The following is a 288,358-nucleotide window of genomic DNA, read 5'->3' as shown; positions in this document are numbered from 1 at the left end:
TAATATCCCCATGTCCTCATTCTGTCACTCTAGATTTCAATGGTACACAGTTTTGTCAGCTTGATTCCTGACACACAAAAAAGCAAATTGTTTGAAAAAGAGCAGAAAATGTGTCTGTCTCTCCCACCCTCCCCCCACCATTACTAAACAAAAGCTTAACAAGCTAACTCCTAGGGATTTTATTTCTGTCATCTTGTTAGGAGTCATGATCTCTTCAGAATCAGCTACAAGAGCAGAATTAATTTTGTTTCACAAAAACACGTGCTTAAAGACTATGAAGCTGCATCGATTTGTTATCCAGGAAGATGTTCCTATAATTAAGATTAGTGATACAAACAACCCTCAGCACTCTTGACTCCCAACCATCATAGTCACTAATTTTACTGTGTTTGGTAACCTGTATTGTAACAGACACATCACCAAGTCTGTAAAATCTTGGAGGTAGACACAGCACTGCTGGCTTAGCACTCTAAGCCAACTGCAGAACTGACGCACTGAACATCCAGAACATAATTCAATAGTCTCAAGAGCATGCAGAAAATCATAAATATGTACAGCCAATCAAGCTTACAACAGGATCTGTATATGCAAACTGAGCTTGATTTCATTCAAAAGTGAAAAGCAGCTTACTTGTATTTTTCTGTGTTAATAGAAAGATTTTAGCCAGCCAGAGTATTATAACAATTTAAATTTCTTTCACAAAGAACACTTAATAAAACTATATGCAATAATTTTTCAAAAGTGCATTTTATAAGGTTTAAATCTCAAATTAATCAAAGTATATGTATTTTTGAGTACTCAGAACTAGAGCTACAGAACAAATTGACTTCTTGGTTCAGTAGTTGAAATGGGAGAGTGTGGAGCAGGGAAATCAGTTTTAGGATGACTCAAACCAAGTTGTTTTCACTTTCAGCTGTCAAACTGAAAATATTTTGGTTTGGGTTGAACATGATATTTTGTTTCCTTTGGGAATACTTTGCCTTTTCTTAAAATCATGTTTGCTACAGGTTTCTCTAAAAAAAATATTTGGAAAAATTAAAGTGTTTTTGTTTTCTCCCTGTTCTTGTCATTTTGGCTGCAGACTAGGCTATCCATACGTAGTTTCACTAACTTGAAACTACATCTTTTGGAAACAAAGCTCCATACCAATTTTTTTGCTTGACTTTACTGGTCAGCTTGTGCCACTAAGTCATAAATGCCCAGTGACCACCTGTCAATGAAATTCACTGCAGGCAGCATACACCCAAGTAACATCATCAGTGTGCTACATTATATCAGTTAGGGACTCAATCTGATGATGTGTAAACAGCACAAGAAAAGCCAACAGGATTATTTTTTTCTCTCCCTCAGACTGAATTCAACTTGTTTAGTGTCACCAGGAGGAAAGGGGAGGGAGATGAGTTCCTCAATATTATTTTAGCCAGATATGTTGTAGATCTGAATTCAATGCTGTATTCTTCTGAGGGGGGGTGGGGGTAGGCATGAGAAAGAGAAAGTCATGTGTACAGTACATGGCCCCAAGATTTTGTCTGTGCAATTCAGCGCTAGTGCATGTTATTCATCACCTTACAGTTCCTCTGAAAAGGCCTCTCTCCCCTTCTCACTGAAAAAATAATAAAAATAAATACAAAGCCCAACAATCTGCTCCTAGTAGAAAGCCAAAAATGCCAGGAAAAAGATTTCATACTACAGAGGGCAAGAATTTAAATTCTTCCCTTTCCTGACACAGTTTTGTAGTTCAGGTGGAAATGGTTAGAGAAGTTAAATTTAAGAGGGCAAGAAACCCTAATACACAAGGGAAATCAAAGAACATCTGAAAGCATGGGACAGATGCTGGGAGCATACCTGCAGTGTAAGCACACTGGTGGCATAAGTAAGCATGAGAAATAGCAGAAGGTAGAAAATATACAACAGAGCAATTTTGCAAGGGGAGAAACAATGCAAAGAAGCAAATTGCAAGGAAGCAGCAAGTGCATGGATAAAGGTCTTGAGCACTAGAAGAGGCTGTTGAACAGAAGACAATTCAGTGGGGCAAAGATACACTGTAGTGTGCAAAGCCGTTGATCCAAAAGCAGAGCCGGTATCCCTTTGGGACACAAAGGCAATGGGATCACTAACAACAGATAGCACCTCTCAAAATGCAGCACAGTCCCTTCTGAAATTTTGCCAGATGTCATAAACTAGGCAGGGTGTGGCTCAAAGGCCTCAGAGAGATCAAGGTAATCCAACTGGTGAGCTGGTGATCACACCGAGGCAATGATGTCTTCTATGAGTCACTTCTGAACTTCCTTCAGGTTTGGGTGTGAGGGACCCATCTTTGATTATGAGATATGAATGATATTTGTCTTACCTGAGCTTAAAAAAACCTCATGTATTTTACAGAACTAGTTATTTTATATTGTCCGCTTGGCCAAATTTCACTTTCAGGGAACCACATTTCTCTGATGCAAGTTCTTGCTGCACTTCCAACCATCTGCTCTTGAATACTTTCTACCAGTTGACCCAACTGTGACCAGTGATGGGGTTTCCATGATTCATTCTGGAAGTTTCTATGGTTCACAACACCGTCTCAACTCTCAAAGAAAGGCACCTCTATACAATTAAGATGGTCTGTGTGGAAATAGATGAAAATTGTTTGTCACATCTTTTCCTCTGGGATATTCATTGCTCCCAGGAGATAATCCATATACCCTATTTACAAGATGAAACACCTTCTCTCATTTTTTTTCAATAAATATCATGAAAATATATTAGATTGTTGGGATTTATACAGAGATATTTGGCAGGCTTTTCAGGGCTGTCAAAGATAAATTGAATATGTGGTTCTTCTACACAGAGTGAATTATCTGAATAAATAATGTATTAGGAGAACTTCACTTCTTATCTAGGTCCAATTCACTCTCAGATAAATATATATACATTTGGACTGCTGTCAGTGAAGTTGCAGAACACATAACAGCAGAAAATATGTCCTTAGGCTGTTTCTGTAATATCCACGATAGAAAAACTGACCAATAATACTGATATAGTAAACCAAACAAGTAACACCTCTTGAGGTGTAGGAAAGGGAGTAATTTATTTTGCTTGTTTCAGCTTTTCATTACGCTTGGTTTAGTTTTACCTTGTAAAGCTTTAACACAGGAAACACATAAAACCAGCAATAAAAACTTTACCAATTGCATCTCACACTACACTGCAAAGCACTTTCCAATAGTTCTTAATTATGGGAAGCCAACACTAGGTTTAGAAGGGCAATTGCCTTCCTACTATTTTTGGACACATATCTGGCCACCAGGCCACTTACCCGTACATGTGGACAACATCACAGCTTTCACACAGCATGCACAAACCTGTTTAGGCAGACAATTGATGTGTGCATATAATCAGGCTTGACATGCACTTGTCTTCGTAAGCAGAGAGAAACTACAGAGGTACTTATCTGTTTAACTCTGAGAACTTAATGATCCTCTACAAATTTTCTCTTTCAGACACATGAAAATACAACCTTTTGTTACCGGTATCACAGAGAAGTGTTCAGTCTCACAAGGAAGACAGATTCTCTCTCACACTGGAATTCCTGTGAAGTCAGTGACAACAGACTGTTCATATCTTGAGAGGTAAACATGAAGTTGCAGTTGAGAAGACTGTTCTTGTTTCAAAAGAAAAGAGACCAAACCACCTTAACTGAAATGAAAATGGTGACGGCTGCTTTGCTTCTCCAAAAGACACTTCAAATATTTGAAAATTCTGTCAGGAGAAGAGACCATATATGCATGGTCCTCCCATATCCATTTAGTGATAGAACCATGCAACACTGAACTAATACTGATCCCTTCTATATGTTCATGTTAAAGATGCCATGTAATTAAGATGTAGACGACAATGAAAGAGATCTTCCTTGAGCATTTTTTATTTTAGATTTTCACTTGAAAGAGACATACGATATTTATGCCTTAGATCTGTAAGAAAGATAAGTGTGGCTGCAAAGAGAGTTTTAAAGAATCTCTTACTACTCAGGAGGAGATAACTTTCTTTGTTGGAGGACATAGTAACACTTTTCATGTTCATCAGTGGTGGCTTCAAAACATGAAGGAATCCTCTGTTCCATGTACCCACTTGGTTATATCCATGATGTAAGCAACAGGATTAAATTGCAAATTCACATTTGACAACAAAGTTTTGAATCAGCAAAGATAGCAAAGCACTAGACAGTCTCACAGCCTAAAGACAGATGATCTATCTTCAGATTTCCTGGACAGAAATCCAAATGTTTTTGCAACAGAGCAAAAGAAGGTAGGTCTACACCACCATGCAAACATGCAGCTGCTCTGGTCAGGCTTCCTCTGTGGCAGTGGAATTTCTACAGTCCACAACACCTGACTGAACAAAAAAGCATTGGCAGGAAAATTGAGAAGTAGCTGGAAAAACTCAAAGAAGGCTAGCCCAAATCTCAGTGTTTTGGAAGGAAAAAAGAGCTTTGAGCAAGCAACTCACCAGCCAAAACTCATCTGGTTTGATCTCATAATCCAATGAGAACACTGAGAAAGACAGATGGAGCTGAAGAGAAAATGAGATCTCTGATTCTAGATCTGGTCATCCAGCATTAAGACAAAGCCCAAACATTTGGCTGTACCTTCTATTAAAACCTATAAAAATCATGAATGCTTGTTATTGAAAAAACCCACCAAAAATCAGAGCTTACAAACTTATTTGAATTTCAGCTGCACGCAAAACTTACCCAGGTACTCATTGATTAACTTTCTATTGTTGTTGCAATTGAAAATATGAAGTATATTCCAGCTGCCTACTGCAGCACTGACTCATGAAGCCAGTGGCAATCAAATACTGGCTACTACAGGTGATAGAATCCTACATGGAGTAAACTTTAGTCCTTGCTCCATATACCAATGATACAGAGGGTTTGTCATCAGTACCTTATACAGAACATACAACAACAGAGAAATCACTCAGATGCCAAAAGGCTGTTTTTCTCATATTCTATAATTTCTTATATTGTAAAAAGTTTTGTTATGGCTCAGAAAATATGAACTGCTCTAGAATAAAGCAACAGAGGACAACAGCAGCATCTTACAGGGACTGCTTGCTAAGCAGAGGCCTAAAAAAAACAAAACCAAAAAAAGACATGGGCTTTCTACATACAAGACACTGAGTAAAACTTCAATGTTGAGCTTTCTCTTCCTCTGTCTGTAAAACAACAGCAATTATCTCACTGTCTCAAAGGATGGCCATGAGAGTCAACCATAGATTGAGAAGTACACTAGATGTGTTGAATATCACATTCAGAAAACTAGGGTTATTAAACTGATAAAACAGCAAAGTAATTTAGGATTGCAACAATTTGATTTCAGACTTAAAAAATAAAAAAATCGCTACGAAAAATTCTCTCTTTCATAAGAATTTCCACCATAAATTCCACTTCAAAATTTCAAAGCAAGGCCTCAACCGCACCTACTTTCAGAGATTTCTAAACAGTCACATAGAAGAATCAAGATCTCCTTTTCTTCTGTGGAATCTCAGGTTGTGGGATTTTAAAAGAAAGCAACACTAGAGGAGCCACTAGACTACTTCTGGGGCAAGTTTCCTAGAACAGTACTTCAACGACAACCTTGGGCAATACCTCTTATTCCATGGGAAACAGTTACTCAAATGCCTACACATGTGCTCTAGCACTTTAAAAACAAATAGAATTTTGCTCACATTTAGGAAAAGCCTTCTAGTTTATATATATATATATATATTTTTTTTTTTTTAATTTAAAAAACCCCAACAGTGCCAATGGGAAAATACAAGAAAGTGCTGCCATCTTCAGTAAAAATTCCCCGCTGCAGCCAGAGTACACCTGCTTTAGGCACAGAGGTTTTGAAGCTCGGCCAGCACAGTAGAGCGGACTTTGTACTCTGAGAAACCTATCAACGCCACCTACCCACTTTTAGTCATTGCTAGGCCCTAGCTAATTAGCTGCCAGCATGAGAGTGGCCCAGACAGAGGTTTTGTGCCAGAAACTGACATGAGATAGTTTGCCAGTGAGAAAATCTAGAGAAGTCCCATTTTCTGTCATTCCTCCTGCATTCCTATTGAAAATGGGAGGACAACATCATTACAACAAATGAATCACCAACAGAAACCTGAAGATAAATTTCAGTGGGCCAGCACTGGTTGGGATTGTCCCCTAGCATACTATTATGAACTTTTAGTATAAGCTATGATCAAAAAATTATGACAACCTGCATGTCTGTTAAGAACTTTCCCTCTTGCTTAGAGCATTGCTTTGTTCATAAAGAACAGTCATTGTCATCACCATCATCATTATTTATTGAACATGAGGAAATACAATGCCTGAAGAGCAGCTGTCAATTCACTAAGTTTTCATGTTCTTTCTATAAAGGATCCTATTGTACAAACACATTTACATTTGAAAATATTTAACATATGGTCAGAATGACATTTAACAGAACCCTTGCTTTCTTTGTGACCATGCAAGCCAGGCTGGCTGTTGTCATTCCTGCCCCACCCACCTCTCCTCAGCCCAATAAACCACAAACCCGTGGGCCAGTTTCAAGCCAACATGAAAGGAGATTGAACCATGGCAGTGAGGACAGAATAGACCTGGGTCACCAGAACAGGGCAGTAGTCTGTTCCTCGCTGACAGCACTACAGAGACCCTTCCAAAGCAGCAGTAGACGGTCACCAGTGATGGCAGCAGCCAGTGGCTAGGTGTCATGGCAACCTGAGTCAGGCTCAGGTATTTGCTACCTGTGACCAGAAGGGAGGAGATCTGCAGTCACTGTGAGTGAGCCCCAGAAGAGACACTCAGGAGCACCTGAGGAGTAGCAGAGGAGACCCCCCAGCCCAGTCAAGGACTGTGCACCTCATAGCTGGACCCACTGCATTGACAGGCAGGGGTTCTCTTCTGCACTGAGATCTCTCCTACCAGACACAGAAATCATGCCTCTTACTAACATTACTTACAGAATAACCTGTCCTAAAACATGGAAAACACCTAATGGAAATGAGACTCCTGCTACAGCTGAATCTGTCAGCAACATTTCTTCACTCTCTAGACTGAATAACTTTTCCAAACTCTGAACAGCTAACTAAACTGGATTTCCATGGGTTTTTTCAGTTTCACTAGTCCTTCAAGATAAAACATGAAAATATTCTTCTGGCAAAAGCAGATTAGTCTAGCCACTAGGGGAACAAACTTTGTACACTGAGTGATTGCTTCAGCTTCAAGCAAATTTAATTTTTCCCCATCAATTCCTGTCCTCTTTTTTTCTGGCATTAGGCAAAAGCTTCATATCTGACCACGCTTTTTCTATAGGCTTTGATTGATAACATACAATTAAAATACCTTGAAGTAAAAGAGCTGATTAATGTACGTCCATGCCTGTAAACTGTCCACCAGTTACAATATAAGGAGTACTACAATTAAATCTCTATCGAGAAAGGATAAATCAATAAAAAAAAGATTTGTAAAATAATCTAAGTAACCAAGATTTACTCCCTTCCAGTAATGTAATGCTTTGCTTTCCCTCCTCAAATGACAGATACCATACAATTTAGTCTCTCTGAGAATAAACTTAATTTAATTTTATGTTTAAATGGTCATTAATTCCAGATTTCTCCATTCACATGGGAGAAGTTTTCTTACAGTAGAAGAGACCTTGCAAAAACTGAGAAAGAACACATAGATATACAGATGCATTTTTAAAAAATGACTAGCACCACTTTTTTCCTGCTGCCTTTTTCTAAAGGTCTTTCTTTGCTCTATTTGCTTTCCTACACAAGTCATTGATCTTTATCTGGTTTTAAATTATCACATCCTAAAATATGCTGTGAAACCTCTGAATGTCCATTTCCTCCTAAAGCCATTGAGATTCTCAAGCAACACAGGGAGGATGTATATATTACCAGCTATACATGTTACTTACAAACTGTTAGCAAGTTGGTCATTTTCTCTCATTTACTGTCACTCAATAGGAAAAGGGACAAGACATGCATTAAACCTTCATGCTCATGCTGCTGATTTTTAAGTATTCAGCCACATCTCTCTACTATGTTACAGCTACGGCATCCTGCAACTCCTAAATAAAAACACTGTGATCTTCCATCTCCTTCTGGAAACAGACTCTCCAGAACTTACTGCTTCTTCTACTGTGAAAACAGTAAACTGCTCCAAGGGTCAGTGTCCAAAGTTTCCAGTTTGAGTATATCAAATAGCAAAGATTTTTCTGAATAGGATACTCATTTTTCAAAGCTCTTTCTAGAGGCTGTCAACCCCAATACACCATTCAACAAGTGCAAGAATTTTCTGTCCATTCCAGACTGCAAAATGAAGATAGGGGAATCTTGGAATAGACGTGGTGTATCAGTCAGGTAAAAAGTAAGTATTAACTTATTTTGTTATATTGTATAACTTATATTGACTAACAAATATAAAGAGGCTTCTGATGTATTTTATTATTTTCATGCCATATAGTCCCCAGCTTCCATAAATACAGGATAACCAATGGGATTTGGGAGTTAATTTTATTTCATTGTTTTAGAATAAGGAGTTTCAAGTCCAGTACCTGCTACTTTATCTGCCCCAATGCACATCTCAACCTCATTCTCTCTGTACTGTTTCAATTGAATTGTAAGTAGTATTTCCACATCCTTAACAACGTTTTTGTTTCTAAACCAGCCAGTTCCAAAAACTTCATAAAAAAGAAATCAAGATCTTGCTACTTTTTCATACATGCACACCAGTGTCTAGAGAATGACTTCTGGAGACCACCACCTCCCTCCTGCAGACTATTCTGGATCCTTAACTCATTGGCTACTGCTGGAGTGTGGGCAGACAGCCACCCTCAAGTTTGCTTGCAGGGAAGACAAGCACACAGTAATTGAAGATGCACAGATTAAAGGTCTGTCCCCTCCGCCCTAACCACTCCACACACCACCTGTGCATGGTAGTGATGCAGAGGATTTACAGGAAGAGACTCCTTTGGAGAGGTGACGTATTTGCAATGCAGGGTTCCACTTTTTTTGTGAAGCACATCACAGCCCTAATTTTAGAGGAAATTCATCACGATTTCTGAGCTCTTCAGAAACAACCAGGAGCTACACTATGTGTGACAGTTCTGTACCAACAGCCTAGAGTATTTTTTTCATTCACTGTTTTGGAAGGAACATATGCCTGCCTCACGCTGTAAGGAACAGCCATAAGGATCTAAATGTTAAACAGACATACCACCTTACTGGAGGGCAGACACATTCAAAGGAGAAAAGAGGGCTGCAGATATTGGCTTACCATAATTTTTTCTCCATTTGGCTAGAATACAGTCATTCTGTTAATTGATACTCCTACGACAGTGTCAAACAAACAAATCGAATAAAACACACTTTGGCAGTATTTTGTCACATTCCGGGCTTCCTGACTTTAGCACAGTCTGTATATCCTAGGGCATCAGCAGATGTAAGGTCTGATAAAAGCTCTTTCCCCAGTTTCATGTCCAAGAAAAATGCAAGCTTTATTCTACAATGTATGCACACCTGGCAGATTAAAAAAATACCACAACCGAATGACCAACCCCTGCCCCCTTGCCCACATTGGATTTCAGAGTCTAAAAAGCTTTTTAAGCTTCTCCGCCCCACTTCCCATTTCTCACAGGCTGCATAAGCCTGGAAGAGGGGCTCTGTCAGTTTTTCCCAGAGAAGATGCCGGAAGAATCCATCCATTCCTCAGCTTCTCAAGAAGATAATGTGAGAAGGAATTTGTCTCGGATGGACACAGATGGCTAGTGCTTAATCAAGCAACATCCAAAGCTGCCGCCTCTGAGCACTTCTCCAAAGGAAGTTACACTTGGCACACATGTACACTTCAAACACTGAAGAGTATCTGGATGGGCTACAACACATCCAGCCATTGTTTTCTTTAAAAACTTAACACTGAGGAGGATTACAAAGTGCCACCAAATAGCAACAGTGTCCCACAAAACTGGGGCAAGTTCACTAGTCACACAAAGTCAGAACTAGAGCCAGATCACAACTACTCTTTAATTTGATACGTAAATTCCTCAAGAACACCTTGAAGTGCTAAGCATTCAAGATAAGCATCCAGCAGTGTTTACTCCTCCTAGAGAGGTTATATCCCAGTCTATCTCATGAGAGAAGAGTGAGCCTTCTTCAGTTCTGCCAGGCAAATTACTTTCTCCCAGAAGACTGATCTAATCTGCCTCTGCAGTCAACGGGTATTTTTCATTCTTAACATTTCTGTTTAAAATAATACATATACGTAAGAGACCACTAAATGGTAGACATGTAAGTTTTTAAGTAATGTAGCATGGACAAAAAAACTCAACTGGAAACCAGAAGAAAAAACTGAAGACTATCTTAATGCTTCTATTCGGTCAATAGCTATTCTGCTTAAAACATAGCTTTGATGTCTATTACAGCTCTCTTCTCACACAGATCCTCACCTAACTCATTTAGGTTTCTTCTTCCCATCAAATACCAGGGAATATCATCTTCACTTCATAAATTCTCAGTTGCTACACTGGGGAAGTCAGGGTTTGCCACTGCAGATAAATATCAAGAAGGCTCCCTCAAAAAGTCAGGATTTTGAGACTCAACAAGGATTCTTCATATATGCTGACCTTAAGTTCTTACAGAGCCATCGTTGTTGACCTTTTGAAACATAGAGGACTTCAGTTTTACCAGGTGGTGCTTTTAGCCTACTTGGGCCCATGAAGCTAGAGAGAATAAAAGACAGGTGTGATCTATCAACTTGATGTCTAGGCCTTACACAAAATTGATCTGAAATGCTTTTCAATTCTCTGCTTTCAGATTTTCTCTGCTTCCCAGCTCCCAAGGATTCCTCTTTTATTGTATGGTGTGAACATAACTGCACTGAGCCATTTCATTATAACAAGCTCATTTTGTAACCAACCACTACAATAACAGCTGTTCATTCCAGAGCCAGCACAGACACACCGAGCAGTGCGATGAGCACTGACACTTTAGCTACCCAAATCAAAGGCAATAATAACGTAAAGTATGTGTTGGGGAGAGGCAAAAAAGGGTCTCACCCGATTCTGAGTGGTCAAGGATTGTAACAAACCTTGTTGTCCAGGACTGTAACAATAAACAAGAGATTTTTCTAGGGCATAATTTCAAATTAAAGTACAAGACAAAAAACTATAGTTTGTCCAAACTAGGAGAACAGAAAAGCCTGTGAAATATCACAGAAAACAAAGTGGCTGAAAAAAAAAATAAATGTGGAGCACCTTGTAAATACTCAAGACTAAACACTAAAAAGTCTCTTAAATACACTAGAAGTAGGAAGCCAGCAAGGCAGCTGGTAGGACTTCTTGATGTTATAAAACAGGCGTTCAGGAATGATAAGGCCACAGCCAAGAAGCTCAATGCACTCTTTTGCTTGGTTGTTACTACAGAAGGTCTTGGAGAGATCCCACACCATATGCATTCATTGCAGCAGGTATCTTATAGGAGCCAGATCCGTTTAAATCAAGTACACAGGAAGTATTAGACCAAATAGACAAACGGAAGGTTAGCAAGTCACTAAGAGTGGATGGCATTGACCTGAGAGCTCTGACAAAACTCAGATGTGGAACTGCAGGACTGCTGGCCAAGCATTGTAGCTAATAACCATAAAGAGCTGCTATGTCAGATGACCACCAATGGACTCCCATTTGCAAAAAGGGCTCCAAAGGGCATCATGGGTACAACTGGAGAGTGATTTCCAGCAGCAGTATGACATATAAAGTCTATAATAAACAATAAGACCAGCAAGCACACAGGGAAACTGAGTCTGTCAAGAAGTAACCATGGTTTCTGCAAGAAGCAATCCTGTTTCATCAACTGGCTGGACTGCTACAGGGATGTCAGTAAGCATGCAGATAAATGGGATCCTGGAGATATAACGTAACTAGATTTTCAGAAAGCCTTGAACAAGATTCCACACTAAATTAAGATGCCAAACGGATTGAATAATATGAAATACTCATTTCACATATGAAAAACCATTAAAATGAAGGAAAGAATAAGCCTTCAAGCCTAAAAAAAAAAAAATCTATTTTCAGGATGAAAAAGAGTAAGCAGTGGGGCCCTTCAGGAACCAGATTTGAGACTGGTTTTACTCAGTATCTTCATCAGTGACCTGGAGAAGGGAATGAACATGTTTACAGCATCATGAGTGTGATGAACAAGTTAAACAGAAAACTGCTGTCATCTCAGGCTAGCCTAAAGACTATACTACCATCTAAGGTAGTATTATTGTTCATTACCTATGAACCAAGGAACAGTGATGACTCAAGGTAACAGCAAACTTTGTTGTCTCCCCAGCTGACAGAGCATATTTCTCCAACACCCTGCTCTCTCCACTTGTTCCACACTGAATAAACAGGTAAGTAAAATCTTTTGTGACTTTGACAGTAACCCACTGGACTAAATTCTGGCCTTCCAGGGGCAGCCTTTCAGGTGACTGACACCCCAGTCCATCCTAGCCACACACAAAAAGCTTCTCCCACAGAAGCAGGCATAGCCTAGCAAAACAAATTTCTGGCCTGAAGCATCACTCTTCAAAAGAAAATAAAGAGCTTAGTTAACAGAAACTTCTAGAAAAATTATGAAAGCAAGTCTCCAGACAATAGGCAAAAGGAAAGACAATCACATGTAGATTATAGAACAATGAGTTTTATTTAAAGAAGTTTTCAGTTCTTGTTAGTACTAGCATTGTGAAGCCTGTAAATTTTCCACTCCATTTTCAGTGCTGAAGAAACACACTAAGCTAAGTTTGTTTAAATTCTCTGGATTAACATTTCCTTTTCCTTTGCTACAGCAACTGATGAAGTAAGTAGGTGTAAACAACTCTAGAACTGGGACATCACAGTGATTCCTGTACATTTTACTAGTCCTTATACAGGCCGACCTAATATTGATATTGATAGCAGAAGACACTTCAACATTAAAGCTATACAACTCTGTAAAGTCACACACCCAATCTGGGTCACTTCCAATGTCGGTGCTACCAGTCTTTGCATGCTGTAACAAAATACTAGATGTTCTGCCTCCTTACATTCAGCCAGACCAGTATTGCACCATTTTGGCAGTGGTGAGCTAACAGATGGTAATTCAGCAAAGCCTTTCAGTGGAGGTCATTAATAACATCAAATTCATTTGATAATTCAGTCATAGCTATGCCTTTGGAAGAGCTGCAGCCATCTATCCTTTTCCCACAAGCAAGAAAAACTGAAGGACTACAAGCCAATTCTGCTTTCCTAACCCAGTTCTTTTGAAGCCTAGAAGCTTCCTGACCAGTGAATTCTTGGACTTTCCTCTGCAAATTATCACTTAATAAGAGACCCCAAGAGCTGTCATTAGGAGCAAGAGTAAAATGACAGAATGTTTAGGCTGGACCCAAAAAAATCTTTCTTACTGCCCAAGACTTTTTCAGTAAAATGTAAGATATTAAAAAGAAACATTTCAGAGCTTCTACAATCCCAGTTTTTTTAAAGTTAGTATTTAGTTACCAACGTCAGCTTTTCTTTCCAGATACCAGCATTTCTCATGAATTGCTAATTCTAGCTCTAAAGCAGCATTTCTTCACATTTCAAAGCAGGAAAACAAGTAAAGAATTGGGCCTACATATTTCCTTTAAGTGTCCATGAATTTGTCTCCTAACTATTTCAACATACAACACCTAGGGTCAATCACCCAGTTTTAAAGCACTGAACAGCACAGGTCTATTACCCTTAAACAACCACCCAAAAATCAAACTGCTCAGATTTTACTGATAGTTCTGAATAACACAGTGTTTGTGATTTGTCCAAGACCACAGAGAAAGTCAGTGGCACAACTGGAAATACAATCCACCTTTTGGATTCCCGTTCCAGTATTATAATCAGAAGACTCCTTCTTTCTGAAAAATCTTTTCTCTTTCACAGAACTTTTTTTTGATAAGAAATTTCACTCAGGAATGAAGAAACTTTCCTGACAAAGCTCCTTTACAAAAACCTCTTACTGCTGACAGTAAGCTTAAATGAATTCGCATTTTCCAAATAAATCTGCTTCCAGCATAAACCAGCTCCACTGTCAAATATGCTCGGCTGCTAGTTTATGACAATACTTGACAAATTACCATTTATCTGAAGAAATTCAAGGACCTTCAGTCTAAAGACACATCTTGAACATGGAAAATGCAGAATTACTTGACTGAGAGTTTGAAAACGTACAGTTGGCTTAGAGAAACTAGTTGTTTTTCTTCTTTTACTCCATTTTGACAGACATACAGTTTTTCTTGAAGGATTTAAAAAGTATTTTCATTGAATAAACTTTTAACTGTTTTGTACTGAGGTTTTTTTCCCAAAAAAAATGTTTTTACATGAAAAAAAAAAGCTGAGATTTTGATTGACAAAACATCCTAGCCAGACACACAGCATGAGTCAGACTGCAATGTTTGGAGCCCTTTATCTACTCTAAGTCTTGGCAGACTGTGGCACTTGGTTTCTTCACACTGGGGAAGCAGGGAATAGAAGGAATTCCAACTGGCTTGACTGTGCAAGACATGTGCTATCTCTTCCATCTAGCAGCTTCTATATACATTCTGACTATTATCCAGGTACACCATACTACAATTAAACCCTACAGTTATGTATCAAGCACTTTTCAAGCTCACTCTACTCAGTAGTTCCATAACCAAGACTGCTCTTCAGTTAATATGAGAAATACAGGTCAAGAAGAAAGAAAACACATTCCTTGCATACTCACCTCCCCCCACCCCCACCCCCCCCCCCCAGTTTTGGAGCTAAATTTAGGCTTGTGTCAAGTCCCTTCTGTTGGTGGCCCAGGATTCTCTGGGTAGATCACAATTTGTCTCCTGAAGTCTTCCCAGCTCATTCTCACGGTCTGACCAGTGGGTCTCACAGCAAAGCCAAGCAGCCTCTTGCTTGCTTGCTTACCTCTTCCTGTTGCTTTTGAGTGCCCCAGACTTCACAGGCAAGGTCAACCTTTTCTCTCCCAAGGTTCATTTTATTTCCTTCCTTATTACTTCTACTCTTTCGTTTTCCCTGGAAAACGTGCATTTTCTACATTTCTCTCACTGAAATCTGATGGCAAAACATAGTTCCTCCAGTTCTACTCACCATTTTGTTTCTCAGAGCATACTTGTAAAATTTCAGTGTTTCTCATTGTCTCTGGTTTGGTGTGTATGTGTTAATGAACTCATCATCCAAGCAGCAGAACACAGAAGTATTTCAGATTAACAGCTTCACACATATCAACCGCATTTTACATTGGGCCCACCAAGTTCCCAGGGTGTCGCAATATCTTCTCACAGCATTCCTCAGCCTCTGCCTCCATTCATGCATAACCCTGACCTTGCACAAGAACTCAAGCAATGCTTTGGGGAACCGACAGCCACTGACAGGTGACTGTACCCAACTTCACTCCTATTTCAGGTTGATACAAAAACATCTACAAAATTACAACCTCCACATTCAGAGCTAAGTTTCTTCAGTACCCTTAAAATGCTATTTCATAGCGAGAAATTAGTTCTGTTAAAACTTGATGATGGGCTCAAAACTCAGGATAAGCAGTAATGGTAGTTTAGGGCCCTTAATGGATGCTACATAAATGTCTGTTTCCAATAGAGTTCTCTGATACGATGTCACCTTTAAGCCAGCCCAGCAGAAATACTTTGTTAATTATTTTCAAGATCAGTGTTATTACATCAAGTAACACCACTTTTCATTTGGTTCTCTGCTCACAGAGATCAAGAACTGAATATGGAGAGAAAAAGGACCGTTTGTCTTCTCTGAGAAGACCTCTGTAGGTCAGAGTTGCACAGAAGTGCAATCAGAGAGGGTAAGAGGGAGGTAAAGGGCCATCAATCTGTAACTCTTTAGAGGTACTAAAATTACTATGATGAGAAAAAAAAGGAGGAAGAGGATAAAATTCTTCATATTGCCCTTAGGTGTGGAGCATCTAAGCATCAACACAGTACAGGTTGGCAGCCATTTGGCTTCTGAGACAAGAGAATGAAATATCCAAACACGGCCAGTCCTGACAGCAAAAGCATGTCACTCCCCCATCTCTTTGCTGGTTAAAGAATCAACAGCAGCAGCTTGCAAGATAGTGAGTTCATGAAAGCTCCCAAGGCATGATGTTAAAGCAGACAGGCCATTCCATCAGAGCTGGTAACAGTGATCACAGCACTAGCCTCCCCCCCCCCTTCTCTCAAACTGGTTTATTTATTTTGGGTTTGTGTCTCTAGTCAATTCACCCAAAGGACAAAAATCCACTGACCCGTCTGTTGGAATTTAAGATCTGCCTGTTTTGCTGGGTCTTTTCTGAGAGAAAAGAAACAAGGCGAAACAGATGAGTTTCAGCTCAGTCTCGGCAACTGTTAATCAGTACTTACATAAATGTTAAAAGGGAAACCATTTTATAAACTAATTTCTCAATACACTTTTAAGCATCTGCAAAAGATATTCCTCTCAGTGATAGCTACTAAAATAAGTCATTCAATTTATTCTCATGTAAGCAGGTCTTAAGGTCACAGAGACACCTAATTAGGCTTTCTGGTATTCATACAGTTTGTCTTTGCCCACAAAAAGGCAAAAATTATCTACAAAAATCCAAACATTCCTCCTCCAGACTGCCTCAGACTTCTGAGGGGCCACGAGATAGTCTTTCCTGCTATAGGGGACATCAACAGGACAAATACACTCCCTTGCAGAGCTGCAAATTCCTGTAGCTCTCCCCAGGACAGCTATCAGGAAGCAGACTATCATTCCTGCTTGACCGATATAGAAGCAAGAAAAACAGAATACAGTTTACAACCTATTCAAATTGCATCCATTTATTTCAAAATGGAATTTAACCCCAGGGTACAAGAGGAAACCAGAAGTCTCTCGGAGAGCAGGATAACAGGTCAATCTATGAGACAGTTTCACCTGGCTCCCAGACACATCTACGTGGTATGACTGCTTTTCAAGCTGTCCTTTCTCAGAAATACAAGTGATCTAAATAGAACACAAAGAAAGGAATAACAACAAATACCTAAATAACCTTCCAAAATGTTAGAGAGTTCAAGTTTTTTTCTCAGATGCATCAAATCCATTCAAAGGGATCATAAATTAGAAGATCATTTAATTCTTAATCCTTCTCCTAAATAATCCTTCTCCCTTACATTTCTCCCAGCTTAAACTCTTCCTTCCTTCTCAACATAACAGAGACAACTCTCTTGTAGTCATGACAGAGCTGTGTATTGTTTAAACACAAATGTTTATGGCAAGAAGCAAGTCATCTCTTGGCTGGCACAGCAAACTACAAAACAATTACTGGGAAGTGATGAAGTATTATCAAAACAATTTTCTACTGGTGCTACAGCTGTATTTGTTATTTCAGAGTATCTGAACCACCCCAGCAGGTTTCAAAAGGCAGTAACAGAAAAGGCCTTGCTGTGGTGTGTACAGGACATGATGCACTCTACTTACATGCTGATTCAGGTTCAAAGAAAAAAGGTTTGGTAGCTGGAAAAAGACAGCCTGTACTTTTGACTTTCCTGCATTTGTGTCCATTTTCTCCCCCAGCGGCACATAAAGTCAAACGGGACCAGGGAAAATTGAGAGAGTCCAGTGATTGGTGCTCCAGGATACCTTAACAGATGTGGCCTATGATGGAAGCACTAAGAATTAAGGCCACAATCTTAGCCATGTTTTCTGAGGCTACAAGCAACATAACCCACAGGCTAGGTCCTCAGTCTGGGCTTCAACAGTACAGGACTGTCAGTGGCTGAAAAGTAAGCAGGTCCAAAACTGTGGTGCTGCTCACAGACTGAACCCAGATCTCAGCTCCACAATCAAGCATCCCTTACTATACTCCAAAATAAAACTAGAGTCTGAAATCCTTAGATATCTGTATATGGCTGGTGATAATTTCAAAAACATTACAAAGCTGGTCAAATATCTAGATAGGAGTCAATGTAATGTCTCATTCAAACAGCGTCTTACAACTGTAGAAGCGCTCCTAAATGGCTTGCACAACTGTGACCCAGGGCATAACATCAGAACAAGCTATCCCATTCATTTCTTCTGAGAAGGTTTTTGCAGGCAGTGAAGGTGACTAATTATGCTTCCTGGTGCATCATCTGTTAGGTTAGCAATTACCAACCACACAGAGGATGCCTACAGAACTGCAAAAATTTCTAATTATTTTTCCCAAAGCTCTTACAAATGCTTTCTACTATTCTCTAAAATACATTTCACACAGCAATAAGAAAACTATCATAAAAACCATAGGATAAAATACCTTAGCCTTACGGCTGAATTACATTTTGAGCAGGTTTGGGTTTTGGTGTTTTTTTTTTTTTTTTTAGAAAGAAAGAAACACAACCTTGAGTCAAGGCAGTTACACTGCAGCATCTATAATGATATTTCCCTAGCTATCACAGCCATGAAGCAAAGGTCACCATGTTGTTATTCCATGAAAGCCTGCAGCATTTAAGGCATTTTGGATACTGTAAGAATATCTCTGCATTTGCACAAAAGTCTCGCCAAAATGCCTAATGACATTGTCAGCATGAGGTGGTTAGTCAACATTTCTAAGATCTATGCAAAGGTCAAAGCAAATAAAATATGTTGGAGTGCTGAGCCCAAGGGCACTCTCTGAAATGTGGTTTGAACACAATCCATCAATATGTACTTTTTCTGTTCTATTACCCACATAATCACCAGCCCTGTTTCACCATAAATCTGTTGTTCAGAAGTGTTCAAAAATGTCACACTATTGGTCATCTGTGTCAGTTGCTGAAGAGTGATTTATTAAAATGTTTGGCTAAACAGGTCCTCATCCCAATGGCACATAATAAATCGGGAAGCACTTGACAATATTGCTGTTACAATAGGTGTGACTGCTGGTGCTGCCAAGTATTAAAGTTGCCAGGCGCTTCAATGAGACAGCCTTATTTTCAGTTACTTGCAGCTTTGTCAAACTGTTCAAGCTGAAGTTTTCCATGCTAGAGTTGTGCCTTAGACTGATTTTTATTTTAATGAAAAATTTTAGCCCAAACAGTTTACTTGTACAATCATGCCAGGGTACAGTATGTTTTATTTCTGTTAAGAAAAAAACCCAAGAACATAGTCTGTTAGAAGCTCTAGCACTCTCATGTTTTTGAGAAGCCATCTTGACATTCAGTGAGGATGGTCTGTGATTATGGTTGTGATCCCCAGCTACCTCAATATCACCCTAGATCAGGTCAAGTTGACAACTTGAGAAAAGTTGCTGGCTAGGTGTTACAAGCACCATAATAGAACCACCTGCATCCCATGTGTGCCTTCTGACCAAGCAGCTGTGTTGCCCCACAGGTGCAGCACCCACCTGCTTTGGGCCAGCCTGAGCCAGGGGAAGATTAAAGACTTCGAGTCTGAAAGGGGGGAACTGCCTCTGTCAGATCTTAAAGAAACAGGGTTACTAAAGAGAGAAACTGATACTAGTCAGAGAAGCAAGAAGCAGCTCTGTGATGCTGCCAGCAGAAACACACATTTGAGGCATCTGTAAGCTATAAGGCAGGCACTAACCAAGGGCTGCTGTAGCTAGGTTTGCAAGGAGGGTCAGAAGCCACTGGAGACACTAAAGAATCCTTTTCAGCTAGTACTTGTGAAGTAAGCTCATCAGGATTGCAGCTGCATGATAGCTTTACAGATTTAGTTTTTTGTTATATATTCTAACAGAAATTTGATTTGCTGGCCCCTTTGTACAGGGATCAGCATCATCTGCTGTTGTATCTCACATCCAGAATGGCAAACATGTCACAAGCATCACTTTGATAGAATCTGTGGTTATTGATTAAAATCAAATCTTACAGAATCCTCCAGAAAACTGAGGTATCAAATAGGAGATAGAGAATGAAAGTGTCTTTTTAAAAATCAACAATTAAAACAAAAACTGCACTTAGAGACTCACCAGGTTAGCAATTCTAGACACATTACCAATCCCGAAGCACCTGAGCATAAGCTGACAATCAGCCACCGTCCAAGAAAGGCAATGTACTAATTCATTAGTTCAGCCCTCAGAAAATGACAGGTGAGTATCTCTGAAAAAGAAAGTATGTATACAAACAGGCCTAATACAGCAGAGGAAGTAATACATCTCCTAGATCTTAGAAGTTTTAGTCAAGTGCCTCAGACTCTGCTGATGGAAGTAGTAAAACTCTGTTAGCAACACTGCTCAAATACACAGCAACATGCACCACCAAACTGCATAGACATTAAAAATGCCTTCCCACAAACGGCCACACAGCTATGAGGAGTGATGAAGCCCTCAGTCATGCTTAAAAAAATCCCAAGAGTCTGAGAGGCAAAAGGAGCCAACTCTAGAAAAAGCTACTACCTATATATTAACAATATTCATTAAAATAGTCTTAAACCAAGTGCTGAATATCCCTCAATAACTTGCACACTAACATATCACAAGGAACCAGCAATGTGCAGCAGGTCTGAATGACTCACACCCAAAGACAGAACTGAACATGAGCTCTCCAGTAATACAGTGCCTAGCCCTCACACTAGTTCTCTCATGCTTCTAGAGCCTGGCTGCAAAAAGCCTTCATTGCTCATAAAATAAATATAAGCAAAAAGATTCACAACTAAGAAAACACACACTCCAAATATATTGTATTACATTCAAGGAACACCTAGAATAAATGTGTAACAAAACAGTTTAAACAACTTCTCAAATATTGAGAGCTGGGTGCCTGCTAAAATTGAGAAAATAGTTTTGAAAACACATTCAGCATTAACAGAGAGGCATAGATTCCAAAAACAAAAGTAAAGAAAAATATCAGAGTGTCTGTATTTAAATAAGGATTTTGTACAAAAAACTCCCTCTTCTCTTCCCACTAAAGGAAACAACAGTCAACTTGGGTTTTGCATTGATTAAATGTGCTTTCTTGTGCCCAGGAGGAGTACAGTTAATTTACAGCTGAGAGACAAAATTGTAGAGAAGCAGTGAGCACGCTTCAGGGCTTCCTTCCCCTAGGGGGGAAAAAAAAAAACATAAAACAAACCAAAAAACTAATGTCCTGTTTCCCTGAAACCATTTCAGATCATACTCTCTGTAAAGCACTGGGCAACACTCACACAAGGCAGAGTCTTCTCTCCTCGGCTTAGTTAACAGCCAGTGCCCATGAGCAATTGCTGTGTTGTGGCTCCAGGTTGTTCCTTTTCACTATTCAGAAATATAGAGTATATGCACTGAGAGAGAATATATACACTGATGGCAACACACCGCAAGAATCTGCAGCCAAACAGTATAACTAACTCACAATAAACCCCGAGACCATGACTGTGGCAACACAAGTCAGCAAACACAAACACACAGTTATTTAAATGGAAAGTATTGTATCCTAGTAACAGTTATGCAATTTCATGGAAGTCAGAATTTCATCTGCAGAGAAAATAAAGCTTTGTTCTACTTGTAGTGATGCATTTCTAATGGTCAGAGGACAAGATACTGGTGAGCAAGTATCAAATAAAGAGATGTAAAGTTAAACAAGCAGGTATCACAAGTCTTAGGCACTTACCATAACCACATTTCAACATGTCCAGACGCTGTGGACTTCCCTGTATTTTCCTCTTCAAAGGCTATCCAAATATAATCTTGGCTTTTCTCTTTAATTACCAATTCAAGACAAAACTTATGTTGGCAGTTTCTGGCAATCACTCCAATCCTGATACCATGCTCTCCTGTGGAATCCAGTCAGCCAATTTATTCAACACAGGGTATAATACCAGGCTTCTCTGAATCAGTATATTAAGGCACTTAGGTTCCCTTATTTGGTTAGATTATACTTACCTAAGAGTAAAGAAAATTTTAGCTTGGAAAAGTTATTCATTAGCTGTGATAGTTACTTTAGAAGCTGCTTTACATACCATAAATGTGTTTCTTGTCCATTCAAATATTACAGAAAAGCTGATGTTTGTCCAAGAAAACAAAGAAAATAAAAAATAACACTAAATGCAACATCAGTCCCTCTCCCCAAACACTATATTACATATTTTTTTTAAAAAAAAGAGTCCCAATAAAAAATTTTAAAATTAATTTTATGCTTGCTACACTCTATTTAAAATAGCCTTTCTCTGTCTATGGATTGTATTCCTGACTGTCAGGAAGCTGTCATTAAAACATCCTGGTTGTTAGGAGTCAGATACAACATGTTAATGAAAAACAGTGTGAAAAGATAACACTATGAACAAACCCCACTGCACACTACAACTAGAAGGGACAAATCAATCAAATTCCAGACAGGATTTAACCTGCAAAATAATTGCAGGCACTTATCAGTGCTGCTCACACCCTTCCTCCTCCTCTCTTCTATTAAAATAGAAGTTACAGAACACAAAACCATGGCAGAGTATAGGTGCTGGTTTTGTTTGGGATAAATTTTCTTCACAGTAGCTAGTGTGGGGCTGTGTTTTGGATTTGTGCTGAAAACAGTGTTGATAACACAGAGATGTTCTGGTTACTGCTGAGCAGAGCTTACACAGCGTCAAGGCCTTTTCTGCTTCTCCCCCCACCCCACCAGTGAGTAGGCTGGGGGTGCACAGCAAGTTGGGAGGGGACACAGCTGGGACAGCTGAGCCCAACTGACCAAAGGGATATCCCATAACACAGGATGTCACACTCAGCCTATAAAGCTGGGGGAAGAAGGAGGAAGGGGGGGAGCGTTCAGAGCAATAGCATTTGTCTTCCTAAGTCACCGTTACGCATGACAGAGCCCTGCTGTCCTGGAGATGGCTGAGCACCTGCCTGCCCATGGGAAGTGGTAAATGAATCCCTTTGCTTTGCTTTTACTTTCCTGTTAAACTGTCATCCCACAAGTTTTCTCACTTTTACTCATCTGATTTTCTTCCTCATCGCACCAGGGGGGAGTGAGCAAGTGGCTGGGTGGTGCTTAGTTGCCAACTGGGGTTAAACCACAACAGCATAGAGAACAGTAGAAGAACTACAGCTTAATTGCAACCTTTTAGTCACCACACTGGTCCAAACAGAGCACACCCAGTGGCTGCTCCACATCTCTTGTTCACTGAAAAAGGAAGATAATGAACTTCTGTTCTGAATTTTTTCTAACCTCCACTGACCTAAAGAGAAGAAATAGCATTGCTAGTGGCAGAACGTTTTTGCTACCTGTCACAGAGCCTTCCTTTCAAGCATGAGTCACCTGGGACTACAGAAAAATTTATGTGAATCAAAACTGATATGTTTATGGGTCTACTTAAAAAAACTTCCCTCTCAGAATTTTTTGTAACATTCTCAAGTGAATAACCCACTTCTGAATAATAACAGATACACTAAAACAGATACTATATTACATTATCTGATATCACATGTTTACATGCATGAAGCACAAACAACATTAAAGGTAAATGCAAGAAAAAGAAGCTGGTGGTATGATTTTTTTGTTGTTGTTCTTGAAGTCTCCTACAAGATTTCTTTCTTGCAAGAGACATGGAACTTTAAAAATTCATCTGTTTGTTGTCACGCCTAGAACAATTTCTGGTAGTGTATTTTAAACTCCTGAACACTCTGCAAGTTGGCAGGAAAAGAAAAATGAGATCAGTTAGAGAAAGATATATAAGGATTCTTATTTCTTCAGTCAAAAACAATATTAGCTGGTATAGCTCCTCCCTCCCCCCCCTAAGATAAAGTAACTTCTATAACTATGTTATTCATTCTGTGGGGAGTTAGTGTGCAGATGAACTTGTTACCTATAGAACCGAGATATTTATTGAACCTCTGTAAGTCAAATCCACATCTTGCACTCACACTTTACTCAAGGAAACCATAACAATATGAAGTTCAATCTGTACCACAGTCACTCAACCCAATTCTTCAAAGGTTCCTTCACTCTGGTGTTCTGGTGTTGTGTTGCATGCAGCCTTTCATCCACATGCCATGAAAGAAGCCAGCACCAGTCTGGCCTAGCCTTACTACAGTTTGGGAAAAGGTTTTATCCTTCTCAGGATCAGAAACCTGCTATTACTGTATGCAGCAAGCTTAAAATCTACCAATATCAAATTAAAAAGTCAAATGTCCTTGCATGGCATGTAGCACCAACACAGTCCCCTCACAAAGACTGGGTCAGTGCTCCTTTTTGTAGTATGCTGGGGGGAAAGAAAAAGGGTGGGAGGAGCGAGTTTTCCTAAAAGTAACATTTTCTTAAAGGCTTACAGAGATTCAGAGTTGGTCTACTCAGCCCAAGAGATACACCAACTTCATTTTCTGGCATAAGAATACAACGGCTATGCCTGGCCTCTGGGCCTAGACACAGACTGCCCCATCCTACCTCAGGATGGTCTCCATCCTCAGTAGATGAGACTCTCTTGTCACTCTCAAACTCCCTGACCTGACAATTCACACTGCTGGCCCCAGAGTGCCATTTTCTGCCAGCTATGAAAATAAATGTAAAAGATTCCACTCTAGTTACTAGCTACCAAACTGGGTCCTCTTCAGCTGGTCTCACCAGAAACTTTCACTGCACCCTATTTAGCCCTATTCCTCTACTTCTCTCTCCTTCAAGCTGTATGCCCAAGGTAAAAACCTCAACTGATGTTATAAAGTATTACTCCTTTGACAGCACTGGTAGCCCTAGCCCTGAACTTGCCTAGACTCAGAGGAAATAAAAAAAAAAAAGAAAAAACAACCTTTAAAAATCTAACATTTGCTTTGATTTTCATGAAACAGACTTTTATCGTCTCAGATTTAAACAGCATGACCTGGCAGCAATGACTCATACATGAGAACTGCTGAGTCTCCCATTGCTTTTCCTCAGGATCTGAGGCTGCTATCCTGACAGGCTCCTAGCAACATAGAAGCTCCACCTGTGACATGTTGCTCCTATCTTTTCCATAACATATATACTGTCTCTTGTTCTTGGATAAACATGGACTAGTTCCCCCTCTCGAGGATCCATTATGATCCTTTGCACATGATGCAAAACCACCCTTCCTTTCTTTCACACACAGGTTCCCATCATGTTCACCTTCCTGAAGGCATGAATGGCCATTCACTGCACACGTTTTTCCTCAGACAGCTACAAAAGTATGATTATCTCTTTCTGTATAGCAAAAAACAGTCAATTTCAGAAGAAAGGCCAGTTCTTTCCAAAGATTGACAGTATTTCCTTTCACAGTCTCAGAAGTTATCCAATATACTGTACAGACTTGCAACAAGATTGCACTTTATTTTAAAAAAAAAATCATTCATTTTGAGTCATGCACAAGGATATGCATGAAAAATACCTTCTTCTGCACTCCCAATGCAAAACATTTCTCCAGGAACTGACGCTAGGAAAACTGCATTAGTACCCAACATGCTTTCTTTAAAGCCACAAAAGTGTTATAACTATCATCACTACGTAAAAATAGTAACGGGATATTATTACTGCCTTTGTTTTCTTACAGAACACATTAAAACAGATCAGTTAGCAATATTAATACTAAATAACATTTAGCAATCAGGACTGCTTAATATCCAAGATGACACTTGATTTCAAACATTTTTGCTGATGTTCAAGTGAAAACTTATTTAGAAAATGATGTTTCAATTAAAATTAAAAAACCCCAAATCTTTACAAGATAACATTTCATGTTTGAATAGCTAGCTGGAGGCATCAACCTAGTTGCCTGCAGCTGTTGCGCTGCTCACACATTACCCAGAAACTGAGAGTATGTGTTCAAATTACCCTTTACAGTTTAATGTGTATATGAATAATTCAAGAATAAAATGTTACCTGGTTTTGCTTCTTTTTGTGCTGTCAACAATCCATCTCTATTTGAATTCCAGAGAGTAAGAAAGAATCCACCATGCTATACACTGCTTGTGTAGCTGCCCCATTTTCACATGGATACATGGAGGAAAGGCCCCTTACAGCAGAGTCCAAAACTAATGCCAGTAAGATATCAGCATCATCTCAAATACCACACAAGCATCAATGACATTTTCCTGTGTGACTTACTGCTCATTACTGAGTGCTTAGGACGAGAAGACTGCATGACACCTTTGCTGCACATAAACCTTCTCATAAACCATCTCTGCAGGACCCACTGTCTCTACATACAGGGCTTTGAAGGTACACATTGTTCTCATCACAAATCACCTGGCACAATCCCATACTAATTCTGATTGGCTTTTAATTCCAATAATGGTTAGTAGATGGCATAAATAATCCTGGGACAGACAATAACTTCTCCTTGCTTTCTTTTCCCTCCTCCCTATCCGCTGCCTCCACTGCCATATTTCAATTTGTTTCACTGAGGAATTCATGGGAAGTGAAGGTTCCACCTCCTCTCCCCCAACGAAATGGACAGTAATGTATTTCCTGCAGCCTCCAAATAAACTGTATCTTTATTTGCACTTCTGACTGCCAAAAGAATCGCTCTTGTCCTTCCCTGTCACACACTATGAGGAGGTTGTGGCTCTACAAGACTGACACCAAGTAATTGTTCCAGTGATCCCCTGCTACTTTAGTGACTTCGATCCCACAACTCCCATTTTTCCCCTCAGTCTTAGGAAAGCAAGAAGAAACAGCTATCTGACAAACATCATCCCAGTTCCACAGCAATTCAAATATTTAATATCCAGCTCCTTCCCCACTCTACCTGAAACATGCTAGAAATACAGCTGCTAGGTTACCTACAGAATACATGTGAACTATACCAGCATATTTCCAGCTGGGGAGACAAACAAGGAGTGATATTACACAGCAGGGCCTTTCTGCAGCGTGCAGTAACTGTGTTTGGAGACTATTCACACGTCTAAGAGGATACCAGACTGTCTCAGGCAGCAATAGACAATCTTATCTATAGTTCCAGCCAAGCATTATTTTGGGACTTCTTGATGTGGTTTTTGTTGCTGTTCTTTGTTTTTAAGGACTGAAGACATGAATGTAAACTAGCACTAAGAAACCACCAGCTTCACGTATTGGGGAAGACGGCATAATATAGTTTTCTCAGGAATCTGCAGGGATCAGATTATTTTCCCTGTTTACTGTGTTTCTTACAGCAAAGGTTTTCAACCTGCTATGAAAGAGACGAAAACCACTTACAGAACACCCCATGCAACAGGGAGAAAGCAACTCGTTTTGTATTATTCTCTAATACGGAACTATAGAGTATGCAACACCTCTGGAAAAAAAAAATAGTATAAACCACCATCTCCCATTAATTGCACAATTAGCATCTCCTGCCCTAGGGTATCATTCACCATAACTACTTTTTCCAAATTCATTCAGTAAAAGGAAAACACCAAGCTGCTAGAATGATAAAACTCTCACAATAAATACATCTTTATTAAACTCCATGGCAGAGGCAGAGTAGCTCTCTAAATAAAACCAAAAACCACACAACTGATTAAGAAAACTGTTGGCAGCCTGACTACATAACAGAAGAGATTACCCCACACAAAGGCAAAAAATCTTGTGTTCTTGCCTTCTTGCTCAGGCTTTGCCCCATAGCCTTCTGCACAGAACCTTTAGTACAGTCCCACTGAAAAACAATCCTATATTAACTGAACATTATCCAGCACTGCAATAAACCCGTGGCACAAAACCTAAGGCTAGATCTGTAAACTTAACCCCGATGCCTTGATCGCATACATTACAAGGCAGAATAACCATATGAGATAACATTAAAGCACAGTCAGACCAGTATGCCTGTCATACATCTGCTTTCCTGGTTCTATAGAAGCACAGATCATCCCCCCCTCAGATCTATGACCTAATCTGTCCTACATGCAGTCAGGGATCCCAAATGTCCATCAACTCCTGTCATTCTGCCATGCCTCAGTAAGGATGGGCAAAGGATTTAATTTCTTCTTCCTTCCTAGCTTCTCACACAGGTGTACAGACAATGGTAGTCATTTTCTTTTAGCTTCTAGTCTGACACTCACTTTACCTTCGTGCTCTGACATTTTAACTCCATGATCTCCATCTGTTCCTCCTCCAGTTCAGCTGTGTATCCCTCTCCTCTTCTTTACTAGTCTGAAAAGCATCTCTGTTTTATTGATGTGTCTGACCTAAATGCTCCTCAACACCTGTCTGCCTTTCTCAGCTCCTAATATAAATAACTCCCAACTATTAGTTTGTTTTCTCTGCCAGTAGTTGCACCCTGACTAAATGAGAATTCATCCAAATTTGACAGGTAAAAGAAAGAAGCAGGATCCTACAGATTTGTTATTTAAAACAAATGCAATTCTAATTCTTAAAAATTAGAAGTATGTTTGATGAATACATTTCTTTCACTCACACCTCCTCAACCCCAAAGAGTATTTTTAAGTATTTGTTTTCAGAAAAAATTCGTACTGTAGAGGCCAGCACAAAATAAATATGGTGACTTTACAGTTGAGTTCATAACACAAAGAATAATTGTCAGGTAAAGCTAAACAGTTTAGAAAAACGTCAGTCCCAAAGAAAGTAATATTTTTGACTTTACCAGTTTAGATAAGACATAATGTCTATGTTGGCATTAGATTGTCTCTTCATTGATTAGTTTTCTAGCCTTGGAAAAGTCATGTAAGTGACCCTACCCCTTCCATTTCTTCATCTGCAGATGATGCACACTTTTTCCTTTCTATTTTGTAGCAGTGTAGACTACAACATCGAGTTGTCAAAGGCTCTGGTTACATACAGTTATCCTGTTACATAGCTATCATTGGCTAGCTTTCTGAAACATAAAAAAAAGTCTAAGTTTTTCTTTGATGGAGAAGCTGCTAATACAAAGAACAATAGTGTTTCCAGCCAGAGATACTACATGTAATAGAAGCATGAGACACACAGCAAAGAACCCAATTCTGTAAGCACAAAGCACTCACTTCCCAACACACCACTAAATGTAACATCAGAGCATAAAAAATTGCATTGAAGTGCTAAGCACCGAGGCAGCAGATACCTCCCTCGTGATCAGTACTCAAGCTCTGTATCATCATTTGAGAAAGCCTCAAAACTCAGCACATGTTAATGGGTCATAAATACCCAGCTGCTCAGGGATAGCTAGTTTGCCTTGCATACAAGCTGTTTCTACAAATGTCCAAAAAAGTGTACGAAAGCCTAATAAAATGGCTGGGAAACAACAGCCTGCAAAGCTATTTGCCATCTACACAGAGGACAGAAGTAGGTCAAATTCAAACTCTCACGAGAGAGGAAACAGAAGTGTCTGGCCATACTTTAAGGGAGAGGAACAAGTTCAGTCTAGTCCTGCAAAGATAAAGAAGTGGCAAGGAAAAATGTGGAGGTGAGGATAAAAATCCTATTGATCTGCTAAGTGACTAGCAAGAAAGGTGGGGAGGAAGGAAAATGAAAACTTATCTGGGACTCTTCAGGTTCTCTCCACACACACAGCTCCAGAGGCTGTTCTTCTCTCCTCACATTTCAGTACTCTCATTTCAGTAATAGTCCATGGTCTTAAAATGCTTTTCTTTGAAAGATATCACACAATGATATTAAAAAAATAAAAGATTTTATATGCTTTAAGCACTCAGAACACAGCAATATGACAGACTCCTAATACTAAAATCAAATGGGTTTTTTTTTAAGCATACTACCTGTATACAATCCTCCAATTTGGTTTCAGAATATTTGAAAGTCAATGTTAGAGGTGCTGACTGATAGTTTTCTATCTGGCATGTAATTAACGGTGAATTGTTTTAAATAAATGTAATGAGCTGAAAAGTAAGAATTCCTACTCTCCTTGCTTAAAAAAAAATTTACCAACAGAGGTTGACATGAGTTATGCATTTAATAGCAAAGAGATAAATACAAATACATACAGCTTTTTAAAAAGCACTTTTTTCTAAACTGTATGAAGCACAGAGAAAGACTTCCATGAAGATTCACAAATAATTCTTTCTTGTGAAACTACATATGTCAGAGTAAGGAAGTTAATTTTCCCTTATTATCTAAATTGAAATCATCTGATTATTACAGCAAGTAGTGAATAGAACTCTTCCATTGGCAGTATCTTTCTGGATCCTCTTTAGTGGATCACAAGGACATATCAGCTCTAAAAAAATAAAAATAATCAAGAAACATATTCTTATTTTTACTCCATTGCAGAAAACAACCCTGATTAGTAAGAACTTGTACTTAAACCCATTCAGCAAGTAACCAGGAGAGCAGAAACCAAGTTAACAAATGTCATAAGTTTCAGAATGAAAGTGACACCAATAATTCCTGAAACTATATATTTAAAAAAAAAAAAAACCCAACAAAACCAACCTCTAAGAACTTCTGCCTAATTATCTTCCTCTCAGACCAACCTTCCTAGAAGACAAACACCTCATTCAAAAAGATCAGGTTATGTGTGCCTCATACCAATGCCTTCTGCAACTTTTACACTGGCATACTTAGGTTACAGTAAGATGGGATGCAACTAAGACCAACCTTTAACAAGGACAATTGTGCCTGATCATCTGTAGTAGCTCTGTAAATTCATCAATAAAATAGTGAGTAAAGGAGAACCAGATGACATTTGGGGATGCAAAGTGAATTGCATTTATTGCTGGCCATTATAGCTGGCCAAAAAAAAGCGGGCTATGTGGGCATGAGAGAAGGCATAGCATGAACTTTGTTATCTCTATCACAGTTTGGCTGTTGCACTGGAGGTACGATATTCAATTCAGATAGCAGAATGGGTTAAAATGCTGGTTAATGACAGATATTAGGACTTTACTGTTTGCTGAATCAAAGACCTGTGAAAGTTAATTTACCTGACCACACATTTGCATGACCAATGAATGTGTGGGAAAAGGGGACTCTATTCACCCATCCCACAGAAAACAATGGAACAAATAAAATCAAAAGGTTCTCTAGTCATTCTCAACAGAAGGAAACATTATGAAGAAACCACAGACATTACAAACACTGAAGGAAGCAAGTCAGACATTTTGTACAGATGGCTACACCAACTAGAATCATCAGAGAACAACACAAGATACAGGAGGATCTGACAACAGAGCACCCTTCCTAAACTGCAATGGGGACTGGAGCCAGTGAAGTTCTCTTAACGAAAAGCATAACTACAAACTAGATACCGCTAAACATCTCTAGCTGTCAGAGTGGGTGAGCCAATGTAATATGTGACAGTAGCAAATAATTTTAATACACTTGTCTAAAAAGGCCTAGTAAAAAACCCCACTAACTTTCCTCTTGTGATATGACTAAATATTTGCTCCTAGCAGTGCAAATTAATCTATTTTATAGCAAACCCTAGCATAAAATGTATATTATCTTCAGTTATTAAACAAATCAGCAACTTTGGAATAATTTTGACCTTCAAATGGCTTCTGCACATTTAAACAGATCTATAGACATAGATAAATACCCTTTAGCCTGTAGAGGTCCTCAATATATTTAGTAGGTTCAGGGAGACATTCCTTGCCTTGGATTTTAGAGCCACAGTGAGCGAGAAAACCAGGCATCTTTAGGAAATGCTGGTGGGTAAAAATGAAAACACTCTCTTGACAAGAAATCCCTACGTTTTTCATTTCAGCACTCGAGTATCTGTTCAGCTGAGAACCAGGGAATGCTAGATATTAAGTGTCCTGCATGGATGTTGTTCCTGTATTAACTGCACTACACTAGAAGTACAGATACTAGCATTAACAATGGCCAGGCTTGCTCAGGCTCCAGAGACCAAGAAATCTCATCAGTTTGCTGCTTTATCTGAGGCAATTAGCTTTGCTGAGGGGCAAAATTTATTAGCTCAGAGTAATGTGCTTAACAACAAATTGCTTCCAAGACCTCATGGGTTACTTCTGCAGAGAACTGTGATGAGCTGCATGAATATCTAATCTACTTGATAAGCACTGTATTATACTGTGCTACAAGATTTAGACTGACCTCAGAGGATACTCACCCTTACCACTGTAACTGTCTAAGTAACCACACACTGAGAGTGCAAACAAGCTGACAACAAGGAAAAGAGGGGAGCTGGCTTTAGACTAAAGAAATGGTAAGGAGCTACATGCAGACAGTCTTCACAGCAATAATCTTTTTTCAGTCTAACTCTTCCCTCAGCAAAGTCTTTATATGAATACACAAACACCACACACGCCTGCCCCCCCGCCCCCGATGCTCAGAATAAGACAGAACAATATTTAAACCTGATTTACAAGATAATGCTTGCGCATTTTTGGAAGAGCTCACAGCTCTTTTCAGTGCTCTCAAAATTAAGAAAATGCGTAAGTATAAATTTCTCCTCTACTCCATGACTTCTACCAGTGTCATTCAGAGGTGACCTAAACAGACTTGACATATTTCTTGTAACTATGAATGCTAGACTGTATTAATGATGAGGCCTTTCATTGATTTACTAAAAAAAACAGAACGAATGTACTGCATATGAGGCTTTTCCCAGAACAGAGATCAGGTTTTGAAACAGATCTAGAACAGCTTCTAAGGGACAGAAAGACAGAAAAGAATAAAAGGAGTCAAAAGAGTTCTCATTCCCTTGTCAGCTAGTTGCTAATTCTTACTTCAAATAAGTACATTTTACATACTTATTAAGGAACAACACATAACAGAGAACAGATTATTTCCTTTTAACTTTTTTTTTTACTATTATTAAGTAAGAATTATAATTAAAGAACATTCCCTTAAGTCCTCATTCTGTATTCTCCTCAGGCAGGAGTGCCAGGTGGCACTACCTATGAGGTCAGCAGAAGAGCGCTACAAGAATTTCTTGAGCTTTAGTAAGCCATACAGGATTTGATGCCATATGTTGCTCACCAAGTTTTTGAAGTACAGTGATAAGTACCTTCTTATAGTCCCAGATTTAGATTAGAAAAATGTTAGGTGGCTCAGAGCTTTAAAAAAAAAAAAATCATGATTACTGCTCTGGTGTGTGTGTATATATATATGTGTGTGTGCATATATATGAGACCAGCTTGTCACAACACTCCTCTTATTTCTTTTTCTTGACCTTCAGCTGCTCTGTGGTGGTGTTCTGAACTTCAAGCATCCTCCTACTTCTGAAGGTGGAGCATGTGACCTTGGAAATAAAACCCAAGGACCCCCCCCCCCCCCCCCCAACTTAATGTAATTCTGCAGCTTTCTGTAAATGATATACAAAGCAAGAAGGAAAGCCAGTCACCTTTACATTCTGAAGAGCATCACACGTGACCCAAAGCCTCAAGCAGAAATAATTTTCCCTCTGATTAAAGTCAAGGAACTTACATAGTCTGAAAACAAAAAAAGGAAAACTTCCACGCAAGAGCTCTGAAAGCATTTTTGCTACTGCTCCAATTATTCTCAGATTAAAAAAAAAAAATGCAGCTATTGACCATTCCATATTTAAGTGGGAATTCACCACCTCTTTTCTCATAAAATTTGTTATGTATCTGTACTAGTTAAAAAACATCAGATCTGGAAACAAGACATACAACTACCATGATCCTCAATACAGCAGACATAAGACAGCTGACATAATTCCGGTTTGTTGTAAAGGTTTTTGCCTGCATTTATATTGCATTATTACCTCCTGTCATGAGAATCTGCTTGAATATTTTGTCCAGGCTCGAACACATCTTCAGTTTCTCCCCAAGGAACAACCTTAACAACCCATTCCACAACATCTGTCAGCCACACAGACTGGAACGACCATGTTTTCAACACAGCCTTGAAATCGCATCTGGTGGAAACAACTGGCTGAAATTAAAGCCATTGCTTGGTTTCTGAAGAGTACCTTAGGACTTTTCAAATCCTCAAAAGAGCACTGTGTGCGTGTGCATGCACACACAGAGGACTACTGATGATGTTGAACAACATCCATCCTCCTGCCTGTTACAAAGTTTTCCTCCCATTGCCACTATCCTAGCTGACAACCTAGTGAAAGTTTTCCTAAGCAGTCTCTCAGCGTAACCTCCACAGAAGCATGTAACATACTCACACAAAGAGTTTACATACACAGAAATCTTGAATGTAAAAACACACACCTGTAATACAAGGCAAACAAACTATCCCTTTCCTACATAGGGAACGCCTATGCAGGTGTAGTAATTCACTGTACAAATTTTTTTGCTGCTCTTTGAATGCAAGTTGTACTACATAAGGATTTTAGGAGTAAACACAGTGAATGTTCCCATGTCCACCCACTCCGTAAGTTAATAAGGAAATCAAAAAAAAGCTGCAGGACTGTGGTACACCACGGAATACTTAGCCCTGCCAGGAAGCCTGGTCTATGGCTAATACAAGCATAAGCAACCCCAGCTAATAAGGGGATATCATGGTAGCACTTCCAGCACAAAAACTAGTTGTGGCCCAGCTACATTTATTTTCACTTCTTTCTCTTCAGAAGACTAGATTGCCTCTAGATATTTTTCCTGATTCAAAATCAGTTTAAAGTTTTCTGAAAAATTCCAGGAAGATTTTCTGAAAGTGCTGCTTTCACCCAGTCTCACTGTTAGCACTGGATAAATGAATTACCAATTTACAGATCCACACAGTCCCACTAGGATGGTCCAAATTCCAAAGCACTAACAAAAATTGATACCGATATTACCTTGCTAATTGACTCCAAAACAAAAATGCTGTACGTGTGCTAATGGCACATCTGTCAAGGGATAAGGCGGGAATAAGCACAACCTGAAATTCACTTTACTATAGCAAGCTTTCTTAAACTTCATAGAATAGGTTATACTGGAATAGGCAATAGAACTAAAAACTAGCTGAATTTTCCTGATAATATTCAGAGTATACTCAAATCCCAAAGTGAGGGACTTGGTTTCAGTAAGGAACAAGAAATATAGTGATAAAATATTATCTTTTCTTGGGGGTGAAGGGGTAGATATTTTTATATATTAAAAAAAAACCCACAACTTTTTTAATCCTTTTGAGAGCTGACCACACAGTAGAAGGGCTCATGTGATTCAAGAGCTAAGCCAACAGGCCCTTTGACTTCTGACAGAACATAAGATCTGTTAAGACTAATAGACAAAGTAAAACAGCCTCCAGATGCTGATAGCAGAAGGCTTGAACACAAATCATGCCCTTTAAAAATCAATAGAGATACAAAATATGACAGTTATTTCAGGAAATGGCACGACAGTTCTGGATGCTATACTCCCGCTGTGCTTCAAGAAACATCCACAGCCTGGGAAAGAGTCAGGGACACAGTAAGATACTTAGCTACTAAAATGAGGGTATAGATACTGAGCCTACCAGCATGAAGAACTCCAAATGCAGCCTCACCTCTGGAGCTGCACTTCTGTTGCTATAGGAGTTACTTCTCAGTATGTCTGCTTGTGGTTCAGCTCCAGGCAACAAGGGGTAAGCCAAATCCCTCATCTTCAGTTAAACTTGCCATAGTGCTCGCACCACCCACATTCCCAGGACAGCAATTTCTTCTCAACTTTCTGAACTTCACACTCATTCCACACAAGCTTAGGAGAGCTTGAAAGAAGACATAGTGCTGCCCTAGAAATTTGAGAAGGGACACAGCTGAAGGAGAGGAGCATGTATGCCCTCGCCTACAAAAGTTTTAAAACCATTCTTTAATCACACACGTAACAGCAATCTTGCTCTTAATTAAGTCTAGTCATCACACAGAGTGAAAAAAGTTGGATCCATATTGCTCTTGAGACATGGCAGGAACACTAAATTGGAAGCTTGTCATCTGTGCATGCAACAGCACTCAGCTCCTCTCAAACACCTTGCAATGCATGTGCATGACACCAACCAGCAACTTCTCAGGGACACTTGGTTTAACTTGCTCAAAATTACAACTTCTAGGTTCACACGTTAACAAGAGAAGTGTTTATTTCCTCCTGTCTAAAGTAATTACATAAATATTGCTGAACCTTATACTCAATAACACGGCTGAGATACATTCCCAACGTTCAAAAGAAAAATGCAAATAAAAAGAACCTGATGTTATTAAAATCTTGTGACTTCTAGCTCATTTATTGCGTCCAAGGTTTTTAAATACAGCCAACATGATATTAACAAAAGTTTCCAGCATACTTGTCATTAAGTCCTTACTGTTTCCAAAGACAAAACCTTACAATAACGTTTTGATGTTTGAGATCCCCAAAAATGGCTAAAAAACATCTTCCCCACAGCAGTAATATTCCCCAGAGTACTAAAATCCATGTCAACCTCAAAAAAGACGTCTTGCATCACAGATATATAAACTGGTTTGGGATACACTGACAATCATATCATGCCAGTAACACTGCATCTGAGAAAGCTTACACCGACCAGATGAGCCACTGGCCTAGAGCTCAAAACAATCCTACAAGACCACCTCAGAAGGTAGGGAGGGACTTAGATGACACACCTGTGTTGAGCTTCATGCACAACTGATTCAGGAATTAAAGTACTCACTCAAGTTAACTATGTCAGGTGTATCCATACTGCACTGCTTCCCCAGCATTAGTCACATTCCAGGAAAGCTCAGAGCTTCTCAATCATGTTAGGGTATGGAGGACTGCTTATCCTAGGCAATAAACTGACTAATTATGTCTTGACACCTCCATTTATTTGGGGAACTATTACAATCCCATCCACATTGTGTTGCTCTGCCCTTATGTACAATCTGTTTGTAACAAGAGCCTCACTTAACAGGATTAAGAATATTTTCTCCCTTACAAGCTACTACAGACTTGCCAGAGAGAGTTAGGGAGATCTGCTAGTGCACTCACTTTCTTAAACACTAGTACAGCTTCATCCATTAAACAACTCTGACACCCATTTCAGCACGTGAACAAGCTCTAAATAAGCAGCTTCTCCAGACTATCCTTACCTTTTCTTCCATTTCTGTGTGACTCCTCCTCTTCCCTGATCAAATGATAAGAACTTCCCAGAGATGTTATTTTCAGATGGGCTCAATATCAAGCAGAACAGAGCAGTGGGAAAAGCACGTGCATTATGAAATTTTGAAGTCTGACAAATTCCAGCTTATGGAGAAACTTAACAGAAATTCATCTGAGTAATATAAAGAGGCTTTCACTAGCAAAAGCAATTGAATTAGTGGGTTGTTTGATTGTAGGTTTTTTGAATCTTACAATGTATTCCTGAGAGGCAGCCATACCAACTGGGGACGTGCTAACCAAAGTTGGTAAATATTGTAACTATTAACTTTGCATATATCTGATTACTTGTGGTGTCTATTTGCCTGTGGGTACAGAGGAAGCAGCAGAGGATAAGCGAGAGCTTATTCACTTCTCATTGCCCTGCCTATCCTTCTCTCTCCTCCCTCTCTGTGTTGAGAGCTCCTGAGCGACTGCCCCAGATGTAATACCAGCATGGTTCCATGAATCACACAAACAAAGGGTTTGCAGTGTTGTGCAGCAGCAATAGCAGAGCTCCCTGCTCCCATCTCTCCCACAGGCTATGAATGCATCAATCCTCTAACCTACTTTGCTTTTACTGGTCTGGCAGCTTGTCAGCCGCTTTGCTCCCAGTAGACATTAGAACAACACAGGACTTGTTGAATATTCAGAGAAATCACAAAAAAAGGTCTGGGAGCTTGCCCAAGCCTATCCCCCTGCCTCAGGGAAGACCAGCCAGACACAAAACATTCATGACAGATTTGTCTCACCTGTTCTCATCAGCGTCTAATGAGGCACTCACAGCTTTCCTAGGCAACATAATCCAGCGCTGAGCTATTTTTCTGGCTATTTTTCTCACCCAAGCCTAGAGAAATCTCCTATGCTACAACGTGGTCGCATCCTTTCTTGCCCTGCCCACCACAGCCATAGAAAACAAACTGTTGTTTTCCACTTTCTCATTGTCTTTTTCACATTTCAGTCTTCTCCTGACAGCAAAATCTCTCAGGTCTCACTTGCTGGTTATGCTCTGGATTCTCCACATTTTTCTTTGGGCTCAGAGTCCAAGACAGGCCATCATGCTATACAGAAGTTTTAGCAATGCCAGCTGTTAAGGTTACTATTCATGCATCCCTCCTATCTATGTTTTGCTTGCACCAGTATGAATACCATGATTTAGCAGCAGTCATGCAAATAAACACTTTGTTTAAAAAGCCTGTGCTTCCCTCATGAGAAATCTGAGGCCACAAATGTGTGTCAGATGATAGGCTATGTGTTATACCAGCAAAGTTTAGAGCCTGAAGAAGCAGAGGTTAAATTTACAAAAAGGGAACACTCTTTTCATTTTAGCAGGGTTAGGATAAATTATTACCACTAATATTTTCTTGTTTTTCAGCAGCTAAAAATAGAGCTAGCATGCTGAGCATCTTAACCTGGCATTCCAGTCTGGTTCCTCACTATACCAACTGAGCACATTCCTGATGCTTCTATTGCTGCTGCTAAAAGTGGACAAAACAGCATAGTTGTGTAAGCCCAGTACCAAGTCCCATGCTATGACCACCCCTTCTCAGGCATGGTCAAAATCTGTGAAGTGGCTGGATATGAACAGCCACCAGTTTCTTAACTTCTTCCAGAGTACATGCCACCTTTCATAACATTGTTGGCAGCAGTGAAGTGGCAAGTGGAACACAAGGCACCTTAAGCCACACCAGAGGGAACTGCAGCAGAGGGAGACCATTTATCACTGCTGGTGCACAGATCATCAAGATTATCTACTAAGGTAAAGAGCCTGCTGAATGTTTTGCCCATTCTGTACCTCCTGATCCACAGCACTGCAGGACAGCAGTGCCTGAAACCATGTCAAATAAAACTTAGGTTAATAAGGAAGTACGACTGAGCCACTTATTTAAGAAGTGTAACACCTTCACTTGCAGTGCCCACCCTCAGACAAGCAGAAGGGCTTCCATCATGCCTTTCCTTTCAATTGCACTTTCAGCCTTCATAAAGCAGAGTCTCATCCCTGTCCCAGGCCAGCTGGGATACTGAGCCCCTCTCCTCATTCCCTGCCCTCACCCCAAGGGCTCCTCAGGCTTGCCTCTCTTTTCCCAGGGCTACTTACAACAAGCACCTGCTTCCTCCAGCTGGGCCCTTGGTGGTTCCTTTTTTTACCAGGAAACCATTAGGTATTAGTTATCCACTGGCAAGAGGCATTTTAGAACCCACTACACCCACACAAGAATTTCAGGTTTCAGAACTGAGATAGTTCAGCCATGTAATATCCCCCCCCCCCCCAATTTAAGGACCAATCCTGTTCAAAATATCATTTATAAAGACTTGTACTGTAAGCTGGGAAGATCACAAGGAGGAAAATATTAGAAGACCAAGTGCATCTAGAGCTAGTTTGGGTGTGTTTACCCATACTCTAGATGAATTTGTACTAGGACTTAGGTTAATTTGTATGCCATGTATTGCACTAGAGCTCATGTTCATTCCCATATGTGAGCCCCAAGCCACCTTTCCTGTCCATCTGAAAGAATACAAACACTAAAGTTTAGGAGGACTGCACTTCTACAGGTCCATTAAGCAAATCTGAAAGTATATGAATAACTTAGTAAAGGACTCAGAGGAAAAATTTACATCTGAAGTGATTTTTTGTAACCTCAAAAACTGAACAGAGGAGTCGACTACCATTTCCCCAAACTTGAGAGTGCAACTGACCTGTCCAGACTGCAGTATAATCACCAACTAGCAACCTCTTCACATACACTCTCCAATATTTTCAAGTGTCTTTTGCCTTCTTTTTCATGCCCTATCCTTAACTGTTACTGTTCACTGTTAAAAAGCCATTACAGTTTATTCTGAAAGCAACTGAGTATCAGTGTTATCTGTGAAATGCCTTTATACATTACTATACATTACATACTAGTATATATTACTATTTCCTCCAAAAATAAGGCTTCTGTTAACCAAGACACAAATTCCTGTGAATAAACACTACTGGATTTGGGGGCATGTGTGGTGTATGTGTACACATATATGTATGCATATAGAGAGACATGCATGTTTGCATATGTGTGCATATACATAGGCAGATACACAATCTATATGCTGTAAAAGTGTGATTGGGGAAAAAGCTAGAAAAATCTATAAAAGAAAGAAGTATCAACTCTTTGAAACACAGAGCTGATACTTCTATTAAAACTGTGTTATAACTAACACTGATAACGAAGGCCTTAACAGCATCTGCTAGTAAGCCACTAAAACATGTGTGTGAACTCTTGTCACACCAAATAGTCTATGACTCCTACATAAAATCTCAAGGAAAGGGCACCACATCAGCTTTAAGGAAACTTTTTGATTTCTGTCTGTTTTCAGTGGCTGCAGAGCAAAATCCCTGCAGGGTGAAGCTTGGGACACCAGGCAGGGACGGTGGGAAGCCTGACCATTCATTGCTTCCTGCGGGCAACAATCTTAGAGAATTTGCACAGAAACAACGCTTAGTTGTTTTAGTAGCTGCTTATTGTATAGACCTAGAATTGAAGTACACTTTAAAAATACTTCGGGAGATAAAACGTTGGGAAAGAGCCTTCTCAGGCAGCAAAAGAAACCCAGTGCAGTGAGGGAACCATTATGCTCAACCAAAGCAGGCCAACCCACAGACTTTGCTTGCTCTCCCACTACAGTTCTGATTTTTAGATATAGGGTTTGAAAATGGATCTTCTAGTTTTCAACTATTCTTAGTTCACCTGTATGGCAACAGCATGCACTGGCCTTTTTTTTTTTTGCCATGAAAGGAGACAAGCAGACATATTTAAGACATTTTCGTACACTGTATGTACCTAAAAGCACCAGAATAAACAGCCAGATTGAGCTTTACTGGAGCTAAAGTAAATACAGATTTAAATTTGAAGTTATATTCTGTGTTGAATCCTGTTTAATAAATTTGTCACTGCAGGGAATCTTTTTACATGAGAAACACTTAAGTGGAGAGGTTTTCAGTACCTGTGCAAGAAGTAAATTATATATAGGACACAGTTTAGTGGGGATCCAAACAATAATAAAAAAAAGATTTCAAACATCAAGAGGAGATTATACGTAATTTGAATTACTGTACAATGAACAAGCTTTCAAGATTTTGATTTTGAGTGACTCAAAGGCTAATTCTGATATCTTATTTGATCGGGTAAAAAAAAAAAGATGCAGTAAAGCACTTAAAAATACTAAACTTCCTAAGAAGCACTTCCTATAATTTTGACGTAACAGAAAAGGGATTAATTTTGTGTGCTTTGTCTCTCTAAATCAACTGCCATTCTCAGTTTTTTAGACAAGTGAAATAAGGAAACATAAAATAGAAAAAAGAAACAGTAAATACTAATACACATCTTTCACACAAATTTTGTTCACCACTGTCCATTACAGAAGTCATAGACATTGTTCTGGTTTTAAACACACCTGTACCAACTAAGAGAAGTCATGAGCAAAACCCATTATCAATATTGTTATAACATGGATCAGGTTTCAGTGATCTTGTCAAATAAATTTCAGCAAATGTTTCTCAGTAACTGAGAAGAACGGTGGCTTTAAGGTCAGTTGTAATGGAGCTTTTAAGGTCAGTTCCCTTCCTCCAGAATTAATCCTGATTTTCACCCTCTGAAAAATCTTCAGGAAGAAAGCCATTTCCAAACACTTAAGTATATTTATTACTCTCATTTCCACCCTAATTATGCAGATTACTGACTAGAATAAACCAATTCACTGCATATTCTAACAAGGGTGCTGTTATTGGAAACCCACTTCAACTGAAGGACCTATGCTGGCAACTTGCCGGCAAACGGCAATGAACTTGCATAAAAGCCAGAAGATTGCTGCTCTCACCTTTCTAACACAAGGGCACAGCCTATGAGAGGTGCCAGCCTCAGCATGCATTGCCCAAGATCCAAATCTGTGTAACCTGTGGTTCAGGCTTGCCTTGCCAAACACACCTGTGATCCTCTGATTCATCAAACACAGTGAATGCTAAGAATGGATCATAAAATCATTTAGATTGGAAAAGACCTTTAAGGTCATTGAGTCCAACCATTAACAACACTGACAAGTAAATCATGTCCCTAAGCACCACATCTACATGTCTTTTAAATACCTCCAGGGATGGTTACTCAACCACTGCCCTGGGCAGCTGTTCCAATGCTTGACAAACCTCTGGGCAAAGAAATTTTTCCTAATAGCCAATCTAAACCTTCCCTGGCACAACTTGAGGCCATTTCCTCTTGTCCTGTCACTTGTTACTTGGGAGAAGAGATTGACATCTACCTCAAAACAACCTCCTTTCAGGTAGTTGTAGAGAGCAGTAAGGTGTCCCCCCTCAGCCACCTTTTCTCCAGGCTAAACAATGCCAGTGCCCTCAGCCACTCCTCATAAGATTTGCCCTCTAGACCCTTCACCAGCTTTGTTGCTCTGCTTTGGACAAACTCCACCACCTCAATGTCTTTGTAGTGAGGGGCCCAAAACTGAACACAGTAGTCAAGGTGCGGCCTCATCGGTGACCAATACAGGGGGACAATCACTTCCCTAGTCTTGCTGGCCACATTATTTCTGATACAAGCCAGGATGCTGTTGGCCTTCTTGGCCATCTGGGCACACTGCTGGTTCATATTCAGCTGGCTGTCAACCAACACCCCAAGTCCTTCTCTGCCAGGCAGATTTCTATCCACTCTTCCCCAAGCCTGCAGCATTGCATGGGGTTGTTGTGAACCAAGTGCAGGACCTGGCAGTCAACCTTGTAGAATCTCATACAGTTGGCCTTAGCCCATTGATCCAGCCTTTCCCAATCCCTCTGTAGAGCCTTTCTACCCTCAGCACTCCCATCCACTGTGGTGTCATCTGCAAACTTACTGAGGGTGCACTTGATGCCCTCATCTAGATCATCAGTAGAGATGTTAAACAGGAGTGGCCCCAAAACCAAGCCCTGGGGAACACCACTGGTGATCGGCCGCCAACTGGATTTAACTCCATTCACCACAACTCTTTGGGCCTGACCATTGAGCCAGGTTTTTTACCCAGCTAAGAGTACATCCAACCAAGCCGTGAGCAGCCAGTTTCTCCAGGAGAATGCTGTGGGAAATGGTGTCAAAGGCTTTACTAAAGTCTAGGTCGACAACATCCACAGCCTTTCCCACATCCAAGCAGGATCTGCTTTTCATAAACCCATGCTGACTGGGCCTGATCACCTGATTGTCCTGTACATGCTGCATGATGGCACTCAAGATGAGCTGCTCCATAGCCTGACCTTGGTGCTAAGGAAGGTTGACAGGCCTGTAGTTCTCTGGATGTTTCTTCTGGCCCTTCTTGTAGATGGGTGTCACATTTGCCGACTTCCACTCAACTGAAACCTCTCTGGTTATCCAAAACTACTGATAAATGAAAGTAGCTTGGTGAGCAGTTCCGTCTTCTCCCGCAGTACCCTTGGGTGGATCCCATCCATTCCCATAGACATTCCCACATTCCCTGTGTCTAAGTGGTGTAACAGGTTGCTAATCATTTCCCCTTGGATTATGGGGGCTTCATTCTGCTCTGTCCCCATCTTCCAGCTCAGGGAGCTGGGTACCTGGAGGACAACTGGTCTTACTATTAAAGACTGAGGCAAAGAAGGCATTAAGTACTTCAACCTGTTCCTTATCCTTTGTCACTGCTTCCCTCTGCATCCAATAAAGGATGGAGATTCTCCTTAGCCCTTCTTTTGTTGGTAATGGATTTATAGAAAAAAAAAAAAAATTATTTATGGCAATAGCCAGATTAATTTCTAGTTGGGCTTTGGCTCTTCAAATTTTCTCCCTGCATAGTCTCATGACATCTTTGTGGTCCTCCCAAGTTGCCTGCCCCTTCTTCCAAAGGTCAAACTCACCTTTTATTTCCTGAGTTCCAGCCAGAAAGAGCATCTAGTTCTTGTCTGCTGCAAGAGGTGAGCCTTTCTGTCTGGTTGGTTGGTTTTCAGAGCTCAGACCTTTACTGTATCACAGGTGGAGAGGAACTGAAGTGGTTTGATTTGTGCCTGTGGGAAAACAATAGTTAGGCAGCTCAGTTCATAAAAAGTGGATCAAATTCAATTTAGGTGGGATTTGCTCCTTGTGGTAATTATTTCTTCAAGAGCTGAACTGCTGTGCCCTAATGCATTCAAAGGAACCTCAGAGAACTGAGAAAGACAAGTTCACATTTCTTTACTTGAATGACTCAAGAACACTTGGGGTCAATGACACCTGAAAATAAAGCAAACAAAACTGCAAAAACACCTTGAACATCTGAACAGCTTCTATTTTAGAGCCTAAAAGTTTTTGCCAATTATGCAATAAGCATAATACCTTCATAAGTCAGTAGGGTAAATGGCTAAATAATTCATGCTAGCGTAAGCAATGCTCTTTCTGTCACTGGCAATGTTACACAACTAAAAGTAGGCAGGATGGACACTTTCTGAATACCCATTGTGATTCTGGGATTCAACCTCAAACAAGGGAAATGGAAAGCTACTTCATAACTAAAACTCACAGGAAGTGCTCCTGGCAAAAATTATTTCTACTGTACATCATAGCAATACAGCCAGGGAAAAAGTAAATTAAAGTCTACAACTTGTTTGTTCCTGTATGTGATGCAAGAGGAAAAAAATAAAAAGCACATTTAATACACATTCCCCTTTGAGAATTATCATTTGATAAAGCATTAATCAGAACTCTTTCTAGACACATGCAGGCTATCAAGTATTTATGCACAATTAACGTATTCTAAAAACCGAGTGGTCCAACAGGACTTGCAAAATTTTAAGTGTTGCAATTTCACATTGCAGTGTTTCAAACTAATGTGTTAGTGTGCTGTAAACAAAAATACAGTCTCAGCGAGCAGCAGCATTATAAGAGAACTGAAACACAAAATAACAGAGATTCCAAGGTTCTGAAGTTGGAAAGGGACTGTTACCATCCTCTAGTCTTACTCATTCACCATTATGTGACAAAAATCAAGATGTTTTAGGGTACTAAATAAACCCCAGTTTGATGACATGATTGATTGTAAAGGCAATACACATTTCACCATAATTAAAGCAGCAGATATCTGCAGAACTTACTAAATTATAAATAAAAGCTACAATAAACTGAAAATAAAACAACAGCTGGTGTATAAGTCATTAAGAAAGCCACCCCCTTAAACTAATGGTCTTCACTAAAGATCATCAAAACCAGTGAAGTGGAAAGCAAGGCAAAAGCTGATGAAAATGCAATGATAAATCCAGAGTAAAGACTGAGAGCAGACACTCAGCTCCAATACAAACACCATTGCTTTTGTGTGTGAAAAGATTTACACACAATGGAAAATAGAAAAAAAAAAAAAAGAAACAGATAATAAACCCTTTCACACCTTAATCAGAACAGTGTTTTGGAATAAAAGAGGCAAAAGGATAGAGAAACTAGTTGAGAAAGCAACAGCAGAAGCAAAATCTACACTGGTCCTCATTTAGTCGCAAACGCTATGTGCTTGCTGCAGATTCTCCATGCGGCCCACTTGCTGTTCTGATGATTTGCTGCCATCTAGAAACAGAGCTCCATCTATGTGATTGCTACTTGGCTGGTCAAAGACTTCAATTTCCAAGCAAATCAGTTCAGCTCCTTTTATTAGTTTTGATGTCTTTTGTCAATAAAGTTGAAGTGTTCCACATATTTAATAAAAAACAAACAGACAAATAAATTAGGCATAAAGTTAAATTTATCTAAAATAATGTTAGTAATAATCTCTAAGGTTTTCATATTGTTTATAACTGACATTTACTTGCTTAAGTACATCTTGCAATGGCTGTGTGTCTTCATTGCACCTCCTCTTACTTCAGAGGATTTTAGGCACCTGTACTCAGGCATGCAGCTTGTTCTGGGTGCTTACTGCTGAACTATTAACCAACTCAGATGTGCATTTTCAAAGTGAACCAAAATTTATTTCTTAGATAACTATCATACATAAAAAAAAGTAGAAAGGAATTTCTGTTTTAAAAGTAGTCCAAAGTCCCTCTCAAATCAAAGACAAGTGAATAAACCAGTGGATTAGCACTCTTTTTTCTTGAAAGTAAAACTCAGATTGAACATTATCAGTGGCGTTTACAGCACAGCACAAAACAGTAACACTGTACTTCAAGGACTGCCTTGTACTGGCAAACCGAAGTTACTTTTCTCCCTAGCTGTAAGATGCCCTGCTTTGTAACATGGGTCTATTAATGGAACAAGCTGTGTTTGGTCTCTGCTACCAAGGCAGAATAATTCCAGCGCAACATAGTTCTCATTCCTGGTGTTTTGCAGAGGTTATAAACAAGCTTTTAATGTTTATTAAGCAATGAAGAATGACATTACTCAGAGACAGCATTGTAACATAAATCAACCCAATTTATGGTCTAGAAGCCAGGCTGTTCCAAATCAGAAGTTATCTCTGTTCTTGTGACAGCTGTGAGTTTTACAAGCACAGCACTTCACTCTGCTAAGTCTTTTCTTAACCCATCCTTACTGGGAGGGGGAAAAAAAAAAAAAAAAAGGCAATTCTGCATTTGGTGAGTAATTAAGTTCCTCCTGAGGCAGAAAGAGGGATTTATTCCATCTAACACAGGCAGCGAAAAGACATGTAAGTGTGAGCTCTTTCCAAGCCACCCTTTATACTCAAAGGAGGGAAAAGGGCACCTGAAAAAGGAAAGTTGCATCATCCTCAAACTGGTTTCCTAAAGCAAATCAGAGGGACACCTCTCTGGAGGTGCCAGTTTCTCTCTAGCAACAGTAAATACAGACTAATCAATTAGATGCAGCAGTGTAATTATCTAAAATTGAAAGATATGAATACCACCCTAAGTGTCTGAAAGAAAACCATTAAACTTCTGAGAACAACCACTGTATCACATTACTTTGGAAAGAAGATCAGACAGTGTTGGCACTACACAGAAACAAAGCTTCTGTTCAGAAGGCTTCTTCCTGCAAGTGCTGCTACTGCACAGCATCTCAAAGATATCCGTAACTCCTTTTTCCAACTCTGCATCAAGGCCTTCCACTAGGAGGACAATGGCGAATTGCCAAAAGCAAATTCTATTTATTTTATCATGCTGCAAATTGGTTTCATAAGGCTGTTTCTTTATAATATTTTTACATTTTCTTCTTTGGAGTCCAGAGGAAGAAGGAGAAACAAATATGATCAGCTGAAAATGTTCAAGTAATAAATGGTACTTTAAAATAGAAACTTCAAAAGTTACGGAGACTGCTCTTCAGCTCTTATCACTAGATTACTTACTCTTATTCACTAGAGCACAAGTCCAAGCATATTTTAGTCTCAGAGAGAAGACTTGCAAGAAAATAAATAATTCCTTAACTTGCACTTTTCTGTAAAGATGATTTCTCTTTATTCACAATATCCTTAATGAGTTTCACAATATTTCAAAACCAGTAACAGATGTAAAGAATGTGCTACATCAGTACTGTATCTAATTCCTTTGAAATATTTCTTTTCCTATTGTCCCTCCACAGCACATTCACCAGTTAAGCAAAGTATATGTTACTAGATCTGCTTAACAGTGCACTGCCCTTCCTCCACCAACTCCAACCCAACTGAGAGTTAAAAAAAAAATTCCAAAACTAAAGAACTTTGATTGCAGAGAAACAGAGCAGGGCATTTGATACTACTAGAGAATCTTGAGATTCAACCATTTCTAGTTTTACCACAATGTTTTAATGGGACTAAGCAGGACTGACAATGTCTACCATATTTTCTCTACCTAGAAAATTTTCTTGTCTTTTACCTGTACCATTTCCCTTCTTCAGCTAAAGAACTGAAGTAACAAGGCAGATTAAATAGCACTGTTAGCTCTCATGATGCTTTTCAGGTATTTTTAAATCAACCTCCCTACTAGCTTCAATACTCTGCCAATTTCATGAGAATCCCATCTCACTTCATGGCTAGAGAGGCCTGGAAAATGTGGATTGAAAGCTTTCACGTGTTTGTGAACATAAACATTTTTCATAATCCTAGAGAAACTGGTTAGAGATTTTGATAGGCTTGCAGGAAAAAAAAAGTATATTGTCTAAAGTCATACCACAAATCTGTGCCCTGTCCTATTCCAGATCAATGCACATGCCCCCAACAGCCTAGTGCCAGCACTTCAGTTTTCAGGGTCTGTGGCCAGAAGCTGACCTGACTGAAAATTAGCACTGTATTTTTTGCTTCTTTACTTTCAGTAGGGCTATTTTTTCAGCAACGTTACCTTGTATCTGAGGGAAACATCTCCCTTTAGCAAGCATTATTGCTGCTAGCTAAATATCACTGACAGCTAGACAGGAAGCTCCATCATGTTCCAGAGAATCATATAAGAAGGATGTTACCCACACCTGTTAAAACTTCATGACTGCTAAGGAGGAGGGTGGGAATAGGCACATAACTTTGACGGAGATAAATTTCACCCTGGAAATTGCCTTTGATTTCCATTTGTCATAAGAGGGAACAGCGAGCAGCTCAAACATGCACCTTTAACTTCAAAAACCTGCTTTCCCTCACTTGGCAAATAAACAGACAATGGAGTGGTCTGTCTCTTTTTGCATAGTATTTGACTTTGTTCTGCTTCCCAGTTGCAGTTCAAATAGATCCAATTCAAAAGTATCTGTCCCCATCATTTTTTAGGTGCCCACACTGAGCAGAAGTTAAACATGTGACCAATTAAAAGTTAGATATACATGTTTAAGCTGTTCAGCCTCACCTTCACTTACAGCAAATGGAAAGTCTTCACAAAGAGGAAGAAACCCTCAAAATGTATTCAAGCAACAACGTATTTCTTACCACAAATGTTGTCATAATGCAAAAATGCCCAGGAAACAAAGAAAGATCAAAGACCCAGGTCTGATACATAGGAACCAAAAGGCCTATCTCAGCAGGCTGGGAGGGAAAGTCTGTGGATGTGAATTGTGATGCACACATTTTTTTTTTAATTTGGGATGGACGTAAAAAGATAAAATGTTTAATGAATTGAGGAACACGTTAGCACTGAAATAATGTTTTCAGCAGAAATACTCCCCCTAGTCATGGAAAGTAAAATGAAACTAAATTTGGCTTGGTAGGCAAATGATGACTGAGCAAGGTCAGATAAAGACAAGCTGGGTTGAACAGAGTGGTGGATTTACACAGCTCAAACACAGGCCAGGCACCTAGAACAACTGGAAATAATCAGTAACATTTTCAAAAGCACTTTTGGAGCAGAAACAGGTTTTTCAGTCATTTGCATGTTCTCATGGCCTGAATATGAAGCAGCAGCTCCAGCTAGAGACAAGAGAAGCACAAGCCAAAGATTTTGCCACATCAGGTATAATTAAAGGCAATACATAAGCCAGTCTATTTTTTCTTTAGAGTAGGCAGATTTTTGAGATGTGCTTGAGGAACTGCTGTAGGACCTGAATTAACTGGATACTAGAGAGTTTTCAATCAATCTACCCTCTCCAAGTATTCCAAAGCAAACTGCAGGGACTCTTTTTAATGTGTTCTGATTGTGCCAGAGAAAGGAAAAGCCCCAGAGAACTTAAACCAAGAAAGTGTGAGGCTGCACAAGCTAGGAAAATAAATCAGAGAATTTTCTCCTAAAACTTGGAAAACCTCTACAAAACTAGATTGCTGATGACTAGAAATGAGACCAGGATGGTAATTGAGTCTGTAGAGTGCTACACTGTCTAGCAAAGACACAGAAACATTGTAAGACAGAGGGACTCCTGGGGGCCTGAAGAACACTGCAGCATTTACAGTGCTCCAGCAGCAAGGCACACCTTTGGGGACTCAGAAGCACAGTAACATCTCTAATCAAATTTACACTCAGGTAGTCATAATTAGATTCTCAGAGTGCTGGCTGATGACAGATATGTTGACAAGGAAAAAAACATTTTGGAAATTAAGGCAGAAAAGCTATACATGACAATAGTCTGAGGGCTGTATCTGATCAGGGGTTTGGCTGTGCAGGGACTATAGGCTGCAGTCTCCCAACTTCTAGTGCCTGGCTCCCAAAGCAGGAATGAGAGCAGGATGCAGCTTGACAACAGATTTACAGCAATCTAAGATCATGATACTGCAAAATAGGCTGCCCTTCTACCACCCTCTTAAAATGCTTCCTGTGGACAGTCACACATCGACTATTCCTACCCAATCTCACAAAAGAATCAGTAAACCTGTGAATAGTCATATAAAATTGCATTCCCGCCACCATCTTTCATTTGATTTCTAATCAAAACATGGAGACAATATTACTGCCCACACATCAACATCATTAACTACACTGACAGAAAGGAGAAAGCAAAAAATGTCCCAAACCAGAAGCATCAGGGAGCAGCAAGGGCTGACCACTCTAAGCCAAAGGTGACGCAGCACAGGCAGCAGCATCAAAATCCTACAGCATCTGAGCACATCAGGCAGAGCCAGGTGCTGAACAGGCTCCACTGACAGCCCCATGCACAGTAAAGGAAGCAAATCAAGTGCAAGGTTCATCTAGAAAATCTAGCCAAAATAAAAAGATGAAGTAGAAACAGATCCACAGCCAGACATAGCTTAAGACAGAAGTGAAAGCTCAGGTCTGAGCTTAAATAGAGCTCTTGGGTGGAGGTCCCAGGTGAGGCTGGTCAGGGTAAATTAACACCTACTGGTGCCCTGAAGGCCCTGACAGGACTTCTATAGCAACATAGTCTGAACAGGTGTATAGTATGTAGGTGGCAAGATTTTAGTAGGGGGGACGGGCTACAGGGGTGGCCTCTGTGGAAAGACATCTGTCTGCCCTGTGCTGAACACAGCCAGCTCTGCTATGGGCTCACTGACGGCCAAAGCTTCCACATGTGTGGTGCTGGGAAAAAGTATTTAAGGAAAGGCATAAATATCAGGCAGGACAGGAAAAAAAAAAAATGAAAGTGAGAAACAAAAGGAGGAACACCAAGGTCAGAGAAGGAGGGGGAGGAAGTGCCCCATGGTGTTGGAGCAGATACGATGACTGTCTGTGGAGAAGATCTTGCCAGAGCAGACGTCCATACTGCAGCCTGTAGAGGACCCCGTGTCAGAGCAGTTGGGCACTTCCTGAAGGAAGTGACAGCCGTGAAGAGCCCATGTCAGAGCAGATTTTTCCTGAAGGACCAATGCTGGAGCAGGAGAACAGTGTGAGGAGGAGGGAGCAGCAGAGACAAAGTGTTACGTGTCAAGTGCAACACTCCAATTGCTCATCCAAAGTGCACTGCTCAGGGTGGAGTGGGGAGGAGTTAGAAGTGAATGACTGAAGTTGTGCCTGTGAAAAGTGGAGGAAGGTGTTGTTTTAATGTTTGTTTTTTGTTTTTCACTACCCAAATCTGGTTTAATTGGAATAAATTAAAGTAATTTTCCCCAAGTGGAGTCTGTTTTGCCTGTAACTGGCAATCCGTCTCCCAGGCCTTATTTCAACCCCTTAACTTTTCACCCTATTTCATCCTCCTACCTGCTGAGGCAGGGCAGTGAGTGAGCAGCTGGGTGAGCATTTGTCTGCCAGCCAATGCTAACCCACCACAATACCAAAAATCGATTGCCTCCTTATCCCCAAATGCTTTCCAAATTTACCAGCCCTCTTCCCCAAATCCCACAGTTTGTGTGAAGAACTAAAAAAAGATAGTTTACACAGAATGATGAGGAAAACAATGACTCACTTGAGAAATGGAAATGAAATCAAAGTGTAAGTAATTGAAACAATTAGTTAATATAATGTATTAATTAGAATAAAGTTAGGCAACAAGATTAAAAACTGTGAGCAAATATGTCTTCTTCTCAATCTAGAGTTCCAAATCCTTTCCTGCTACATGTTGAGAAAACAAACAAAAAACCACTGAGCAAGGCCGTCTTCTTTGGGGAAACAAGACAGAAATGTGTCACAGTGGGCTACCTTTAACTTCCTCCTTCTTAAAACAGTAAGCCAGCAAATAGGAGACCTCAGGTCAATGTTTAATGGAGCCTGACAGGATTCAAATTTGTATTTTCTGCCTACTCGAGGCATACCTTACCAACTTGCCAAAGTATGGCTAAAGGGCGGAAAACTTTCTGGGCAGTCTGGGCCACAGTGCAGAGGAGAATGCAATAATCAGCTCGTTAAGTCTTGCTGGTGATTATGAGTTCTGTTTCCTCCTCCTGTAAAGTCACTGAAGCAAAAGAATCATAGTCCAGAACACAGAGTTTAGGAATCTTCTCCCTGCTAGATGCCCCAGTCAGTACAGTAACGCTCCCCTTGTGCTCTCTCTCTTTGATCAGAGACTCTTAAATTCTCAAGTGTATATTCTGTTTAAGGGAAGGCAGCCTGATTCAGACTGGGAAAAAGAGCTTCCACTCAGCACGTCCTCTACTCTGATAGGAGAGCAAGAAACGTTAAAAGTCCTTCAGGTTATGGAAAGAATTTATCCTGGTCACACAATCTCTCTGTATGTATTCTAGCCAATTAAGCTGAAATACAAAAGATGTGTAGGTGGACTGTCACATCACTTTCGCAGCTTTGAAAAGGATGTGGTCAAACCTGCTTCCTGTGAAAGATTCTCTGCAGGCAGGCATTAACTGAAATCTGTTTGATGTGATTAAGCTCCTAAAAGTTGGAAGAATGACTGCCTGTTTTCTGAACCTTTATTACACTCAGGGGACCTCTGTGCTAACAGATCCAGCTGGGAGAGAGCAAAGTGCAAAAACAACTCTAGGCCCCTGAAACTGCTACATCAATGGGGAGATACCTGTAGGGAAAGATGCTTAAATTCCTACCTCTGACAGGCTGTGCTTTTGAAAAGAAATTGACCATTATGATCTGTGCTTCTCCAGAACTGAACTGGATGATCCTGTTAAGTTTTCAAGCTGAAAAAACACAACCTAACTTCTTTGACGCGTTTATCAACCAACTTCCTTGGAGGTTTATCAAGTATAGTGATTGTTTATTGGCTTTCTTGTCTGTCTGCTACTAACCTTTCTGCCAAGCAGCTTGACTTCCAAAGATCTTTAAAAAAATGCACAGTCTTCATTCAGAAATTAAATTACACCACATGAGCATTCATGTTAGATTGTATGCCTGTCTGCATGAAAAAAAAAAAAAAAAAATCCCAGGGTTAAACAAACAGCTCTTTTATTCAAAGGAAAGAGCAAACCATGAAAACTTGGAACATCGGAATAATGAATTAGATACTTCAGCGGCAAGCCTGACCTTAGCCTTTCTCTGGACATCTGCAAGTTGCTGCTAGGCCAGCATTAGCAGTTCATTAAAAGACATCTCTCCTGATTATATCCCATTGACCAGGCTTGAAAAACTCTAATTGCAGGCAGCCCTGTCCCTTGACACAGAGGAAGCCCGCACTTTTAAAGTATTCTACTACCTATCCCTTCAGAAGCAATCACAGCTTTGACACTGAGCGAAAAGGCCCTTGTCTGCAGGATGTTCTTAATGATGCCAGTATAGGCAGCATGCTCAAGGTCTTCACAGTAATACCAGTCTCCTCATGCCACCTCCACTTTAATCAAAGCCCTTTTACTTCAGATTATCAATCACAAAACCACCTTCTTTAGAGTCTCAGGCTTTTAGGCATGTAGAATTGCCTGTGACTTCTAAATGATTGTCCCTAAACTGTGGAAGAACTGCGTTTCTTTGGTATTTCTAGTAGTTTTTGCCTTCCACAGACACTTTCTCTGCCCATATCCAGATAGCGCTTCAGGATGAGACCAGGATGCACATCCTTCCCTCCCGCTCCCTGATATCCCTTGAAGGAACTCAGTGGCATAGGCAAGGAAGGAGACATATGCATTTCAAGATCTCTCCCCAAACCCATGCAGGGTATTTTGGAATTTGTGTTCAATCATGCTTGCTCTTGCAGAAGAAAGTCCAGGACAGTACATCTAACACGCCTACTGGCTTTCAAAGAAGCTTCATCCCACCACTTCAGCCTGTGGCAGAAGGGGAGATCTCTCCAACTTCACTTTCTAAATCAAATAAAGTTTTAACAAGAGTGTCACAATTATTGAGATCTACCAGAACCTAAAGGGCACCTGGCACACCCCCCTCTGCTCCCCAAGCTGCTTTTTCATCTATGTTCATCCAGAAATCTCACTTATTCTTGTCCATGCTCACCATCAAATCTCAATGCTGACTTCCCCGTATTTTTTCCACCTATGTTTTAAAGGAATACCACAGCCAATTCAAAGTCTGCTGAGGCTCTGTTGTCTATAACTTGTCATGATTGTACTTAGAATGGATGTTTTTCTCTGTAAGAATTTAGTTTAAGATACCCAGTAGTTCACACATGTCCATGGTCTAACAAACCAAGGCCAAGTTTTTTGTGGACTAAATTGCCAATTCATGATCAGAACTGGGATGAATGATGACGTTTCTAGTTTTGCCTCACTTCCAAGTCAGGTTATCCTTTAAAGCAGTTGCAATTTACCATGCATCAGTTCAGAACATATTATATGGATATCAAAGATAACAAAAATACCAGTAGAGCCTCCGTACTGTAAAGCATGATACAGACACTACATTGGCTGTACACAAAGCCAGCCTGGGTTCAGCAGTTTGCCAGACTGAGCTCCGCACTGAGTCTCTCAGACCTGGACTATCTCCACAAGCAACAGTGTTGTCTCTGCCCCAGGCTACTTAACCACTTCCCCACTTTCTAGCAAGACCCATTTGTTTATACATGGTGCTGGATGAGGCCCTTAGCTAACAGGCAAACCTGACAGCACATGCAGAAAGAATGAAGAGCTCCCTTTTATGCTAGTAGGCAAACAATTATGGTAACTAAACAGTTAACCTGGACAGTAACTCACTAAAATTTTTTACATGGCTTCCAGACAGCTAAAGAGGAATATCTTGGCTTTTAGCTTTTTTCCTGGGCTGCTTCTTTTTAATAAATAATTCACCGCTTGGACAGTATTCAACAGAAATTAGTCTTTAATTATAATCTATCAAAATACATCCCTTATGCTGGCTGGCTGGACTTCCCTAACCAGACTCATTATCCTTCCTTGATGGAGTAAACAGTACAGCTACAATTTTCAAAAACAATTTAATATTTTTGCTTTTGCTGCTAAAGGAGCCTTCATGTTCATTTCCTAGCTTGGAATCAATCCCTGCTCCGGGAAGACAATACAACTTTCCTGTAATAAGGTTAGTTGTGCCTGTGATGAATTACTTTTGAGTCTTAATGACTCTCAGCATGGGTTTTCTTTTCCTTCTGCTTCACTGCTTGGAACATGTGAACTTTATTTTTTTTTTGTCCTTTTCAACCGATGTTAAATATCCCTGCTTTGGATCCTAATTAAAGCACTTAATTGTTGAGCTGCTTTTGTTCCTTGCTAAGGTGGGACAAGATACTTTTGGTCCATTATAATTTCTCTTTTTCTTTTTTTTTACCTATCTTATGTTTTTCAAGAAAGAACTTAGCCATTGCAGAAATTTTACCAGGGTTTTTTCCTACTAGAGGTGGATTTATCTTCTTATCACATGTTCTTTTCAGTCATTCCAAATATATTATCTCTAATCTACCCTCTGGCATGTCTCAATCCTCTGTTCAAATCATTTCAAAAAGGGTCCCAAGCAGAATATTAAATGAGATTAACAGGACTGAAAAATAAAAATGAATGTTTAATATCTAGTTACAGCTCATGGTTACATCAGCTACGTTATCTTCAGTTCTGCTTTCATGAGCCCAACTGTATTCAGTCATTTGGGCCACAAACTGTTCTTGCTGTCTTCTCTACATTAGTTAAAAAAAAAAAAAAAAAAAAAAAAAAAAGATGAGGGAAAATAAAAAGCAACATATCTGATCATTGATCTAGAATCTGTACTATAGAAGCAGCACATCCAGTCATAAGAAATGACAACAACATGGAGAAGGGACTTCACATCGATCAGTATTTATGAGACAAATGAGAGTTAATTCCTCACTTTTCAACACACTGGCTCTTTTAAATCAGCACAAATGAATCACTCAATAGTCCCTGTCCTAGCACATGACACAAGTCACTGCATGGATTCTAGCTATGCTTAAGAATACAGGGGACTGAAACAAAAAATAAAATAGATGGATCCCATCTCACAAATTATTTCCTTTCTGTAATCAGAAGCCTTAGAAGACATAGCACACAGACACCACAACCTGCTTATCATACAGACAGTTGACTTTCATCTTGCAAGGTGGTTATGATTATCTACCAGATTATACTCTGGCAAGAAATTGGAATGCAGAGCTGTATACCTATAGGGCTTCTGGCAACAGTTTGCAATGGGATCACCAGGGAGAATAAAAGCACACAGAAATGGAAAAAGAGTACTTTCTCCCATGACTAATTACATATCTTACAAATATCCAGCTATCATTAGAAGCTATAAACATGACTACTCAAAACAAAAGCAGAAAGGTTCAATGCAAACCAGAAAAAATGTGTTCAATGTGTCAGTAGTTAGAGGATAGACCAAATCACAAAAATTAAATATGGGGGTAAGGGAGAATTCATTAAATGCCTGAGACAGGCAAGCCATCAAGTCTGTGCTATGCTTCTGAGGTTTCATGAACACGGTAGAAAAAATCTCAGCTGAAATAAAGTACCACTGGGGCCTCTGGCCAAATATAACAAACAGCGAAGGCAACAGTGGGAAAATCACTCCCCAACAACAGGATATGTGCAAAATGTCCAGGGCATGATACCAAGAAAGCTGTATGTGACCAGGAAAACCACAGGAAGTAAACCAATCTACCTTACTAGAAGATGTTAAAATGTCAGCCTTGACAGAAACTGAAGAGAACAATTATCATTAAGGACACAAGAAATTGCCTGACACCAGCTTTCCCACAGTCCATGGAAATTACCTAGCCTAGCTTGTTTCTGCATTTTATTTACACTGGTTGTTCATAGCAAACTGGTAAAAATGTTATTTAAGGCGTTGCAAGGATAAGGGTTAAAGGGATACAACATGGGCATATGTGTCAAGTCCAAAAACCCGAATGGTATTGCTGGAAGGGGTGTGGGACCACAGTGAGGACCACTGAAGGTATAGTAGGTAGTGAGAAAGCACAAGCGTATGCCATAGGCATTACCAGCTCTTATTACAACTCTGTATTATGTAGGCTCACATGCGCTCCCAAAGAGTTTACATCGAGGAGAGGAAACTCATCACTGAAGGAAGAATTAGACAATAAGGTTATGGTAAGCAAGGACTTATTGGAAATATTTGATTTTAGCACTACAGTGGCAGAACATATTACACATGCTATGACACAATCAGTTCATAATTTTAGGGATTTGCTGGGATTAAAGTAAGAAGAACCTGCAACAAAATAAATTCCAAAACATTATTTTGCTGAGCTGGTAGTGGTGTGATGGACTTTTTTTAAAAAACAAGCAAACAAACAAACAAACAAAACCCCAAACATACAAACAAAATAATGAAAAAAACTAAAGCCAAACTTATTTAAATGCTGTATGATTTTTCCAGATGTTTGTGTACATGGGCATAGGACAGCTCATCACTGAAGTGGGAGAGAAGAAATAAGAAAGAATGTGAAGGCTCCGGCACTGATGAAAGAAGTCATTTGAGATCATCTACCTGTTTCTGCCAGAATATTATCCCTGTTGCAGACGATATAGAAATTTATACCATCAGATTCGACAGCCATACACAGACTGGGGCAATTCATCAGCAATTTCAGGCTGCAGCATGCAACAGTGTTTAGTATGCATTTGTCTTCTTTCACTGTACAAATTTTGTCCATTTGGGTTTTTTAACACAAAAAGTGATGTTTAGAAGAGGAGGGCAAAATAGTTTTAAAGAGCTCCTGATGAATATGAGAAATGGTTTTGGCAGGGAGAGGGGAAGAAGTACATTCTGAGCTCAATTTCCATAGCAACTTTGAGAAATCACAGCACAGACAAAAACTTTTTCAGAATGGTTCTAGTTTTGCCTCGCAGCAAGGTTTTGTGTTTTCCATGTTGCTAACACTCTGAAATCAGTCGTACCTTCAGAAATGAGCCTTTTCCATGTTAAGATCTAGGCTACTTCTATTTCTGCTAAAATACAGGTTTTGAAATAATACATTTTACTATTCTGGCTGTAAATTCTATTCTTGGCATCTTTTTCTACATTGCTGCAGAGCATGGTAAGCTCTCAGACAGCCTGAGTGGCAAAATACCTCTGATTTCTCTAATCCTTGCATTCAGAGGGGAGAGGTCACACTGTAATGATAAAAACGTGCTGACATGTAGGAAGCCAGCTACGCTAGAATTAAATTAGAATTCATGCTCATCCTCTCTGGAACAACCTGACGGCTTCTCTTCTCCTTCATTAGCAGAAAAAGGCTGAGAAGGGAATGTAAGTATGCAATGGTATAATTTAAACAGCAAATTTGAAGAGGAAGGAATGTGATAAACACAAGTAACCATTATAAAAGGTCACTATATGGAAAACGCCAGCATACAGTCATTTCACTTTCATACATTTCCCTAAGGAAAACAATACAAAAATTAGATGTTCAAAGAATTCACAGTTACAGAAAAAAAAATGCCTCTTGGAGTAGTCACCCTGAACATGTACCACACAACAGCCAAAGTATTTCAGCATTAGCTTTCAAATTTTACACTGTCTGCACCTAAGAGAAACCTGGAAAAATAACAGTAGACTTCTTCCTGTCTAAATCACCTACTTAGAAACCAAGACATACAGCAAAGTATGTCTAGGAAACACAACCACACACAATATTGTACGTCATCTATCTAATGAGAACTTATCCGTAAGGAAAAAGGCACATTTCTAGATTATATTTTACTGTAAACTTTGGGCATCTCTGATCCCTTTCAGTGTATGACAAGTTGTTTGCTGGGAATACAGAAGATTGCTTTCAAATGGAGAAAAATGAGTTTGCACAGATCTAAAGATAAAATGGTGAAGCCCAACAAGAAACATACCCTGAAGAAATTCTTAGGAGTCTATTAAGAAGCCAACCCACATGGCCTCTTCAAAACCTTCTCCTTGTTCTCTATAGAGAACTCAGATATATGCTGGCAAATACCTCTGAAGGCCATACTGCCAAGTTTCATAGTTAGCAGCCTTGAGGTTCCTACAGGGCCATTAGGCTTTGACCCCAAGCTTGCTAAGTGCTGCATAAAAGGCCATCAGCTGTCTGACCAGCATATGGGTCACAGGGGCTTCTCATTTTGGGAATAGAAGAATAAAATTAAATTTTAAAATGTGACCTGCCACAAGGCTTTTGAGAAAAGACTTCTCTGATGTGCAGATCATAACTAAAAGGACAGCTCTTGTATGTCCTTCTCATGTTGTATTTGTTCACTGAGAGGACAGGTCTGTACCTTCTGAAAGGAATAGGAAGAGCTTTTAAAAGTACTATTGGTATATTCCCATCTGTCACTAGTTTTCAGCACCAGTGGTCTATGCTAACCAAAGGGGTGAGCTACTTAATAAGAGATATTTAGATACACTTTTCAGGTATGACTATATATAATTTCCCACTAGAAGGATGGCTACTTCCTTCAGGAATGTCATGGATGCAGCAAATAGAAACCTCTCAAGAGTTGAATAGCCCTCTTGCTCTCTCTCTTTCTATATACACACACTTAGATATATATACACGCACTATATATATGCTATATATGTTGCTATGTTGTTGAATAGCTACAGTTGCTTTAGCTTCATAGTATTCTTGGACGACAGACAGGACCATTATCTGTATTTCACAGGCAAGGAGATATAGCTAAGCATCTGCCCAAGGTCATGCACAAAGCCTGTGGCAGGGCTGAGAACTAACCTCTGGCCACAAAAATATCTTTTCTCTGTTGAGGGAAAACCCAGAACTTTCATTTTTTTTAAGTCTTAGTGAAGAACAGGTGTTTCACTGATGTAGATTTGATAGACCAATCTATGCCAGGAATTACAATAAGATTCAGATCCAGGCCAGGACAAATCATGTCCTGTCTACAGTTGTCAAGGTAACAGCAGCCTTAGGTGTTCTAGCTACAGAGGAGCTCTGGTAACTCCAAATTCTTCCTTCAGGAAGTACTTTTTGTCTGGTTTATGGTCACACTGTGATATACTCACTGGTGTATGTTCAGATTGCCAAACAATGGCACTGCTGGAAAATAGTTCATAGAACCTACAGTATAGCTCAAATACCCTACATGCTGAAGTGAAGAGTTACACGTCCCACATTCCCTGACACCTATGCAGTGAGACAGGGCTGTGATACTACTGCAGAGTACCAGTGGTGTTCAAGGTCTGCTACTCTCCAAAAGTGTGTATTTTCTTCTTTTTTTTTTCTTTTTTTTTTTTTCTCTTTTTAAACTAACTGCATGTCTTTCAGCACAGGCAGAGAAAATTCATTTCACTTCTGTTTACACTTACTGTCAACACAGGGACCGTCCCTTGTGCTTTGGGATTTGTTTTTTCACACAGTCCAGGGACATGCCTGCATGCTTTGTTTATTTTAAAATGAGATTTTTTTTCCCCCTATCAGGCTTAGTATTTTTTACATCTTATTTATATAAGATGTTAACAATGGGGGAGATTTAATCTGACAATGTCTCCTTAAGTTAAGGCTAGTTAATTCTACAGTCTAATAAATTTCAACATTCCTATAAATATATTAACTTTTACTCCATGCCAGGACTAGCTTGTCTCTGGCAGTCTTTGAGAGAAGGTCTTTACGCCCCTTTACAAAACTGATACAAGAATGGAGAGCCATCCAATATCTGGGCCACACTTTGAAGGGGATCTCACTAATATGATGAAAAGGAGATGCTTCCCAGCTAGCGTCAGTATGAGTATCTCCTCCTCTCTTGCCAATACAATGGCAGTAATGTTAGTAATATCACTCTTTAAAGAGAGAGAGTTCAGCAGGTCAACAGGGAAACTGCTGGGAAAAAAAAAAAAAAAAAAAAGTGGTTCTTAACTAGTGAGAATATGACTGATTAGGCAGACTGAGTTACTAAGATACAGCTGCTGTTTAAATATGCCTGAAGAGAAACTGTCTGGGGAGTGCCTTTATGCTGTTTTAACACACCTTTTAATTTACTGCCATTATCACTAGCAATGGCATTATTGCGTTCATCCTTCGCCCATGGATCTTTTACAGAGGAAGAAATGGAGACAGATAGGTCGTGCAAGGCTGGCATCGGCAATGTAAACTGCTTAAGCACCTTGTGTCCTTGCTGTGTTCTCCACCTGCCTGGTACACTCCATGCCTCAGGTAAGAGCAAAGAAGGGCCTGAACTGGTTACAGGGTGCGTCGCCTTTCCTTGCATCCAGTCACACAGAGCAGAAATGCTACCATTGTCTGTTCCTTCTTGCCAGATAACTACTGAGATGCTGTCCTTGGTTATTTGGCCATAACCTGTTCAGGTGATGGTGCTCTTTGGCTGAGTCCTAATGTTTTTGCATTCAAACCTGTCATTCCCGTCTAAATCTTATGTGCAGCTGCCTACTTCAGATTGAATAGTCTATTTTAAATTTCCAGAAATAAGTATTCACATCCTTTAAAAACATCTAAGCTATTTGCACTGCCAAGGTTTTTCCCTGTCCCCTTGACATCTCTTCCTGCAGTGGGATGTAGGATGAAATTGTCTGCTCCTTAGAAAGTAGTGCAAAGGGCTAAAATGCAAAGAGAGGAAGGGGAGTTGTTTCTTGCTGCTTCAAAGGAGTGTCCCCCAAATGTCTGTAATTTGTTCTCAGGTCTGTCCTTGCTCTTTGCTTCCAGTCCCCTCTGGCTTTAGCAGAGCTCTGCTGGAGAGCTTCCAATAATTTACAGGAATGAAAGGTTTAAAAATAAAATTGGAGCTTTGATCAAGAAAGTTCAGCTAGGAAGGAAAAAGGGAAACACAACCTCTGACGACTCAGTCAGAAAGCAAGGCAAAAGTAGGTTCATTATGAGCTGACAGACATTTCTATGCCTGTTTGCAAAGCCAAAACCCTCCCTGCTGCTCATTCTGCTTCAAAATGCTCTGCATTTATGGTGAAAAATAGGTTGTTTTCACCTCTGGCTTTCCTCCATGTGCCAGCATTCTTTGCTTTTTCAATTGCAAAACATTATTTTGCAGGAGCTGTCAATTGTACTAAACTCTGTGTGTGTGTGCAAGCACATTTATGTGTATACACACCCACACATATATACAAGCATCCACTCTTCGCTTTCTGTTTATTCGTAGCCAGTTCTCCCTCCCTGTCCTCCATATATTTATGTCTTTGTTTGCAATAGCCATGCCAGATGCTGCTAATGGAAGATCTCTTCACTATTTTTCTGTTATAAAGGAGGTAGCAAAGCCAACACAAAAAGTTGGAGTACCAGCCTTCTCCCAAATTTTTCATGATACACACAATCTAGCACATTTTGGATGACTTATAATCACAAAATCCTCCCCCAAATTCTAAACATCCAAAGCAACGTCCACACAAGCACCTTGTTTGCGTTTGTGAAAAAGACAGATAAAACCTACTCCATACATGCAGTCTGCATCGGTCAGGACCTCCAAAAATGTCAGTGCTCAGAGTATGCCCTAACATGCAGACAGGGTGAAGAACCAAGCAGCTTTGGAGAATGCACTTCCAGTAGTCCGGGTATTTCTACTGCATTCACTGCGTGGGGGTAGGTCAACTGGCTGTTGGCAGAAGCGTCTGCAGAACATGTGTGATGGAGAACCCTTCTGGCAACAGGTAAAAGCACTCCTATCAGTATGTGTGATCAACAACAGAAACAGAACCAAGGATATTGTAATTCTCTTCTTAGTATTTTCTTATCTTAAACCAAAAATCTGCAAATGAACTCTGAACACCCCATCTTGAGCCCTTAAATTTTTAAAAAGAGACAACACAATAAAATCACTGCCACATCGATTAAAAGCACAAGTGAATCAGAGGAAGATTTTCCTCCAAGTCATAAAATTACAGGGCTTATGTGACTAATACTTTTGCTTGTTACACTTTCAGATTGTGTTTTGATATTGAAAGGAAAAAAGCACACATGGTCCAAAATTAACACACTCCCCTTCAGAGTCCCAGTCTTGAGACACTGGAAGGGTCCCTGGAAGGATGCCCTTTTTTCAAATTCAAATATGTGATTTGCCCTGTGATTATTTTTTGTTTGGTGGTTTTGGTTTTTCAAGAAAGCAGAATTACAGTAAACAAATCAATGAAAATAACTACAGATGTCAGAAACACAGACGGTTTTGAGCAATACCACGTTTCCATTTTGACAATTACCTTTATACTCAAAAGTGAATTCTTTTTACTCCATATATAAATTGAATCAATAAAAATTGCATATGTCTGCTCTGTACTATGTATTTTGGAAAAATGTTAATTATTGTGGAAATGTAATCTACTCACATATTTCAATATTTACTATTTCAAAATTACTGCATGCATACATATGGATGAAGGGTCCTGTTATGTGCAAAGAGCTCTCTGTTTTAAAACCAGAAATTACTACTAGATCATTTGATTCACTCTGCTGTACAATAAAAGCCTGTAAAGTCTGCTTCAACCTGACAACTTATATCTTGCTATGGTACATCTTGCAACAAGGCGTCACATTCTTTCTTGAAAATTTCAAGAGCCTGTCAGTTTATCCCAGTAGTTAATCACTCTCCCTGTTAAACACATGTACACTGTTTCCCAAACTCAGCTTATTCTCTCTCAGAGTTTGTCTGGCTTTAACTTCCAGCCTTTGCTTCTTGTTATGCTTCTCTCTGCAAGATTAAAGGGCCTTTTAAGAACCCAGCATTTTCTCCTCACAGATTTGTGAAATTCACTCATCTAGTCACTTCTGTGCAATAAAGGTAAACAAATGAAGTTCTGGAAATCTTTCACTGGAAGATGTATCTTACAGTTTTACAGTCATGCTTTGTGTGCTCCAATCTTTCAATGTCATTCTTGAAGTGTATTCAGGAGAGCCAAGCACGTTATAACAATCATCTGAGTATGAAGCCATTATAATCTTCCATATGTCAATAAATTCCCACCTATTTTAAAAGTCTCAAGACAGAGGCACTGAACAGGATTGTCTTGGCTCTTCAAAGAGCAAGTATTAGAATCAGGATACAAGTACAAAGATAATTTGCTCACAGACCTAATTCTCATGCCTTATATATACCTAAAACTCATGCCTTGACTACAGTGGCTACCAGGTAATCTGGTACAGTGATCCTTCCAGCATTTGATGGGTCTGTATTATTTATTATGGATAGTAGTATGGACTGTATTATGGACAGTAGCAAAGAAAACACAGAACTAGAAAGTGAAGGAGTGTCCCTCCTCCTTGCTAAGGTGCCCAACAGAAAAGTGCTTACTATTAGCAAGAGACCAGGTACATTGGGCTGGAGTTTAGGAGCAGCTCATTCCAAACTCCAGCAGGTGCCAGCCGCCAGCTTTCTCCCTCTTGTGTATCCTGAGGAGATAGATCCTCAGCACCTCCACCTTCCTGCTCCCCAAAGTAGCACTGGACACACCACCCTGTCACATTCATCTTCATGTCTAGACCCCATCAGATTCAGTCATCTGTCTGTAATCAAGAGACAATCTCAAAATACAGTGAGAACAGACCACTTTCAAGGAGATTTAAATGGCAGCTATTCAAACCTCACCCTTATCTAGATTAACACTTGGTACAGAGGAAGTTTTCCTGATAAAAAACCCAACTAAACTTCAAATTCAACTTAAAAATCAAATATCAGAAAACTTAAAATTCAAACTTAAAATTTAAATATCAGAAAAATTACTTAAAATTCAAATATCAGAAAAATATCAAGTAGAGGGGAGGAAACTGTGAATGTGAAAACTCCAGCCTAATTAATTATCCATCATAAATAAAAGTGAGGAAGTCACAAAAAGCCTCATGGACTGGTCATTAGACTCAAATTGGTTGTGCTTAATTAAGATTAAGGTAACAAGGAAACTGCACTTATATAGACAGCTGTGTGCCATCCTGTTTACTGCCTGTTTGTGTCCATCCAAGGTCATATTCTGTTCTGAATTCTGTCACATTCCATTCACACGCTGTTTCTGTTTGGGTCACGTAGCTTCCACAAGAGACTTGTAGACTGCTCAAGGAAGCTCTCACAACTGAGGGACATCACCCAGTTCATGCACAGAGTTACAGCCAGTCACAAATGGAGCACTTCTGATTACTAGGGCAATCACTCTTGATTTTTCGTTTCTTTTCTTCAGCAGAAAATGATATTGCAAAGTAACAGTGTCCTGGTGCAGGAATTGCCAGTACATCCACCCACAGTACTGTTGCTCTCCAGTTTTACAACAGAAATGCTCATACCGAACATAAATTAGTTGGCAGATAAGTATGTGCATGTGAGTTATAATGTATTAATTCCTCAAACTGAACAGCCCTAATACTGGGGGCTTTGTCTGGTGTTTGTTTTTAAACAAACAAACAAACCACTTGGCCAAGTTTTCATTTCACAACCAACCAAACAAGAATGTACATAATATTCTCACTATCTTTTTGCTGTAGGCACTCACAGCCTGCATTGGTATTTGTGGCTGTAGTCCAGAAATTGCTCCTACAGCTTACCAACATCCATCCTGATACTCAATTTTCCTTCAGCCCACACTGTTGGATTCTTTACTCATAGCTATGGTAGTTGATGTGCAAAATCTAAAGCAGATCATTGCTTACCTAGATGTCTACTCTACCCTTTCCTCCCAACCCCTCACGTCTCTATGGCACACAGAGAACAAGGCTAAATCCTGCAATTTAGAAAAGGTTATGAAATGGGCTGTAGTGGGCTTTTTGTGGAAATGTATCTAAGTGGTGTGGAGAAATACATTTAGAAAATCATTAGCTTCCTCTTCCTTTCAGAAGTCACAGAATAATCCTGAGAATTCACTACTTGCAGCCCAACGATGGGACCAGCACTCCAGCACAATGATACACATCTTTGTAAGGCAGGACAAGCCGCAGGAATTAACCTTCTGCCAAATGATACATGAGAAATATTTTCTTACAAGGGTTCAGAGAGGAAAATAAAGCACAAAGACGATTGTGTCACTGCAACGTGCTGTTCAGCCTCTGAGAAGCAAAAGACAACCAGTTAAAAAGATAATGTCATAACTAAACTATAATGATGAGCCAGAGTGCCTCACTTTCAGTTGAAAGATCTCCTTTTAAGTCCTCACCCTGGATATTCTGGCTTTGTTGGTACTTGTTGACAGGGTTCAGCAGTCATAATGCTTGATGGAAGAAAACATCCTCCAGCCTAGGGAGGAACGCATGTATTGTTACCCAGTGTACACTACAGACCTGTATAAAGGCCTCTGCACAGCTCAAGGCACTTACATGAACGAGGGTTTGTATCTTCCTCTGCAGTGATGTCTCACTTGATTTTCCCACTCAGATAAGTGGAGATGTTGCCCAAAGGCACTCCAGGCATACTGGAAACAGAAATAAGATTCAAATCTAATTACTTTTGCCATATTACTTTCAGAACAAGCAGGCCAAGCCTAGAGACCTGCATATGCTGCAAGTCTGTGTGTAAATACTGTTTCAGCCACCAAGCTACACCTTGCCAGAAAGTGCAGCTACTGTCTATGACACAGTGTTTGAAAATACACTGACTACCAGAGTCCCTAAACTGAGAGACAAAGTTTAGAGAGACATCCTCTACAGGCGCCTCAAACATGAGAGAGAAACCCTCATCTGTTACCATAGTTATGTCAGCTCAAGTGATAGAGGCCTAGGACAGCTGTACTGTGGAAAAATATTGTATGTTCTCCAAAAACTAAGGGCTATGACTATACAAGTTGACCCATGTTTGAATAAGGATTACACAAGGAACTTCCTCCTGCATTCACAGTCCTCAACTACACAATTTCAGTGTTCTGTTACTGGTGTTGTCCCAAGGACACAGCTAACCACCTCAGAACCAACAGTCTGTACTTCACATGTTGGTCAGGATTAAATTCTACTTTCATTTAGGGCAGATGGTGGCATGTGGACGCAATATATTTTCTCTATCTCAAAACTAGCTTCACTTTCTAGTAATCAACACACTGAACAGAAAAGACCAGACCTACATGGACCATGGAAATTAATTACTGCTTCTAAGAAAATTCCTTAAACTTCCCTCTTCCAAAAGGCATGCTTGAACATTTATGCATGACAGTCACATCTTCCTAGTTAATCTTTTTCCACAGCACTATTAAGAGGACATTTCTTACAAGCATTACATCCACACTGCTAAATAAAAAGGGACGAGTGGTGGTGTGTGAGAGAATTATCACTAGTTCAAGAAGGGTATTTTCTTCTGGTTTTTATACCATTTCACACACAGAGTTGACAGAAGCTGGCAGACAAATTACTCCACTAGCATTATTCTGGGGCTTGCAGTTAAAAAAAAAGGTTCCCAAGAATTCTGGATGTCTCCCCAAGCAGCTTTGGAGAAGTTCTGATGAGATGTGATCAGCCAGAAACAAACAAACAAAAAAAAAGACCATAAGAGGATACAACAATCAGAAAATACATCATCTAGTAAAGATATATTCCAGTGTTACAGATTCACCTTACCCATAAAATCACTGCAGACAGCTTTTTAAAAAATAACGTTTGAACCACAAAAAAAAGCTTGACTCACGTCATACTTTGTTTCTTTCATATGGACAGCAAAAGACAACATTGCAAATATATTGAACTTTCTCTTCAGAAAGTTAGGTGTAATTTAAAAAAAAAAAAAAAAGGAAAGAAAGAAACTGTAGATTGTAAAGAACATTTCTAAGAACTGCCATGTTTTAATCTAATTTATTTCTACGGTCCCTAACCATATAGACTATCTGCCATCCCACCAGTGATCTTTATTGAGCCTGAAATAACACCAAAGCCTCTAGGAATATGTGGTTGTTGTTTTGTATTTAGTTTTTAATCTATCTATTTAAGCTGTAAGGTGGCTGTGAAAACAGAGAAGTTACATTTCTACTTACAGGTACAAATTACTTACAGAATTGCTTAAAGTCGCAACACTTCCAGTACAGTCATAACTGTTCCCAGGTAGACATGATTTAGACATTAAATTCATTCTCTAACTTCCCTTCAACTAAAAGTAAGTATGTGAGAAATATTAACATACCTCAATAGATGATTAGTGAGAGGTTTGCTAAGGGCTGTAGTTAAATTGCAAAAGTTCAGACTTAACTCAAATTTGCACACAATAACTGAGAAAGTAAACAATATTGATTTTAGCTCAGTATCTTCTTTCCATCAAGAAAAGAGAAGTGAGACTTGAAACATTCTGACCAAATCAATTTAATGTAATTAGCCTTGAAACATCTCTTTGCTATTGTGATTGTATCATGATAGTGGGAAAATAAGACTAAACCCAAAGCATACTATAGAAAAAGATGGTCATGCAATACAGATATTTCCATCACAGCTAGATACAGCACTTGTGCATGCACTTTTTAACAGCCACAGTTATCTCATTAACCTGTCAGTCCTCTCCAGAAAAGCATCATAAATACCTTTAGAAATAGTACAGAAATATCTACAGAAAGCATTTCTGAAAATTGATGCCTCACCTGTCAAATTTGCCAAGTCTCAGAAATAAATACTTTTGCACACCTCTTTAAATATATATATAAGGCAATAATTTGTGTCCCTCATTCTGACCTTGGGAGGAAGCCAGCAGTGTCACAGAGCATTATTTTTATGGCAATTAAACCTTACATAAATGTGTGTAAGCAATTTTTCTGTCGAGCAAGTTTTTTCTTTTTTTTTTTAAAAGGAAAAAACCAGAACATTTAAGTTGAACTTCTTAGACAAAGTCAAAACAAAATCTTCCCCTATCATGCCAGAATTTTTGTCTAAATAAAATACTTCCCCCATCCAAATAGAGTGTGAAGAAATGAATAAACAGCTTCTGAGTTATCCACTATCTAAGAAAATATACAGAAGTGATGTTTCTCAAGGTGACATCTAGAAAAACTTATTTTCTAAAAGCTTTTGATTATGATCCTCACAAAAGCTTTATTTGGAAAAGTCAGTCAGTCAAGCCTCCTCTCATTAGCTCACAGTATAGGACAAAATCAGGAGAGTAACAGAAACCAAAGAGATAAACAGCCAACTTCTTGAACTAGAGCAAAGCCAACAGCAAGGCACACCAGGATGGTTGCAGAGATGAGATAGTCCATATACTTATTAGTGAATCACAAAGAACATCAAATTAAGTTTTTGGGTGACATCAATGTTTTCTAGTTGTTAAACACTGTAAGAAGCTTTGGAAAAAACTACCCTGTATTAAAGAACTGATCAGCAAAATGGCAAAAAGCCCTGCTTTCTTATACATTTATAGTAATTAGAGCACTAGCAAAGAACAAACACTCTTCTTACACATGTTAATGCACTCGGAATTTTCTGACAATTTTCAAGATATGACAGTGATAGCAGTGGTAGGTCAATAAAAACATTTCTGTGAGAACTGTGGACAGCTTTGCAGCAGGAGATGAACATAACTTGAGCCTGAAAGCCACTGTGATGCTTAAACTGGATAAGTGCATAATCAATCCAGTATCAGAAACAGCAACATGAGCAATAAAAGGGATGTCACAAAACATGTTCATAGGGTTTGTAATAGTGAGCCAGCCCTCACTGGAAGAGTGAGATAAAACATGTGAGTAAATAGCAAAGGTGAACAAGTACTGGTTTTAACACTTCTAGACTTACTGAATTAGAACACATTTGTATCTAGATGGTACACAGAGTGGAAGGGCAATGAATAAACAAATAAAGGAAAGAAGTCTGAGGAAGTCTGTCAGCCAAAAAAGAAGCCTCTGACTGAGCATAGTAAGGTCTGAACAGCAGGCATGATGGGAACTGTTGGCATTTTGTTCAACAGGAAATAAGAATGTGTTGTGAGAAGCACATTAGGCTCTACAAACATTCAAGACAAAAGAGACAGACAAGAGAATAAACAAATCACAATAATTCTGAGTCCCATGAGCTGCCACCAAGTCAGGTAAGTAATACTGAGCACAATTTGTAGAAGAAACAGCAGTTATAAAAAAAAGAAGAAGAAGAAAAAAAAAAAAAGCAGATAAGTAGAATACACTGTAATGTTGTCATCAAAAAGGGACGTGTCTGAAGAATCAGGTGAAAATCCAAGATGAAAGATAAAGGGCCCTAAGACTCTAAAAGGTCTCAGGCAAGCAACAGACGGATCTTGTGAACTTGTAAGCAAAGAGAAGCAATGTTTCTGTCGCAGGAAAGGCTAACTAACTGATCCTTGGAAATCCATATGAACTATATACAGATTGAAATAGCTGATTAATTTAAGGAGTGCTCATTATAATTATAATGTATTTTATTAATTGCAACATTGCTTTTAGATTCTCTTATCACTGTTTGACTGGAATAGGAAGATACACAGAACTGTGCTTGAAGATTCTCTTTGTAGTCAGCTGAAAGCATCCATTACATTACGCATATTCCCCCTGGATAGAGATCAAGCATGAAGACAAATGTAGATTGCATGGCATACTTAGATACATACAGAGAGGAAGCTCATCACCTAACACGGGTTGCTACATTATCCAGACCCCTTTAGTTACTGTTACAACTGTACAGGGCTTTTACACAATCTTCTACCAAAAGCAGAGGGAATTTTCAACACCAATAGGGATACAAATCACACTACTTCTACACTTGTGGAAAAATTACAACCAGTAATCATTCCATTTTCCTCCTCATACCTACACTCCTTTTCATCAGTAGGCCATTAAGCACTGCAAAGCAAGGTAAATATCATTATTCCCATTTTGCAGATGGGAAAAAAACCCCAACAAATCCTGTGCATGAAATCATTTCATCAGCATCACCTATCAAGGCAATGGCAGAAATGACAATTCAATTCAATTTGGAGGAATCTGAGTGAACCAACACAGCAGGCACAAAGTTGTATGTAAGACTGCCAGATTGCCAACTTCAACTACTTTAAAATATCATTAAAATAATTTAGAATGGTTTTCCATTTCTTACCCCACAAAGCTGGGTTTAATTTACAGCTGCCATTATCTAGGTTCCCTAGGTCACTTTCAAGCATACTTTCATAGCTTATTTTATGTTTTCAGCTGCTGATGGTTTAAAAAACCAAACCAAAACAACCCCAAAAAGCAACCACCATTGTGATACAACAATCATAAAAATGGGTAACAATGCCTGCTTTTGGGAACAGAAGAAATGCAATTGCTTGGGCTTGATCTTTCCTTACTGACTTTTATTACCTTGTATCTTTTACATTCTACTTCCATGACTATCTCTATTTCTGTCAACTCTATTACAGAGACTTTGTACATACCAGGGTATTTTTATTACAAGGCCACAAAAGCAATCTGCTTTTGTGACCTCAAAGAGCAGTTTCACAAACCCTCAAAGGTCTCACCCATGCTAAGCTACTGTTGCCTTTGAAAAGTTGTATCAGATGTCATCTCATAGCATTCCTCAAGGTGTCCAAGTCTTCCTCTTGTTCAGAAGTGGATGACGGAGACACTGATCACTCTCTATTGTGTTTACAATCTTGCAGGCATGGACTAACTGAAACTCACATCTCCTCTCTCTCCCATTAGCACCTCTTACAGGATACAGTAGTTGTTACTTGGATCTGCACCACCTTCCCTCCTCTCCCCAGCAGTAACACAGCTGCATCCAGCCCTCTGTACTTACTGAAATGCATGCAAATAACTGCATTTGGTACTACGACACAAACAGATATCACAATTGATGACAATTTCTGCTTGAAGCTCAATATTGGTTCCAGAAAACTCAAAAGCCAAGTATTCCTGATGGTACTAACTCCTCTAGCCTGTAACAGAGAAAAAAAAATCCACTACTGTATAAAACAGAATTGCAAAAAGCAGGTTCTTTTTCGCAAGGCGCTTTTTATGTAATGGTCAGTTTACGGTGTTTCCAGAAATATGAGGCAGCTGCTCCCCCAATAATGTTGGCATATATGACTACCCTAGATGCATCCTGTAAATTATGATTAATTTATTTGAAATTTGTTGACATTTCTTCTTTCTCTCCCCCCGTAAAATATATCAGTTAACTGATTCTCAACACAGGGTCAATCTTCCCCTTTCTTCCGCTCTTCTGAAAAATGCAGAAACCTGGAAATTTACAGATTCATCAAGCTGAAACTTGGATGTCTCTTTACTCAAAAATCATCTGCATTTTATTCTAAATGATATTAAATACCCCACAAACTTTGCCTCTGTTATTTAATTCTAAGGATAACTCAAAAATGGTCTGCAAAACCCACCCCTTTTCCATTTTTTCACCTCTAAATCCTTTATTTGTCCCTTGCTCCATATCTGTTTACTCCTTTCTGATCTCCACACCTGTTCCACTTTTCTCTCATCTGGCTGACATGCTGAAAATAATCACATGCTGTCCCTTGCCACTGCTGCCACATCACTTTATCCCTTGACTCCATTACCAGAGGACTTTTGCAACATGCCCAGCCTTAACTACTCATGCAGAGCTCTCCATTTACACCAGAAGTGGACCAAAACTTATCTTCCAGAAATCTTATGTTCCACTACATTCACATTTTACTCACCCCTTCCAGTCAAAGCCCCATGAGGTCTCCCCTGCTGCACCCTTGGACAGCGATCCCACCAAGCTTCAGTTCACCATCCTTCAGATCCCACATACTCAGACTCTCTTAAGTCATCTTGATCTGAATAGGGGCCATCACAACAGCTGGCAGACCAATAGGTTTGGAATGCAAAGTAAAGGGGGGGGAAACAAAAACAAAACCAAAAAAAGCCCATGTTCAGGCCACTCAGTAACAGGCAATGAATGCTGAACGAGGGTGATCTAAAGAAATACTTCCTCCTGAGTTTACCTCTATCTCTGCTTTCAGTGACACCATCCTTACCCTCCTCAAATACATTATTGCCTTGTTCCAACTGCAGAAAACTTATGAAGAGGCCTCAGGGGCAGTGCTCATCTTGCATCTGAAAAATGTCGAGCAGATCTAGACTGCAACAGAAGGTGAGAGATGACAGAAAAGGATGTATTTTATTTTGCTCTAATTTAAGTATCTTAAGACCAAGCTAACACACAAGTCCAAATACACATGCATGATAAACTGAGAAGTCACTCTTCATAAGAAAATCTGTCACTGATCACTTGTCTTCCCCTCCATGTGTTAATATCTCTCTCCTCAGCACACATTTCAAACACGCTTGTCATCCCAGTATCCAAGCATAAATGCAGCATGCAAAGAACCTAATCCCAATGGTTGATGTGGCAGAAACTGTGCTGCTAAAAAAAGGCAGTTTAAACTTGAGGCAAGGTCTGCCCCTGATTCCTGATTTTTGCCACACATATTCAGAGCAGCGGCAGACTGGGCCTTCAGACTTGAAGGTCTGGGCGTGCTGGAAGAACCTGGCACATAGCTCCTGCCATTGGGCATGTGAATATCTTGCAGAGCCACACTCTGACTCGGTGCCCTCACAGCTCCTGCTCACAGAGGCAGAGCCGTTTTAAAAACCATACATTACAGCACTGTGTTTATATACGGCTGACATGTACTGTCCATTTCTCCCAGCTAACTCATGAGGCTGAATTTGCAATCACACACGAACAGCAGCAGTGTTTCTCCTGTCAAGGGCAGAATCACCCCGATGACAGCAGTGCTTGCAGACTGCAGGGGAGGTACTCAAACACTTCAGATGCTGAAGCATAAAAATATTAGAAGCACAACTGATCACAGAGATTGCTGTTTGGTTAAATATTCTCTTTCTTCACATTCAGTGCAGTGCAAAATCACTTTCCCTTGCCTTAAGCTCTTTTATCAAGTGTTTCCCTAAGGAAGTATTTCTTATTACCTGAATCAATATCCACTGAAGTGGATTTAAGAATTTTAAAGGCTTTGATGTTTGCTATTAACATCAACTTTGATAGCTACTCTGTCAAACACACATGCTTTCAGTGGTGACTCTTTGCAAGAGTCTGTGTACCCTGGCAAATGAATTTATTTTCCATCAGAATATCCTGTATCAGCTTCTAGAAGGCATCACTGGGTTGCCACTGGTTGTGGCAGAGAGCTCTTTTATTAAGTGTTTTCCTGAAAGAATTAGGCTTCTTCCACCTATCCTATACCATCACCCTGAGATTCCTATCTACTTCTCAGATGTTGGCATGAGGAAGTCATCCACACTGCCCATTGGATCATTATGAAGCATTCATAATAGAGGAAAAAGCCACAAACACTTTACCTAAGGTAAATATAATATTTTTCCACATTTCAAATGAAGAAATACCTCAGAGATTTCTGAAAATGTACATTTATTTTCTTTGTAAGCTTCTGTTTACCAAATAAACTTGATTTGTGCCTACATTGTCTCAAAAACTAAACAAAGTTTTATGAGAAGATTCTGTGCCTCTGCTCCCAAATAAGTATTTCTATTAACTATGCATACTTATGTCAATAAGATGCAATATGACTAATACCTAACTCTTAAATAGTTTCACATCATATGCATGCTGTGTTCACACATTCATGTATCTTTCTTCATCTGTGAAGAGACCTGGCCACAGAGGGCTTTACATCTTGAATGCTAAACACTGCTGGCTGCTGCTGAACTCCCACAGCTGCAGGTGCTCAGTGTTTCACAGAACTGAGATCTACAGCTGTATAAGGGGCTTTAACAAAACAAATGCACATGCAGCTAGGCATCAAAGACGATCTGTATACAGGCAAGCACACACTGAGGCTACTCTAGAGCTAGAAAAACTGTATTAAGCTATACACATGAATACATACCACTAATACTGCAAGTATATATTAAGAGGTTTTCCATTTCTTGTGACTCTACTGCACCCTTTCTCTCCTACAGTCAAAGGCAAAAAAAGCAGGCTGGACAACAGGGCAGCCTGTTGGTTGGAAAAGGGCCACCATGCTCACAGCCCTCTGCATCACTATCCCCGGCAAAAAAGTTTCTGCAGAAAGCAACTCACCACTGAACCGGGGCCCAACCCAGCCTAATTCAAGAATGTATAAACAGATGGTCACTGGAGTTAGGTTCTTTAAAAATTTAAAATTTTGGTTCTTAAAGCTTACTTGACCAGGGAGAGATCACATCTCAGCTGTCACATACACAAGTCGGAGGGAAAAGAAGTGGCTAACTATGCAAAAGATGTAAAGCCTGTTTCTCATGACAATTAGTTAGCTTCAGAGTGACAAAATATGCATGAAGGACTTAACTTACACTTATAGACTCTCAGAAATGTAGAGAGGCTTGGGGTGTTTCTCTCTCTGTTTCTTAAATCTATCAGCTTTAATTGATTCAAAAAAAAATCTTGTCAAAATCAAATCTTATTTCCACCCTCATATACAGGGATAATTCTTGCTTTGAAGATTAATTTAATAAAGTTAAAAGATCCGTATTAACTGTAGCACAGTAGAATGCATTTATAAGTGAATTTGGATAATATAACAACCAGTTATATCTAAAAAACAAAGGCCAAGATATATCTGTGGTTACTCCAGGAAATTTCTGTAGTAGCCAAGCTGTTGAAATTAGTTATGCTGATAGAGTAGCATAAATAATCCCACATGAGACATAGGTCTGCTACTTCACATGGGTGTTTAAAATGACCCCAAGAGAGTTTGAGGCTGAAAAAAACTGTTTATTGGATGAAGGAAAGGCTGTGGATATTGTCTACCTTGACTTCAGTAAGGCCTCTGACACCGTTTCCCACAGCATTCTCCTGGAGAAACTGGCTGCTCGTGGCTTGGATGGGCACACGCTTTGCTGGGTAAAAAAACTGTCTGGATGCCGGGCCCAGAGAGTTGTGGTGAACGGAGTTAAATCCAGTTGGCGGCCGGTCACGAGTGGTGTCCCCCAGGGCTCGGTGTTGGGGCCACTCCTGTTTAACATCTTTATTGATGATCTAGAGGAGGGGATCGAGGGCACCCTCAGTCAGTTTGCAGATGACACCAGGTTGGGTGGGAGTGTTGATCTGCTCGAGGGTAGGGAGGCTCTGCAGAGAGACCTGGACAGGCTGGAGCCATGGGCTGAGGCCAACTGGAGGAGTTTCAATAAGGTCAAATGCCGGGGGCTGCCCTTGGGCCACAACAACCCCCAGCAGCGCTACAGGCTTGGGGAGGAGTGGCTGGAGAGCTGCCAGTCAGAGAGGGACCTGGGGGGGTTGATTGACAGCCGGCTGAACAGGAGCCAGCAGTGTGCCCAGGTGGCCAAGAAGGCCAATGGCATCCTGGCTTGTGTCAGCAATAGCGTGGCCAGCAGGGACAGGGAAGGGATCTGACCCCTGTACTCGGCACTGGTGAGGCCGCACCTCGATTCCTGTGTTCAGTTTTGGGCCCTTCACTCCAAAAAGGACATTGAATGACTCGAGCGTGTCCAGAGAAGGGCAACGAAGCTGGTGCAGGGTCTGGAGCACAGGTTGTACGAGGAGCGGCTGAGGGAGCTGGGGGTGTTTAGTCTGGAGAAGAGGAGGCTGAGGGGAGACCTCATCGCCCTCTGCAGCTACCTGAAAGGAGGGTGCAGAGAGCTGGGGATGAGCCTCTTTAACAAAGTAACAAGCGACAGGACAAGAGGGAATGGACTCAAGTTGCACCAGGGAAGGTTTAGACTGGATATTAGGAAGCATTTCTTCACAGAACATGTTGTTGGGCATTGGAATGAGCTGCCCAGGGAGGTGGTGCAGTCTCCATCCCTGGAGGTGTTTAAGAGTCGGGTTGACTTAGTGCTGAGGGATATGGTGTAGTTGGGAACCATCTTTTACAGTAAGAGGAAAAAATCTTTAAATAAGAAAGTAGATCTAGAGTATTTACATAGCCTTAACTATACTTTGCACTTGTATAAAAAGCAGTCTCTAAAGAAAGTTTGACTCTTCATGAAAGATATAATGAACAGTGATTTGGTTTTCTTCCACAGCACCTCATAAAAAAGCCATTCAATCCATTCACAAAAGTGTAGCATGAAATGTTTTGGGATACTTTTTTTTTTTTTTTTTTTTTTCTACAGCACTGCTTTTGCACAATTTTTCAGACAGAGCAAGAGGAAGGCCAAGACAAGTCCATTTGTATGCCTGATGATTTACTGCACTTCATGGACTCAGAACCATAGTTTGCTAGTTTTATTTCCCCTGTGAGCAAGGTTCATCTTAAGAAATCCATAACTGCTTCATCTACAAGCCTTTGCCTGGAGCGTACTGCAGACAGCATTTACCCAGAAGCTAACCAGCACTGAATATTTTTGCATTATGCAGTAATTTCTAATCTCATCACTAATCAAAAACTCCCTTAATTCATTAATTGCACCTTGGATTCCTCCCTCTGCGTAAAATTGAAAGATGCTGACTCTCATTTTAGAAGGAAAAGTTCTTTCAAGTTCTGTTCTGATACAATGTTGGTAAATTACTGTGAAAGGATCACTTGTATCACAACTAAATGATAGTTTTGGACCCAACAGCTCATACTAATGGAAATCAAATCATGTGAAGAAAAAGAAAATATTTTTGAGAGGTATTCATGTCATAAAAGTTTTAAAAAATTACAGAACAGTGGGGGAAAAAAAAGGATAAATTAGGGGATTTTCCACCATTTTTCCTTTTTTGTCTGTTCCATTATATAATCTCTAGTGAAGGACTATTTGTAACTTACCCATAAAATTTTCTCAGAGCTAAAATCTTTACATAGAAAATCTCAGCACATTTAATTATCTAGATGCAACTTAAATAAGTTAAAGTTAGGCACCAATCATTCTTCAAATGCATTGATCTACTTTTTCACTTTAAAACCTGTTCTAAATGAAGAGTCAGACTACCCAGTAAATAGGTTACGACAAAGTAACAAACACATTTTCTTACACCAAAAGTGAAGCTCCCAAGGAAGCAGAAAAAATTCTGAAGTGATTGTGGGATGATTCCACACACACAGAGAAACAGCAGGACTGAAGTACCTTTTGGTTGACATTTCATCAGGCAGCATGTAACTCGGTTAGTTTCACAACAGCAAACTGCATTCTTATACTTTAAAAATATAAGCTCTTCATTACACTAATTCAGAGGGATGATTACAAATAATCAGTTGTAGGCACTAGCTGCATTCACCGAAATGCAAAAATGTGCAGATGTTTGATAAACACACAGATGTAATTAGCACTTCAGATTTTTCATCTAAAACTGAAGAAATTCTTCACTCTGCAATGCAGGCACAAATACACAATAGCTATGATATTCCTTGGACACTACCCTCCAGCTGTTTACTAATCCAATACAAAATATTACTTTAATTATTATTTTGGATAAACATACTTGATATTTTAAAAATGTTTCCTTAATTATTTCACTTCAGAGAAGGCAAAAAAAAAAAAAATCTGATTCCTGTTGTACTTAGATTTCTTGCAGTAGCATAAAAAGACAAGAGGAAACCAAGACAAATTAGCACATAATTCAATTGGGTTCCCCTTTCTCCTGCACCTCAGAACACCCCTTTTCTCAAGCGCAGGCTGAATTCCATCTTTTCTGAAAACATTACTGAGACCTCAAGATTATCATACACAAAGGATATATGTTGGCACCTCCAGGTCTACTCTCACAGGGCATACCACACAGTTTCATGGGAATTGTTTCAAACAGTATTTAGAATAGTCAGAATTTTTAAACCTTTACACTTTAAAAATCTAAATATTACAAAGTAAATCTTGTGGTTTCTCAACTTTTCACTTTATTCCTATTAAAACAGAAATTATAATGCAAAGTTACAGCATAAAACATTTATATTTCTGTGCTTTGCTATGCATGCAAAATGTATTTTTCCCTTATCTTTTCCAGAGGTGATACCTTAGTGCTCAGACATACAACTGAGTTACAAAGGGTCTCAGGAGCACTAAAAATAGCTGATGGGCATACTCCAATACCAGGGAAAATGCAAGGCAAGGCAACCCTGCTGAAACATGCATTATTAAATCATCTTCCCTTGCATTTGCCCCAGGCTAAGAGCACACACAGAGACATGTAGAAGCACCTCAATCCCAAACCTGAATGCTTGGCCTTGGCAGTGTGACTCCATGTGAACTGGAGTCAGAGACTGAGGAAGAAGGCAAATAATCTCTATCCCTGCCCTTTACTTAAAACCCTGTCATCAAACAGGCTGGGGACTCTGTAGCTACAGCATTTCTCTACTGCTTAAATTAATTGTTAGAGACAAAAGCAGAAATCTGTAGCCTGCGTCTAAAGCAGTGAAGGACCACACTACCTAACTGGACAAAAATTTCCCTCTACCACTAGGTTCAAACATAGGCTAGGACTCTGCTCGGGGCTAGGAAAAGTAAGGGTTGAAGAGCACTCTTCCATGTCCCAAGTGCATCTTTCTTCAATGATACATATAAGCATGCATCCAATGTTGTCTTTTATATTTCCTTGTTATAAATCCAACAAAATCACATTTAGGCATGTACAGTCTTGCTCTGATTTATTTTCCTCACAGGGCCATCTATAGCCTCTGGATTCCTAACTTGCCTTCCTGGAGATGCAGCTAAGCTCTCCAAAGGTAATTGGATAGTACACTACTCAAAATAAAACTTTCATATACAGTTTCAAAACACCTACCAAGCAGTTCATGTCTTCTCTCCTTTGCATCTTTTCCTTTCTTTTGGCCAAAGACAAGACAGATAGTATAAAACAGAACAGTAAAAAGTTTCAGCAACATTTGAAAATCCAATGAAAACTTTAACAGTTAAGTGTCGCGGTAGAGACGGTCAAGCGACAATCAATAATCAAGTTAGAAGCAAAAGAAGTGGAAGATTTATTGTTTTCTACATACTTTATATATCTTTTACAACTACCGCAAGCTCTAACATAATTGGCTAAACCCCTAGCAACAGTACACCCATAGCAACGGTACATGATTGGATAGCTTTCTTAAAGTTTTACTTCTGAACATAATTCACACAGTTCCTTATCTGTGCTCAACAGTTTCATGTTTCTTGCAGCAGATGTTCACTGTCCTTGCTCCTTATCTGTGGTATGCCCTCCTGCATGCAGACTTCTCACAGGTACGGGATGATCTGGCCGAGGTCAAATTCCATCAGCTCTGCCAGGCGTTCAGCAGACCCGCTGCCTACCCCGACAGTTAAGTACCCTTTCTTCGACAGACTTAAAAATGAAACTGGCAGCAGTGTCACATTTTCTATGAAAAATGTTTCTACTTAGGGTAGAAATGTTCAGCTGCCAAGGAAATATACATGTCTATATGAAAAGTTGTATAAGAGTAGACTGATCAGCTGCCAGCTCCATTATATACATGAAAGCCATGTATAAGCCAAGTTTAGATTTTTAAAATATTTTTATTTAGAAATAAAAAATGACTCAAGTGCATGCCAGCATTATCTGTTAAATGCCAAAGCTTTCAAGTGACCTTTACTTTCAGATGTTAATTATGCATCAGACAACACAGTCTTCCGAGTTCCTGCTAAGACAAAGCAAATCGACTTACTTTCCCCAAGCAATAACAGCCTTACTTTACAACAGCATAAGTCTGTTGACAGCCCTGCATACTAAATTCTGAAATAATCCACTGGAACTAGCAGTTCCTCCAATACTGTTGGTTTAAGAGTTAGCCAGTAATTGGCACCTGATGAGTACAGCATACTCAGTTGTTCCCAGGATGAAATTATTTGGTGACACTGAAGATCATGAGATCATTATTATTATTATTATTATTATTATTATTATTTATCAAGTGTCAACGAGATAAAACTGTAACATATGCAAATATAACACATCTCTACCAAGGTTATTTACTCTACACATTAGAAAGATAATACATATTATCATACTACGGCAAGTAATTAGAAAAATTCACTTCAAATCATGATCTTTTCCTTGGGAATTACAGTTTGTTCTAACAATGCAGAGGGACCAGTTTTGCAAACCACATTTCTGAACCAAAGGGACTACCTTTATTTTCTAAGGTCACTGCTGAGTCCCTATTGTAATAAACTATTGTAACAAATTTGCTAAGTTAAGAAAGGCGGGTATGATAGATTTGAATGATCTGTAAATGTTAAACCACACTATCCTGCTGTCTAAAGTATTGTAAAAATAGAATATGGTACCCTGTGTGGGTTTTGAAATGATTTGCAGTTACTATAACCTATATTACAATGAATGTTTGAATATATATGGATAAAATAAAAAGTATGCCATTCGGTTGGAAAAATGTAACTACTTCTCGGAAACCTCATCACCTAGAGCTGATAGGTAAACCGCTTCTCGGAAACCCCATCACCTAGAGATAATATGTAACTGCTTCTCGGAACCACCCCCCACACACACCTAGAGATAACCTGTAACTGCTGCTTGAAGAAAAGCCCGCCAAAAGATGGAATCATGAGGCTTTTAAAAGACCCAATAGGAGAAAAGCGTGCCAAGAGACCAAGGCTTTGAGACTTCCAAAAGACCCCATAGGAGGAGGACAAAGACCCAAGCATCTCAAAGGACCCAGTGGAGAAAAAGCAGGACAATCATCTGACAAGAGAGGATTGGTTAAAGACGGTGGCACAGAAGTATAAAAAAACGCTGTTTTTTTTGAACTCGGTGTGCGTGTGGCAGAGTTGCGGCTCTCCATGCACCAAGTGCTGCTTTGCCTATTGCTTCCCACACTAAATAGATTGAACCCAAATAAAAATATATATATTTTTATTTAAATTGGCTTTGTCTGATTATAACACTATTTTACAAAAGCTTTTGTATTAAAGAAATATATTAAATATATAGTAGACTTGGAAATTCCTAGCTCAGTAGACTATTACAACAAATAGCATATTCTCATCCATTTTTTTTTCAAATAATCAATTTGTAAACTAAGGATAGGATCGGTAACAATGTCTTTACGCAAAATACATTTGTTTACAAAGGTCAAAGTCTATTTGTTGCTTTGCTGATCTACTATCTTTTTACTTCCAAGATGACGTTGGTTCCCCCAGCAACACTGTTCTGTTAAGGAGAAAAGTATACCAGAACTGCAAGCTAACGTAACCTTTGATTAACATTATCAGAAAGTGATGATATTGATCAGTGGGAAGGACTGTACATGGTAAACAGAAGCCTTAAGAGAATTCTTATGACATCACTTGTATCTGTTTTTATTTACTGAAGTCTCTGTATATTTCTCAAATATGCATTTCTATAACCAATCATATTACACTATTTTATATCAACCATTGCACATATGCTGTGCCTACAACTTTTGCTTACGAGTAACTTCACATAACACACATCACTATTCATATTTAATGTCTTTTTTTTTTTTTTTTTAATAACAGTTTGCTTAAATATTTATTTTATCTACTGTTGCAGACTGGCCTGAAAAGGAAGGTAGTCTTGAATGAATTTGTTGGTTCATAATAGTCAGGTATTCCTCCTTACTACTCACCACATTCCAGACTAGCATATTTTACACCACATTCCAGACTAGCATATTTTAGCTTTTTCTTTACTTGATCACACAGTATTAGTCTAGGTCAAAAATACCAAGGTGTAGTGAAGAAAGCATAGAGTCTTGAAATTTCCTTCTTTGTTCAGAGTCTGCTTCAGACTTTTGTTAAAGCATGAAGTTGTATGCAGAGCACCCCTCCCACTCCAGCCACTATAGCAATACACGATAAAACTGCCTGGGGCTGGCATTGGTACTTTTCCCTAGGTTTACAGGAACATTCCCCTAATGGAGTCATCGAAGAAACACAAAGTACCCTGAAAATCAACAGACCCAGACTAATCCCCGGGATCTTCCTTATCAGAAAGGACTTTTCAGAGCAGAATCAATGAGAGTTTTTACTTTCTGCTTCATGAAACAGTAAGCCTACTAAGAAACATTCTTCCATGTCTTTTGTCTGTTGTTGAAGATAAGATGAAATTTATATTTTAATCTGGTGTGTCCCACAAAATGCCAGAAATACAATTTTCTCTGCTGGACTTCATTGGTTATTCTCCCATATCCTCTGAACTGAGAGCTTATCAATTCTATCTTCCTAAAAGGGACAACCAAAAATTTAGCATAAGTGATCCTCCTCTCGGAACCTTTTTAACTGAATTTTTCCCACAGGAAAGTGACAATTGAGCAAACAATTTTAGATAACTGGTGAGGAATACTCAATGGATAATTACAAGGTCAACACAAATATTGCTTCAATATTCAGTTTGGAACAAAAAATAATTCTGAAACTTGATCAACAGATGAAAACAATTACAGTTTTCTGTAGCGGCAGAAGTAATGAGTCAGAGTGCTCTCTTTTTTTTTTCTGCAGAGTAGGGGCTGTTTATTCTTACAATAGTACATACTTATGCTCTCGTTAAAGCTTACTTCATAATTAGAAAATCAGCAATTAGACAGCTATCTACCTTTTCTCCTATCAGCATAAGACCACTCTAACACACACTGTGTAGAACAATTAACTTCTTGTTCATGCGCTGTTCATGCAGCGGTAACTTCTCACAGTTCAGTGTTGCAACTGTCCGTTCTTTTTCCCTGCCACCTTGGCATAACTCAGCAGTTTCTTATCTTTCTCCCAAGGCCTGTCTCTCATCCAAGCCCTGCTTCTTCTCAGGGGCTACGCAGAGCTGACAGGCCGATGTCTCTCCCACAGTTTTTAGGAAAAGTAATCACCTTTTTAGTTTGCTATTTCTGGTGGGAAATTTTCTGCATTTTTAATTTATGCTATTTTCTTATAGTTTCACTTCCTGTTTTAATTAAAACCTTATTTTTAAATGCCAGATTTTTTTGCAAGAAGATTGTCTTTTCCAAAGAAGTGCAGCTGCTAGAAAGAGCATGGTCATCAGCACAGTTACAAACAGCAACAACAGAACCTGCTATACATGAAGGTCTTGACAAGTTTCTGTTATGTAAGCTCCCAAGCAGATCTTCATTAGGAATTTAGTTTTAAATTGTGCAGTCTCACCCCACTGTAAGATGGTTTACTCTTCCAAGAAGTCAGATCCACTGCTAAAAATGGGGTATACTATTCTCATGCCATTGCTTTTTGGAGAAACTTCTATTATGAGAGCAGCATCTGCTTTTCACAGAATCACAGAATTGTCTAGGTTGGAAAAGACCTTGAAGATCATCCAGTCCAACCATTAACCTAACACTGACAGTTCCCAACTACACCATATCCTTCAGCACTAAGTCAACCCGACTCTTAAACACCTCCAGGGATGGGGACTCCACCACCTCCCTGGGCAGCTCATTCCAACGCCCAACAACATGTTATGTAAATAAATGCTTCCTAATATCCAGTCTAAACCTTCCCTGGTGCAACTTGAGGCCATTCCCTCTTGTCCTATCACTTGTTACTTGATTAAAGAGGCTCATCCCCAGCTCTCTGCACCCTCCTTTCAGGTAGCTGCAGAGGGCGATGAGGTCTCCCCTCAGCCTCCTCTTCTCCAGACTAAACACCCCCAGTTCCCTCAGCCGCTCCTCGTACGACCTGTGCTCCAGACCCTGCACCAGCTTCGTTGCCCTTCTCTGGACACTCCCGAGTCATTCAATGTCCTTTTTGTAGTGAGGGGCCCAAAACTGAACACAGGAATCGAGGGGCAGCCTCATCAGTGCCGAGTACAGGGGTCAGATCCCTTCCCTGTCCCTGCTGGCCACGCTATTGCTGACACAAGCCAGGATGCCATTGGCCTTCTTGGCCACCTGGGCACACTGCTGGCTCCTGTTCAGCCAGCTGTCAATCAACACCCCCAGGTCCCTCTCTGACTGGCAGCTCTCCAGCCACTCCTCCCCAAGCCTGTAGCGCTGCTGGGGGTTGTTGTGGCCCAAGGGCAGCCCCCGGCATTTGACCTTATTGAAACTCCTCCAGTTGGCCTCAGCCCATGGCTCCAGCCTGTCCAGGTCTCTCTGCAGAGCCTCCCTACCCTCGAGCAGATCAACACTCCCACCCAACCTGGTGTCATCTGCAAACTAACTGAGGGTGCCCTCGATCCCCTCGTCTAGATCATCAGTAAAGATGTTAAACAGGAGTGGCCCCAACACCGAGCCCTGGGGGACACCACTCGTGACCGGCCGCCAACTGGATTTAACTCCGTTCACCACAACTCTCTAGGCCCGGCATCCAGACAGTTTTTTACCCAGCAAAGCGTGTGCCCATCCAAGCTGCAAGCAGCCAGTTTCTCCAGGAGAATGCTGTGGGAAACGGTGTCAAAGGCCTTACTGAAGTCAAGGTAGACAATATCCACAGCCTTTCCTTCATTCAATAAGCTGATGTTCTGGAAAAGGCAAGTTAAATGGACAACTCCTACAGAATTCAGAATCACACACTCAGGTTGTTTATTCTTCCATTCTCCTCCAACACAGACAGACATACTCTGAGCACTACCCACTGGACATTTATGGCAAGGGTCTGTTTTACACCCATTTTCACTAGTGCTTAAGCAACCTTGCTTGGCACCACTTGGGGAACATTCTTTGGCTGAGGACTAAAAGCTTGGGGCCTTCTCCTAAAAGCACATTTGTGATGGAGACCAGTAGGTCTCTTTTCTTACAGAGCAGCCAAAATGAAGAGGGTTGCATCCCTTTTACTCAACTGGTAAGTGTTTGAACACCTGCCTGAGAGGGTTCAATATTCTGCCTAGAGACTAAAGCATTACTCTTTCCTCCTCACTGCTTCTTTCATCTACAGTTGGGAAGGCAGTTTCCTTTCTCAGTTGAAGCTGTTCTGTTGCACACTGAATATTTAAATAACAATTAAATCATAGTGAGCAGCAGTCTCTAGCCTAGGTGTAAAAATAAGTTCACTTACTTCATATGAAGCTGCTATTAGAGCAGCAGCAAGGAATTAGGATCCTAGTCCACACAGGCTGCTCTCAGGAAGAAGAGTAAACTGAACTTGCCTCCCTGATGAATATTTAAGCCATCATACTAATTTACAAGGGGAAAAAAGCAACATACATAATGCTGATATTGGCTGTACTTTACAATCTAATGACAGTTGGGCCAACAGCCCAATTCAGACATGTAGAGTAGGTCTACTGTGACTACATGCACTTCACAAAGACAGAGGAACAGCACCTAGTTACAGGTTTGGGAGAGCTCAGGTGCACGTCTGTTACTGAGCTGGTCAGCTCTGCCAAGCTGATGGGCTTCTAGGCTCATCCAAGAACAGATTTTGGGAAACGCAGGAATAAATGAAGTAATCCTACAAATTTCAGCTTCCCTGAGGATTAAACTGAACTCAATAGTTCATCACAGCAATTGTGAAATTGACCAAATCCACATTATCTGCTAGAGAGGTAACATCCCAGGTCTGCTTCAGATAAAGCAGACTTGGTGGTAGCAGGTACACATAGATGCAGAAGACGCATGGTATATCCTGTATTCAGGTAGAGCATGTAGGAAACCAGAATCCCTGACCGCTTCTACCACTGCACCACTGGATTTCTCCATCTTCAAAGCAAACCATGAAGGGTGAGGTATTTCAAAATCACTTATTACATCAGTTTGACTCTGATGCCCCTGAAGAACCCCGTTCAACTCCTGCTGTATAACACAGCTATATCAACACTGTTAATCTCACTCAGAACTTCCCACTACCTCAGTTTATCTGTGAATAATAAACAATTATCAACAGTCTCCCACTTCTCAGTAGGCTGAGATCTGCTGTTAACAAGTTACCCAAACATCCTCATCTGGGAAAAAGTGAAAGAAAAAGAACAGTCTGTCAGTATGAATATCCATCTTTTTTCCACAAAGGACTCCCTGCATCAGTAAAAATGTTCAACTATTCTTTTTTAACAAAATACTTGGATTATGAGGGAAAAAATGGTTTTGAAGATAAAAATTAGTCATGAACAAACAGTACATGAGAAAGGTCAGTCTCTTTAGGAGAAGAGCACCAGTGCCTCAGTATCACTTAACTGCAGCCAGCAACAGCTTACCCAGTTCCTCTTCTTACTGGATTTCATAGGGAGAAAGAATCAAAACCAACAAAAAGGTGGTCCAGTGGGACTTTATCAACTCAGCAAATCTACCAGGTCATTCTTGTGCACCCTAGAACATTATGGATTAGATTGCTCCTTCACTAAACAGCAATTAAAAATTGGAGGACAGGTGGACACTACATGTCATTGCAGAAAAGATACTGACTCTGGAAGAAAATGAAGAAGCACCTAAGCAAGCCAGAAAACTTGATAGTATTCTTCAGCACCACAAACAACAAACATTACTGTTAAGAGAGATCAAGGCAAGGCATAATTTTTTAAAAAACAAGACAAAAAAATATGTTTTTTCACTTAACATCACAGATATTTATTTGGAAAACATAATAGTCAACAAGCTAACATCAAAGTAAAGCCACACAGATCTTATTTATCTGTCTTCAACATAACTCATGAACCCATTTCCACTCCTAAATCCCCAGTAAATCCCCATTTTTGTGTTATAAAAAGATACATTAAAGGACAAAGATCAGTAGAATGCAAGGAACTATCATGAAATTTCAGGTGCTGATCTTACAGCTGTCAAGACAAGCAGGCCTTGCTTATCTTTGCAGACAACTACAGATGCCTTAAGTACATGAGGGGATTTAACTGAATGAAACATTCCCTGTTTTAAGCATTCACAGAATTTTGTAACAAAGGGATTGTTCTAGACTCTATTTTCCATCCTACACAACAGAAATCATAGGATTTTTTTATTCAGAATCTCAGTTGTCCTAGAGAGTGTAATGAAGGATTTTAAATTCTCAAGGATGATTAACTTCATCAGTGAGATTTTTCCATTGGTTAATTAGTGATAAAACATGTGCCTTAACTCTAGTCCAAATTTGGTTAGAATCAACTTCCACCTATCTGATACTGACATTTTTTCATACTTAAAGAAGAACCCTTTGATTTTAAAATTTGCTTTTCCTTAGCATTTGATAAATCCACTGTCAATATCCCCTTTTTTGGCTAAACTCCAAAGATGGAGTTTCTTTAATCTCTCATTAGGAGGGAAATTTGTCAAGCCTGAATGACCTTTTTCTCTTATTTCAGAACTTATTTTTTTACTATCCAACATCCTTTTCAATGCATGAGCCTCATGACTAGCCCAATTATTTTCTCAGTTCTCCTATTAATGTCAGGGACATATACCTGGTGCTATCTTTTTTACACATCCAAGGATCATATTTGTTTTAACCATCATCCAACACCAGGAAATTTCATCCTGTCAGATATCTAAGCTGAACCATAAATGCTTTAAGAAGGCATTGGCTCCCAAATTATAAGCCTTATAACAGATGTATAATTCTGAATGCATCACCTTTCATTTGGCTCTATTAACATACACATCGTTAAAATGAGACCAGTCTGACAAGTAACCAAGATTTCTCAGAAGGAATTTCTACCTGTCATTGCAAATGCTGAGAGTTATTACTTTTAACCTTCAAATAATGACAATATATATTGGTACACCAAGAACAGTTTTTCACAGGAACCTACTGCAACGCTTTCTATAACAAGTATTCTCATTTATGCTTCCTGCAGTCACTTGACTAGTTTATAATCCATCTAGTTTTCATGTGTGTTACCAATCTTTTAATCTCAATGTTATTTTGTCATGGTGTTTGTCAGCTCTCACAGGAGTCTACCAGGTCAACAAAATTTTTCATGGTTAATCAAATTGGAACTATTTCCTTAGGCAAGACATGCCATGTGCATGACTGCCCAGAAGACAGGAATCCCATTTATTGAAAGAACATTTCAGTTTAGCCAAAGAATTAATTTTCATATTTTATTTAATTCATATGAACATTCAGAACACTTCTACTTTGAACGATGGGACACAAACGTAGAAATAAACTGTAGAAGAAGTAAGTGTCTTTGCTCTGTGGCCATGAATATGGTGGATATTTCCCAGATGGGACAACTTAACCTTAGAATAATTTTCTTCAAATATTTATTTCTGAGCGATAAAGAGAGTAACTACACTTGAAACTGCACAGGCAAATCTAATATTCTTGTACAGGTACTGAGAAATTTCCTTTAGTACTTAATATAACAACTACCAATGTAAGATAGTTCATCTGACTTCATATTGGAAGTTTTTGTCACCACAGGACATTCATTTGTTCTCATAAGAGACCAGAAGTGCTTTGAAGGCAAGCTTTTTAATGCTTGTAAACCAGTGGTGATGGCAAGCAGAGAGTTCAAGTTAGTTACCACTTCTGTAATTTTATTAGGAACACATAGGCATAAGGTTGACACTTTCTCAGATAAATTTGGCAAGGAAAGCATAAAGGACTTCATAATTTTGCAATAATGGGCAATAGTCCAAAGACAAAATCAAATGTATTTTGTCCTTGAGACAAAAAGAAAAATAAAATCTTTAGTTTAAATCTCCACAAAGAAATTGGCTTTACAGTGTACAGGCACCTTATACTTTGTCAGGATGTATCAAAAAATGGGATTAGACTAACCACTACTAGAACAATTACACTAGTATAGCAGTGACAGACTGGCTACAACTATTTACTAACTATTTCATAAAGCAAAGAAATAACTTATTACATGTCAGTTACAGACCACTGAGAAGCATACGAGAAAATATTTTACATTCCCAGTGTGTAAGCTTCTGAACTCCCCTGCCACTGTCTTAGTTGTTGAAAGCCTGCAGCAAAGACAGTATTTGATGAAAGCCAGAAGATTTGCTCTTCACAGAACAGAATTTCTTTGAAAAAATCTCTGTATTATTAACTTAAAGAAGAAAAAAAAAAAACTATTTAAAGAAAATCTGATGTTGCTGCCTCCTTATGGGGATATATACTGGTTATAGGCTTTTACTCAGACATCTGAACAGGAAGTTGTGATTGTTGCCTGGTTCAATTGAAATTACTGGAACTGAACTGTCTTGACCAAGAAAAGTTCTGGAATACCTCAGAGAAAGATGGGTTTTTTAGGACCTTCCTTTGACAGGGATCTAAGCAACTATTTCCTCTGATTAAAATCAGATCTAGATTCTCTTTTTGAATTGTACATACTGGTTTTTGAAACACATCACATTTAGGCAAAATCTTATAACAGAAGCCCATACCACATAGTCCTCTTGGAGCAATATACTGTGCTCACTGCAAAACCGATATCTCCCTTGTCACCAAATGCTGCAGCAAACTCCCAACCAGCAAACATAAAATAATGAAGTTACCCTTTAATTATCAATCAATATTATTCAATTCTTTTGCTCTATTTTTGGAGATCCACAGACTTGTAACTTGTATGCGGACACTGTTTGGGAACTGCTATGCCTTGACACCCACTGGACTGTTGTTATCTTGATATTTCAGCTATAAAGCCTTCCTGTCATCCATGCAATGCCAAAATCCCTGTTATGGTTCTGGCGGGCTGGACTCCCATCTCCAACTTTGCTGTCATTAATTTGAGTTCTAAAGCTACTGAGGGTAGATCTTTTCCTGAAAATCCCCCTAGTTTGGTAAACCTACCTGAATAAATTCTCCCTTAAATAGTTATTGTAAACATATATATCATTACAACTCACTGACTGTGGCATCTTAGAAAAGATTAATTAATTAAACCATAGCAGGCCAGTTACCTCTGTTGGTAAAACAGAGGTAGAAGAGAATTATGTGGAAATACTTCTTTGCCACAGTGCTTCATGTGACTCACTAACACAATTTTTTTCTTCTGACCACCGAGAAACACAGACTAAAATGCAAAACTTTCAACCTAACCTCTCTGCAGTTCCTAATCAGTGTAGTCAGCTACAGCAGCTCTTTAGAAAGAATGTGCTCAGTAGAGTCATGCAAAAGTTTTAAATTAAACCTTTTTTTTCCCATTAAAAAATAAAATAAGTCCTTAAGTTAGGTCATCCAACAATATGTGTGATTTTTCCTAAAACTTAAGAGACAATTTCAGAAAGATACGTATCAAGAAATTATGAAAGCACCAAAGGTTCTTTATCACAATGGTCTTTTCTCTGCTCTTGGTCTTCTTAAGTAAACAAAAGCAGGTGTTTGCTCAAGATAATTTTGGTTTTGTTCTTATTAATAAAAAAGATTAGATTCTGGTAAGAAAGAGAAAATCAAAGCAAAGAGCCTGTTTTAGTTATCTAAGGCATAAGGATTTGATTCCACCTGTGAACCAAGAACGCAATTGTGTGAACACAACAGATGAAGTTGGGGCTTCAAGACTGGTGTTACTGGCAGGACTTTGGATTTTTCAATCACGGGTTAGTATACAGGATGCCAGACCTTTTGGAATCAGATGGCATGCACCTGTCCCAGAAGGGGAAAAGGATCTTGGGGCAGGAGTTGGCTGGGCTCATTGAGAGAGCTTTAAACTAGATTAAAAAGGGAAAAAGGGGGCAAAACTGGGACTCCCAGGCATAAGACCCAGGGTAGATTACCAGAGTTTGTGGGCTGTTGTGCCAGTGACAATTCTTACCCTGCAATCCTAGTGGAGGCAAGGGATGGAGACATACAGCACAACAAAGATGCAAGGAATATGGATGAATCAGTAATTGTGGTAACACCTGTGAAAGGTCAGGATGGACTTAGGACATCTAAATGCAAAAAGGTGCTGGGGACATCAGACCATCTGAGGTGCATGCACACAGCAGGGGTAACAAACAGGAGGAGCTTGAAGCCATGATGAAAAAGAAATATCACAATGTCGTGGCTATTACAGAAACATGATGGGATGTCTCCCATGACTGGAGTGCACCAGTTGATGGCTACAAGCTCTTTAGGAGGGATAGACAAGGAAGGAGAGTGGTGGGGTGGAGCTGTATGTTAGGGACTGTTTTGATTGCTTTGAGTACAAGTGTAGTGAAGACAGGGTGGAGTGTCTTTGCGTTAGAATCAGGGGGAAGGCCAACAGGGAAAACGTTGTAGTAGGAGTCTCCTATAGGCCACCCAACCAGGACAGAGTGGTGGATGAAATAAACTCTCTCCTGCCATTCTGTCCTTTTTTCTCTTTTCTGTTTTTTTCTGGTTTTCCACATTACGTAAGTGGATATCGGCACAAAAATGTGATGAATTATGAAGGTAGCGTAGCACCTTCATCATGTTCAAGAGTCTCCCTTGGCTGGCAGTGGTGTTAGTAGCCTGTGACTACATGATTTCATGTACATGATACATGATTTCCTGACACGGAAGCTACTACAAGTCAGCTACAGGAGCCAATGGAGAAAGGGCAGTAGGAAGGGGACTGGCGACTGCCAGAAGGGTTATGCCACAGTAGGCCGAGCTGCAGGAATTCTTTCGGAGGCAGTCTCAGATAGGGTTAGGGAGGTGACTTGCTTTTAGAAATGTGAGAACCACTTGGACTCATTTATTGACCTGCATATATTGGTGTGAGATTTGCTTTGTTCAGGAAGGTTCTGTAAAGTCAAGTTAGTCCTAAGTCACCTACCTCATTGCATAAGTAGGAAAATTAGGTCCCTTACCCCGGAAACTGGGAGGTGGCTCTTGTCTGGATTTTTTTTTTTTTTTTTTCCCCCTGAATGGATGAAGCAGCAATTCTCCAGTTCACAGGTCTCCAAAGTAGTAGCATGCACACCTTTGCCTGAACCATTTACCTTTCCCTGAGCAGCATGTTGTTCTCTTCCTGAATGCACCATACCCTTCTTCCCTGAAGTTCCCATTCTGCTTGCTCTGGTGGAGATATTGCACATTACTAAGTTGCACGTTGTCACGGCCTCAGTGCAATTTAGTGTGTGCGATACTTTCACACGAGTGCATGCACACGGGTATGGCTGTGGCTTAAAGTTACTGCAGCTTTCAATTTTGGTGGGGCCTAATTACGTTGTGAAATGGTCTTTAACCCAGATCAGTTATTTTGAGCGATGCCTTGAAACACGTGTTAGTGGAAGTCTGTTCTGTAATGCCAGGAAGATGAGTACTGCTTGTTTTCCGTTTGAGAAGGGTTATCATTATTTGCTTCATTTTCTTCATTTGCCACCTACACCTCCAATTGGATCGGATTTTTCATTGGTTCCCACTTACTTAAAATACTAGATGTCTCCAAAGAGGAAACAGCAATCATATCCCTAACTGAAATTGGCCAGAAAGTCAAAGAGAGATTTGATAGGAAGAAAACCTACAGTGCCTTAATGGCTGCGATAGGTTCTTACTGGTTTTTCAACTTCTGTTTTCTAATATTTAAAGATCTGAAATGAGCTACCATGCAAAGAAAGAAAGAAGCTCAGCTGTTCAAGCATCTAGCTGGTTTGCTGTGGCATCCTGGCAGTAATGATGGAGAAAATGAGACGGTGATACAATTCCCACAGAAAACAATAATCTTCCAGCATGTAAAACTAATGCTTAGGCAAAGCAAAACGTGTGATCTTGTTTATTTTACTGCAACATTAATAATGTCTTTTAGATTAATTTTTCAAAGATAACAGTTAACTGATTATGTTTTGACTGGTTTTTTGCATGCAACATACGTCCTTTAGTAGCAGGAGTATCTCTTACAGAAACCTCTTTTGTCACAGGAATGCATTTAACAGGACCTTACTGAAACTTTACAACCTCTACTTATGGTATACGTTACAAGATGGGAATAGAATTGAAAAGGAGTCTGTCTGAATTAAATAAGTAATTTCCTAGTCTAAAACTGGGAATAACAGATACTTTTTTTAAAATGACATGGAGGAAAGGGAAGCTTTGGTTGAGTTACTGAAAAAATAAGTAGAATATAGTCTGTAACTCCAGAAGAGATGCTGCCATTGTTTCGGTACTTTTGCAGAACCAAACTGACAGTAACTGTAACCAGGTTATCCTAGTGGGGTATATAGTAGTATTTATTGGCTGATTGTTTTTGTAGCAATAACGACATGACGTGCTCCTACCGCTATTTTAGTCTTTAATATTCTCCTAGATTAAAAAAAAAAAAAAATTATCTTCACCTGTATTTCCTTTTTCTTTTGTATTGAAAATCCTTGTTCTTCATAAACACAGCTTTCTATATATTGCTTTACGTACGCAGGATTTTAAGAAGTTATTCAAAGAATAATTCAAAGAAAAACAGATATTGAAAGAAAATTTCAGAAAACAGTTGATTTGCTCATGCTTAATCTTTGCTCTTTTTCCAAATTTACCTGAAACTCTGAGAAAAGGTTCATGCCTGTACACACATGGTTTGGGTCAAGCATGCCACAGAGTCTACAGGAATTTTTGCAGTTGACTATCCCTAATTCACGAGATTATGCAAGTGCATAATGTGATGCTGAAACAAACAGTCCTGTTCTCTGTGCCATGCAAACTGGTAGAGCGTTATTTTCTAACACGTTGATGAGTTATTGGGGGCTTCCTTGTGTTCTAGCAGGCACTGCCAGTATTCTGCCATTTGCTTCTTTCATATTCCAGATGGCACATTCTGTATGTTCTAACAGCAGTTTCTCTTAGAGCACTTTTGTAGACTGTAATTCTGTGACTGTCCAGTTTGTTTAAGACCGAAGGGATCTGTAACACGTAGAGAATGTGGGTTAGTGTGCGTGCGTGTGCTTGCACACGTTTTAACACGTAAGCAGATTAGCACCTTAGCATACGGCATTTACGCAATTCTGTATATACTTTGCTTTTCCTACAGCACCAGCTTTTTTAAACAGTTATTTGTATGTCAGATCTTGTCTTTATTTGAATTAAAGCTTAGCTGGTCTGTGACATCACCGACTGTAGCAGTTAAAACAGTTACACTTACTTGCATCTGGGATTCAGCTCAGCCAGGTAGTTCTTCTCTTTGCTTCTAAGGCAGGCCTAGTAGCTAACTGAGAGGGGTGGAAGGACAAGCATTGCTGAAAGAATTGCTACATTTATAGGGAAGAGATCTTCGTCAGGCACTTGTAAGAATAAAGGGATAGGAGAATTATTTTTACTGTAACATATTGCAGGATTCTATGCTTGCATATCTAATATTTTCTAATGTACTTAAGGTTGCAGTCTATATTATTATAAACTTGGTTAGATTTCTGCTGCTTAAAGTGCAGATTTATCGTAACGTAAGAAGACAGCCTGAAGCCTGATACAAGACTTGAGGATTTCCTGATGTTTCAAAGATTTTACATCACAGCTTTCAGTTTTTGCATTTTTGTCATATGAGTTCAAATTATAAGGTCAATCCATTATTCTCTCCACCCACGTAAGTGATCAGAATGCCCTCTTCTCTGTGCTTGTGATTCATAATTTGATAATAGCAATAATCTGAGCAGACTAGGAGTTTCTTAATATAGGGCTGCAATGGATCCCAAGCTTTGAGTCCAGCTAGCTGTTGCTCTCGTTCGTGAACGTTTTAAGCTAAAATGGAGACCTAAAAGAATTACATCCTTACAAGAGGTGTGGCGAATGAATGTCCAATGGACAGTGCCAGTGCACGCTAACAGCTAAGAAAGGCTTGAGTAAGGCTAAAGGGAAGACTGACTGCATAGCTGAACAGCAAAGTAACAAAGGCCAAGGACATGAGAAACTGTCCGTTAAAAAGCTGAAGCTTTTTAGCTAAATAAAGAAAACAAAAGGATCATAAACTTTAGCAGATAGAAATAGGCCTAAAGGAGGCAGGGCCTGGGAGGGTTTGACCCATATGCTCAGAGCTCGATGAAAGAAAGAAATTGACTCAACAGTAAAGGGTTTTTTTACTGTTAGGCAGGTATTTATTCTTTATTAGCAGCGCTGAGGTTGCCCTGGGGATTCTCCACCATAAGGACTCCCAAGAACTAGCAAGGGACGTTTACATACACACAAATCATACATATTTGTTAGATTTCCTGGAAAGGGGCGTCTTATGATAATGAGTTCCCGGTATTCATTTACACATAGTCCGAGCATGCGTAGTAAAAATAGAGTGAGGGTCTTTGGTGGTCGAGGGAAGAAGTAAGTAGTCTTCTTCACAGTGTTCCACTAGTTGACCTTCTTTCCAGAGCGTGAGCTGTGAAGTAAAGTCCAGGTGCCGCCTTCCTAAATTAGCAAAATTGTCCTCCCTAGATGGGATATCTCTGTCCTTCTGTTCAAGTCCCCCTTATCTTAGGTTGCCCATTCTAGGCGTTGCCCATGTGTCCATTGAAGGCTTTGAGTCTGCTGTCAGTGTGTTATACAGGGAGCATTTTACTTTTGTCTAAACAGACAAAGAGGCCTAGGAAAATGGTCAAGGAGTCCTTGGGAAACAAACACAAGGAAAGCTTTCATGGATCACAGTTCAGTCTTAATCAGTGATTGTCAGAAATGGATTTGTTTGAGCCCTTTCTTCCACAAAATGCTGTTAAGCCAAAATGCCATTTTTCATATGCAGCAGGAGAGCAAGAAGCACTCAGGGGGGCTGAGGGATGACAAGGAGTACTCAGCAACAAGGCTGCTGCAGGCTGTTGCAGGGAGGTGGAACACTGATGCTGTATTGTTTGTTGCAGTGAAGGGAAGTGGAGGGTGTCACATGGTAAATCCTTTCTTAAGGGTGAGCTGCAGCAGAATCTCTCAGAAATTACGGTGACTGTAGAAGAGGCTGCAGAAGAAACAGACAAAATGAGCAATAGCACATTGCTGAGAGTGGATGATATTAATTCACCAAACAAAACTCAAGGGCTAAGTAAATTTTTTTTCAAAAGTGCTCCAGGGAACCCAGTAAGTACACACTGGACATCAGTACTGTGCAGCTTAGCAGGAACTACTTACTTGGGGACATACCAGCGCCTGGTGGATATGATTTAGTTGCACAGAATCAGTGGAGTTTTCACAGAGAGGAGTTCTGCCTTACTCCTCATATATTTTGAAGTGGTCAGCAAGCAAGACCATTAATAATTTTTTCTGGCTACTGTGTTCTGAAGTTTCATAAAGGCTTTTTACGGCATCTCTTTCCAAAGACTCTCCAGGAAATTTGGTAGTGATGAGATAATAGAGAAGGTTTTTGCATGGGTAATTAATCGGTTAAAAAGACAAGAAACAGGGGGCAGGAGTAGATGATGGTGTTGGGGTTTTAGATTCTAGACAAACTCAGAAGAGAGCAGTGTCTGGGGAATAAAATGATTGATGAAATGTAGTGTAGATGAAAGTGATGCATGCGGGTGAAAACCAGTCCTACCTTCATGCATAAACTGCTGGCTTCTCTGCTGACTCTCACCACTTGGGAGCTACATTTTCAGGTAGGCGTGCTAGCTAAGTGCTTGGTAATACTTAGAGATCGGCCAGGCCTATCAAACATTGAGATTTGTTACAACAGACATAGACAACAGAAATGCAGAATGTTACTCCCATTGAATCTAGGGTTTGCCTGTACCCTGAATTACTGTGCGCTGTTCTGGTTCCTTCATCTTGGAAAGCTAGGAGGGCAACAGGACTCATTCAAGGAATGAAGGTATGCATCTGTTTCTGTATAAGGAATGACTGAGCTGGTTTGGACTCTTTAGCCTGGGAAAAGGAAGTTACACATCCTTTGAGGTTTGCAAAATGAGAAGCAGGGTGAAAAGGATGACTGGGGTTGGACTGCTCACGGTCTCTTCCAACATAAAATCTTGGGATCGTCAAAAAGGAAGCAGGCAGTTTCCAAAAATAAGGAAGGTATGTTGGTTCATGTGACAGGCAGTAGGCGTGGGGAAGGTCTTGCCAAAGAATGTTGGAGTTGGAGCAACTTGGAGGATTGGACAGGGCTGAGCATCGATATTAACTGAGGATTCCTAAATAGATGGCTTTCATCAGGTTCATGATATCCCCTGAGGTGGAAATAGAGACTGGAAGAATGTTCAGGGGGATTGTTACATACATTTGTCCTATTTCTTTTTTCCCCTTAGCGTCTGCTTCTGTCCTCTACCGGAGGTAGGATGCTGGCTAGACAGACCTTTGGTTTCAGACCAAAGTTTGGCTTTTTATATGTTATGTTCCAAGATCCGTTTTAAGAATAGTAAGCAATTAGTAAGCATGGTGGTCTGCTCATGATAAAAATGTGGAAATGTTAGGATTATTTCATTCAGAAATAGCTAATGCTTTCAAATGTGCTTCTCAGAAGACAAACTGTGAGTTTATGTGGTATATGTGACTAAACCAGGCCCAAATAGTCGTTAAAAATAATTATGAATATGACAACTAGGAAAATGTTGCAAAGAAATATTCAGATGTAGAATTTCTTAGAAGTTGGGTTCCATGTTAATTGTTCTTTTTCAGAGAATGTAGATGTTTCTCTGTTAGAGAAGGAAGTCTGTTTGCTGCTGTGTCCCTTGGCCTAGTTGCCACTGTTTAAAAGTCTGAAGTTTTGATACAGTCACTGGAGCCCTGTCCAGCTTTGAGAGGTGCAACATTTGCATCAGTTACACCATCTCAAGGACCTATGCTTTGTTCAAGACTATATCACTTTATCTGATTAGCATCATTACTAGCCTCCATATGTCGAGGCTGTTAGCTGTCTTTGTTCAGTTGGATCATTCCTAAGGAGAAATTAATTTCAACAGCAAAACTGGTGAAATCTTGTCATAGAGTTGTCTCTGAAAAGCATTTGCATATTCATATTGTTCCTGAGATGATCCTACTCTGTCAAGAAACACTGCTGTTTCTGCTTTATTCATAGCTGGAATATATTTTAGTGCTCTTCGCTTATTTTCATGTGTAATTTGAAACTGAAAAATAATGAGGGTCTTTATATTCCTAAAAGAACAGATCCCTTAAAGAGAGTCAAAGAACAGCTTAGGAGGTTGTTTTTTTTTTTCCAAAGGACTGCTTTGAATCATTTCATTCTTCAGTGTTCTCCCACTGATCACTTGAAATTTGGGGATTACTGTAGAAGAATCCTTCACTCGTTTTTAAGACAATAGCTGTCCTTTGATTGTCAGTGGTAGTTCGTCTTTTGCAACGGATCTTGGTGATGTCTGAAGGGAGAAAATGAGTTACTTGTAGTTATGGTGACAGCGGCTGTTAGTTTCAGCTGGGATAAGACAGCACTATTGTGCAAAGAAGTTTTCCTGCCCTCCAGCTGCGAAGGTGTTGGCTTCTTTCCTGATGGGAACGCAGAGATTTATGCCACTGCTCTGTGAGTTGGATAAGGAATAGAGCGTTGAGCTAGTTAGTTAAAACTAACCCCGCAAAAAAATCGTTAGCTCAATTCATTGCAAAAACGGTCGTACAAGAGACTCTGTTGGCACGTAGATGGAGGAAAGGTGGTCTGGGGCAGAAATGAATACTTGAGAACAGGTGAATGGAAGGGGCTCTGCTCTTGTGGCAGTTCTGAGTTAACCTGATTTGAAATGAATTGTGAAACTGTGCTGTTAAGTTTGGAATGCATTGCATTTGCTTTTATACCTTGAAGCCTCTACTTTAAAGATGCAAAAGTGGTGTTCTCAAAAGAAATTGAGTAGCTGGAGTTTCTTAAATCATCATTTTGAATGTCAGCTCTGTATACGGGAAGATTTTGCAACAAAGATACAGTACAATCCTTGTAATGTCTACTTAAGAGAGTACGGGAAATTACCAAACAGCAGTGGCGGAAAGAAGATGACGAAAGAGCGAAACTGTCTTTTTCAAATAGTATTTCTGGCTTAGGGTGTTCCTGTTATCAAACTTGCATTTTAATTGGATTGGAAACCACCGTATGGCTTGTAAAGTGTTTTGTAAGGTATTTAGGGAAATGCTAATTCTTGCAAACGTTTCCAAAGACAAATACTGCTTATGTCTGGTTTTTATTCTTACGCCTATTCAGCAGCCAGGGTCAGTATGGCTTCTCTACAAATTTAGCACAGTAACCAGAAAATCTCTCTTCTGAACTTATTATATGCTTACTCTAATCTTTCTGGAAACTCTAGTTCTCATCATTTCAGCCCATATGCTCTTTTCTCCAGTGCTCTGGGAAGAGAGAGATCTCAAATTAACTCTGAGGTCAAAAAATGAAGGCTCTGAATTGAAGCTTGAGGTATGTTCCGCATCTCAGGAGTCTTCACTTTTCAGTCTCTTTCCTTTCAACTGATTTTGTTGCAGCGTTAGGTTGAAATTTTTGAACTTTCACCATGTCACTAATGGCGAACGGACCTTACCTGCAGGCTCTGCAAAGCCAACCTGAATTCAGGTGGACATACATTTGACGTAAACTTCAGCAGAAGCAAAGGGGAAGCTATAGACTTTTAATGGCAAATCAGTAAAAGAGGAAAAAAAATCCACCAAACCCTACAAAACCCATAAAACGAAAAGGTGGCACTTTCCCTTGTGAAGTCTACAAGCAAATTCCCTGACTTTTCAGTGAAGTAGAAGGAACTTTAGCAAAAAAATATTTAGGTCAGCTATGCAGAAACATTTGACAATTTGACAGAAGTTTCTTCATTTTTAATCCGAATAATGTGAAGTATGACCCATGGCCTCTGACTTTTTTTTTTTTTTTTTTTTGTTAATTTTACATGCTTTTCAAAGCTCAGTAAAATGGAATATGTATGTCTAAGTATGCCTTACCCCGTATTGCCATGAAGTGCTCATAAATTACACATTGCAGATGACAGCTCTTGCAGGTAAAGTGGTTCATCCAGATACAGTGCCGAAGTGAGACATGAGCAGCGATCGGATTTTCTGATTTCTGAAACATACAATTACTCTTGTATAGGAAAGGAAGCTGTATCTATGCCAGTAACGTATTAAGAGATGAAATTAATTTACTGTCATAATTTCACCAGGAAGGTCTGCATTATAGAGATGGTAATAAATTCCTTCAGCATTTGCACTGTCATACCACATCACCTTTAAGATCTGTTATCACAGATGCACAATAGCTGAAGCATACTGTTGGCGAAGATTGTGGTTAGTGGTTTTGGCATTATTTTAGCTGCCTTAACAGTGAAGTCGAATGGATATGAACTGCTAGAGAGTTTTAAGATATGATTCTTAGTTTTTCTGGCAGAAGTAACAAACATGAGTCCAGAGACTTCAGAGTTCTTCAGGGCCAACACTCGCCACAAAGTAGGATCCCCTGTGCTTCTTTCTGACTAGCTGAGGCAGACACAAAGGAAGGAGAAGGAGAGGAGAATGAAATGAGGTACAGCCTCATCGTGCTTCCTGCTTGACCGCCGGCACCTCACAGCTTCTCAGCACGGTGTGATGCCTTCTCCTTCCAGCTTATCAGTTGTGCGTGCTAAATGCAAGGAGAGGTGCTGTACTGTTCTACAGTCTCTTAGAGGTGTATGTTATCCCCATCCCTGGAGGTGTGTAAGAGTCGGGTCGTCATAGCACTGAGGGATATGGTGTAGTTGGGAACTGTCAGTGTGAGGTTGATGGTTGGACTGGATGATCTGCAAGGTCTTTTCCAAGCTAGACAATTCTGTGATTCTGTGAAATATATTAATGTATCAACTTGCAGAATGGCATCAGACCAGGACATGCCTGTTGATCCATGATAACTTTTCTGTAATTCTGCTAGTGCATTTATAATGAGTGATGGATTTAACAGTGTAAAATGTTCTTATAAGCTGCATGACTACATCAGCAAAAGACATGGCGGAACTTGAGTTTAAATGTGAATAAAATTAATCTGAGTATAAAAATTATGCTTGTCTGAAATGTGAAAACTGTGTGAATTGGAATGGGAGTTTTGGGTGCTTACGAATGCGAAACAGTTCTGCAGTTACAGGCTAACATAGTTAAATTCACAGCAATAAACTCTGCCTGTTGGAATAATTTTCCTGGGTTGTTGTCTTTCTTTTGGTTACTGTAATAAGATTGTCTTCCCTTCTTTTGTAGTCTCTGTGGGAAAATCTAAAATGACTGCTTATTTCAAGTGTCTTCTGTAGTTGTGGATGGATATTTTGATTTCAAGTGAAGTTGATACTTCAGATACCTGCCTCAAGCCAGAGGCCTGCCTCGCTTCCCGTCTACTGAAATGTAGTTTTCGGACATACTTACAGAAGTTGTTAAGATCTTGTTAATTTTACTATGGTACAGAAAACATCTTTATGGGAAAGATGAGGTGATATCTTAAGAACCGTTTTAAAATATATTTAACACCTGAGATTTATTTGTGTTATAGTTCCTGCTTGATTGATAGGAACAAGATTTACCTGGAGATTTAATTATAGCATGTGGAAATCTGGGTTTGCATAGGTACTATGAAATATTTAGATTTAATGCTTCCTTCTGACAAGTTGTTCTGGCTGTGTTGGGGTTGGAAGGAGCTGGCAAATTTCATTAGAAAGAGCTGAAAACTTTGTGTCACCAGTGAAGAGTTTCAGAAATTGTGAGATTCCTTCTTCATAGTGCAAATAGTGCATATAGTAGATTTCAGGTCTCAGATTTAAGAGACTAACAAGGCTGAGAAGAAAGTACGAGTTTAGTGGGAGCAAATGTACCTTTAGTGCAACCGGGAGAAGTGATGGGGTTTTTTGTTGCACCCTTGTGATCACTGCAGTACAGATGACACTTCATCTCTCTAGCTGCCTGGAGGCTTCCATTGCCAAAGACCCTGTTGTAATTGTTCATGTTCTGAATTCTTAAAATCCAACCATTTTAATGTTAATAATTAATGTTACAGAAGTTCATCTAAACTGCAAAGTATCCACGCTCTTTTTACTGAGGCCACCATATATTTGTAAATATTCCTTCCCCTTCTTCATGCACCACATAATATTTGTCTGCCAAAGATTGGAGTTGTTATTTCAGGTCATTCTTTAAAGCTTGCTTTTTTGTATATTTTCCCTTTCTCTCTTTTTAGGGGGAGAATGGCTGACAACAGTTCCTAGTTAGTCTGTTAAGAGAATCTCACATTTTGATCAACAGTGTTGATGTGTGAGGTTTGTTATGAACTCTTAACTTCCAGTGAGTTTAAAATAAAATTCCAGTGAATTTTAAATAAAAGGTCATTTTGATTCAGCAGTCATTTGGGAATCTATGCATGCCTTTAGGTGGGAAAGGAAGGCAAATACATGGAAACTGCCCATGGAAATCATAATGAGGATGGTGCCCAAAGCAGCAAAAACTGGGAGTGTTGGAATTCTTGCTGGTATTTCAGAAGGGAAGATTCTACCTAGTAGCTGAATAGCAGCAAAGATTTATTTTCTGGAAGGCTTTATTGACTCAACAGAGGAAAGAAACTGTGCTTGTAGAGGCTTTAGTTTCAGAAAGGGCCGTTTTCTGTGCAGACTATGTTCCCCTTCAAAGTGCAGTGAAAACCTTTCCAGTAACCATCTGGCTCCATGATTTCAGTTGCATGTCTCCCTGTCCTCCGTTCCCACCTGCCACAGTTCCCACAACTGCAAAGACAGAAGCAGCGTAACTAAAAGCATAAAATGTAAAATAGGAAGTTAACATCAGCAAAGTTTGCATTTATCTTTGCTAAGAGGGTGTGTGTGCCACCACTTCTGCTATGAGGTAGCTGGTAGGACTATTCTGAGGAGGGGAACTCAGGGATAGTTTGGTTACTCTCGATCCAAGCTAAAATAGTGGTTTCAGGAAACTTAACGTCTTTCTTAAATAAGGGTAAAAAACTGGCATAATCCAATGGTGAGATACACCAGTTTCAAAGTACAATTTTTGTGACTGTAGTCCTAAGGCACAGGTTTTCAGTTCATCTGTAGGATACTCCACGTGTGTAAGTGCGCTAGTGCTGTAAAAATGATGGAGCACTTAGGTGCCTGTTTGCTGTCTAGTGAAGCTGTGGTCACGCTTAAGAGAGAACTTTCTTTGTGACCAGCATGTTGGATGTAGATTCAACAGGACTGAATTAGATTGCCAGACTCTCTATTTGGTTTTTAGTAATATAACCTAGGAAGCAACTTAAGAGCTACGAATATAAAGATATTGAGGCTAAAATCCAGCAATGAATGTGAGGAGCTCAGTTCTTTTCATCCAGAAAGACATGTAAGTATGTAGCAAAGTAAGAGTTTAAGCAGCCGTTTTCACTTCACAGATCAGTGGTTTTAGTCTGATGGGAATGAGCAGGTACGGAAAGGTAAGCAGATGAAGAAACTGAATGAACAGGTAGAAGTGGAAAGGGGCAAAGAAAAAGTAGTTTGTACATGGAATGGTACTGCTTCCCATAGATAAAAGGTTATTTTTGATAGAGTATGTGGTCGGATGCTTGAGCAGTTTCTTGCAGGGAGTGTATACCTGGAACCCATTGTACAGCAAAGAACAGTCTGGGGGTTTTGTGTCTAATGCCTTCAATGACAGATGTGATAGCTGCTTTTCTTTTTGTAGGGAACAAATGCATAAAAGGTTCAGTGTTACGTTTTGAGTTGTGTTCTTTGTGGCTGTATTGGGTCTTTGCAGGTTTTCAGGGTAGCTTGTGTATATCTTTATAGTTTCCAGAATCCTATTGCAACTAAAATTTGTTAACAGAGTTTCTTTGATTGTTTCAGAGGTGTATTTGACGCTTCCCTCAAAATGGCCGGGTTCTATGGACTCTACACTTGGCTGACTCATACTATATTTGGGATTAACATAGTCTTCATACCGTCTGGTAAGAATGTGAACAATTCTAATCTATTTATGGGCAATACTGCATAATTATTTATTGTACAAGATCAGTAGCATTAAATATTGCTGATAAGGTTAGTGTTGAGGTTATTTTTAGAGAGTGGCCATGGGTAGGGGGTGGAGAGAAGTCCCTGACTGCTGTCATGCCTCTGAGATTCAACTTCTTTTTTCACAGTGCATCCCCTGCCAGCTATTTTACTTCTCCTGACTGTTTCTTTTGCTGGATGGAATTCTTTCTCCCTTCTATTCAGTCCAGGTCTCTCCAGGTTTTAACTCCATTCTGCCTGCCTTGGCTTTTGTTTCTTCCATAGTTAACAGGTGCTGATTTCTCAAGATGCCTAAATGCAGGGAAATGTGGTATCAAGAAAATGCATGATAGAGGTGTGCTGCTCATTCTCAGGACTGTTGCCTGACTCTTACCTGCCACTGTTTTTCTGTTATTCTTTAACCTTAGCTGTGGAAATGGCTGAAGAGTTTTCACTGAAAAATCTTCTACCCTGTTCCTCTTTTGCCTCTCTTCCCCTAAAAAAACAACAAACAAACAACCCTAATTAAAAAAAAATGTTGTACCTTCATGTATGAGGAAACAAAGGGGGAAGCTATAAAGCAACAAAACCCAATATAGTAGGAAATGACTGTATTGTCATGTGCAACTACCTTAAAGGCGTTGGTTGTCATTAGACAAGTAAAAGGTAATTGTTCTTTTTCTTTCAGCTACATGCAAAATCTTAAAAGTTTTTGCTTTCTGGTTAATGAGACCAAAAAAGAGGAAGGAAAAAAAAAAAAAAAGTATTTTTTGTATTGTGTTCATTCCTGTTGCGTTAAATTAGCACGACAGCAGTACTGCATGACTTTAGATTGCAAGGGGTGTTTGTACAATCGGAAGGGTATATGCCTGTGTGTACCTGCACGCACACAGAAATATGTAAGTCATGGATTTTATATTGGCCTGGTTTCTCACAGTGCTACCTACATTACTTTATGGCTGACTGCAGGAGATCTAGGAAGTTACAGTGAGACTTCTGCTTGTATGCTTTCTTGCACACAGTGCTAATTTGTAGTTACGTGAAAGTTTGAAATGTGCATGGTTGATATGACTTTAAATTTTTCTGAACTGGTGCCTCTCTTGGAAGTAACTCTTTATGACTGACAGTTGTTGAAGCTCTTCTGTATGGGAAAACGTGTTATTTTCTTTTTTTTTTCCTGAACAAGAGCTATAAAACACCAAGAGCCTTGCGTGGCACTTCTTCCGTGTCTTATTTACAACAGTTGATAAAAGAGGGACTACCAGCGTGGCAAAAGTGTCAGAATTTAACTGTAAATATATCTGTGAAATAGGTTTCTCTGGTCTTTTTCTCACCTCTGCTTCTGTGTGCTCCAGCATTAGCAGCAATCCTTGGAGCCGTGCCATTTCTGGGGACATACTGGGCAGCCATCCCTGCAGTCCTAGATTTGTGGCTTGTGCAAGGAGAGGGATGCAAAGCCATTTTGCTCTTGGTTTTTCACCTCTTGCCCACCTATTTTGTAGATACAGCAATTTATTCAGATATATCAGGGTAAGTACATGAAAGACTTTTTAACGTTAGCGTTGTAAAAATACTTCACGATCACTGATGCCTTTAATTAAACTTACTTCTCTAAAGTATGCAGAACAGTATCTTCAAGCGTAGGAATAGGTGTAGTGATACCACCTCGTAGTAAGAACTCTTACAAGCCTAAGTGCCTTTACTACCCCAGGCCTTTTTTCTGCGAATGTTGTCACTTTAGAGGTCTTGAGCTCGAATGTCTAGCATTTTTCTTTACACCACCTAATGTCAGATGATGCTGCAGAACAAACAAGAAACCCGTGGGCTAGCTAGGGACCTGAAAAAAACACTTTAATTTTTCTGAATGGATTGTGAGAGTTTTGAGGATTTTTTTTTTTTTTTTTTTTTTTTTTTGAAGCCAGGCATTGTGTTACGTCACCATACCCCAGTGTAAAAATCTGTTGATGATGGATTGATCTTTCATCAGACAGATGAAATTGCAAAAACTGGAGGTAGGCTTCTACTGAGACAGTAGCCAGTGCTCTTTTCCCATTGGGGGAGTTAGGCACCGATTTCTTGAAAAATCTAGCGAGGTGTGTGGCAGCCCCTATTGACTTGAAATCTCTCCTGGTTTCAGCTTTGCACACAGAGAAGCAAATTCCAAACTGTGGAGACAAAGTCAACATTTGCAGTTGTTTCTGGAGTGTAACGGAAATGTGCGCTGACATTTTCTGCTGCTGAAATATCTAGTGAATCCCTTCATGCAGTTCAGACTAGAAGATAAAGCAGCACTGTTTAACGGAGCTGGCAAAGATCTGAACCATCCGGTTTCACATGTGCGAGACATACTCACAGCTATGTACAATATAAAGTTGTGCTCCGCTAGTTACTGCTTCAGTCTTGATCATCAGAAACAATCCCAGTAAACTGTTGGAATTGAGGACTTTGTGCTCCAGAATTAGTTACATGCTGGTACAAGTCCCTCATTTGTGCTGATTTTTATTGTAATAGAGTTAATGTAGAATAAGGACATTACGTTAGAAATTACTATTTTTGTACACCAAATATAATTAGACTGAACAGAGGGGACCTAATGATAATATGCACAATATTAATAATAATTTTCATAGACTGTGGCACTAGTTATTTTGTATGAATTAAAGCTAACAGGCCAAGTATAATCAAATTACCATTTATTTCCAGCAATAAATCAAGGATAAATTTAAGGCTAGTAGCTATTTAATCGGACAGTAATTCTTCTACTTCTTAGAATACATTTTTTGACTGTAGGGGATGCAGGCTCTGCTTACTGTCCTGAATATATATGCGTCAGGAATAGATTCTCTGACAGTGGTGCAAAATTGTATTCCCATTAAACAGAGCAGTAAGCATTTGCTCTTTTGCAGATGAGATTAAACCTGTTTGAAATAGCTATAACAAGGTTATGCAGGGTTTTCCAAATGCATTAAATGTATACTGTAGTCCTATTTCATCAGGTGAGCTGTTGTTTTAATTTGGCAAACTAGCCAGAAGAACGTTTGAACTGCTACAAATGCTGGGAAAAAAAATCATTTCAAGTTTTAAAGGTTTAGAAATGAATCATGTACCTACCGCTGGAGAAACATAACACTTCAAGATCAAGTCTGTGCCCTGAGAAAAACAATCTGGCCCTACCAGTGGGTTAAATTTGGTCTAGGTAAGACATGGTTGAGGTGTCTATGATGTACTAGGTGATGTTTCATGGTCTCATTCCACACGCAGTTGGGATGAAGGCAATGACTACCAACGTTGAGCAGAAGTCAAGGTCATAGTAGAAATCTGGCAGAAAATGCCGGAGCTCTAAACGGACTAATTTTTATTCCATTACCTGCAGAATTTGGAGCAGCTTCCTGAAAATTGGGTGCTAAGTTTCAACTGTAGCTTTTCTCATATAGTTACATATTGCCATCGTTATTTCAGCTATAAAGATTAAGCACGATGAGTAGGTTTTGTGTAAATGCTGTTGACAGGATTCTTGTTGCGCACCCGAACTGAAACACGGAAAAGAAAACCAGCGTGGCTTACTCGCTGCCAGAACGGCTCTTATCAAAAGCTCCATTGGCCCCGACTTTCCAGTAGATACTAATATGTTCATAAGAATCTGGTTTTGTTTTTCATCTGAAAACATTAAAAGGCAACGATAACAAACACTCAGTCTGAGCAGTTGTTTTATAACAAATGAGAAGACATGACTATTTGTTTAAGGAATATATGCGAACTATTCTTTGAAAGGTGCAGTGCAAGTAGCTATCATCGTGTAAATTAACGTCTGTGCTCAGGGGCGCTCATACTACATGTTACTAGTTGTCTTAAAATTTAACTTCTTGACCCTAAAGCCTGAACAATCCTTGTAATCAGTCATCTTTCCATTTTTAAAATGGAAATGTTTTTCCCCTTGACTCCTTCAGGCATTCTTCAGCAGATGTCTATAAAGTAGCTCCTCCGTTGTTACCACTATAACCAGCATTATATGCTACAATACATTGTTTGATCTGTTGTGCAAATATAGCGCAGGATACAGCTAGGAATATTTGTGCAGCCAAACAGCAGCTCGTAGTGCTAATACGGGCATCTATAGCTAGCTATGTCATTTTCTAAGCTTAATAAAACTTCATGGTTAATTCACATTTCATAATTGATGGTATTGCTGGTTGTAATTAATTTAATTTTATTCTGCTTGTGCCATAACTCCAGAGGTGGTCATCCTTACCTGACAGGTCTTGCGGTAGCTGGTGGAGCGTATTACCTGGGACTGGAAGGAGCCATCATAGGACCAATTCTACTTTGTATACTTGTGGTTGCTTCCAACATATATAGTGCCATGTTGGTGAGTCCAACAAATTCAGTGCCCACTCCATCGCAAGCAGCGTGGCCATTGCAGATCTACCGGTAAGTTATAAATGTCTCACATCTGTGCATTCTGTTTTGACATGGATCAGTCTACGTATGCATAGGTATAGAGAACGGGTGAATGCGTTTTATATATGAGTGTGCATACATACCTCCCTGCGTACTGAAGTGTTTAGAGAGGATTCGGCTATCCTATATTCTAGAAATAAAAATGATGGCAAAGTAAAATACTCACTGCAACTTGTGAACTTGAAACGTTCATTTAATGTGTCTCAGGTTCTTACAGAAGGCTATTCCAGAAACTTCGCTTGAGGATACCTTTGTATCGTGTAATTTATATGCTGCTCTTATGCTAGGTGGTGTTTAAACATCCTTTTTTTTTCTGTGTAAAACTATTATTCATGGATGTCTAATAGTCAGTGTTCATTGACCTTGATAAGGGGCCTGCCTGCAAATATTGCCATTTCTGTGTGTTACTGTGCAATAATGCAAAATGTAAACATACTGGAATTTAAAACATGAGATAACATTGTATGTCATTATTCCTTTAGAATATGGTCTTGATTAATCTCTTTATTGAAGTTACCAAAGAAGGAATATAGAAATGTGTCTTTAAACTGTACAGTTAAGGAATAGGATGAATAAACTCCTAATTGAATACTTAATTAGAGCTGGGAATCTCATGGTGAAGTTATTAATGACAGTAGCCATTTTAATGTCTCTACTGTCTTGTTCAGTTACATAGGTTAGCTCATTATACATACATCTTAAAGAGGATTGTGCTTGTCAGAAATAATCCTTAGCTCCATTCACATGAATAATGTTGTCATTTTTCATATGGGTAACTTAGGAGAAAAACCACTAATTGGACCTGTTGGAGACTCTGACTTTCTGTCTATGCCATAGATAGAGCTTCCCACAGTACGCACAAAATCTGCCTGTGCGTTTGTCTCCTGTTCAATTTGTAGGAATCTCAGCAGATCTGAGTCTGTCTGTTGTTTTTTTTTCTCCTCCCTACCCCCCAGGTCATCTAGAGAGAGTCCTGAGGAGATGAAAATGTCTGCAGAGTGATGAAGGTGCTGTGCTGCGCCTATTCAACGTGAGAGAATGGCTATCTTCCGTCTTGAGCTCACAACAGCCATGGCCTTGTGTCCCTTTACAGCTGTGCCTAGGAGCAGCTCACAGGGAAGCATAGCTTGGGTTTGGAGAAACCACTTCTCGAACATCTGCTGGCCTTACATTACCGTGCACTTTGCCTCTTCAGGAAAGAATGTCTACTTCCCATGACTTTGCATACTAAGACACAGTTCAGCTGCCTTCTTGAAGACCTTGAAGACCTTCTGTCTTCATAAAAAGAATAGTTAAGGACAGGTATATCCACTGGAGTCGTCATCTAATCTGCTGAAATGGTTAACTCTACTTTTATTTATTGGGTTATTTGTCTCATTAAACTGTAGTAGCTTTAAAGAAAGCTAATTCAAAAATATTTATTCTCAGTTAATCTGGCAGCAAAAAAGCTGTAAACCACTTGTTGTTAAATGAAAGTAGAATATAATTATTTGCTGCTCCTCAAAGTATTTCTTTAGAGGCTTTGACCATCATCTGTAACTCATAATAACACTTAAATATTATCCTCTTACATGCACTGAAATTTAATGTTGTTGAAGACTGGTATTTCTAACATCTTCCTGAAGTTAGCAGACGTGCACATTGACAAGTGTGGACTTTACTCATACTGAAACAGGAGGCCTCATTTACATAGTTTAAATCTTGCCCTCATTTGCAGTGAAGTCTGATAGTATTTTGCTCTTTACCCACCATCCCAGTGGACTCATCTTGTCAACTCAATTTAATCAAAGGCCTTAAGTGTTTTCAGGCAGAGGTAATGTACGATTGTCACTTCTACTTCCAGTAATGGAGATTGTTTAATGCTTGTTTTCAAATGCTGTGGCTGACTTCAGTTAATTATTTTAACAAATTTATTTCCAAAGAGGAAGGGGAGAGAGTATGGGTTTTGGTTTATGTTAAGTTTGTTTGGGGTTGTTGTTGGGTTTTCTTATTTTTTTCCCTGTAAGCCTCTGGCCAAATAACTTACTAAGACATAAGATATATCTTAATAATAAACTGAGTTCTTAACTTCCCAGAATGGTGTGTTGCCTAGGTCACAGCATCAAGCTCCTCTAGTGCTTTTCTTCCGTATGTAATTTTGCTTAAATTGAGTTTTGATGACATTTAAGGCCTTTTGTATTGATTGTAGAAATATTTTGCCACAATGGATCTTTATAAATGGATCCTTTTCTAAATAGGAAGTGGGTCTTTTTGTAGACATTTCATACTTGAACAGCTTTTCCACAAATACAGTGAGGCCCTGGGTACAAAGCAGCAGGTACACATGCTTAACCAAAGAACCACCTTTCAGTTTCTAGTAACTTCTCTTGAATTCATTTCAGAATTGATAATGAGTTATACAAAATTCAGGCATGCCTTGCACTTATTGCGCAATTCACCACTTGGAATAAAAATCTGTTCTTATCTAGGGATGAGGATATCTAAGACTTGCATACAGACAGCTCTTCCTAACATAGGTGTTTGTTTTACTGGATTGCAGAAGTGCTGATAGTTTGAGAAGGTTCTTAATTTCATGACATTGCATGTATTTTCACATTGTTTCTAAAATATATATTGCCATAGAAAGTGAGTGGAAGGTACTCTGATACCTACTAAGCAACAAGTCCTGCTATAGGTTTGCAATAAACAGGCTGCCTATTAAGACACAAGTAGCCAACTCATCAGATTCTCAAAATCAGCTGCTGCAATTTTACAGATGAAATTTTATGCTTAGACGGGGGGGGTTGAATATGCTGGTTTTAAACTTGCAGACTTGCAGGTATATGTTTGGAGGACAGACTCAAGTTTAACCTGGTGGTTTGACTCAAGTGCACTGAAATACGGAAACGTCCCATTTAACAGTTTAAATTCTGAAGGAGCTACACATCGGTTCCAACTAACTGAATAGGAAGGATGGATTGTTTGAACTAAATAACTGTCTTGTGTTTTCATTCCATTGGTTTTGTGGCTCACATAAAATCTTTAATGAAATACATTTTAATAATGGTTGCTGGCTAGGGTGGAGGATGACAGAGAGCCTGAATCTGTCCCTAAGAGTTCCTGCAACATCCTAACCAGCTGGAATGAGACCACCATGATACTAGGGACATTTCTTTAGTATATTACTTATTTTAATTCACAGTTTTGCACTGAAATGTTGCCATCATAGCTTCTTGTAGACAGCATTTAACAAAGATTACTAGCAAGAAATATGCATCTTTAATGTATTCCCAGTTTTCCATTGCTCCTCTTTGCTCACTGGTCAAGACATTTCTATTTTCCACATTTGCTATCCCGGTTATTTCTCAGACCATCTTTCAGGTTCTTATGACACTCAATATAGTCATTTTAAAGAGTCATTATAAAGCATTCTTCTGTTTGTCTTTAAGTTTTCCTCCTCTCCCTCCCTCCTCACCTGACCTCCTCAGAAGAAAGAAGAGTGTCTGAAGATGAAAATTGTATTTCAGATAGTTACCTTCAATAATGGCAAATAGGTAAAATCAACTGAGAAGATATATTGCTATTTTTAAATCTTCCTTTCCCAGTGTGAAGAGAAGGTATTTTGTGTAGAGAATTTATATCTGATGTAGTCTTGTTAGTTTGCCCTCCTTTGAAACGAGCCTTGATACGGATGCTTCCTGTTTCAAATTCAGCTAAGACTTGCCATGAAGAACCCTCCACAGCACAGTCTTTCTCAGTAAACGTAGCTCTTGCTGTACCTGATTGGGGAACCAACTGTATGGTTCAGTGGTAGTGCGGTAACAGTATATTGCCAAAAAGAAAATAAAAAGAAGAAACAAAACCTTCAATAATGCCTTTTTAAAATATGAAATATTCACTGAATTTCAGTATGTTTAAAAAAAAAACCCAAAAAACCCACCACCATATGAAAAAGGATACCTTGATGCTTTTTTAGGGTTTGTCTTTAGTAACTATTTAATTACTAGTATAAATAGAATAACTTGTCCTTGCATATATAACAATCTATATTATTTTCTGAAAAGGCTCAGCCTCTTTAAGAACAGTTTACAGAAACACAGCATCACAAACTCATCAAGGTTGGAAAAGACCTTGAAGAAAATCCAGTCCAACCATTAACCTAACACTGACAGTTCCCAACTACACCATATCCCTCAGCGCTGTGTCGACCCGACTCTTAAACACCTCCAGGGATGGGGACTCCACCACCTCCCTGGGCAGCCCATTCCAATGCCTCACAACCCATTCTGTACAGAAATGCTTCCTAATATCCAGTCTAAACCTTCCCTGGTGCAACTTGAGGCCATTCCCTCTTGTCCTATCACTTGTTACTTGGTTAAAGAGGCTCATCCCCAGCTCTCTGCAACCTCCTTTCAGGTAGCTGTAGAGGGCGATGAGGTCTCCCCTCAGCCTCCTCTTCTCCAGACTAAACACCCCCAGTTCCCTCAGCCGCTCCTCGTACGACCTGTGCTCCAGACCCTGCACCAGCTTCGTTGCCCTTCTCTGGACACGCTCGAGTCATTCAATGTCCTTTTTGTAGTGAGGGGCCCAAAACTGAACACAGGAATCGAGGTGCGGCCTCACCAGTGCCGAGTACAGGGGTCAGATCCCTTCCCTGTCCCTGCTGGCCACGCTATTGCTGACACAAGCCAGGATGCCATTGGCCTTCTTTGCCCCCTGGGCACACTGCTGACTCCTGTTCAGCAGGCTGTCACTCAGCACCACCAGGTCCCCTCTGACTGGCAGCTCTCCAGCCACTCCTCCCCAAGCCTGTAGCGCTGCTGGGGGTTGTTGTGGCCCAAGGGCAGCCCCCGGCATTTGGCCTTATGGAAACTCCTCCAGTTGGCCTCAGCCCATGGCTCCAGCCTGTCCAGGTCTCTCTGCAGAGCCTCCCTGCCCTCGAGCAGATCAACACTCCCACCCAACCTGGTGTCATCTGCAAACTGACTGAGGGTGCCCTCGATCCCCTCGTCTAGATCATCAATAAAGATGTTAAACAGGAGTGGCCCCAACACCGAGCCCTGGGGGACACCACTTGTGACCGGCCGCCAACTGGATTTAACTCCGTTCACCACAACTCTCTGGGCCCGGCATCCAGACAGTTTTTTACCCAGCAAAGCGTGTGCCCATCCAAGCCTCGAGCAGCCAGTTTCTCCAGGAGAATGCTGTGGGAAACGGTGTCAAAGGCCTTACTGAAGTCAAGGTAGACAACATCCACAGCCTTTCCCTCATCCAATAAGCAGGTCGCCTTGTTGTAGAAGGAGATCAGGTTTGTCAGGCAGGACCTGCCTTTCACAAACCCATGCTGACTGGGCCTGAGCATCTGGTTGTCCCGCACCTGTTGTATGATGGTACATGTTGTATGTCGTCGTATGATAGTTTAGATCAATCTCACATTAATGTGAAAATAATCCAACTGGTCATTTTGACTTCTGGTCATTGTGACGTAGCAGTTCCTGGTTATATTGCCTCATCTGCGAAAGCAAGCAGCAGCTCTGTGGGATAAGTTTTTAGATGGCTTTTGTGTTTACAAAAAAAAACAACAAAAGGGAAGGGGGGAGGGGAAACTCCTCATACCCTTTTCTGTAGTGACATTAAACTACAGTTTTCTTAAGAGTGACCGTCTTTTTCATCATTCTTACAGGCAAAAAGTTGATGGCCTCTAGTTTTACTGTAAACAGTCATTCCAGGAGCAAGTGTTTACTTGTTTTTAGTACATTTAGTTTTCAATTTGAATAAAAGCAATTTAGAATTCAGAAGAGAATACTTGCAGTAAACCAAGCCAATGGGGTCTCATGGTATTGTGTAAAATACAACTGCTGGTTTTCATTATTCTCTTGTAGCAAATCAGGCTTGTTGCAAGTCAGTGTAGTGGCAAGGGGCCAGATGTAACTGTTTCTTGCACTGAGCCTAAGGTAGTCCTTCCACCCTTTCTTGCACCTTACCTGAACGTTACTGCGCTGTGGCAGAGCTAGCAGAAGTGAATGTGTGCCAGTTTACACCTGGCACGTTAACTTCAGGTCACTGTAAATACTGGCTTAATTGAACACATGAAGCAACAAGCTGCAGTGGGGCAAGAATCTGGCACACATTCCTTTTGCCAGACCTACTACAATATGGCGACTTTCAGCACAGATGCACCAAAACCAGTTGGGAGCAGTAATGACTTACTTTGAGAGACTGCTTTTTTTAAAAAAAAAAACAAACAAAAAACCTGTAACATTATAGTCATACATATGATACACGCTTTTAAGAAATCAAGTTGATACTCGGGTATCTAATAATGGAGACAACAGTCAGATATTTCCATGTGCAATGGTATGTATTTGCAGCTCATCTGGGGTATATTTAGGCTTGTCTGATTTCAAGGACTGTATGTCTTCTCTCTGAGGGTTTGGGGAGGAATGTACACTTACGTGTATTTTGCCAGTGATTACTGGATTAGGAAATCCATAATCTGTTTAATTAAACAAAATAAGAAAAGAGCATTGTGTAGGGAAAATTGGATGCTATCTCCAGTATTATGCATCGTGGGTATCAGTGTAACTTCTGAAATAGGTATATGGCTGCAGTGTTAAACATTGTGTTTCAGAAAGCCTGAAAACACGAAAGTGGATAAAATGGTTCCCCAGTAAAAGCAGCAGCAGAATTGCTATGCTGCTAAACCCTAGTACTGGTGACAAAACACTGCCAAGAGTGCTGCCTTTCCTCTGGACCTGATATACTAAGGATGGGAAAATACCGTTATTCTGCTGAGGCTCTGTAGCGTTGCATCAGTGGTAGAAGATGCTCCCACAATTGCCTTTATTCAGACATGGTGTTTTTATCACATTGGCCAAAGTTTTTCACTGCAGATAGTGCCAGCTTTATGGATACCACAGGTTCCTTCAGAAGGTGCTGAAAGCTGTTGGGATTGGTGTTAGTATTCATTATGTTTAATAATGGAGGTAGCATTCTTCTTCTAGAGCTGTGCTTGTTTGCCTTGAAGTTTGCAGTTTTACAAGAGAAAATTGATTTCCCAGTTAAATAATCTTCCTTGAGCAACAGCTGGCAGCTCTTAAATAAATCCATGGATGCATCATGTTTATAAAATCTATCTCGGCTTTTAATTCAAAGGGTTTCTGGTTATTATTATTTCTTAGACTTTTTTGGTGAAGCATACTTTGGCAATGCCCCTCTTACTTTTATTTTTGCAAAACTAGAATTGCCTAAAACTCTTAACAAATATTAGGGAAGCTTGATCCGATACTGTTTCTGTGTCACTTCTAGCAAAATGAAGTAATGCTTTACGCTAAAATTCTCCAGAATTGCTTTAAAATTTTATATATATATATATATTTAAAAAAAAAAAAAAAAAAACCAAAAAACAAACCAAAACCCAAACAAACAATGTGGAAAATGAACTTGGTATTTTGAAACCAGAAACAATGCCAGAAGTGATGAGCATAATCAGGGATTCTACACTGGGTTTGTAAATGTATATTTTGATATGCAGCGTTATATAAATATAAGCAATGTCTGTCCGATTCAGACTTTTAATTGAAATTTGGTCCTGTCTTTTTTTTAAGTTACCTGAGAACAAAGCAGCACCTGCATATAGTGAAAACAAGCAACCTGTTCTAGAATTAATGTTTACTTGATAAAGGTTGGGGAAGAGCCAAGCAGATAATGGTAGGGTGACTAGAACTCTTTCGTTGTAGTTAATTTAAAGTTGGGAAAAGCTGTTCTTCCATCTAGTAATACATTGCGCAGAGATTCTGCTCCTGGAAATATTTGCACACATCTAGTAAAGAGCTGGCCAAAACTAATAGGTGATGAAACATGTCTTCAGTTCCCCAGTCTCTTAACCTCTGCCACACCTCATCTGGTATCTTGTTTTGAATCTGGTTTAACACATGAGAGTATTGCTTCATCCTCTTTTGGGGTCGATTTCAGGACCTGAAGGGCATGCTTTGAATGTCCATACTGAAATACGATGTCCAATTCAGGCAGGAATTGCTAATTGGCAAGTAAATGCATCCTTGAAGTGCTCTGCATATGGATAGACTTGGGCAAGCATCGTTCGTATTGCACTAAATTAGAGATTATTCTTTGAATATAGCTGTATGTGGCAATGCCAAAGGTGGGTTTGAGTTAGAAGCAGGGCATGTTTGCTTGCAGCAGGATGATCCGCAAGCTGATAAAGGCAGAGTGAGTGCTCTAGCATCCATGTATATAGCTGAAGAATTCTCAGCATGATGGTTTTAAAGCAAAAAAGTTGCTTGCTTTTCCTAGCCTCACTTATTGCCACTTGACTGTTGTATACAATGATCCAATGAGGACCTAAAGTCAAATTAATTTTTCATGGTATTGGTGTAGATTAAATGTAAGAGGCATCACAAAGCTAAAAAGCAGCCACAGAACAAGTTTATTAAGCTTAAGAACTGACATCCAGGCCATAAAGTTGGAAAAACAAAATCTAAATGTTTGGCTTCCTTTCTGCCATTCTTGGCCCCAAACTGAAGATTTTTCAAGAAGTACCAGTATTCCAGGAGGAGACAGTCAGTGAGCTGCTGCATCACATAGACATACACAAGTCTATGGGAGCAGATGGGATACACCCGAGGATGCTGAGGGAGCTGCCTGGGGTGCTTGCCAAGCCACTTTCCATCATTTACCAGCAATTCTGGCTGAGCGGGGAGGTCCCGACAGATTGGAAATTGGCCAATGTGATGCCCATACATAAGAAGGGTTGGAAGGATGATCCGGGAAATTACAGGCCTGTCAGCTGACTTCAGTGCCCGGGAAGCTGATGGAGCGGCTCATCCTGAGTACCATCATACACCATGTGCAGGACAACCAGATGCTCAGGCCCAGTCAGCATGGGTTTATGAAAGGCAGGTCCTGCTTGACAAACCTAATCTCCTTCTACAACAGGGCGACCTGCTTATTGGATGAGGGAAAGGCTGTGGATGTTGTTTACCTTGACACTGTTTCCCACAGCATTTTCCTGGTGAAACTGGCTGCTCGAGGCTTGGATGGGCACACGCTTTGCTGGGTAAAAACACTGGATGGCTGGGCCCAAAGAGTTGTGGTGAACAGAGTTAAATACACTTGGTCACAAGTGGTGTCGCCCAGGGCTCGGTGTTGGGTCACTCCTGTTTAACATCTTTATTGATGATCACATCCTGGCCTGTGTCAGCAATAGCGTGGCCAGCAGGGACAGGGAGGGGATCTGACCCCTGTACTCGGCACTGGTGAGGCCGCACCTCGATTCCTGTGTTCAGTTTTGGGCCCCTCACTACAAAAAGGACATTGAATGACTCGAGCGTGTCCAGAGAAGGGCAACGAAGCTGGTGCAGGGTCTGGAGCACAGGTCTTACGAGGAGCGGCTGAGGGAACTGGGGGTGTTCAGTCTGGAGAAGAGGAGGCTGAGGGGAGACCTCATCGCCCTCTACAGCTACCCGAAAGGAGGTTGCAGAGAGCTGGGGATGAGCCTCTTTAATCAGGTAACAATAGGACAAGAGGGAATGGCCTCAAGTTGCACCAGGGAAGGTTTAGACTGGATGTTAGGAAGCATTTCTTTACAGAATAGGTTGTGAGGCATTGGAATGAGCTGCCCAGGGAGGTGGTGGAGTCCCCATCCCTGGAGGTGTTTAAGAGTTGGGCTGACTTAGCACTCAGGGATATGGTGTAGTTTGGAACTGTTAATGTTGGGTTGATGGTTAGACTGGATGATCTTCAAGGTCTTTTCCAACCTACACAATTCTGTGGTTCCAAGATGCTCAGAATCCCTTTTAAGCTGTCACCAAGGCAAGTACATACATAATCAGGTAGTCCAAAGCCATAGCACTTCTCTGAGAACTCCTTAGCTCTCATTTGGTTTTTTTAGTGGTTTTAATGTACAGATATAGTGTTTGTTTTTATTAGGAGAAAAATACGTATTGCTGTTCAGCACCCACAACAGATAAAGCTTTATAATGATGTAGCACCAGTGAAGCAGTCTGTTTCCTCAGTCTCAGCTGTTCCTACAAATTAGTTCAGGAGGTACATGTCCAATATATAGTTGATTAATGTTTTGGGGGTGGGAGGGTAGAGAACATGAAAGAATTATCAGGCAGATACACAGGCAAAAAATGTGCTGAAAGACATACGTTAGCGATGTATTTTGAGCTCAGTGTAAGAAGGAATCTGTGACAGGTAGCTGGTTACTACTTGCATGATAAATCCGTCATTTTTTTAGGACTGGTGGGAGCTAAAACTAGAAAGAGTCGCCTTTACCATATATTGCAATATTTCATTCATTCTGAAAGAATTATTGTTGTGTATGTTATAAATTGGAACAAAATTTTATCTTAGGTTGGCTTCAGATCTATTTTTTGAAGTTTTTCAAGGTGAGTGGTGGCACATGATTTTCCCAGTTTAGTGAGGGCAAAGCAAATGACTGCTGTACTAAAAGTTATATCTGCCCATATCAAAATGCAGTCTCTTGTATCTCCGTGGATGTTTATATGTATGTACACTGAAGTCATATAGTTCAGGTGCAAAAGTATGATATAGCTTCTTTGAGCATGGATACTCTGCAAGAAGGATAGTATTAAATGCAATTTTAAGTTTATAGGTCTGTGACATATGTGTCTGAATATATATGTCAGAGTTTGAATGGTGGAAAGAAAGAAAATAATGTTAGAGAAGCCACAGGAACAAAAAGTATGAAAGAGTCAGCATACATGGGGGACTGCAAATAGTGTGGGAAAAGGCAGTGTCTGTGGAATGTGGAATGTGAAGCTGCTTGTAGTATGCAAGGGAACTTAGTCTGTGTGTTCACTAAGGTGGCCTGAATCAGTCATTCATATTTGTTTGTTTGGAGTAGCCTGTATTTGGTGCCTTACTTGAATTCTTTGACATGATTCTTCTGAGATTTTCAGAAGTTCCTCTCTCTTGCTCAGCTGGATTTATCATAATGCTTCTAGATTAGTTTACATTCCACTCAATACTGATTGTGAGCTTCAGTATGTAAATATGAAGAGTTATAGTAAGAAATTTGCATGAGTTTATGCATGCCCAGTTTGTTGCCATATGAAGAACAATTGCCACAGGAAACCATTTATTTTGTCAAAAGTAGCAGCTATCTTTTGTTTTTAAAGATGAGGGGTCGCTAGAGGGGTAGTAACCTAAAAATGGCTTGTTCGTCTCATCTGTAAAAGGCATGCAAAATGGATGTTAATGCTTGGAGGTAAGATGGAAGACACTCCAATTGTACTATGAATTATCAAGCAACGAAACCTCTGAAGTAATTTTCATCATTAGATAGTGACAGCATTACACAACATGAATTCAACCTCAAAATAGGCATTCAAGTTGACCAAAAGTATCAAACGACTGGGTTATAAATCTTGAAAGTGACCAGTTGTGTTCCAGCACCCATACTCTTCAGCAGGACATAGCACGTGCACAAAGCTAAGAGTGTGTGCACCTAGTCCTATGCAGAGGGCAGAGATCCTCCTGGTAAGACATGAAGTTAAACTACTGTTGATTGTGGATAAAATGACAGGAGAATACTCTTCTTCCTTGTTGTCAGTCACTTGTGTTGCTCTTTTATTTAAAATATGTTTGTGAAAAGCAGTAGGGAACTTGGATACCATTGAGGAAGTCTCTTCCTTTGTGTCTTTTGCCATTTATTTGTGAAGAGAAGAGCCAGGGAGAAGGAAGAGCAGGGAAATCAGCAGATTATTTCTGTAGCTCAAGAAATCCCTTAAGCTGAAGCTGTTCTCTATCAAGCACCAAGACAAATCAAGACCTTTTTCCATTGCAGTTTCTCTGATTGGAGCTATGTTGTGATTTTTATTGTCCGGGCAAGAAGTAGTGATAGATTTCATAAATAATTTTCTAATTCCTTTGCCAAGACAGTGACAGTTCTTTGTTCATGTGGGTTGATCTGTGAGCTGTATTGGGGTGAAAACAGCTTTCCAGCCAATTTTTGAGCCAAGTGTTGAATCTGTTTCTGTCACAGTATCTCAGATGTTAAATTTGCACTCTAGTAGTGGAAAAAAAAGGTGCATCTGTGGTGACACTGCAAGACTTCTTTAAAAGACGTTGAAGGGAATCCAGGAGTTACCTGCTGCAGGCCATGGGATGAAATGCTCTCCCAGCCTTTGATAGGAAATCTGGTTGTCCAGGACAGAAGGGAGACAAGATGCCAGCAGGAGGTATGAGGTGCTGGGAACCAGCAGGCATTTGTCAAGGGCAAGTCATGCCGTGCCTAACCCCAGAGACTGCTTGGCTGGTGGTGTGGTACAAGGGTAGAGCCGTGAATACAGAAGTTCGCTCGGAGGCACACGAAGGGCAAGGTGACATCACCAAACATCCAGCAAAGCTTCACTAAGGACAGGTTGTGCCAGGACCAACACGAGTCTTGCTTTGAGGAGGTGACTGTTGTAGTGGGACAAGGGGAGAGCAATGACTGCCATTCACTCTGAATTCACAAAGGCCCGTGACACAACCTCCCATGGTATCCAGATGGGTACCCGGCAGTACCCGGTGGGAGGAACACTGTCGTGTGTTCAGCAGGACAAATCCCAGTCATGGGGCTCGTGGTGGTGTGCCTCAGGTCAGTGTTGGTGGGGCTCTTGCTGGCAACTGTCTGAAGTAAGGGCCTGGGTGGCAGTGGGGCAGGCCACCTTCCACAAGGTTGTGGGTGTCCCTTGCCACCTGGGTAAGGCAGGAGCTCGATGGAAGCCAGGCCCTCTTCTCCCCTCTCCCTCAGGGCTCGGTACAGAAGAGATGGCACCCCTTCAGGAGGGGCGGTGCTGGGGAATGGGAAAGAAGGGCCCGCACAACCCTTGACTGTCAACCAAAGCACTGCATATTGGTGGGAGATGTTGCAGGTGAGCCTGTGGGAAGTCCACAGAGTTTCTTCTCAGTTAAACAACACTTTCCCCTTGTGAACCTGTGTTGGCTGTAAGCAGTGACGACACTGTGTCTCAGAGGTTTTTCAATAACTCCCAGACTCACTTCCATAATGTTACCTGAATCTGCAGTGAGACCGGTAATTTGGAAACAAGACATTCCTAGGGTTCAACGCTTTCTTATGATAATTTTACTCCATTGAAAAAACTAGTATCAGGTTACTGATGTTACAGCTTAAAAACCTCAGAAGGTAAGGCACCGCCAAAGCACAAAGGTGGGCACAGAAGGAAGTTTCCAAGAAAGAGCCTCCTACCAGAAGGCAGAGGCCAGGAGGGGCGACAGGAGTGCAGATGCAGTCGCCAAAGTGCCCAATAAGAGAGCATGGAAGCATTTTTATTCTTTTGTTTATTTTGTTTATTGAGTTGGATCCACCTCCATGGGCTCCACGCTGTCCTTTGGTGCACTGTTATGCCCGGGCAGCTGGTAGGGAGCCGGTGGACTCACCTCCATGGGCTCCACACCGTTGTCTGGTGCACTGCTGCCCCTGGGCCTCACAGCACTTCTCAGCAGATAGACATGGTGGGGCCCCATGCTGTTACCCGTGTGTCCACAGCTGTCTGCTGGACAGCGCTGGTTGCATGAGAGCAGTCAGTGGTTCTCATGTCACGATGGGTAGTGTTGTTCCTCCTCCACCACCTCCTCCTCCTGCGCTGACTTTCCTCCTTCAGTCTCCAGGGACGTGCCTTCCTCTTTGCCCGTGGTGGCAGTAACCTTCTCTTTGCTTTCTCACGCGAAGGTGGGCAGGCACCCGCGTCGCTGCCCTGGATGCTCCCTGGCAGGCAGACACGCTTGGGCTCCGGGCCGTTCTCCTGTGGGTCTGCAGGCAGGCGCCTCTTGCGGTCAGTCCGAGAAGAAATGTCATTCACGTCCATGGCACCAGGCGTGACGTTCCTCCTCCGCTGATTGCCCTCCTGATTCAGGCTGCTGGGAGGTGTCTTCCTCTTTACCCGTGGGGATGGTAAACTTCTCTCTGCTTTGTCATGTGAAGGTGGGCAGGCACCCGCCTCACTGCCCTGGATGCTCCCTGGCAGGCAGACACGCTTGGGCTCTGGGCCGTTCTCCCGTGGGTCTGCAGGCAGGCGCCTCTTGCGGACAGTCCGAGGAGCAAGGTCATTCATGCCCATGGCACTAAGGGTGATGTTCCACCTCCTCCTCCGCTGATTGCCCTCCTGATTCAGGCTGCTGGGAGGTGTCTTCCTCTTTACCTGTGGTGATGGTAAACTTCTCTCTGCTTTCTCACGTGAAGATGGGCGGGCACCCACCTCACTGCCCTGGATGCTCCCTGGCAGGCAGACACGCTTGGGCTCCGGGCCGTTTTCCCATGGGTCTGCAGGCAGGCGCCTCTTGCGGTCAGTCCGAGAAGAAATGTCATTCACGTCCATGGCACCAGGCGTGACGTTCCTCCTCCGCTGATTGTCGTCCTGATTCAGGCTGCTGGGAGGTGCTTTTCTCTTTGCCCGTGATGGCGGTAACCTTCTCTCTGCTGTCACTGATGAAGGTGGGCAGGCACCCACCTCGCTGCCCTGGATGCTCCCTGGCAGGCAGACACGCTTGGGCTCCGGGCTGTTCTCCTGTGGGTCTGCAGGCAGGCGCCTCTTGCGGTCAGTCCGAGGAGCAAGGTCATTCACGCCCATGGCACTAGGGGTGATGTTTCTCCTCTTCCTCCTCCGCTGATTGCCCTCCTGATTCAGGCTGCTGGGAGTTGTCTTCCTGTCTGTCGGTGGTGGGAGTGATCTCTGTGCTGTCCCACGCCAAGGTAGGCAGCCACCCGCCTCGATGCTCCGGCTCCTCTTCCTTCCAGTTATGCCTGGCTTCTGAGCGCCTGGAAGCTCGGCAACCTGTGGGCCAGCTGCAGGGTCCCTGTTTTTATAGGGCCGGAACAAAAGGGTGTTTGTGACGTCACCAGGCCATTGTGATGTCGATTGTGGCGGCGGCCAGTGGGTGTGTGGCAACTGTGGCAGGTTTGGGCGTGGTGGGCCTGTGGTCTGAGAGATGCCCAAATGTGGGAGAAGGAGAGTCGCAGGGGCTGAGGGTCCTCTTCCTGGGGCTCACTCCGCCTGCCATGATGCTTGTCCAAGAGAAAGGCTGCCCCTTGGGCACAGGGACTGCCCTCCTCCACGTCCCGTCGTAAGCCCTGGGCTCCAGCCCCCTCCTCATCCCGTGCCAGGGTTCCCTTCAATGAGATGGTGGCAACCATGTTGCGGGAGGGTCGGGGGTCCTCAGCAACCCTCCACTGAGCCAATGCCCTGTAAGCGGCACAGTCCCCTGTGCTTGGCAGTGGCTGAGAGGGGGCAAAACATGAAGACATCCCACCGGCGGGGAAGGGAGATCCAGCCGGCCTGCGCAAGGTCTGACAGCTCTCTGTAGAGAACTGCTGATTGCCACTTGTTGCGTGGACTCTTCTTCCCCATCCCCTGGCTCCGCTCTGGAGCGTGGAGAGGTGCCATTTCACGTACGCGGAGCTCTGAAGGAGAAGGGGACGAGAGGGCCTGGTGTCCTTTGAGCTGCTGTGCCAGGACAATGCAAGGAGCCTGCTGGAGGCCACTGAGGGAGGACCCTGGGGAAGGCAGGACAGGTTATGTTCAAAGACCCGCAGAAGCACAAAGGTTGGGAGAGGCACTTGGAGGTCTCCAGTCCAAGCTCCTTCTCAGAGCAGCTCCAGTTGCATCCCGTTGCTTGGGTCTCTGTTCAGCCGTGTTTAGACGCTCTCAAGCATGGAGGCTCCACAATGCGCCATGTCTGAGCAGCTTCACGGTGTGGGTGCGTATGCCAGGTCGCGAACCGTCTACGGCACTGACAATGTAAAAGTGTCATCAGCATTCAAGTTAGAAGGTTAACGATGTCTAAATTAATGACACACTTGTGTTAGAGGACTAAGGGCGTCTAGATTAACCACGGTAAAAGCGGAAGTATTTTTGCTCAGTAGGGAAGTAACAGATAAGAAGGGAATCTTTAGAATAACAAAGCAGAAATTTATCTACCAGTTGTGCACGCTTAGTAGCACTTGTTGAAAGTGCTGAGAGGAATGAGTTTTTGAAATAAGCATGTGCCAGAGCAACACACGGATTTGCTGTCACAAGAATATATAAGGATTTGTTTTTCTAATAAACATTGGAGCTTGACTGTTAACCATACTGGTGTGTGTCTTGTCTCACCACCTCGTCCTGCAACTAAGGGGGTTCCTGCTACAGGGGCTTCTGTAGGCCTGAAGGGAACTTCAGGGGGCTCCTGCCACCTGAACAGGGACCTCCTTTTTATCACTTAAATGTGGAACTCGATTAAATGTGGAAACTCGCTTAAATGCGGAAGACTCCGAAGAATCACCGAAGGTGATACCGGGAGCTTGCAGGCGGGGATGCAGAAGGGCACAGGATGAAACGCCGGAGCGTGGAGATCTTGCAGGTATGGAAAAAGACACGGCCCTAAAACTGCTGTTAAGTATCCTCTCTATGAGAGGCGAAGAAACAGCTCTTCGAAATCTTAAAAAGCTCACTGAGTGAGCGCACGGAGAACTTTTTTTGAGATAATAAAAAGATAAAATAATGAATGCGGCCAGGCTGTTAACACAGAGAATGGGAACACAGAGGGAGAGGATGCATATTTTGAACCCTGGGAGCAAGATTTATGTGCTGGGTCTTTTGGCTGTGATAATCTTTTAGACCCTGATGCTGTAAATCCTGAATCTGGCCTGTGTCCTCCCTTTAGCTGGGGATGATCTGTGGGTAAAAGTGAGGCGAAAAACCTTGGTGCAAGGGGATATGGACATGGCGAGAAAGATTCTTGCTCCTGTAAGCTATGAGATGGGACATCAACCACGTTGGGAAGGACTGCATTTTTCTGTTATTAAAGATCTACAGAAAAGCATTAATGAGGATGGGCTGCAAAACTCATTTCCAACAGCTGTACTGGAGGCAATTGCTCAGGGATATCAACTGGCCCCATAAAATCGGCTAGCACTGTTAAGAAAAAATCGGCATTCACGCCAGCACAGCACTCTCTCTGGAAAATCGAGCGTGTGGATCTCTGTGCTCGGCATTCGCGCCCCCCCACCACCTGCAGGCGTGGAGTTGGCGGCGGCGGCCCGGGGTCTCCCCGAGCCCCCCCCCCCGGCGGAGCGGCCGCCTGCAGCTGAGCCCGGCACTGCGCTCTCGGCACCCCCCCCCCCGCCAAAAGCGGCAGGTTTTTCACAGAGAAGGTGCTGACACTGCCATGCAGCAATGGCTTCATATGTTCTTAATGATGTTTTCGTATTTGCAATATTTGTCATTTTATGTTGTGTCAGTCACAAGTGTAAGGGGCTCCTCTGTGTGGCGGTGCGATTGTTTTGCGTGTGGGAGACGAGGCCCAGCTGCAGCTGCGGAGTTCTCCGCCCTCCAGGGAAGTGGCCAGGGAGGAACGACAGGGTCCTAGTGCCCACCCGCTGGGTCATCGGTGCCGCGGTTTGCTCGGGCTCAGGGGTTTAAGTGTCCCAAGTGAAACATCTCCTCTAACAGGAGGCGGTAATTCTGTGTTCATTGTTGTCTTGAATTTAGGTGCATACTCTGCAGGGAGAGTGCACCTCTGTACCATCTGCCTAATGGAAATATTGTCAAAAAATCATCTGCAACCTTACAGGGGTTGTTTGTTTTACCAGGGGTCGTCGATGCTGGTTATGAAGAGAAAAATCAAAATTGTGGTCTGCACCCCTGTGTTCAGTAACAAAAGGGTCAGAAATTGTTCATTTTCCTTATTTTACTGTGGCTCCCCCTAATACTATGCCGAGAAGCCGTGATGACTCAGGATTTGGATCAGCAGGCACCCCTTAAATATTTTTTGACTCAGACAGTGACACAAGGTTGACTTCTGGTAAAATGTACTCTCATTAAAGCTAAAAAATCTGTTGAGCTGACAGGTATTTTAGATATTGGTGCAGATGTGACCATAATATCTGTGAGCAGATTGGCTGTTAGCTCCGGTGACTCAAATGCTTTTCAGGGCTGGTGGTCATGCTGTAGCAATTCAAAGCAAGGATCTCATTCATGTAAGGGGCCCAGAAAACTGGGTAGCAAATATAAACCCCTATTACATTTTGGGGTCAGGACTGTATGGCTCAATGGGGAACTCAAACTGGATCAAATTTGTCTTAATCACCATTGCAGCACAACCCACCCTGAAACTAACCTGGGAAACAGAATCACTGTGTGACAGGGTCAGTGGCCCTTGCCAAGGAAAAAGTCATGCCACCTTAATGATTTAATTCAGGGACAATTAAGTTTCTTATTTTAAAGAAAAGTGGTAAATAGTGACTTTTACATGATCTCTGACATATTAATGATACCATGGAGGATAAAAATACTTTACAACCATGAATGCCCTCCCCAACAATGACTACCTGAAACTGGCATCTTGTAGTAATTGATCTAAAGGATTGATTTCTTTTATCACACCTAAAATTACTTTTCCCACTATTAATATTAGTGAACCTGCAAAACAATACCACTGTGTTATTTTACCATAAGACATAAAAGTCCCACCAGGTCTCCCAAGCTGTTATATATCATTGTATGGATGACATCCTTATAGCAACAGAAACACAGGAGATCATGGAAAAGGCTCTTGCTTTAACCAAACACTCACTAACTCAAATGGTGTTGCAAATAGCGCTTGAAAAGGTATAGATGTCATCACCAGGCAGTACCTGGGCTAAAGAATTTGTGAACAGACTATTGTCCTGCAAAAGGTTAAACTTAAAACTGATATTAGGACTTTAAAAGCTTTACAGAAACTGTTAGAAACCATAAATTGCTTACAGCTGTTGTGGGCTTAACTGATGATGATCTGCATAGGTTGGTTGATATTTTATGAAAAGATCCTTCACTGACATCACCCAGAGTACTTACAGAGAAAGCAAAACAAGATCTTCACCACATAGCTAACACCATCTCAAACAGATAAGCATCACAGGTATACTGCATTCCCCCACGGGTCAAACCATCATAGAAAGAACACGCCAAACCTTGAAAGCGCTTTTGAAAAAACAAAAAGGGGGAGAGGTCTTGGCTCCAGGACAGCCATATGCTCTGCTGTTTCAGTGAGATGAAAAACCCATGCATTTTTTCCACCAGAATGCCAGGGCAATACAAAACCAATTTTCTTTATCAACTTGACCTGAATACCAGAAAGACTCCATCTCTTCAACAGGGAAGTGGTGTCGACCATTGGGGACTCACCTCCTCAGAATTATAGCAATCTGTTGTCACTCACTTAGCTGCATTTCAGATGTTAAAATACGTACATGTGTCTGTTAATACCTTTTCTGGAGCACTGTTTGCATCCTGTCATACAGTGGGGAGTCAAGCATCTGACCTGCATTTCTCTCACCGGCCGGTCAGGTCATTGTGGAGCATACATCTAGCAAGCTAAAGTGTCTATTACAACAACAATGACAACAACGACAAAGGGGCAAGATGCAAGATATCAATCTACACCTCACAAAAGGGTAAATAAGGCATTATATGTCATGAACCTTTTAAACATTTCCCCTGTCTCACAGGTGCCACCAATATTGTGTCATTTCTCATCACAGATACCAGATCAACAAGAAGTCCAGAACAAGGCTCAAGTGTTAAAAAGAAGCTTAGAAAGTAGTAACTGAGAAGGACCATATCTTTTAATAACCTGGGGAAGAGGTTATGCTTGTGTCTCCACAGGTCTCAGTCTCCAATGGTCACCGGCAAGGTGTATGCAACCACACCTGAGGGTGAGAGGCAGCCAGCACTCAGGATCCAGCTGTGGGTGCTGTGAGTGCCCCTATGCGGACAGTTTGTGGTCTCTTCAACTGATCATTTAAGCAGAATGTCTGGGTAATGTTTGCTACTGCAACAGAACAAACTACACTACAGTTGCTAATTCTTTTAAGAGAAAATGCTAACAGTAATTGCAACTCCTTAATGAAATTAGGCTTACTAGTCACTAGTGAAAAATGTAGTTTAGATGAAAGGTAGTTATTAATAAGGATGAAATGCTGTAAGAATGTGTGTATTCAACTTTCTTTGTTTAGCAATATTAAGAATTAAAAGCTCAAGTGGTTAACCTTATTAGAAACTCCCTTGGTTTTCCCCCTGGAGTGCTGGCCAGGCTCTGGGTGGAACCCAACAGGAGGATGAGATCAGATGTTCCCGCTCAAAGAAAATTGTCAGTTATTTTGGCCTGTTGATTTAGAGGCTGCACCTGCTTGCAGCAACTTTGGATGCCTCACCTACGGATGGACGCATCACGTAGGATTTCCGGTTTGCGAGGAAGGGCACTCTGAATTCTCACTGCATCCAGGGTTCCCCAGCAATTGCGGATCTGAATGTTAGTACCCCACTAAGTAAGCGTGCTACTCCGTGTTCTCCTTACTGTTTATTTTGTAGTATTTAGTCATATCCCTTATTTATAGGTACTGAAATTAACCTACTCTTTTAATCAGTAATCATAACTTCTGTATTGTTTTAGCCTTCTGTGGAACTATTCTAGGTACGCTATGTTTTTAAAGTTTGTCTAACCCTTAATTGATACAGCTCTCAAACAAGTCTTGCAGGTGCTATTGCAAAACCAAGAAAGGGGAGATCTGGGAAGCATTGGCCTTACACAGCCTCTGACAAACAGCTAAGCTTTGATGAAGAACAGGCCTCATAGGATAGATAAGAAACTGCTGAGTTGTGCCAAGGTGGCAGGGAAAAATCAATCAGGACAGCAGGCATTTTGCCTGGGCTTAGCAACTGCTGCTGACCCATCTCAGACCTGTTTGATTGGAGATAGAACTGAGAGGCTCTCTTCCCTCAGTAGCTGGGAATAGCATGCAAGATCAGGCCTGGGGATGTATATAGTTTGGTGGACAAAAAGCCTATCTGACACATGGTTGGTATAATCAGACAGTCTAGCTAGGATGGCAAAACGTGACTCCTTCAGCAGTACCGATAAATTATATTTGGTTTTGTAGTGATACTTACACGATGGGTTTACATCTTGAAGAAGGAAGAGTATTTTATAATGATTTGGCTAAAAGGTTACCAATTACTGGATGGTTAAAAGATTTGTTTTTACATGGACAGTTTAAATTGTCATTATAATCCTTTTAATGATGTTAAACTGTGTGTGGAAGTGTTTTGAGAACGACGGACTGAGCAATAAAAGGGGTCTGGATTGCTCAAAAACAAAAAGAGGGATTTGTGGAATGGCTGGAAAACAACGGGCACATTATGAGCGATCCAAACCGAGTGGCCTCACTGTAACAACAGGCTGTAGCTGTTGTGAAGAACACCTGCAAGGCCAAGGGGCTAAGAAACTGCGTACGTAGCAAAAAGGAAGCTGGACTGTGGAAAACAAGATGTTTGCCTGGCAGGAGAACAGCTTGTGCACACCACACCGGGACCAATCATAGACGGTAAAAAGGGCGCATGGACAAGTAACTTTAGCCTATGAGCAATCAAATAGCTGCACGTGTACTTTATTGTAGTCTATAAATTGCTGTGTATCCTTTAATAAAATGGCATTGTGGAGGCCTGGAGAGATTGTCACTACCTCTCTCTTAGCCCCCGGGAATAGGAGTTGTAAAAGCTCTATCCACCTTGAACAAAATAGCCTGTTGGAGTGTAAAACAATTTAACTTGACATCTAATATAGTAAGTAACTTGTTGACAGATGAAGGTAGTATAAGGCATGATGTCTTGCAGAATAAAGCGACTATGGATTTTTGTTACTGGCACCAGGACATGGATGCGAAGAATCTGAGGGTATGTGCTGTGTGAATCTTTCTGATCTCTCTCAATTTATCTCTAGGCATGGTTACTAACTGCAAGACAATGTACATAGTGGGATTATTGCTGTCTTGTGTGGTAAATATGATAGAGGCCTTAATAAAAAGAAAAGGGAGAATTGTGGGTGCATATGCCGGGTTGTGAACTGTCTGCGTCACTGACAATGTAAAAGTGTCATCAGCATTCAAGTTAGAAGATTAACGATGTCTAAATTAATGACGCACTTGTGTCAGAAGACTAACAGCGTCTAGATTAACAATGGCTAAAAGCGAAAATATTTTTGCTTATTAGGGAAGAAACAGATAAGAAGGGAATCTTTAGAATAACAAAGCAGAAATTTATCTACTGGTTGTGCATGCTTAGTAGCACTTGTTGAAAGGCTGAGAGTAATGAGTTTTTGAAATGAACATGCGCCAGAGCAACACACGGATTTGCTGTCACAAGAATATATAAGGATTTGTTTATCTAATAAACATTGGAGCTTGACTGTTAACCATACTGGTGTGTATCTTGTCTCACCGCCTCGTCCTGCAAATAAGGGGGTTCCTGCTATATCACGGTGACAATCTTCCTTTCACCTAGCTGGGATTGCTCCTAGGCCTAGTGCTGCTTGTTCAACTGGAGTCACCAGTCAGGTCCACCCGTGAGCATTTCTTCTCTTCTTGATGCAGACCAGAGGAAGCTGCCTTTGCCTGCCCTTGTACACCCCTCCCCATCTCAAAGGCTTTGGGCTGGGCTCACAACAACTCTTTCCTGGACTGTGGAGACCAGGAGGGGACAGAGGAGCCCAGATGATGTTGCTGAAGTGCCAGATAAGAGAGGAGGCATGCTTATTGGGGTTTTTTGGTGGTTGTTTCACTGTTTAATGGTTTATTGGCTAGTCTTGAAAAGAACACCTAATAAAGTAGCTAGAAGGGACCTTAAGGATGAGGTCCAGCACTTCTTCCTGGCAGCACTGCAGTTTTCTGCTTTTCCAAAGCAACAACTGTCTCTCTGATGTCTTTGCACGATCCGTTGCTACTCTTTGTGCACTGCCATGGAGTACACTGCCGTGGAATGCCTGGCTTCATCTTCAAGAAGCTCTTGGTCTTCTAAGAGCTTAGACAGTCAGAGTAGAGGGAGAGATGCAAAGAACGCCTTTGCTCAGGGTGGAGCTTCTCAGCCTGGAAGTGCAATTCAGCCTTTCTAGGCTTCTCCTTGGGACCGGGAGGTAAGGGGTAGTGCAAGGGCTGGCCTGTTGCTGGTTTGGTCTTTCCAGATGTTGTGAATGTGATTCTGTTTGTAGGCTGGGCATTTGCCTTTGGCCCAGGTATCTGCCCTTGATGGAGTTGTCCCAGTTCTCACAGGTAAATCCTGCTGGCCTCCAAGCCGTCCTCCAGAAGGGGACTGAGAGTGTTTGGACGATAGAAGAAAGGCAGAACCCCATGCTTGTCCCCCATGTATCCATAGCTGTGTGCTGGACAACGCTGGTTGCATGACAGCAGCTCTCATGGCACTAAGGGTGGCATTCCTCCTCATCTCCTCCTTTTCTGACTGTCCTCCTTCCTCTTTAGCAGTGGCAGGAACCACCTCTGCTGTCACTGACAAAGGTAGGCAGCCACCTGCCTTGCTTTCAGCTGCTCCCTGGCATGCAGACATGGGCTCATGGCTGTTCTCCTGTGGACCTGCAGCCAGATGCTGCTTGCCGTCATTCCTCATCCTAGTAGGACATAAATCCAAACCCAGAATGAATGATATCAAAGAAAATATTATGATGAATGAAAGCAGTTCAGGAAAACATCAAGACCTTTTGTCATGCTACTGTATGAAATTTCATGCTGCATCTGAAATATAGAATGTAATCCTGTCACAGTAAAATATGAAAAAAATTGAGCTTCCATATGAAACAATACATTTATTCTTACTTTTGACTGAAGGATGTTTGAATCATTTGACATAGCTTTGTATCAAACGACTAACAGCTTTCTTTACCATTCCAAATCAGAAGCTACTCCACGCTGATTACTTTTCCCAAGGAAGTTCATGCTTCATATCACAGAACACAGTTCCTGATTTTTTCTTTATATGAGGTAATCTTTGAAATTATAATACTTATGCTGCCATGATTTATGCTGCAATGGACCCTGATGTCTCCTTTGAAGATCCAGTTCCACTTCCCTGAATTTCTGAGCAGACATGCTTGTGGGGACGAATTCTTGTGCAGGCCACTGGAGACAAGGCCACAGACAATCAATATGATTGGAAGTCAAGCCCAAACTTTATTAGCAAGCAAGTTCTTATATATTCTTGTGCATTCTAAAAATAGCAGCAAGCCCTTATATACTTGTTGCTACTTTGCGTTACTCTTGCGCATGCTTATTTCAAAAAATAGCTCCCCTCGGTACTTTCCACAAACATTGCTACCCGCATGCAGCCAGTAGATAAGTTCCTGCTTTTGTAATTCCAAAGAGTCCCTTCTTTATCAGTTTCTTCCTTAATAAGCACATTCGTTTCTTCTGGTCTTCTTGCTTTTAGATGTCTTCTGACCCGAACACTGGATGTACTTTTCCATTGTCAGCGTGTGCGGAAAGTTCAGCAACCCAGCATACGCACCCACACATACTTGCAGGTGTTTTGGTCAAGTTGATGGATGCAAGATGGTCTAAGAAAGACATGAGAAATGCATTTAACAGGTATTCAATGTTAGGAAACTCTAATTCATTGCTCTAACTCACCTGAAGAGGAGTGTATTTCTGAAAAGTACAACCTGCCATGACGGTTACTGCTCTGGTGGCTGCCATGGAATGCATATCCTTGTGCAGGGCCAAAGCTGGCTGTCTGAAGCGAACAAGGCCACAGCTGTGCTAGGGCCTCTATCTTGTAATGTATTGTATGGCTTTCTGCTGCCTTGGAGCAGAGAGGAGCAGATAAAATGACAGGATGGAGCCATGAAGCAAAGGAATAATGTAATTTTTATGTTTCCAAAACTCCCTTACTCTGGTCTCTTAGGCTCCTTATTTATATTCTTCATTTGTATCATGTTCCCCAGTGCTAAGATTAGAATAAGCTTGAGCATAGGTGTGTAGGACAGAAGCACAGTACCCAAAGTGCAGTGGGAAGCTGAGAATATGTACAAGTAGCACTGAGAGCAGGCTGTGTATCTGGAAATGCCTGGAAGCAGCAGCAGTTATTGAAAGCTGCTTATGGAGATGTTGCCCTCACTGTTACCCCATTCAAAACTGTGCTCATGAGTATACATAATAGAGCTGACGGTCTGCCTGGCAGGAACAACCAACCAAAGTGAAGCACGCTGGGGTCTTCCACTGTTTCTACACCATTTTTTTGTTGTAGTAATAGCTATAAAAATCTCCATCCATTCCTGCAGTTAGTTCCTCCTCCCTTCAGTATAACTCAGTTTTAAACATTAAGGTACTTGAAATACATGCAGGTGAAACCTGGGGTCCAAATATGTACTAACAGCTGTGTGGGGTGTTTTTTGATTGATTTTGTTTTGTTTTGTTTCTCTTGTGTTCAAGTTCACAGAATCACAGAATCATCAAGGTTGGAAAAGACCTTGAAGATCATCCAGTCTAAACATTAACCTAACACTGACCATTCCCAACTACACCATATCCCTCAGCGCTCTGTCTACCTGACTCTTAAACACCTCCAGGGATGGGGACCCCACCACTGCCATGGGCAGCCCATTACAACACCTAACAACCTGTTCTGTAAAGAAATGCTTCCTAATATCCAGTCTAAACCTTCCCTGGTGCAACTTGAGGCCATTACCTCTTGTTCAATTGCTTGTTACTTCATTAAAGAAACCTTTCAGGTAGCTGAAGAGGGTGATGAGGTCATGTGCCCATCCAAGCCACGAGCAGCCAGTTTCTCCAGGAGAATGCTGTGGGAAACAGTGTCAAAGGCCTTACTGAAGTCAAGGTAAACAACATCCACAGCCTTTCCCTCATCCAATAAGCAGGTCGCTTTGTTGTAGAAAGAGATCAGGTTTGTCAGGCAGGACCTGCCTTTCATAAACCCATGCTGACTGGGCCTGAGCATCTGGTTGTCCAGCACGTGGTGTATGATGGTACTCAGGATGAGCTGCTCCATCAGCTTCCTGGGCACCGAAGTCAAGCTGACAGGCCTGTAATTTCCCGGATCATCCTTCCAACCCTTCTTATAGATGGGCATCACATTGGCCAATTTCCAATCTGTCAGGACCTCCCCGGTCAGCCAGGACTGCTGGAAAATGATGGAAAGCGGCTTGGCGAGCCCCCCAGCCAGCTCCTTCAGCACCCTCGGGTGTATCCCATCTGTTCCCATAGACTTGTGTATGTCTATGTGATGTAGCAGGTCACTGACTGTCTCCTCCTGGGATGCAGGGGGGTCGTTCTCCCAGTCTCTGCCTTCTGGCTGAGGAGGATGGATTCCCTCAGTACAACTAGTCTTGCTATTAAAGACTGAGGCAAAGAAGGCATTAAGCACCTCAGCCTTCTCCTCATCACTTGTAACCATGCTTCCTCCTGTGTCTAGCAGGGCACGGAGGTTCTCTCTGGTCTTTCTTTTGCTGCTCACACACTTATAGAAACATTTCTTCTTGTCCTTGATAGCTGAAGTCAGATTAGTTCCCAGCTGGGCTTTAGCCCTTCTGATTTCCACACTGCATAGCCTCACAGCCTCTCTGTAATCACTGTGAGTGTCTAGCCCCTTCTTCCAAAGGCTGTAAACTCTCCTTTTCTCCCTGAGTTCCAGCCAAAGCTCCCTGTTCAGCCAAGGTAGTCTTCTTTAGCACCAGCTTCTGTTACAACACCTGGGGACAGCCTGCTCCTGAGCCATTAACACTTCCTTCTTAGAGAGCGCCCAGCCTTCCTGGGCCCCTATACCCTTCAGAATAGTCTCCCAGGGGATCCTTTCAAGCAGGTGCCCAAACAAGACAAAGTCAGCCCTTTGGAAGTCCAGGATGTCAGTCCTGCTTAGCTCTCTCCTGGCCTCTCTAAGAATAGAGAACTCTACTATTTCATGATCACTGTGCCCTAGTCGGCCTCCAACCTCCACATCATCCACGAGCCCTTCTCTGTTCACAAAGAGGAGATCCAGCAGGGCACCTTCTCTGGTCGGTTCACTCACCAGCTACATCAGGATGGTTATCTTCCACCCATTCCAGGAATCTCTTGGACCGGTCCCACTGTGCTGTGTTGTATTTCCAGCAGATGTCTGAGAAGTTAAAGTCTCCCACTAGAGCAAGGGCAAGTGATTGTGAGATTTTTCTTAAATGCCTGTGGAATACTTTATCCACCTCTCTGTCCTGGGTGGCCTATAGTAGACTCCTACTACAACGTTTGCCCTGTTGGCCTTCCCCCTGATTCTAAAGCAAAGACACTCCACCCTGTCTTTACTATATTTGTACTCAAATCAATCAAAACAGTCCCTAACATACAGCTCCACCCCACCACTCTCCTTCCTTGTCTATCCCTCCTAAAGAGCTTGTAGCCATCAACTGGTGCACTCCAGTCATGGCAGACATCCCATCATGTTTCTGTAATAGCCACGACATCATGGTATTTCTGTTTCATCATGGCTTCAAGCTCCTCCTGTTTGTTACCCCTGCTGTGTGCATTGGTATACATGCACTTCAGATGGGCCAATGTTTTGCCCCCTTCCCCCTTCAAATCTAGTTTAAAGTTCTGTCTATGAGCCCAGCTAACTCCTGCCCCAAGATCCTCTTCCCCCTCTGGGACAGGTGCTTCCCATCCAATGCCAAAAGGTCTGATGTCCTGTATACCAAATCATGACTGAAAAATCCAAAGCCCTGATGGTAACACCAGTCTTGGAGCCACAGATTCAGCTGCTGACTTCTCCTGTATTCTTCTTCATCCATCCTCCCAACTGAAGGGATGGAGGAGAACACAATTTGTGCCCTCGACCCCTCAATCAGTTTCCCCAAGGACCTGAAATCTCTTGTCATTGCTTTACGGCTTCTCCTGGTAATGTTGTCACTATCTATTTGAAAAACCAAGCGAGGGTAGTAGTCCTTGGGTCTCATTAGAGCAGGGAATTTTGCTGTGAGGCCCTTGAGGAGGGTCCCAGGGAGGGAGCAGACTTCCCTATAAAGTGGGTCTGGTCTGCATATTCGGCCTTTGACACCCCTCAGAATGGAGTCACCCACTACAATGACCCTTCTGGGGTTCGTTTTAGAACTGGTTTGAATGCCTGGTCTAGAATGACCCGGCCTTAGTGGACCTTGGTCTTCCTCCCTGTTTGTCTCATTTTCTTCCTCCTTCTCTTCTTCATTCAGAAGTTCCAGGGCCACAAATCTATTGTGAAGGGACACAATGGAGGATGTGGGAGGTTGAGAGAGGGAATTTTCCTGCCTCCTTGAACAGGGACCTGTTTCCAGCCTCCCCCCATCTCTTAGGTCCCCTCCTTCTGCATGGTAGCAAGAGGAGGAGGGATTACCTGCCTCATTTGGAGCCTCCACTTGCTCATGTTGCTTCATGGGTGCCAAGGTACTACTCCACCAATCAATCTCCCTTTAACATTCCCTAACACTTCTTAATCTTTCGACCTCTTTGAGTTCCGCCACCATGCTGAGCAGGTCATCCAGCTGATCGCAGCACACACAGGTGCTGTCACTGCTGCCCTCCGGCAGGACTGACAGGCTCATGCCCTCCCTGCAGCCTGGGACCTGGACCGCTGCGTGTTTGCGTGGTAGCTCTGTCTGGGTCGCCATGGTCTTTCTGGTGGTGGTTTTGACGCGAGTGGAGACCATGGTTCGGTCTGCTCGTGGTGGATGAGATGAAACTAGCTCTGATGGGTTCTAAAACCCAGACATGGACCGTGCACTGTCCACTCGCCCTGCCTGCGTGCCCTGCCACGCTTCACCCTTCTGATGCGTGACACCCTGTTTGCCCACCCTGGTTGCCGCACTCTCTGGGGGCTGCTCTAGGTGAGGGGCGGGAGGTGTCGTCACTTCAGTCTCAGAGAGTCAGAGTCAGTGCCACCTTCGTTTGCAGCAGCTCACTCTTCCCACTCAGAGGGGAAACAACTTGAGGCTCTCCCTCTTCCCTGGGCTCCTGCCTTCTTGTTTGGCGGTTTTGCCTCAATTTTCAAAAAAATTCAGAATTTTCAAAAAAGTCATTATTATGTTACTAGCATCAATCGCTAAAACCCCCACCTTGTATGCACTAAACTGAATAAGGTTTGATCCCTTCAGAGAACTGAAGAGATACCAGCTACAGTTGACTGTGTTATACAAATTAAGGTGATGGGTCTGGTCACAGAACAGTGAGAGAGATGAAAAGTGGAACATCAGCCATATCTTTTTCTACAAGGTGTGAGCTATCATGCAGGGAGGATTTGATCACTTTTGCTTTATAGTCAATAGAGCGATCTAAAATTATGCTTAGATGCTAAACAACCATTTCCGTTTCTGAGAGTAAGCCCTAACAGAAGTAACTTGAATTACCTACCACCGCTGAACGTGTGTTTCTGCAGGCCGTGTAGCAAGCTGCCAGATGTCAGCTGAACCACCGTTCCTGTTGAGGCGCATGTCCTTCCGTACCCCGCCAAAAACGTGAAGAAAAAACCAGAGAAGACCAGAGGTGGTCAGCTTCTCAGTGAAATGAAGTTATGCTCAGGGACTGCAGCTCCACTGCCATATTTGTACTTCATCTCCAGCAAACCTGTTATTTCAGCCGATTAACTGCCACCTTTGTGGCTCATTCCAAAGATCCCATCATACAAATCAAACTCAGTGTTCTTTACATTAACAGCATTTTATTTCAAAATATATTAACTGTTCTGTGCTTACAAAGGACTGCAGTGGGAATACAATATTAAGTTAAAAGCTTCTTAAACCTGCTACAAAAAACTTTTTTATTAGGAAGAGGACTGGTGCATACAATCAGAATTATTTAGTTTAAATACCTCTGCAATCTACATGAGTACTTCTCAGTCTTAACTCACACATTTTCTTCTGCCACAGATGGAACACAGGGGTTACATTTTCAATACCACACATGCAAAACCAGGTACTGTACCAAAACCAATTATGGTAACAGTTTTGAACATAGTTCCATTCTGAAGTTGTATCACATGTACACTGACAGACAAAATTTGTGCCAACAGACAACAGAAGTTATTGCTCCAAATCCCCACGGGTTCTGGGTAGGAATGCACGCTTTAGAACAACCCACACTCTGTAATGCAATAAAATATCAAAATGCAGTTAGGTTTGAGTAGGGTCTGGCCAGATTTATGGCCTGATGTCAAAAGTTTCTTTGGATTTGGTTTGGTGAAATTTACCAAAGGGAAAAAAACCTTCCCTAATCTTCCAACCAAAACATCAAACACTAATTTAACATATATATATATATATATATGTAAACACCTAACTAGAAGTACAAAAAGTTGGTTTTCCAACCATCACTGAAGCATAGAAAATCCATTTTTAAAGGTAACAATCTAAACAAATTGTATGCTTGCTGAATATACCAGTGATGACACTGGAACCTGAAAACATTGATCTACACAGCCAGTAAGTTATAAACAACGAAAAAATATACTGGTACTTCTTGAAAAATCTTCAGTTTGGGGCCAAGAATGGCAGAAAGGAAGCCAAACATTTAGATTTTGTTTTTCCAACTTTATGGCCTGGATGTCAGTTCTTAAGCTTAATAAACTTGTTCTGTGGCTGCTTTTTAGCTTTGTGATGCCTCTTACATTTAATCTACACCAATACCATGAAAAATTAATTTGACTTTAGGTCCTCATTGGATCATTGTATACAACAGTCAAGTGGCAATAAGTGAGGCTAGGAAAAGCAAGCAACTTTTTTGCTTTAAAACCATCGTGCTGAGAATTCTTCAGCTATATACATGGATGCTAGAGCACTCACTCTGCCTTTATCAGCTTGCGGATCATCCTGCTGCAAGCAAACATGCCCTGCTTCTAACTCAAACCCACCTTTGGCATTGCCACATACAGCTATATTCAAAGAATAATCTCTAATTTAGTGCAATACGAACGATGCTTGCCCAAGTCTATCCATATGCAGAGCACTTCAAGGATGCATTTACTTGCCAATTAGCAATTCCTGCCTGAATTGGACATCGTATTTCAGTATGGACATTCAAAGCATGCCCTTCAGGTCCTGAAATCGACCCCAAAAGAGGATGAAGCAATACTCTCATGTGTTAAACCACATTCAAAACAAGATACCAGATGAGGTGTGGCAGAGGTTAAGAGACTGGGGAACTGAAGACATGTTTCATCACCTATTAGTTTTGGCCAGCTCTTTACTAGATGTGTGCAAATACTTCCAGGAGCAGAATCTCTGCGCAATGTATTACTAGATGGAAGAACAGCTTTTCCCAACTTTAAATTAACTACAACGAAAGAGTTCTAGTCACCCTACCATTATCTGCTTGGCTCTTCCCCAACCTTTATCAAGTAAACATTAATTCTAGAACAGGTTGCTTGTTTTCACTATATGCAGGTGCTGCTTTGTTCTCAGGTAACTTAAAAAAAAGACAGGACCAAATTTCAATTAAAAGTCTGAATCGGACAGACATTGCTTATATTTATATAACGCTGCATATCAAAATATACATTTACAAACCCAGTGTAGAATCCCTGATTATGCTCATCACTTCTGGCATTTTCTGGTTTCAAAATACCAAGTTCATTTTCCACATTGTTTGTTTGGGTTTTGGTTTGGTTTTTTGTTTTTTTTTTTTTTTTTTTTTTTTAAATATATATATATATATAAAATTTTAAAGCAATTCTGGAGAATTTTAGCGTAAAGCATTACTTCATTTTGCTAGAAGTGACACAGAAACAGTATCGGATCAAGCTTCCCTAATATTTGTTAAGAGTTTTAGGCAATTCTAGTTTTGCAAAAATAAAAGTAAGAGGGGCATTGCCAAAGTATGCTTCACCAAAAAAGTGTAAGAAATAATAATAACCAGAAACCCTTTGAATTACAAGCCGAGATAGAATTTATAAACATGATGCATCCATGGATTTATTTAAGAGCTGCCAGCTATTGCTCAAGGAAGATTATTTAACTGGGAAATCAATTTTCTCTTGTAAAACTGCAAACTTCAAGGCAAACAAGCGCAGCTCTAGAAGAAGAATGCTACCTCCATTATTAAACATAATGAATACTAACACCAATCCCAACAGCTTTCAGCACCTTCTGAAGGAACCTGTGGTATCCATAAAGCTGGCACTATCTGCAGTGAAAAACTTTGGCCAATGTGATAAAAACACCATGTCTGAATAAAGGCAATTGTGGGAGCATCTTCTACCACTGATGCAACGCTACAGAGCCTCAGCAGAATAACGGTATTTTCCCATCCTTAGTATATCAGGTCCAGAGGAAAGGCAGCACTCTTGGCAGTGTTTTGTCACCAGTACTAGGGTTTAGCAGCATAGCAATTCTGCTGCTGCTTTTACTGGGGAACCATTTTATCCACTTTCGTGTTTTCAGGCTTTCTGAAACACAATGTTTAACACTGCAGCCATATACCTATTTCAGAAGTTACACTGATACCCACGATGCATAATACTGGAGATAGCATCCAATTTTCCCTACACAATGCTCTTTTCTTATTTTGTTTAATTAAACAGATTATGGATTTCCTAATCCAGTAATCACTGGCAAAATACACGTAAGTGTACATTCCTCCCCAAACCCTCAGAGAGAAGACATACAGTCCTTGAAATCAGACAAGCCTAAATATACCCCAGATGAGCTGCAAATACATACCATTGCATATGGAAATATCTGACTGTTGTCTCCATTATTAGATACCCGAGTATCAACTTGATTTCTTAAAAGCGTGTATCATATGTATGACTATAATGTTACAGGTTGTTTTTTTGTTTTTTTTTTTAAAAAAAAGCAGTCTCTCAAAGTAAGTCATTACTGCTCCCAACTGGTTTTGGTGCATCTGTGCTGAAAGTCGCCATATTGTAGTAGGTCTGGCAAAAGGAATGTGTGCCAGATTCTTGCCCCACTGCAGCTTGTTGCTTCATGTGTTCAATTAAGCCAGTATTTACAGTGACCTGAAGTTAACGTGCCAGGTGTAAACTGGCACACATTCACTTCTGCTAGCTCTGCCACAGCGCAGTAACGTTCAGGTAAGGTGCAAGAAAGGGTGGAAGGACTACCTTAGGCTCAGTGCAAGAAACAGTTACATCTGGCCCCTTGCCACTACACTGACTTGCAACAAGCCTGATTTGCTACAAGAGAATAATGAAAACCAGCAGTTGTATTTTACACAATACCATGAGACCCCATTGGCTTGGTTTACTGCAAGTATTCTCTTCTGAATTCTAAATTGCTTTTATTCAAATTGAAAACTAAATGTACTAAAAACAAGTAAACACTTGCTCCTGGAATGACTGTTTACAGTAAAACTAGAGGCCATCAACTTTTTGCCTGTAAGAATGATGAAAAAGACGGTCTCTCTTAAGAAAACTGTAGTTTAATGTCACTACAGAAAAGGGTATGAGGAGTTTCCCCTCCCCCCTTCCCTTTTGTTGGTTTTTTTTGTAAACACAAAAGCCATCTAAAAACTTATCCCACAGAGCTGCTGCTTGCTTTCGCAGATGAGGCAATATAACCAGGAACTGCTACGTCACAATGACCAGAAGTCAAAATGACCAGTTGGATTATTTTCACATTAATGTGAGATTGATCTAAACTATCATACGACGACATACAACATGTACCATCATACAACAGGTGCGGGACAACCAGATGCTCAGGCCCAGTCAGCATGGGTTTGTGAAAGGCAGGTCCTGCCTGACAAACCTGATCTCCTTCTACAACAAGGCGACCTGCTTATTGGATGAGGGAAAGGCTGTGGATGTTGTTTACCTTGACTTCAGTAAGGCCTTTGACACCGTTTCCCACAGCATTCTCCTGGAGAAACTGGCTGCTCGAGGCTTGGATGGGCACACGCTTTGCTGGGTAAAAAACTGTCTGGATGGCCGGGCCCAGAGAGTTGTGGTGAACGGAGTTAAATCCAGTTGGCGGCCGGTCACAAGTGGTGTCCCCCAGGGCTCGGTTTTGGGGCCACTCCTGTTTAACATCTTTATTGATGATCTAGACGAGGGGATCGAGGGCACCCTCAGTCAGTTTGCAGATGACACCAGGTTGGGTGGGAGTGTTGATCTGCTCGAGGGCAGGGAGGCTCTGCAGAGAGACCTGGACAGGCTGGAGCCATGGGCTGAGGCCAACTGGAGGAGTTTCCATAAGGCCAAATGCCGGGGGCTGCCCTTGGGCCACAACAACCCCCAGCAGCGCTACAGGCTTGGGGAGGAGTGGCTGGAGAGCTGCCAGTCAGAGGGGACCTGGTGGTGCTGAGTGACAGCCTGCTGAACAGGAGCCAGCAGTGTGCCCAGGGGGCAAAGAAGGCCAATGGCATCCTGGCTTGTGTCAGCAATAGCGTGGCCAGCAGGGACAGGGAAGGGATCTGACCCCTGTCCTCGGCACTGGTGAGGCCGCCCCTCGATTCCTGTGTTCAGTTTTCGGCCCCTCACTCCGAAAAGGACATTGAATGACTCGAGCGTGTCCAGAGAAGGGCAACAAAGCTGGTGCAGGGTCTGGAGCACAGGTCGTACGAGGAGCGGCTGAGGGAACTGGGGGTGTTTAGTCTGGAGAAGAGGAGGCTGAGGGGAGACCTCATCGCCCTCTGCAGCTACCTGAAAGGAGGTTGCAGAGAGCTGGGGATGAGCCTCTTTAACCAAGTAACAAGTGATAGGACAAGAGGGAATGGCCTCAAGTTGCACCAGGGAAGGTTTAGACTGGATATTAGGAAGCATTTCTGTACAGAATGGGTTGTGAGGCATTGGAATGGGCTGCCCAGGGAGGTGGTGGAGTCCCCATCCCTGGAGGTGTTTAAGAGTCGGGTCGACATAGCGCTGAGGGATATGGTGTAGTTGGGAACGGTCAGTGTTAGGTTAATGGTTGGACTGGATTTTCTTCAAGGTCTTTTCCAACCTTGATGAGTTTGTGATGCTGTGTTTCTGTAAACTGTTCTTAAAGAGGCTGAGCCTTTTCAGAAAATAATATAGATTGTTATATATGCAAGGACAAGTTATTCTATTTATACTAGTAATTAAATAGTTACTAAAGACAAACCCTAAAAAAGCATCAAGGTATCCTTTTTCATACGGTGGTGGGTTTTTTCTTTTTTTTTTTTTAACCATACTGAAATTCAGTGAATATTTCATATTTTAAAAAGGCATTATTGAAGGTTTTGTTTCTTCTTTTTATTTTCTTTTTGGCAATATACTGTTACCGCACTACCACTGAACCATACAGTTGGTTCCCCAATCAGGTACAGCAAGAGCTACGTTTACTGAGAAAGACTGTGCTGTGGAGGGTTCTTCATGGCAAGTCTTAGCTGAATTTGAAACAGGAAGCATCCGTATCAAGGCTCGTTTCAAAGGAGGGCAAACTAACAAGACTACATCAGATATAAATTCTCTACACAAAATACCTTCTCTTCACACTGGGAAAGGAAGATTTAAAAATAGCAACAGATCTTCTCAGTTGATGTTACCTATTTGCCATTATTGAAGGTAACTATCTGAAATACAATTTTCATCTTCAGACACTCTTCTTTCTTCTGAGGAGGTCAGGTGAGGAGGGAGGGAGAGGAGGAAAACTTAAAGACAAACAGAAGAATGCTTTATAATGACTCTTTAAAATGACTATATTGAGTGTCATAAGAACCTGAAAGATGGTCTGAGAAATAACCGGGATAGCAAATGTGGAAAATAGAAATGTCTTGACCAGTGAGCAAAGAGGAGCAATGGAAAACTGGGAATACATTAAAGATGCATATTTCTTGCTAGTAATCTTTGTTAAATGCTGTCTACAAGAAGCTATGATGGCAACATTTCAGTGCAAAACTGTGAATTAAAATAAGTAATATAGTAAAGAAATGTCCCTAGTATCATGGTGGTCTCATTCCAGCTGGTTAGGATGTTGCAGGAACTCTTAGGGACAGATTCAGGCTCTCTGTCATCCTCCACCCTAGCCAGCAACCATTATTAAAATGTATTTCATTAAAGATTTTATGTGAGCCACAAAACCAATGGAATGAAAACACAAGACAGTTATTTAGTTCAAACAATCCATCCTTCCTATTCAGTTAGTTGGAACCGATGTGTAGCTCCTTCAGAATTTAAACTGTTAAATGGGACGTTTCCGTATTTCAGTGCACTTGAGTCAAACCACCAGGTTAAACTTGAGTCTGTCCTCCAAACATATACCTGCAAGTCTGCAAGTTTAAAACCAGCATATTCAACCCCCCCCGTCTAAGCATAAAATTTCATCTGTAAAATTGCAGCAGCTGATTTTGAGAATCTGATGAGTTGGCTACTTGTGTCTTAATAGGCAGCCTGTTTATTGCAAACCTATAGCAGGACTTGTTGCTTAGTAGGTATCAGAGTACCTTCCACTCACTTTCTATGGCAATATATATTTTAGAAACAATGTGAAAATACATGCAATGTCATGAAATTAAGAACCTTCTCAAACTATCAGCACTTCTGCAATCCAGTAAAACAAACACCTATGTTAGGAAGAGCTGTCTGTATGCAAGTCTTAGATATCCTCATCCCTAGATAAGAACAGATTTTTATTCCAAGTGGTGAATTGCGCAATAAGTGCAAGGCATGCCTGAATTTTGTATAACTCATTATCAATTCTGAAATGAATTCAAGAGAAGTTACTAGAAACTGAAAGGTGGTTCTTTGGTTAAGCATGTGTACCTGCTGCTTTGTACCCAGGGCCTCACTGTATTTGTGGAAAAGCTGTTCAAGTATGAAATGTCTACAAAAAGACCCACTTCCTATTTAGAAAAGGATCCATTTATAAAGATCCATTGTGGCAAAATATTTCTACAATCAATACAAAAGGCCTTAAATGTCATCAAAACTCAATTTAAGCAAAATTACATACGGAAGAAAAGCACTAGAGGAGCTTGATGCTGTGACCTAGGCAACACACCATTCTGGGAAGTTAAGAACTCAGTTTATTATTAAGATATATCTTATGTCTTAGTAAGTTATTTGGCCAGAGGCTTACAGGGAAAAAAATAAGAAAACCCAACAACAACCCCAAACAAACTTAACATAAACCAAAACCCATACTCTCTCCCCTTCCTCTTTGGAAATAAATTTGTTAAAATAATTAACTGAAGTCAGCCACAGCATTTGAAAACAAGCATTAAACAATCTCCATTACTGGAAGTAGAAGTGACAATCGTACATTACCTCTGCCTGAAAACACTTAAGGCCTTTGATTAAATTGAGTTGACAAGATGAGTCCACTGGGATGGTGGGTAAAGAGCAAAATACTATCAGACTTCACTGTAAATGAGGACAAGATTTAAACTATGTAAATGAGGCCTCCTGTTTCAGTATGAGTAAAGTCCACACTTGTCAATGTGCACGTCTGCTAACTTCAGGAAGATGTTAGAAATACCAGTCTTCAACAACATTAAATTTCAGTGCATGTAAGAGGATAATATTTAAGTGTTATTATGAGTTACAGATGATGGTCAAAGCCTCTAAAGAAATACTTTGAGGAGCAGCAAATAATTATATTTTACTTTCATTTAACAACAAGTGGTTTACAGCTTTTTTGCTGCCAGATTAACTGAGAATAAATATTTTTGAATTAGCTTTCTTTAAAGCTACTACAGTTTAATGAGACAAATAACCCAATAAATAAAAGTAGAGTTAACCATTTCAGCAGATTAGATGACGACTCCAGTGGATATACCTGTCCTTAACTATTCTTTTTATGAAGACAGAAGGTCTTCAAGGTCTTCAAGAAGGCAGCTGAACTGTGTCTTAGTATGCAAAGTCATGGGAAGTAGACATTCTTTCCTGAAGAGGCAAAGTGCACGGTAATGTAAGGCCAGCAGATGTTCGAGAAGTGGTTTCTCCAAACCCAAGCTATGCTTCCCTGTGAGCTGCTCCTAGGCACAGCTGTAAAGGGACACAAGGCCATGGCTGTTGTGAGCTCAAGACGGAAGATAGCCATTCTCTCACGTTGAATAGGCGCAGCACAGCACCTTCATCACTCTGCAGACATTTTCATCTCCTCAGGACTCTCTCTAGATGACCTGGGGGGTAGGGAGGAGAAAAAAAAACAACAGACAGACTCAGATCTGCTGAGATTCCTACAAATTGAACAGGAGACAAACGCACAGGCAGATTTTGTGCGTACTGTGGGAAGCTCTATCTATGGCATAGACAGAAAGTCAGAGTCTCCAACAGGTCCAATTAGTGGTTTTTCTCCTAAGTTACCCATATGAAAAATGACAACATTATTCATGTGAATGGAGCTAAGGATTATTTCTGACAAGCACAATCCTCTTTAAGATGTATGTATAATGAGCTAACCTATGTAACTGAACAAGACAGTAGAGACATTAAAATGGCTACTGTCATTAATAACTTCACCATGAGATTCCCAGCTCTAATTAAGTATTCAATTAGGAGTTTATTCATCCTATTCCTTAACTGTACAGTTTAAAGACACATTTCTATATTCCTTCTTTGGTAACTTCAATAAAGAGATTAATCAAGACCATATTCTAAAGGAATAATGACATACAATGTTATCTCATGTTTTAAATTCAAGTATGTTTACATTTTGCATTATTGCACAGTAACACACAGAAATGGCAATATTTGCAGGCAGGCCCCTTATCAAGGTCAATGAACACTGACTATTAGACATCCATGAATAATAGTTTTACACAGAAAAAAAAAGGATGTTTAAACACCACCTAGCATAAGAGCAGCATATAAATTACACGATACAAAGGTATCCTCAAGCGAAGTTTCTGGAATAGCCTTCTGTAAGAACCTGAGACACATTAAATGAACGTTTCAAGTTCACAAGTTGCAGTGAGTATTTTACTTTGCCATCATTTTTATTTCTAGAATATAGGATAGCCGAATCCTCTCTAAACACTTCAGTACGCAGGGAGGTATGTATGCACACTCATATATAAAACGCATTCACCCGTTCTCTATACCTATGCATACATAGACTGATCCATGTCAAAACAGAATGCACAGATGTGAGACATTTATAACTTACCGGTAGATCTGCAATGGCCACGCTGCTTGCGATGGAGTGGGCACTGAATTTGTTGGACTCACCAACATGGCACTATATATGTTGGAAGCAACCACAAGTATACAAAGTAGAATTGGTCCTATGATGGCTCCTTCTAGTCCCAGGTAATACGCTCCACCAGCTACCGCAAGACCTGTCAGGTAAGGATGACCACCTCTGGAGTTATGGCACAAGCAGAATAAAATTAAATTAATTACAACCAGCAATACCATCAATTATGAAATGTGAATTAACCATGAAGTTTTATTAAGCTTAGAAAATGACATAGCTAGCTATAGATGCCCGTATTAGCACTACGAGCTGCTGTTTGGCTGCACAAATATTCCTAGCTGTATCCTGCGCTATATTTGCACAACAGATCAAACAATGTATTGTAGCATATAATGCTGGTTATAGTGGTAACAACGGAGGAGCTACTTTATAGACATCTGCTGAAGAATGCCTGAAGGAGTCAAGGGGAAAAACATTTCCATTTTAAAAATGGAAAGATGACTGATTACAAGGATTGTTCAGGCTTTAGGGTCAAGAAGTTAAATTTTAAGACAACTAGTAACATGTAGTATGAGCGCCCCTGAGCACAGACGTTAATTTACACGATGATAGCTACTTGCACTGCACCTTTCAAAGAATAGTTCGCATATATTCCTTAAACAAATAGTCATGTCTTCTCATTTGTTATAAAACAACTGCTCAGACTGAGTGTTTGTTATCATTGCCTTTTAATGTTTTCAGATGAAAAACAAAACCAGATTCTTATGAACATATTAGTATCTACTGGAAAGTCGGGGCCAATGGAGCTTTTGATAAGAGCCGTTCTGGCAGCGAGTAAGCCACGCTGGTTTTCTTTTCCGTGTTTCAGTTCGGGTGCGCAACAAGAATCCTGTCAACAGCATTTACACAAAACCTACTCATCGTGCTTAATCTTTATAGCTGAAATAACGATGGCAATATGTAACTATATGAGAAAAGCTACAGTTGAAACTTAGCACCCAATTTTCAGGAAGCTGCTCCAAATTCTGCAGGTAATGGAATAAAAATTAGTCCGTTTAGAGCTCCGGCATTTTCTGCCAGATTTCTACTATGACCTTGACTTCTGCTCAACGTTGGTAGTCATTGCCTTCATCCCAACTGCGTGTGGAATGAGACCATGAAACATCACCTAGTACATCATAGACACCTCAACCATGTCTTACCTAGACCAAATTTAACCCACTGGTAGGGCCAGATTGTTTTTCTCAGGGCACAGACTTGATCTTGAAGTGTTATGTTTCTCCAGCGGTAGGTACATGATTCATTTCTAAACCTTTAAAACTTGAAATGATTTTTTTTCCCAGCATTTGTAGCAGTTCAAACGTTCTTCTGGCTAGTTTGCTAAACTAAAACAACAGCTCACCTGATGAAATAGGACTACAGTATACATTTAATGCATTTGGAAAACCCTGCATAACCTTGTTATAGCTATTTCAAACAGGTTTAATCTCATCTGCAAAAGAGCAAATGCTTACTGCTCTGTTTAATGGGAATACAATTTTGCACCACTGTCAGAGAATCTATTCCTGACGCATATATATTCAGGACAGTAAGCAGAGCCTGCATCCCCTACAGTCAAAAAATGTATTCTAAGAAGTAGAAGAATTACTGTCCGATTAAATAGCTACTAGCCTTAAATTTATCCTTGATTTATTGCTGGAAATAAATGGTAATTTGATTATACTTGGCCTGTTAGCTTTAATTCATACAAAATAACTAGTGCCACAGTCTATGAAAATTATTATTAATATTGTGCATATTATCATTAGGTCCCCTCTGTTCAGTCTAATTATATTTGGTGTACAAAAATAGTAATTTCTAACGTAATGTCCTTATTCTACATTAACTCTATTACAATAAAAATCAGCACAAATGAGGGACTTGTACCAGCATGTAACTAATTCTGGAGCACAAAGTCCTCAATTCCAACAGTTTACTGGGATTGTTTCTGATGATCAAGACTGAAGCAGTAACTAGCGGAGCACAACTTTATATTGTACATAGCTGTGAGTATGTCTCGCACATGTGAAACCGGATGGTTCAGATCTTTGCCAGCTCCGTTAAACAGTGCTGCTTTATCTTCTAGTCTGAACTGCATGAAGGGATTCACTAGATATTTCAGCAGCAGAAAATGTCAGCGCACATTTCCGTTACACTCCAGAAACAACTGCAAATGTTGACTTTGTCTCCACAGTTTGGAATTTGCTTCTCTGTGTGCAAAGCTGAAACCAGGAGAGATTTCAAGTCAATAGGGGCTGCCACACACCTCGCTAGATTTTTCAAGAAATCGGTGCCTAACTCCCCCAATGGGAAAAGAGCACTGGCTACTGTCTCAGTAGAAGCCTACCTCCAGTTTTTGCAATTTCATCTGTCTGATGAAAGATCAATCCATCATCAACAGATTTTTACACTGGGGTATGGTGACGTAACACAATGCCTGGCTTCAAAAAAAAAAAAAAAAAAAAAAAATCCTCAAAACTCTCACAATCCATTCAGAAAAATTAAAGTGTTTTTTTCAGGTCCCTAGCTAGCCCACGGGTTTCTTGTTTGTTCTGCAGCATCATCTGACATTAGGTGGTGTAAAGAAAAATGCTAGACATTCGAGCTCAAGACCTCTAAAGTGACAACATTCGCAGAAAAAAGGCCTGGGGTAGTAAAGGCACTTAGGCTTGTAAGAGTTCTTACTACGAGGTGGTATCACTACACCTATTCCTACGCTTGAAGATACTGTTCTGCATACTTCAGAAAAGTAAGTTTAATTAAAGGCATCAGTGATCGTGAAGTATTTTTACAACGCTAACGTTAAAAAGTCTTTCATGTACTTACCCTGATATATCTGAATAAATTGCTGTATCTACAAAATAGGTGGGCAAGAGGTGAAAAACCAAGAGCAAAATGGCTTTGCATCCCTCTCCTTGCACAAGCCACAAATCTAGGACTGCAGGGATGGCTGCCCAGTATGTCCCCAGAAATGGCACGGCTCCAAGGATTGCTGCTAATGCTGGAGCACACAGAAGCAGAGGTGAGAAAAAGACCAGAGAAACCTATTTCACAGATATATTTACAGTTAAATTCTGACACTTTTGCCACGCTGGTAGTCCCTCTTTTATCAACTGTTGTAAATAAGACACGGAAGAAGTGCCACGCAAGGCTCTTGGTGTTTTATAGCTCTTGTTCAGGAAAAAAAAAAGAAAATAACACGTTTTCCCATACAGAAGAGCTTCAACAACTGTCAGTCATAAAGAGTTACTTCCAAGAGAGGCACCAGTTCAGAAAAATTTAAAGTCATATCAACCATGCACATTTCAAACTTTCACGTAACTACAAATTAGCACTGTGTGCAAGAAAGCATACAAGCAGAAGTCTCACTGTAACTTCCTAGATCTCCTGCAGTCAGCCATAAAGTAATGTAGGTAGCACTGTGAGAAACCAGGCCAATATAAAATCCATGACTTACATATTTCTGTGTGCACGCATGTACACACAGGCATATACCCTTCCGATTGTACAAACACCCCTTGCAATCTAAAGTCATGCAGTACTGCTGTCGTGCTAATTTAACGCAACAGGAATGAACACAATACAAAAAATACTTTTTTTTTTTTTCCTTCCTCTTTTTTGGTCTCATTAACCAGAAAGCAAAAACTTTTAAGATTTTGCATGTAGCTGAAAGAAAAAGAACAATTACCTTTTACTTGTCTAATGACAACCAACGCCTTTAAGGTAGTTGCACATGACAATACAGTCATTTCCTACTATATTGGGTTTTGTTGCTTTATAGCTTCCCCCTTTGTTTCCTCATACATGAAGGTACAACATTTTTTTTAATTAGGGTTGTTTGTTTGTTGTTTTTTTAGGGGAAGAGAGGCAAAAGAGGAACAGGGTAGAAGATTTTTCAGTGAAAACTCTTCAGCCATTTCCACAGCTAAGGTTAAAGAATAACAGAAAAACAGTGGCAGGTAAGAGTCAGGCAACAGTCCTGAGAATGAGCAGCACACCTCTATCATGCATTTTCTTGATACCACATTTCCCTGCATTTAGGCATCTTGAGAAATCAGCACCTGTTAACTATGGAAGAAACAAAAGCCAAGGCAGGCAGAATGGAGTTAAAACCTGGAGAGACCTGGACTGAATAGAAGGGAGAAAGAATTCCATCCAGCAAAAGAAACAGTCAGGAGAAGTAAAATAGCTGGCAGGGGATGCACTGTGAAAAAAGAAGTTGAATCTCAGAGGCATGACAGCAGTCAGGGACTTCTCTCCACCCCCTACCCATGGCCACTCTCTAAAAATAACCTCAACACTAACCTTATCAGCAATATTTAATGCTACTGATCTTGTACAATAAATAATTATGCAGTATTGCCCATAAATAGATTAGAATTGTTCACATTCTTACCAGACGGTATGAAGACTATGTTAATCCCAAATATAGTATGAGTCAGCCAAGTGTAGAGTCCATAGAACCCGGCCATTTTGAGGGAAGCGTCAAATACACCTCTAAAACAATCAAAGAAACTCTGTTAACAAATTTTAGTTGCAATAGGATTCTGGAAACTATAAAGATATACACAAGCTACCCTGAAAACCTGCAAAGACCCAATACAGCCACAAAGAACACAACTCAAAACGTAACACTGAACCTTTTATGCATTTGTTCCCTACAAAAAGAAAAGCAGCTATCACATCTGTCATTGAAGGCATTAGACACAAAACCCCCAGACTGTTCTTTGCTGTACAATGGGTTCCAGGTATACACTCCCTGCAAGAAACTGCTCAAGCATCCGACCACATACTCTATCAAAAATAACCTTTTATCTATGGGAAGCAGTACCATTCCATGTACAAACTACTTTTTCTTTGCCCCTTTCCACTTCTACCTGTTCATTCAGTTTCTTCATCTGCTTACCTTTCCGTACCTGCTCATTCCCATCAGACTAAAACCACTGATCTGTGAAGTGAAAACGGCTGCTTAAACTCTTACTTTGCTACATACTTACATGTCTTTCTGGATGAAAAGAACTGAGCTCCTCACATTCATTGCTGGATTTTAGCCTCAATATCTTTATATTCGTAGCTCTTAAGTTGCTTCCTAGGTTATATTACTAAAAACCAAATAGAGAGTCTGGCAATCTAATTCAGTCCTGTTGAATCTACATCCAACATGCTGGTCACAAAGAAAGTTCTCTCTTAAGCGTGACCACAGCTTCACTAGACAGCAAACAGGCACCTAAGTGCTCCATCATTTTTACAGCACTAGCGCACTTACACACGTGGAGTATCCTACAGATGAACTGAAAACCTGTGCCTTAGGACTACAGTCACAAAAATTGTACTTTGAAACTGGTGTATCTCACCATTGGATTATGCCAGTTTTTTACCCTTATTTAAGAAAGACGTTAAGTTTCCTGAAACCACTATTTTAGCTTGGATCGAGAGTAACCAAACTATCCCTGAGTTCCCCTCCTCAGAATAGTCCTACCAGCTACCTCATAGCAGAAGTGGTGGCACACACACCCTCTTAGCAAAGATAAATGCAAACTTTGCTGATGTTAACTTCCTATTTTACATTTTATGCTTTTAGTTACGCTGCTTCTGTCTTTGCAGTTGTGGGAACTGCGGCAGGTGGGAACGGAGGACAGGGAGACATGCAACTGAAATCATGGAGCCAGATGGTTACTGGAAAGGTTTTCACTGCACTTTGAAGGGGAACATAGTCTGCACAGAAAACGGCCCTTTCTGAAACTAAAGCCTCTACAAGCACAGTTTCTTTCCTCTGTTGAGTCAATAAAGCCTTCCAGAAAATAAATCTTTGCTGCTATTCAGCTACTAGGTAGAATCTTCCCTTCTGAAATACCAGCAAGAATTCCAACACTCCCAGTTTTTGCTGCTTTGGGCACCATCCTCATTATGATTTCCATGGGCAGTTTCCATGTATTTGCCTTCCTTTCCCACCTAAAGGCATGCATAGATTCCCAAATGACTGCTGAATCAAAATGACCTTTTATTTAAAATTCACTGGAATTTTATTTTAAACTCACTGGAAGTTAAGAGTTCATAACAAACCTCACACATCAACACTGTTGATCAAAATGTGAGATTCTCTTAACAGACTAACTAGGAACTGTTGTCAGCCATTCTCCCCCTAAAAAGAGAGAAAGGGAAAATATACAAAAAAGCAAGCTTTAAAGAATGACCTGAAATAACAACTCCAATCTTTGGCAGACAAATATTATGTGGTGCATGAAGAAGGGGAAGGAATATTTACAAATATATGGTGGCCTCAGTAAAAAGAGCGTGGATACTTTGCAGTTTAGATGAACTTCTGTAACATTAATTATTAACATTAAAATGGTTGGATTTTAAGAATTCAGAACATGAACAATTACAACAGGGTCTTTGGCAATGGAAGCCTCCAGGCAGCTAGAGAGATGAAGTGTCATCTGTACTGCAGTGATCACAAGGGTGCAACAAAAAACCCCATCACTTCTCCCGGTTGCACTAAAGGTACATTTGCTCCCACTAAACTCGTACTTTCTTCTCAGCCTTGTTACTCTCTTAAATCTGAGACCTGAAATCTACTATATGCACTATTTGCACTATGAAGAAGGAATCTCACAATTTCTGAAACTCTTCACTGGTGACACAAAGTTTTCAGCTCTTTCTAATGAAATTTGCCAGCTCCTTCCAACCCCAACACAGCCAGAACAACTTGTCAGAAGGAAGCATTAAATCTAAATATTTCATAGTACCTATGCAAACCCAGATTTCCACATGCTATAATTAAATCTCCAGGTAAATCTTGTTCCTATCAATCAAGCAGGAACTATAACACAAATAAATCTCAGGTGTTAAATATATTTTAAAACGGTTCTTAAGATATCACCTCATCTTTCCCATAAAGATGTTTTCTGTACCATAGTAAAATTAACAAGATCTTAACAACTTCTGTAAGTATGTCCGAAAACTACATTTCAGTAGACGGGAAGCGAGGCAGGCCTCTGGCTTGAGGCAGGTATCTGAAGTATCAACTTCACTTGAAATCAAAATATCCATCCACAACTACAGAAGACACTTGAAATAAGCAGTCATTTTAGATTTTCCCACAGAGACTACAAAAGAAGGGAAGACAATCTTATTACAGTAACCAAAAGAAAGACAACAACCCAGGAAAATTATTCCAACAGGCAGAGTTTATTGCTGTGAATTTAACTATGTTAGCCTGTAACTGCAGAACTGTTTCGCATTCGTAAGCACCCAAAACTCCCATTCCAACTCACACAGTTTTCACATTTCAGACAAGCATAATTTTTATACTCAGATTAATTTTATTCACATTTAAACTCAAGTTCCGCCATGTCTTTTGCTGATGTAGTCATGCAGCTTATAAGAACATTTTACACTGTTAAATCCATCACTCATTATAAATGCACTAGCAGAATTACAGAAAAGTTATCATGGATCAACAGGCATGTCCTGGTCTGATGCCATTCTGCAAGTTGATACATTAATATATTTCACAGAATCACAGAATTGTCTAGCTTGGAAAAGACCTTGCAGATCATCCAGTCCAACCATCAACCTCACACTGACAGTTCCCAACTACACCATATCCCTCAGTGCTATGACGACCCGACTCTTACACACCTCCAGGGATGGGGATAACATACACCTCTAAGAGACTGTAGAACAGTACAGCACCTCTCCTTGCATTTAGCACGCACAACTGATAAGCTGAAAGGAGAAGGCATCACACCGTGCTGAGAAGCTGTGAGGTGCCGGCGGTCAAGCAGGAAGCACGATGAGGCTGTACCTCATTTCATTCTCCTCTCCTTCTCCTTCCTTTGTGTCTGCCTCAGCTAGTCAGAAAGAAGCACAGGGGACCCTACTTTGTGGCGAGTGTTGGCCCTGAAGAACTCTGAAGTCTCTGGACTCATGTTTGTTACTTCTGCCAGAAAAACTAAGAATCATATCTTAAAACTCTCTAGCAGTTCATATCCATTCGACTTCACTGTTAAGGCAGCTAAAATAATGCCAAAACCACTAACCACAATCTTCGCCAACAGTATGCTTCAGCTATTGTGCATCTGTGATAACAGATCTTAAAGGTGATGTGGTATGACAGTGCAAATGCTGAAGGAATTTATTACCATCTCTATAATGCAGACCTTCCTGGTGAAATTATGACAGTAAATTAATTTCATCTCTTAATACGTTACTGGCATAGATACAGCTTCCTTTCCTATACAAGAGTAATTGTATGTTTCAGAAATCAGAAAATCCGATCGCTGCTCATGTCTCACTTCGGCACTGTATCTGGATGAACCACTTTACCTGCAAGAGCTGTCATCTGCAATGTGTAATTTATGAGCACTTCATGGCAATACGGGGTAAGGCATACTTAGACATACATATTCCATTTTACTGAGCTTTGAAAAGCATGTAAAATTAACAAAAAAAAAAAAAAAAAAAAAGTCAGAGGCCATGGGTCATACTTCACATTATTCGGATTAAAAATGAAGAAACTTCTGTCAAATTGTCAAATGTTTCTGCATAGCTGACCTAAATATTTTTTTGCTAAAGTTCCTTCTACTTCACTGAAAAGTCAGGGAATTTGCTTGTAGACTTCACAAGGGAAAGTGCCACCTTTTCGTTTTATGGGTTTTGTAGGGTTTGGTGGATTTTTTTTCCTCTTTTACTGATTTGCCATTAAAAGTCTATAGCTTCCCCTTTGCTTCTGCTGAAGTTTACGTCAAATGTATGTCCACCTGAATTCAGGTTGGCTTTGCAGAGCCTGCAGGTAAGGTCCGTTCGCCATTAGTGACATGGTGAAAGTTCAAAAATTTCAACCTAACGCTGCAACAAAATCAGTTGAAAGGAAAGAGACTGAAAAGTGAAGACTCCTGAGATGCGGAACATACCTCAAGCTTCAATTCAGAGCCTTCATTTTTTGACCTCAGAGTTAATTTGAGATCTCTCTCTTCCCAGAGCACTGGAGAAAAGAGCATATGGGCTGAAATGATGAGAACTAGAGTTTCCAGAAAGATTAGAGTAAGCATATAATAAGTTCAGAAGAGAGATTTTCTGGTTACTGTGCTAAATTTGTAGAGAAGCCATACTGACCCTGGCTGCTGAATAGGCGTAAGAATAAAAACCAGACATATTTGTCTTTGGAAACGTTTGCAAGAATTAGCATTTCCCTAAATACCTTACAAAACACTTTACAAGCCATACGGTGGTTTCCAATCCAATTAAAATGCAAGTTTGATAACAGGAACACCCTAAGCCAGAAATACTATTTGAAAAAGACAGTTTCGCTCTTTCGTCATCTTCTTTCCGCCACTGCTGTTTGGTATTTTCCCGTACTCTCTTAAGTAGACATTACAAGGATTGTACTGTATCTTTGTTGCAAAATCTTCCCGTATACAGAGCTGACATTCAAAATGATGATTTAAGAAACTCCAGCTACTCAATTTCTTTTGAGAACACCACTTTTGCATCTTTAAAGTAGAGGCTTCAAGGTATAAAAGCAAATGCAATGCATTCCAAACTTAACAGCACAGTTTCACAATTCATTTCAAATCAGGTTAACTCAGAACTGCCACAAGAGCAGAGCCCCTTCCATTCACCTGTTCTCAAGTATTCATTTCTGCCCCAGACCACCTTTCCTCCATCTACGTGCCAACAGAGTCTCTTGTACGACCGTTTTTGCAATGAATTGAGCTAACGATTTTTTTGCGGGGTTAGTTTTAACTAACTAGCTCAACGCTCTATTCCTTATCCAACTCACAGAGCAGTGGCATAAATCTCTGCGTTCCCATCAGGAAAGAAGCCAACACCTTCGCAGCTGGAGGGCAGGAAAACTTCTTTGCACAATAGTGCTGTCTTATCCCAGCTGAAACTAACAGCCGCTGTCACCATAACTACAAGTAACTCATTTTCTCCCTTCAGACATCACCAAGATCCGTTGCAAAAGACGAACTACCACTGACAATCAAAGGACAGCTATTGTCTTAAAAACGAGTGAAGGATTCTTCTACAGTAATCCCCAAATTTCAAGTGATCAGTGGGAGAACACTGAAGAATGAAATGATTCAAAGCAGTCCTTTGGAAAAAAAAAAACAACCTCCTAAGCTGTTCTTTGACTCTCTTTAAGGGATCTGTTCTTTTAGGAATATAAAGACCCTCATTATTTTTCAGTTTCAAATTACACATGAAAATAAGCGAAGAGCACTAAAATATATTCCAGCTATGAATAAAGCAGAAACAGCAGTGTTTCTTGACAGAGTAGGATCATCTCAGGAACAATATGAATATGCAAATGCTTTTCAGAGACAACTCTATGACAAGATTTCACCAGTTTTGCTGTTGAAATTAATTTCTCCTTAGGAATGATCCAACTGAACAAAGACAGCTAACAGCCTCGACATATGGAGGCTAGTAATGATGCTAATCAGATAAAGTGATATAGTCTTGAACAAAGCATAGGTCCTTGAGATGGTGTAACTGATGCAAATGTTGCACCTCTCAAAGCTGGACAGGGCTCCAGTGACTGTATCAAAACTTCAGACTTTTAAACAGTGGCAACTAGGCCAAGGGACACAGCAGCAAACAGACTTCCTTCTCTAACAGAGAAACATCTACATTCTCTGAAAAAGAACAATTAACATGGAACCCAACTTCTAAGAAATTCTACATCTGAATATTTCTTTGCAACATTTTCCTAGTTGTCATATTCATAATTATTTTTAACGACTATTTGGGCCTGGTTTAGTCACATATACCACATAAACTCACAGTTTGTCTTCTGAGAAGCACATTTGAAAGCATTAGCTATTTCTGAATGAAATAATCCTAACATTTCCACATTTTTATCATGAGCAGACCACCATGCTTACTAATTGCTTACTATTCTTAAAACGGATCTTGGAACATAACATATAAAAAGCCAAACTTTGGTCTGAAACCAAAGGTCTGTCTAGCCAGCATCCTACCTCCGGTAGAGGACAGAAGCAGACGCTAAGGGGAAAAAAGAAATAGGACAAATGTATGTAACAATCCCCCTGAACATTCTTCCAGTCTCTATTTCCACCTCAGGGGATATCATGAACCTGATGAAAGCCATCTATTTAGGAATCCTCAGTTAATATCGATGCTCAGCCCTGTCCAATCCTCCAAGTTGCTCCAACTCCAACATTCTTTGGCAAGACCTTCCCCACGCCTACTGCCTGTCACATGAACCAACATACCTTCCTTATTTTTGGAAACTGCCTGCTTCCTTTTTGACGATCCCAAGATTTTATGTTGGAAGAGACCGTGAGCAGTCCAACCCCAGTCATCCTTTTCACCCTGCTTCTCATTTTGCAAACCTCAAAGGATGTGTAACTTCCTTTTCCCAGGCTAAAGAGTCCAAACCAGCTCAGTCATTCCTTATACAGAAACAGATGCATACCTTCATTCCTTGAATGAGTCCTGTTGCCCTCCTAGCTTTCCAAGATGAAGGAACCAGAACAGCGCACAATAATTCAGGGTACAGGCAAACCCTAGATTCAATGGGAGTAACATTCTGCATTTCTGTTGTCTATGTCTGTTGTAACAAATCTCAATGTTTGATAGGCCTGGCCGATCTCTAAGTATTACCAAGCACTTAGCTAGCACGCCTACCTGAAAATGTAGCTCCCAAGTGGTGAGAGTCAGCAGAGAAGCCAGCAGTTTATGCATGAAGGTAGGACTGGTTTTCACCCGCATGCATCACGTTCATCTACACTACATTTTATTCTGCACAATCATTTTATTCTACACAATCATTTTATTCCCCAGACACTGCTCTCTTCTGAGTTTGTCTAGAATCTAAAACCCCAACACCATCATCTACTCCTGCCCCCTGTTTCTTGTCTTTTTAACCGATTAATTACCCATGCAAAAACCTTCTCTATTATCTCATCACTACCAAATTTCCTGGAGAGTCTTTGGAAAGAGATGCCGTAAAAAGCCTTTATGAAACTTCAGAACACAGTAGCCAGAAAAAATTATTAATGGTCTTGCTTGCTGACCACTTCAAAATGTATGAGGAGTAAGGCAGAACTCCTCTCTGTGAAAACTCCACTGATTCTGTGCAACTAAATCATATCCACCAGGCGCTGGTATGTCCCCAAGTAAGTAGTTCCTGCTAAGCTGCACAGTACTGATGTCCAGTGTGTACTTACTGGGTTCCCTGGAGCACTTTTGAAAAAAAATTTACTTAGCCCTTGAGTTTTGTTTGGTGAATTAATATCATCCACTCTCAGCAATGTGCTATTGCTCATTTTGTCTGTTTCTTCTGCAGCCTCTTCTACAGTCACCGTAATTTCTGAGAGATTCTGCTGCAGCTCACCCTTAAGAAAGGATTTACCATGTGACACCCTCCACTTCCCTTCACTGCAACAAACAACACAGCATCAGTGTTCCACCTCCCTGCAACAGCCTGCAGCAGCCTTGTTGCTGAGTACTCCTTGTCATCCCTCAGCCCCCCTGAGTGCTTCTTGCTCTCCTGCTGCATATGAAAAATGGCATTTTGGCTTAACAGCATTTTGTGGAAGAAAGGGCTCAAACAAATCCATTTCTGACAATCACTGATTAAGACTGAACTGTGATCCATGAAAGTTTTCCTTGTGTTTGTTTCCCAAGGACTCCTTGACCATTTTCCTAGGCCTCTTTGTCTGTTTAGACAAAAGTAAAATGCTCCCTGTATAACACACTGACAGCAGACTCAAAGCCTTCAATGGACACATGGGCAACGCCTAGAATGGGCAACCTAAGATAAGGGGGACTTGAACAGAAGGACAGAGATATCCCATCTAGGGAGGACAATTTTGCTAATTTAGGAAGGCGGCACCTGGACTTTACTTCACAGCTCACGCTCTGGAAAGAAGGTCAACTAGTGGAACACTGTGAAGAAGACTACTTACTTCTTCCCTCGACCACCAAAGACCCTCACTCTACTTTTACTACGCATGCTCGGACTATGTGTAAATGAATACCGGGAACTCATTATCATAAGACGCCCCTTTCCAGGAAATCTAACAAATATGTATGATTTGTGTGTATGTAAACGTCCCTTGCTAGTTCTTGGGAGTCCTTATGGTGGAGAATCCCCAGGGCAACCTCAGCGCTGCTAATAAAGAATAAATACCTGCCTAACAGTAAAAAAACCCTTTACTGTTGAGTCAATTTCTTTCTTTCATCGAGCTCTGAGCATATGGGTCAAACCCTCCCAGGCCCTGCCTCCTTTAGGCCTATTTCTATCTGCTAAAGTTTATGATCCTTTTCTTTATTTAGCTAAAAAGCTTCAGCTTTTTAACGGACAGTTTCTCATGTCCTTGGCCTTTGTTACTTTGCTGTTCAGCTATGCAGTCAGTCTTCCCTTTAGCCTTACTCAAGCCTTTCTTAGCTGTTAGCGTGCACTGGCACTGTCCATTGGACATTCATTCGCCACACCTCTTGTAAGGATGTAATTCTTTTAGGTCTCCATTTTAGCTTAAAACGTTCACGAACGAGAGCAACAGCTAGCTGGACTCAAAGCTTGGGATCCATTGCAGCCCTATATTAAGAAACTCCTAGTCTGCTCAGATTATTGCTATTATCAAATTATGAATCACAAGCACAGAGAAGAGGGCATTCTGATCACTTACGTGGGTGGAGAGAATAATGGATTGACCTTATAATTTGAACTCATATGACAAAAATGCAAAAACTGAAAGCTGTGATGTAAAATCTTTGAAACATCAGGAAATCCTCAAGTCTTGTATCAGGCTTCAGGCTGTCTTCTTACGTTACGATAAATCTGCACTTTAAGCAGCAGAAATCTAACCAAGTTTATAATAATATAGACTGCAACCTTAAGTACATTAGAAAATATTAGATATGCAAGCATAGAATCCTGCAATATGTTACAGTAAAAATAATTCTCCTATCCCTTTATTCTTACAAGTGCCTGACGAAGATCTCTTCCCTATAAATGTAGCAATTCTTTCAGCAATGCTTGTCCTTCCACCCCTCTCAGTTAGCTACTAGGCCTGCCTTAGAAGCAAAGAGAAGAACTACCTGGCTGAGCTGAATCCCAGATGCAAGTAAGTGTAACTGTTTTAACTGCTACAGTCGGTGATGTCACAGACCAGCTAAGCTTTAATTCAAATAAAGACAAGATCTGACATACAAATAACTGTTTAAAAAAGCTGGTGCTGTAGGAAAAGCAAAGTATATACAGAATTGCGTAAATGCCGTATGCTAAGGTGCTAATCTGCTTACGTGTTAAAACGTGTGCAAGCACACGCACGCACACTAACCCACATTCTCTACGTGTTACAGATCCCTTCGGTCTTAAACAAACTGGACAGTCACAGAATTACAGTCTACAAAAGTGCTCTAAGAGAAACTGCTGTTAGAACATACAGAATGTGCCATCTGGAATATGAAAGAAGCAAATGGCAGAATACTGGCAGTGCCTGCTAGAACACAAGGAAGCCCCCAATAACTCATCAACGTGTTAGAAAATAACGCTCTACCAGTTTGCATGGCACAGAGAACAGGACTGTTTGTTTCAGCATCACATTATGCACTTGCATAATCTCGTGAATTAGGGATAGTCAACTGCAAAAATTCCTGTAGACTCTGTGGCATGCTTGACCCAAACCATGTGTGTACAGGCATGAACCTTTTCTCAGAGTTTCAGGTAAATTTGGAAAAAGAGCAAAGATTAAGCATGAGCAAATCAACTGTTTTCTGAAATTTTCTTTCAATATCTGTTTTTCTTTGAATTATTCTTTGAATAACTTCTTAAAATCCTGCGTACGTAAAGCAATATATAGAAAGCTGTGTTTATGAAGAACAAGGATTTTCAATACAAAAGAAAAAGGAAATACAGGTGAAGATAATTTTTTTTTTTTTTTAATCTAGGAGAATATTAAAGACTAAAATAGCGGTAGGAGCACGTCATGTCGTTATTGCTACAAAAACAATCAGCCAATAAATACTACTATATATCCCACTAGGATAACCTGGTTACAGTTACTGTCAGTTTGGTTCTGCAAAAGTACCGAAACAATGGCAGCATCTCTTCTGGAGTTACAGACTATATTCTACTTATTTTTTCAGTAACTCAACCAAAGCTTCCCTTTCCTCCATGTCATTTTAAAAAAAGTATCTGTTATTCCCAGTTTTAGACTAGGAAATTACTTATTTAATTCAGACAGACTCCTTTTCAATTCTATTCCCATCTTGTAACGTATACCATAAGTAGAGGTTGTAAAGTTTCAGTAAGGTCCTGTTAAATGCATTCCTGTGACAAAAGAGGTTTCTGTAAGAGATACTCCTGCTACTAAAGGACGCATGTTGCATGCAAAAAACCAGTCAAAACATAATCAGTTAACTGTTATCTTTGAAAAATTAATCTAAAAGACATTATTAATGTTGCAGTAAAATAAACAAGATCACACGTTTTGCTTTGCCTAAGCATTAGTTTTACATGCTGGAAGATTATTGTTTTCTGTGGGAATTGTATCACCGTCTCATTTTCTCCATCATTACTGCCAGGATGCCACAGCAAACCAGCTAGATGCTTGAACAGCTGAGCTTCTTTCTTTCTTTGCATGGTAGCTCATTTCAGATCTTTAAATATTAGAAAACAGAAGTTGAAAAACCAGTAAGAACCTATCGCAGCCATTAAGGCACTGTAGGTTTTCTTCCTATCAAATCTCTCTTTGACTTTCTGGCCAATTTCAGTTAGGGATATGATTGCTGTTTCCTCTTTGGAGACATCTAGTATTTTAAGTAAGTGGGAACCAATGAAAAATCCGATCCAATTGGAGGTGTAGGTGGCAAATGAAGAAAATGAAGCAAATAATGATAACCCTTCTCAAACGGAAAACAAGCAGTACTCATCTTCCTGGCATTACAGAACAGACTTCCACTAACACGTGTTTCAAGGCATCGCTCAAAATAACTGATCTGGGTTAAAGACCATTTCACAACGTAATTAGGCCCCACCAAAATTGAAAGCTGCAGTAACTTTAAGCCACAGCCATACCCGTGTGCATGCACTCGTGTGAAAGTATCGCACACACTAAATTGCACTGAGGCCGTGACAACGTGCAACTTAGTAATGTGCAATATCTCCACCAGAGCAAGCAGAATGGGAACTTCAGGGAAGAAGGGTATGGTGCATTCAGGAAGAGAACAACATGCTGCTCAGGGAAAGGTAAATGGTTCAGGCAAAGGTGTGCATGCTACTACTTTGGAGACCTGTGAACTGGAGAATTGCTGCTTCATCCATTCAGGGGGAAAAAAAAAAAAAAAAAATCCAGACAAGAGCCACCTCCCAGTTTCCGGGGTAAGGGACCTAATTTTCCTACTTATGCAATGAGGTAGGTGACTTAGGACTAACTTGACTTTACAGAACCTTCCTGAACAAAGCAAATCTCACACCAATATATGCAGGTCAATAAATGAGTCCAAGTGGTTCTCACATTTCTAAAAGCAAGTCACCTCCCTAACCCTATCTGAGACTGCCTCCGAAAGAATTCCTGCAGCTCGGCCTACTGTGGCATAACCCTTCTGGCAGTCGCCAGTCCCCTTCCTACTGCCCTTTCTCCATTGGCTCCTGTAGCTGACTTGTAGTAGCTTCCATGTCAGGAAATCATGTATTTACTACAGTCACAGGTTAATAACACCACTACCAGACAAGGGAGACTCTTGAACGTGATGAAGGTGCTACGCTACCTTCATAATTCATCACATTTTTGTGCCGATATCCACTTACGTAATGTGGAAAACCAGAAATATAGAAAAGAGAAAAAGGGACAGAATTGCAGGAGGTACAAAAGGCAAAGGGCAAATGAAGCATTTGTCAAGAAAGAGTACTGAAGGTTGGCCGCACCAAGAATGTTAAAATGGGAGCGAGAGAGACCTGCAATTGATTATAAACTAAAGAAAAAGAGGAACAGATAAACCAGCTGTCAAAAACTGTTCAAAAATTGCAAATTGTTCAGAAGTAAGATGTCTTAAACAACTTGAGTGGGACGCCGGGTGGGGGAGGAGAGAAGCGAGCTCTGCAGAGCTGGGGCGCTGAGCTGTTTCTTTCTGCCTCCCCCCTCTTGTTGTTACCCAGAGACAGAACTTGCCTAATTGCACAGGTACAAGCAGGAGAAAATGAGAACCTTCTGGAACAACCTAGTGCACATGCGTAAGAACGGCTATATAAAGGTAATACCCCACGTGTGGCCTTGTTGACCCACCACATCCAGACCAAATTGGCTACTCTGCGACAACATGGGAACCAGGGATGGCTATTTCCACTATTTCCTAGAACACCCTCCTCCTCCTCCTCCTCCTCTCTATCTCTCTTACCTCGCTCTGAACTCTGTTTTAAAAATACTCACATGTATAACTTCTGTAAAAGTTGAATTGTGATCAGTTGATTATTGACAGCTTATCAGGAAAATACTCTCATTGACAAAGTGCCTTTATTCGTTACCAGACGGTTACCAGTCAACTGTTCCCAAACTGACTCCATTCACTCACTGGAGTGGTGTGATAATTTTAAGCCCTACAGGGAGCGGAGACCACGCTGCCATTGTCCCTCCCCCACCCTCGGACACAAGTAGGGCACAAACCCCAGGTTAAAATAAGAAGACATTTAATACAACAGTGTATTAAGCAATCTGAACAACAACAATAGCGATAACAACAACAACAAACAGTAATAACAGTAAACAAGACAAAAGATAAACAGAGAAATAGTATAGGTAAACAAGATATAGAGAGAAATACCGCAATGGATACAGCTCCGCGTGCTTCCCGCGAACAAAGCCACAAAGGAAAGCTTCTCGTGCTGCCGCGCCGGACCTGACGGCAGCATGGTATGAATAACCCGGCTGGAGATCCCTTCTCCCTCCTGGGGAAACTTAACCCTATCCTAGCTGAACCAGGACAAGTGGTCAGTTAATAAAGTCACCAGCACAATTGTTCTCTGAATCACTGTGGTGACTTGGCCTGCCCTGCGGCTCTGCTGAGCAGAGACCGGCTCTGCCACCGGTAGGTAGGCAGGCTCTTGGGGAATTTGAAAGATTTCGTAACCCCTCGTAACCCACTGTGTGGGATGAGACACCAACTGGGTACAAAAGACCAAACCTCTTTGAGAACAGAAGCTTTTGTCCTACTGAGGCATTAGCAGTATTCAGGATTATTACCATTTTCCTAAGTTTTTATTTCCCACCTCCTTTGCAGGCAATGGCTGACAAAATTCCAGCACGGAATTTGGCACTGTGAATTTTGATTTAGTTGCCTTATTTGAACTAGCACCAGTACTTCATACATCAGTCAGAAAATCCTGCGGTCACACATGCCTTTGGTAGTGATCTTCCTCCCAGGCTTTTTATGGAATCCTCACACAAATACTGACCTTCCCTCTCCCCTTGCAGATTAAATGCTGCCTTCCCCAAGGTGCGACTACGGGCCAGGAGGAGCAAAGGCAGTATATGGCCACAAAACACGCACAAATGCTTCCTCTAAAACAATTGGGGCGTTTTCATCATGAAAATGACTCAAAATTGGGAAAACTGATAGATGAACAGTTTGCAAAACTGCCTTTGTTCTGTAGGCCAAATACTCTCAGTCCCCTTCTGGAGGATGGCTTGGAGGCCAGCAGGATTTACCTGTGAGAACTGGGACAACTCCATCAAGGGCAGATACCTGGGCCAAAGGCAAATGCCCAGCCTACAAACAGAATCACATTCACAACATCTGGAAAGACCAAACCAGCAACAGGCCAGCCCTTGCACTACCCCTTACCTCCCGGTCCCAAGGAGAAGCCTAGAAAGGCTGAATTGCACTTCCAGGCTGAGAAGCTCCACCCTGAGCAAAGGCGTTCTTTGCATCTCTCCCTCTACTCTGACTGTCTAAGCTCTTAGAAGACCAAGAGCTTCTTGAAGATGAAGCCAGGCATTCCACGGCAGTGTACTCCATGGCAGTGCACAAAGAGTAGCAACGGATCGTGCAAAGACATCAGAGAGACAGTTGTTGCTTTGGAAAAGCAGAAAACTGCAGTGCTGCCAGGAAGAAGTGCTGGACCTCATCCTTAAGGTCCCTTCTAGCTACTTTATTAGGTGTTCTTTTCAAGACTAGCCAATAAACCATTAAACAGTGAAACAACCACCAAAAAACCCCAATAAGCATGCCTCCTCTCTTATCTGGCACTTCAGCAACATCATCTGGGCTCCTCTGTCCCCTCCTGGTCTCCACAGTCCAGGAAAGAGTTGTTGTGAGCCCAGCCCAAAGCCTTTGAGATGGGGAGGGGTGTACAAGGGCAGGCAAAGGCAGCTTCCTCTGGTCTGCATCAAGAAGAGAAGAAATGCTCACGGGTGGACCTGACTGGTGACTCCAGTTGAACAAGCAGCACTAGGCCTAGGAGCAATCCCAGCTAGGTGAAAGGAAGACTGTCACCGTGAAGCTGCTCAGACATGGCGCAGAGGCCCCACAGGGGCTGTGGAGCATCCGTCCTTGAGAGCATCTAAACACGGCTGAACAGAGACCCAAGCAACGGGATGCAACTGGAGCTGCTCTGAGAAGGAGCTTGGACTGGAGACCTCCAAGTGCCTCTCCCAACCTTTGTGCTTCTGCGGGTCTTTGAACATAACCTGTCCTGCCTTCCCCAGGGTCCTCCCTCAGTGGCCTCCAGCAGGCTCCTTGCATTGTCCTGGCACAGCAGCTCAAAGGACACCAGGCCCTCTCGTCCCCTTCTCCTTCAGAGCTCCGCGTACGTGAAATGGCACCTCTCCACGCTCCAGAGCGGAGCCAGGGGATGGGGAAGAAGAGTCCACGCAACAAGTGGCAATCAGCAGTTCTCTACAGAGAGCTGTCAGACCTTGCGCAGGCCGGCTGGATCTCCCTTCCCCGCCGGTGGGATGTCTTCATGTTTTGCCCCCTCTCAGCCACTGCCAAGCACAGGGGACTGTGCCGCTTACAGGGCATTGGCTCAGTGGAGGGTTGCTGAGGACCCCCGACCCTCCCGCAACATGGTTGCCACCATCTCATTGAAGGGAACCCTGGCACGGGATGAGGAGGGGGCTGGAGCCCAGGGCTTACGATGGGACGTGGAGGAGGGCAGTCCCTGTGCCCAAGGGGCAGCCTTTCTCTTGGACAAGCATCATGGCAGGCGGAGTGAGCCCCAGGAAGAGGACCCTCAGCCCCTGCGACTCTCCTTCTCCCACATTTGGGCATCTCTCAGACCACAGGCCCACCACGCCCAAACCTGCCACAGTTGCCACACACCCACTGGCCGCCGCCACAATCGACATCACAATGGCCTGGTGACGTCACAAACACCCTTTTGTTCCGGCCCTATAAAAACAGGGACCCTGCAGCTGGCCCACAGGTTGCCGAGCTTCCAGGCGCTCAGAAGCCAGGCATAACTGGAAGGAAGAGGAGCCGGAGCATCGAGGCGGGTGGCTGCCTACCTTGGCGTGGGACAGCACAGAGATCACTCCCACCACCGACAGACAGGAAGACAACTCCCAGCAGCCTGAATCAGGAGGGCAATCAGCGGAGGAGGAAGAGGAGAAACATCACCCCTAGTGCCATGGGCGTGAATGACCTTGCTCCTCGGACTGTCCGCAAGAGGCGCCTCCCTGCAGACCCACGGGAGAACAGCCCGGAGCCCAAGCGTGTCTGCCTGCCAGGGAGCATCCAGGGCAGCGAGGCGGGTGCCTGCCCACCTTCGCGTGAGAAAGCAAAGAGAAGATTACTGCCACCACGGGCAAAGAGAAAGGCACCTCCCAGCAGCCTGAATGAGGACGACAATCAGCGGAGGAGGAACGTCACGCCTGGTGCCATGGACGTGAATGACATTTCTTCTCGGACTGACCGCAAGAGGCGCCTGCCTGCAGACCCACGGGAGAACAGCCCGGAGCCCAAGCGTGTCTGCCTGCCAGGGAGCATCCAGGGCAGCGAGGCAGGTGCCTGCCCACCTTCATCAGTGACAGCAGAGAGAAGGTTACCGCCATCACGGGCAAAGAGAAAGGCACCTCCCAGCAGCCTGAATCAGGACGACAATCAGCGGAGGAGGAACGTCACGCCTGGTGCCATGGATGTGAATGACATTTCTTCTCGGACTGACCGCAAGAGGCGCCTGCCTGCAGACCCACGGGAGAACAGCCTGGAGCCCAAGCGTGTCTGCCTGCCAGGGAGCATCCAGGGCAGTGAGGCAGGTGCCTGCCCACCTTCATCAGTGACAGCAGAGAGAAGGTTACCGCCATCACGGGCAAAGAGAAAGGCACCTCCCAGCAGCCTGAATCAGGACGACAATCAGCGGAGGAGGAACGTCACGCCTGGTGCCATGGACGTGAATGACCTTTCTTCTCGGACTGACCGCAAGAGGCGCCTGCCTGCAGACCCACGGGAGAACAGCCTGGATCCCAAGCGTGTCTGCCTGCCAGGGAGCATCCAGAGCAGCGACGCGGGTGCCTGCCCACCTTCGCGTGAGAAAGCAAAGAGAAGGTTACTGCCATCACGGGCAAAGAGGAAGGCACGTCCCTGGAGACTGAAGGAGGAAAGTCAGCGCAGGAGGAGGAGGAGGAGGAGGAGGAACAACAACACTACCCGTCGTGACATGAGAACCACTGACTGCTCTCATTCAACCAGCGCTGTCCAGCAGACAGCTGTGGACACACGGGGGAACAGCATGGGGCCCCACCATGTCTATCTGCTGAGAAGTGCTGTGAGGCCCAGGGGCAGCAGTGCACCAGACAACGGCGTGGAGCCCATGGAGGTGAGTCCACCGGCTCCCTACCAGCTGCCCGGGCATAACAGTGCACCAAAGGACAGCGTGGAGCCCATGGAGGTGGATCCAACTCAATAAACAAAAACAATAAACAACAAAAGAATAAAAATGCTTCCATGCTCTCTTATTGGGCACTTTGGCGACTGCATCTGCACTCCTGTCGCCCCTCCTGGCCTCTGCCTTCTGGTAGGAGGCTCTTTCTTGGAAACTTCCCGCTTCTGTGCCCACCTTTGTGCTTTGGCGGTGCCTTACCTTCTGGGGTTTTTTAAGCTATCCGTGGATGATCTCTGCAATGGGGTCAATAGCAAGGTCCACCCCTCGATCTCGAGCCAACCTGTATGTTGCATCTCTACCTTGGTGGCCCGAGGTCTCATGGGCCCACCAAGCTATGAACAGTTCACCTTTGCGCTGCCAGTCCAAGTCCACCTGAGCCACTCTAATCTTAGCAGCTTGGTCTGCCTGCTGGTTGTGTCGATGTTCATCAGTGGCCCGACTCTTGGGTACATGGGCATCCACATGGCGCACCTTCACAACAAGGTTTTCCACACGGGCTGCAATGTCCTGCCATACTTCAGCAGCCCAGACGGTTTTACCCTTACGTTGCCAGTTGTTCTGCTTCCATTGCTGCAGCCATTTCCACAGGGTATTCGCCACTGCCCACGAGTCGGTGCAGAGGTAGAGCCTTTGCCACTTTTCCCGCTCAGCAATATCCAAAGCCAGCTGAACGGCTTTCACCTCTGCAAACTGGCTCGATTCACCCTGTCCCTCAGCAGCTTCAGTGACCTGTCGTGTGGGACTCCATACAGCAGCCTTCCATCGTCGATGTTTTCCCACAATGCGACAAGACCCATCAGTGAACAGGGCATATCGCTTCTCCTCATCTGGCATCCCGTTATATGGTGGGGCCTCCTTAGCACGTGTCACCTCCTGTTCTGGTGACATCCCGGAATCTTTGCTCTCTGGCCAGTTTGTAATCACCTCTAGTATGCCTGGGCGGCTGGGGTTCCCTATTCGAGCCCATTGTGTGATTAATGCGACCCATTTACTCCACGTGGCATCTGCCGCATGGTGTGTGGAGGAGGCCTTTCCTTTGAACATCCACCCCAGCACCGGCAGTCGGGGTGCCAGGAGGAGCTGTGTTTCAGTGCTGACCACTTCTGAGGCAGCCCGAACTCCTTCGTACGCTGCCAGTATCTCCTTCTCAGTTAGTGTGTAATTAGCTTCAGAGCCTTTGTATCCCCGGCTCCAAAAGCCTAGAGGTCTCGGCCTCGGGTCTCCCCAGGTGCTCTCTGCCGGAGGCTCCAGGTAGGGCCATTCTCCCCGGCTGCGGTGTACAGCATGTTCTGAACCTCCTGCCCTTCCCGGACTGGCTCGAGGGCTACTGCTTGGGCAATCTCCCGCTTAATCTGCTCAAAGGATTGTTGTTGCTCATTCAAAATCGTTCTTCTTACGGGTTACATGGTAGAGAGAGCTCACAATCAGGCTGTAGTTCGGGATGTGCATCCTCCAGAACCCCACAGCGCCCAGGAAAGACTGAGCCTCCTTTTTAGAGGTTGGTGGGGCCATGGCTGTGATCTTGTTTATCACCTCCACTGGGATGTGGCGATGCCCATCTTGCCACTTTATCCCTAGGAATAGAATTTCCCTTACAGGCCCCTTAACTTTTGCTTAGTGGCAAAGCTGGCCTTCAGGAGGATTTCAATGATCTTCCTCCCTTTCTCAAAAACCTCCTCGGCTGTGCTCCCCCATACAAATGATGTCATCAATGTACCACAGGTGTTCTGAAGCCCCACCTTTCTCCAGTGCAGTATGGACCAGTCCATGGCAAATGGTGGAGCTGTGGTTCCACCCCTGGTGCAATCGATTCCAGGTGTACTGGATGCCTCTCTAAGTGAACGCAAACTGTGGCCTGCACTCTGGCGCTATCGGAATGGAGAAGAACGCGTTAGCAATGTCAGTTGTGGCGTACCACTTGGCTGCCTTCGACTCCAGTTCATACTGGAGCTCTAGCATGTCTGGCACTGCAGCACTCATTGCTGGTGTAACTTCATTCAGGCCACGGTAGTCCACAGTTAGCCTCCATTCGCCATTAGGCTTTCTCACTGGCCATATAGGGCTGTTGAAGGGTGAGTGAGTTTTGCAGATCGCCTTCTGGCTTTCTAGTTGACGGATCAGCTGATGGACGGGGACCAGGGAATCTCGGTTGGCACGGTACTGCCGCCGGTGCACTGTCTCGGTAGCAATCAGCACTCGCTGCTCCTCAACCTTAAGCCGCCCCACCACTGAGGGATCCTCTGAGAGGCCGGGTAAGGTGGACAACTGTTCAACCTCCTCCAGGGCAGCTACACCAAAAGCCCACCGGTACCCTTTTGGGTCTTTAAAGTTCCCTCTCCTGAGACAGTCTATGCCCAGGATGCACGGGGCATCTGGGCCAGTCACAATGGGGTGCTTATGCCAGTCCTTCCCAGTCAGGCTCACTTCAGCTTCCAATAGGGTCAGCTGTCGGGATCCCCCTGTCACTCCGGAGATGCAAATGGATTCAACCCCACTGTGGCTCGATGGCATCAGGGTGCACTGTGCGCCAGCGTCCACCAAAGCCTTATACTCTTGTGGGTCTGACTTGCCAGGCCATCGGATCCACACTGTCCAGTAAATCCGATTATCCCTTTCCTCCACCTGGCTGGAGGCAGGGCCCCTCTAATCCTGCTCATCATCACTCACTTCTTGCAAGAATGATTTACTGGTCCCCTCAACAGGGTCAGACATAACGTTCACCATTCTATTCCGCCTGGGGGATTTCTGACTGGACGCTGGAGCTGCGCTCTTCTTGAAGGACTCCCCTTTCGTGATGGTCTTCCCTTTCAGCTGCTCTACTCGTGCAGCTAGGGCGGGAGCGGGCTGTCCACCCCACCTCCTCATGTTTTCTCCATGGTCACGGAGGAAAAACCGCAAGCTGCCTTGTGGTGTGTACCTTCTGCTGCCTTTCTCTTGGGCGGGGAAACATTTACTTCTAATGGCTGAGACATCAGCCCGTGCAGGTGGAATGTAGGAAAAGTCCTCTTCCACTCTCTGGACCCTCTGAGACAGCTCCTTTACAGCTGAAACCCAGGAACATTGGGATGAAGGGAGGTTTCCGTCATATTGCCGGAGTGTGCCAACGACTCCATCCACTGTTAAGACAGTGGGTGTCTGTCCACCAGGATGTTACTGCTAATGCTTTCGAGTGTGCTTCTGGTGCACTTTTCAGGAACTTTCGCCACATCAAGTGTGTGCAAGGGGCCTGATCTGGGCCCATGAGTGACTCTCATCATTCAGATTACCATAGATCATCTCAAACACAGCCAGTTCCCTGAGGTTCTGGATGCCTTTCTCAATGTTGGTCCATTTACTTAGCTGACATAGGATATCATCCTTGTAGGGGTGCCTCTCCCTTACGCTGAACAGGAGTCGCCTCCAAAGGCTGAGGGTTTGAGTCTGTTTCCCTATTGCCCTATCAATGCCAGCATCCTTGGCCAAAGATCCCAGCCGCTTGGCCTCTCTCCCCTCCATCTCAAAAGCACTGGCTCCATTGTCCCAGCATCGGAGCAGCCAGGTGCAGATCTGCTCGCCTCCCAGGCGGCCAAAGTCTCTCCACATATCTCGCAGCTCAGTCGGGGACAGAGATTGGACGATCACCTCTGGCCCTTCCTCCTGTTCCCGTGCTGGGCCTGGCTCATCCCCATCCCCCACTTTGCGAGCTGACTTTCCGGTACATTTGCTTTTCTGTATCGGGGCAACTGGTACCAGCACTGGCCGGATCTCTGGCTCAGCTGCTGTGCTGGTGGAGGCAACTGATACTGGCTCTGCCTGTCCCCCCAGCCCAGCTGCTCTACCAGTAAGTTCACTCTCAGGTCCTGTAGCCCTTTCTCCCCCTTGAGGGCAGCGAGAGGTATTAAAAAGGACACGGTAGGCATGGGCAAGTCCCCAACACATTGCAGTGAGTCGTGTCTCCTGGGTTTTGCCAGACTGGTAACACACCCTCTTTAAGCACTCCATCAGTTTAATCACGGCTCTGCATTTGTTCGGAAGTGAAATTCCAAAGCGTTGCAGCAGACCACTGACTCAGGCCTTTGCCCATCTTTTCCCACACCCCTTGCCACTCACTATTATCTGACCTCGGGGCAGGTTTCCGGGCACTGCTACTGTTAGAGGAGTGCCACATGGCCAAAACCAAAAGCAGGCAGACATTCAGAAAGAACTGTGCTACAATCACACTGGCCTGCAGGCTCCAAGGATAACTGAAACTCTCAAAAACCGAGAGGATCTCTTCCCCTGGCTCACGCATAGAGGGGGTGAGACCCCTAACAAAAGCCCAGGCAGCAAACAGGTACAGGCTCACCCCCCCCCCCCCAGCAATACAAGCGCAGTATAAGCAGTCAGTAGCCAGTATTAAAAAACCAAGGCCATTTATACATTTTCAACTGACAACAAACATCAGCACTGGGAACACACAGTGGATATAAGGAATAACCCAGCCCCACCATGCAAGCAAGTGGGCCAGCATTGCAAACATCTTCTCATAAAGCAGTACAAATACAAACAGAAAAAAAATTGCACTCAACAGATTGCTCTAACACACTCTGGTCAGGGTCTGTCCCTTTTTGAAACTTATTTCAACCCTCTTGTACCCCACGTTGGTGTGCCAAAAAAGGCCTGTGATAGTTTTAAGCCCTGCCGGGACCGGAGACCACGCTGCCATTGTCCCTCCCCCACCCTCGGACACAAGTAGGGCACAAACCCCAGGTTAAAATAAGAAGACATTTAATACAACAGTGTATTAAGCAATCTGAACAACAACAATAGCGATAACAACAACAACAACAAACAGCAATAACAGTAAACAAGACAAAAGATATACAGAGAAATACCGCAATGGATACAGCTCCGCGTGCTTCCCGCGAACAAAGCCACAAAGGAAAGCTTCTCGCGCTGCCGCGCCGGACCTGACGGCAGCATGGTATGAATAACCCGGCTGGAGATCCCTTCTCCCTCCTGGGGAAACTTAACCCTATCCTAGCTGAACCAGGACAAGTGGTCAGTTAATAAAGTCACCAGCACAATTGTTCTCTGAATCACTGTGGTGACTTGGCCTGCCCTGCGGCTCTGCTGAGCAGAGACCGGCTCTGCCACCGGTAGGTAGGCAGGCTCTTGGGGAATTTGAAAGATTCACCCCCCTCGTAACCCACTGTGTGGGATGAGACACCAACTGGGTACAAAAGACCAAAACTCTTTGAGAACAGAAGCTTTTGTCCTACTGAGGCATTAGCAGTATTCAGGATTATTACCATTTTCCTAAGTTTTTATTTCCCACCTCCTTTGCAGGCAATGGCTGACAAAATTCCAGCACGGAATTTGGCACTGTGAATTTTGATTTAGTTGCCTTATTTGAACTAGCACCAGTACTTCATACATCAGTCAGAAAATCCTGCGGTCACACATGCCTTTGGTAGTGATCTTCCTCCCAGGCTTTTTATGGAATCCTCACACAAATACTGACCTTCCCTCTCCCCTTGCAGATTAAATGCTGCCTTCCCCAAGGTGCGACTACGGGCCAGGAGGAGCAAAGGCAGTATATGGCCACAAAACACGCACAAATGCTTCCTCTAAAACAATTGGGGCGTTTTCATCATGAAAATGACTCAAAATTGGGAAAACTGATAGATGAACAGTTTGCAAAACTGCCTTTGTTCTGTAGGCCAAATACTCTCAGTCCCCTTCTGGAGGATGGCTTGGAGGCCAGCAGGATTTACCTGTGAGAACTGGGACAACTCCATCAAGGGCAGATACCTGGGCCAAAGGCAAATGCCCAGCCTACAAACAGAATCACATTCACAACATCTGGAAAGACCAAACCAGCAACAGGCCAGCCCTTGCACTACCCCTTACCTCCCGGTCCCAAGGAGAAGCCTAGAAAGGCTGAATTGCACTTCCAGGCTGAGAAGCTCCACCCTGAGCAAAGGCGTTCTTTGCATCTCTCCCTCTACTCTGACTGTCTAAGCTCTTAGAAGACCAAGAGCTTCTTGAAGATGAAGCCAGGCATTCCACGGCAGTGTACTCCATGGCAGTGCACAAAGAGTAGCAACGGATCGTGCAAAGACATCAGAGAGACAGTTGTTGCTTTGGAAAAGCAGAAAACTGCAGTGCTGCCAGGAAGAAGTGCTGGACCTCATCCTTAAGGTCCCTTCTAGCTACTTTATTAGGTGTTCTTTTCAAGACTAGCCAATAAACCATTAAACAGTGAAACAACCACCAAAAAACCCCAATAAGCATGCCTCCTCTCTTATCTGGCACTTCAGCAACATCATCTGGGCTCCTCTGTCCCCTCCTGGTCTCCACAGTCCAGGAAAGAGTTGTTGTGAGCCCAGCCCAAAGCCTTTGAGATGGGGAGGGGTGTACAAGGGCAGGCAAAGGCAGCTTCCTCTGGTCTGCATCAAGAAGAGAAGAAATGCTCACGGGTGGACCTGACTGGTGACTCCAGTTGAACAAGCAGCACTAGGCCTAGGAGCAATCCCAGCTAGGTGAAAGGAAGACTGTCACCGTGAAGCTGCTCAGACATGGCGCAGAGGCCCCACAGGGGCTGTGGAGCATCCGTCCTTGAGAGCATCTAAACACGGCTGAACAGAGACCCAAGCAACGGGATGCAACTGGAGCTGCTCTGAGAAGGAGCTTGGACTGGAGACCTCCAAGTGCCTCTCCCAACCTTTGTGCTTCTGCGGGTCTTTGAACATAACCTGTCCTGCCTTCCCCAGGGTCCTCCCTCAGTGGCCTCCAGCAGGCTCCTTGCATTGTCCTGGCACAGCAGCTCAAAGGACACCAGGCCCTCTCGTCCCCTTCTCCTTCAGAGCTCCGCGTACGTGAAATGGCACCTCTCCACGCTCCAGAGCGGAGCCAGGGGATGGGGAAGAAGAGTCCACGCAACAAGTGGCAATCAGCAGTTCTCTACAGAGAGCTGTCAGACCTTGCGCAGGCCGGCTGGATCTCCCTTCCCCGCCGGTGGGATGTCTTCATGTTTTGCCCCCTCTCAGCCACTGCCAAGCACAGGGGACTGTGCCGCTTACAGGGCATTGGCTCAGTGGAGGGTTGCTGAGGACCCCCGACCCTCCCGCAACATGGTTGCCACCATCTCATTGAAGGGAACCCTGGCACGGGATGAGGAGGGGGCTGGAGCCCAGGGCTTACGATGGGACGTGGAGGAGGGCAGTCCCTGTGCCCAAGGGGCAGCCTTTCTCTTGGACAAGCATCATGGCAGGCGGAGTGAGCCCCAGGAAGAGGACCCTCAGCCCCTGCGACTCTCCTTCTCCCACATTTGGGCATCTCTCAGACCACAGGCCCACCACGCCCAAACCTGCCACAGTTGCCACACACCCACTGGCCGCCGCCACAATCGACATCACAATGGCCTGGTGACGTCACAAACACCCTTTTGTTCCGGCCCTATAAAAACAGGGACCCTGCAGCTGGCCCACAGGTTGCCGAGCTTCCAGGCGCTCAGAAGCCAGGCATAACTGGAAGGAAGAGGAGCCGGAGCATCGAGGCGGGTGGCTGCCTACCTTGGCGTGGGACAGCACAGAGATCACTCCCACCACCGACAGACAGGAAGACAACTCCCAGCAGCCTGAATCAGGAGGGCAATCAGCGGAGGAGGAAGAGGAGAAACATCACCCCTAGTGCCATGGGCGTGAATGACCTTGCTCCTCGGACTGTCCGCAAGAGGCGCCTCCCTGCAGACCCACGGGAGAACAGCCCGGAGCCCAAGCGTGTCTGCCTGCCAGGGAGCATCCAGGGCAGCGAGGCGGGTGCCTGCCCACCTTCGCGTGAGAAAGCAAAGAGAAGATTACTGCCACCACGGGCAAAGAGAAAGGCACCTCCCAGCAGCCTGAATGAGGACGACAATCAGCGGAGGAGGAACGTCACGCCTGGTGCCATGGACGTGAATGACATTTCTTCTCGGACTGACCGCAAGAGGCGCCTGCCTGCAGACCCACGGGAGAACAGCCCGGAGCCCAAGCGTGTCTGCCTGCCAGGGAGCATCCAGGGCAGCGAGGCAGGTGCCTGCCCACCTTCATCAGTGACAGCAGAGAGAAGGTTACCGCCATCACGGGCAAAGAGAAAGGCACCTCCCAGCAGCCTGAATCAGGACGACAATCAGCGGAGGAGGAACGTCACGCCTGGTGCCATGGATGTGAATGACATTTCTTCTCGGACTGACCGCAAGAGGCGCCTGCCTGCAGACCCACGGGAGAACAGCCTGGATCCCAAGCGTGTCTGCCTGCCAGGGAGCATCCAGAGCAGCGACGCGGGTGCCTGCCCACCTTCGCGTGAGAAAGCAAAGAGAAGGTTACTGCCATCACGGGCAAAGAGGAAGGCACGTCCCTGGAGACTGAAGGAGGAAAGTCAGCGCAGGAGGAGGAGGAGGAGGAGGAGGAACAACAACACTACCCGTCGTGACATGAGAACCACTGACTGCTCTCATTCAACCAGCGCTGTCCAGCAGACAGCTGTGGACACACGGGGGAACAGCATGGGGCCCCACCATGTCTATCTGCTGAGAAGTGCTGTGAGGCCCAGGGGCAGCAGTGCACCAGACAACGGCGTGGAGCCCATGGAGGTGAGTCCACCGGCTCCCTACCAGCTGCCCGGGCATAACAGTGCACCAAAGGACAGCGTGGAGCCCATGGAGGTGGATCCAACTCAATAAACAAAAACAATAAACAACAAAAGAATAAAAATGCTTCCATGCTCTCTTATTGGGCACTTTGGCGACTGCATCTGCACTCCTGTCGCCCCTCCTGGCCTCTGCCTTCTGGTAGGAGGCTCTTTCTTGGAAACTTCCCGCTTCTGTGCCCACCTTTGTGCTTTGGCGGTGCCTTACCTTCTGGGGTTTTTTAAGCTATCCGTGGATGATCTCTGCAATGGGGTCAATAGCAAGGTCCACCCCTCGATCTCGAGCCAACCTGTATGTTGCATCTCTACCTTGGTGGCCCGAGGTCTCATGGGCCCACCAAGCTATGAACAGTTCACCTTTGCGCTGCCAGTCCAAGTCCACCTGAGCCACTCTAATCTTAGCAGCTTGGTCTGCCTGCTGGTTGTGTCGATGTTCATCAGTGGCCCGACTCTTGGGTACATGGGCATCCACATGGCGCACCTTCACAACAAGGTTTTCCACACGGGCTGCAATGTCCTGCCATACTTCAGCAGCCCAGACGGTTTTACCCTTACGTTGCCAGTTGTTCTGCTTCCATTGCTGCAGCCATTTCCACAGGGTATTCGCCACTGCCCACGAGTCGGTGCAGAGGTAGAGCCTTTGCCACTTTTCCCGCTCAGCAATATCCAAAGCCAGCTGAACGGCTTTCACCTCTGCAAACTGGCTCGATTCACCCTGTCCCTCAGCAGCTTCAGTGACCTGTCGTGTGGGACTCCATACAGCAGCCTTCCATCGTCGATGTTTTCCCACAATGCGACAAGACCCATCAGTGAACAGGGCATATCGCTTCTCCTCATCTGGCATCCCGTTATATGGTGGGGCCTCCTTAGCACGTGTCACCTCCTGTTCTGGTGACATCCCGGAATCTTTGCTCTCTGGCCAGTTTGTAATCACCTCTAGTATGCCTGGGCGGCTGGGGTTCCCTATTCGAGCCCATTGTGTGATTAATGCGACCCATTTACTCCACGTGGCATCTGCCGCATGGTGTGTGGAGGAGGCCTTTCCTTTGAACATCCACCCCAGCACCGGCAGTCGGGGTGCCAGGAGGAGCTGTGTTTCAGTGCTGACCACTTCTGAGGCAGCCCGAACTCCTTCGTACGCTGCCAGTATCTCCTTCTCAGTTAGTGTGTAATTAGCTTCAGAGCCTTTGTATCCCCGGCTCCAAAAGCCTAGAGGTCTCGGCCTCGGGTCTCCCCAGGTGCTCTCTGCCGGAGGCTCCAGGTAGGGCCATTCTCCCCGGCTGCGGTGTACAGCATGTTCTGAACCTCCTGCCCTTCCCGGACTGGCTCGAGGGCTACTGCTTGGGCAATCTCCCGCTTAATCTGCTCAAAGGATTGTTGTTGCTCATTCAAAATCGTTCTTCTTACGGGTTACATGGTAGAGAGAGCTCACAATCAGGCTGTAGTTCGGGATGTGCATCCTCCGGAACCCCACAGCGCCCAGGAAAGACTGAGCCTCCTTTTTAGAGGTTGGTGGGGCCATGGCTGTGATCTTGTTTATCACCTCCACTGGGATGTGGCGATGCCCATCTTGCCACTTTATCCCTAGGAATAGAATTTCCCTTACAGGCCCCTTAACTTTTGCTTAGTGGCAAAGCTGGCCTTCAGGAGGATTTCAATGATCTTCCTCCCTTTCTCAAAAACCTCCTCGGCTGTGCTCCCCCATACAAATGATGTCATCAATGTACCACAGGTGTTCTGAAGCCCCACCTTTCTCCAGTGCAGTATGGACCAGTCCATGGCAAATGGTGGAGCTGTGGTTCCACCCCTGGTGCAATCGATTCCAGGTGTACTGGATGCCTCTCTAAGTGAACGCAAACTGTGGCCTGCACTCTGGCGCTATCGGAATGGAGAAGAACGCGTTAGCAATGTCAGTTGTGGCGTACCACTTGGCTGCCTTCGACTCCAGTTCATACTGGAGCTCTAGCATGTCTGGCACTGCAGCACTCATTGCTGGTGTAACTTCATTCAGGCCACGGTAGTCCACAGTTAGCCTCCATTCGCCATTAGGCTTTCTCACTGGCCATATAGGGCTGTTGAAGGGTGAGTGAGTTTTGCAGATCGCCTTCTGGCTTTCTAGTTGACGGATCAGCTGATGGACGGGGACCAGGGAATCTCGGTTGGCACGGTACTGCCGCCGGTGCACTGTCTCGGTAGCAATCAGCACTCGCTGCTCCTCAACCTTAAGCCGCCCCACCACTGAGGGATCCTCTGAGAGGCCGGGTAAGGTGGACAACTGTTCAACCTCCTCCAGGGCAGCTACACCAAAAGCCCACCGGTACCCTTTTGGGTCTTTAAAGTTCCCTCTCCTGAGACAGTCTATGCCCAGGATGCACGGGGCATCTGGGCCAGTCACAATGGGGTGCTTATGCCAGTCCTTCCCAGTCAGGCTCACTTCAGCTTCCAATAGGGTCAGCTGTCGGGATCCCCCTGTCACTCCGGAGATGCAAATGGATTCAACCCCACTGTGGCTCGATGGCATCAGGGTGCACTGTGCGCCAGCGTCCACCAAAGCCTTATACTCTTGTGGGTCTGACTTGCCAGGCCATCGGATCCACACTGTCCAGTAAATCCGATTATCCCTTTCCTCCACCTGGCTGGAGGCAGGGCCCCTCTAATCCTGCTCATCATCACTCACTTCTTGCAAGAATGATTTACTGGTCCCCTCAACAGGGTCAGACATAACGTTCACCATTCTATTCCGCCTGGGGGATTTCTGACTGGACGCTGGAGCTGCGCTCTTCTTGAAGGACTCCCCTTTCGTGATGGTCTTCCCTTTCAGCTGCTCTACTCGTGCAGCTAGGGCGGGAGCGGGCTGTCCACCCCACCTCCTCATGTTTTCTCCATGGTCACGGAGGAAAAACCGCAAGCTGCCTTGTGGTGTGTACCTTCTGCTGCCTTTCTCTTGGGCGGGGAAACATTTACTTCTAATGGCTGAGACATCAGCCCGTGCAGGTGGAATGTAGGAAAAGTCCTCTTCCACTCTCTGGACCCTCTGAGACAGCTCCTTTACAGCTGAAACCCAGGAACATTGGGATGAAGGGAGGTTTCCGTCATATTGCCGGAGTGTGCCAACGACTCCATCCACTGTTAAGACAGTGGGTGTCTGTCCACCAGGATGTTACTGCTAATGCTTTCGAGTGTGCTTCTGGTGCACTTTTCAGGAACTTTCGCCACATCAAGTGTGTGCAAGGGGCCTGATCTGGGCCCATGAGTGACTCTCATCATTCAGATTACCATAGATCATCTCAAACACAGCCAGTTCCCTGAGGTTCTGGATGCCTTTCTCAATGTTGGTCCATTTACTTAGCTGACATAGGATATCATCCTTGTAGGGGTGCCTCTCCCTTACGCTGAACAGGAGTCGCCTCCAAAGGCTGAGGGTTTGAGTCTGTTTCCCTATTGCCCTATCAATGCCAGCATCCTTGGCCAAAGATCCCAGCCGCTTGGCCTCTCTCCCCTCCATCTCAAAAGCACTGGCTCCATTGTCCCAGCATCGGAGCAGCCAGGTGCAGATCTGCTCGCCTCCCAGGCGGCCAAAGTCTCTCCACATATCTCGCAGCTCAGTCGGGGACAGAGATTGGACGATCACCTCTGGCCCTTCCTCCTGTTCCCGTGCTGGGCCTGGCTCATCCCCATCCCCCACTTTGCGAGCTGACTTTCCGGTACATTTGCTTTTCTGTATCGGGGCAACTGGTACCAGCACTGGCCGGATCTCTGGCTCAGCTGCTGTGCTGGTGGAGGCAACTGATACTGGCTCTGCCTGTCCCCCCAGCCCAGCTGCTCTACCAGTAAGTTCACTCTCAGGTCCTGTAGCCCTTTCTCCCCCTTGAGGGCAGCGAGAGGTATTAAAAAGGACACGGTAGGCATGGGCAAGTCCCCAACACATTGCAGTGAGTCGTGTCTCCTGGGTTTTGCCAGACTGGTAACACACCCTCTTTAAGCACTCCATCAGTTTAATCACGGCTCTGCATTTGTTCGGAAGTGAAATTCCAAAGCGTTGCAGCAGACCACTGACTCAGACGTTTGCCCATCTTTTCCCACACCCCTTGCCACTCACTATTATCTGACCTCGGGGCAGGTTTCCGGGCACTGCTACTGTTAGAGGAGTGCCACATGGCCAAAACCAAAAGCAGGCAGACATTCAGAAAGAACTGTGCTACAATCACACTGGCCTGCAGGCTCCAAGGATAACTGAAACTCTCAAAAACCGAGAGGATCTCTTCCCCTGGCTCACGCATAGAGGGGGTGAGACCCCTAACAAAAGCCCAGGCAGCAAACAGGTACAGGCTCACCCCCCCCCCCCCAGCAATACAAGCGCAGTATAAGCAGTCAGTAGCCAGTATTAAAAAACCAAGGCCATTTATACATTTTCAACTGACAACAAACATCAGCACTGGGAACACACAGTGGATATAAGGAATAACCCAGCCCCACCATGCAAGCAAGTGGGCCAGCATTGCAAACATCTTCTCATAAAGCAGTACAAATACAAACAGAAAAAAAATTGCACTCAACAGATTGCTCTAACACACTCTGGTCAGGGTCTGTCCCTTTTTGAAACTTATTTCAACCCTCTTGTACCCCACGTTGGTGTGCCAAAAAAGGCCTGTGATAGTTTTAAGCCCTGCCGGGACCGGAGACCACGCTGCCATTGTCCCTCCCCCACCCTCGGACACAAGTAGGGCACAAACCCCAGGTTAAAATAAGAAGACATTTAATACAACAGTGTATTAAGCAATCTGAACAACAACAATAGCGATAACAACAACAACAACAAACAGCAATAACAGTAAACAAGACAAAAGATATACAGAGAAATACCGCAATGGATACAGCTCCGCGTGCTTCCCGCGAACAAAGCCACAAAGGAAAGCTTCTCGCGCTGCCGCGCCGGACCTGACGGCAGCATGGTATGAATAACCCGGCTGGAGATCCCTTCTCCCTCCTGGGGAAACTTAACCCTATCCTAGCTGAACCAGGACAAGTGGTCAGTTAATAAAGTCACCAGCACAATTGTTCTCTGAATCACTGTGGTGACTTGGCCTGCCCTGCGGCTCTGCTGAGCAGAGACCGGCTCTGCCACCGGTAGGTAGGTAGGCAGGCTCTTGGGGAATTTGAAAGATTCACCCCCCTCGTAACCCACTGTGTGGGATGAGACACCAACTGGGTACAAAAGACCAAAACTCTTTGAGAACAGAAGCTTTTGTCCTACTGAGGCATTAGCAGTATTCAGGATTATTACCATTTTCCTAAGTTTTTATTTCCCACCTCCTTTGCAGGCAATGGCTGACAAAATTCCAGCACGGAATTTGGCACTGTGAATTTTGATTTAGTTGCCTTATTTGAACTAGCACCAGTACTTCATACATCAGTCAGAAAATCCTGCGGTCACACATGCCTTTGGTAGTGATCTTCCTCCCAGGCTTTTTATGGAATCCTCACACAAATACTGACCTTCCCTCTCCCCTTGCAGATTAAATGCTGCCTTCCCCAAGGTGCGACTACGGGCCAGGAGGAGCAAAGGCAGTATATGGCCACAAAACACGCACAAATGCTTCCTCTAAAACAATTGGGGCGTTTTCATCATGAAAATGACTCAAAATTGGGAAAACTGATAGATGAACAGTTTGCAAAACTGCCTTTGTTCTGTAGGCCAAATACTCTCAGTCCCCTTCTGGAGGATGGCTTGGAGGCCAGCAGGATTTACCTGTGAGAACTGGGACAACTCCATCAAGGGCAGATACCTGGGCCAAAGGCAAATGCCCAGCCTACAAACAGAATCACATTCACAACATCTGGAAAGACCAAACCAGCAACAGGCCAGCCCTTGCACTACCCCTTACCTCCCGGTCCCAAGGAGAAGCCTAGAAAGGCTGAATTGCACTTCCAGGCTGAGAAGCTCCACCCTGAGCAAAGGCGTTCTTTGCATCTCTCCCTCTACTCTGACTGTCTAAGCTCTTAGAAGACCAAGAGCTTCTTGAAGATGAAGCCAGGCATTCCACGGCAGTGTACTCCATGGCAGTGCACAAAGAGTAGCAACGGATCGTGCAAAGACATCAGAGAGACAGTTGTTGCTTTGGAAAAGCAGAAAACTGCAGTGCTGCCAGGAAGAAGTGCTGGACCTCATCCTTAAGGTCCCTTCTAGCTACTTTATTAGGTGTTCTTTTCAAGACTAGCCAATAAACCATTAAACAGTGAAACAACCACCAAAAAACCCCAATAAGCATGCCTCCTCTCTTATCTGGCACTTCAGCAACATCATCTGGGCTCCTCTGTCCCCTCCTGGTCTCCACAGTCCAGGAAAGAGTTGTTGTGAGCCCAGCCCAAAGCCTTTGAGATGGGGAGGGGTGTACAAGGGCAGGCAAAGGCAGCTTCCTCTGGTCTGCATCAAGAAGAGAAGAAATGCTCACGGGTGGACCTGACTGGTGACTCCAGTTGAACAAGCAGCACTAGGCCTAGGAGCAATCCCAGCTAGGTGAAAGGAAGACTGTCACCGTGAAGCTGCTCAGACATGGCGCAGAGGCCCCACAGGGGCTGTGGAGCATCCGTCCTTGAGAGCATCTAAACACGGCTGAACAGAGACCCAAGCAACGGGATGCAACTGGAGCTGCTCTGAGAAGGAGCTTGGACTGGAGACCTCCAAGTGCCTCTCCCAACCTTTGTGCTTCTGCGGGTCTTTGAACATAACCTGTCCTGCCTTCCCCAGGGTCCTCCCTCAGTGGCCTCCAGCAGGCTCCTTGCATTGTCCTGGCACAGCAGCTCAAAGGACACCAGGCCCTCTCGTCCCCTTCTCCTTCAGAGCTCCGCGTACGTGAAATGGCACCTCTCCACGCTCCAGAGCGGAGCCAGGGGATGGGGAAGAAGAGTCCACGCAACAAGTGGCAATCAGCAGTTCTCTACAGAGAGCTGTCAGACCTTGCGCAGGCCGGCTGGATCTCCCTTCCCCGCCGGTGGGATGTCTTCATGTTTTGCCCCCTCTCAGCCACTGCCAAGCACAGGGGACTGTGCCGCTTACAGGGCATTGGCTCAGTGGAGGGTTGCTGAGGACCCCCGACCCTCCCGCAACATGGTTGCCACCATCTCATTGAAGGGAACCCTGGCACGGGATGAGGAGGGGGCTGGAGCCCAGGGCTTACGATGGGACGTGGAGGAGGGCAGTCCCTGTGCCCAAGGGGCAGCCTTTCTCTTGGACAAGCATCATGGCAGGCGGAGTGAGCCCCAGGAAGAGGACCCTCAGCCCCTGCGACTCTCCTTCTCCCACATTTGGGCATCTCTCAGACCACAGGCCCACCACGCCCAAACCTGCCACAGTTGCCACACACCCACTGGCCGCCGCCACAATCGACATCACAATGGCCTGGTGACGTCACAAACACCCTTTTGTTCCGGCCCTATAAAAACAGGGACCCTGCAGCTGGCCCACAGGTTGCCGAGCTTCCAGGCGCTCAGAAGCCAGGCATAACTGGAAGGAAGAGGAGCCGGAGCATCGAGGCGGGTGGCTGCCTACCTTGGCGTGGGACAGCACAGAGATCACTCCCACCACCGACAGACAGGAAGACAACTCCCAGCAGCCTGAATCAGGAGGGCAATCAGCGGAGGAGGAAGAGGAGAAACATCACCCCTAGTGCCATGGGCGTGAATGACCTTGCTCCTCGGACTGTCCGCAAGAGGCGCCTCCCTGCAGACCCACGGGAGAACAGCCCGGAGCCCAAGCGTGTCTGCCTGCCAGGGAGCATCCAGGGCAGCGAGGCGGGTGCCTGCCCACCTTCGCGTGAGAAAGCAAAGAGAAGATTACTGCCACCACGGGCAAAGAGAAAGGCACCTCCCAGCAGCCTGAATGAGGACGACAATCAGCGGAGGAGGAACGTCACGCCTGGTGCCATGGACGTGAATGACATTTCTTCTCGGACTGACCGCAAGAGGCGCCTGCCTGCAGACCCACGGGAGAACAGCCCGGAGCCCAAGCGTGTCTGCCTGCCAGGGAGCATCCAGGGCAGCGAGGCAGGTGCCTGCCCACCTTCATCAGTGACAGCAGAGAGAAGGTTACCGCCATCACGGGCAAAGAGAAAGGCACCTCCCAGCAGCCTGAATCAGGACGACAATCAGCGGAGGAGGAACGTCACGCCTGGTGCCATGGATGTGAATGACATTTCTTCTCGGACTGACCGCAAGAGGCGCCTGCCTGCAGACCCACGGGAGAACAGCCTGGAGCCCAAGCGTGTCTGCCTGCCAGGGAGCATCCAGGGCAGTGAGGCAGGTGCCTGCCCACCTTCATCAGTGACAGCAGAGAGAAGGTTACCGCCATCACGGGCAAAGAGAAAGGCACCTCCCAGCAGCCTGAATCAGGACGACAATCAGCGGAGGAGGAACGTCACGCCTGGTGCCATGGACGTGAATGACCTTTCTTCTCGGACTGACCGCAAGAGGCGCCTGCCTGCAGACCCACGGGAGAACAGCCTGGATCCCAAGCGTGTCTGCCTGCCAGGGAGCATCCAGAGCAGCGACGCGGGTGCCTGCCCACCTTCGCGTGAGAAAGCAAAGAGAAGGTTACTGCCATCACGGGCAAAGAGGAAGGCACGTCCCTGGAGACTGAAGGAGGAAAGTCAGCGCAGGAGGAGGAGGAGGAGGAGGAGGAACAACAACACTACCCGTCGTGACATGAGAACCACTGACTGCTCTCATTCAACCAGCGCTGTCCAGCAGACAGCTGTGGACACACGGGGGAACAGCATGGGGCCCCACCATGTCTATCTGCTGAGAAGTGCTGTGAGGCCCAGGGGCAGCAGTGCACCAGACAACGGCGTGGAGCCCATGGAGGTGAGTCCACCGGCTCCCTACCAGCTGCCCGGGCATAACAGTGCACCAAAGGACAGCGTGGAGCCCATGGAGGTGGATCCAACTCAATAAACAAAAACAATAAACAACAAAAGAATAAAAATGCTTCCATGCTCTCTTATTGGGCACTTTGGCGACTGCATCTGCACTCCTGTCGCCCCTCCTGGCCTCTGCCTTCTGGTAGGAGGCTCTTTCTTGGAAACTTCCCGCTTCTGTGCCCACCTTTGTGCTTTGGCGGTGCCTTACCTTCTGGGGTTTTTTAAGCTATCCGTGGATGATCTCTGCAATGGGGTCAATAGCAAGGTCCACCCCTCGATCTCGAGCCAACCTGTATGTTGCATCTCTACCTTGGTGGCCCGAGGTCTCATGGGCCCACCAAGCTATGAACAGTTCACCTTTGCGCTGCCAGTCCAAGTCCACCTGAGCCACTCTAATCTTAGCAGCTTGGTCTGCCTGCTGGTTGTGTCGATGTTCATCAGTGGCCCGACTCTTGGGTACATGGGCATCCACATGGCGCACCTTCACAACAAGGTTTTCCACACGGGCTGCAATGTCCTGCCATACTTCAGCAGCCCAGACGGTTTTACCCTTACGTTGCCAGTTGTTCTGCTTCCATTGCTGCAGCCATTTCCACAGGGTATTCGCCACTGCCCACGAGTCGGTGCAGAGGTAGAGCCTTTGCCACTTTTCCCGCTCAGCAATATCCAAAGCCAGCTGAACGGCTTTCACCTCTGCAAACTGGCTCGATTCACCCTGTCCCTCAGCAGCTTCAGTGACCTGTCGTGTGGGACTCCATACAGCAGCCTTCCATCGTCGATGTTTTCCCACAATGCGACAAGACCCATCAGTGAACAGGGCATATCGCTTCTCCTCATCTGGCATCCCGTTATATGGTGGGGCCTCCTTAGCACGTGTCACCTCCTGTTCTGGTGACATCCCGGAATCTTTGCTCTCTGGCCAGTTTGTAATCACCTCTAGTATGCCTGGGCGGCTGGGGTTCCCTATTCGAGCCCATTGTGTGATTAATGCGACCCATTTACTCCACGTGGCATCTGCCGCATGGTGTGTGGAGGAGGCCTTTCCTTTGAACATCCACCCCAGCACCGGCAGTCGGGGTGCCAGGAGGAGCTGTGTTTCAGTGCTGACCACTTCTGAGGCAGCCCGAACTCCTTCGTACGCTGCCAGTATCTCCTTCTCAGTTAGTGTGTAATTAGCTTCAGAGCCTTTGTATCCCCGGCTCCAAAAGCCTAGAGGTCTCGGCCTCGGGTCTCCCCAGGTGCTCTCTGCCGGAGGCTCCAGGTAGGGCCATTCTCCCCGGCTGCGGTGTACAGCATGTTCTGAACCTCCTGCCCTTCCCGGACTGGCTCGAGGGCTACTGCTTGGGCAATCTCCCGCTTAATCTGCTCAAAGGATTGTTGTTGCTCATTCAAAATCGTTCTTCTTACGGGTTACATGGTAGAGAGAGCTCACAATCAGGCTGTAGTTCGGGATGTGCATCCTCCAGAACCCCACAGCGCCCAGGAAAGACTGAGCCTCCTTTTTAGAGGTTGGTGGGGCCATGGCTGTGATCTTGTTTATCACCTCCACTGGGATGTGGCGATGCCCATCTTGCCACTTTATCCCTAGGAATAGAATTTCCCTTACAGGCCCCTTAACTTTTGCTTAGTGGCAAAGCTGGCCTTCAGGAGGATTTCAATGATCTTCCTCCCTTTCTCAAAAACCTCCTCGGCTGTGCTCCCCCATACAAATGATGTCATCAATGTACCACAGGTGTTCTGAAGCCCCACCTTTCTCCAGTGCAGTATGGACCAGTCCATGGCAAATGGTGGAGCTGTGGTTCCACCCCTGGTGCAATCGATTCCAGGTGTACTGGATGCCTCTCTAAGTGAACGCAAACTGTGGCCTGCACTCTGGCGCTATTGGAATGGAGAAGAACGCGTTAGCAATGTCAGTTGTGGCGTACCACTTGGCTGCCTTCGACTCCAGTTCATACTGGAGCTCTAGCATGTCTGGCACTGCAGCACTCATTGCTGGTGTAACTTCATTCAGGCCACGGTAGTCCACAGTTAGCCTCCATTCGCCATTAGGCTTTCTCACTGGCCATATAGGGCTGTTGAAGGGTGAGTGAGTTTTGCAGATCGCCTTCTGGCTTTCTAGTTGACGGATCAGCTGATGGACGGGGACCAGGGAATCTCGGTTGGCACGGTACTGCCGCCGGTGCACTGTCTCGGTAGCAATCAGCACTCGCTGCTCCTCAACCTTAAGCCGCCCCACCACTGAGGGATCCTCTGAGAGGCCGGGTAAGGTGGACAACTGTTCAACCTCCTCCAGGGCAGCTACACCAAAAGCCCACCGGTACCCTTTTGGGTCTTTAAAGTTCCCTCTCCTGAGACAGTCTATGCCCAGGATGCACGGGGCATCTGGGCCAGTCACAATGGGGTGCTTATGCCAGTCCTTCCCAGTCAGGCTCACTTCAGCTTCCAATAGGGTCAGCTGTCGGGATCCCCCTGTCACTCCGGAGATGCAAATGGATTCAACCCCACTGTGGCTCGATGGCATCAGGGTGCACTGTGCGCCAGCGTCCACCAAAGCCTTATACTCTTGTGGGTCTGACTTGCCAGGCCATCGGATCCACACTGTCCAGTAAATCCGATTATCCCTTTCCTCCACCTGGCTGGAGGCAGGGCCCCTCTAATCCTGCTCATCATCACTCACTTCTTGCAAGAATGATTTACTGGTCCCCTCAACAGGGTCAGACATAACGTTCACCATTCTATTCCGCCTGGGGGATTTCTGACTGGACGCTGGAGCTGCGCTCTTCTTGAAGGACTCCCCTTTCGTGATGGTCTTCCCTTTCAGCTGCTCTACTCGTGCAGCTAGGGCGGGAGCGGGCTGTCCACCCCACCTCCTCATGTTTTCTCCATGGTCACGGAGGAAAAACCGCAAGCTGCCTTGTGGTGTGTACCTTCTGCTGCCTTTCTCTTGGGCGGGGAAACATTTACTTCTAATGGCTGAGACATCAGCCCGTGCAGGTGGAATGTAGGAAAAGTCCTCTTCCACTCTCTGGACCCTCTGAGACAGCTCCTTTACAGCTGAAACCCAGGAACATTGGGATGAAGGGAGGTTTCCGTCATATTGCCGGAGTGTGCCAACGACTCCATCCACTGTTAAGACAGTGGGTGTCTGTCCACCAGGATGTTACTGCTAATGCTTTCGAGTGTGCTTCTGGTGCACTTTTCAGGAACTTTCGCCACATCAAGTGTGTGCAAGGGGCCTGATCTGGGCCCATGAGTGACTCTCATCATTCAGATTACCATAGATCATCTCAAACACAGCCAGTTCCCTGAGGTTCTGGATGCCTTTCTCAATGTTGGTCCATTTACTTAGCTGACATAGGATATCATCCTTGTAGGGGTGCCTCTCCCTTACGCTGAACAGGAGTTGCCTCCAAAGGCTGAGGGTTTGAGTCTGTTTCCCTATTGCCCTATCAATGCCAGCATCCTTGGCCAAAGATCCCAGCCGCTTGGCCTCTCTCCCCTCCATCTCAAAAGCACTGGCTCCATTGTCCCAGCATCGGAGCAGCCAGGTGCAGATCTGCTCGCCTCCCAGGCGGCCAAAGTCTCTCCACATATCTCGCAGCTCAGTCGGGGACAGAGATTGGACGATCACCTCTGGCCCTTCCTCCTGTTCCCGTGCTGGGCCTGGCTCATCCCCATCCCCCACTTTGCGAGCTGACTTTCCGGTACATTTGCTTTTCTGTATCGGGGCAACTGGTACCAGCACTGGCCGGATCTCTGGCTCAGCTGCTGTGCTGGTGGAGGCAACTGATACTGGCTCTGCCTGTCCCCCCAGCCCAGCTGCTCTACCAGTAAGTTCACTCTCAGGTCCTGTAGCCCTTTCTCCCCCTTGAGGGCAGCGAGAGGTATTAAAAAGGACACGGTAGGCATGGGCAAGTCCCCAACACATTGCAGTGAGTCGTGTCTCCTGGGTTTTGCCAGACTGGTAACACACCCTCTTTAAGCACTCCATCAGTTTAATCACGGCTCTGCATTTGTTCGGAAGTGAAATTCCAAAGCGTTGCAGCAGACCACTGACTCAGACGTTTGCCCATCTTTTCCCACACCCCTTGCCACTCACTATTATCTGACCTCGGGGCAGGTTTCCGGGCACTGCTACTGTTAGAGGAGTGCCACATGGCCAAAACCAAAAGCAGGCAGACATTCAGAAAGAACTGTGCTACAATCACACTGGCCTGCAGGCTCCAAGGATAACTGAAACTCTCAAAAACCGAGAGGATCTCTTCCCCTGGCTCACGCATAGAGGGGGTGAGACCCCTAACAAAAGCCCAGGCAGCAAACAGGTACAGGCTCACCCCCCCCCCCCAGCAATACAAGCGCAGTATAAGCAGTCAGTAGCCAGTATTAAAAAACCAAGGCCATTTATACATTTTCAACTGACAACAAACATCAGCACTGGGAACACACAGTGGATATAAGGAATAACCCAGCCCCACCATGCAAGCAAGTGGGCCAGCATTGCAAACATCTTCTCATAAAGCAGTACAAATACAAACAGAAAAAAAATTGCACTCAACAGATTGCTCTAACACACTCTGGTCAGGGTCTGTCCCTTTTTGAAACTTATTTCAACCCTCTTGTACCCCACGTTGGTGTGCCAAAAAAGGCCTGTGATAGTTTTAAGCCCTGCCGGGACCGGAGACCACGCTGCCATTGTCCCTCCCCCACCCTCGGACACAAGTAGGGCACAAACCCCAGGTTAAAATAAGAAGACATTTAATACAACAGTGTATTAAGCAATCTGAACAACAACAATAGCGATAACAACAACAACAACAAACAGCAATAACAGTAAACAAGACAAAAGATATACAGAGAAATACCGCAATGGATACAGCTCCGCGTGCTTCCCGCGAACAAAGCCACAAAGGAAAGCTTCTCGCGCTGCCGCGCCGGACCTGACGGCAGCATGGTATGAATAACCCGGCTGGAGATCCCTTCTCCCTCCTGGGGAAACTTAACCCTATCCTAGCTGAACCAGGACAAGTGGTCAGTTAATAAAGTCACCAGCACAATTGTTCTCTGAATCACTGTGGTGACTTGGCCTGCCCTGCGGCTCTGCTGAGCAGAGACCGGCTCTGCCACCGGTAGGTAGGCAGGCTCTTGGGGAATTTGAAAGATTCACCCCCCTCGTAACCCACTGTGTGGGATGAGACACCAACTGGGTACAAAAGACCAAAACTCTTTGAGAACAGAAGCTTTTGTCCTACTGAGGCATTAGCAGTATTCAGGATTATTACCATTTTCCTAAGTTTTTATTTCCCACCTCCTTTGCAGGCAATGGCTGACAAAATTCCAGCACGGAATTTGGCACTGTGAATTTTGATTTAGTTGCCTTATTTGAACTAGCACCAGTACTTCATACATCAGTCAGAAAATCCTGCGGTCACACATGCCTTTGGTAGTGATCTTCCTCCCAGGCTTTTTATGGAATCCTCACACAAATACTGACCTTCCCTCTCCCCTTGCAGATTAAATGCTGCCTTCCCCAAGGTGCGACTACGGGCCAGGAGGAGCAAAGGCAGTATATGGCCACAAAACACGCACAAATGCTTCCTCTAAAACAATTGGGGCGTTTTCATCATGAAAATGACTCAAAATTGGGAAAACTGATAGATGAACAGTTTGCAAAACTGCCTTTGTTCTGTAGGCCAAATACTCTCAGTCCCCTTCTGGAGGATGGCTTGGAGGCCAGCAGGATTTACCTGTGAGAACTGGGACAACTCCATCAAGGGCAGATACCTGGGCCAAAGGCAAATGCCCAGCCTACAAACAGAATCACATTCACAACATCTGGAAAGACCAAACCAGCAACAGGCCAGCCCTTGCACTACCCCTTACCTCCCGGTCCCAAGGAGAAGCCTAGAAAGGCTGAATTGCACTTCCAGGCTGAGAAGCTCCACCCTGAGCAAAGGCGTTCTTTGCATCTCTCCCTCTACTCTGACTGTCTAAGCTCTTAGAAGACCAAGAGCTTCTTGAAGATGAAGCCAGGCATTCCACGGCAGTGTACTCCATGGCAGTGCACAAAGAGTAGCAACGGATCGTGCAAAGACATCAGAGAGACAGTTGTTGCTTTGGAAAAGCAGAAAACTGCAGTGCTGCCAGGAAGAAGTGCTGGACCTCATCCTTAAGGTCCCTTCTAGCTACTTTATTAGGTGTTCTTTTCAAGACTAGCCAATAAACCATTAAACAGTGAAACAACCACCAAAAAACCCCAATAAGCATGCCTCCTCTCTTATCTGGCACTTCAGCAACATCATCTGGGCTCCTCTGTCCCCTCCTGGTCTCCACAGTCCAGGAAAGAGTTGTTGTGAGCCCAGCCCAAAGCCTTTGAGATGGGGAGGGGTGTACAAGGGCAGGCAAAGGCAGCTTCCTCTGGTCTGCATCAAGAAGAGAAGAAATGCTCACGGGTGGACCTGACTGGTGACTCCAGTTGAACAAGCAGCACTAGGCCTAGGAGCAATCCCAGCTAGGTGAAAGGAAGACTGTCACCGTGAAGCTGCTCAGACATGGCGCAGAGGCCCCACAGGGGCTGTGGAGCATCCGTCCTTGAGAGCATCTAAACACGGCTGAACAGAGACCCAAGCAACGGGATGCAACTGGAGCTGCTCTGAGAAGGAGCTTGGACTGGAGACCTCCAAGTGCCTCTCCCAACCTTTGTGCTTCTGCGGGTCTTTGAACATAACCTGTCCTGCCTTCCCCAGGGTCCTCCCTCAGTGGCCTCCAGCAGGCTCCTTGCATTGTCCTGGCACAGCAGCTCAAAGGACACCAGGCCCTCTCGTCCCCTTCTCCTTCAGAGCTCCGCGTACGTGAAATGGCACCTCTCCACGCTCCAGAGCGGAGCCAGGGGATGGGGAAGAAGAGTCCACGCAACAAGTGGCAATCAGCAGTTCTCTACAGAGAGCTGTCAGACCTTGCGCAGGCCGGCTGGATCTCCCTTCCCCGCCGGTGGGATGTCTTCATGTTTTGCCCCCTCTCAGCCACTGCCAAGCACAGGGGACTGTGCCGCTTACAGGGCATTGGCTCAGTGGAGGGTTGCTGAGGACCCCCGACCCTCCCGCAACATGGTTGCCACCATCTCATTGAAGGGAACCCTGGCACGGGATGAGGAGGGGGCTGGAGCCCAGGGCTTACGATGGGACGTGGAGGAGGGCAGTCCCTGTGCCCAAGGGGCAGCCTTTCTCTTGGACAAGCATCATGGCAGGCGGAGTGAGCCCCAGGAAGAGGACCCTCAGCCCCTGCGACTCTCCTTCTCCCACATTTGGGCATCTCTCAGACCACAGGCCCACCACGCCCAAACCTGCCACAGTTGCCACACACCCACTGGCCGCCGCCACAATCGACATCACAATGGCCTGGTGACGTCACAAACACCCTTTTGTTCCGGCCCTATAAAAACAGGGACCCTGCAGCTGGCCCACAGGTTGCCGAGCTTCCAGGCGCTCAGAAGCCAGGCATAACTGGAAGGAAGAGGAGCCGGAGCATCGAGGCGGGTGGCTGCCTACCTTGGCGTGGGACAGCACAGAGATCACTCCCACCACCGACAGACAGGAAGACAACTCCCAGCAGCCTGAATCAGGAGGGCAATCAGCGGAGGAGGAAGAGGAGAAACATCACCCCTAGTGCCATGGGCGTGAATGACCTTGCTCCTCGGACTGTCCGCAAGAGGCGCCTCCCTGCAGACCCACGGGAGAACAGCCCGGAGCCCAAGCGTGTCTGCCTGCCAGGGAGCATCCAGGGCAGCGAGGCGGGTGCCTGCCCACCTTCGCGTGAGAAAGCAAAGAGAAGATTACTGCCACCACGGGCAAAGAGAAAGGCACCTCCCAGCAGCCTGAATGAGGACGACAATCAGCGGAGGAGGAACGTCACGCCTGGTGCCATGGACGTGAATGACATTTCTTCTCGGACTGACCGCAAGAGGCGCCTGCCTGCAGACCCACGGGAGAACAGCCCGGAGCCCAAGCGTGTCTGCCTGCCAGGGAGCATCCAGGGCAGCGAGGCAGGTGCCTGCCCACCTTCATCAGTGACAGCAGAGAGAAGGTTACCGCCATCACGGGCAAAGAGAAAGGCACCTCCCAGCAGCCTGAATCAGGACGACAATCAGCGGAGGAGGAACGTCACGCCTGGTGCCATGGATGTGAATGACATTTCTTCTCGGACTGACCGCAAGAGGCGCCTGCCTGCAGACCCACGGGAGAACAGCCTGGAGCCCAAGCGTGTCTGCCTGCCAGGGAGCATCCAGGGCAGTGAGGCAGGTGCCTGCCCACCTTCATCAGTGACAGCAGAGAGAAGGTTACCGCCATCACGGGCAAAGAGAAAGGCACCTCCCAGCAGCCTGAATCAGGACGACAATCAGCGGAGGAGGAACGTCACGCCTGGTGCCATGGACGTGAATGACCTTTCTTCTCGGACTGACCGCAAGAGGCGCCTGCCTGCAGACCCACGGGAGAACAGCCTGGATCCCAAGCGTGTCTGCCTGCCAGGGAGCATCCAGAGCAGCGACGCGGGTGCCTGCCCACCTTCGCGTGAGAAAGCAAAGAGAAGGTTACTGCCATCACGGGCAAAGAGGAAGGCACGTCCCTGGAGACTGAAGGAGGAAAGTCAGCGCAGGAGGAGGAGGAGGAGGAGGAGGAACAACAACACTACCCGTCGTGACATGAGAACCACTGACTGCTCTCATTCAACCAGCGCTGTCCAGCAGACAGCTGTGGACACACGGGGGAACAGCATGGGGCCCCACCATGTCTATCTGCTGAGAAGTGCTGTGAGGCCCAGGGGCAGCAGTGCACCAGACAACGGCGTGGAGCCCATGGAGGTGAGTCCACCGGCTCCCTACCAGCTGCCCGGGCATAACAGTGCACCAAAGGACAGCGTGGAGCCCATGGAGGTGGATCCAACTCAATAAACAAAAACAATAAACAACAAAAGAATAAAAATGCTTCCATGCTCTCTTATTGGGCACTTTGGCGACTGCATCTGCACTCCTGTCGCCCCTCCTGGCCTCTGCCTTCTGGTAGGAGGCTCTTTCTTGGAAACTTCCCGCTTCTGTGCCCACCTTTGTGCTTTGGCGGTGCCTTACCTTCTGGGGTTTTTTAAGCTATCCGTGGATGATCTCTGCAATGGGGTCAATAGCAAGGTCCACCCCTCGATCTCGAGCCAACCTGTATGTTGCATCTCTACCTTGGTGGCCCGAGGTCTCATGGGCCCACCAAGCTATGAACAGTTCACCTTTGCGCTGCCAGTCCAAGTCCACCTGAGCCACTCTAATCTTAGCAGCTTGGTCTGCCTGCTGGTTGTGTCGATGTTCATCAGTGGCCCGACTCTTGGGTACATGGGCATCCACATGGCGCACCTTCACAACAAGGTTTTCCACACGGGCTGCAATGTCCTGCCATACTTCAGCAGCCCAGACGGTTTTACCCTTACGTTGCCAGTTGTTCTGCTTCCATTGCTGCAGCCATTTCCACAGGGTATTCGCCACTGCCCACGAGTCGGTGCAGAGGTAGAGCCTTTGCCACTTTTCCCGCTCAGCAATATCCAAAGCCAGCTGAACGGCTTTCACCTCTGCAAACTGGCTCGATTCACCCTGTCCCTCAGCAGCTTCAGTGACCTGTCGTGTGGGACTCCATACAGCAGCCTTCCATCGTCGATGTTTTCCCACAATGCGACAAGACCCATCAGTGAACAGGGCATATCGCTTCTCCTCATCTGGCATCCCGTTATATGGTGGGGCCTCCTTAGCACGTGTCACCTCCTGTTCTGGTGACATCCCGGAATCTTTGCTCTCTGGCCAGTTTGTAATCACCTCTAGTATGCCTGGGCGGCTGGGGTTCCCTATTCGAGCCCATTGTGTGATTAATGCGACCCATTTACTCCACGTGGCATCTGCCGCATGGTGTGTGGAGGAGGCCTTTCCTTTGAACATCCACCCCAGCACCGGCAGTCGGGGTGCCAGGAGGAGCTGTGTTTCAGTGCTGACCACTTCTGAGGCAGCCCGAACTCCTTCGTACGCTGCCAGTATCTCCTTCTCAGTTAGTGTGTAATTAGCTTCAGAGCCTTTGTATCCCCGGCTCCAAAAGCCTAGAGGTCTCGGCCTCGGGTCTCCCCAGGTGCTCTCTGCCGGAGGCTCCAGGTAGGGCCATTCTCCCCGGCTGCGGTGTACAGCATGTTCTGAACCTCCTGCCCTTCCCGGACTGGCTCGAGGGCTACTGCTTGGGCAATCTCCCGCTTAATCTGCTCAAAGGATTGTTGTTGCTCATTCAAAATCGTTCTTCTTACGGGTTACATGGTAGAGAGAGCTCACAATCAGGCTGTAGTTCGGGATGTGCATCCTCCAGAACCCCACAGCGCCCAGGAAAGACTGAGCCTCCTTTTTAGAGGTTGGTGGGGCCATGGCTGTGATCTTGTTTATCACCTCCACTGGGATGTGGCGATGCCCATCTTGCCACTTTATCCCTAGGAATAGAATTTCCCTTACAGGCCCCTTAACTTTTGCTTAGTGGCAAAGCTGGCCTTCAGGAGGATTTCAATGATCTTCCTCCCTTTCTCAAAAACCTCCTCGGCTGTGCTCCCCCATACAAATGATGTCATCAATGTACCACAGGTGTTCTGAAGCCCCACCTTTCTCCAGTGCAGTATGGACCAGTCCATGGCAAATGGTGGAGCTGTGGTTCCACCCCTGGTGCAATCGATTCCAGGTGTACTGGATGCCTCTCCAAGTGAACGCAAACTGTGGCCTGCACTCTGGCGCTATTGGAATGGAGAAGAACGCGTTAGCAATGTCAGTTGTGGCGTACCACTTGGCTGCCTTCGACTCCAGTTCATACTGGAGCTCTAGCATGTCTGGCACTGCAGCACTCATTGCTGGTGTAACTTCATTCAGGCCACGGTAGTCCACAGTTAGCCTCCATTCGCCATTAGGCTTTCTCACTGGCCATATAGGGCTGTTGAAGGGTGAGTGAGTTTTGCAGATCGCCTTCTGGCTTTCTAGTTGACGGATCAGCTGATGGACGGGGACCAGGGAATCTCGGTTGGCACGGTACTGCCGCCGGTGCACTGTCTCGGTAGCAATCAGCACTCGCTGCTCCTCAACCTTAAGCCGCCCCACCACTGAGGGATCCTCTGAGAGGCCGGGTAAGGTGGACAACTGTTCAACCTCCTCCAGGGCAGCTACACCAAAAGCCCACCGGTACCCTTTTGGGTCTTTAAAGTTCCCTCTCCTGAGACAGTCTATGCCCAGGATGCACGGGGCATCTGGGCCAGTCACAATGGGGTGCTTATGCCAGTCCTTCCCAGTCAGGCTCACTTCAGCTTCCAATAGGGTCAGCTGTCGGGATCCCCCTGTCACTCCGGAGATGCAAATGGATTCAACCCCACTGTGGCTCGATGGCATCAGGGTGCACTGTGCGCCAGCGTCCACCAAAGCCTTATACTCTTGTGGGTCTGACTTGCCAGGCCATCGGATCCACACTGTCCAGTAAATCCGATTATCCCTTTCCTCCACCTGGCTGGAGGCAGGGCCCCTCTAATCCTGCTCATCATCACTCACTTCTTGCAAGAATGATTTACTGGTCCCCTCAACAGGGTCAGACATAACGTTCACCATTCTATTCCGCCTGGGGGATTTCTGACTGGACGCTGGAGCTGCGCTCTTCTTGAAGGACTCCCCTTTCGTGATGGTCTTCCCTTTCAGCTGCTCTACTCGTGCAGCTAGGGCGGGAGCGGGCTGTCCACCCCACCTCCTCATGTTTTCTCCATGGTCACGGAGGAAAAACCGCAAGCTGCCTTGTGGTGTGTACCTTCTGCTGCCTTTCTCTTGGGCGGGGAAACATTTACTTCTAATGGCTGAGACATCAGCCCGTGCAGGTGGAATGTAGGAAAAGTCCTCTTCCACTCTCTGGACCCTCTGAGACAGCTCCTTTACAGCTGAAACCCAGGAACATTGGGATGAAGGGAGGTTTCCGTCATATTGCCGGAGTGTGCCAACGACTCCATCCACTGTTAAGACAGTGGGTGTCTGTCCACCAGGATGTTACTGCTAATGCTTTCGAGTGTGCTTCTGGTGCACTTTTCAGGAACTTTCGCCACATCAAGTGTGTGCAAGGGGCCTGATCTGGGCCCATGAGTGACTCTCATCATTCAGATTACCATAGATCATCTCAAACACAGCCAGTTCCCTGAGGTTCTGGATGCCTTTCTCAATGTTGGTCCATTTACTTAGCTGACATAGGATATCATCCTTGTAGGGGTGCCTCTCCCTTACGCTGAACAGGAGTCGCCTCCAAAGGCTGAGGGTTTGAGTCTGTTTCCCTATTGCCCTATCAATGCCAGCATCCTTGGCCAAAGATCCCAGCCGCTTGGCCTCTCTCCCCTCCATCTCAAAAGCACTGGCTCCATTGTCCCAGCATCGGAGCAGCCAGGTGCAGATCTGCTCGCCTCCCAGGCGGCCAAAGTCTCTCCACATATCTCGCAGCTCAGTCGGGGACAGAGATTGGACGATCACCTCTGGCCCTTCCTCCTGTTCCCGTGCTGGGCCTGGCTCATCCCCATCCCCCACTTTGCGAGCTGACTTTCCGGTACATTTGCTTTTCTGTATCGGGGCAACTGGTACCAGCACTGGCCGGATCTCTGGCTCAGCTGCTGTGCTGGTGGAGGCAACTGATACTGGCTCTGCCTGTCCCCCCAGCCCAGCTGCTCTACCAGTAAGTTCACTCTCAGGTCCTGTAGCCCTTTCTCCCCCTTGAGGGCAGCGAGAGGTATTAAAAAGGACACGGTAGGCATGGGCAAGTCCCCAACACATTGCAGTGAGTCGTGTCTCCTGGGTTTTGCCAGACTGGTAACACACCCTCTTTAAGCACTCCATCAGTTTAATCACGGCTCTGCATTTGTTCGGAAGTGAAATTCCAAAGCGTTGCAGCAGACCACTGACTCAGACGTTTGCCCATCTTTTCCCACACCCCTTGCCACTCACTATTATCTGACCTCGGGGCAGGTTTCCGGGCACTGCTACTGTTAGAGGAGTGCCACATGGCCAAAACCAAAAGCAGGCAGACATTCAGAAAGAACTGTGCTACAATCACACTGGCCTGCAGGCTCCAAGGATAACTGAAACTCTCAAAAACCGAGAGGATCTCTTCCCCTGGCTCACGCATAGAGGGGGTGAGACCCCTAACAAAAGCCCAGGCAGCAAACAGGTACAGGCTCACCCCCCCCCCCACAGCAATACAAGCGCAGTATAAGCAGTCAGTAGCCAGTATTAAAAAACCAAGGCCATTTATACATTTTCAACTGACAACAAACATCAGCACTGGGAACACACAGTGGATATAAGGAATAACCCAGCCCCACCATGCAAGCAAGTGGGCCAGCATTGCAAACATCTTCTCATAAAGCAGTACAAATACAAACAGAAAAAAAATTGCACTCAACAGATTGCTCTAACACACTCTGGTCAGGGTCTGTCCCTTTTTGAAACTTATTTCAACCCTCTTGTACCCCACGTTGGTGTGCCAAAAAAGGCCTGTGATAGTTTTAAGCCCTGCCGGGACCGGAGACCACGCTGCCATTGTCCCTCCCCCACCCTCGGACACAAGTAGGGCACAAACCCCAGGTTAAAATAAGAAGACATTTAATACAACAGTGTATTAAGCAATCTGAACAACAACAATAGCGATAACAACAACAACAACAAACAGCAATAACAGTAAACAAGACAAAAGATATACAGAGAAATACCGCAATGGATACAGCTCCGCGTGCTTCCCGCGAACAAAGCCACAAAGGAAAGCTTCTCGCGCTGCCGCGCCGGACCTGACGGCAGCATGGTATGAATAACCCGGCTGGAGATCCCTTCTCCCTCCTGGGGAAACTTAACCCTATCCTAGCTGAACCAGGACAAGTGGTCAGTTAATAAAGTCACCAGCACAATTGTTCTCTGAATCACTGTGGTGACTTGGCCTGCCCTGCGGCTCTGCTGAGCAGAGACCGGCTCTGCCACCGGTAGGTAGGCAGGCTCTTGGGGAATTTGAAAGATTCACCCCCCTCGTAACCCACTGTGTGGGATGAGACACCAACTGGGTACAAAAGACCAAAACTCTTTGAGAACAGAAGCTTTTGTCCTACTGAGGCATTAGCAGTATTCAGGATTATTACCATTTTCCTAAGTTTTTATTTCCCACCTCCTTTGCAGGCAATGGCTGACAAAATTCCAGCACGGAATTTGGCACTGTGAATTTTGATTTAGTTGCCTTATTTGAACTAGCACCAGTACTTCATACATCAGTCAGAAAATCCTGCGGTCACACATGCCTTTGGTAGTGATCTTCCTCCCAGGCTTTTTATGGAATCCTCACACAAATACTGACCTTCCCTCTCCCCTTGCAGATTAAATGCTGCCTTCCCCAAGGTGCGACTACGGGCCAGGAGGAGCAAAGGCAGTATATGGCCACAAAACACGCACAAATGCTTCCTCTAAAACAATTGGGGCGTTTTCATCATGAAAATGACTCAAAATTGGGAAAACTGATAGATGAACAGTTTGCAAAACTGCCTTTGTTCTGTAGGCCAAATACTCTCAGTCCCCTTCTGGAGGATGGCTTGGAGGCCAGCAGGATTTACCTGTGAGAACTGGGACAACTCCATCAAGGGCAGATACCTGGGCCAAAGGCAAATGCCCAGCCTACAAACAGAATCACATTCACAACATCTGGAAAGACCAAACCAGCAACAGGCCAGCCCTTGCACTACCCCTTACCTCCCGGTCCCAAGGAGAAGCCTAGAAAGGCTGAATTGCACTTCCAGGCTGAGAAGCTCCACCCTGAGCAAAGGCGTTCTTTGCATCTCTCCCTCTACTCTGACTGTCTAAGCTCTTAGAAGACCAAGAGCTTCTTGAAGATGAAGCCAGGCATTCCACGGCAGTGTACTCCATGGCAGTGCACAAAGAGTAGCAACGGATCGTGCAAAGACATCAGAGAGACAGTTGTTGCTTTGGAAAAGCAGAAAACTGCAGTGCTGCCAGGAAGAAGTGCTGGACCTCATCCTTAAGGTCCCTTCTAGCTACTTTATTAGGTGTTCTTTTCAAGACTAGCCAATAAACCATTAAACAGTGAAACAACCACCAAAAAACCCCAATAAGCATGCCTCCTCTCTTATCTGGCACTTCAGCAACATCATCTGGGCTCCTCTGTCCCCTCCTGGTCTCCACAGTCCAGGAAAGAGTTGTTGTGAGCCCAGCCCAAAGCCTTTGAGATGGGGAGGGGTGTACAAGGGCAGGCAAAGGCAGCTTCCTCTGGTCTGCATCAAGAAGAGAAGAAATGCTCACGGGTGGACCTGACTGGTGACTCCAGTTGAACAAGCAGCACTAGGCCTAGGAGCAATCCCAGCTAGGTGAAAGGAAGACTGTCACCGTGAAGCTGCTCAGACATGGCGCAGAGGCCCCACAGGGGCTGTGGAGCATCCGTCCTTGAGAGCATCTAAACACGGCTGAACAGAGACCCAAGCAACGGGATGCAACTGGAGCTGCTCTGAGAAGGAGCTTGGACTGGAGACCTCCAAGTGCCTCTCCCAACCTTTGTGCTTCTGCGGGTCTTTGAACATAACCTGTCCTGCCTTCCCCAGGGTCCTCCCTCAGTGGCCTCCAGCAGGCTCCTTGCATTGTCCTGGCACAGCAGCTCAAAGGACACCAGGCCCTCTCGTCCCCTTCTCCTTCAGAGCTCCGCGTACGTGAAATGGCACCTCTCCACGCTCCAGAGCGGAGCCAGGGGATGGGGAAGAAGAGTCCACGCAACAAGTGGCAATCAGCAGTTCTCTACAGAGAGCTGTCAGACCTTGCGCAGGCCGGCTGGATCTCCCTTCCCCGCCGGTGGGATGTCTTCATGTTTTGCCCCCTCTCAGCCACTGCCAAGCACAGGGGACTGTGCCGCTTACAGGGCATTGGCTCAGTGGAGGGTTGCTGAGGACCCCCGACCCTCCCGCAACATGGTTGCCACCATCTCATTGAAGGGAACCCTGGCACGGGATGAGGAGGGGGCTGGAGCCCAGGGCTTACGATGGGACGTGGAGGAGGGCAGTCCCTGTGCCCAAGGGGCAGCCTTTCTCTTGGACAAGCATCATGGCAGGCGGAGTGAGCCCCAGGAAGAGGACCCTCAGCCCCTGCGACTCTCCTTCTCCCACATTTGGGCATCTCTCAGACCACAGGCCCACCACGCCCAAACCTGCCACAGTTGCCACACACCCACTGGCCGCCGCCACAATCGACATCACAATGGCCTGGTGACGTCACAAACACCCTTTTGTTCCGGCCCTATAAAAACAGGGACCCTGCAGCTGGCCCACAGGTTGCCGAGCTTCCAGGCGCTCAGAAGCCAGGCATAACTGGAAGGAAGAGGAGCCGGAGCATCGAGGCGGGTGGCTGCCTACCTTGGCGTGGGACAGCACAGAGATCACTCCCACCACCGACAGACAGGAAGACAACTCCCAGCAGCCTGAATCAGGAGGGCAATCAGCGGAGGAGGAAGAGGAGAAACATCACCCCTAGTGCCATGGGCGTGAATGACCTTGCTCCTCGGACTGTCCGCAAGAGGCGCCTCCCTGCAGACCCACGGGAGAACAGCCCGGAGCCCAAGCGTGTCTGCCTGCCAGGGAGCATCCAGGGCAGCGAGGCGGGTGCCTGCCCACCTTCGCGTGAGAAAGCAAAGAGAAGATTACTGCCACCACGGGCAAAGAGAAAGGCACCTCCCAGCAGCCTGAATGAGGACGACAATCAGCGGAGGAGGAACGTCACGCCTGGTGCCATGGACGTGAATGACATTTCTTCTCGGACTGACCGCAAGAGGCGCCTGCCTGCAGACCCACGGGAGAACAGCCCGGAGCCCAAGCGTGTCTGCCTGCCAGGGAGCATCCAGGGCAGCGAGGCAGGTGCCTGCCCACCTTCATCAGTGACAGCAGAGAGAAGGTTACCGCCATCACGGGCAAAGAGAAAGGCACCTCCCAGCAGCCTGAATCAGGACGACAATCAGCGGAGGAGGAACGTCACGCCTGGTGCCATGGATGTGAATGACATTTCTTCTCGGACTGACCGCAAGAGGCGCCTGCCTGCAGACCCACGGGAGAACAGCCTGGAGCCCAAGCGTGTCTGCCTGCCAGGGAGCATCCAGGGCAGTGAGGCAGGTGCCTGCCCACCTTCATCAGTGACAGCAGAGAGAAGATTACTGCCACCACAGGCAAAGAGAAAGGCACCTCCCAGCAGCCTGAATCAGGACGACAATCAGCGGAGGAGGAACGTCACGCCTGGTGCCATGGACGTGAATGACATTTCTTCTCGGACTGACCACAAGAGGCGCCTGCCTGCAGACCCACGGGAGAACAGCCTGGAGCCCAAGCGTGTCTGCCTGCCAGGGAGCATCCAGGGCAGCGAGGCAGGTGCCTGCCCACCTTCATCAGTGACAGCAGAGAGAAGGTTACCGCCATCACGGGCAAAGAGAAAGGCACCTCCCAGCAGCCTGAATCAGGATGACAATCAGCGGAGGAGGAACGTCACACCTGGTGCCATGGACGTGAATGACATTTCTTCTTGGACTGACCGCAAGAGGCGCCTGCCTGCAGACCCACGGGAGAACAGCCTGGAGCCCAAGCGTGTCTGCCTGCCAGGGAGCATCCAGGGCAGCGAGGCAGGTGCCTGCCCACCTTCATCAGTGACAGCAGAGAGAAGGTTACCGCCATCACGGGCAAAGAGGAAGGCACGTCCCTGGAGACTGAAGGAGGAAAGTCAGCGCAGGAGGAGGAGGAGGAGGAGGAGGAACAACAACACTACCCGTCGTGACATGAGAACCACTGACTGCTCTCATTCAACCAGCGCTGTCCAGCAGACAGCTGTGGACACACGGGGGAACAGCATGGGGCCCCACCATGTCTATCTGCTGAGAAGTGCTGTGAGGCCCAGGGGCAGCAGTGCACCAGACAACGGCGTGGAGCCCATGGAGGTGAGTCCACCGGCTCCCTACCAGCTGCCCGGGCATAACAGTGCACCAAAGGACAGCGTGGAGCCCATGGAGGTGGATCCAACACAATAAACAAAAACAATAACAAAAGAATAAAAATGCTTCCATGCTCTCTTATTGGGCACTTTGGCGACTGCATCTGCACTCCTGTCGCCCCTCCTGGCCTCTGCCTTCTGGTAGGAGGCTCTTTCTTGGAAACTTCCCCCTTCTGTGCCCACCTTTGTGCTTTGGCGGTGCCTTACCTTCTGAGGTTTTTAAGCTGTAACATCAGTAACCTGATACTAGTTTTTTCAATGGAATAAAATTATCATAAGAAATCGTTGAACCCTAGGAATGTCTTGTTTCCAAATTACCGGTCTCACTGCAGATTCAGGTAACATTATGGAAGTGAGTCTGGGAGTTACTGAAAAACATCTGAGACACAGTGTCGTCACTGCTTACAGCCAACACAGGTGCACAAGGGGAAAGTGTTGTTTATCTGAGAAGAAACTCTGTGGACTTCCCACAGGCTCACCTGCAACATCTCCCACCAATACGCAGTGCTTTGGTTGACAGTCAAGGGTTGTGCGGGCCCTTCTTTCCCATTCCCCAGCACCGCCCCTCCTGAAGGGGTGCCATCTCTTCTGTACCGAGCCCTGAGGGAGAGGGGAGAAGAGGGCCTGGCTTCCATCGAGCTCCTGCCTTACCCAGGTGGCAAGGGACACCCACAACCTTGTGGAAGGTGGCCTGCCCCACTGCCACCCAGGCCCTTACTTCAGACAGTCGCCAGCAAGAGCCCCACCAACACTGACCTGAGGCACACCACCACGAGCCCCATGACTGGGATTTGTCCTGCTGAACACACGACAGTGTTCCTCCCACCGGGTACTGCCGGGTACCCATCTGGATACCATGGGAGGTTGTGTCACGGGCCTTTGTGAATTCAGAGTGAATGGCAGTCATTGCTCTCCCCTTGTCCCACTACAACAGTCACCTCCTCAAAGCAAGACTCGTGTTGGTCCTGGCACAACCTGTCCTTAGTGAAGCTGTGCTGGATGTTTGGTGATGTCACCTTGCCCTTCGTATGCCTCTGAGCGAACTTCTGTATTCACGGCTCTACTCTTGTACCACACCACCAGCCAAGCAGTCTCTGGGGTTAGGCACGGCATGACTTGCCCTTGGCAAATGCCTGCTGGTTCCCAGCACCTCATACCTCCTGCTGGCATCTTGTCTCCCTTCTGTCCTGGACAACCAGATTTCCTATCAAAGGCTGGGAGAGCATTTCATACCTGCCTGCAGCAGGTAACTCCTGGATTCCCTTCAACGTCTTTTAAAGAAGTCCTGCAGTGTCACCACAGATGCACCTTTTTTTTCCTCCCACTACTAGAGTGCAAATTTAACATCTGAGATACTGTGACAGAAACAGTCAGATTCAACACTTGGCTCAAAAATTGGCTGGAAAGCTGTTTTCACCCCAATACAGCTCACAGATCAACCCACATGAACAAAGAACTGTCACTGTCTTGGCAAAGGAATTAGAAAATTATTTATGAAATCTATCACTACTTCTTGCCCGGACAATAAAAATCACAACATAGCTCCAATCAGAGAAACTGCAATGGAAAAAGGTCTTGATTTGTTTTGGTGCTTGAAAGAGAACAGCTTCAGCTTAAGGGATTTCTTGAGCTACAGAAACCATGTGCAGACACACTAATTCCTCATGGGTTAGAGATAAGGGTGTATCAGTTTTATAAAATACTAGTATTCACTACAGCACAGGCCTTAATTTTTTTTTAGGCAAGTCCAATTAAATTGTTCTTTTAGCAATCCAGAAGGAAAAATCATCACTACTAGGTTCTTGAAAGTCTTTGAGATTTGGAAGTCGTCTTTGAAACATGAGGTGTTGCAATTGCTAAATATTTGTAGTTGAGCATTAAGTTTAAAAAAAGAATTTTCCAGAAGGGGTAAGAAATCAACAACATACCTTATTGCTTCCTCCACAGATTGACCAACTATATTTGAGGATGGACCCGGCTGAGACAAAGGTGTCAGGCTTATCACCCACTTTACTGGCTTGTAGTACTCATCACTGGAACTCAACAGGTAGAACAGCGTGGTCAGAAAAATCACCTGCAAAATGAATTGCAGTTTTAAATTAAAAGGCAATAAATACTTTCCAGAACTACGGTATGCAGCTATGCTTCAGACACTGAACTTCATTGGAAAGACACAAAATACTGTTCCACAACTTGGATTTAGAGAAATACACAGAGCTAGAAGAACATTCCCCCCTACTGCACAAAGTACTTAACAGTTATAGGTAAACATTATAAAACTTTTAGTCCTGGTCAGCCTCTTCCTGAAGTCACATCTAGATGAAACTAGAATTTTGATCTAAAGCAACATTCCAGTTGGGCTTTTTTTCTTTGTTTCCAGCATGTTTCACAGATCAAAGAATTGCTGAATAGTACCATCTACTCTTAATAAAAACATACAGCCAAATAAATCCAAGTTGTCTCAAGAGTCATTATGCAGCTGGATATTAGATATGGATTAAACTAAAACTCACAAACAGAACATTTATAGTATTTATTAGGCTGACAATCCTGACTGAATACTCCTGTGAGTTTAAAGATGACTCTCAGCAGAAGTGATGGCAGTTCATTGTTTCAGTTTAAGGACCAAAAAAATACAATCATATTCTATTAACTTCCGACATGTTGAAATCCATTATGTTTTCCTTATTTTCCTGTTACGGAGCTCAACAATTCTTGGGCTAAGTATACATCACATATATGTGTCCAGCTTGAAAGAGAATACCTCAGACAAGGAAAATCCATTCTGTATTCTCCAATGGTAAACTATGGCTTGTATTTGCTTCAACTGCAAGCCTCAGATTTTTTTTCTTTCTTCACAAGATTAAAAAGAATTCTTTCACTCTCCTTATTTCTAAGCTACTCATATGCTAGAACAAACCACATCTTAATCTTTTGATAAGCCAAACAGCCTGACCTCTTTCAAGCATTACTTTCACTTTCATTACTTTACTTTCAAGCATTTTATCCAGTCTCGGACACTTCATGCCCTATTCCCACCTTCTCTTTGAACACACTCAGAAGAAAAATATGCAGACAGCACAGCATGCAGTATGTCATTGCCAGTCTCAAGAATACCATCTGTTTGTCTCTGCTCCCAATTCCTTTCTACTCAGTGATACGTTACTACTGCTTCCCCCCACCCTCCCAGCCTTTATCTTGGAAGTCACACTCTGCTGTTCATCTACTGTGACCCCTTTTCCAAAATGTCATATATATATTTAGGCTGTATTCCCTCTTCCCGGGTGTGTAACTTCCGCCTTGGGTGATAACCAATCTATCTACTAAAACAAGCCATTACTTCAGTACATCTAAAACACCATAGTGTTAACATTCATTTTGAGATCATTAAAAAAAACCCAAAAACAACTGAATTAGGCCTCAGTTTAACAGGAAATAACCCAGTGCCAGTAGCAATATCAGCTACATTTTGTAAGAATTTTAAATGAGCAAATCTTAAAACTCGAATCAGATTTTAGCATCCTCTGTAATGCTGCAGGTATCATTATTTTTTTGTTGATTGGGCCTGCCATTCCTCATAAACTACTGTAATATTTCCTGATTTAGTTACAAAACTCCCTGTACTGAAGCAGGCATGCAGGTGGTCATTTGTCCTCCTTCCACTGGGATTCAGCTACACATCCTTCTTGAAGTGTGGTTTTCAACACAAAGAGCAGCATGTTGCTCTTAGTACAGTATCCACTCATCCTGACATCCACAAAAAGCAAAGTGAAAAACAGCTCCACTGGATCTTGTTTTATTGGGACAGCCTCAGTTAACTTCTGAAGATGTTACCTTCTGGAAAGAATACAGCAGCCAGGGAACAAACAACTGCAGCAACAGGCAAAGCTTGATTCCCTGTGTATGAGAAACATATAGGGCTGACCTGAGGCCCGTCATGAATATGAGCTGGGAATTATTTCAAGTGGCAACATGCACAGCACCTGTACTGACTGGAAAAGCTGTTGTTCCCCAGTGTTTACAGAAGTAACTTGATTTCTTAGGGATTAACACCACACTAACATACACATACCCACCTGAACTGTAAAAGCCATAGCTGTGGATGAACAGCAATGAAATAAAATGGTGTTAAACTGATAAAAGAGATATAAGAGATAGCTCAGTTTCTGTTAAGGCAAGATGCATGTAACTACAGCACCATAAAAAAGTCAGTTGAACTCTAAACTATCTGCATTTTGGGAAATTAATCTATTTGCTTTAGCTCAGTATGTACAGGAATGCAAAAAGAAGCAGTAGTCACAGAACATAGTAGTTTATTATCAAGCGGCTTGTTGGCTCTTCAAACAAGTAGAATAGCCTCAATAGTATATGTAGCAGCAAAAAGATATGTCCTACCCTCTATCAACTAAAGTCTGAAAGTTTTCAGATCTCTTTTACAGGATATCCGAGATTTCAGACATTACCTAAATTGTTCCCAAAGCAACAGTTCAAGATCCTGTTGATGACTATGAGGAGGATTCACCAAAGATAAAATAGTAAGATGTTTCCATTATTAAACAATTGATGGATTACTATTTCTTGCAGTAGAATTTGTTCTGTAGCCCAAAAATACTCTAGTTTGAAGGGGGATAGACTGAATTCAAGGAAAAAGCTATGGGTAAACATTCTATCCTAAAATGGTAGTTCATTTCCACATATATCAAGAAACACATGACTTAATTGCTTGTGCATCAGGTCCGCAGATTTGGGAAATAATTGTACCTGCCTTGCATACTCAATTTTCTGCTCAAAAGCTTTGTTCTTGTTTTTTTAATTTTTACAGCATCAAAACTTTGCATATTCCCTGCAGGACTGTAGATGCCCATCAGACAAATGGAGCTTTTCCCTTCTGGTCTTTGTAACAGAGTATGAGCAGCGTATGTATGTGTGCACATGCATACGTGAGCATACATGTGCGCATATATATACACACACAAAGGACATGTGTATGTGTGTGCAGATAGGAACTTGTATTCAGAAGTGAAATAGAAGTGGCACTCTTGTAACTAATGATCAGTTTTCAAATGTCTGTTGAGGATCCAAATAGAGATCCAAATTCACTGGATCGTGAATGGAAATGTTACGTGGGTTTCTTCCCACTGAATATTTGATGGAAGATGTATTTTTCAAAATGGAAGTTCTAAACAAAGTGTTCATTATTTATGTTTTAAAGCACAATTTTTTACACCATTTATCAAACCAAAATTCACTATTTTAATTTTTATTCAAAGTGACTAAAACTGGACTGAAATGTAATCAGTTGAAAAGCTAACCACTTCAGAAACTGTTTTCTTGGAAAATTTAAATTAGTTTGTGCCACTTCGAACTAGTAAACACTCTTCTATAGCAACTAAGAATCCTGCAAAATGAAAAAAACAGTACAATTAAGTAGTGCTTTCTTTTAAACACAGCTCTATCTAGACATAATTTAGAAGAATTCCTTCTGTTTCACATTTAGGAAAAAAACTTCCCTTGGTCTATCTTTTGTCAAAACAGAGACACGGCATTTTCAAGAGAGTCAGCTTTTTCAGCTGACACCGCTGGCTGGAACACAGCAACACACAAAATGTGCTCAAATGCTGCCTACCTAGCTTTAGGGTTCAATCCATTAAAAATGTAAAAATTCTATTCCAAAACTCCATTAATTAAAAAAAAAAAAAAAAGATGGGGAAAGGATATTGGGTCAAATAGCACTCAAAGATGCAAAAACTAAAACAGAACAATAAAAAACTCTGAAACTATTTGTTTTCACATTCAAAATGAACTCTATACAAAAGCTCTTTCTCCTTACTGGAAAATAGTGAGAGTTCTCCCAGGAAATTGTGAACTTCTTAATTCAGGACTTTCCAAAAGAGAGAAGAAAAGACCTCATGCTGAAATCTCAGCTTGGGTTGTTAAAGGTACACATGCTTAGAAAGCAAATTATTGAAAAAAATTCTTACTACAGAGAAAGATGTAAGGATGCCTCAAGACCCCAGAAGAACAAGAACTGTTAAGGTTACTTCTGGTTGTCTCCTCCTCACTTAAAGGGTGTTTTTCTTTAGTTCTGAAGAAAGGAATGTGAATAGCAGGTAAATCTAACAATGACATAGTACCAAATAGGATTCAGTAGCAATGCACATCATAAAAGTTAAGAAAGCTGCAGTGATTTATCCTAGGGTCACATTTGGATTTTATCTCCTTATTGCATTAAGCTGTTGCAGCAGCTGTAAAAAAAAAAAAAAGCATAAGGAAAAATTAAGAAGCAGGTATATTGTTTCTACATGGAGTCCATGACAGTTCAGTTAAGACATCCTAAAGAGTAGTTTAAGGTTCAACTAAATTCTCACACAACTAGCATGTCTATTTACTTACTGACCCAAATAATAGACTATATTAATCTTTATTTAGTGGAGGCTATTTACTGAATATCCTAAATTTAAGTCCTTTCAGTCATAAGCTGTTAACAAACCCCCACGAAACTCTATTAAAACAAGTCCATTAACTTACCTTTTTGTGTTTTAAGGAAATCTGTTTAGTTTTTAGAGCAAGAACCTTTGCGAAAGACTTTCATAAATATGAGAAATCATATCTCCAAACAGACACAACAGTTTATGAAACGTACAGCACAAACAAGACTAAGTTATAGCACTCTCCCACAGCGTTCAACAACATTAATAGCTAGTCTTCAGGTACGCATGCAAATTTTAAGTGCCTTCAAAAGAGGTAGTTTATACAATTACACGAACACCAACACAACATTTTCTGTGCATAGAAATGGAGATAAGCATATCCCTTTACCCTGGTGTATTTGAAGTACAGTTAACAGGACAAAGTTGTTCAGTAATTTTGTGCCTTTTTTCTTAGAAGTTAATGTATTTCTAATTTATCAGTTCTGCTGTTTGCATTTCAAAGGCTACCATTATCAAGAATCTACAGAAGGAACTTACACATCTACTAAAACAAAGCTTTCCTATACATATAAGATCACTAGGAGTGCAAAATGGAAGCTCATAGTCAAATCCAAGAAACCAAAAGTGTAGGACTGATGTGTTTTCATAGAATGGTTTGTGTTGGAAGGGAACTTAAAAGCTCATCCAGTCCCCTGACCATCTTCATTGCCTCCTCCAGACCCACTTGAGCAGGTCCATGTGCTTCTTATGTTGGGAGCCCCAGAGCTGGACACTGCACTCCAGGTGGGGTCTCAGGAGACTGGAGTAGAGGGGGAGAATCACCTCCCTCAACCTGCTGGCCACACTTCTCTTGATGAACCTGATACAGCTGGTTTTCTGGGCTGGGAGAACACATTGCTGACTCACAGTCAGTTTTCCATCCATTAATACCCACACCTCCCCCCCCCCCCCCCCCAAGTCTTTCTCCAAAGGGGCTGCTCTCAATCCACTCATTGCCCATTGCCCATTGGTGGGGAAAGCTTTATATGACCATTTAAGTAACATTTATATGACCATTTTGAGTAACATATCCAACCTACAACAGAAGTGGAGGAAACAGAGTAGCCTTTAGGTCATCTAATCTTTAAAAGAATTCTAACACAGCAATATCTGACCTAGCTCTGGTAAACCCACTGACTGCACAGTGCCCCAGCAAGTGGCAGGACTCTGCTGACAGAAAAAAAGGCAGGATTGTGCATCACAGCAACAGTATGTGATGAACTGTGTATAAGCCATTAGGCATCTAGAGCTAAATTCTGTGTCTGAGCAATGAGTGCACTGAAATAATCTGCAATTATTATAAAAATGTGTCATTTTTAAGTATACTAACTTCTCACTGTTTTCAATGTGTCATCATGGGTGAAGTTGTGGACTAAGTAAGAAAAGAAATTAACTATTTCCATGCAATCTTTTCTTTACTAACTGAAAGACAGCTACAGAACAACAAAATCAAGCTGCAGCTATTTTCTTCAGTTCAAAACAGCTACTCCATTAAGTCTTACTGTGATCAGTTCTTTCTTAAATACTGGAGAATCCACACAGCTGCCTTGAAATGCTGTTAAATCTTATTTCAATTTTGCAGCTTTGCCTACAAAGACCTCCTCCTGAGCTAGCATCAATAAAGACAATGAAGTTAAACTAGTAATGTACTTTTCTTTCTAACAAATATTTTTGAATCCTGAACTAAAAACCAAGACATGAATTTCAGTCAAGCTTCCAAAATCAGTATTTGTTTAGTTAAAACAGGAAAAAGTCCCAGGCCTGTGCTTTAGGAGATTTTTATTTTAAGTAACAGCTGTCACAGCAAATTAGAAGAAAGAAGTTACCTCTACCATTACAAATTACTGCACACAGCTGTGGAATTTAGAAACAAAAGAAACTATAAACATCTAGCTCACTGAATAGTAACACATCGCTTAAAGAAAACACCTTTTAATAAAAAGGTTTCAGAGACTACTACTCAGTGTGGACAATAACATTAATAAGAATTAACTCTGTGTAGGAAGCATTCTGCAATTAAGAGCTCACAGAGGTTAAATAAAAACGTAACAACCCCCTCACACAGATTTGCTGGAGACCATTAAAAAAAGGGAATGTAAGGTAATCCTTGTGAAATAAATACTTTTGCTGACATTTCCTTGTAACGATTTTTTCTTTCTTCTGAAAACATTGGCTTGTTTAAGTATATGCTTAAGAGAACATGCCATAAAAATCTCAGTAGTTATGAAGGATATCACAAGTTACAGCTCAGTATCTTCAAGGCCAGAAACAAGAGTTTTCCATAAACAGAATGACAGGAAGACTGCCAGCTCCTTCATGTGGAAGCTACACAAATCTTGCCCTCTGCCTAGAATGAGCCTCCAGACAACAGATTTGAAAGTTGCAAAATCTCAAAGAACTTTGGTGTTAGATAAGGTTAGAAGATACTTTCAATGCTTTACGTTTGATTTTTCATTGTTACATGTGCAATTAGGTTCCTTCAGTAAAACAGGCCATGTAAACTGATAACATACTACTTACCACGGAAAGCACAAAATTGAGAAGAGCTGTCCCGCTATGGAAGAGGATTGTCACTAATGTTGTAACTGTAGTAAACAAGAGACTCACATTGCGACTCATCACTATCCACAGAGACTCCAGGATCTGGAAAAGGAGAGGGGAAGCAAAGACAAAGTATTCACTAGGATAGATAACTGTTTACATAGTGATTCATCTCCATCAAGCCATACAAAGATGACATTTCTTAAAAAAAAAGAATCATCTTCCTTCACACTTAAATTATAGCAGGCAATATCAACCCAAAAATGTCTACTTTACCAAAGACAAGTTTCTAGGTAGATGGCTATAAGGTTTTAGAACTTTTGTCCAAGGTTCAAAATTATTTCATTACAAAAAATAGCAAAAAATTTAGATGTGGTGACACTTGTTTATTGAGATCAATGTCACCACCAACTGAAAGCAGATATTGTCTTGGCAGAGAAAACTCATCTTTTCAAAATCAGAAATGCTAAAACACAAAGAACAAGGAGTAACATCACAAGGTAGAAATAAATCAATACAGCTTCAAATCAAATAACAGAATTACTACTTTAATAAGTTTGTTTTAAAAATGTTTTATGGTCATGAGATTCATATTTTTCATAATGTCTGCAGTTAACTACACAAGTTGTGATTTTGAGCAGAGATGCATCAGTTAGTCAAGCAATTATGGCAAATAAATCAAACAATGCTAGACAATCTATTAAAATTTTGTACAGGCTTGGGGAACTGATCAATTATTAGCTACAGAGAGTAGTTTTGAGACATGCCTTTAAACACAGAATACCCACTACAGCCAAATTAGTTCATGTATGCGTGCAGACACATCAATCTGAGCAGGGCAGCAACTTCATGAGACATCAAGGACATAAAGGCATGGCACGGCATGGCACAGGGAGGCATCCTAAATGCAGTGCACAGTAGTTTCACAATAAATATTTAATTCAGATGGAATGCAGTAAGAACTTATTAGCCAAGGTGATTCAAACATATACAAGAAGTAAGGTTACAAACAAAAAGCCGTAACTTCTTTCAGTCTAACTAATATAACTGAAAAAACTGTAAAAGCTCTGACACAAAAACCCTTCTCCAGGTTCAAAGCTGTAAGTGAAGACTTCAAACCTCTTGATTTAATAAGTATCTTAATCAATTAGACTGAATTAAAACAAAAAAAAAAACCAACTCAAAAACCCAAAACAAAAAAACCAATCCAGCAGCTGGCATTTGTAGAACAAAAGAGTGTGAGCCATGTGACTGTCTCTCCTTTGGAACTGAGTGAAGCATATAGAAGATAATTTATTAAACATAAACTTGGAAGGGACTATGTGCCTGGAGAAGTGACAGGGAATTATAACATAGTAAAAGCAGAAAGATCTACTTAGTTCATGCTGCTTACTATGTAATGGGAATTACGACTTTTAAGGGTCGTCATTTGAAGAAATTTTATTAGTCCCTCTTGAGAATTCAAGTGAGGTTAGAAGTGAAGATGACGTTCCGCTGAAAAATGTTCTCCCACTGGTACCTTCCTTCTTCTGTGGATTAAGAATTCATTCTGGGGGCACAGCAGTGCTGTAGGTTCATGCAGCTGCCAGGTAACTTTATTAAACGTACATTACACTATGATGACTGTAAACACAGAGAACAGTGATTTTTGAGGGAACAGTTTGTACCTAAAACAGAGGCCTTTCAGTTAGTATTCAGTAAAAATAGTACTGCCATTGCTAATAACAGGCTGTAAGCTGTATGCTAACTGTGCAAGGCTCCAGTCCTAGATGTTTAAGCCTGTTGATAGAACTTGGCATGTGAACAGGAGCTTGTTGCCATAGATAGCCTGTTAGGATGTGGAGTTTAATCACAGAACAGCAGCAAAGGCCTTGAAAGTAGGAACACAGGTTGAAAACAAAGGCCCCTGAAACACAAGCAGTTCACTGAGGAAGAAGGCATTGAAAACGTACAACTTTAAGAGCTAGGAAAACACTTCTTTTGCTTTAAGAAAATGTGATAGCAACTAAGGAAAGGAAAAGAAAGTCAAACCTCCTATGGCACCTCCTATGACCTGGAGAAGTAATGCCTCTCCAAGTATCACATGGCGTATAGTCCAGGGCGGAGGTCAAGGAATGGGGGTTGTCCAGAAACAAAAACACATTATAAAAGGACAAGCTCTTTAATTTCAGGGAAGATGATGTCCATTTCAGTTCTACCCTTTCAGATTTAAGAGCTCTTGAGCCTGCTCACTTTGACTTCTGTGACTGAAACCACCAAGGATAGCAGCTATTAATGCCAATTACACAGCATCATCACAGTGGTATTCTATCCTTACAGCTCACTGTAAGATATGACTGTTAAGAACTGGCCACTTTAAATAAGTAACATTCAGCAGATTGTAAAACAAACCATTAGCTTGAAGTGTGTTGTTAATGAAAGCTGGTCTAGTAAAGTTTTAAAGATTGAAACTAGCCTCATTTACCAGTCTTTTAAATACTAAACACAGCAATCGTTAATTCCCTCCTTTGTACACCATCCCTTGCAACACATCAGCTGAGCTGATATTGGTGAGCAGTTCACAAGGAAAGGGGCTTGTTCCATGTGCTACTAGAGAGAGTACATCTGGTGGGGGCTGAGGAAGTTTCCTTCAAAACAGTATGTTCTTCCAGTATAGGTTGTAGTTGTTCAACACTTTCCCTAGAAGCTTTAGCCTAAGGAGCTGATAATCAGGAATACACACCTGCAGTTAGTTTGAAAGTAGTTATCAGGTGGTTCAATCAATATCAGGAATGGTTCTCCTAGAAGAACATCCTTGTTAGGCAAAGTCATAGAAAGCATTTGCTTTAGAGTAAGCACGGATAGTGCCTTTCGTTCAGCTTCAGTATGTCTTAATGAAAGCAAGTGCATCTTTTAGGATGTGTCTCCAGCAAGTTCCTCTTTATACATATGTACCATTAAAATTTCAAGACACATGCTTCTCATCACTAGGATGAGAAGACAGATAGAGCAGACATTAATCATTACTGAATACAGTATCAGAAAGTGCCCAAATACTTCACTAACAGTCACAAAATCAAAATACATGTACCTGCACCTAAGAGTTCATAATGCTGTTTGATTCAGAGCATACTGCTGCTGAGTTAATGAGCTCAGTTACTATGCATAAACAATTTCTAACACCTTGCCAGTGGAGACCAGTTCTCCAAAGCACAACTGTGAAAATTTATGCAATAATAATAGTTTTAATGTTACTGTTATTAAATAACTGAAAACCACACCTCTTTCCCCCAAACACTGCTTTGTAAGTAGCCTTAAGAGATTAGTCTTTGAAAAAGCTATGAAGCTGTACAGAATTCAAGGCTCCCTTATGCATCACACTGTGATGTGTCACCATCAGCATCAGTTGCTGTCCCTTTCCAGTCTTCAACAGGCAAGAAATCAAAATTGTGCTTAACGCTCTTAGCCATCTAAGGTGTCCTATTGGCCACCTGCACATAAGGTTTAAAAGACACCTGACCAAAACAAGTATATTGCTGAGAACTTCAAGTCAACAAACTGCTGGAGGCCAGGTAAATTAATGTACCTAATTTTATTATAGAGATCAGTAACAGATTTATAAAGGGGATAAAACTGAACACAATGAGGTATTAAGAAAAAAACTTGCCCTTCTGTATACTTCTAGTATTTTTTTCTGTTCATAAAGATGGATCATCCTGACAACTCAAAAATTACAACAACAGAACAAGTCAATAAAGCTTTAAGGTAAAAAGCAAGCAATGGACTTTGTGAAGAATACTACACATACTAGTACACTATGCAAGATCTAAGGCTTCCTGCTTCAGTTAAAAGATGATTTCCAAATAAATGTTTACCCATAAAGTTCTGGACTAACCCTTCATGACTCGAAAGCTCTTTTTTGAAAAAACATCTTTGTTTGACCTTTACATGAAATGGAGACAAAGCAGCAACAGAAAAAGGACCATCCTTCAGCATCACATCTTTGACTTTCTCGTTGTAAAGAAATCAACTCTTCCTCTAAAAATAGGCATCAAGTTGAATTTCACCTAGCCTGAAAAAAACAATTCCCATTATGAAGAAGAGAACACCAAACCTGTGAACACTTGCCTTACCAGGGAGGAAAAAAAAAAAAAAGGAAAAAAAAAAAAGCATGGTAGTTGGATTATTACCAAAGAATGGACTGTATTAGCTATAAACTTAGGAGGTTACTTGAAGAAATACTCAGGGCCAAAGAAGACATTAGGGTATGTGGTAACTCAGTGAAATAGTTGGAAACTGACTTGATTTGGACCACACAGATCAGTCATGCCAAATACATGGATAAAGAAACCTAACTGAGCTGAAGCTCCCTGTGTACGTCTTAATGGAAGGTCTTCTGTCTTCCTGTCTGGGAAATCTTTGAATAAGATACTGGCTGTTGGTGAAATGATGAATATTCTTGTGCAGGAAGCAAGAAGATCCATTTAAGGAGACATTACCAACATCTCATATACTATCAAGGGAGTTCTGTGGGATCATTCACAGATTTAGCCAGCAGCAATTTACTGTTTCAAGGTTTCAAGCCTTCAAGAAATGGAGAAAAAGGGTATGAATGAAAAAACGGGTGAGTGGGGAAGAAATAAGGGGTTTTTTATTTTTCAGAAATTAAATCATAGTAGTCCAGCTATGTATCGCATATTTCATTCATCTGACAAACTACCTTAGAATAGAGCATGGGGCACAAAATTTGAGGCATAAGTGAGGATCCACTCTAGTTCTCTCCTCAGAAACGCATGACTTGATAAACTGGTTTATAACACTACTGCTTCTAAAGAATACTGAAAAAATCTGAAGCTGAAAGGCAGAAGTGCTGCTAACACCGAAGCTTTTAGAAAAAAAAACCACGATGATTTGAAAAAGCTTATCTTCACATTAAATCTTCAGGCAATTTACATGTTTATATAGTGAGTTACTTCAAAATAATTAAGGTCTGTCTACATCAAACTAGAGCTAAGCTTAACTGCTGTAACGAACAGCACATTTCGAAGGGGGTACAGAAGCCTTCTATGCTTTTATCTGATACTCAAAGTACTGAATCGATGCATATTGTTACAAATTAAATGAATGCCAGTAATTCCCCAGCACAGTTATACCAGTGATTTAATTATATGCTTTCAACTCTAATATGGGAGTTTCTTCTACTAAAGGAAAAGCCTAAAAGTGAAACAGTTGCATCTGTCTCCTTTTAACATTCTTCTTACAGCAAACACTCCTTCTCTTACTAAAGACAATGAACACTTCCTATGATTTCCATCAATGGAAAAGAGCTTATCTGCTTGTGACTGCAATACAACACTGTCAAACAGCTGTATTTTCAGAGAATAGTCATCTGCACTATTCCAAAATATTTCAGAAAGCCAAGGGACTAGCAAGACAGTTATTCTATTGTGAACTCTAGCCTTAATCTATGCATAAGTATTTATTATGTGAAAGTAGTATGATCGTACTTTATTCTTTTCCAAAAGTGGAAGGAATCTCACTATAACTGCATACCCACACACACTTCTTTGCAGTTACCTGTCTTTAAATGCTCCGTGTATAAAAAAAAATGTCAAAGAAGTTTTGGGACCATACCACGTCTTGCTATATTCTTAAGAATTGCAGGTTAGCATTGATTTCAAGTGTCCAAATGCAGAAACATCCTACAACCTGAATTACAGCTAACCTATTTAACCACCCCCCCAGCACCTCTCCCACAATCCTTACCATACACAACACTCAACAACAACAAAAAAAAACACAAAACAACCCACCCAAAGATCCACAAAACACAAAAAAAGCAAACAAAAAAGCCAAAAAATCCCAAACCAAACACCAACAAAATCCACCCAAAAGAAGAAAAGAAACCCCCAAGAACTACCCCCCTCAAAAGCACCTACACAATTTAAAATCCTTCCCAATTTGGCATGACATTCTAATAACTCATTGTTCCTCTTCAAAATATCAAGAGAAAGATTTTCATGCTCTGATTAAAACACAAATCCTGAATACAGTAAGCTTTCATTGTATCCTAGGGTAGGTAAGCAACTTTCTTAGAAACACCAGACTTAGAGATTATGAAAATAAGAATAGCTTTGACTAAGTTTTAATGACCTAAACAAGCACAGAAACCAGTTTTTCATCAATTTTAGTTTGAACTATCAGTGTAATATTTATGCAATTCATTGTGGATGAGCAAGCCAACAAAGAAAACGCTGCCCAGTAAGGATGTGAAATCAGGATTTAGAGCTATATACCATGCTGACTGGTTTACAGTGTGTCATTAAGGACATGAGTGTATGGAGGAAAAGGACAGGTGTTTCCCCACGGCTGATGAACAATGAGTTCACAGAAATAAACAGGAAGGCAAGTCAACTGCTGGCACATTTTTTTCCTCAATTTCTAAATCAGATTTCAGAACTATGGCAAAGCATGCTAACCAGATGAAATTTTAATATTAACGTATTTCAGTCTTAAATATTTATTCTCTTTACACTATTTCCTGCATTATTCTAGCTTATTTAGATTACTGAAGCACACTTATCATGGTTTCTGAGCACTGTGAAGAAATGCTGTAAATGACAAGGCTAGCACCTATTGTATAGTTTCTCCTCCTTCTCTCTCTCTTGCCTAGAAGGAAACTCCATATTGGTTTTAAATGATGATGTGTTGTGCATTTTTATAACTCTCTTAAGCGTGCATGGTCAACTTTGAGAAAGTACTAAGCAAATTTCACTATTAACTAAAAAAAGGTTCACTGCAATAAAAAGTTTCTCTCAACTTTTTTCTTGACTCACATCTTCTTTTATGGTAGAAACTATAACTATTTAAGCAGCAGTTGAGGGAGGACAGAAAAAGCACACACACCCATCAGTCTAAACCAAGAATTGCCTTGAGGCTAGCTTTAATTGCATCCACAGAAAGGTTATGTTGTGAGTTAGGTATAAAAAATATTCTTCCAAAATGGATAAATAGTAACCTGAAGATACTTTTAGTTTAAGACAACAGCTCAAGTCAAAGATGAACTATGTCAGGAATTGACTCTGTATATTAAGCATTTCAGACTTAACATCAATTTTTTAGAGGAACATAGTTACTTCAGTTTGGATTACTTTCAATGCTTTTTCCTTTTCTCCTCATGAGGTGAGAGGTCCACTGCATTAATTCAGGAAATCACACAGTGTAAAATATTAATTTCATTCTCCAAAGAACTTTCATAGAAGAAGAGAGAAATAAGCTGCTTTCAACCCAATGAATAATAACTTGAGGGGGAAAAAAAAACACTAACAAAAAAATATTTTTTTTTCACAACCTCTTGGTCAATGTTTCTTCAATTACAACCTAGATAAATTGGTCTATGTTTTAAAAAGAAAAGACTACATAACATAAAGCATTTAAAACCAGCTTTCAGGCGACAATTCTACAGTAACAATCTCTCTCAGAAAGAAGTCTGGAAAGTTAGTATTAATGAAGATGCTGAAATCAGGAAGGCTTCTTCATCATAACCAGTTCTGTCTGTAGAATGGTTATATCCTAAGTAGGCTTAGAATAATTGCTAACATAACTCTAAGCAACACTTGACAGTGTTTCCATCATTTTCCATGGTACTTGAACCCATAACCTTACTGTTACCTGTTAAAAATGAGACCAATTTGGTAATAAGGGAAAAAGATACATACCGAAAGAAATGTTTCAATGTTATCATGAACAAATGATGCAACATCTTGCCAGTCCAGAATATCACCAAGCCAACTGTTTTGACGGTTTATATGCCATTTGTGTCCTTTGTGTCTTCCAGAATGCGTTACATTCTTAAAAAGAGAGACAAAGATGTAAAGAAAACAGACATCTAAATAACTTAGACATGAGAAAGCCAAAGACTAATGTTTTGTCAATGAGGAACAGATCCAACATGAGCCTAAATACTTAGAGCTTCTTTAATTGGTGTCCTCAAAAATACCTGGAAGTACTCAGTACACTGGAAAAATTAAAAACTGACAGACAAGCATAGTTAATTATCCCATATAATTATAGTTCTGCATACTGTATATTCACCTCAGTTAAACATTAGCTTTTCTGCTTGACTGATACAGTAGTATCTATCTTGCTCTTTATGAAAGCACACAAGAAACAGATAATCATTTCAGTTACTAACTACATAGTTTACCGCTTGCAACATACAACTCTCCCTAGTACAACCCACAAAGTAAAATACAAGCACAAGCCAAACCAAGGCGTTTTCTCACAGTTAGTGTCGTCTACTCCACTGGCAATGTTCAGTCATGCAAAAGGCAAAAGCTAAGCTGGAACAAGCATAGAAGATTTCTTCTGACTACACAGCCTTGTAAATGCAACAAATGCAGCAAAACAACAAAAAATGGCCATAACCCCAACAGCTAATGCCGTTAAGTGGCTTCACCCCAATCATAAAGTTGCCTATTGTCCAAATGAATCACACCTGATTACTGTCTAGCATAAGACTATTTGACTCAGTCTGGGACTGTGTTTCAGAGAAAGATGCCAAAATTCTACTGTAAGCAAGTCTAAGCAAACCCTCTGATTACAACAGATCTCATCGGAATCTTTAATAGCAAGAGGCTTTTCAAGTTCTCAACTCTGATGTTTCTATAAGCATCCCACTACTCCTGTTAGAATTTTCAAAAAAAACCTTTCTACCAGCCTGCATTCAAAATTACAGTATCTTTTTTTGGCACACATGGCAAGTAGTGTTCCAAGTGAAGTCTCTGCACAGATTTATCTAAGAGCATTACATTTTCTGCTTATTTACCAAATCTCCATAGATATATTGTTACATTTATGATGCACAATTAGCAACGTTCTTTAACAATCCACAGCGAAAGAGATCTTTATTCTGAGCTAGGAGTTTATTTAGAGCAGGAACATATGAGCAGTCAAAAATCTCCCTCCAATAGGTCTTCTGTATTTGTAAATTGTATCAATAACCTATTTTTTGTTCATCTAGTTCTACTTTCAAAGCCAGCTCTTGCCATCAACTAGCAGAACTAGGTATCATTTGCAAATTTTGTAACATTGTTATTCATACATATTTCAAGTTCATTGTTATTCAGCAACTACACTGTTGTAGCACCTAAGGCCTTAAGTGCTGATAAACAAGGGATTCAAAGAAATTTGTCAACTGGTTCCTCTTCAACAAATTCACTAGATCTTAAAAACAAAACTAAACCTCACACCTGGAATAGACCAGGAAGAAGAGAGTCTTGTCTTTGAAAAAGACACCTTAATTGCATACGCCATCACTTTCCAAGTGGCTTATTATACTGTTACTATTTTACTTCATTTGGGTACATAGACACAATGGTAACTGATCTACCACAACATCTCTAGAACCATTTAAAATATACACCATTTGCTACCTACTGATCTTCTCAAAAAGTAGCAGTTAATTCTTGAATCCACATTTCGTCAGTAACTTTTCCTCAATTCTACAGCTTTCATGGAAGAGTATCACATGAGCCTGGGTTCTTCAGTCACCTCCAGACTAGAGCAATACTACGCAGGCCTCAAAATGAAGTCTAATTACCGCTGAAATCGTGGGGAGCTTGAGAGCTATACTGAGAGCTAGATATGTACGGTACAGATGTCCTCCTGCACTATCCCCTAGTTTACCAGTTTTCAGATACACTGAAGGACCACACAAGGCTATTGCAATTTGTAAAAGGAAATAGCCAGGTGGAAAGCACTCAGATGAGACATCTACGTGGATATGGACTGTGACAGAAGGGGCAAGATTAAAAATATGTGGAAGGAGTTACCTGCAGCCCGCAGATACTCAGGTGCAGCCCAGCATGCCAGTGGTAAACACATGGTGTCTAGTATGCAAACAGAAGCCAGCGGAATAGGCTTCAAGACTGTAGGCAGTGAGCATCAGTGCACTGCTGAAGCTCCTTCTGCCATTTTGATTGCTAGGAAAGCTGTTTCTTACCCTACCAGAAGAGCATCTACAAAAAAGAAGCCTCATAGTATTCCCTCAAATAACAGCTGCAGGGAAGAAATCACTCAACACAATGAACACATATACCACCCAGTATGCAGCAACAAAAGTACTCCCACAGCACATGCAATGACACAGAACCCTACTGAACGATACAGTGCTACGCACCATGCAACACAAAAGTTATACTAGTAAAAGCAACAGGTTGATCAGTATAACTGCATCAAAAGTAGGCATATATCTCGGTCAAACATTTAACACTGAATACTCCCAGGTGCTGAAAGCCAGCAAAATCTATTGAAGATACAGCTCTAATTTCTCCTCAGTGGTCACATATTCCTCAATAGCATCATACTATCTCTCCACATGCTCTTCTACAGCATTACCTTATCAGAAAATTATTATTTTCCCTTATATTTGACTACTATACTGAAACTCTTTTAATATAAAGATCTTCCTGGAACTTTAGAGGTACTTTAAAAACAAATGCATAAAGAAAAGCATTAATATACTATAATTGCAATTATTTCAATATACAGAAGTATTTCAGGGGTATGACTTCTGGATTTTCGTATTTCCACTGCACCATGGCTAATGAATTGCTTTCCCTTTAAAAGGCAAACAGCACTGGCAGCATGAAAATGATTTAATTCTTATGAACTTTTCAAGATTCAGTGTGCAGAACCCATTATAAGAAGCCTAGTACAGTTGGCAAAAATGTATTGTAAGAAACTTAGTGAAAAGACAATTTCTTTCTCAAAATTTTAAATTAATAAGTTACACAAATCATGTAGAATATCAGTTTCCTTCTCCTAACCCCTCAAGATCACGAAAATCCAACAGAAAGCTCCAAATTACGAAATACTAAATATAAAAAGTGAGCAAAGCATAAATTAAATTGCATACCTAAAACCTGAAATAACTATTTAAATGAAGGACACAGCTCTGGCTGTACTCAAACTGTGACTGTAGAATGACATATCTTATACACTCAAAATTTTTACTACTTTTTACTATGATCTTTACTCAGCATTTCAACTTTTGCTAATCACTTCCTCAAAAATGCATACTTAGCATAATTATCTCTAAGCACTAAGTAATAGCTTATACAAATACTATTTAAATAAGTTACCCACCTTCACAAACCAGGAGTGATAAAGCCTGTCCCAGAGCTCTAGCACTTGTTTTTCAATCACAGCGGTGTTATTCACCTTTTCTCCTAAAATCTTATGGAGCTAAAACATATAAAAACCTTTTATTATACAGGACAGAATGAAGTGGCATGTACTGATGAAGTCCAAGCTAGAGGACTCACATAACATTAGCAGTAAAGGCATGGCTCAAATCCAAATGATTAGGAAAAGCTGCGTATCAGTATGGAATATGAACTTCAAACAACATGGTTCACAATGTGAAGATTTTGTCTATAAAAAAAACATTCTACTGCACTAAGCTGAAGACTTCTTTCTGCACCAAAAAACCAATGCCGTCTCAAAAATGCTTAATCGAAAATCTTTGATCATCTTTAGAGTAAATATTTCAAATAATTTGAGATGTGTGCTAGATATCGAAATGTATAAACAAGAATTTTGGCAAATTCTCCTGAAGAAAGTTAACTTAAATAAATTATAATTTAAAAAAAAAAAAAATTCAATCTACCACACGCAGCCCACACAGAAATTACAATATGGGGCAGGGGTGGGGAGGAAGTCTACACTGTCTACAAATTTACAATTGGGCAGCTAAAGCCAGATGAAAAAAATTACTCATCATTATTTGATGCATTTTCACTGGCAATCTTATTAAAATGTTGACAGATTTTTCAGCTCTTAAAAATAAATATTCCTCTGAGCAGAAAAGACTACTGAAAACACTCCCACATTCCTTCAACTCCAAACCAGAGTGGGTCAATAAAACAGTTAACAACACAGAAAAACATCATTAACAAAAATCTTTTTATTTCTTTTTATTTTTATGAAATACAAGAAATGAAAATATTCAAAAAGGTGGGGAAGCTCTCTCTTACCTTATGTGTAATCCATTCTCGGCCATATTGGTATACATTATTAGCTGCTGAATTGAGCGCCTTCTGAATAACCTGGGCTTCTGGGAGCCAGCTAGGTTGTTTTAAAGAAGGAAAACCAAGTTAACTGCTATGTATTTTACCCATTTCATTACACCCAAAACACACCACAAATTAACATTTTGAAACAACAAGAAACAGTTCAGGTTAAATCCATATAAACTTAATACTACTAGAATATTTCTGTCTACATATCAAGGAACAGACTTCCTCAGAAGCAAAGCACAACTAATCTAGGGCACATCATTGCACTTGGAATTCTCCAAGTTCCCGAAACATTAGTTAAATTGGTATCTCAACTTTTTCAAGAGATCTGCTCTTCCATCTGTATGTGTGCTATTTACACTACATTCTTAGAAATTTTCCTAGTGTTCTAGTCTTCTGAAAACACTACATGAAGCAGTCTCGTCAAGCTGCAAAGACAACCTTCTGAATTGAGATGAATCTAAATTGTTAATGTAGTTTCCCTGAACAAGTGACCAGATGAAGCAACAGGTTTGGGCAGCAGTTATTTTTAAGCCCCCAACAAACAATCTGCTCATTAATTTCTTCAGGAAGTCACATCACTTTCAAGCAACAGACCTACTGAGTTTCCAGCATTTCAACACTTGTGAATACAGGGCATACACTCTCTGCTTTGACTTTCTTTCTACATCTTGATTCAATGGTACATGTTGGAGCCCTTCCAAAACAAGAAATAAACAAACATTCAGGAAATAAAACTGCTGCATTTGTTCACCTGACTGAAGATCAATATGGAAGCTTTTCTGTCTGTACAACCCTTCAGAAATGTTCTGCATTGGAATTCCAAGACATTTCAGTCAGTCACCTCTAAATGTAATGTAAGCATCAAGCTCTGAAAGCTGGTGAAGCTTGATGGATTTGGCAAGACATATACTCACTCCTAATGAATTAAAAGATAGTGGCTTGGATGCTTCAAATCTGGATGAAAACACTGGAAGTAAAAATTTTAGCTAGAATTCTGCTAATTGCTCGACCAGTACTCCAGTATTTTCATTATGTGAATAAGCTTCTGACAGCCAAATTTTCATTTTCATTAGTTGTACTTATTTCCATCTTATGACAAAATTGAAAGGCCAAACAACAGAAGAGATGTCATGAAGGAACAACCATACTTTAAGTGCTTTCTGTTCTCTTGATTGCATATTAAGTATTGCTAAAGCACATATTACTGTAATATTTATTAACTGTATCATTTTAGTTCTGTTTTTGAAAATCTCTTTTGCTCTTATAACACAGAATGCACTTTCCTTCAATCATGTCAAACCATCATCACTTCTGTTTAGAAACTGCCCTTGAAAAGTCAATGATTCTTGTCCAGGAGACAGTTCATTTTCCTGTTAAAGCCTGGACTCACCTTTACTCAATGTCTGTTTAGCTGAAGCAGAATGAAAGCAAACTGGAACATCCTCCCCTCAAAATCACACTCTTCAGTCTCACCTACGGTTCCTCTGCTGTTCATGCAATCACTTCTTTGCTCATCAGTGTGCCCTTGTTCTCTATATGCATTCCTCTCAACATCTTCTCTCCCTTACTTGCCTTGGTGTTTGCTTTAATCATTACATAGACCGTATCTTATGGACTTCCTACTGCGTACACTATACACGTCTACTCTTAACAGGAACAACCCTTTTAAACTGATCCATACCAAACTCTCCCACATTCACCATTTTTTCCACCCTTGAACTCTTCTTCAGTTCACTCCAAAAACATTTTCTTCAACTTTTATTCCCTCAAAGGCATTCTGCAGCCAGCTTTCCAATTGAAAAAAAAAATTCAGCTCTTATCTCACAACCTTCTACAGAAAGCATTCTTTACCATTACTTTTCTTTTGCAGGTAAAAGGGAAAAGAATATTGACCTCCTCATTCTCTGCACTATGTAAGTTTTTCCTCCAAAACTGTAACTAGAGAAGTTTATGCAGTGTCCTGCTCCACCAAAGTCCAAACAGTCCTCAATGAGGTACCACACTGACAATCCTCCAGAGTAATGCATAAACACTACTGCTGTCTGAGAGTTTAGCTTTTACATCTGCCTGCAACAGTCACTTCCATTTCTGTTCACCTAGGGGATTTTTTGAATTAAAAACTCTGCTTAAGAGCACCCGGAAGCTTGTTCATCCACCCTATACTATTTGCTTAACTTCATCGTTCTTACTTTGCCCATTCTGGGTGACTGGCTACTGTCTCATTGATCAAGCTGCTTGTGACTTGAATCATGTGAACACTCTCTTGATGTACCTAAATTAAATATAAAGAGGAGAAATGTTATGTAATGCATACTAGAACTCTTCCTACATTCTTTCATTCTTTCTCTTTTTTTGGGAGGGGGGTAGGGGGTGGGGAGTGGGAGTAGTGACCACTTTGTACACTTAAATAATAATTCTTCCAACACAGACAACCAATTATGAAGAATTAAGTGCTATTAACCCAAAAAAGCAGTCAATACCATAAACATCAGTCTCTTCTGACAATTTTGGTCACACACTTTGTGACTAGTAATAGCAAATGGAAATTTAAACCTTATCTCATCAGTGGAAAAAAAACAACAATACAGCAGTGCTGTCAAGGAAAGTACTAAAATACAAAGCACAGTTTCAGATATAAGCCATGGATCAAAGTAGTGTAAAAATTAATGACAGTTCAGCTCTAACATAACTAGCCATGCTATAAAGTGCCTCACCAAATTAATTCTTTATTAAGAATGATAAAAGACACCTTTTATAAATATCTTGATGTTCTTTTAATGAATATAAGGAAGCTTTAGGCGGGAATGCTTGCACAACTTTTAAAGCTTTTAATTTTAAGTACTCAACATTATCTAATTCTACATTTTGGAAAAAGGAGATCAGAACGCATTGATTTTTGTACTGTCACTGTATTCAAGTCAAACATTTAATCTCCATGGACTGTTTCAAGTGTGAACACAGCTCCATTAAAAAAAAAAAAAAAGAAAAAAGTACATGAGTGACCTCTTCTGGTGACAAAAAAAAAACCAACAACCAAAAATTAATTTCAGAGACCATCTGATCATGAATATTAGCACATTTAAACTCAGAACAGGATACCACTAGGTTAGAGGCAATTATACAAATTGACAAATACACCTTAAGCATTTTGCAACTATGTTTCTGGTGCAATATAAATTAAAGCAAAAAGATTTTAAGTGGCTCTGCTCTTCACAAAAGTGTAACCAGATGCAAAACAAATCCTGTTACTGTAATATATAAGCTAATAATTCTTTTACTGGAATAAATTTCTTATTTCTAAATGTCTCTATTAGTTTTGTCATATATGTAAATAAACACAGAAATACAAATAGAGATTTTTATACATGTCTTGGAATGGTAGCGAGTTCAACTACGGAGCATTTAGTTGCTAAATTTTTCAAAAAATTCTTTAAGCTACACAATTTTGCATAAATATCTGTAACTTTCCACATTTAAAATGAGCTCTATGATTACATTCTTTAGCGCACTTTACCTTTGCAGTAAGGAGGAGGGCTAGCAGAAGTGTTCCTATCACTAGCAAAAATATTATGAAAATGCTGATTATTTTATCTAGCATTTTCTCCAACCACACGATAATCTGTGCAGAAAAAAGAAAAAACAAATCATAGCATATAAATCAATCTTTAATGAAAGCAATGCTATATGCTATATGACAGTATTATCTTTATGTACAATCACAGTGCAAAAATCAAGCTCTAATCAAACAGCATTTATGCCCAAGCTTGGAAATGAACAATTAACAAGCAATGTTAGCATGGTTAAGCTCATGGTATGACATATGATTTGCAAAGACATTTACACATTACCACAAGACACAGCAAGCTGTCTGCAAAGCAAGCAATAATTCAACATTTACTTACTAACCTAAAGCAGCTAGCATTCATGTCAGCTATCAACCTAGAAATTTGTCTTTGTTTCTTGTCCTTCAGCAACTTAGAAACTTACAGATACTATCTTCATAGGACTTGGAAGCTATCAAGGTCTACTGTAAAGTACAACCATGACTTTCAAATTTGAATAGCTAATAGTCATGAAAATGACAAATGAGGTATTTCTGCAAGTAACCAGATTTTTAAAGCAGCTCATCATCGTCTGAACTGAAATGGGGATGGAGGTTTTCTACATTACCGGACATCAGGCCAATTATTCAGTGCTGACTATTTCTATCCACTTTCAATCTCGAAAGGATGCTCAGCATTAAACATGCATCAGCTAAACCTGCTGATACAGGAAACAGGAGGGTATGTTGTTCCGCTGGTTTACGGAAAGGCCCATTCTATACATGTCCACAAACAAATAGTGATACCACTTTAAGATTAGAGAAATTCTGATAATGTCATTCAAAACAATAAAATTGCTCAGCAACGCGACTATGCAGAGTGCTCTAGAACACTGCAAGCTGAGCTTCGTCTCATCCACAAACTGACTGTGAAAGTCCACGCAAGTATGACCAAATGCATTTTTCTTGCTTCTATAGTTCATATACCAAAGCTATTTCTACTCCATCTCGCATTACTGCAGGAAAAAGCAGCAGCAGGACACCTGTAAAATATGTGCTTTAAGGAGAACGTGTGTAGTAGATGAAAGTATTTCCAATGAGTACAAGTTACAAATTCAGCGATTAGGCTGATAACTTTTAAGTTGGAGATCTTACAAAACTGATATGCTTGGTGATGGTTAACATTATTTCTTTCTTCATTATTTACCCTATCCCTGCATATGAAATTGGCCCTGGAATAACTAACTTCTAGAGACTACTTTGTGATGATTGAATTGGTTAACACTGAAGTTACATCTCCTATTGCAAAAATACAAGGATTTTTTTTGGTGCTCATTCTGTAGCATCTGAGCAGTTAATACGCATTAAATAATTACTTTTAAACTTCAAGTTCTTTTACAACCAACTCCTTGTCTGATCTAAATTAACACAAAGATTATATTCAGCTTTTTAGAACTGCTGTTCAAAATTATTAAGAAAACTGAAGAAAGCAAAATCCTTTTAAAAGAAACAAGGTGTTGAGTCAGCAAGTTTTTATAACAAAATCTGCTCTGTATTATGACCCGCAGAAAGGAATTCAGAGAACCTGAAGGAATCTGCAAAATCTTTTGTCTTAGATATTTTTAACATTTTTCAGCATTCTTGAAATATTTCAGCCACCAGAAATGCCTTGACAGTGCTAGAAGGAAGTTACCCACCTGCAGCAGTACTGCAGCTTTCTGAAAAAACTCTGAGTAGTCTCTACATGGGGCCATTACCTCTTTGGAAATAAGACTGAAAACAGGATTCGCTGTGCCCTTCCAAGCCTCACATACATCTAAGGATTATGTAAAAGAAGCAAGAAATTAAAGTCCCTGGTTTAAAGGTCAGAAATCAAAAATATAACTGAAAAACACTGGATGGCCAGGGGATGGAAATTTTATAGCATGGGCTTCGAAATAAAGCTATTAAAAATTAAAGCCACCCCTGTTGTTTCTTAGTTAACAAAGTTCAAACTAATTGCTATTTACTTTCTAAGTTAGATATAAAAGAAATCCATTAGCTGGTCTTAGACATAGCACCTTAATCGGTCTCACTGAACCCAAGAAATAGGAGGTACTACCTCAGTGACTGTGTGCATGGTATTATCCAACACTGGATGCTTTAGATGTTTTACCATGGGGGAAAACTACTGCAAGATCCAGCTCCAAAAAATCAGGACGAGGACTGTCTCTGAACATTACAAACAGGGGTTCTTTTCTTGACATTCCTTACTATGGGTTGGAGTACGTCTACACTGCCACTGAGGTGCAGCTGCAGCATATGTAAAGCCTGAATTACCTTTAGTCTAGCTAGTAAAGTAATGGCAGCACTAATGTTGTACCAGCACAGGCAAGCCCACCTTGTGTTTATTTACTTAGGCAGATAGCCCAAGCAAGCTAGATGAAAGCCAGCTCAGGTATGCCTACAGGTAGTACAATTACATCTCTCACACAAGTCTTAAGGAGATCCAAGTTATGCAACTGGTACAGACATATCACAGTAGAAGACTGAGTTGGACTGAGTATTGTAGAAGTAAAAGCAGATACACAACATTCATTTAGGGCTATATTTACTCCTTCTCCTCTAATTTCCTTGCTAGTAAGTCTCCCTTCCTTCCTCTACATTTACCCACACTCTTCCTTAGGAAGCACTCACCTTTGCACACTCATGCTAAATAATGCATAGGTGCTGTTACTGCAGGTAAACTAGACTGTTAAATCCCTGTGTGCTTGTACTTACCACTGATTCAGATCCAGACTTCATTCTTAGCCCAACCCTGTCAGACCTCCCTTTACATCCTTCCTGTAAACCATGGGCATGCACACAAAGACAAACACATACTGACTAAACACTAATCATTAGTCAGAGATCAAGAAGTTTTAAATTCAGTTCCAAGCTTCTAATCTAATCGTTAGTCAATGGCGGGAAGCTTATGCTGCCACAACATCCAAAATGACGCAAAGGAAAGCCAGGCTCCTAAGCTACAGAAGGTCACACTTGTAAAACCAAACTTGAAAGGTTACTGATTTTTCATTGACTGTCCATATAAACTATCCTTAATTCTCACAGTTTTGAAGGGAAAGGTATGAACTTTTTTTTAATTTAGCTCACTGCAAAAAAAAAGTTTTCAAGATGAGTTGTGTTCTGTTAAAATGTTTCTCAGTAATTTGCAAGTGCTTTCAACTTCTGGGTGATGATACAAACCATACTATACTGAGCTGTAACAGAACTACAGTTCATACTTAACAATCAGGAACCCTACTATCTAGATAGGTTCTCCCTGTTAGGCAGTATGATACATCATCTATGAATGAATGAATGTTTCACACTGCATAGCCATCAGAACACTAGTTTTTCTAGTATGTTTTATTTACTGCATTACCTACACAGTGAAGCATTCCTGGACATCTACTTCATTTTCAATTAAATCTACATAAAATTACCAAAGAGGGCCTCCTCTTTTTTTTTTTTTTTTTTTTTTTTTTCCCTTTAAACAGCTTCACTATCTATCAGGATTTTTTCCAAGATATTTCTTAACTTGATGACATTTCCCTTTAGTTCAGTTAATATTTGAGGATATCATCTTAAATATCATCTGATGAGAATAAGGGGAAGCTTGTAATTACAACACATCTCAGGGTTATATTGAAATGAGTCAGATAAGTAGTTAAGTTAGAAAAGATAGAGAACAGTCTATATGAGGTCTCAAGTCTACTTTTACCAGTGTCCCTCTAACAGCAACAGCAGAGTTTATTGATTCTTTCTAAGGACTCATGTCATAAACAATGTTACAAAGAACAAATCATGCTAGTTCAACTGAATCTATTCTGTATTTTGGACTGCATATACTGTGTTAAACTATACGATTATACACTTATTCTCGTTTGAAAAAAAAAGTTTCAAGCAGCTCTTTAACAAAAGCTCTCGGAACAGGAAAAAAAAGTTTGTCACTAGCAGACAAAGTCAACCATTATTTAAAACTCTGCCAATCTCTAGGTGGTGTATATTTAGTTCCTTGGTGGATTATCAGAAATTTATCTTGGTACTCTCACAAGTACTTCCCTTCAAAAGACAGGGCAACCAGTGCTCTGTATTACAAGTCTCCTCCTTTCCTTGCCTTTGGTACAGTATGATTTTTTTTTTTTAAATGTAACGAAAAAAAAAATAAACAAACAACCCAACAAAACAAACCTGGAAGAATCTGATACAGGTTTGCACAGTATTTCTGTACTTTTTTAAAAAATTTGGATTACAAGATTATTACTACTTGCTCGTGCACAGGAGTCAGCATTGCAGGTAACACTATAGGACTTTCAAGGATCCCATGAAACTGTAAAGTAAAACAGCAGTTTTCAAAAACAGTTTCTAGGAACTATAAAAAAACCCCTCTGTTAAGAAACTATATCCACAGGGTTTTGCCCAATAATGCAAATCACTAAACTGAAAATAAAATTCAGACATTTTAGAGTTCAAAGCAATTACAGTGAAATTATTTTTGTGACCTATCAATATTAAGGAAAAAACTGATCTACATGAATTTTCAAACAAGCAAATGACAGAGCCAGAAAAAAAGTAACTGAAACTAAACTTTAACCTGTGTCTCACTGAACTCAGCTCTTGACCTGAACTATGCTAATAAACCAATACCCAATAAAAAAATGTTTATGAAGGGTTATAGTTGCACATATTTACTAATTACAAGTCACTCACATAATACAAACATTTCAAATTCAGGAAATAAAAATATAATTTTAAAACAACTGACCTATATTCAAGGGCAAAAGAACATTAAAAAATTCCCCTCTTAGTGGACGACTATAATCAAAACAAAGCAAGCAACTCTACTCTCCTGTTCAGAAACACAGAAAGCCCCCCGTTGTTGGGAACTCTTAATGTTAGGTTAATGGTTGGACTGGATGATCTTCAAGGTCTTTTCCAACCTAGATGATTCTGTGATTTTGTATAACCCTGAGTACAGTGATTAAATATTGAAGATCAAATTTTATAAATTCATTATAGCTCCTCTGCCACCCAGACCAGGTACCAGCTGTGCAGCCCCATTTCTTTTAGAGAGTTGTGCCAGTGCCCCCATGGCCTCCATACTGTACTCTGTTCTACTGTACTCAGAATTTCAACAGAATTCACAACGACAGTATTTCAGGGTTTTTTTCACAACATGCAAGGCAGATCTATGGTTTCCATTGTAATAGCTACTGAAGGGAAAGGATGGGCTCTTGTTTATAAAAATCACAGTAACCTTTCTGACTCTTCCAATGATACTGAAATTGTAAGCGAAGATAAAAGTTGTTTCTGGAAGTGTAACCCATTTCCAGACATGGTATTTGATTTTTTCTCTTTCACTTAATTACTTGGTTTTCATAAGTTTTATCACATAGATTTTCACCTTTAAAACTCTGAGGTCCTGCAGATGTACACATGCTACAAGTATCCCCCTCCAGCTCTGTGCTTGTCTGAAGTACTGACACTGCCCAAATCCCAGAGAGGTATCAATGCACTGAGTAGTTGTACAGATTTCAGACACACAAGGCCAAACTTGGAATGAATCAGTTTTAACTTATCTTGGGATGACAGTTCCTCAAAGAATAACAGTTAACCCTAGTTGACTAAGATGAACCATGAGAACTGAGGTAAATTTTTCATATAAACACATCACACAGCCCACAAAAGAAAAAATATTTCAGCTATACCAACTGCTTTAATCTTTTTCTTTTTTTTTTTTTTTTTTTTTTAAACTGGCCCTCACTTCCCTTAAGACTGTCATTAAATCAGTTCTGTGAGGGTGAGTATTCTCATGTCACTCCTGCCATGCTGAATACCAACCATCGAGTATACAGGCTAGTTTGACCCTTTAAAAGTAAAAGATTAACAGCACTGACTTAAGTCAGTCAACACACTATTTGCAAGCACGTACATTCTTAGCTTTACAACTGTGCTTCATCCTCAACACTCCCGTGTTAATTCAGTTAACTGATGCTTTCCCTGAGCAGAGAATAGCTCTCTAGCCTCGGAGTGAACTGGTTTTGTTATGCGTACAGGTGGGGAACAGGTGGAGATCAACTGTTCTGAAACAGAAGTGCCACTAAATCAAACTACCACTTGGAAGCAAATGCAATATTCTGTTGTACAAAACATTTAACTATGTGCATTCATTTTAGTAGAAGACAAGAGATCAGGTAGAATTATATGACCTTCAGTAGCTTATATCAAGAGCTGGAAGAGAGACACTCGGGAGAGAAAACTAAGAAGCAAGGCATGTTAAATAGTGTTCATGCTGAAAAAACAACAAAAAACCAACAAAAAAAACACCTCCCCAGAACCACAGAATCCATTAATTGGAATCACAATTTTTCTGTTTATTTACCTTCTTATTAAGCCAGTGCCACAGCTTGTCAGTGGCAGGGGGAGATGGAAGAAAAGGGAAAAAAAAGACAAGAACACAGTGGAAAATTATTGAAAAATGCAGTAATAAAGGGGGGGAAAAAAAAGCAACGAGAGGCAGGCAAAGTCATCCACAGAATGAAAATGAAATTGTTCCAGACACAAAGGTAAATTGCGACAGGAAGAAAAGATCATAACTTCTAATGCAAGAATCTAGATTTTACTATTAACATGCACTTTTTGAAACAAAGAGGGATATAACAAGTAAGAGCAACTTTAATGATATTAACAGAGCTATCAGCATAATCTGGGCAATTCCAGTTTAATTATACTGAGAGCTAATATTTCAGAGCAGGACCTGTAAAAGTACTCTGAGAAGGGCACTTTACTGAAACACCAAAACTTAACATGAGATACTGTTTAGTGCATTAATACCCTCATTCAGGTAGTTTCCTATGTATTTGAAAACACTCCTATTATGTCAACTATTATTAAATTTTATATTTTTTTTTAGTATCACACTCATATTACAACATTCACATTCAGTGGCACAACATCAAATACATAATTAAATCTGATATACACAGAACAGCAAATTGTAGATCATATAGTCATGGATTTCATATAATTTTACTGGTTGTGCAGAACACTTAGCACTTCTCAACAGTCAATTTCTCCTTTTGTACTACAGTTACTTCTCCTTACTAATTCTCATCCATAGTGGTCAAGTACACCCATTTTAGGAACTAGTTTATGTAGGACTATACTCTTAATCCTTAGCCATTAGTAATCAGTTAGCAGCACAATCACAACAGTGAAAAGCTTTAGTATTATTCACCTGTGTTATAGGTTAAGATCAAGTAAGAGAAGTTCGTTTCTTCCTGAAAACCAGATCATTGAATGCTCAATAAATCTAGGGTTTTCACCAGTTGCCAAAAATTCTATCAGCTCCCAATGAAAACAAAATGTAAGAACTTTTCAAATTTTAAAATCTCAGAATGTTACTTAAGTTACATCAGAAGAAAGAAGCATATTTACAAAGAAACACGAACATCAGGAAACATGACAATACGTGACAAAGCACCCACTTTTACTACTCATGGAAAGAATGAGAGTAATGAAAAGCAATGACAAAACTTCAAAAGCTTTGAATTGACACTGTAAAATTTTCCATTTTACCTCTTCACCTATGGAATAATTTATCACTGAAAAAAGGTATAGTTGCTTACTGATCCAATAAAATACTTTTGCCTTTCACTTCTGCATATTAAAATCCACTATATATTAGGTTCATTTTGGAAAATATGTAAATCTCATGGCTGCATTTCTCAAATTTGCAACTCCAATACAACAAAAGTTAGAGCCCTATTGTTAGCCTGAGATTTCAACAAATGTGAAAGGAAGTCTTTGGTATTCTTCTGCAATTTCAGCCTCCTGGAACTGGATGATAAATACAAGAACTAGGAAATAACATCAAATAACAATCATTTTTTAATTAATGTTTAAGACAATATCTGGGAGGCTTTACCCTCCTAACTTTGGTGGCTATCTCACCAATACTGATTGTTTAAGTAGTTATACAAATGTAGCCAATTTACCTTTAAAAATAGATTACAACTTAATTCTAATCTTCAAGTCATCCAAAACTAGTAAGGCTCCAACCACTTTTCCAGCATTTTATTGGAAAACTATTTATGTAAGATTTTACATGTCAATGAAAGTATCTCCTAGAATAATATATGCACTGGTAGAGATTCCATGCTTACTTTAACTACATGCTAAATAGTACCAGAAGAACCAAACCTTTGGACGCAAAGTCCAAACAATCTATTACAGTCCTCCATATGTAAAATTCCAGTACACTATACCTAGAAAAAGCATCTAACTGTATGACTCACTCAAGTCTACCAGAAAGCATGAATGCAAAATACTAGCCCATTATGATTACTGGAAGCCTAGAGCATGCAGTTGAGCGACTGCCTATGCTGAACTCCCTTGCAAACTCTAATCAAAATAAAACTACAGTCACCATATTAAAAGGTAAGTCTTCTGTTAAAAAAAAAAAAAGTGAAGCAAATTATTAGGTTTTGACTGTTGATAAGAATATGCGTGATGCTGTATCTATTAAGTTTTAAGATGACTTAACAGATGACAGCAGAAACCACCCTACTCTTTCCTCCAGGAAGACTCTCATATCTGAATTGCTGTGCCTGTTGGCTCCGTGGGGCAAATGCAAAACCAGGGACTAAAGAAAACAGGACAGGACATCCTATTTCCATAGTCCATATTTAAAGCAGGCCTGTACATACAGGCACAGCTTGACCTACTGTTTATAAAGAAAATTAAAAGCAATGCCCTACTTTCTTTCCTCTTGATCAGAACTTCCCTTAAGTTGCAATTTGTCTGCATTTCCAAGATAACCAGAGGTTGGCAAGCAGTGGGAAAGAAGAGCAGCATTCTTACTGCTTTTCTTTAAGAAACAGACATAATCAGTAAAACTCAAAGATTTGCATGCATTAGCAGTACCCTCCCGTAACTTCTCCCAGTAGGTTATTTTCCAGACAATCTACACTAGCCTCCTAAACTTTGTTTGGAAGAAAAAACCATGCTAGTTTAAGACATGTTCCTCATCCTCACTACCTTCTACCAAAAACTGGAACTATTTCCTAATCGGGCATACCACTTTAGAAAGACCAAGTAGTACCACTAGGTATCTCTGTGAAACAGACCATGTCAGTAGCTTGTTGTACTCGGCTAAGAGCCCTGCTACCTCCTGATGCTGAGATCCAGCCTTCAATTAACTGAGTATATAAAAACCAACCAACCAACCACAACAAAATTCACTAAGGAGCTTCAGCTCCCAGGAAAAGAAAGCAGGAATAAAATATTAAGAAATTAGATGTTTCATCGCAAAGGAAATGATTCTTCAGTCTTGGTCTCTCACACACACACATAAAAGGTAAGCTGTAACTATTTACACCATGAATTTCTGTTTTGTGTTTGCATATATTTATTTCCTCTTCAACACTGAAGCCAAAAATGTTTGGTAATTCAACTTAAATACAGCTCATTCATCCTTTCTAAAAAAAACTTGAAAGGATATGGTTTTCATTCCTCTCCTTTCCCCGTCCCCACAAATGTCGCAAGTGTCCTATGGCATTGCTTCCCAAATTCTCAGAATTAAGACACATCTATGATCCTACAATGCACAGAATAAGCATATCCGGTAGAACGTAAAAGATATGAAAGCAGTAGTGTGCTAAGCATTGGAAGACCACATATAATTCCAGCTGCCCATGATAAAGCCAGGTAAACTGTAATTAGAATAGGTACATATAAGAACAACAGAACCATGCAGAGTATCAAGTGACCTTCTTATAACAGCTAAGAGATCTTGAATTGCTTTAATACACACAGCACAGATTCAGAAGGAATATGCCTGTCAGCTAAAAAATGGGGGGGTTGGGAGAGGGGTGAGGTGGATAGAGAAATGAGTTGTGCCAACATCGTTCTTTTACTTAGACAAGAACATCAATATAAATTGATCTTAAATACATTTAAGCTGAAGAGTGGGAAGTTCTGCTGCACGTTACAACAAAAGCCCTACTTAAGAAAAGACTTAGTAGAATTAGGAAGGATACTATACCATATAGTTATGCAATACAAGGAGACTAAACTTGACAACTCATGAGATACAGTACATACTGTACATTCTGTTTAGAGAGTCTTACTTTCAAAACAAAAGCTTTTAATGAAAAGCTTTGGATAATACAAGCTTTTACCCTAACATGTTCATACTTTCCACTACCTTTGGAAAACCCCTTTATCCTGTTCATAGCTGTATTCTGAAAGACAACTTTTTTCACAACATTCTTCAGAGAACTCTGTGAAAACATTACTTACTTCCTACAGCCATCTTAATGCTTTTGTTGACCTTTTGACATCCATTTACCCATTAGATCTGGGCTTAAGCTCTTCCTTTTCCCGTAGGAATTCAGAGCTATAAACTGCAGATGGATCTGCCAACGTACAGATGCTCTGACAAATGTACTTACAGGGTTCAGCTCTTCAGTTACAGAAACTCTGAGGTAACGGCTTTTTCTAAAGCAGAGAATACTTCAACAACACAGTTACAGAAAGCACATTCTTACAGACTGGCACAGCTATTACAAACAAAATAATCTATCGGGTTAAGTCAAAACTTACAACTCTGAATGGAGGAATATTCATAAATTTTATTGAGATTTCCAACTCTGCAATTTGCAATGCAAATGTGGGCACATTTTGAGTGGAGGAGAAGGGATGGGAGCACAGAAGTCTTATTAGATGGCTGATGTACTTCCTGAATACCTTATTCCACGTATCTCTTCTCTTACAGAGGGAAGCCTCCCTTTTGTACCACCATGCCACTCTATTCAACAACTATACTTCCACACAGCGCAAACAAATGTGTTCAAAATAGCTCAGGCCCTGCTTACAGAGTAAAATGGCCTGCTTTTAAAACCAAGTTTTCACAACAGAAGTAGGAACGTCTCATCCTTCAGATTAAATCTCATTAAATTGAACTTCAAAATATTTGTAATCAGGTAAGATAACTGAACCTTGATGTTTGTCTTGCTTAGATAAGGAATCTTCTAAAGCTAACTAAACATTTTAAAAATTACTTCTGTCAAGCTTTGCATGTAATAATTTAACAAAGTTTAAATGTGTGCTTAAGTGTGAATAGTGACAGAAGAGACATGGTTTAAAATACACCATAAAACGATATATTTTTACATGAGAGACATGTCCATTAGTGACAGACATTTATTTTAGAATTAAAGCATCTCAGCATACAGTGAACAGAGAATAAAACAAACTGTCAGGTTGCTTAAGGGAATAAGTAGAAATACCTTACTGTCAAGCTTTAGCATGACTCTTCCGAGACCTCTGATGGGCCTTGGAGCAAGAGCTTCCTGACGCTCCTTCACAAAATTTTCAGCAAGTTGCCACCAACTTTTGCAATGGTTTGCCATGAAGTTCAAAACTCCAAAATGCACCACGAGCTTTTTAAGTGCCCAAACTGTAAACATAAGAAGGAAATTAAATATTAGAGATTTCAGAGGAGCATCACAAGACTACTCATCTATTCCATTCTGAAAGACCTATGAAAAAGAGATAAAAAGATTCTTGAGTTTTATTTCCCATTACAAATCACTTTCAGAATTTTCAAGTGGTACTAATCTCACTTGCTTTACAACCATGCTTATCCACACGAAATTTAGATGGCTGCAGAAGAAAGGTGCCTGTGCACTACCCAATTATGCAGCTAAAAGACTTAAGCAATGCCTGGGATAAGCAGGTGCCATTTCATGAATCCAGTACAGGGGATTTATCACATCTTCACACATATACCATGCCAGATGACTACACATAAAATACCAGATTCAGAACTTGACAGTATGATATACATAAGTTTTCAGCCTCAATTCTTAAGTTTTAGGCTTTCTAAACTGTTAAAGTGCTATCTTTCCTTTAAGAACTGACAGGAGATCATGCATAATTTCACAGTAAAGAAGTGTTCGTTTAAACCTTCAACTGAAATACAATTACTGATTAATTTTGCTTTTAAACATCAAAACTATTATTATGAGATCAGCTTTTTATCTTGGCTTGAAGATGATCACACAAAGCTTCAGAAAAATCCATACTGCTCCTCAAAATCAAACATAACAAATATTTACAAGTTTTTTTCCCCAAAAAAGAAGCATTTTGCTACCACAAACAGCTTTTCTCCAACACTCCTAACATATATCCACTGGAAAGTAAAGAGCTTCTCAACAACATTAGAAATGTCTAGTCATTACAGTTACAGAAATAAAAGCTCATGTTCATTTACTTGCCATGAAATAAAGTTCAGACACTTTTGCATAAGGCTTATGGTACCAATTCTGCAATGGCACTGCTCTCCCTCACTTACTGAGTATACATGCAAAACCTGTGAATCATCACAATCAGGAATGTAAAAGCAAAAAAGCATGATACATATGAAACTTTACTTGGAAGCTAATAGGTTTTTAATAGTCATGAAATAATCATGATATTCTTTTGTTATGCAACAAAATGTTACACCACTCAAATTATTTATGCTCTCATCACTGAAAAGAAGCAAGTAAATCTGCTAGTAGCTTTAGAAGATTAACATCAGAACTAAGAAGTTAGTTCTCATAATAAACAAAGATTTGTATTACAACTAATTTTACTGGAATATTGATGCAAACGTATCAGTCACAAAAGCATCACTACAAGATACATCAGCTTAAAGGATCATAATTATTCAATGTAGCAATCAGAGACTGGAAGGTCTCACAACCCAGTCCTGCCAAGAACTACTGATAAACAAACTTCTAAAAAAATTATGCTGCATCCCCAAATACTGAAAACTATGGTTCTAAAGGAAAACAAAGTGAAACTATTAGCAACAGAATCACATAATTCTAATTTATCCCTAACTTTTTTAAAATCAGAACTTAGTAACAGTGAACATCACATGCAGATCAAAAATTAGCTGGTGTTAAAAATTCTACTTACACAGTAAAATAACTTTCTGTGAAAATGCTAACAGTATTCCTCCAATCATGTTGTATTTATAGCAACATTTGATACTGAAGTCCCCATCATTATGTTCAAGTGTACTTTTAATAAAGCTTTTTTACATTATGAACGACTGTGCTCCAAACTAGATTTATTATTTACTGCCATACATCGAAACCACAATAATTCCCGCATCCTCGAAAAATTCACTTCATTGTCTATTTGGAGACATGTAAAATGACATATGTAGCTGAAAAGGTTAACTTTTAATATCCACGAGGCATTTATCAAAGTTCCACAAGGCCCTGTCATCTGTAAGCCACTTGTGTAATCATTTATATTCTTGTTCATGAAGAGCTCATGCAACAATTTGCTGACATTGGATTGACTTACCTTCTGGCACCACCATGTGGCAAATATGGGATTTATTCTCTTGAAGAATGATCTAATAATCTTTCTACTAAAGATAAAGTGCAAACATACAAAAAAGGAGAAAATACAGTGCAAGTGCCAGCACCTAACTCACAGGTTGAAGTTTTGTATGATGAAACGCAATTCATGGCAAGTACACAAACTGCTGCTCTGCAAAACAGGGCAAACTTGCATTTTACAAGGTTAACATACCTGAAATGGCATTCTAACCTGCTACTATTTAAAAATGAATGTTTAAGTAGTATCTTCTAAAATAACTGAGTGTACCCTCATTGCAAAGGTGACGTCAGGAGGTGCTACAGTCTATAACACAGGTGTAATTACATTAGGTTAAAAAGAGGCAAGAAAGAAAAATCTAAAGGAGGACTGCTACTAGAAAGTTGTGAGCAAAAGGAGAGAAAGGCTGCATAGTAAGAAATTCCAGACATCTCCAGAAGCAGAAAATGACCTGCAGACAAAAACAGAATTAAAAAAAAAGATGCAACAGAACAAGCAAGGCATTAAATGAAAAATCTTAAGAAGAGACAGTACTCGGATTCCCAGGCTCACATAACTGAACAAAATGTTACAAGCGTTCACAACCTGGTTCATTGCTTAGCTTTTGAATTTAAACACCATTTTTTCACCTTTTCATTTTATGGTATAACTATGGTATAATTTCTCCACCCTCTACATTAAGCAATTTAAAAAGAGCATCTCATTCCACCAAAGTACAAATGTATTCAAGGAAAAATCTTAGTGGTACCAAGATATTTCTAATCATCTAAATACTACTTCATGTAAGTGCTGTCTCTATCAATATAAGGAACTCTGGTGAAATTAACCCATTTCTATTTAAGTTTTCGGGGGGTTATTTTGTTTTATTTTTTTACATAGTAGAAGCATTCTCCTTAAGGTCTCAGAAGTGCTTAAAGTTATTAGTGTCTTTAAACTCGAACAGTTGCAAGGAAATTTGCTTTACAAGCCTTCCCATCTTCCACCACCAAATATTTTTAATACCACCTCTCTTTTAACAATCCAGGTTATCACCATTCGCCTTCTGACACTTAATGTGACCCACTGTTCTAAACTTGGCTCTGTTATTCATTATACTGCCTTTTCATATTTTTGTGGTGATCTAGTAATATTCAGTTATATGCCAAGAAAAAGCACTTAATGGCCTGGTGTCACTGCTAGACCAACAAGTCACAAATCTTCAACATTAATTTCTGTTTTGGCATGAGTTTATTGTTCAGGTAGCTATTTTAGACCTCATGACCGGCAATAGCAGTATTCATCCATTTCAGTTATAGATGTACATTTTAATCTAGAATTGTCTGGCTCAAGCTCAAAACCATTCATTATTGTTAACCTAACTGCAAAACTACTGTGTCCATTTTTCCTCCCACCCAAGTAGGTATTTCTAAACAGTGGTTAAGTCACTCCTTGACTTTTCTCTTCAATAAATTAAGCCACATAAACTTTGCTTCTAGTAAGTCTAAAATTTATTTTGCAGTAAGATCATCATTTTTATGTTTTATTTATAGCTACATCCAACCTGCCATTGCCATTTACCATGACGCCCAGACACCAAAACCATTTCTTCTGTAGCAACTACACTGGAATGAAACAAAGGTCAAACCCCTCTCTCCTCTTACCCTGCATTCAGCTATTTATATGCCTGACCATCACACTACCCTTTAGCTGCTGCTACAGTGCCACAGCCAAATGTGCAGCTGTTCCTTTCACCATGCCTCCCGGAGTTCACAGTCCCTCAAACCTGTAAGCATGGCCCCACAGTCATGATTTCCAGATGCACAATTAGATGGCTTATAATGACTTTGTGTATTGGGTATAAATTTGGTAGCAGGGTGGCTGCTGGGGTGACCTCCATGGGGAGAGACCAGGGGCTGCACTGTGCCAGACACAGTTGATTCCACGTGGCTCCACAATGGACCCACCACAGGCCAAAGCTAGAGCGCATCAGGCACAGGTGTGCTGCCTCCGTGAAAATATATTTAAGAAAGGGCAAGAAACACTAGAGAGGTAGAAGAGGAGGGAACACAGAGAATGAGCAAATAGAGAGGAAGAAAGAACGGAGGGAATAAAAAGGCCAGGGGAGTAGAATTGCTCCACAGCAGAGCAGGCACACCACTCAGATGGACCATGGCCTATGGAGGACCCATGCTGGAGCAGGTACACATCTAGAAGGGACTGTGGCCTAAGGACAAGGAGATGCCAGAGCTGGTACCTCCCTGAAGGGACTGCAGCTCATGGATGAGCCCACACTGGAAGACAAGAAAACATTTATTGGCTTTGGGGGTACCTGGCCACTAGCTGGGACCAACCCACCACACCTGGTAAAAATAGCTACATTTAAGTGTTAAATACATTTTTAAAATGCTGAAAATCAGCATTTTAACTGAAGATTAAAGACAAGCAAATTAGGAAATTCACTTTGTTTACAGTAGGTAGATGGGAGAAAATGCCTTCATAGTACCTCATGCGTATTTCGAGAGTTCCCATCTGCCCTATTTCACTCCTCAAAATAGTATCAGAAAAAGTGGCATTCAGTTTTATAAAATAACCTCTTTAGATAGCTATCGCAACTACTCCATTCTTCCTTGATACATAACAGATGCACGTAGATGTGAAGCAATAAAGCTAATTAACCTCAGAGCTAGAATTAGAATAAAATCTCATTTGTGATTTGTCCACAGAGCCTAGCAACACATTTTTAATGGAAATTAAAAGCTAGCATGATCTGTACTTCACTACTGAGTAACAGCTAAAAATATTCTTTATCTATAGGTGCAAAAACTTGAAAGACATGACATCAGGATGAAGAAAAACAAAGTACTCACAACCAGAAGTATTGTTACAATGTAAGGTACGGCACTAAATTATTCCAGGTAATTACAATACTCAACAGACAAAGCAATTTTACAGAGTTGTCCACTACATGGTAACAGACAGTACACATGAGTCTTCCTATCTGAAGCTACAATTCATCTTGTCTTAACAAAAAGTCTTGAAAAAGTCTTAAATTAAAGCTCATACAAATCTACACGCCTCTTCCTTCAATTTTATTTAGCACAAAGCTTAAGGCTATCCAAAGTCATAATTTAACACACATTTCTAATAACTGGATTATTACCTGCAAAAGGCACGGGCAATAGCTGCACAATCCAGAAATTTAGCCAGATCTGGACAATGACAATGGCCCACACAAGTGTAACAAAGTAAATATCACTAGTTTTCTTTTTTCTAAGAAAAGATCCAATCTCAGGTCTTTGTCTGCTCCCAGAAGAGGATGAAGAGGAGGAGAAAGATGATGAAGCATGTGGAGGCTGATCACCTTCTGTTGCTCCTAACAAACAAATACAAACAAAGAAGTGGAAATTATCACATGAACATTCACCACAGAACAGAATATGCTCCCCAGTCCCAAATTAACCTTTGTTTTGGTTGGGGGTTTTTTTGCTTTGTTTTGTTGGGTTTTTTCTTGTTATTTCTCTAAAAGACAGACAGCCTTGGCACTGATCTGAATTTTGAAAAGCTAAAACAGGGCTGTGTAAGCTCTCCCACATCATGCAACACCATGCCAAGCAGTGCTGGGAGAAGGAGGGAAGAAAAGATGGTACAGTCTCTAAGAGGCCTCCTCTTACTGCAGGTAAATTACAAGCCAAACATTTTGTCAAATAACCATAAAATCCTGAAAAACACAAAGTGTAATTAACTTCTAAAAGAAATCTAAAGTCTTGGAAGAAATCTTTGATTTCTCTTAACTTCAAGCATTCAAAAAGAAATCTTAGATTTGCTCAAAGCTCATTTAAATCAAACAAAAAAATACAGCATACATTGAAGAAAAAAGCTTGTATCTCACAAAATTTTTACCACACTTTTTGTTTTCCTGAACATTACAATCATAGCACTCACACTGTGATCCTAAATTACTTGCTTGTGTAACATATTTAATAACAGCAAGCATAAATTAGTGGGTAATAAATGGTGTCATTCTCTCATTCGTAAGCTAGTAAACATGAAATTCAATTCAAAAATGTGAACTGATGTATTAAAGGCATTTATAAATAAACAGTAAATAGTCATTTCAGGCAAAAATAGTATGTCCAAATTAAAATTCTTGTATAGAGAACACATTTATTTATTTATTTAACTCTTTAGTTGGCAAATCTGCCTACTATGGGTGACATCAAATCCATCTTTAGTCACTGTATGTAGAATCTCTCCCTGAAAACACCAGTACTAACTTTTATTGAGGCCCCATACTGGTGGCAAAATGCACACACTTCCTACACACCATTACCTGAGAAAAATTTGTAGCTGTAGTGGAAGAACACACACACAAGAAAACCTGAAAACTTATTCTATGCTGTAGAATAAAAGGCAGTTTGTTATGTTGGTACACACTGAAGCAGGTTAGCAATGAACACAACTCTTGCTGGACCTGTGTCACATCAACACCAACCACTTCCTTCACACTAAGTAAAACTCTGTAAAAACTGTTACTACATGCGTATCAGTCCAACACCTCATGTTCCACACATGCGGTTTTAGCTGCAGTTTGTCACTAAAGCCATTCCTAGCCTAAAGCATGACAGCTAGAATGCACAAAAAAACCAAGACAGATTTGTCATACGTGTACAGTAGTGGTATGTGACAAATTCTGCATCCTCACACACTGGATTAACACTCCTCCGTTGCAGAAATCTACACTGGCGTTCTACAAGTAAGGGGAACTACTTTTAGAGCTTATAAATACTTCCCCACCACACTAATACAGATCCACCGATTCACCCAACTGATAGACACTGGGATGATGACAGAAACATCAGCTGGTTGCTGGTAACATATTTGGTGGAACTTCAGAATATTCCCAGAGGAATTAAAGCATGCAATCTGAAAGAAGGAAATCCGCAAGCAGCTAAACACATCGGAAGCTTCAGGCAGAGCACTTCTTCACATATCAAAGGGATGAAGGCCAGCCCTATCATACAAACTACAGGAGTAAATTTTTCATAAACAGAAATTTTCCTGTAAACAGAAATTTTCCTAAAAAAAGAAGTGGTTTTGTCATAAGAAAGAGGGTCTATCATTCTCCTGTACTTCTCAGTCTATTTTTAACTAAGTAGAAGAGTACCAATAGAAACAAATGGATTCAGCTTAAAATGCACTAAAGGAACACTAACTGAAAGAAGTTTATCTGTAATTGAGAATTGTCACGTCAATTCAACTTACTCAACACTTTTCTTCTTTTTTCTCCAAAATTAACACAGTAAACATGACAATAGAAACTCAAATATTTACCAAAGGGAAGGAAGTGCTAAAAGCCAGAACAGAAAACACAAGGAAATTTAATATGCTGAAGTCTATGCCTCAAGATTAAAGCTATCCAAAACTTTTTGCCCCCAAAGCCCTTAGTAGAGTCTTTTTTAAAAAAAAAAAAAAAAAAAAAAAAAGAATATTCCTTCTTTTGGTAATGAAAAATTTGATCAACATCTTTTTGCAATGAAGAAAACCTTAATTAAATAACAGCAACAATAATGTTAAGAGCAGTACCAAACAGCCTCATTCTCCTATGGTTTCCCTACTAACTTAAGCAGACTGTTGCAGATCTGCAAAACACAGCTGGGAAAGAAAAAGAAAAAAAAAAAAAAGAGAGAGAAAAAGATAAAAAGAGACAAAAAAAAAAAAGAGGCTAAAAACTCCTAGAGAATCCAAAGTCAAAGATTTTTCAGAATGCAGTTCTGCAGCACTCTAAGCAAAACTAAATGGGCGCTGCCAATGACCCAGTATTCTCCCCATGACAAACACAGACTCCACATCAGAACTGACATTCGGATGACAGTATCATAAGCCAGTTCACAAAGTTGCAGAAAATCCACCAAACTGCAAATGAAACAAGTCACATTTGTTGGCAAGATATGCTCTGTAGACCAAGGAATGACTGCCTTGTCAACAGAAATAGGAAGAAAAGAACTACTGGAATATTAATTTAGACTAACTTCAGGGTCTGTAAAACCTCATTTCATGTGCTTCTTGATATTTTTAGAGATGAAACCTGAAAAACACCTTTCTATCTTCCAACTAATTAAAGTATGACAGTCTTTCCCAAATGGCTAACAATAATACCCAGCTAAGAATTCAGCAAAATCAGAATGTATCATCCTTATTTGAATAAAAAACAACAAAGAAAGTAAATTTTCGAGGCTGTCTTAAGACACGTTCTTTTCTTTACAAAATTGTTCTCTGTCAAGTCAACTTCTTGCTAGCATAACATTTTGAATTATTCTCCTCCTCTTCCTTAAATAAAAGGAAAATGAACAGAAGCATAAACAGGAAGGCAAATGTCCGTATCTCTATGGAGCAGGGTATTAGAATGAAACCTTCAGACTAAGATGAAACTAGATAGATGATATTAAGAAAATCACTTCTTAATATTAATGAAAAATTCTTTTGGAACACCAGGATGAATGTACCTTTTCATCAATAACCACATCTTTCTGTAATTTCAAGAGAAAATTTTTATTTTTTAGAAAACAAAGAAGCACATGGTGAAAGGGAGGCTAAGAGCCATGATGACATTTAAGGATTTCAGTATCTATCATATTCAAGGCCAACAAGACAACAGAATCTTGCTTACAAGGCAGCTAACAAAATGCTGCAGTGATATCTGCTTCGTAAGTTATCTTATAACTTATAAGTCTTTGTAAGACTTCTCATTTGCTGTATACTCTGAAAATTCTTGGGAAATCAGGAAGGACAAGTTAGATCACCTGCACTTGGTATCATTAAACTCCTCACCTCCAACACTAAATACCAGTATTCAACAACAAAGGAAGGAAAAACATGAGTGTTCAGAAAAACCTGTAAAACCAAGACATTTACCCTTCTGGTTTTTTCATGAACAAATTTAAGCATAGGGAGAGCAGTAAAAACATGAAGCACTGATTGTTCTATAATTGATCTAATACAGTAGAAGCATTGTTATTGCTACTGACACTTAATCAACCTTGACAACCACTAACATATAATAAATATAAGGAAGATCTCCTCCTGAACTCTGCTGTTCATCAGGCTGAAGGTATTAAAACTTTCAAAATCTTACACTTCTCATGAAATAGTTATATGTTACTTTACAAGTTCCAAAGCAAGGTAACATAACATCTAAAAATCACTGCAGAGGAAAACTAAGAGTCGTAGTTTCTTAAACCTATAGATAAAAATCTTTTGCTGCACAAGAATAATGTTTCATCACCGTTCACACAAAAGATCCAAACCAAATATGACCAAAAAGATGCTTAACACATACCACAAAATAGAATGCTAATTCCCAACAGACTGTTGAAAAATTATTTGACTATTATTAGGAGTAAACAGGAAACACCATATTTGTTCTTCTCCTGCTGTGAAGGAAAACAACAGAATTTGCAAGACAGAAAACACATGGTTAACTGTCTCAAGAAAGTAAATCATTAAACATTCACTAAAAGACACCTTTGTAAAACCCTACAGTTGTCTTTTGTCCAAGAGAAGTTACAACTAGAAAATAGAAAAAAATCCTGTCTTGAAGAGAAAAAAAGCATTCTCTCCTGTATAATCACTATGTTTCCTCCTCTGGAGCATGATTTACACATTACAGACAATATTAAGAACATACTGTCTTGAAGCAGATGACTTAAACACAGCCAATTTCAAACTGAAGTTTTGCAAGTTCACATTCTGTCAAGTTGAATGACTCTTTTTGTCTACTTGCAGGAAACAGGTGAAATCTTTCGAATTCCTGAGATGTTCATAATAGTGGGGTTTTTTCCAGTATCGTATTCCATCAAAGGCTTACCCAGAAAAATGATGGTAAAGTTGAAAACCAGTGATGGACATCTAAACACCTTCTTTGCAACTCTTTCAAGCCATTTCTTACAGATTTCTAGTTGTGTTATTGCAAGTGAAAGTATCATGACTCAAGCTACAATGGCAAGTAAACTCACTATAGAAAAAAACTTTGATCATGCTATAGTTAAACAGAGGACAAAGGTCTGTCACGGTGATGTACACGAAAATTATTCCAGTCTGTACCTGGTCCTTAAATCCAGTTATATCTTATAACTGCCAACAAATCAAAAGGCAGCTAGGGAAAATTTAAAAAATTAATAACAAAGAATAGGAAAAAAAACCCCACACCCTCATTCAAATAAAACCCCAATCCTTCTAGTCATGCCTTCTTAATGTACAGACAGTCATGTAAACTATCATTTGCAAGACAGCTTTTACATTATCACTGTTGTAACATTTTTAAAAACAAACCTGTTTCACAAGGTAAGAATAAATGTGCTATTTTGGACAGAATGAAGAGGATAGGGACTATTTTGAAATTTGTTCTTAATTCCCTCCAATTTCATGCCTTTAGAGCAAATTCAAATGCTTCTTACAGAGTATTCAGTCACCTGAGGGTTGTGAGGAACGTTCATTATTGGACTCATCTTCTGTCATCGAAATTGCCATGGCAATTGTTGAAGCAGCAATGGAAATCATCTGACCAGGAAGCTCTGCCCCTGTAAAATATATATGTGTCTGTAAATAAAGAATGTTTAAAATGTTTTCTTTGTTGCTTGATATCTAAAGCTGTCAAACAACAGAAATTATACTGGCAGACATTGTTATTTTTTAATATGTGTTATATGCAGTCAACATGATCAAACAGGAATGAATGCTATTAATTTTAGTATTACAATACACCTGGGGACAAAACACAAAACTAGTTATTTGCTTAGCACTGTCCTTGCTAATGAACTGCTACCAACCAAGTCATTTGCAGTTGCTGGCAGACTGATTAATCTAAAAATCTTTATACCAGATAACCAATTTTACTAACCAAGATTACGATGACTTTCAAGAATACTAGAACAAGAAGATAGTAAAAACGTTTCCCAAAATAATCATACAGCTAGTACTAGAAAGGAACACCTGACATTTGCTTTTATGTAAAACTGACTCACAACAGGCACAACCTATTTTTCTCAAAGCCTAAACACAAACCACAGTTTTAAGAAACTGATATTCCAAAACCAAATGACTGGATATAAGAAACTTGCTGGATGGAGTTGTCTCAGTTTCTCTCACACTCAGTATTATAACAGCTATTAAACTCATATTGCTCATTTCTTCCAAAATTAGCAAGACACATAGGATTACATATAAGATTCTGTAAATTTAAGCAATCAGATGAGAGTCGCTACCTTGCTATGGAAAAGAAACATCAGTCCATTGCAATTATTTTCTGTAAAGAATCAGTTCACTTCAGCATGAGTAAACCATCTGAAACATACTAAAAATCTAGTAGTAAATTCTTGCAATCCATATGATACTGAATTTACAGTAATATGGTCCAGATTCTTTCACTTAACTTTACAGAACTTTTGCCTCCAACAGTAAAAGAAATAGTGACTCATTTCTTACCAGAAGACTCCTTTCCATTCTGCTGTTCATGCAACATGCCTACGGTCATCAGAACAACTATAACCAGAAACACAGGAATTCTCCAGGAACCTGCCACAGAAGCTGAAAGATACAGGGGGTTTTTTGACAAGAAAAATTACACCACCAATAAATTCTACATTTAGCAAAACCAAGAAAGGCACCACATCAACCAAGAACAATCTGGACAGAAACTAAGAAGTGTCATAAAGTAAACAAGTTTTCTACATTCACAGAAAGGAAGAACAGAAAACACAGGTGAACTAATTTCTCAATTAATAAACGAAGTTAATACTGTTCCTAACTTGAGTGACTTTAGACTATGCTAATATAGAGAACAATTTTTAAAACATGCAAAATTACATTCAAATACACACAAAATAAAAACTTTTTAGATGTCAGAGGAAAATGAAGTTCCCCCCAAAAAATCTGTATTTATGTTAGATCTCCACAGAGTTGGCATCAAGCAGTGCCTTCTTGGAGTCTGGCTTTTCAGCCAGTACTTCCAGCAAATACAAGACTGTTAAAATGTAAGCAAATGCAAAGCCATTACGTGTATCTTAAAACCTCAGGAAAGTGTCTCCACATGGTCAGAACAACCCTTGAAACCCGCTGCTAAAGCAAAGTAAATAATGAAGTATGCTGTGAAACATTCCATCATTACCATCTTTTATTATTTCCATGATACTTTCACTATAAACTGAAAATATAATCTGATAATCTGTTACAAGTATGTAAAATAAATCTAATACTAATACGTTACTATAATCTTACATTTTTATTAACAGATTACACAGATTACTGGCGAATTTATTTGATATTGTTGATATCATAGCAACATGCTTATTGACTACTGATAAAAAAGGGGGTTTTGCTTCTATTACTACTATTAAATGCATTTTACAGCTTCAGCTTTGTTTAACAGCAGGCTTTCAAGAATAATAATATTAAACACCATCACAAGTGAAAGTCTAAATCCACCCACATGTGAACCCAGCCCTTCCTGACTGTCAGAGAGTAAGTACCAGGTCTGTGTGCCAAATCAGGGAAATCCATGGGAAGAACAAACTGGGCAGGAGGAGTTGAAGACACATGTTGCTCATCATCCTGATGCCTTCCCATTCCCTACTCCAGCACTTCCTGCTGCAGTCAGAATTACTGAGAAAACAGCCTGCACCTCAGCTAGACTCCATTACAAAGATTCAGCAGAAGAGCAAGGGAGTAGCTTTGCAAGACAGCAGAATCCCACTGGACACATCAGAATAGTAACTTCTTGTTACTCACCTAAGTGAAAGAGCAGCATAATCCAGACAGGGACAGAGATAGCTTTCAGGTAACGTTCAGTGCTTATATTCCACTTGAATGAAACCATCAGCAAGTAACCAACCACCAACGTCCATATCTTTAAGAAAAAAGATACACACAGGTATGTATACATACATGAGTACAGCACAGCTACATTTTGATGAGTGCATACACATACAAATGCACTCACCGCTAACTGCCACACAGGGAACTGAAGTCAGGTTCTAATTCTTTAAGAAACCTACATTTCAGAACTGTCAAGTAATTACAGGAGTTTTTGCTCCATGTAAGAGAAACAAAGTTTTCACGAAGTATAAGAGCAATCTAGACATGCCTTTAGTCTCCCTTCAGTATGGTTCTAATGTGAGGGGGTATATGCGCTTTGCTGGACACAAACCCCGAAGGAAGATGGTTTTGCACCTGAGACCAAGAAATTACTCTGGAACTACTATTAAAAGGTGAGAACCTAAATAAAATGGGGCCACCAGCAGCACCAGTGGGGCCACAGGGAGACAGAGCCAGCAGAGCATCCAGCACCGAGCAGCTTGCCAGCTCCTGTGTTCCAGTCCAAAGAGACAAAAGGGATTTTAAGCCAATCATATCCATTAGGAAGCACAAAAAAAAATGCTGTTTCTCAGCAGTGTTGGTCCACAAAACAATCGTGCCTTTAAATGATTTGTTACATGTAATTTTATCAAATATTTAACTAAAAACAGCAGCGACAGAAGAATGTCCATCATAACATATCAGGAGGAAGACGTCATCATTTTGGTTTTGCTATTTCTAACTGCCTTCTACAACTCTGCTCATCAGATAAATCACAATACAGAAATCTAATTGAGAAACTTGAGATGAAGAATTTGAGCTTGAAAATGCTGAAAAGAAGAAAGTAGAAACCCAGAAGAGGCAACAGGAGATGAAAAGTTGCTACTCAGCAGAAGATGTGAAGAAGTATGAAAACCTGTAAAAATAAAGTGTTGTATTTTTTTTTTTTTTTTTTTTAAAAAAAAGGACCTTTCTGGCCCAAAGTCAGTAAATATTCCCTATCCGTAACCAGTTAAGGACACACTCAAATTTATACTTATAAATCCATAAATTCCAAATAAATTTAAAAAGGACTTCTATTAACAGCATTTGCTGAATCAGACCTCACGGTAAGAGGTGAGTGCACTAGCAAAGACACAGAAGATGCAATCGTACAGAACACACAAGAGGTTTCACCTCTTTACTCTGCACTAACATGACTCATGCTGAAGAGGCAACTGTCTCTGTGAAAAGCAGGTCTGTGTGGCTATTCCCATGAACCTCACTGGTGCACAGGAAATCTAAATTGTACTGAATACAGCAGACAAGCAGTGATGGACCCTGTTAACTTCACAGGGAACACACACACACAAGGTAATTTAAAATCACTCAAGAAATGTAAACAAACATATGCACTTTTCATACTAATCTTTCTCATCAAAGCTGATCAGTCCAACTTTTCACTGCTGTCCATCTCTAGTTCTGCATTAACAGAGCTGCATAATGCTTATGGCTAAATGTGGACTCAAGACAAACGTCTAAAATGAACACAACCATTAGACATTAAGCCTAGAGTCATAAACAAATGAACAAAAATATTTTTGATCTGAAATGCAGAGCAGCACTCCTTTAACAGCATAAGTTCATAACAAACTCTCTCACAAGGCATATTACAGCACAACTGTAATTGCAAAAGATAACTCAGCATGAAGATGCTATCCTACTCCTTAACATCAGCCACACAGCATTTTTTTGTGATAAATGTTCCAGCATTAAACCATTTTTTCTCTTTAGCTTTTAAATTTAATGACAAATAGGAGACTTGGTAAGTTCAATAAATTAAACTTTATGATTAATAATATGTCAAAAGTAGGAGGATAACAGAACGTAAGTTACAGTAATTCATCAATTCTCTTTTATAAAAGCTTAGCAAATGACCCAAGTAAAAGTATTTATTTCTATTGAATAGAGAGAAATAGCTTATTTTAAAATAACTCATCTTGTTTCAGAGATCTAACAATAACAATCCTAAAACACTGCAAAAAAACCCTATGTAATCAACTGACTGGTGCAAGAGGTTTCATTTCAGTGACACTACAGAGTAATCAGTTCTTTATCTGTTCATGTTATGTCCAAGCACTTCCCTATGCTGCAAGAAATACACTGCATGGGAACTAGGGTAGCCTACTTCTCTAAACTTGGGTAGCCTGCTTCCAACAATTTGTAGCTGAAAGCAACTGACAAAGCAAATTAACTTAAATTAACATGGACTAGGATTTCATCCCATACTAACCTGGCAACGGCCTTTTTTTTTCTTAACCCTTTAAAACCATGTTATATAACCTTTCCCATTGTTTTTCTGAACAATCTCCAGAGGTTTTGGCTACAAGAGTGAGAGAATATTAATAGCCTCTTTACTATATTGCATGTCCATCTCAACTACCTACATCATGGAAATAAAGAAAGATACTGCCTACGCTCATTAAAATTAAGCTACTATAATTACTGAACTGAAACTAGAAGGGATACAAATTCCCTGCTAAACCAAAAAGCCTATAAATTTGATTTATAAGAGCATACAGATAACCAGGTAACTAATACACACACTTCAGATATTGCAGAATGGATTAGCTACCATAAACTATTTATCAAGCTGAAGTCAGCTACAGATGCCTAACCTTCACCAGGTACTCTAACATTTCAAACGCCTATTCAATCACAACTAGTATTTTCAGACATGCACAACTCCCATATATCACAATTCTAGGATGGTTTAATTCTGTAACTTCTCCTTCTTCTTCCTTCCCTCACTTATCTTCATTGTCTGAACAGACAACAAAGACCCCATTTCTCACATCTTCCAATGTTGTAGCACCCCTCACAAATTGAACAAAATGTTGTTTAACTTTAGACATATGAAGTAAAACTACATGCTTCCCTGAATAACTACCTGTAAGACTACTGTGTAACTTCTTGGATTTCAGCATCCACTTCTGCATTACAGTGGTAAATTTAAAAAGCCAGATTTAGACACATCTAGGCAAGTCTGAAGGGCTTCAGTTCTCTTCAAACTGCCAATTGGATACAAAACTACACCACTGAAAAATGCAGCTTGTATATTAAGCTCAAGCATCTGCTTCAGTGTATTGATTTTTCTTTTCAGTGTTGGAAAGTCTAGGATTTATCAACATGACCGTATCACCAATGTTACTGAAAATCTGTTTCCAGTTCCAGCTAAAGTTGAGAGAATTTGAAAATCTCAGACACTCTTTTAGCTTTGGCATCAATTTTCAAGAACGAGCTCTTTCCTACTACTCAACTCATGACAACATTTATATTGATTTATATTGAAGAGTAGAATTCATTATTTGTGCAGTTCACTCCCTTTTATTCCTATCAGCAAGTTAAACTCTGAAGGAAAGGTTTTACAGATGAGCCTATTTAACAGGTCACTGCTACTGGAAGCAGCAGTTCATTCTCTCCCACTGCAGTCCTACCTCTTCTGCACACCAGCTGCAATGTTCATCCAGCCAGCTCCCTAAACTGATAAAAAATTATCCAGAAAAAAAACCCCAAGAGTTTATAATTTAACTCAGTTATAGCTAAACAAGCTCACAGAGATAAGACAGGCACTGACAACAGGGCAACTGAAGCTTATGTCAGAAGCGGGATAAGCAAGAACAGCCCCTTACTGGTAAGAAAGCTCCCAGAACAACTCAGTCTTCCTTGGGATGTTGCCCCAACAACAAAACATGCAGCAGCGAATACTTTTCCTACCTGCTTCATGTAAACCACCCCATGGTAAACACAATAGTGAAGACTAAGTAGAATAACCAACAGCTACTTCTTTTGATATACACTCCGTCAACCTTCAAGAAGTTTCCAGTTTTTAACAAGTCAAGACCTATCAAATGGCATGTTTCAACTCTTCATTTTCTATTTGTAGTTCTAGCGCTTTGAAATGACAAAGGGAGAGGGTATTTTTCTTCCAGGCTGCTCTTTTCCACTTGGAAATCATATGGCAAAGATTTTTAGGGTTTGGTTTGGTCTTTTTAAATTGAGATATTTAAAGCTATTTGATGAATCTATGGATCCAAATTGGTTTCCAATTTTCCAGTTTGTTTCAGGGTTATGATAAAAAAGAAAAAAAAAAGTCTTAACTAACTCACCACTTCCCTTTAACATTTAAAAATACAATTTTCTTTTGGAAATAAAGATTTTTATTAGTTTTTCTTAAAATAGGAAAACCTTAAAAACATTGGCCAAACATTCACATGGTACTTTTGCAAACTTTTCATACAGTGCTTCACTGAGTGAACCTGATTGAAGAACTGATCTTTTAACAGCAGATCATTATTCCTCCTCAGTGACGATGCAGACTGGTGAAGGAAAATGAACCTACCACAACAGCTGAGCAGAATAGTGTTGGACTTTAAAGATGAGGCGACACAAGGCATCACTAAAAGCCAAACTGTGTTTGCCACTATGAATATTATAGTGTTTATCTGTCCATTTGAAAATGGTTTTTTAAACAATAAAAAAGATAACAAGGAGGCAGATGAGGAATTATGAAAATATCATAACATCCAGCTTTCAGAACCAAAATTAATTCCATGTGCCTTTACTGTATATATTGCACAGTACACAAGAGGAAATATCCCACAATGTGCAGAGTCTGGCAGAATGAAGAATGTGTAACTGCCCTTCATTTAGCATGGAGACAGTCTTTATCAGACACAAAACCAAAAAACCCAAAACAACTGATCTTACATATAATACTATTTCCCACCTCAAAGCAAACTCAACCACCTCATCCCTTCACTAAGGAAGCCATCACTTACCTAAGCAGGTAGATGACATCCTAAGTGAACACAAGTAAGCATAAACCTGACAGACTGGGTTATTCCTTGCCCTAAACCCAAAGGATTAGAACATCATACCAGTTCCATTTCCTCTAGAAGCTCCACTGTGACAGATATCCAGGCAGATATGTTTGGCATTAACACACCCAGACTGCTAAACCACATGAAATAGAAGCCTGGTGTTTAGTGAGGCCACACCTTTTTGAAGGGACAGAAGTATGAACTTCTAACTAGAAACCTGGGGCAGGGGGGAACTGACCATCAAAATCAGCACTGCCACACTGAAAAACTATTTTCAATGTGTTCTGCAACACTTCCTACACTGTTAATTTAAGGAAATCCATTACATCCACGATATCAAAATGACTGCAGCTATGGATGTTGAAAATATTCCTCCTTTAGCTCATTTTTCTTGTCTTAATAGAACAGCTATTTATGAGAAACTCCCTTAATAAAAACACTATTCAGAAATCCAACTCTTCAGGATTCACTTGTGAAAAGAGGGTTTTCAGAATACATCAAATTCCCTGCAGAGAGAGGGACCACTTCTCTGACATGCTTCATAATGCCACTTTCACAAGAGATGGCTCCTCAACATACACAGCTTCTTCACCTTCTTGCTTTATTATAGAGAGCATGGTTAAAATTTTGCTGGACAGTTCCATAACAAGCACTCCTTTCAGAGGTAGTAGAAAAAGAAGTATCACTGTGTTCAAATACTACACATAAATACCAAAAAAACCCCTAACTCAACGTAGCATATATCTTTAGGCTGAAGGCTAGAGACAGATTAGTGTGTAGGGCTGCAGTTCATGCATATAAATCTAAGCAAGCTCACAAGCCTTTTCAAGAAAGGGATCTCACAGCAGGTTCTCCCAAAACTGGGTGGGTGTGGAAGGGAAAAACAAAGGTGGAAAAGAAAACACTATCAACACTGCTCCCTGCCCCTCCCCATCCTGTTTTTAAATAGGCCACATGTGGTCTCTACACAGTTGACCTCTACCAAGTTGTGAAAACAAACGAAAAACCATAGTTTTGGTACATGTGTTTACAGTCAGTACCTGGCTGTATGATTTAAAAGTCATGATACCAAATAATGAAAGGATTATTATAAACAGCAGAAAGAATACTTAACTGTTTTTTCAGGTGTGGGTTATTTTTTATGCTGGGCAAGTTTTAGAAACCTGCAAGCCTGCTCAAAGAAGAAAGGGAAGGAAAAAAAAACCAAAAAACCCCAACCCTCTCTGAAACACTCAAAAACCAGGAATTATATGCAACTAAAAAATCAGAACTGTGTTTTTCTCATTTATAGTTACTCCAACATTATAATCAAACTTATCCCTTCCCTTTGCTGGAAGAGAAATTGCCCCATCACATGAACCTGGCAAAATGTAGATGCATTTTCACTTCCACAGATGAGATTCAATAGCACAGTGGAAACCAAGCATCTTGAAATCTGTGACAGAAAGCATTTACCAAGAAGCATGTTTGAGAATTTCTGTCTGCAAGGGTTACTTTAGGGGCTGCTGGCATCTAGTACCAACATAAATGGAAGTCCCCCTGGTGGATGTCTTCGATAGTTTCCCTGACAGGGAGCAGACAGACAGGAGGCGGAAACATACAAGACCTACTTTGACAATATTCCAACGCAGTGGTCATGGCAAATGGTGTTTCCAGATTTGCCCAGCATTGTACCGAGGAAAGGAATTGATTAGGTCCTCTAACTGCATGCTAAGCACGACAACAAAATTAGTTGTACCTAGTACAGAGGTACACATACATATGAGTACACAGTTTCCGACCCTGACCAGTAACGTGTGACAAAACAAGGAAGAAGGACTGACCATGGGAGAAAGATTTTGACAGCCCTGTAACCAAGTTCACTCCAGAGAATTCTGCCAGTTACATCAGATTTAGAGCAGCTGTATAATTCACTTCATCTGTCCAGATCTACAAACTATTTCTAAATAAATACGAGCATGTGAACCCTGCTGAAAAAAAAAAAAAAAAAAAAAGGAAGAAAATACAACCAATAGCTGGCATTTCCTGTATATTACTTCAAGTGTAAAACATCAGACTAAAGTAGCCTGAACTCTTGCCACAAAGCAGAAGAATTTCCTGTACCTTAGACACAGAGCTGGATACAAGTGTACTTCCTACAAAAGTAGGATCACAAGGCAGTCCAAGATTAGTCTTCAGAAGGTATACTAACTGCAAGGGTAATCACGCTGAAACTGTCATAGCCTGTAAGCGTGTAAGAGTATAGTCAGTCCACTATGGGACTTTTCAAGAAAAAAAGATACAGAAAAACACTCCCCTTCCCTACTATAAGTAACTTAAGTTCATGTAGAGTGTATGTACTCCTCTATGTAAGACTTCTACAAACAACCCACAGAGAAGGCTGGAGCCAGAGCAAGGAACTCAACTGGAATTTATAACCAGCTCCTAGCTCTAAGGCCCGGTAGCCCACTACATTTCTTGAGCAAGCTTCTTCAAAGGTGATGTGGGAACTGTAAAGCATAAAGGGAAGGAAAAGGAGATGGTGGGAACAAGATACTTGTAGAGTAGCCCAAGATCTTGAACTTGTTCTTCAAATGGAGTGTTTTGCAATTATCTATCAAACATTTCCTAACATGGAGGTATCTAGGATGCCTAATTCAAACTGCAGGTGTGACTTTAGAACCACAGACAGGAATACAGCCATTTCCAAACATTCACTCATCAACACCATGAATGGCTTTCCCAGATTGGAAGACAACAGTACAAGAAAGCTCTGTAACACACTGGTACCAAGATACAGTTTACTGTGTCATTATCACATGCAATTGCTGCATTTGGAGAACATTTTTTTCTGGAACCAAAGGGAGTATTTGTCTCCATATCACAGCATAGTGGATACCCTAAAAATACCTTTAGTTAGAGAACATCAAATTAGCATCCCAAAACCCCGCAATTGCTCTCAGTCAAAGTCTAATGATAAGCATCCTCTCACTTCTCTAGCACAACAGAGGGCATTAGAAAGGGAGAAGACAACGATACATGTTCTTCTCTGTAAGCAGCAGGGCCTTCCAGATGAGGCAAAGCTCCAAATAAGAACAAATGCGTACACCTTTGCAGCCCACGGCAGAATCATTTGTGGCTGGAGTACAGACATTCATGGTTCACAAGATGAAAATTACCATAAACAAATGTTCTATGCTAGTCAGATACTGGTCTCAAACTTAAAACAAGCCATGCTTGCTCATCTTTTTTATGCTTTTAATAAATTATTTATATATCATATTCTTGGCAATAAAGTATTCCTTCCTAAGTGGAAAATTTACTTGTTTTATGTTAATATGTGTTCAATCCGTATCAAAATATTTCAAAACACAGAAATCTAAATTGGCTTAGTGGGCTGCTAAAAGAAACAATGCAAGAAATTAAATTACCATTACTTTTTCTTACCACATGGAATATCTACAGACAGAAACAGTTGTAATCTTCATGCAAGGTAACACACAGAAGGAACCATGGAGGCTTCAGATCCCAGAGAAGAACAGTACAATGGAGCAAACTGACTTGTAATGTCCAAAATTTCTGTGCAGCTAACAAGCAGACTGTACACCTGCAAACAGTCTTGCAATATAACATGGCAATTAAACAGCTTTAAAATGCTTAACTGAAGTTAAAGCAGATACTATTAACTGATCCAGCTCAAGGCTCCTCAGCAGCATGGATAAAATTAAGTTATCCTACTATACTACAGCTCTGAGATAATATAAATCAGGTAACAGCAAAATTCAAGAAACTGGAATAGGAAACCACTGTAAAGTGTACAGATGATGCCAGGCTGAGCAGAGGTTATTTCCAAAGGAATTTTTTTTCTCATATAAGGCCCCAGAAAGAGACATAGGCAGCTTGCTTAGAAAGCTACAGCAACTGGTTTGCTTAAGGAATCCCATGGTCAGTTATTGTGACATGAACCCAAAATCTTCACAAGGAACTCAGAATAGTTCTGGGAGCTTACTATCCTTTGGCCCAGTTAAAACCTTACAGCACTTCAACGTACACAAGTGTCACACCAGAAGCAAAAGTAGGAGACACTGCTAAGCAAAACTGCACTGAGCATGCACAGACATCCAGCAGGGTATTACAGCCATACATAGGAGGTTAAATTGGTGGAACTTCCTTTAGTACCCTTATACTTACCCAGTTAAGTACAGCTTAATTAACCAAGTTTGGATAAAGCACTGGACTTAGCCAAGTTGGTTAGTGTAGCAATATTGCTGATTTGTTAAAATAAAATGGGTAGGCCAAAGCGAAGGAAAGCCTTAAGCTTATCAAGTAAATTGTGTGGCAACTAATCAAAACTTCCCATCAGCACCAACCGATGCTTACATCTTTCCAACACTCGGCTAAAGGTAAAGATGGTTGTATCTTTATAAAAATAGGGAGCGTCTCTGTCTACTCAGTCTTAATTATACTTCTGAGGACAAAACAGAACAGAAACACAAATCCCCTGACATTTTCCAGAGTATGACAATGCTTCAGAGCAGAGGCCAAGAAAATCTCTTCTCCCAGTGTTTACCTTCAAGAGACAAAACATGCTTCCAGTCCATCCTATTCACACCAGAAATAGCTCAAAATATCCTTTGTCAGTATATTCAGGAGAACTATTCCTTCTTTGTTCCTGCTATGCACCTCCAAAGTTGTGACTGAGGTATCAGCATATACCAGCTCCACCAAAGGAATAAAACTAGTATTCGAAGAACATGTGTAATTCACTATCAGAAGCCTGGATAACCTTGTTTGGGGTTTTTTTGTTGCTGACGGTTTCTCTCTCTTGCCCACATAAGATGATCGGTTTAGGCAGTTCTTCAAGATTTATTTCCACTATATGCCCATTAAACCAAATGCATATGTCATTTGCCACAGGGGGTGTGTGTGCATGTTGTTTAGTTTCTGTAAAAAGCTAGAGCAGCTTAAAAAAAAAGTCTTTTACACTAAGCAATCTGAGCATGCCAATCATACATCAGCATTTACCAAAAGTGTAACTTACTAATGTTCTGTGCTTTCACATATCTATTTACTTCAGATATGTAGCCTTTCTTGCATTTTCAATTATAACTAACAAAGTTAAAATTAGTTCTGCCAGGGGTTTTAACTTGCCTACCTACTGAAGACAAGACAGGGAAAAGTAGTCTCTCAGAATCTTTACTACCATATGTCAAATTTTTAAGTTAGATAAACAGCTTTACTCTTTAACGTTCAAACTGAGTTTGCACCGTTTGATCCTTTAAAGAAAAAAAAAAAAAAAACACCAACAAACAGTACACTGAGAAACAAGCCTTAAGATGCCTTTCCCCTCAAGTCACTTGCAGAGCTGACCTGCTATTTCACAACACTTAAGACACAATTTTACAGCTCAACAGAATCGATGTTTGCCCAAGACCTCACCTGAATTACCTCTGACTTAACAGCATCTCAAAACCTGGGCATGACTAAACGACGGACCCGAAACCCCGACAAGAGAAACCGTATCTGCCTCTGCTGCACACCCCGTCTATACGGAACACCCCTCCACGTCGCGGGATGGAACTCGGGAGCACCTTTTAAAGCTGCTTTACACACGGCTTTATCGTGAAGGCGAGATTTGCCCTACGCCACCGCGACGGCCTGACAGCGAGCGGGTGCTTGGTTTGCCCGGGCATCCCCGGCCCTGCTGCTCCCCCCCCCGCCGCGGGCGACACCGCGGCGGCAGTCACACCCGCGTGCCGCGAGGAGAGTTTCTGTCTCCTTTACCGCAAAATAAACAAATAAACAAATAAAAGGGCTGCGGCGACTTCAAATAGGCGATTTGGTCCTCCCCCCCGCCCCGTCCTCACCGCCCTGCCAGGCCCCCGCCACCGCCGCGCAACAAGTGAGATGGCGGCCGGCGCCGCGTCCCAGCCCGCGCGCCGCAGCCGCCCCCCCGGGGCAGCCCAACGGCCGCCGGCGGGCAGGGCGGGCAGGGGCGAGCGCCACGGCCGGCCGGCCGGAGGGAGGGAGGGAACCGAGGGCCGCATCCCGGCCCTCCCCGTCGGGCCGCGCATCTCCGAGGAGGGGAGGGGGAAAGTGGCGCCCGCCGCCTCCCCTCCCGGGCAGCCCGGCCACCCCCGAGAGCCCCGGCCCGCCCGAGGCGGGCACTCACCCACTGGCTGCTGAAGTAGTCCAGCCCCTGGCAGATGAGGCGGGCGGCCTGGGCCAGCAGCACCTGCACGCCCAGGGAGCTGCCCAGGCAGTAGAGCCCGTAGAGCAGCGGCCCCCCGGCGCCCAGGAGCAGCAGGAGTCGCCGCCGCCGCAGCACCTGCTCGCCCAGCGCCTCCACGCCGTAGTTGGCGAAGCAGATGGGGAGGAGGAGGGCGGCCAGCAGGACGGGCGTGCGGGAGCGGTGCAGGCGGCCGAGCCAGCGGCGGCCCAGCGCCGTCAGGGAGCTCTTGAAGGGGTGCAGGAAGGTGCCGCAGAGCACAGCCCAGAGCAGCGGCCGCAGGAAGGCCTCCAGGATGAAGTAGACCAGGACGGCGGCGCCGCAGCACAGCCCCGCGAACAGCAGCGCCCCGGTGTTGTAGAAGGCCTGCTTGATCGGCTTCTCCAGCCGCGGCAGCGACATCCCCGCCGCCCCGCCCGGGCCGCCCAGCGGCAGCCGCGGCAGGGCCGCCGCCCCCTCCGCCCCGCCGGCACCCGCGCTGGGGGAGCCGCCCGGCCGCCGCTTCTGCGCCGGCGAGCCCGGAGGCGCCGCGGCCGGAGCCTCCGGGGGCTCTCCGCTGTCAGCCATGGCGCCCGCCCCCCTCCCGCGCAGCGCCGGGCACGGCCGCGGCTCCGGCCGCCGCTGCCACAACCGAGGGCGCGGAGGGGCGGCCGGGGACTGTATTGCCGCCGCGCGGCTCCGGGCACGGCCGTGCGCCCAGCCCGGCGGGGGAGGGGAGTTGCCGGCGGGGAAGGGTGCTGGGAAATGTAGTCCTGCCCCGGGAGAGCCGCCGGCCGCGCTCCCCCCACTTCCCCCCTTCCCGCGGCGGCGAGGGAGGGGCCGGCCCGGAGGGCCTCTACCCCGTCCTCCCCGCCTCGGTCACCGCCGAGCGCGGGCCGAGGCTTCCCCACTCTTTTGCTGAAGTCGTTACTCTTGCTCAAGCTCCAAGCGCTGGAGCTTGAAAGAGCCCAGCAGCGTGCTCCACGTCCCCATCCCCATCCCAGCAGCGCAGCCCTGCCGCAGCTCCCTCAAACGCTCTCCCGTCCCTACTCTGGGAGCAGAAAATATTCGGAAATTTGCAGCGTCATTGCAAGGTGGAGAGCCAAGACTGGTTAGACCAGCTGGAGAATTTTGCCTTGTCTGAACATGTTCTGGCATCAAATGTTTAACAAGGAAGCATCTGGCACTTTTAATGGGCGTTGTGCCCGCTGAAAAAGTGGTTGTTCTGTTTTTTTTAGACCTGCCAGTTGTGACATTGTGTTGCATCAAATGGTTTTTTTGCAGATAATCGAGGGAGGAGCTGATTTCCTGCATCTGGCATACACCAGACTTCTGTGTCCATGCGTGAGGGAGGCAGCTAACATTTTACAGGTGGTCTAAATGCCTCTGTAATAAACATGCTTGGTCTGAGCAAGTTCTGTGAGGGCTGGAATCCACAACATTTGAACTACTCAAACAGTTTTCCTTTCACAGCTTAACACAACCCTCCAGCAGGTACTAAAGCTATTGGTAATGCTACCATAAAACCCACAGAGGGATCTTCCTCTTTCTTCTAAATGAGAGATGTAGCATATACTCTACAACATATTGCAGAAGTTGCATACCTCTGAACATTGGAAAGGGCATAGATACAGGAACTTGGTTTTCCTTTTTTTTTTTTTTTCCTTTTACAATTTAGACTCAAGTTTAACAATATGTAACATCATGGAAGAGCTGTGTCCACCAGGACTTTGGTGGAGTGTTTTTTGCATGATGCAGATGTCTAAAAGCTGCAATTACCCAGAGTACAATTGTTTTTAACTTGTAATACAGGAATACAATTGTTCATAGCCCAGCTTTAAAGGCCTAGCAATATAAAGACAACAGACTGTAGCTGAGACCTATCCTTATCATCATCCCACAAGGAGGAAGGGTAGAGGTTTTTCCACACACTCCCTGTAACCATGTTGCATCCTACAGCTGTAGCTGTGGCTGGGCCTAGCCAGTTTCCTAAAGCTTTTACACTGCAGTCCTGGCCTGCCCATGCTGCAAAGACTTTCTCACCCGTTACACACCCGTTCGTGCTTCTAGAGGTCCCCGTTGGCTCCTGCAGCTCCTTGTTTTCCTTTGCTGAACAGATCACGTGTGTAGGTTTGACAAAGTGCTTTAATTTCATGCAGTGGAGGCATTTATAGGCCTACAGGTAGTTTGTTTGATCCTGAAGGTGATGAGGCAGGACAAGCAGTTGTCCAATATGAGAAGCTTTTATTGCACCTTAAAATGATACTGTCGCTCACTGCTCTTTGATCAGATAGATCTGCCTCCTGGCAGGGCACTGAAATGGGTAACAATTATGTGTCACTCCTCGAACCTTTCCTCTTCGGTTCCTACAGAGCAGAGGAAGCATGCCAAAAAGAGACTCTAACGGCTCATTATAGTACATTTATTATGTTAAAGTTCAATCAGCAAGTGTCAATTAAGATTTACACAGGAGTGAGAATACAAATCCTTCTGTTAGATAAACAGAGATGCCAGCAAATCAAATCTTCATAGGCACATCCTTATTCCTTTGATTTTTCTTAACAGACTCAGGCAGTCATGTTCTTCAGGAATAGAAATTTTAATGCCACCTCTTTGACTTGAGTGAAGCTATGAATATTGATTTACATAAGCTGAGGATTTGGTCCCTACTGTAGAAAAACTTTACAATTCTGTGCTTTACTATTCATTATAAACAACTAAACATATCAGAAATTTTAAAAACCACCACAAACCCATAATGCAATTAAAAAAAGACTTCTAACTCATGTATTACCACAACATGAACACTTAAGAACAGGGACATGACCATAAACATCCGAAAACCATCTCTGAGGTGACAACTGAGGCAGGATGTGTGGTCTTCACAAGACGCATGTCAGGCTCTGAACACTTAGTTCCACAACAGATTTCAAACAGTAATTGCAGCCTTAACAGCTGGTTTTGTTTCAGATTTAAAATGGTACGTGATTTTAGACTAGATGCCTATTCAGGTAGAAATTGCACTGATAGATTATGGTTTAGGCATTTTTCCAGCCATAGGTAAGTAGTGCATCTCAGGGTCTGATACTACTGGAAGTTCTCAAACAGTCCCTTTGGATGTATTTTTGCTATTAGTAGTTCTTCAAGGGTGAAGAGGGCAGCAAAGGAATGCTTTGGTGTCAATGTAGAAAACATGTATGTGCCTAAAAGTGCACGAGTGGTAAATATTGAGTCCTTGGTGCTCTCCTATGTAGAAGGAAATATAAAAATGAGGTATTAACTAGGAAGAGAGAAGCTTGTAACTTCTGTCTGCTGCTGCATAAGCACCCATGAGTTTGTGCACTGAACTGAAGCTTTCTGAGTCCCCCTCAAGAGATCCCAGGCTTGCCTAGATTTTATTTACTCGATGTGCAGTGCAACACAGCCCAAAGTAACAAGCTGTTTTACATGTGATTCCAAAATATTGGGCACTGAGGTGGTCAGGAAGCAGAAGAGACAGGCAGCGCTGACAACAGCAAGTTAATCGTTATTTATACCCAAAATAGCCACACAAAACTATGCAATAACTCAGTAATGAAGCCACAAGGTGTCAGCACTGGCCTGTGTATTTAGAAAATAACTATTCCCTGCTCCAGAGACTCGTTTGCTGGAACCTGTGTTACTGAACATTTGTGAAGGTTCAGTTGAGGTTAATCTCACTTCATTAATTCACCTCAGTTCAATGACAAAGTAATATGCTCTTCAGATGAATGAAAAATATTCAGACTACTATAGTTTCAATAGTAGCAGGACTAAATAAATTAAAAAAAATTTAATCTTTAAAGTTCATCATTAACATATGAACTTTGTATCTTTAGGTCATTGACACATATCTTTAATTTTTTCCTTAGCCTAAAATACAATCTTTTATGCAGATCACTGCTAAAATGAGTCCAAATTAAATGTAATTTACAAAATAGTGGTAAAAAGAAAATGAAAACCATCTCTTGGGAACACCGACTCTGGTTGTACCCAGTGATTATATCAGTCATGACTGACTTTATTGCAGAAACTACTTTGTTCAATACCTCAGTATATGGTATTATCAGCAGGGCTATACTTGAATGATTCGCGTAGGAAACTACAAATCTTGTGCAGTTAACAAGGGGAATGGAATGCATGGCCGTAAGGCAGAGCAGTCAATAGCACCAACACAAAGATGTTCACTCTGTGGACCAGCATGCAAAACACAGCACCAGTAAGACCTTGGGATGAACAAAACCCAGAGCACTCTCTTGCAGTGTTAACCCACATGGTAGCCACGTGCATGGAACAAGAGTTGGATACAGAGAGATCTGAATAACAGAAGAATATTTTGGCCTCATCAGGTTTGTGACAAAATGCCTTATCAGTCCGTCAATGTTATGTAGCACAAATAGAATTTAAGACCCTCTACTGAGTATATTTAAGGCCTCTGTTGATCATGACCACTTGGATAGTGCACAAGTAGCTGACATACATGAGATCTGTCCTTGCTTGCAGCCTGCAACTATAGGGCAGCAACACTACGAACACAATAGAGCACACGGTGTAAAAGCAATAAATTTCTTGGTGCCTTGAGCCAAATCTTCTCAGACCACCAGTGAAAAGCTAAAATACCTGCTCAAACATGAAAGATCTCCGAAACTGAAGCATCCCTATTTGAGAGACTTCTACAGCCGCTTTTGCTTGCTGAATATTACGGGAGTTCCTCCTGTCTGTTCCCAATCTCTAATATAACTGCGTCTTATTTTTTGCAAAAGCCTGCTCTGACTGCTTCAGGAGCTGCTCTGTCTGGCCAAGCAATGGGGCAGTAATGACAGTAGATAAAGAACACGCAAATTTGTAACATTGGCAACTTGATTATAGTTGCATAGAGGTCACCACAGGAACCTCTACCTTCTACTAACCTATAGTAAGTGATAATTGGGTTGATATGTTGTTAAAATACAGATTATTACATTTATTTACATCTTCACTGTGATTCTGATAGTGAAAAAGAAAAATTTAGTCCCCCATATCTGTTAATTTGCTACTGTGATTAGCTTCACTGACTTAAATGGAATTATTCAGGGTAATAAATTCAAGCCCATGGCACAGGAAGGACTTCTTTAGTTTCAGAGAGACCTTTTTTTTTTACCCCTTTTATAAATGTCATGCCACACATTTTCATAGACTAAAAAGGCATTTATTATAACAGGTTTATAAATAGTGTTGTCTGTCACTGTCAAATAGCTAACAAGGCTCACTTGAACACCAACATTTAGTATAAAACAGATGTTACAAAGCAATATTTTATGGCATGCACTGATTGTAAAGTAGTCCTGTAGGTCACCATAATTTCATTATGTATTATTCATTCAGTGTTATTTTTCTGAAAAGACTAGTGCAAAAGACTAAATACAAAGAAGGTGGGTGATTATTTCTGGACTACAAAACCCCAGTTCTGCACGCCTACCCAACCACATGCTCATTGACTTCACATGGATGCTGGGTATTGGCATACAGAACACAGCCTATAGCATAAAGAATGCAGAATACCATTTAGCACTATAGTTACTATAAGTCACTTATTTGTATGTTTTATCTGTGTATTAGTCTTAAGAACGCTGAACAAAGTCAAAAGGTAGAGATGACATTTCAGGTTCAGCCATTACACTTCATGTAGTACCAAACAAAATGTCGTTAACAGAGTTATGACAGCGTGCTTACTTACAAAGAGGTTAAAGCAAACCAGACCTCAGGTTATATTAATCAGAAATACCAAGGCATACCAGGCATCTGCTTTGACCTAAACAGAACACATGATACTTCAAATATGCTAACAAAATATATCTGCCTAAATAAAGGCTGGGGACATCACACATAAATAACAGGGTCCCACCACTTCATTTTTCTAATTAGTTAATAGGTTTGGAATGTCATCTTTGACTATCTGTGTCAAAACTTGAATGATACTTCCAGCTTTAGAGAAAATCTGTTGTGATAATTTTTTCTATTTCAGTTTTTATCACTGGTTTCCTATCACCAACTGTGAAAAACTAAAAAGGCAATCATTGCTTTATATGTGAGCAGTCCAATATTTCAGAAGCAAATAGCATATTTTGTACTTAAATAATAAAATTTTTTCCTCCTAGATTTAAATACGGCATCTGTGCTTCCTTTCGTATTATCTTAATACTCTATATGACAACATTTTATTGATTTATTAAACTTAGCCTTGGTTCATCTTGTTTGGAAAAAAATGCAAATTATACTGTAAAAAACATTAATGTGAGGCTAATTTGTACCAAAGGTGACAAAAGGTTAGTATATAAAAACCGCAGCTGTGATACCCTAGCAGGTAACACCTCAGGTTTCTATATATTATTTTGAATCACTTTGCACTATTCCCCCCCCCCCCCCCAAAGGAGTTAGGGAACATGTAGGATTCTTTGTTTTCTCTTCTTTTTTTTCCAAAGAAAAAAGTCTACCCTTTTGTTTTTAAACTCTCTTGTATAATTCTCAGACTTACACACACACAAAAATACCTTCAGCAAATTTACATTTCCTAAATATTAATTCTGGGAAGAATATTTTTCATTAATCTAAACTTCGCAGATCACTGTGGTGAAAAATCAGCAAGAATATTTTTTTTTTTTATTCCTTGGCACACAACCTAAGTGAGTTGTTCCTCTATTTAGTCTTCTACTATTACCATCTTAAGAAATTGAACTGAAAGATGTTAAGCTTAAGAGATGTGAAACTAAATTAGGCAATATCTTGAAATTGCTAGTGGCCATAAAACATTCACTGCCCTGAGTAGGCATTGAAGCCATGAAAGATTTGCAGCTGTTTGGCACTTTTGAGAAATGCAATTAACTTCTTTAAAAATGTAAACATGAATTTGAGTAAGTATCATTTTGAAACAGCTCATGAAAGTACTGCTACCAGGTAATTCTGTAACACTCTAGTCTATAAAGAACATAACACCTTTACAGAAAGATTCTTAAGAGACCCATATAAAAGTTCACCTTATAAGAACCTTCCTAAATAGCCTCTCATTGCAGATCAAAATGAACCTATATGGAGCAGCAACAGCTGTTCTAAAACACGGGCTGTGAAGTCCTGCACATATTCCAACCTCATATCAATTTAAAAGAACATTCCTATTTAGAGAAGAAACACAAGCAGGGCAAATGCAACAGTTGTGAAAGACTGTGAAGCTGCATCAGATTAAGGTCAGGTTGCACATTAGAAGGTTCTTCACCAAGGGGGTGGTCGGTCACTAGAACAGGTTCCCCAGGGAAGAGGTCACAGCGTCAACCCTGTCAGAGTTCAAAGAGCATCTGGATGATGTCATTTTAGTTTTAGGTAGTCGGACTCAAGGATCCTTATGGGTCCCTTTCAATTTGAGATATTCTATGAGTCTATGAGTGCAATTCAAACTACTTAGCAATCCAATAAAAAAAAAAAAAAAAAATTCTGCCCCTTTCCTTACAGCAGATTCGTTGCTATTGCCAAGTCAAATCACAGATTCTCAAAGCAAGTAATGTCTTTTAAGTCTGCTTTTTCACACCTATCAACTCCACAAGCTGCATACATCCTCCTTGACATTTCAGAATTAGTTTTTGCCTCACTATCTGAGCCCAAATTAGAAAAGTTAAATAACTAAGTTCAAGCATACATAATTTACCAAGCCCACTATAAAAATAAAATGAAAGTTACCTAAGTGATTATTTCATACTAATAAAGCAGGCTTAGAAAAGGAAGGTTTACCTAGATCTTACCCTGAATCTGCAAAAATCAGATACCTTGACATACAAATTGCACAGAAATAACTAGATGTGAAAAAGTGTGGTAGAAAGCTGACATATGTTCAATAAATATAAATTAATTTCTTTTGATTAATTTTTGTACTTGGGAAATTGAGATTTTCTTTAAAACCTCCCAGTTAACTATCCATTATGTGTGCTGGGCAGGCTGTGGGAGAGCTGCATTAGGCCCTAACACACTGCTACAGAAATACAGGTAGTGAAATTTTAATTAGGGAAATAGACAATGTACAATGAAAGCTATTAAGAACGGATGCAGAGTCTCCATTTTTTGATACTCCAGCTGCTGCAGCAGTAGTTTGTAAAATGGCCAGTGAGCAGGTACATGCGCAGCACCCAACTGTCACTACTGTCTCCAGGGTCCTGACAGGTTTTCATACCTCTAAAGGCAAGATCAAGCCTCTAGCTCTTACCTTGGAGTATCAGGGGAGTACACATCTTGAGGCACAGTCTCACCTTGTCCCCACATCAGCCCTTACGCAGCTAGGACATGTATTAAAGCTGACTTGAAGTCAGACTGTTTCTTCTATTCACATCAATTAATATTTGCTTGTGATAAAAGTGCCAGATGTGCTCAGCCACATGTAAACACATACAAAAATAGGAAGAGTGCCAAAACCATTAGTCCTTCCTTGTCATCCAGCCTTACTACCAGTCTCTCCATTCTTCTATCCCAAACGATCTGATGTCACCAATGCCTCAGTGTGTAGCATTCAAGCAGACACTTTGCCTGTTCATTACACACTGTGGAGTCAGAGTTCAAACAGAGGATGCCAATTCATGCAGATTATGCACATACACAGCTCCATGAAGCACCAAAAACAACTATAATATTTAAACATGTTTCTACTTCTATCATAAATCTAAGGCTCTATACAAAGTTATACTTCATATAAAATACTAGCACAATAGGTATCTCTGAAAATAAGTGATATTAGACCTTTTGTAATTCTGTGAAATACATGTTTCCTTCTCCTAAAGCTATTACCAAATATTTTTCTATAGGGAAACTATTTGGAGATGTTAAAAAAAAAAAAAAAAAGGAGGGGGGGGGGAGGGCAGGAAAAATACACCTGCTACACATCAGTGTGTCATACCAAGGAAACCAATGAGTCAAAATGCAATTTAAATGCTGATAAAAGTTATCAAGTTTGTATATAAGGTTTAATTCTACCTCTAGAGTATGGCATGGCACAAACTTCCAGTGAACCCATAAAGACCAGACAGATGGTCTATTCTCTAAAAAGAGAAAAATTTGTTTCTTTATAAGTGTCTGATGCACTGGATGGATGAGAAGGTAAAGAGAAGACAGACAAAAAGTAAGAAGACCTGCATCTTCTCTTAAAGTTACATCAGTCATTTACTTACAGATGACTGGAGTAGCATCAATGACACAGATTTCTATTTGTGACCTGGATAATCGTGAAGACAGCTGTGTGTCAGTCCTCCTTACCCACTAACTCTTCTTCACAGCTAGACTAAGACTTCTCAGGATCATCTAACTAAACAGCATAAGGCATCCGTGGAAACGGGGACAGGACATAGGCTAGTGACAAGGAGTGTGGTACTTTTCAGAGAAAGACTAGACATTAACACTCACAGTAAGAACACCATCCACAGTTTGGCAAAAGAAGATCTGCATATTTAAGGGATTTGGTGTAGGATGGGTTGTGCTGTTTGTTATTTCCATTTCACAGTAGCCATTGAGCACATGGAGGCAGTTGCAGGGCTCTACTTCTTGGTTCAGACCCAGGATATGGTGTCCCAAGTAAGCTTCAAAACTGCTGCCTGGGATTGCTGATGTACACCACGCTCCAGTCATTCTCTAATCCCTATGTTAAAAGACTGGAAATGTCAATGACAAATACAACTTTCACAATTTTTAACCCAATCGGGGGGTGGGGTGGGGGTGTTTCCTCATATTAGGGAAACCACAAGTGGTTTTATTTCTTGGTATCCAAGTATTGCAAAACCAATCAAGAAAGACAAGAAGGCCACAGAGGGATTTCAAACTTCTCATCAATATGTTCTCTTTCAAAACCCAAGTATTTCCCTTATAATGACAGAATTTTGAAGAAAGCATCACCCTGTAGCCAACGACATGGTCAAATCAGCTAGGCTTTTTTTTTTTTTTTTTTTTGGGGGGGAGGGAATCAATTACGATCTAAGAGTATCTCACCTAAACATAAATATATATATATAGCAAAGGAAAAAAAATTACTTTTCAAAAGTCTATCCTCATCACTTATTTTTCTCTCTTTTCTAATTATTATGAATGTCATGTCTAGCTTACTATTTGTAGCAGGGTACCAGTCAGACACTACAATCACAAAACAAGGTCCCTTTGCAATAGGCACTGTCACAAATCCAAGCAGCTGATTTCTCTTCCAACTAACTTACAAACTTTAAGTATAAAACATTCTAAATAAGATGGACAGAGTGAGCAGAGGGTGATAATATGGTTAATGTAACAACCAATGGTCACAACTGAATTCTGTTCTACATGGAAATAACATATCTAAGGACATTAATTAATGCCTTATGGGCTTTGCCAGTCCTATCTTTCTAATTAATAACCAAAGTTAAAATTATAAATACTCTATACTCCATAACACCATACTCTAAACATGCACTTTTGAAATTCTATGCCTCTATATGTCACCCTTCAGCAAGTAATTCTCAAAATAAAAGCACTGTGGAACTGTGTTTGTTAACAGCTGCTTGCTAGTAGGCACCATAAAAAAACCAAAATGATTTAGAGAAGGAAACGTCTGCCTCTTTTTCCAAAGGAGGCCTTTTCCTCTAGCTTGTGTTGGTACCTGTTAATTAGAAAAATCAAAAAAACTGTTTGGATGCCATAATCACTTAACTACTTTGAAGAAAGTTATTTTGTAGTAACTTTGTATAACAGGGGTCAATCCTGCTTTTCAGTGTTAAAAAAAACCCAAACAAACAAAAAACCAAAATACCTTCCATGACAAGTTACTATGCCCACTCAAATGTTAAGACTTACCAAGTGTCATACAAAATTAAATACCACTAAGTCTTTTCATTTCTCTTATGGCCTTTTTCTTCTCATATTTCTTCCTGACTAGTACTTTCTAAAGACTTTTTACCTTCTTTGTTTGTTGACTTAAATCTCAGATTCCTGCTTGTTCCACTCTGAAGAACAACTCTCAGACAAACTCAGTGCTAAACTCAGCCATCAGTTAAAATGCTGCAGAAAACAGATTGCTTTGTGCTTGTTGTGGCCTTTTATTTCCTCACATTTGATTAGAAATACTTAATTAGTGCTAATTAAATACTTTGAAGCTTGGGTGAAAGTTTTTATAGAAGTGCACATTTCTGCTAATACTTCAACAAGAAAAAAATATGATGACAAAAACACCAGACAACACACTGATAAATACATTGAAAAAAAAAAAAAAAGTATTTTTTTACCCTAATTGAGAACATGGGTACAGCTGAAGATTGAAGTAGTTTATACTTTGTGGCAGACATATCCTTAAACAGCTCTGCCTCTACTCTGAATTTGCTGTCGCTTTAGAGTCTGAACTTTAGACACACGACTCCAGGTAAGTGGAAAGCAGCTTTATGGGTGTTGTACATTTACCTTGGGATTGTCCTCTTTAACATATCTCTGGAGCTCAGGTCCAGACAGGCTATCCTAAATCCAGCACTGTATTAAAGAAGGAAAGAGGCACCAAAATGGGTTTCTATCCTACTTCAGTACTTTTCAATTATTAGATTAGCCCTTTAGTGGGTAATCAGGTAAATGCCTGAAAGTAAAAATGTAAATATAAGGCCATAAACTAAAGCAACCCTGAGGCTACTTTAAATAGCTGAGAAGGAACTGCACTATCTCTGCTGCCTACAAATTAGCACAAACAAGAAGAATTTGCCCTAATGATTTCCTCACTTCACCTGGTTGCTGAATATAAAACTCAACATCCAGGCTTCAGCTATCTGCTTCAGCTGATCTTAAGGCTGAATTTTACAGCTATTGTAGACCAAAACAGACCTTCCATATTAGATTGTCTCTACTATATCCTTCATCAGATGCTGAGTAGGTTATCCAACTTGAGAGAAATAATTTCTGCTAAATAAAGCTACTATATGCACTTTTAAAGTTCACTTCATTCTGAGTTTCTCTTCCCTCTCCTGAACTCTACTCCAGTATTTTAAGTGAACAAATCCTTAAAGACATCAATGAAAATACGTATTACTAAGAAGTCTTTCTTTTGAAACAGGGAAAGTGTTTGTGATGGAGAGAAATTAATTTTCAATCTAATTCATATACTTTAAGCATAGGTTTGAAGAATGCTGAGCCCAAAAAAATTGTCTACAAACTTCAGTCTGTGAATAATGATGCAAAGCTAGATAATCTTTTTGAACTCTATGCAGCAATGAGAATAGAAAGGAGGTCCATCACATACTTTACCAGATCCTGTTACAGAGTCCTCAAGCATACCACATTAGATAGAACTTTGGCACAATTTAAATTTTAATTCTATTGAAATAGAATTTCGATGCAAGTTGGGAAGTGAATGAGCAACCTTACCTAAGCACATTTGACTGCTATATGTAAACATGTGTCATACACTTCCAGTCATGTGAAGAACAGAAAGTCTCCACAAGAACTCAAAGCTTTTCACAATATTCTGTGGCTTGTAAATACATTTTGACACTTTCCATTTCTGTAACATTTAGCATTCATCTTTGAAATATTTATTATTGATAAAAAAATCTAATGTATTTCCTCTTCAGCTTATCTTTTTTCACAGTAACTACGTTTTAGCAATTTTACATTTAGAAGATACTGCTCTTCTTATTAATCCCTATCTTTCCTTACAAATAATATTAATTATATTTCTGTTTCTTTTTAAGTTAACATCAGCTGCCCATATTAATCTTTAACATGAACAGGGTATACAGGCATACAACACAGAAGAACACGATTACGTCATACTACTACACAACTGCTTAAAAACATATTTACATGTCAGCAAAATTACTGTTTCTTCATAAAAAGAGAAAAATTGATTTAATCTATTGGGAGGACATCCTATGGCTTGTTGGGAACTTCTATATTCTGTATGTTTTACACCTGTTTTTCCTACGCATGTAGAGTTTACATTACTGTATTCTCCCTTCCCCTGGTTTAAATAACTTTGTATCTCACTTATAAAAGAAGTAGCCATTTCTTTCAAGAAAGCTCTTGAGACACTATTATTGTAGACATTCATCACCTCTTTTCCATTAAAAAAAAAATCATGTTAATGCTTGATTATGCAAGTTTAGTTGTGGAAAGTACCAGAGCAAGTAAACCTTGGTAAATATGAAAAAAAAAAAAAAAAAAAAAAAGAGAACTGTCCATTACTGAAGAGCAGGTTTTATACTGCTGTGTCGGTATCCAGATCTTAAGTTCAGAAACTGCACTTGGAGTTGTGCTGTCTGCTCCAGAAGTACCAAACAGCATTATAACATTTTCCCAAATTTGCCTTTTGGGAGCAATTTGGAAGTCAATTTTGTTATTTGACCAGAAGTCCATCACTAAATTTGCCTAAACACGCATACAGACACTCCTCCCAAACACACGTACACAGCCACACGCACACACATTGATTTTACAAAAGTTTCCTTTTCTTTAAGCAAGTAGTCACAACACTGAAAATATTCTCCTATGCGCTCACTGATTATTCTTAAATGATTTGTCACCACTCTGCCACTCAAAGGAGATGGTTATTGCATGCTCCTGAGAAGCTAACTATGTTCAAAAGCAGCTAGATGAGGATGGTGGTGAGATATAAATTCCGATAGAAAAATGCATCGTCCATCTGTATAGCTGTCCATCCTGAGGAACTTCCACTGACAAATTCTTCCATCGGTCATGGGGTTCCCATCAATAAATAGAAGGTCAGTGCAACAATGAGGAGCAAGCAGAATGGAGAAGAGAAGGTCTGATAGGCAGCTGATGGCATGAAAATATCTTCATACTTGTAAATACTGACAACACGCTCTGATACGGGTGGCGAGTCTATATCATGGCGAGTTATAGAACCTTTAACAGGTAAGGGCAGAAAGAAATAATGTCAGATTAATTTTTTCTGTAACTACCAAAGAAACGGGTAGACAGCCAAGTAATTTTCAAACCTACAGGAGCATGCCATATTACACTGTCAGTGAGTAGGGTCATTTCTCTGCTTTCTGAAATTAAAATTCTGAATAAAACAAATTCAATTCAAGTAAACAATAAACATCCTTCAAAGGAATTCAGAATTTCTAGTGATGAAGTTCTAAATTTAGCTTTGGGGGGTGGGGGTAATAACTATATAGCCATGAAAACAAGACATGTAGGAATCTGTTATTTATCTTGTCTTCTTTTTTATCTGTTTTTAAGCCCCATGCTGCCAGAATTTTAGTTCATTAAAAAGAAAGGGGTCTAGTAAGAATAATGTAATTGAAAGACATTTATCAATTTTGGCACCTCAGTTCTGTCGGTAACACAGAAATCAACTTACCCTGAATTGCTGGGCCCCAAGCAAACAGATAATACCAACTTAAATGCAGATCAACGATGGTTTCCTCTCGGGGAACATATACAGGACGCTTGAATCGACATGTTACACGATTGTTCTCAAAAACCCCTTCTTCATCTCTAGCAGGATTTCTCTGGATTTCTTTAGCCCACTGACCAACATTATAGAAATGCTGTATTCGGACTCTTCCATTATCATCATGAACACAAGCCATGACATCATCTCCCCCCTACATGGTAAAAACATATTGGTAGAAGGAAAACAGAAGTGTCACAAAGCATTTCCTCATTAGTTTTTAATGATCAAAATTACACACAAGACTTGGGACTCTCATTCCTTCTTTCTCAGTTATATATACACAAATATTTGTTTCCCTAACCACATGTCTTCAATCAGATTGAACATCACAATATTTATTTACACTTTTGGATCTTTCTAAGAGTTATTTTACCTAACATATATAACATATTTGTGAGACATGATATCACCCTGACATCACATAATTAATTAATCAGTGGAAGGCTGTTTTCTTTTGCAATTTGTGAAGTTCTAGGATCCTGCTTCATGAAAACTCAGAGGTTTGAATCCTTGATGTGTACAAACTCCACTGCATCAAATCATGGACAGAAATCCAATATAATTTAGTAAAATAGAGATGAATCTACTAAATATGGGAAAATAATACCATAAATTACCGTCTCTTTTCTGTTCCCTTCTGATGTCTACTTAAGTGAACATCACTTCTTATATCTCTTAAGAGAAAATGAAAGATGTCAGCATGTAGTAACAGAATATAGAACACCATAGGATACAAGAAAAAAAGTAATATGTGTTTCTTCACATAGAATAAACAGCCGCCAAGCACTACAGTAAAGCAAAGAAACGGCAGACAGAAGGAAGTGTGAGACAATTGTTTGTAGAGGTCATTCATAGAAATATTAAACCAGTTGCTAGAACAGCTACTCACAGTCCCTGCCAAAGTGGTAGAGCACTGTATCCCTCAGGGATTAGCATTAATTTGAGGATACTATTTCATAGAAGCCTTAGTATCAAGAACCATTAAAACACTGTGCAACTTGGATGAATGGCATTTTACTGAACACCACTGCCACAGGTATCAGCACCGTATTAAATACAGGCCCTACTTCTCCAAGATTAATCTTTCTGATAGGTGATGCTGATGATAGACAGGATGCTTGCTAGCCTGATAATCTCTCAGTTTCTTGTTATAGGGAAAGAAGAGGAAAAGGGTTCATTTCAGCTCTCTGGAAACATTGCTATGTGGATTTGTGAAAGATGTGCCAAAAGTGAGGGAACAAGGGGACAACTGGGGTAAAACACATGCTTCAACAGTTTCTGCACCTCAGTGATGCTGCAGGCAACCTTTCCAGCTTCTGTCTTGAGCCTATCCTTGCTCTCCATAACTTGTTTTCCAAGTTTAGTTTTTATACATCTGGACACAAATCCCTCATTCTTAAGTACAAAGAAGCAAAAATAAAGCTGTTTTCACATAGAAAAAAAAATTAAAAGGAAAGAAAAAAGCATTCTGAATTTCAATTAACAGAATGACATTACAAAATCCTGCCTAGGCACAAAAGCCTGCAAGGGAGAAGCATAATGTTATTTGAGACAAAGAAATAGGTCATGGAACTTTTTTTAAAAAAAAATCTATTGAGGACAAAAAGTAGGATTTTTTCCTGAACTTCTGTAGCTATCTGGGCCACACCATTTGGATTAGGGCCTCCAAAGCACAGCCCACTTCTCATAGCTAAGTTGTTTTGACCCAGAGTCATTTTACCATTAGAGCCTGTGCATCCCAGGACACCAAAACCTCCTGGAAGTTATGAAAAAGGATGAAGTCAGCAGAGGAACAAGAGAGGAAGACAGATGCTAGCTGGTTTAGTCCAGCTGACTGATGGGCATTAGATCACATACGCAGCAAATTTGGAAGCAAAACATTTTACATTTCTTTTATTTTTCTTACCAGTAGCTGAGATTTAACATGCTGCTTGATGTGCTTGGGACGGAAGGTAATGCCTGCTTTTCAAGGGGCTGATGAGATGCAGGCAGTGGGACCCTGGGATCTACTGCAGCTGTAGCAGAGTCACAAACGCTTAACACAGTCTCTGATAGCTTGGGGCCAAACATTTCAAGGTGCTGAGCTGCTTTGAAAACTCTGTGGAGTACTTGCATTTCCAGGCTTCTAAACTCTGCCCAAAATTTGGCTGTAAAACTGTTCCTTACAACATTAAAAACATGAACTCTTTCTTGTGACGTGAACTGTTCTTTGTGACACAAAAGACTTCTATTTTTATTGTGCTTATTTACAGTGTCATATTAAGACATATGTAGTAATGACTGAAAAGCACCAGCCCTCACATTTTCTTTCTCATTCTCATTCTGAGTCTGATATAAATGTTAAGTCAGTGCAAGTCTTCCCATTCTTTTTTGTGAGTCCTAGCCCAGAATGTCTAAATTCTGTATTTTTTCAGACTACTGCTTATAGCAGTATAAAAGACAGTCCTGTCCTCTGACTGGTGATTTAGAACATAGGGTCAGTATTGTTTTACATACCCAGGAGTGTTTCTGTGTACAACACCTACATTATGAACTGCATTTTAATCCTAAACATTTTACCAACGATCACAGACAAAACATCTTTGCCTAAGTCGTCTATTGCTCAGGTTATTTAAAGTTCGCACAGCAGAGTTCGCTCCTGTTTTGCTCACTGAAACACAATGAAGAGTGAAGCTTTTGAATGGAAAAGTACAGAAATAAGCATAAAAAACCCCCAAATAAAATCCAGGAGAAAATGAAAACGAAATTTTAACAAGACTGCTTTCTAGAGTCTGTATGTTTAAATTAGCAGGAGTCATTTTGTCACACATCCGTGGCTTCCCTGGAACAACACACAGGTATGAAAGAAACAGATTTCTGAAGTTTAACGGCGAAAGCCACATTTATATCGCTGAAAGTCAGCTGATTTACTGAAGAATAAAATTATTTTCTGTTTAGTTTCTGATGTGCCTTTTGTCCAAGTAATACTGACATAAAGCATGACAGGCCATTTCCATGTGAATTGGCTTATTCCTGAGGGCTTTTCTAATAAAAAGGCAAAAAGCTAATAACATTCAGACATTCAGAGCTGAACTGAAATACTGCTTTAATTCTCAGAGAAGAAGGAAAAGGACATGTTAGGAAGGATGAGGCAGTTTTCTGGGAGGCAGTAGGCCTGGCTTCTGCTCCCAGGGTGGCTACCGAACAGTGCTTTGTTTTCAGCAAGTCAGTTTTTCCTTTTAGGCTCTGTTTCTGTTTTCATATTAAATGTAAACCATTTGTATCCTAGCATACAAAAGTGTGCACGCAACATGAAGAACTGTACATGTCTTACCATTTTCTTGTCTGAGGAAAATCCCACCGCCACCCAGCCATCAGTATCAGCACTCAACTCAAATTCAACATCAGCTCCTATTCTACGGTAACTTAGAAAGTAGTCACAGGTCTCTGCATTGCATCCAGGTTTACCGTACCTACACGGAATTGGAAATACATGTAACTTCCTTGTGGTTTCCTGCAATGGAATTTAATTATCTTTCTGCAAGAAAAAACTAAAAGAATGCATTTTGGCATAATGGCAGTAAAACATATTATATTATGCTATACACAAGGTACCCTCAAGTGTTTGCAATTACTACTCTTTAGTGTAAGAATGTATAGTATTTAAACAGTACAGCAAGCAATTAATTACACGCAGTATCATTCTGTTGACCTTCCTAGGCCTGGTTTTGTAAGTCCTTCATGAAAATACAAGAAACATGAAATAACTGTAGGTCCATAACTGTGATGTATATCCCTAAATAATCTAGTTTTCTCAGATAATATACTCCATAACTACACATTCGTATATTCTTAAATCATAAGCATTTATTCAAACGAATATGGAACATTTACCAAAGTCTCCAATGCATTCAGTCAACATTTGCAAACATAAAGGTACCTACACTTTTATCTCAGACTGACCTGAAGCATCCCTTGGTTTTTCCACAGTCATCCACTCTGATTTTTGCAAATGGATCCACAGGAGGAGCAGTAGGGAAAGGGTAACCTGTATAATCAGAATACAACATTGCCAAATAAAATACAAGGAATAAAAAGCAATAATACTAAAGAGAAAGGGTTCCAATAGCATTTACTTTGTCCACTGGTAACTGAGCTGTTCAGCCGAGAGACTACTTTGTCACACACACAGTCCCTTGCTCAGATGGTCCTGGATCCAGGTACCAGAGTAACACTGATAACTGAAAACAAAAATGTTCTCAGGTTTTCTACATCTGTCAAGAAGGGAGAAGGATGCCGGGGCATGGCTTTGCTACACCGAGGGCAAAAGTTAACTTAAGGCAGAAGGTACACAGACTAGCGCAGTTAACTAACAATTAGGGATCTCCACTCGGCTGTCTCTTTGTGCAGTCTTAGTCCCCTCAGGAAATCCATAAGGGAACTAATTCTGATTCCTTAGCCATAAATGCCAGTATCAAGTATAAATGCAGGACACCAGATTCAGAGCTGTAGGAACGGATACGGAAAGGATCTGTATAGTAAATACATCCTCCATTAAGTAGTAAAATAAAACACGCATTGCAATAAAAGGTATCAAAACAGGGATTTGCCTGCAGTAATGACCTGCAGTCACTTGTGAAGGAAGACCCTGAAGAGCTGGACAACGAGAGGTATGATTCCAAGCAATCCCCTGTCCATCCCATACAATCCCAATTGTATGACAGTACACCAAAGAGTAAGTGTGAACATTTGCACAGAGACCTTTTCTGTCTTGGCTTGTAGAAGTTGTGTCTGGTGCATGAACATGGATATTTTAATAGGATGTTCTTCTGCTTAGCCAACTGACAACCAAAGTGGTAGTTGTGAAACTATAAAGTCCTCTGGAAGCAATTCATTGAGGAGCAAATAAACACTGCAGTTAGTTAGAGCACCTGAAGACAGATGTTTAACTTACAGAACTTTAGGCATTTGGGAGCCCTAATTCACTTCCCTAGATTTCTGACAATACCAATGGAGAGAGAAAGTATGCTGAAAGCTGCAAATTACAGCCTCTGTTAACTGTTCTAGGGGCCTGGGTAAATTACCCAGCACAAACACGTTAAATCGGCAAAATTTCACAGCAGCCTGTAGCGGAGCATCACTAAAAGCCTGGTCCCAGGACACGCTATCCTCTCACATCTGCCTTTCTTCAAATGCATCAAACAACCGAGTTTCAATGAAGCCTAGCCACAAATCTGGAGTTTTTAACATTCTGACATTTGTAAATGCAAAAAACCCACCCCAAAATCCAGGACTACGTTTCTTACCACGTAGGGCATCACACAGCATTTCGAAAGCCACAAAACCCAGGACTCTTTTTTAAATGAGCAGCTTTTCACGGGGGGGGTTTGCCCCGCGGCCGACGACCCACCGCCGGCCGGTCCCCCTCGGCGGGACAGGGCCGGAGCCCGGACGTCCGCTCCCCTCCCGGCCTCCCGCCGCGGCCCCCCCGCCGCTACCGCCCGACCTGGGCCGCTCCGGCCCCCGCCGGGGGGGGATGCCCGAGCCCGGGGGTGCCGCTGGGGAGCGAGGCGCCAGCCCTGCGGGGGGGGGCGGCCGTCGGGCAGGGCAGCCGGGGCTCCCCTGCGGCCCCGGCCCCCGAGAGGCCGGGCTGGAGGCCGCCCGGGCGGCGGCGGCGGCGGAAGATGGCGGCGGGCGCTGGCCTTCGTGCTGAACGTCGCCGTCGCCACCGGGCCGCCGCCAGCTGCCCGGCCCGGCCCCCCCTCCCTCCCTCTCTCCCTCCCTCCCGCCCTCGCCCCGCCGCCTGCCCCCGGCCGCCGCACCCTCCTCGGAGAGGTAGCGCAGGTCGTAGAACTCGCTGGCGAAGGTGCCGTACGAGGAGTCGTGGTGGGGCCGCGCCGCCTCCTCGCCGTGCTCCCCGCCGCCCGCCTCCCGCCGCCCGCCGCCCTCCTCCGCCGGGCTGGCGGCGGAGCCGGCCAGGAGCAGCAGCAGCAGCAGCCGCCGCCAAGCGCCGCGGCTCCGCACCGCCATGGCGGCGGCGGCGGAGGGGCGGGGAGGCGGCGGCGCCCGAGCGCGCCTCCTGCGCGGCCGGCCGCGGCTCCTGCGCCGCTGCTGCTGCCGCCGCCGGCGGGGGCGGGGGGGGGGGACCGGCCCCGGGAACGGGCGGTGCCGGCGGGACTGTGGGTGTGTGTGTGGGGGGACGGTGCGGGAGGGTGTGTGGGGGGAAAGGCGGAGAGGCGGGGGGTGCGTCGGGGCAACTGTGTGCGTGGGCAGCGCGGGTCGCCACCAGCCCCGCCACGGGCAAGGCCCCGGCAGCGCCGCGCCCTCCCGCCGGCCCCACCGCCGAGGGGGTCACCCCGGCCTCCACAGCTTCCCGCGGCCCCGCGCCGGCAGCGCCCCACAGCCCCACGCGAGGAGCGCTCCGCAGCCCTCCCCACGCCGCGGCAACTCCGCCGCCGGGACACCTTCTCCCACAGGCCGGGCGCGGCTCTCGAGGGGCAGCACCGGGCCGTCCCCGGCCACCCCCGTGGCCTCGATTCGCCAAAGCCTCCCCGCATGTGCTTCAGGAGGGCGGGATGATAAATCCTGCTCGGTAATTGTCTCTTCTCTGGGTGAACTTGTCTCTTCTCTGACTATTTTTTTTTAAATTTTTAATGACTTCCGAGATGGGACTGAAGGCACAGCGCGACTTAGCATTCGTTTCAGGTAAAACCCCACGCTAGCGAGTGTTCGCTGTCTGATTGCGTGTGCTTGCCTTGTGTTTTATGCAATATAACTGGCAGCGATACCAATATGCTGAAAACCCGGCAGAACTGAAAGAAAGCCCAGCTCGGGCCCCCAAAGTCTGCTTGGGCTCTTGTAACTGGGTTCTTGTCCACTGGGCTGGACTTGCGGCTAGGCGTTAAGGGTGTGTTTGCGTGCTTGCTGTGCCGTGGTATCTACGGGTTGATGGAGGAACGATGACCTTTCATCCCCCGTGTTAGCCAAAGTTGCTCTTTTCTTGGGTTTGGATTGCCATCCTCTGGTTATAACTGTAGTTCTTTTTCATATTGTTACGCATGGTTACACTCCATCCTCTGAGCGCCTGGATGGAAATTCAGCAAAACACTAGGGGGAAGGGAGAGAGAAGACTCATCAGTCAGCAATATTCTGAAAATTAGAATCTTTTTTCCTATTGATGACTGAACTGAGTTAATTTTTGATGGGGCACTGAGACTGCCCAAGACCTAGGCTGCGTTAGGGATAAATGCATTCCCTTGGGCTGCGTGGTTGCTTGCAATACCAGAGTGAGCTGGGCTGAATCAAGTGGAGAACGTTAATTCACATCTCCATGCCTTAGGCCAGTGGAGTAGCAGGCTATCTCTCACCACAAATAGAGAAACATCCACACAGTGGTACAAAATAAGTTGTAAAAGCAATTTCGATCACATGTAAGTTCAGCATGTTCCACAGTCGCATATGGAAAAAGCTATGGGAGAGCAACACCCAGCTCAAGAGCAAAATAATGAGTCCGTTCTTCCCACCTTGCTGAGCTTGGCAAACTTTAGCAGGCCAGTGGAAAACAAGCAGACAAATGGCAATAGCGAAACTCTTATAAATCAGGCTAACAGGAAAATAAGGCTGCAGCTTATTCTTTCTGGCAATAATCAACCGATGAAGGCCCCCCATCTCCTTTTTGAAATAGCTAGCCGAGGGTTGTGATGCCTGTGAAGAAGCATTTGCTCAGCAAGGGAACAGCTGTCAGCTGCATGCTGTTTTTTCCTCCCTGGAAACAGGCTTTAGCGCACTGCGATACAGGCGATGCTTCGCAGTTAGATTAAACACGTAGGATATTTATCATGCATTGTTTGTACCTACATGACACCCATCATTTTAAATCTGACAGCCAGGATAACTGTCTGTGATTACAGTGGAGCCACACTTATTTTCTAGGGTGAAGATATGGCTAAGAGGCTGACCCTACTGCATGTGCCTCCCTCCTAGTAAAGCCTTAAAAACTTAATTAAAAAATAAAATTTATTAACAAATGAAAATTAATTACTACAGACACTTTTTTTTTTTCCTTAGCAGAACCTCTTGTGTTTGCCTGAAAATTGTTCCTATCACAAAAATAGGTTGCTTATAGGAAGCAACGTCGTACTGAGACTGGTCGAGCATTACTGACTACCTTCAGTTTTCAGCAGACAGAAAGGTCTGCAACTAACAGCACTGCCTATGCGGCAGCAGTTCTGCAGAGAAGATCCTTATTTGATCAAGTAATTGAGGCTGCCATCAATAAAGCGTTAGCGGGAGTCCAAACTGCAGTTGCATGAGCAGCCTTAATCCTCGAATGCCCAAACTTTCTGAATGCTGTAGTTCACAGCATGGACAATGCTGGCAACACCTTTCTTAGATGGGACATACACCTGCTGTGTGTGAACCGTGGGTTGGAAGGTATCGCCGTCCTCTGACAGCAGGAGTGCTCTTGCTTTTGGTGAATTAAAGATGTGTTCATCTCCACCACTTCTCACACCATCACCTGCCTCAGCGGAATCCAGGAGCCAGATTCCGTGCATGATTAATTGCCCTGGCTTGGTCAATTCTCCAGTGCTAGCACTCAGTCTAGTGGTGTCTTCTCAGGACTGGAGACTGGCTTTATCCCCAGCCATCCCTTGAGGCCTATCCTGCCTTCTCTCTTGGCTCTGTTTGTCACTCAAAGTACACCCTTCCCCTGGAGGCTCATGATTTTGGGGGCATTTGGACTAGAAATTAAAGCTTCAGAAATAATCATAGTTTACATAACAGAGACTCAGAAAAAATAATCTTGTCTCA

The 288,358-nt window shown here is 42.0% G+C and overlaps 3 protein-coding genes across 7 annotated transcripts; 1 reads left to right on the top strand and 2 right to left on the bottom strand.

Moving 5' to 3' along the window:
- The first annotated feature begins 104,176 nt into the window (after positions 1–104,176).
- LOC141957623 (transmembrane protein 245-like) lies at positions 104,177–112,944 on the top strand. The gene is made up of 4 exons (XM_074899425.1): positions 104,177–104,273; positions 105,672–105,846; positions 108,550–108,744; positions 109,731–112,944. Exons 1-4 carry the CDS (start codon positions 104,198–104,200, stop codon positions 109,774–109,776), a joined length of 492 nt encoding a protein of 163 aa, XP_074755526.1. The 5' UTR covers positions 104,177–104,197; the 3' UTR covers positions 109,777–112,944.
- Positions 112,945–143,312: 30,368 nt separating this feature from the next.
- On the bottom strand, positions 143,313–265,780 carry TMEM245 (transmembrane protein 245). Of its 5 annotated transcripts, XM_074899420.1 has the most exons (18): positions 265,084–265,780; positions 254,005–254,122; positions 252,703–252,804; positions 251,691–251,798; positions 246,383–246,595; positions 241,134–241,303; positions 236,225–236,248; positions 229,795–229,899; positions 228,470–228,552; positions 226,236–226,326; positions 225,346–225,444; positions 221,916–222,047; positions 214,198–214,320; positions 207,136–207,281; positions 152,108–152,208; positions 150,538–150,712; positions 147,643–147,837; positions 143,313–146,656 (listed from the first exon to the last, which is right to left on the bottom strand). In XM_074899420.1, the coding sequence occupies exons 1-18, from the start codon at positions 265,705–265,707 to the stop codon at positions 146,611–146,613; spliced, it is 2,655 nt and encodes an 884-aa protein (XP_074755521.1). In that variant the 5' UTR covers positions 265,708–265,780; the 3' UTR covers positions 143,313–146,610. The 5 variants fall into 5 exon arrangements, with proteins under 5 accessions (XP_074755521.1, XP_074755523.1, XP_074755522.1 ...); XM_074899422.1 differs by lacking the exon at positions 229,795–229,899; XM_074899421.1 differs by lacking the exon at positions 236,225–236,248.
- An 8,236-nt stretch (positions 265,781–274,016) lies between these two features.
- On the bottom strand, positions 274,017–285,591 carry FRRS1L (ferric chelate reductase 1 like). Its single transcript, XM_074897809.1, has 5 exons — positions 285,370–285,591; positions 283,511–283,595; positions 282,882–283,020; positions 279,473–279,719; positions 274,017–279,012 (listed from the first exon to the last, which is right to left on the bottom strand). The coding sequence occupies exons 1-5, from the start codon at positions 285,575–285,577 to the stop codon at positions 278,840–278,842; spliced, it is 852 nt and encodes a 283-aa protein (XP_074753910.1). The 5' UTR covers positions 285,578–285,591; the 3' UTR covers positions 274,017–278,839.
- Between the last annotated feature and the right edge of the window lie 2,767 nt (positions 285,592–288,358).

Source organism: Athene noctua, chromosome 2, assembly GCF_965140245.1.
Source record: "Athene noctua chromosome 2, bAthNoc1.hap1.1, whole genome shotgun sequence".
In the NCBI taxonomy this organism is placed as follows: Eukaryota; Metazoa; Chordata; class Aves; order Strigiformes; family Strigidae; genus Athene; species Athene noctua.
Note: the sequence above shows the minus strand (reverse complement) of the source record. Positions and strands in the feature narration are given on the sequence as shown.

Bases quoted from the DNA above. Each gene is read 5' to 3' on its own strand.
- LOC141957623 (XM_074899425.1), top strand. From the start codon at position 104,198: ATGGCCGGGTTCTATGGACTCTACACTTGGCTGACTCATACTATATTT. The intron at 104,274-105,671 runs GTAAGAATGTGA...TGTGTGCTCCAG, and splicing joins CATAGTCTTCATACCGTCTG to CATTAGCAGCAATCCTTGGA. The intron at 108,745-109,730 runs GTAAGTTATAAA...CCTACCCCCCAG, and splicing joins TGGCCATTGCAGATCTACCG to GTCATCTAGAGAGAGTCCTG.
- TMEM245 (XM_074899420.1), bottom strand. From the start codon at position 265,707: ATGGCTGACAGCGGAGAGCCCCCGGAGGCTCCGGCCGCGGCGCCTCCG. The intron at 246,596-251,690 runs GTGACTGAATAC...TTTGTTTGTTAG, and splicing joins ACGTTCCTCACAACCCTCAG to GAGCAACAGAAGGTGATCAG. The intron at 229,900-236,224 runs GTAAATAAACAG...TTTTCTGCACAG, and splicing joins GGCACTGGCTTAATAAGAAG to ATTATCGTGTGGTTGGAGAA.
- FRRS1L (XM_074897809.1), bottom strand. From the start codon at position 285,577: ATGGCGGTGCGGAGCCGCGGCGCTTGGCGGCGGCTGCTGCTGCTGCTG. The intron at 283,596-285,369 runs GTGCGGCGGCCG...CTGATTATACAG, and splicing joins GCGCTACCTCTCCGAGGAGG to GTTACCCTTTCCCTACTGCT. The intron at 279,013-279,472 runs GTAAGTTGATTT...TACCTGTTAAAG, and splicing joins TTGGGGCCCAGCAATTCAGG to GTTCTATAACTCGCCATGAT.